Genomic DNA, 288,358 nt, shown 5'->3' with positions numbered 1-288,358 from the left:
CTGCAGAGAGATCTAATAAATGTAGAAGCACATTTAAAAGTGGTTTCTAAGCAAGAAACTACACTGTATGGGGTGATGGCTGTTAGGAGAAGTGGTATCATGCACAACAGAGCTCAGTAATGGTTGCACTGGATGATCGTCTCGGTCTTTTCCAACCATGGTGATTCTATGATTCTATATGTCATGATGCAGCATCTCAGACCAGTCCTGTGTGCATGTCCTTTCATTCAAAGCCATCATACCCTGCTGCAGAGCTCCCAGAACAGCCTCAGGAGCAGGTTTCCAAGAGTGGGTGTTGTGGGGACCTTCCCATCGGCAGGTGTGGGGCAAACGGCCAGATGACAACTCAGAGCATAGCAAAGAATGGGGCAAGCCCTTACAAGGGAATGTACAGTATGCCAGGCACACGGAGGCAGTGTCCATCTGCAAGTACAGTAGCAGCCTGGAATAGTTTGGCTGGGTAGCCCTGTATGAGAGAACAGTCCTGAAATAGGCCGATAGTCTTGATGTTATTTTTGTTGCACTGGAAAACACAGCCCTGGCATCCTGCATGGCTGCTGGCTCCCAGGTGGCTGCACTGGGGCATCTCAGCATCAGAATTGAGGAAGCTGCCATTCTGTGGGTAAAGGAGGGTTTTTTGGAGATAAATGATGAAGAATTTGAGAGAACCCAAATCATCTTGAAGTGCTTTGGAAGTGAGCAGTATGAGTGTGGTATGCCTGTGTTGCTGAGGACCAGAGAATAAAGAGAGTGGCCCATCTTCCCTCTCTTCTTGCACTGCCTCTTCATACAGGTTGTGGTAGAGCTCCTTTCAACAGCCCGTGCTGCACAGTAAATGCTTCTGTCAGAGCCACCATCATGCAAGCCATCTCAAACTGTAAATTATTTATCTTCCAAAGTGATAATATCAAAAGGGAAGTGAATGGTGGTCAACTGATTTCATACTTCATTCAAAGGCTGGCCCCAAAGAAACAATAGGATTATAACCACAAATCACTTAAACCTATAGAGTATGTGAACTATAGAAACTTTCTGACTTTAGTGATCTACTTTAAGCCAAAATCTGTGATTTTCATGGCTAAGCACAGGACAGACTTTAGCTTGCAAGCATAACTTGGAAAAAAAGGTGTTAAGCTTAAAATTTCTTATAAGAAAGCTGGGGAAAAAACAGAGCCAATCTTCACATATGAAGCAAACCCTGACCTTTAGGGTCTTCAAAATTCATGGCCACTTTTACAAGGTGATGATGATTTTCAGACTGCATGTTCCTGCAATCTGATTGCAAGAGTGATTGGAGTTGGGGTGAAATGAGATAATTTGCCATCACTGGGTTTCAAGGTGGATCCCCTTTTCCTATTGCACGTGGAAGATATACGAAGAAGGAAACAGAAACTGACATGTTCCCATACAAGTGTATATAAGCATCTCATGTTCTGGTGACTCCCTTGTTAGGAGAGGCTGCTCCTCTTTTATAACAGAGAACTGAAATTGAGTTAAATGAAAACGTAGTTTTCTTTCTTTACTAGAAGAGTGGTTAGGCCCTGGAACAGGCTGCCCAGTGAGGTTGTGGATGCCCCGTCCTTGGAGGTGTTCAAGGCCAGGTTGGACGGGGCCCTGGGCAACCTGATCTAGTAAAGGTGTATGTTTGGTGGCCCTGCTAGGCAGGGGGGTTGGAACTACATGATCCTTGAGGTCCCTTCCAACCCGGGTAATTCTGTGATTCTGTGTGATTCTGTAGTGAGGAGGGGGTTGTAGGGAATTCACAGGTTCCACAAATTCAAGGCTTATTTCCTGTGTAATACTCTTAGAGTAAAATGTCACGGCTCATTCATGCTTGTCACTATTGTGAGCTGCCACGAACACTTTTGAGTTATGCTATATTTTGATAAAACACCAGCAATATGAGCACAGGAAGAAAAATTCATCACGATCTTGTCCAGCTCCTCAAAGCTGAGAAGCCAAGGTTTGGCTGCAACATTTAAAACCAGCTTCCCAGGTTTCTCTTATAACTTTGCATCATTCTTAGCAAGAACAAAACCCCTCCCATGGCCCTTCCAGTGAACTTTCTGCCTGGAAACCCTGAAGCTGTGGCTTCTGAGAGTGAAGGGGCCAGCTCTGGATTGTGTCAGGCAGGATGTCCTGGGACTCAACGACTTGAGCAGAAGTGATGGATAGAAAAAAAAAAAAAGAAAGAAAATAAAACGCCATTTTTGTTTCATTTCCCGAAGGCCTTCTTAACACTATTTCATTTTGAAACAAAAATGTCTAAGAGCTGTGTGCTGGAATGGGAAGATGGTCTCAATTCACAAGCGTGGGGTTAGCTCCCGGACTGGTGCTACTCTCCTTCAGGGCACGTGGTGATGGGGAGAATATCTAAGGGCAGTGCAGAATGGAGAAGACTTTCAGATGCTCCTTTCTTTCAGCTCCCCTGGGAGGAGCAGGAGCATGTTCCTGAAATCTGCAAACCAAGTGCATCTGAGGTGAAACTAGTTTAGGAATAAATATTGTAACACACGAGCTATTGCACAGTCAATTATTGCACAGCTGCAAGAATGCATTTCTCTACATTGCTAAAGTCAATTAAATTCAGTTGTTTCCTTCTGGATGCACTTGTAGATGGGGCCTCTCATGAGCCTTGTGGAATTACATGAATGGATCCTCTCCTGATGGCCGCTAATCCAGCATCTCTTACACCTGATATAATTGCTCACATCTTCTTAGTCTCATACTGAAGACAGTGGGCCAGAAGAAGAGCGTCTGGGCTTTTGTGTGAGATGATTCTGTTCCTGTGAGAACAACCATTGGTTTTTACTGAACCGTATCAAGAAAGCTCAGTAATGCTTGGTAACTGCATTCCCAGGATCGAACCTAAATGTATGAGAGGACTGAGAGTTGAATATGAGTTATAAGTTCAGTAATCAGATTTTTCGTGTACTCATCTGCCCTGAATTGGTATTACTGAGGGGCTTTTATTTTTATTTTTAACAATCAGATTAGAAATTCCTAGTGAACTTTGTTAAGTATGTAGCATATGGGGAACATATGATGTGGGGTGTGGTAGGAAGGCTTTATTGGCTCTCATCTGGGATGACTGCGATAATATAAATGGAGTAAAATGGATATGGAGGATAATGTGTACTAAGTGTTGATGGAATGAAACTATGTTGCAGTACCCGAGTTATCTAAACTATACTCAGGTTATCTTGGGGAGGTCAGGGAACCCATACATCGTATGTTTTCATGCATCATATTTAGGTACAAACTTACTCCTGAAATGTATTCCAAAATGTGATCTTATGATGGAATTTGTCTTTCAGCAAATCCTCAGCTGCTAAACCAGAGCTTTGTTACAGCATGAGGGGGGGTGAAAAAAATACAATGGATGTGTTGTTTGGAGACCCTAAAATTTCCCTCCAATAGATATTACTGCCAGTGCTGAGGGCTGGTGGGTAGTGCCCAGAGCTCCTTGGGAAAGCTGAGTTCTCCCCTTCCATCTGCCATGTGATGTTTCAGGGGGCTGCATCCCTTCCTTTAGCACTACCTGTGCTGGGAGAGGGTGAGACTGACAATGCCATTACCATGCCCAGCACTACTGTGTCAGAGCTGCACTGCAACTTTCTTTTCTTTCTGAGGGCAAAGATCTCCTTCTCTGCTCCATGTTAGGGCTTTGTTCCACTTCTTCCTTTGTCTTTGGAAAGCCAGGGTTGTGACACGATTGTTGCAACCAGGATGTGATATGTTAGTGGCTCTTGACAGCAGGAAAGGTGAGTCTTACTGTTTTTCTCCATCTGCTCTTCAGCCTGGGTTCCCACATTTCCTTACCTCTCTCCATAGGAAGAGCACTCTGGTCCAACACTTCCTTGTCAAAGCAGTGACGTTCCATTTCACTTGCACTTTGGAGAAGACCTGAGCTAGATTTGTGGAGCAGGGACCATGGTTCCTTGGCATCACGATTTGTGGTAGAGTCCTGGTGTGCACCAGCACAAAATGGGGTATAGAAATGGCCTAACTCATGAAACACGGACACTTTGATGAGACAGTGGGGCAGCGTATCACATCTAGCATTTATGACCATCTCTCTGTATTTGCCTATGTGCCTTGCACAGTGATACTCGCATTCTCATAAGAATGTGGGATGTGGGACTAGGAGGTATCACTTGGATGCACACTGTGATCCTCTGTGTTTCAGAAAGCAGCCACATGCAGTCACCCTGTGTTCACCCCACATCTTCATTACTTCAGTGAGAGCCATCTGATCCAAAATTGTGTTTTGCCGTCTAACCGGAAAGCTGTTCCAGGCAAGAGCCTCTCAGAGGGCTGTCTTCTTTCTCTAATTTCTTGCCTAAATTTATTCCTGGCCTCTTCATACCCATTTGTTCCTGTGCCAACATTGTCTTTTAGCTTCAATAGCTCTACTGCCTTCCTGGAGCTTGCCCCTAATGTATTTACAGACAGAAAACGTATCCCCTTTAGATTTTATTCTGTGGTCTAAATGAGATGAATACCCTTGGAGCAGAGATGTGTAATGCGTCTCAGCCAGGCAGTGCCCATGGCAGCCCCATAGCACAGGGCAACCTGAGCAGGCCAAGTCCCTGCTGGGACATCCTAGATGCCACACAAGCATGATGACACCATAAGAGATCCAGTTTCTGTGTCATTAAGTGCGGTGCAGTCATGCTGCCTTTGTGCTACATCCAAAAGGAAGCCAAAAAATTGCTTGGAGTTTCCAGGAGCTTCTCTGGCAATGCCAGAGATCACTTCCTGCATTGCTCATTGTTCACCTCTGTCTCTGACCCAGCTGCTCATGTTGCAGAATTTACAAGAGTTGATGGCATTCCACAGGAAGGAAATATAGCTGCTTTTTAGCTTATATTTATATGGCTCTCCTACTCCACCTATGCTTAGGGCTTCAGATTTGTCATCACTCAGCAGAAAGAAAGGAAACAATGAGTCTATTGCAGAAACTTCTGACAAAAAACAAAAGTCCTCCCAGGTCTGTCAGATGGAACTGAGATGGTGCTGCTGAAAGTGGCAGCTGTGAGTTGCTTTTCCTGTCCCAGTTCATTTCTGCCACCTGGTTACCCAACCTGAGGCCTTCTTTTTGGCTGCAAGCTGTTCTCATGGTGCATTCATGGAGATACAGTTTGGTTGCAGCATCTGGCCCCGAGGAAAGATGAAAGCAGTACCGATGAACCTGTGTTGGACAGGACAATCCATCCTAGTTACGTGTACCTGACCCTTGCTGTCACGTTGGAAAAGGACAAGTATTGTATGCAACCACTCTGCATGAGATGTGCTGCTCCGAATCTTGTCTGTGCTCTAATACAAAGGCAGCAACCGCGTGTCATTGATTTCAAGAGATAACAGAGCTTTAAGGTAAAGTGCTCACATGCAACTCAAGGAAATACTGTAGCAAGGACAACCTACAGAACTTGCATCCACTGCAGAGTTTTCAGTGAGGAAAGTGCATGGAGATGACTCCTTACCTCTCTCCTTTTGATAGTGTATCCTGATATTACTGCCTGTTTCTCACCTGAATGAGAAAACTCCAGTTCTTCCTTTGATGCCCAGAAGAGATTAGCAAGCTTCTTTCTTGCTCTTGGACAAACTCCAGAGTAGTTTTACTCTATGAAGGTAGGACAGAGACCAATGAAGATCAGCACAGAAGAGCCAAACCTCAGTGGCATGGATGCTGGTGTGGGGTAAGAGATGAGCTCCATCACGGAGTCATCAGTCAGGGTCTGAACCACAACACTTTAAGCCACCATGAGCACTAGTTGATAGAAAGAAGATGATCCCATTTTGTAGTGGGACTCAGTGAGATCCAATGCTGGTCACGAGGGGACAGGGCACACGTAGCTCCCTCTGGTGACCAGTAAGACTCTGGGACATGTGTTGGTATGTGTGAACCCACACATACAAGCTATGAAAGGTGCCAGGGATGCTTGGAATGTGCCCATTGTGATGCCGTGACCTGACTGTGTGGTGTCCCTGCTGTTTCACAAGGACAATCTGTTGCCATCCCTCCCTAAGCTGCAAGTGGTGTTGGGTATGGACGTGCTGAGTGCTGCATCCTGCTGGAGCTGCACTGGGGTTTATAGGCAGGCAGAAAGCAATTTACCAAATTGCTGTGCTTACTCTCTCCTGACCTGTGTGATTGAGAGCAAATTACCCAGGAAAAAAAAAGAAAAAGGAGACCTGAGCTTAGAGCTTCTTGCTTGCAAGAAGGAGTGTAAAACTGTATCTGAGGGAAATGCTTGATCCTTCCCATTGCAGATTTTCAGCATCTGCAAGTATGTGCTAAAGGGAGTTGACCATCTCAGTTTTGTCATCTCTCTCCTCAAAGGCAGAACTTGACGTCCTTCTTCTCCTTTCCTCTCATTTGTCTCTCCCCTGCCTCTCCTTTTCCCCTGTCCACATGACAGTCATAAAAATATAATGGGAACAAGATGAGAATAGTGCTGGTTAGAGCAGCTTCCTTCTGGATGAGATCCATGCACAGAAACTGGGGAAACTGCGAGATGCTTTTGGAAAGGCACTAAGGGAAGGTCACAGTGGTCACAGTGGCCATGTTGCCAAAACCTGAACTGTGCTTCATCCATTCCTGGGCATCATGTGAACAGGATAAAAAACCCCAAGATGAGATTTTTAGCTTTAATTTTTCTGTACTATCAAAGACTCCTTAGGGCAAGGCTGTGCAACCATCAGAGGGTGCTCAAGGCATCTTGAATCCTCTCTACCGTCCAGCACATGCACAGATTTCTGGCCCTTGGGGATGCTGGTCCCTCTTGGGCAGGAACTGCTGGGGATGTCCCTGAGGGCTGCAGCCCACTGGTGGCTGTTAGCTGTCGGGGGGTACAATGCACCCAGCTTGCTGGTTGCAGAATTCAGTTTAACTGTTCACAGCACGCTCCTTTAAAAGAGATTGATTTGGCTTTCCCAGGAGCGACGCTTCTGAATGGACTCACCTTCAAAAAACTTGGCTCACAAGCAAATTAGATGGCTTGTCTTAAACGGATCGATCCCCCGTTCTACTACCAGCTCCTGTGTTACTTAAAGATCTGAGCTTTCCTTATGTAAGAGTTCAATTGTTTCTTTACCAGAAACAAATAAAAGATCCAAAAAAGAAAAAAAAAAGAAAAAAAAAAAAGTCCAAAATCCAAAAACCCGCCCTTTAAACAGAATATAAATTTATACATCATTGAGTTCTTAATTTTCATGGAATTTCTCTCCCCCTCACAGACAGAAGTTGTATATACAGGATTTTAGTATTTCCTCTCCGGCTCCAGCCCCAATTTGAAAGACTGTAAAAGTTTGAACCGTTTCCAATAGCGCGCGGTTTGCATGGTCTCTGCTACGCTGCAGAGTCAAAACAGCCCACACAGTAACAGACATGCAGTAAATCTTGAGAGAAGTGTTTCCTTTCTTCACACACACACACAGAGAGGACTGAAATTCAATTACAGCTTAAAAAAGTACTGCAGTTTCAAGGCAGAAGATAGAAAAAAAAGTGAGCACTGCTCCTCGTTGTGAGGAACTCGGTGTGTTTTGAGGCAATATCAGGTTCCTCTGCCTGGGGCTGATGATAACATGGAGCATATTCTGTGGTCAGGCTCGTTTGCAAACATGGGCTCATTATTAGTGAACAATCATAACAGTTAATTGTCTTTGGAGAGCGATTTGGAGTCCCCTCATGCTGCACTCTGCCTGTCCCATGTACTGCTTCCCAAATCTGGGGAAGAACAGAATGTAAAACCGCAGATCATCAAATTAGCTGTAATAAATACTGCAAGACCTGTGTGTGCTGCAAGTACACTGAGTCCTTCATTCCCCTTTGCTTCTTCTCTCTTGTGTGTACTACAAACAAGGGAAGAGAACAGAAAGATGTGTGCTATATATACCCTCCCCTCTATGGAGCTGTAGCTGCCATGAAGGAGCTGCTGGTCATCATAAAGGAGCTGTAGGTCACCATGAAGGAGCTGTAGGTCAACATGAAGGAGCTGTACATGACCATGAACAAGCTGTAGGCTGCCATGAAAGAGCTGTAGGCTGCCATGAACGTGCTGTAGGTCACCATGAAGGAGCTGTAGGTTGTGTGCTGAATCACAGCTGGGGAATTACCTTCTATCAAAGGTGGCATCTCATACCCCCATAAAGCTGGTGGTTTGGAGAAAGACCACTTATCAGGATGAGAAGCTGAGCTGTGAGAAACAGATTTTTGTTTGTTTTTATGCCTCAGTTATAAAACCAAACATTTGTAAAAAATTTAGGTTTTGCTCCAGCCAAGCTTTAAATTTTTAGCTTTCTTTCAGTAACCCAAAAAATTAAAAGACATTCTTGTGTCAAGCCAAATGTTCTTCTGGTTTAAATGAAAACATTTCATTACAGGCCTTTGTGTAGAAACCAAAGAACCCAATAGCTTTGTGGAAGCAGTAGTTGCCTTGTATCTACACACCTATCACTTTGTGAGCTTACGCATAGTGAAGAAAACTTGAATTCCACTTGCTCCTCCATTGGCAGAGTGTCTGGCTTCAAAATCCTTCCTCTGAGGCAATCAGGCCCACCACGATGCTATGCAGTATTCATCAGAAGATATTTCTCAAATCTACCTCTTAGGGTTTTGCACACAGTGTGGTGAAACCCTAAAAATCTGTGTAAAATAATGAGAGACCATGGTTGTCTCTCTCATACCTGTAGATTAAGTTTTCAATTATTCGGATATACGTATGAAGAGTTGGGTAGCGTCATTAAGAGGAGATCTTATAATAGGGTGACTCAAATAAAACATTGCCTAGATATGAGTATATCTTGTCCAGAGTTCACTGCTCCCCAAACCATTATGCCTCCCCATTTCTGAATGTGATTTTATATCTCCTACAAGTCACCTCTAGGGTGGCACCTGAAGCCAGGTTCTTCTCTCCCCAACCCTGGAGATGGTCTCTGGCTGGCACTCAAAGCATCACATTGCTCTTGCAGAGCTGACCACAGTACAGACTTGTTTTTGTAGCCTTTGTGTAGCTGTAGCTATATCCCATAGCCTGATGGTTTGGGGCAGCAAGATGAGAGATTTGAATTCAGATGGCCCCAGGAAGAGGAGGAAATTGAGGCAGGGTTCCTTGCAGTCTAAGTGAATGTACTAACCATGGAACTATTAGATAAAAGAAAGGGGTGTTGATGTGTGTTGGGGAGAAGCAATCATAGCTGCATTTTTTGGTAAATTTACTCTCTACTGAAAATAAATAGTCTGGCCTTCTCTACTGAGAAGTCACAGTCTCCCATTCAAATCTTTGGGTTCTCTGTTTACAGAATGACCTTTAATTGTTTTAAAGACTCCGCAGATCTCTGTTTCAGGCAGAGCAGTAGCCAGAATGAAACGGCTCCTTACGTAAAGCAGAGAGACATGAATAGTTTAAGGCAGCTGCAAGGATTAATGCTTTGCAGGGCAGCTCTTTGTCTTGGGCCACGGAAAGGACTGGTATTTGGCACTCTGTTTTGTTGCATATTTTATGGTCTGGAAGATGTCTTAAGATCTTTTGTAATGCAGTCATTCCACAATGGCTCTCTTCAGCGGCGCTTTGGAACTCATTGGAGGGCTGAAGGAAAACATGTGCTATTTTTCTTTTTGTATGGCTGTATAGGATGAGATACTCTCCATCATGGCATTTTTTTTTTTCCAAGTAGAGGTATAAGACTCACTTTTAGGATATGAGATTCCAAAGGTCATGAGATCTGGGTTGGAGTTGTGAGTTTTGGCTAGAGGATGCATGGTTTTGGTTTGATTTCTGCTTTTAGAATGGTAACCTGATGATGTAGTGAGCCATTGGCACATGTTACTGGGGTCTGAGACCACAGCCAATGCTCACTGGTGTCAGAGTGGGGATGTGAAGAGTATCCTCAATAGACATGAGGTCAAGTTGTTCAGCAGCAGGATCTCTCATGGTAAATGAGATGACGTAGGATGCTCTGTAGGATTATTTGTTGTCTGGGGCCAACTGTGGAAAAAGTGTTGTGTGCACTAAGCTAGTATGTTGTATGTTGATTGCTGAAGACATCCTGGTAATGCATCCTTACTGCAGAAGCCTGCTACTGTACCAGTTATTATTCTGATGCTTTCTTGCAATTTGTGCTTTCCTTCCAGCATCGACTTGCTGTTTATTTGCTTATTATAAGGGCATTTCTCTCTTCTTTGTCATCCTTTCCTTCAAAAAAAAAATTGTAGCATGTCTGGCCACTGTTCTTGAGTTGGAGGAAGGATCAGATGCAACCTTCTTCTAGTCTGCAGGAAATCTGTATGGGTGTGTTCCTGCTTTGAACTGTGCATTGAGGGGAAATGCCCATTCTGTGAGATCATCCACCCTGGTGTCTGCTAAAGGAACTAAAGGTGCCATGAGCTGTGCTCAGCTCACCCAGATCCCATCTGACAGGAAAAGGAATTCCTGTGTAATAAAAATCAAGATAATTACCCATGAAGAAGTGTTTAATTGCGGAGGGGTTTTCATACACATTAGTGGGTGGGAGGTCAAAATCAGAGAACATAAGTTCAGACCCCAGGAGATGCAACTTTGGTGGTGATTTTTCAGTTTTTATGTTTAATTAACATTATGGTTTTTTTCATGGATTGCTGTTTGGTTCCGAGGTAAGTCTCCATTTACCTTCCTGGTGAAAATACATAAATCCTTCAGCCTGTGAGAGCCATCAGTGAAGGGAATATAACAGTTATCTCCACCACTTTCACACCTATTGAGTGAGGTATTCCACATATACTGAGAAGGAGAGCAGCTTTTCCCTCTTTCATCCAAAACATGAAGCATAGTAGCTCAACTTGCCCTATCTGATCCATTAACCAGGAGAACAACATCTGGGTGCAACCAGATCTTCTCTTCTCTGAATGTGATGGAGTTGGAAGGAGTTGCCATAGGAAAACTGTTCAGTCTTCACCTTTTCTGTCCCAATGCTGTATGAAAAAATATTAAGGCAAAGGGTGATAAAAAACAAAGTGTTATTTTGTTATTAAAGAAAAAGATATGAGGAATGAGAACCATTATGTATGCAAGGATTGGGGATGTTTGTGGCTGGGGGAAGGGCAGTTGGATGAAGGATGAAGAAAAAGCTGTGCAGAAGACTGTTTTGCTCTGACTATTCCACTTCTCTACAAATATGTGTAAGCTCAGGACTATTGGGATTGGATCCTCATGCCTGGGATTAGCAGAAGCCCAAAGCTGAGCTTCCAGGCAATGCATTGCTGACAAACACGGTTCCCAAACACTCGGACTCATTCAGATTTTGATCCCTGCTTACTTGATCCAGCAGTTTGAGGGATATTCAAAACAATAGGCTTCCTCACTCTGGTGTTCAACAGAAATCCTATTCCAGCCTGATAAGGAGGGCTGGGAAGGACCTTGGGTTGATGTACAGTCTTACATTGACTGCATATTGGCTTATCAGCTTTTGCTGCACTGTCCAGAAAGTGTTTTTTTTTCCTCTTTGCCTTCTACTTACTATTGTCTCTGCCTGTTTGTCCTCGATTTTATCAGCTGAGAATGTGGCTATGTGTTGTCTACAGAGGATTTTTGAACGAGTGCCTTTTGGCCAGCTGGTTCTCTTGGCATTTTGGTGCAGACTGGTGAGAAGAAAGGAGAAGGAATTGGATTTAGAACTCCAGAAAACGAAGCCACCTCATTTTTCATTCCCTTTGATTAACTCACTGGTTTATTTGCTTGTAACAATGACAAATGACGCCACCAGCTGATGCTATCACATTTGGCAGAGTCAGCTTGGTTTGAACTCAGCAATTAAAGCTCTACATGGGACAGATTTATGGAAATGTTTCACAAACTGTTGGAGAAAAAGAAGTCTTTGTTAGATACAAGCTAAGTAGGAATCTGTAGGGTTCTTAACAGCAAAAACAAATAGCTATCTTTACTCAGAGCTCCTAATATCCACTAATACTACTTACCATTACGATCACGGGACATCTGTAATTTATTCTCATTGTGTTTTTATCTGTTTTACTGTCAGTCTAATCCTGTTCTTATTTCCACCAGTGTGAATTGGGAGCACTTCCACAGAAATTAACCATGCTGACATTACACTAGCACAGGCTCCAGAGAGGCTTAAAATGCTTTGAGCAGGCAGCTGTAGGCAGGCAGTTACTTGCTGGAAGAGAAATCTCACCTTTCATTTAAAATCTGCTTCTTGCCTTTGTGGCTCTGAGGGGAGGCTCTGAATGCAGAAAGCTCAAACCAATCAGGCATATGAGAACTCCAACTGTATTTTCCTCTTATTGTTGTTATTACTTTGGAGGCAGCTGGGAGAGTGTCTAATTTTTTGTTAGTTTTTGAGGTCAGATATTACTGAAGGGCAGGGAAAGGGCTTCAGGTCACATTGCATTCATTAATACCAACAACAGTTTTGTGTGCAGAGATGTTCTGCCTGTGGGATAGGCCCAAATCTATTCCCTTCCTGAATCACACATCTAATGTGTTTTACAACGAGCAGAGGAACAGATACCTCCAACTGCCCTGAATTACTTTAGGAGAGGTTCGGGTTGGATATTAGGAAAAATTTCTTCTCAGAGTGGAGGTGCATTGGAACAGGCTGTTCAGGGAGGTGGTGGAATCACCCTCCCTGGGGGTGCTCAAGGAAAGGGTCAATGTTGTGTTGAATGACATGGTCTAGAGCAGACACAGGCATAGGTTGACTGTTGGACTAGATGTTCTTACTGGTCTTTCCAACCCTAATGATCCCACAGACTCCATACCCAAATGCTCATGCCCCTGCAAGCTGCAGGACATAACCTATGTCTAGTGAGGTAGAAGTTCAAGGAGAGGCTCCTGGGTGGCCTACCAGGAGGGAAGAAGGTTCCATGGCACACAGCAGGGTGGGTACGAAACCAGCATTTTCTTGCCTACCATAGTGGAAATACTAAGTCATGTCTTGAACCAGTGGTTGAGCACCTCGTGGGAAGGCAGGGCCAGCCCAGGGGAGCTCAGGTGGAAGCAACATACTGCATGACCACAACGGGTGGAGCCAAGATCCAGCCCTTCCTGGACCTCATTTAAGGGCTGGCAGTGGAGGCAGAGTTATCTCACTGGAGATCTGTGCCTAAGGAGGCCTTCTGTAAGCAAGCAATTTTTCTTCCTTTGTTTCTGTGTTTGCAGCTGCTTCACTTGGGCTTATTTTCATTCGCTGCAGTCTACTACTATGCTATTATTGCTTTACTTTCCATCACATTACAGCATTACACCTACCTCAGCACAGAATAGGAGGTTGTTGTGTCTGAACCCATTTTGCTCAGAGGTGAAAGCAGGTATGTTTGTGTTGCCTGCTAGAGTGCAGGATGCTGTCTTGCTGGAGAAGGATGAGTTGTTTAGAGCATGCTTGGTCCTCCAAGTGTGGAGATGCAGATTGACCTAAATGGCTCAGCACTATCATTGCCATAAAGCATAAACTCAATTTAAACTCAATTACATGTAAAGCCTAAACTCGTGTATTACATGCAGTGCCAGAATAGTGAGCAGCTATGCTGTACATCCAACCTGGACAATGCAAATGCTCTCATCCAGTCATCCCCTTCCACAGCGCTGATAGTAATTCATTCTGCACATCTGCTAATGCTCCTTGTCTCTCTCCATTGCCCATGGCTTTTGTTCAAATGTTAATTCTATGTGTGCTACCTTTTATCTGGAGATGAAGATGGATTGCTGTGTCAGGCTGGATTTAAATTCATTTTGCTGTTAAAAATTTGTAATTATATTGAAAGGTTGTATGAAGTCCAAGACCTCTCTGGGCTACAGTTAATTAACTGCTACAGATATTGTGCATTCAATCAAATCATTCTCACTGCATTAAATTAAGTTATTAAACGTTTGAAATCGTTGAGATATTAGCAATGCTTGATCACTGGAAGGTCACACACTTCGTTACTCATCTAGGCCAAGTGCTGTGTGTTGGACAATTTAAGTGCAAATGGATTTGTAGGCTGAAGAGCCCTCTGAGAAGGCATTTACTAATGGCTGGCAGATTCAAGGATGTAGTTAGAGGTTGAGGCTGGGACTTTCATGAAAGTGATGACTTCCTAATGCAGTTGGTTGAGTGAGGTCTATCTCTCTGCTTGAAGGCTCCATCAAGCAAACAGCTTTTTGTAGCAAAGGGTAGGATTGCTCTAAATAAACTTGGATGTGAGCAAAGAGATAATAATTTGGGTGATGATTAAGTTATTGGAACAGGCTGCCAAGAAAGTGGTGGTGTCACCATCCCTGGGGGTGTTCAAGGAACGTGGAGATGGGGTGCTGGGTATGGTGGAGATGCACTGATGGTTGGACTAGATGATCTTAGAGGTGCATTACAACCCAAAGGATTCTATGGTATGAAATTGAAATTGGATAGAAACAACTCCCATCTGCAGTCCTGGCCATTTCCAAATGCTGGACGTGCAGCTCAAGCACCTGCATTCAGCGGTGGTGTGCTGGGACACATGCTTTCAAGGAAACAGCACAGTAAAATGACCATTTTGTATGTACTCAAAAGCCTTGTGACCATCGGCAGGTAAGATATATCTTGGGAGTGCATCAGGTGGCTCAGAGGAGCAGAAGAAAGCTGCTGAGCTGTGAGCCAGGCTCTGGCCCAGTTTGCTGGAAGGCATCACGTGATGGTCTGAGATAGGTGGTGAGGCAGTGAACACAGCTGCCATCCTTTTGTAGGTGGGAAAACTGAGGCAGGAGGTTACACATCATAGGCAGTAAAAATCTGCTTTCAGAGATCAAACCCAAACTTTTCCATCACTCAGACTCCAGCTCAGTGCTTTGTGGGTTATGTTAAAGACAACCCCAGACCTTCTCTGCAGGGAGGATGCTGTAGTGCAGAGTCCAGACTTCAAGGAAGCATAGCAGAGCTTCTGTCTTCCCTGCCTTAGACTCCCATGTGCCACCTCTGTGCTGTGATGCAAAGAAGATGGCAATGAATATTCAGTTCTCCACTAAAATTTCAGTAAGCCTTATTCTTCCCTTGTTTCTTATTCCACGTGCTCCCCAAAAATCAATATTTCTATCTGCTCCTTTGCAGGAATGTGTCATGCTCATCATAATTGATCTTTTGGAAGAATACAGAGGGGAAGATGTTATTGTTTCTCTCTCTGCTGGATGTGTGCTATCATCTCCCAGACCCGCAGCACGCAGCTGGTTTTCTTTGTCAAATGATTTTGGCTTAGCTGCCATGATAATTACACAGCTGGGCAGTGGGAAATCCCGCCCAGTAGCTGACGCCTGGCTAATCGCCACTGGTTGTGTTTGGAGACTTGAGGACCTGCTGTAATAACACTGCCACTTAATTAGTCCTTTCCTGAGTAACTGCTTTGGAAAGCAGAGGAATTGCTGCTTCCTAGAGATCCTCTTAACTGTGTGAGTACAAGATGGATGAGAGAAGTCCCAGTAAAAATCTATGAAGGGAGTTTATGCAGCTGGCTGTCAAAGCTTGGCCCTGCCTCAGTTTCTTGAGTTTGTAAGGACATTCTAACTAGCACCTATGCCTGGGGCATGGTTTATCATACGGGCACTGAAGTTCAAATGGAGATTAAAGAAACATGAGTGTCTCCTTCTCTCCCAGGGTTGTACGGCAGTTCATCCACTCCTCTGCAGATGGGGCTTTCATCATAAGCAGTCCCAGCTTGCCTTCCACACGAGCCATTCTGCCTCTAGAACTATTTTGTGCTGGTGTTTTGTCTTGTTTCTAGGCTTTTATTAAAGATGTGAAGAGTTCAGCTGCACAACTTAGCAGTGAGGTGAACAGCAGTACCTGTGTTTTCAGCTCACTTCCCCTGGGAAGCATTTTGCAGAGATTTAAACTAGTGTATTGCCCCTTGCTCATCTTGGGTTTAGAGCACAGCACCGTGAACCACATCTCAGCTGACAGGCAGCATCTCACCATGACAAGGCTTCAGTGAAGTTTACTGAGAGAAGGTAAAAAGTAGTGAGAGGTACAAATGTTTGTCCCCAAAAGAAAAACCTCATCTGCTCCTCTTTCTCACTAACCACCCAGCCATCTTAATCTTTTTCCTTATCTGCCCCACAGGATCCCATCAGTCCTTCTTTTTGTTTTCAACCTGCTTCCAGCCTTTAGTAGAATCACAAGGTTGGAAAGGACTTACAAGATCATCTAGTCCAGCTGTTCTCCTATCACTATTACTACCCACTAAGCTACTAAACCACATCTCATAGTACCCCATCCAGTTGCTTTTTGAACTCCACCAGGGATGGTGACTTCATCACCTCCCTGGGCAGGCCATTCCAGTGCCTGACCACTCTTTGAGTGAAAATGTTTTTCATATATCTAATCTAAATCTCCCCTGGCACAACTTGCGGCCATTTCCTCTGGTCCTATCTGTTGCCTGGGACAAGAGGCCAAACCCCTTCCTCATCACAACCTCCCTTCAGGAAGATGTAGAACACAATGAGGCCCTGTCTTCCTCATAGAATCATATAATGATAAATTGCTAAGATTGGGAAAGATCTCTAAGATCTCCTAGCCCACCCAACAACCCCTCCGTACTATGCCCACTAACCATCTCTCAGTGCCACACTTCCATGTTTCTTGAACATCTGCAGAGAAAGTGATGCTCCCACCTCTCTGGGCAGCCTGTTGCAATGGCCAGTGCCTCCAGTCTCCTTACCCAAATTCTTCCAGGCCAGTGTTTTTGCTGTATGGCAAATCCATTTCTTCCTAAAGAGGGGGATTTTTCCTTTTCCTCCCAGCACTTGCCATTGATTTGCATGGTCATCCTCCCCTTGCTGGTCTCAGTTCTTCCAACCTTCTCTATAGTAATCCTGTCTCATTCAGGGACTTCAAATACCTCAATCGGTGTCCCAACCAAAGAAAGCATCCCAGTAGACCTTGAAAGCAAGAAAACAGGATATTTCCAGGAAAAAACAAAACAGCTGTAAGATGGCTCCACTTTGTTATTAAGACTCCAATATATCTTAGTTTTAACTGGGCAAAGAACTGCCATTTCAGTGGAGGAACGATTGGAAAAGGGAAATTCAAACCCTGGTCCAAATTCACGTTTGTCCAGAGCTACAGGAAGCTGAGATTTGTTATTGTAGTTTGGATCCACCTCATAAAAGTGTAGTCTACATTCTGGCACTCAGATTCCAGCCCAAATTTCCCTCTCATTCATGCAGTTTCTGGTTTCAGCTTTGGATGAATGTTATCCCTGGGAATGAAGTGCAAACACCATCCCAGTTCTGAGATGGGCCAGTGCTAGACTCCATCTCTGATTTGGTGCATGGGGTAGGAAAGACTGAAAGTTCTTCATTCCATATTTAATTACTAGTGCTTTATTGTTGTTAATGTTTCTTCTTTATTTACATGTAATATGCACATTTTGCATGCAGATATTGAATATTAATCAGTCAGTATCAGCCACATGCTTTGTAGGGCATGTCTGGGACTCAGGGCCAGCAGCTCCAATTAAACTGTGGGTGAATGAATTTGGGAATTATGGAGAACATTTCAATCTTCTAGAATCACAGGAGCAAATGTGGGCTCTATGTCCAAACAAGATCTGCTGAATCTAGACTGGATATTTTTTGTCTTTTGCTGCATAGCCTAACACTCACAGAGACAGTTGGTACTGGTACTTCATAGGAAAAGCAGAAGCCGCAACCACCTATTTGGCCCCAGGAGGACCATGAAGGTTGGCTGTGGGGTGTTCAAGACCCTGGTCACAGCCCTGAGGTCCCATGGGTGAGAGAAGGTAAAAGCAAAGATGCGATGGTTCCTCCAAGGGATGTGTTGATGGAGCTGGATGAAATTGTTCAGTCAAAACATTCTTCCTGCTGAAAATGTCAATTTTTTTTCTTATAATATCAATTTTTTTTTCTGTGGGAAATGTCCAATTTCAACAACAATTTCGGGGCTTTCATTGAGAAAGAAAAACTTGAAAAATGTGCAGTTTTTTGGCAATGGAAAGCTAAGGAGTTTGGCAAAAATCCCAAAACCAAAAACCAGAAACCCCAAATTGTTTTGGTTTGTGGCCAAAAAGTTTCCAGTTTTTTGACTGCCAGAAACCAAACATTTTTCAGTTTTTGCTTTTTCAATGAAAACCCCCAAACTTCTGTGGGAGAAAATAAGAATAAAAAAATAGAGGCATTACTGTAAGTTTTGTTTTGTTATCACCAATTTTCACTCATAAGAACAGAAACAATTTCTGACTTTGCCCTTCTCCTCCATGGATGGTGAGCGTGGGATTAGGACAGGCTGTTTGTGAGCTCCCTTTGCATGTCAACCTGAGTTGCAGCATCTTTTTTTTGGCTGAGCTGCTCCAGCACTGGCTTCCTGCCCATTGCGGGCTGTCTCTGGGCAGGTTTGAGCATCCCCTGTAAAATAACGTGGATTTTCAGCTTCCAGAAATGGCGACAGCATCCTGAGGATGGTGAACGCACCGTGGGATAGCTGGGCATTGCACAAGATCTGTCCCTTAGTAAAACCACCTTTGTATTGGCAAGGGCATTGGGATTACACAACATGTCTTGGCTTCTTAATTGTGATTTTCCAGCCTTCCTTCCCACCCACTGTGCCTGGGATTACACCTGTCTTAGTGTACATGTTCTACGCTGCTGTGTTCCAGCTTGGATGCTCTCCCTTAAAAACAATTACTTCATGTGTTGGGTCTAGTTAACACTCCTTTGTTGTGCTCAAGCTCACTGACCCTGCAGATGCTGAGCATTAGCAGTTGAGCTCTAGTTGCCATATGTAACTCTCATTACCTCAGTGTAGACAAGACCTGTTTACACCTTTAGAGCTTTAAAATCTTTGAGGCGAATCAGCTGTGGGAGGCTTGATAGCAGTTATTTTTTTTCCTTCCCGATGATGCTAAGTACCAGTATGTGCCTATAACTTCATTGGCGCTATGGGAGATGGACACCTATGGAAACTCAGCCAACTTTTAGCCCTCTGCTGCCCCACTGAAGTCATTACCGCATGCACAGACAGGTCTTTGTGGATTTTCTTCTCTGTTTCAGAGGCAAAGGTAACCAGCTGTTGGTTGAGTACTGCAGAGACCTTTGGAGAACCATACGTGTTCAGCTGGGGATGAAGGGCTAAATTCAGACCATTTGTGCTCTTGGCATGGTACTCACCCTCATCAGTGCTGTGTTTGCTTTAGAAGTCTGACTTAGCTGGCATGTCTCCGTCGTTGGATAATGAGGATTAATTCTGATTCTCTTCAGGCTTCAGAGAAACAGATTGTAGAGGGGCTTTCATCACAGGGGGAATTAAAGAAGCTAGCAAAGTATCTTAACCCAAACCACGCCACTGATGGCTTTCAGTCAGAAAGGAGGACAGATGAGATTAACCTCAAAACCTCTCTGCTTCCTTGTGGGGACTATAAACCCCAGTGCCAAGTGAGAGAAGAATGCAGGAAAAGAATCATTTTAATGTGGATGTGTACGAAACTGGACCACCAAGTCCATCCCACATTGGCCACTGAGCAGTCATCAGAGGGTGTTGACTTTTGACCACTACTGTTTTTGTTAACAAGGAAAATAAAACCATATGTTGCCTAAGTAGATGCACAAAACTTTTCTCCAAATCCCTACAGACAAACTGTCAGCAGCAAAAGTATTTACTTTGGTAATGCAGCTGGGCTTAATCCCAGCCCCATTGTGTTTGTGCATGCCTTTTCACCACTGAGCTCAATAACACGCTGCTTGCGAAGAGGGTGAATGAATGCATGCAGTATGATTTCTGTTATTAGGCCTATCGGTTACATCCCGAGACAAAAGGCTGGAATCAACAATGGTAGCACTACATAGGCACTGCTCATGCTTTGAGTTAGGCTAAGTGGAAATCTTAGTCATCAGTCACATCAACTAGCCATCAGCTTGAGGTAGGCCAGCGGGACTTGGCCCAGTGGTGCGGATCCTCAGCTGGCTTAAATCAGCATAAAGTCAGTGTAGTCCAAGGAGCCCCAGCTGAGGATTCTGGCGCCTACTGTCTATTTGTGAGCTTAGTGGTTGCTGAATACTTAATTCTCTGGGCTGCAAGCTGCAGCAGCTGAGCAGCTGGGGGTAGGATAGTCTGCTGGAGTCCCCAGCTGGGACCTCTACAGGTATAGACATCATCTGGGGTCAGAGTGACAGGACCACCACGCACTGCTCCTCCTCTCCCTCCCGCTTCCCTGGTATTCCCACACTGATTAAGTTGGTTGGGACGTTGCAGGTGGTTGAGGGCAAGAGTGGTAGTTGGGTGTGAATGCCAAGTAGATCTGTATTTTAGTGTATTTCTGAGAATGATTTGGTAATGGAGATGGCAGTGAGGAATGCCCTACAGCTCTGACCTCAGGTCAGTTACTCTGTGATGGGCTCTCCATGGAAGATGTGTCCAAAAATAGCTGCTTTCTATGATAAACTAACGTTTATATATATATATAACGTGCAGAGAATACGTTGCATGTATTCCTGAAGTGATTTTTCTGTTATATGCATGAAAACAGGGCAATTACTGACTGTTTAAGGTCATCTATGGCTTGGGGGCTGGCTGATGTGGGACTGTATGTGCCCTGTGATACACAAACTAAACAAATGTGTCTCTGCATTGGCTTGGCATGATTCCCTCACAGAAATGACTATTCATTTCAGGCTTTGCTGGGTCAAGAGGTTCCTTTCTATGATAACAAGTTCCCTTTCCTGGTTACAAGAAGACCTATTGGTAATGGTGAGATGGGAGGAGTAATAAATGGGTGAGAGTTGTAGAATCCTAGAAACACTGAATAATTAAGGTTATAAAATACCACTAAGGTCATCTAGTCCAACCATCAACCCATCTCCACCGTGCCCACTTAACCATGTCCCTCAGTACCACACCTCCATGTTTCTTGAATACCTGCAGGGATGGTGACTCCACCACCTCACTGGGCAGCCTGTGCCAATGCCCCATCACTTTTTCTGGGAAGAAATTCCTCCTAATAAATATCCAACCTCATGTGAAAGAACTGGGATGAACAGAAGATTTCTGTGCAACACTTGGAGCTGCACAGTTGTGATCCGTCTGTAATTTGTGGGAATGAGACAGGAATGGTCATAACACTTGGTACCTAATCTAGCTCATTTACATCTCTCCAAGAGCCTTCATCAAGCCCTCAGAGTGACTTATTCTCAAGCACAGAGTTAGTCTGGATATAGATTTTGACACAGGCATATGTATCTGGAACAGAAAGTCAAAGGCAGATGTGCCCACTGCTGTAGCTGCAGACATCTGTAAGTGAGGTCCATGCTTGGTGCTGACACTGCCTTCATGGCAGTGTGTGCAGGACACAGCTTTCTGTAGTGTTTTGGACGTGGAGGACCTGGAGGCAGTGTGCTGTCAGCATGCCCCAGTCCCCATTGTGCTCTGCTGGTGACCCAGCACCATTCTCACCCTATTGAAAAGTGACAGAAGGACTGCTTTACAAAGCATAAAGCTGTGGCTGCTGCAATTCCAGTTTGGAAAGTGGAGAAATGCCACCTGTCCTCACTGTCATCAGAAGAGCTGAAATATCTTGGTTAAAAATCCAGAGTCCTTTTTAGCATGGCTGCAGCTGGGGAGTGGAACCAGCTCCTGTAAAAAGCTGTTTCGGTGGCCACTTTTTATACTGGAAATACTCCATAGAGATAAGATTCAATCAAAGTGATTTGTGCAGTGGGTCTAAGGAAACCAAACAATGGCTTCTCAGTGCAAATTAATCCAACTCTGGAAGTAAATCAGGAAAGGAGATTTTGGCCTACGTTTCTCCTTGCAAAGCAAATATAAGGATTTTTCTTTCTGTCAAGTTAAAGTCTTATAGAGAAACCAAATCAAACTGCCCAGGGAGGTGGTGGAATCGCCAGCACTGGGAGTTTTCAAGAAAAGTGGAGATGCTGCATTAAATGATATGGTTTAGTGATATAGCGGGGATGGGTTGATGGTTGGGTTAGATGATCTAAGTGCTCTTTCCTACATTAGTGTTTTTATGATTCTGGGATCTTCCCAACTAAATGAAGCACATGCTATCCACTTGTTACACAGCAGCTGACAAGTTCATAAAGATGCAATTTTTTCCAAATAGTTTATGATTAACTTGATTGTATTCCTTGTAGACCTATGGGATGTAAAGCTCATAGACTGGGAAACAAATAGAGCCAGATGGGTTCTTTAAGATATCCTTTGTAAAGGTGCAGAAAGGAAAATGTGTTTCCTTTATCAGGAAAAAATGATACCAGAAAAATGTAGAGATCATTCCTAAAATGGAAAACGTGGGGTACTTATTTTACATCCTTAGGGGCATTCAAGGCTGGGTTGGATGGGGCTCTGGGCAGCCTGTTCTGGTGAGTGGCAACCAGCCCTTGTCAGAGGGTTGGCACTGAATGGGCTTTAGGGTCCCTTCTAACCTAAGTCATTCTGTGATTCCCAATGCTCCTGAGCCCCAGCCCTTTTCCTGCTAGTTTGCTGTCCTGCTGCCATGCCAAAACAATTCCTGGTGGGTCATGCTGCATATGGGCTCCAAGTGAGTTTAAAATTTCAATTATTTCACTTCCCCCACCTTGGCCCCAACTGTTTGAGTCTCTTGCAATGGGCTGAAGGACAGGACATGCATGGCCCTCTGTAGCTGGCTTTGCTTCTGGAAAAACATCACATGGAAGATGCTTGTGAGAATATTCTGGCCAGTGCTGTGTGTTATGGAAGCCATCACTGCACCGAGATCAGGTGCCTGAATAGAACCTCCTCTGCTGACCTCAGTGACAATTGTTTCAAGCAATTAAGTCCCAAGCAGCATGTTGCAGAGTAGGCACAGTGTGGCATGTAATATTGCTTGGTAAGGACACAAACACAAATGCTCTCTGGGCAGTTGTATACAAGCTAATGTCATGTTAAAGGTTTCCCATCTCTTGGTGCCCAGAGTAGAGAAGTGGGTTGAACCACAGGATAATTATAAGTGAGTTAAAACGTTCCTGAGCTCCCTAAGCCAGCTAGGATGCTATTTAAAGGAATGTATCACTCCCTGCTCTATCCTCTGGTCTGCACAGGGAGCTTTCATTAGAGCAGCTGGCAGACAGAGGCACTGAGCCTTGGAGTGCTTGTGCAGCTTTCCACGGCCATCTCAGCTTGAAAGAGCCTTTGACTGTGCATCTCGCAAAATGTTTTCTCTGAGATGTCAAAACATGCATCAGTCAAACCAAAGGAGTCTGGAAAGCATTAGATGCATGCAGGCGCTGCATTACCAATGTTGGCTGGGGCTACTTGGGGGTTCACAGCAGGCACTTCCCGAAGATTTACAAAAGCATTTGCAGTCCTTGGGGGATTTCTGATGTCCTGGGCTGCTCTGCCATGATGGAGACAAACCTCAATCCCAGCAGGATTTGTCTGTGGGAGGAACAAAACTTCCAGAGTCTGTTAGGTTTGAAAGCGAGCAAACAACTTCTGCTGCCCCATCTCTAAGAGAAGAGCACGTTGTGCGTTTTCTTCTCTTCCAGAATATGAAGTGACACACAGAACCACCCACCAGCAGAGGGGACGCTGCTTTGTGGGATGTGGGCAGGGATGGAGGGCTGTGAGGCACAAAACATGATTACAGCATCCCATGGGGCTCACCTGAGCTGGGTGCCTTAAGAGGTGATGCAGCTTCTAAGACCCCACGTGGCCCCAGAATGAATGGTCTGTGACTCAGACAAGCTTGCCCCACAGTCTGGCACATGAAGCTGAGACAATTCTGTGTCCCATGCTCAACCTCAAGAACCTGAAGGCTGTTGGAGGGGGCTTAGGAGTGTGCAGCATCCCAGTTTTCCAAAGTGAAAGATAAAAAGCACGATACAGAGATGGACACTGAGGAAAGCTGGCTTCAGCAAAACTCCTGTGTGTATCTCAGCAACCTGCTGAGACCTGCTTGAAACCATTTACTTTTGGGAGCACAGTTAGTAGGCATGGTGGAGATGGGTTGATAGTTGGACTAGATGATCTTAGTGGTCTTTTCCAACCTTAATGATTCTGTTATTCTATGATTCTATGATTCTGTGTCTGTGTTGTCTGAAAAGATCTGAGTGTGGCCTTGGGCATGGCCAGAGGGTGTCCTTCAGAGCACATGGGATCAGAGCTCAGGGCTGAGCTCACTGCTCTGCTGGAGCCCTCTGAAAGGTGCCAGGCTGGCGGCTCCGCGGTGCCAGCTGTGTCCCCGGGTGCCCATAAGCAGGTTCCTCTCGAGCCGCTTGCTGCCGGAATGCAGGCATAGCGTTTCCATGAGTAAGCCTCACTCGCAAGGCTGCATGTTTGCAGGATGAGGCCATGGAGGGAATTAGCAAGCTGCCAGCCTTTTGCGGGGCTGGCGAGGTGCACGCGGTGTGGAGCTGGGCAAATTCACGCTTGAGAGCTTTTAATTTCACGCTTCCCCAGCAAGCACTTTTCTCTGTAAAAGCTGCAACTTTTAAAATTTTTTATTTTTTGCATATAATATCATATATATTTAAAAATTAGAACAGCAAAGTAGGGATGGAAGAAAGCTAGGGTGGTTCTGTGGCATTTTCCTATTCTGCACTTTCAGTGAGTACAACGCAGTCCTGCCCTGTGCACCTGAGACTCATCGCTAACAACCCCAAACTGCAAACACAGTGCTAAAATCACACTGAGACTGAGCTGTGCCCTGTCCCAGCACAGCAGACAGCAAATGAAGCGTTCACGGTTCCCAGGCAAGGTCTGCAGGCTCAGTGCACCCATGGGGCAGGTCCCCATCCAGCCTTGTTAGCACTGCAGCACCGCTATCCTCCCACGAGGACTAATTAGCCTTGGATTTTGGATGCTGCTGTGAAGTGTCTGGATCTGTGGCCACCCCTGGGACCTGTGCACCATGCTCTACATTCTCTTAGCAAGGAATGGAAGGTTGTGGGGAATGTAGAAAAACTGCTGGACTTGCTTCATATAAATGTGAAAATCACAAAATGGCTTGGTTTGGAAGGAACCTTAAAGCCCATCCAGTTCCAACTCCCTGCCATGGGCTGGTTGCCCCTTAGTAGATCAGGCTGCCCAGGGCCCCCTCCAACCTGGCTTTGAACACCTCAGTTTTCCTTTTCTCTAATTCACTCCTTGTTCAACATTCCAAACGCCACCTTGGATCTGCAAATCAGTCCTTACCTGTTTTCTAGCCCTTTAAACCTCTCCCATTCAGCAGATAGCACATGGAAAACTTAAGGTTCATGGCCACAATCCCCCGATGGGTGTGCGAGCAGTCCAAGCAAATAAATCCTGAGTGCAAGCATTCACACATGAAGAACTTCACACTCAGAAACATGACCACACTAAATTGCTGCCAGAGCTTTAAAGGCAGGTTTTGAAAATATTGGCCCCACATCTTGTAATTCTGGAGCAAATAGCTTGATTCATTAGGGAAATGTCAGCTCACTGCACCTAGGGCAGCTTCCTGGGAATGCAGGGATGGAGACAGCTCTCTGCTTGTACATAAATGCAGCCTGGGCTCATTAGCTACCAGAGGAAATGGAAACCTTTATGATTTCAACTTTATTTTCCATATCTGTGCAATTGCGAAGACTTGATGTAGAAGAGTTTCTTGCAAGTATATCAAGCATATGCTCCCCAGAAACACCCAGAACAATGTTTTTGGCTCCTGTAACTAATGCTAGCAGAAGGATCAATTTCCTGGCAGTCAACATAAGTTTTTATTAAGAATGAGCATTTTCCTTGCCTTTCCTTTCCCTCTCCTTCCCTTTCTGCTTTCCCCCTCTCTTTTCCCTTTCTTCTTCCCTTTTCCTTTCCCATTCCTTTTTTTCCAATTCCCCCAGCATTATCAATAGTTAATCAGTACCATTTTATGTGAGGTCATGACAATTAGTTTGAATTGTAAATGCGCAAATGTGCAGTCTGTAAATCCCAGATCAGTGCTGGGACATGTAAGTGGTGTATCTATATAAACCGCTTTGAGGCTGCAAACTTGAGCACTGATAAGTTAGAAGATACAAAAATGAAGGTATTTACCCCCTATCTTCATTTAGCTCTCTCTCTCTCAAGCCCATCTTATGGCCATCTCAGGGGAGGTTCAAGCTAGATATTTGGAAAAATGATTTTCCAATAGAGTGGCCAAGGAACAGGTTGCCTGGGAAGGTCCCCATCTCTGGAAGTGTTCAATAAATGTGGAGATACAGCATTTAGGGACATGGTTTTAGTGGGCATGGTGGGACTGGGTTGACAGTTGAACTAGATGATCTTAGTGGTCTTTCCCAACCTTAATGATTCTATATTTGTGCATCACTTTAGCTGGCAGCACTCACTCAATGATTTTCCAGCCCAGTGTTTGCTCCAACACATGCCCTATCAATGAGCTGGGCATCATAGTCCATCACACCTATCTCCAGATGAGCCCTGGTTGCTCAGGACCCTGATGTGCTGCTCTTCAAGCAGGGGTTCTTGCCTGTCTGTGGATCATCTGGTCTCACTTTCAGCCCTCTCAGGCTTCTTCCAAAACAAAACTCCCTGGCTTTCATACCCACAGCAGACCTAGGAGAGATTCTGGATCTAGTTCTTGAGTAATATACTATTATAATGCATATCATGGAAAGGGATAGGGCAGTGAGATCCTCTTCTCTGTTGCAAAGCCCTTATATTTAACCCTGTGTTTTACATACACTTATGTCCATGGGATGGGCAAGCCCTGTTCATCTGCAGGGGGTTGGAACTTGATCCCTTTCAACACAAGCCATCCTACTATTCTACAATTTTATCTATCTCTGTAAGTGCGAAGTATCAAATGAGAAGAAATGTTCATACAGACAGGAACTTAATTTTACCCACACTTCCCAGTATTTGAAGCCACATGATCTATCACTACACAAAATCCATTCCTGACACTGTGTCACCAAGGCACCAAACAATTACCTGATAGTATGAGAAAGACCATGAACTTCGGTAGAACCAAGCACACGCACAAGAATTAGAGTTGTTTGCTTCAACACTGATGTGAAAATCCTTAGGTTTTAGTCATTGACATACTGTGGGTTAAAGCTTTTAGGCAGCATACTGAGCAAATTTATTGTATGTGTAACCAGGGTTAAATTTTATCTTTCCCCCCAGCCCTCACGTTTTATTACATGTTTTGTTTTAATCAGGATTTGCTTGGATTCAGCTGGTAGTTTCTGAGGGCTCCGTCCTTCTCTCTTTTGCTAAACTTAGCTACACTTTAAGCAGAGACGTTACTTGAATCCTAACTGAAGGAAAAGGTACAATTAATAACAAGAAAATTCAATTACTGACCATCTACCAGTGACGAAGTGCTGCGGAAAATGTTTTGATCTGAATAAAACACTTCGCCCTGTGCAAACTGAAATATTGCCTGATATCAAGGGCTGTTCATAAGCAAGTGGAAACAAATGTAATTATGATAGGCAGAAAGGAAAAATCAATGTTTTGCTTTGAAAATTAGCCTTTTCTCGGTTGTTTTTTCTGGCTGAGACAGTCTGACAAGGCTTTATGAAGTATTTTGATCGGCTTGAAATTGTCTCTCCCTCTTTTTTTTTCTTTTTAACCAAAAGGATGTATTTTTGGCTGAAAATTTTTACTGTATCCAGAAAGGGAAATCATTCTGTCTAGGGTATTGTAAAAAGCCCCGAGTTTCATTGGCTTTTAATGGAACCTTAATAGTAGTTGGCAGCGTAGATGATGAAGCTGGAAGGCTGCAGTGAAATTAATATAATCAGAAGTTGTTCTGAGGCTCACGACCATGAGAAAGCTCTCAAAGCCTGTAACTATTCGCCCAGCCATAAAAGTGGCTGATCTCATTTCTTCCCATCCGGACCCATCCTTGGGAGAACTGCAAGAAGCCCATGAGGGACTGTGCTATTGCTATCGATTTTTGACAGAAGATGTGCAGATTCTGCAGCAAGGAGGGGAAGGATCAGCTTTGCAAAAAGAAAAGAAGCGTGCTGAAATCTGGAAAAGCTCTTGCATCTGGGAAGGAGGGGATAAATTTTAATCAATGTCAATGTTTCCAGGCGATTTAGAAAAGCCTGACTATGCAGTAAGATGTAATGACCTCTGGCAGACTTTTAATCTACATGAAGCGGTATAACTTGCTTGTTTTATAAATGATGAACGCTGCTCCCACGTCACTTGGAGCAGTTGCATGTGAGTGAGCTTGGAGATGAAGTGAAACATGGCATTGCTTAGAGGATTCCTTTAATAGTGCCTACAATAGAGCTGGGAGAAACATCCCCAATGGATAGGCTACCTGGGCTCATCCTTGTGGCCCAGAAAAGCATGGCTTAGCAGGCATGGGGCTGATGAGTTGAAGGTTGGATTGGGTGATCTTAGTTGTCTTTTCTAACCTTAATGACTCCGTGATTCTCTTGCTCTGCTGTTCTGTTTATTCCTCCCTCTCACACATTCCTATGAGCTTTCTTTTTCTCATCATTACTGCTGTGTATTCAGATAGTTTTTGGCTTTCATGTTGGTTTGTCTATTGTAGAACCTTCAATAACGGTTATTTCCTGGTAGTGAATGTGTGACTTGGTCTAGCGGGACCTGTTTGTAGCATAGTTTTCTATAATTACCCAAAATTTACACAGCAATTCCAGGCCTATTATATGGGGCATAGTATGTAATTACAGGCATAACATATTAGGTCCTAATAACAGCAAATATATCATTACACAAATCACTCATGTAACTGTGCTGATATTTTTATATGGAGTAAGTGAATACAATTACTAATAATTGCCATACACATCTTACAGCTGCAGTGTAACTGGTGCCACTACAACACAGAACAGGGCAGCAGCTGGGAAACTCCCAGGGAAATGCCTGTGAAACAATGCATCTGAACGCCAAGGTGGATTTGGGTGCATATGCATGCATACGCTGTTAATGTGACAATCTGGGAGGGATCCATGTTGTCTTGCTTAGATTTTGTGTCTCCTAGTTATGTGTGTGAGATGGTTCTCCATACCATTATGGAGATCCTCCAGGAGGTACAGGTGGTCCTCCAGGCTGTAGACAGAGGGAGTAAAGGGTTTATGGGAGATCTGGGTTGATGTGTATGGCTTTATGAGGAAATTGTGCTGATGCACGCAAGTTAGGGGATTGATTTAGGCACAGCCACCCTGGCACCCTGATGTGCATCGTTTCAACCCTTTGGCAAGGTGGGCAGCTTTGTGGAGGATAGATGCAATGGGGGACTTCGTTTCTCCATGACAGTATTTCAACAACCTCAAGTGATGACTTCTGTTTCAACAGCTGCCTATTCATACCCACTGAATGGTTTAGACTGAAATCTTTTTTTCTTCTCTGATGCGTTAACTTCATTTCTGCCTCTTTCTGCAACAGGCCACCAGCTCCTTTGATATCACTAACCTGGATTTGCAATGTTGAACCCCCTTTTTGTACACTATCCAATTCAAGGGAATTTTGTTCGCCTCTCCAGGTTATCTCAGAGGAATGACAGGCTCCATAGGCTGGAGTCTGTTCTAAGGCATGCTAAGGGGTGTGTATCTAGGAGCCAGATCATGGTGCTTAAGAGTTATTATGTAAAAGCTGTGCAGAAAAGCAGGGGATATTAATTCAGGCACCACTCTGCAGTTATCAGCAGGATCTGGCTTGCATTTCACCAGCTTGGCTTGGTCCAAGCTGCTATCCAGGTCTTCCTGCCATCCTATTTCAGCATGGAAATACCCTAGTACGAGCAGGGACGATGAACTGGAGATGTGGGGGACAGCTCAAGCCTACCAAAGCAATTTTACCTGATCATGGAAGCAGTGACAGGTCAGCATGGTCATGTACAGTTGAGCAGGTGCCCAGGTGAATCCAGTGGGCTCTGGCTGAGTCTGATGAGTTGTGATGTAGTTGTGTTGGTGATGTTCCTGCACACTTGGTCATGTTCCCACACACCTGGGATTACACTGATGATGCCAGTGTTGATGCCAGCATTATGAACAAAAACACTATTAAAAATTGTGTGAAAGAGCTACTTCCATCAGAAAGGATTAGCACGAGTTTGCATCAGGATGATGCCAAAATGGTGACACCAAAACACAAATGAGCAGGGATGGAGCCACTTCATGTACAAATATGTTGGCCAGAGCTTCCATTTGGGTAGGCACAATCTCTCCGGGCCCATCCCATCTTGATTTTTGCCAGGACTTGGACTGGTTGTGGTGGTTCCAAAAGCAATGTGCCTGTTCTGATTGTTGTTGGTGTAATCCCACCATCTGTAAACAACAGGAAACTCTTGACTGAAAGAAGGATCTAACATTACGGGGCAAGTGACTGCAATACCTTGAACAAGCTTACTGGGTTGATGGTGCTGGTGCCATAAGATGCTCCTCACCTTGATCCATACCGTTGGTGTCTCCTTGGCCCTTCACCCACTGCAGCCGCCATCCAAGGCAGCAGATGTGGCATCAGCACAAATGAGGCGCCCTGTGTTATGTCTGGGCGATGTTACTGGCTTGGTGTATGATTTCTGGTTTAATATGACATTCAGGATCTGCGTCATATGCTGGACATCATGAGACATTGGCAGAGCTGACCCTCCAGTTTCACCTGTGCATCCCAAGCTGGAAGCCAAGGCTTGGACTCTGCTGATCCCACTGGTTGAAGCAGAAGGGTGACAGCACAGAGGGTTTTGCTTTTACAGCATGCTAGCAAACATAATCACCATATTATCAGGAGCGTGATTGCCCACTGTGTTTGCTGGGGTAGAGTGAGGCAAGGTCAGCTCTGTACCTTGGTTGAACCCGGCCAGGACAGCAGAGTGTCAACTCCACTGTGGGTTTCAAAGAAAGCACTAACATGTTTACTACCCTTTGGTAAAAATTTACCCTTCTTGTTGTTGTCAGAGTTGGTTGTTGGAGCTGGCCTGGGACACACAGAACAGTGTTACGAATCACCACTGTCATTCCCCTGGCCTTGTTTCATCTCCCACTGGGACCCCAAAGACCAGCCAGAAAATGTCATGCATCCTCTTGCAGAACATTGCTCCTGAGCAAAGTAAGTCTTTAACTTCTAGAGACTTTCCTCCTGCATTTACTGGAGGGGAATGGGAATAGCAGGGAATATTTTAGGGAAGTGAATTTGGGAATTATAAATGAGCAGCTGGGTCCCAAGGGTTAATATTTCCCTAAGCAAGAGGACAAACAATATTGCATGACCTAAAGCCCCAATTGCAGCCTGACGGTGCTGTCCAACTTGTGACGTATCTGCAGCCCATTTCTCATCTATCAAAATGAACTGAAAGGGGGCAAAAAAAGCAAATAGATAAGATCAGTGGTGGTGTATCACCAGCTCTCCCTGCAGACTTTGCTGTACTGATAATCATTAACTCTCCCAAACTGAGAGCCATTGCAGAGCACAGGAGTAAAATACGGAATGTCTCATGTTTAGGTAAAAAAAATATAGTGCATATTTGATGCTGTTCATAGAGAGAAATGCTTGCAGTGTTTCCAAAGTCCTTGGCCCTGTGGAATAGCCTGTGTGTGCTATGCAGAAAATGACCCTAAAAGGATGCATATAACATGCATAATGAAAGACAGGGTTTAAACCATGTTTTAAGAAAGAAATACAAACATCAATCTAAAAATGTATTTATTGGGCTGCTAATAATGAACAGCAGTGAGGGTGGGGGGTGATGAGCAGTATAATGAAAACCTCAGGGTCTGGGCACCGTGTATGTCCAGAACTCACACAGAACAAATCTCAAGCATCCTCTGCAGGACGTCTCCTCCCTACTTCAGCCAGGAGAGGTGGCAGAGACCCCCTCCAGACCCACAGACACTGATCATGCAAGCTCAGGTTTTGCATGCTCAATGCTCCCCTGTGCTTTGAAAGGGAAATAAATGGGCAGCTATTGAGGAGCTCAAGCCTGGCGTCAATGCTGGGTGGAGGATGGGGTGAATGGAGAATTTCCTCCCCACTGATGCAGATCCTACAGATGCTCAATGGGACACCTCGGTGCCAGTCCCAGCCCTCACAGTTCCCGTCCAGCTTCAGACACCCAGGAACTGATTTACACTGCTGTAACTGGGATTTGAACCTGGCCTCACAAATATAACCTTTCCCCTTAATTGAAACAAAATATGTCAATCTCCTGAGCTCAGAAACTCATATTCTTGAACACAGAGCTCTGTCCCCCATGATTAGCACACGAACTGCATTACCTATAAAGTCTGCTTACTCCAAGCAAATGTTTCTCCATTTTTTCTTTCTTTTTACTTCAATTTGAAGTGAAAGGTACAGTATAGGATTCAAATGCCTTTGCATTACACGGGTTTCTGACCACTTGAAAACCCCATGAAAATGACCTCACAAAACTGAAACGCTTGCAGAACTGTGTTGTGGCGTTCCACTCTGCCTAGCTGAACTTCCCTTTGATTTTCTTTTATTGCTTCACATGGCACTTAGCTTCTACTTCTTTCTTTTTTTCTTTATTAAAAAAACAAAACAAAAAACAACAGAAAACCCCAACACGACAGATCCTGCTTCAGCTCTTTCTACACGTCAGTATCCCTACCCTGTGGATGTTGAAGGAACATCAGGAATTGGCCAAAGAGGTGGAACTATGGAGTAGCTCCAAGGAAGAAGACAACGTGGTGGTTCATCACCCAGTGCCATGTCCCCACTCATTCCCACACCAAAGGCTGGCAGCAGGGCTACGGGATGGGAGAGCTGAGAAGGACCTTGCAGAAGGACTCTGAAATTCAGATCTGTCCCTGACAGCTGCTGGCCCACTTGCTGCAATCTGAACGGTGTCTCTGACTTCTCTTTGGCTCAAGGATTTAACATTAAGGCAAAAATAAGACACAGTGTAGAAGCTCCATCAAATCTTTGGCACAACAGCAACGACGACAACAACAAAAAAAATGACTGTACACATGAGCTGAGAGGGGAACATTTCCCAGTTAAGCAAAGGGAAAAGTGCTAAATAAATTGCACGTACTAAAAGGTGGCTGGCTTAAAAACAATAAGAAGCATCCTTGTCCTTTTTTTTTTTCTTTTTTTTTTTTTTTTCCTCCTTTCTTCTTCTTTTCCTTTCTGTTCCAGAGACTGAGAAAGTTCCTTGGCCAAATGTCATCTTGAAAAGGGGCTTCTGCAAAAAAGCTGCTCGCAGTCTTCATCTGGATTGTGCAACCTTTGCCAAGAACAGATGTAACTGGCTGGAAGCTCTTCTGAATCCTCCCTTCCCTGTTATTACTCCTGGAAAGAGAAAGATCCAGCATCAGAACAGTGAACATGTGCTGTTCTGGTGTCTCCTCACACAAATGGCCCTTGTTGGGGTTTCCTTGGGACCCATCAACCCACAGTGTTAGTGTTCCAGAGTTTGTAGGGCATCGACAGGTAGGTGGGCAGAGTCCTTAGTGTGCTGGGAGAGAGAGAGGGAACAAGGAAAGTTTGGGAAGGAAAAGGAACAAAATGAGACGTGTTGGCAAATGCTTGCTTTGGAAAAGACCTCTGGATCCACCTTCAGAATCAGAAGTCAATCTCAGAATTACAAAAGGGAAGCAAATGAGCAGGTCTGTGGCCCAGACCTGGGGGCTTATTTTGCTATTGTGGCAATCATGTTTATTTCTGCACACACAGCTCCTCAGCCCACAGGAGAGGCAGAAGCAGGTGTATGTGGGTAACTGGTACAGAGAGTTATGGCCAGGTTAACTGCTGCCATCGTAAAATGCACAACTTCAATGCGCAGCACTTTGAGACAGGAAAAACCTCATCTAAACCCCCTCTGACATTAAAATAAGCCCTGTGAATATCCCACAAACAATCATTAGCATACTTCAAAACACAGTAAAGTCCTTTGGGCTCGCTCTTTCATGAGGTCACATCGCAGTTGGCCAAACTGCCTTCATCACGTGGGCTCCTAAATCCTCCTTTAAGTAACTCAGGAATTTAGAAACTCGGAAATCGGATCCCGTTTTCTGAGTCCAACCACTTGCTTTTTGCCAGTGGATTTCAGAGCTTTCTAGGGTGCAGTGCAGCTCCTTATGGTCCTTTGGACACAGTCATCAATTCTCCAGACAGACCAGGCGTCTTGATGACAGTATAAAAAGGTCAAACTCCTCAAAGATTGGTCTGAAAAACATTCTTTCTCAGACCCTTTTGTTGCTGCACTCTCTCCCTTTTCCCATTATTGGATTTTGCAACATTAAGGTACAAAGTGCCAGGACTCGGTAGGTCAGCCTGATGGTTGGACTTGGTGATCTTGAAGGTCTTTGCCAACCTAGATAGTGATATGGTTCTATAATTCTCTGAAAGTATTAGGGCTGCTGCCTGTGAGATGACCCATCCCAGGTGAGCATCCACTCCAGGCTAAGGGAGTGGGGATACAAGACCCTCTCTGCAACCCTTCCTGCACCAGGCTTACCCTTCCAATTGGCACACAGGAAATAAGAAAATTGAGCTAATCATGCAATTATTATCAATGATTTGTTGTCTCTTCTGACTAACACACTACCTGGCGTTGCTCTGGGCAGGAGGAACAACTGGCCTAATAAGCTGGGACTCAGGATTTTGAATAAATGGGGATTGAGTGAGAGAATGACAAACAGCCTTGTGTATTACAAATGTTTCTGATAGGAAACGCCTAAAAGAATTTTCCATCAATAAATTATGAATATTAATAACCTGTAACAGAAATGAGGGTTATTTCATTTATGTCACATGGAAAAAGAAAGAAGAAAAAGGAGGGGAATAGAAGAAGAAAAAAGAGGGGAACTGAAGAAAAAGGAGGGAAGTATTGAATGTTCTCATTAAGGTCAGGGCCCTGGGCAGCCTGTGTGGCAACCCTGTCTACAACAGATGAGTTGGAACTGGATGATCTTTAAGGTTCCTTCCAACCCAATTCATTCTTTGATCCTATGATTAATGTTAAAAGACAGAATTAAAAGACAGAGATGCATCCACTGTTGCTGTCTGGAACGAGTCTTAGTGAGCAAATCCCTTCCCCTGTAGGAGCAGCCTCACCCTCACCCAAAGCCATCCAAGTCAGAGGGACCCCAGTCCTCCTCCTGGGGGCTCTTGAAAATGCTGAATAAACAGCACCTGGCACTGCAGTTGGGAAAAATGGGGGAAGTAAGAAAATGGGGTGAGCAAAGGTGGGTCAAAGTGCAGCAGCTTTGGGATGAAAGATGCATTAAGGAGGATGGAGGGAGGAAGGGATAGATGGATGGATGGAAGAATGGAGAAATGGAAGGAAGGAATGTGAGATGGATGGAGGGAGAGATGAATGGAGAGATGGACGAAGTCATGGAGAGAGGGAGGGAAGGATGGTAGGAGGGAAGGAAGGAGGGATGAAGGGAAGGAGAGATGGAGGGATGGATGAAGGAAAGGAGAAATGGGTGAAGGGAGCCCCGCAAGGCAGTGGTGAAGCTCTGCAGAACTGCTTGGTCCCAGGGGCTCACGGAGGGGTGGCTGGGTGGGAAGGGGCTCTGCCTCTCCCTGACCTGCTCCCACTCCAGCCAGCAGCTCAGAAGACAGATTTATTGAACAGAGTCTGCTTTAAACTAATAAGCACAACTCCCCTGGCTCTTGAATTTGACAACTGGCCCAACGACCTTGGTGAGTTCGCAGCATCCCAGAGCATTTCAATCTCTCTAAATCAAAGCACTGTTGGAATGGAGTCAACCTTTGTTCCAGGGCTTCTCCCATCTCCTCAAGTCACATTTTCTTTTTGCTGGAGTTACCTGATAGCTGTGGGGTGGATCTCTCTCTGCCCATGTTAATAACTGGAGTAGAGAAAAACCTCTTGGTTTTTTTGCTCAGGCCACAGAGAATCCTCAGCCTCACCCTGTGCTCATGCACATTTGCTGTTTGCGTCACTGGGGTGCAGGGGCATCTCAAAACATGAGCTATAAGCAGAGGGCAGGGAAAACTCACAGAGCCTCCAGCTCCCCCAGAGACTCTGCTGTCTTGTGGCCGCAGACAGGCAGACGGACGGGAAGGGTCGCTGCTCTCCTGTGGCCCAGCTCTTCCCCGGGGAAGCAGCCTGGCTGCCTGCCTGCCTGCAAGTGCGAGCAGGGAAGGGAGCTATTTTTAAAGAGGAACCTCTGCTTGATCAGACTGCAGAGAAAGGGAGCTCCAGCCTCATTACCAGACTCCCCCGGAGTGCAGGATGGGAATCCACAGGGAAGAAATGCCGTGCAGATCACCCGAACACGATGCGGTAACACCATCTGATATCGCTATCAGGTGATCGATTGCCCCCAGGACCGGGTGAGCAAACCAAGCTGGGAGCTGTGCCTCCAGCTCAAGGCTCCATGTAAATAAATCATGGATCCTGATGCAGAGTTATAGAAAAAATCTGCTTCGAGCAAACAGAAATGCCATACAAATTAAGCCTGACGCTACCATTTCTCTTTTACAATCCCACTCCCAGTGAATAAATGTGCTGCAGAATGTGGGAATAAACCTCACCTACAGCAGGAAATCTGCTTTTAGGCAAGCAGCAATGGGGTAGCACCAAGGCATGGCAGAACACCACAATAACTATTTTATATAATGCAATAATTACATACATAATGTGAGCAATTTTGTTGCAACAGACTGCAACAAACGAAGCGGCGTTTCATTCCGTGGGTGCTCCTATATCATCTAATTATCAGGGAACATATATATATAGCTCATCTTTTAATTTCAATTCCTTGTGTCTGTGCACATCCACACACATCCACACACCCCAGGGCTCAAAAACCCAAGAAACTAAATTCCAGCAGAAAACTTTTATTGAGCTCCAACTGCTCGCCTGTTATTCATAACCCAGTTTCCTCTCTCACAAAGAGACCTTTCGCATGGTTTTCTTTTTCTTTTTTTTTTTTTTTCCTTCTGCCTCGCTAACAGCTGCTCGCAGTGTTGTATCCTGAGTGATGATGAGGTTCTGAAAGTGTTTTTTTGGAACAGATGGCCAGGAGAGAGCCGGGGAATGTGCCAGCAGCGAGCTGGGGAATGCGCCAAGTCCTGCAGTGACTGAGTACTCCGGGTTCCAGCTCGCGTGCCTTTCCCCTGCCCTCTGCCCCAAGTGGCGCCAGCAGGACTTCCCAGCTCGCGCTCCGAACATCTGGAGTCTGCGACTGCCAGAAGAGACGGGGAGGAGAGGGAGGGGGGGGGGGAAGCCAAAAAAAAATATAACACAACCACCCAACCCAACCGCCCAGCCCTCCCTCCCGGCTCCGGCACAGCTCCCATGCTGCTGCCGAGCAGAGCGAGCGGTGGGAAGCAAAGAGGGGAGGTTTTAAGGGGGTGATATACACACATACATACATATATATATACATATATAATTTTTTTTTAATTTTTTTTTTTTAGGAGTTTATTGTTTATTGTCTGGTTGTTATGGGGTTGTTATGGTGTTAGGGCTGCTTTGCATATGGTGTTTTGCGATGAGCAAAAAGCTGTGTCGTGCTGCCTGGAGAGTGGGTGGGAGCTGCCCTGTAGACATGGGGAGCACTGCTCTATACCCCCAGCACCAAACCCTCCCAGAGTCCCTAATGCAGCCATTCTGCTGGGCATATGGACCACAGAATCACAGAACCATTAAGGTCAGAAAGACCACTATGATCATCCGGTCCAGCCACCAACCCATACCCGTGAGTACTCTAGACCACATTCCTCAGTGCCACAGCTATGCTTTTAATGAACACCTCCAGGGATGGTGACTCCACCACCTCCCTGGGAAGCCTGTTCCAATACCTCACCTGGAGCACGGAGCTGTGAGAAATATCCCACAGCAGGACCCAAAGTCCCCAGGAAAACCAACTGAGGCTTTCAGGGGACTACTGGCCACCTGCAACCTGTTCCCAGCTCTTTGCTGGCACCTCAGACCCAAGCACAGTTCCAAAAGGATCCAGAGCTCAGCTGGGCTGTCACAGCTGAAATCTCCATCACACTGAATCATAGAATCATTAAGGTTGGAAAAAGACCTCTAAGTTCACCAAGTCCAATCACCAATTCATCCCTACCAGGCCCACTAACCCATGGCCCTCAGTGCCACATATTTCAGACACCTCCAGGGATGGTGACTCCAACACTGCAACTCATGCATGCACTGTGAAGGGCATAACTCAATGCAGAGCCCTTTTATAACCAGCCGAAGGGCAGCTTTCAAAAATGAACTTTATCAGAACTTGCCACCTCCCCATGCAGCTTATTTTTTTTTTTATTTTTTTTTTTAGGAAACTGCATTTGTAAGCCTTCAGTTACCCCTTTGGCTGCTTATAAATGAGGTCTCCAATCACCAAACACCCCTGGTCAAGTCTCAGTTGCAGTGACTTAAATCATTCTATAACAGCAGTTAAGACTGGAAAGGGGAATTTTTTTCTTAGCTAAAATAGCTGGAGAGGCTAAAGCCAACTTTTCTAATTAACACAATGGATTGCAAAGGGGGAAAAAACCCACCCATTAAATTTCCTCTTGCAACAACGAAGTCTGCACAACAACCTAATGTTAGGGACAGCAGATAATTCACCCTCAAAAGCAAAGCACAAAGCGATGCAGAATCCAGCAAATGCAACATCTGGATCCCCTGCCTGCCAAAACAAACTCCCATCAGCTACTTTTTTTGTGTGTGAGATGCTCACAGTGCCACAGCACTCTGCAATCTGCCAGGGAACTAAGAGACAGGCACAGGGAGAGATGCAATAAAGCGGAGATGGTAGCAGATAAGGGTGCAGCACAGCGCGAATGCTGGAGGTCTGCACTTGGGGCTTGCTGTGGATTTCTCTTTAAAGAGAGAACACAAAGGGAAAAACAACAACGAAAATCCACCCCGAAGTCTGTAACTCAGAGGAACTGCTCAGCAAGCAGCGGTTTGCGAGACCTGATTAAAACCACGCTCGGCACAGAAAACGTGCCGATTTCAGAATTAATGAACACGCGGTGATTTTGGGCCAAGCCATTGTATCCTCCTCCAGCCGCCTGCATGAGACCCCCCAGGAGAGACATCCTTCCACACCACCTGACATCCAGAGCTCCCATCTTCCCTGCTCAGCTATCCCAGATTTACTGACCTACTCTGACAACAGCCTTCCCCTGCCTCATGCTCACACTGCCATCTGTGTCTTGGACATACCATGATAGGGTGACCATCTCAATCCTGTCTTTGCATCTCCTGTCTTCATGTCTCCTATCTACTGGGACTTGCTGACTGCTTGAGGTTCCACAGGAAACCCCAGTTTTGGCTCCATCTTCAACTGCATGTGCTCTTGCCATCACACAAGCTTAAAATAAAATGATTCCTACCAGCAAGGGCAACCCAGAGGCTCTTGGCTTGCCCAGAAAATCCTCAATGCAGACCTTCCTATACTGCAGAACTGCATTTGCAAGACAATTTCTAGAAAGAAAAGTGATGCAGAGCATGGACCAGGATCCTGCTAACATCAAAACTTGGCTCTCCTTTTCAGACAAGGTATTTGGAGAATGGTGAGGATGTGTGTCCTTGGAGGACACAAAGCAATGGCAGATGTACTCCCAGTTATGCTGTTTCTGGGACTGATGGTGGCCTGTGCGGAGGCGGGATGGTCAATGTCCTTGTGAGAGTTTCATTGTTCATGTGTTCTCAATAGGATCAGGGCTTTTCTCCGCACATGCGCTTTGGAGCAAAAGCCATAAATGGAAGATTTTAATTCTTAATTTATTTTTTTAATTAAGGGTGGGCACAACCCTAACCCTCATAAGTGAACAGCCTGGGATTTGGAGCCACTTGAAATCTGGCTCCAAGTTTTCTGTCTTGAAGCTTGCTTTGGTTTACGTAAGCCAAGACAATGAGTTTCAGCCCATCAGGCACCAAAAGCCTCAACACCAGCCCAGTGAATTGCCCAGCTGCCATAATGGATGTTCCATTTTGACCAATGATTTCCTCCATTTAGACCTTGGGAGGTAGCTCAGCCTCAGGACTCCACTCCCATCTCCTGCCCTAGGGCCGGTGGCACTGCAGCAGTGTCCCTGGGCCACCAGCACCATTTCCCTGCAGTAAATACTCAGTTTCAGGCTGTCCCCCTATGCAACTTCTGCACCTCCTTGACCACATACTGCTGTGCACATCTCACCTGGCACTACAGCTCTAGGGGTCAAAAATACGACCTCAGGAAGTGACAGAGAGTGTACTATTGTGTTTATTTATAACCAAAGCTTCTGAAGGATGATTTGTTGGGCTGAAAAAGAGGAAAACCAGGGAAACCTGCCCGAATCAGAGGCAGACCTTAACGACACTGGGAAGGAGCCTGCTCCCCAGCTTAGCTGTCCATTCATCCATTAAAGTCCCGCTGATTTATTATCCTACATGACAAGCGAGCCCAGAAAGCAGGGGGAAGTTCAATTCAAGTTTACAAAACTCTTTTTGTCATAAAAGCCCGAACAAAGACATCAATCACTCCTTTAATTTACCCATGTCACTTTCCAAGAGGAAAACTGGCCGAGCGCTCCGCTTCCTCCTACCGCAGCTTGATGATGATTTCACCTAATTGGTTCAGCGTTAAGTAACCTAAAGGAATGCGATGCGTAATTAGATTCAGCGTTGTTTCCTCAAGATACCCGCATGTCCTTCAGGTCATACGTCTTCCTAATATGTTTATATGTACAACATCTCCATTAGCTACTTTTTTTGGGTTGTTGTCAGGCGATTTTCGCGGAGATAAGTGTTAGATTAAACAAAGCAGAAATCACAGCCGGGCGGCCGCGTTTTGGGCTCTCCAAAAGGCTGGTTGCTTTTAACCAGCAACAGCCACAAGACAACGCTAATAGGATCATGTTGTGTTAAAACACGAGGGGGGGACTAACGAGAGGAAGAGCCTGGCGAGGAGAGCAAAGCTTTTGATTAGTGAGGAATGTGGTTATTACAGGATCAGACAGAAAAAGCAAGGAGCTGAGAAGTGGGAGAAAGATGAGGAGTAAAGAAGCAGGAAAAATTCGAGAGGTTGAGAAAGGAAGGAAATGGCTTCGGATTTATTTTTTTTCCCCCCTCTTTTGTAAGTTTTACCGTTATTTGGGGGGTGGAGGAGGCTGCAACATACCTTCCTTTTTTTAGATCTTCCTTCTGCTTGTAAGGTCCTAGTGCACTGCTCCACGCATTCAGAGAAGCTCATGTTACTGTGGTCAGCGCTGTAATCCAGGTCTGCTAGTCTGGCCAGGGAAAGGATATAGTTACAGGCTATTCTCAAGATGGCCAGTTTGGACAACTTTTGACCATAAGAATAGCAGGGAACCTAGAAAGGGTAACAGGGAAAGAAAAAAAATTAGGCCAGAAAAACAAAATATTTCGCTCGAAGCATGACAAAACAACTGTAGGTTATTTTCTTAGCGGTTTTTAACACAAATAGGAACTCTGCTGATAAAGGGCCATATGGTCCCAACAGGTTTTGCAGAAGAACTCCCCCGCTGATCTCTGCGGGAATGAAGCAGCATGAGACCTCTCAATTTCAGCGGGGCAGTTCTGCTCAAAGTGTGATGGCAGGACATGGGATGCCTGCCTGCCGCTCAGTTGGCTTCTCAAAGAGGCCAGACCCTGTTTTTCTTGGAAAACCCATCCCCCTGTTGCCAGCTCCTTGAGTGACTTGCCCCAAGCATCCTCCTCTCCACAAGTGGCTGCAAAGCCATCTCAGCCTTATGGAGTAAGGCAGTAATGCTGGCAGAAGTGACACGTGCTCGAACAGCATCACTCACAGCTTCCAAAGCTCTGAAATTCCCACCCACTGCCCCACACTGAGCAACAAAGCACCCATCGCTCTACCTCTCAGGAAGGCATTGCCTGGCATAAGTTATTTCTTTACCCTGGAAGACTTTTAGTGTAACGCAAAACATTCAAATGATTCAAACTAAGCAGCACGTATCCAAATAAATGCATGGGGTACAGAAGGTTGGACTGCTTTTATATCACCATCCAGAAAAATGCTACATGTGCGCTCAATTTTAGGCACGCAGCTTTGCTATGTCCAGCTTAAAGAGAAAATCCGCTGAGTTCAAATAGGCTTGGGGCCCCGTCCGCTACTTTACAAAATTGCTAAAGGTCATTCAGCCCTTAATGCACAAGAATCTATTGCCTATGGGAAACTGGAGCCGGGCATTTATCTGAAATCCATCCTCACTGCTCAGGCTGTCTGAGAGCCTGTCAATCTAAGTTTTCATGCAACATCAATCACTGCAATGGCTGAACGTCCCTCAACCATCTGCCTCCATACCAGCCTCCATCCTCCTCATCCCTCTAGGGTATCATGCTCTGCTTATGGTTGGAGATTTTAAAGCTTCTTGCCATGCTCGTGCCTGAGCTTCTCTTTTCTCTGCATACACGAAGCCAGGCTCGCCCCTGGCTTTACATAAGGTAAGACGGGTTAAGAGGGGTTCTGCCCCTCTGCTAACCCCATAGCAGCTGCATGCAGATATCAATGGAAGAGCAGAACAGCTCAGAAATATATAGTATTTCCCCAAGTATTCTGCCAGGCTCCAATAAATGCCAGCTCCATGAACCCAGCTAGATGTGCTTCCTTGGTATTAGCAACCCACAATAGATCTTTTTGTTCTTTAATTTGGCACAGTAAGTTGAAACCCTGGCAATAGCAGCACCCACAACATGCTTTTTCAGTTCCCTCCTCCTTCTCAACACCACAGCCCTCCTTTTGATTGCTTTGAAGCTGGCTCCCACTGTCCTCACTTCAGGTCCCCGAGTTCTTGAGATGAGGGAAACACAGATTCATCTCTTCTGTATTTTCTGCCCTCCATCATCTATGGCTGGATTAGATGATCTCAGCGGTCTTTTCCAGCCTTAATGATTCTATGAGCTATCTCTTTTCTCTCATCTGATTGCTGTATTGCAGCCATCCCTGCACCTCTGAGCACCACCGTTGCTCTTCCCTGAACCCGTCCTCACCCCGGTGTGTCTTTGGGGAGCTGGAAGAAGCAGAACCACATGCAGTATTCACTCTGTGGGTGCTCTCCGCATTTATACATTTATCTAGCTGATGCTGATGCCCTCTGCTTCACCTCATACTCTCTTTTTTAATCACCCCTGTTTTGATTTGCGGCCTCTACTGGGCACTGACCTAAGATTTTCATCTGCAGAAACTCTAGGGTCTCCTTTCTCTGAGATTATGGTCAGTTCAATGTCTATCATTTTGTATGTGTAATCTGGTACAGCTTTCCCCATATGCATTGTTTTACATCTACATTCTACCTCGTCTTAGTAGAGGAAGCTTACTTTCCAGATTGTTTTTTTCAGATGCTTCAAAGGAGAAGCTCTGCCATAGAAATTCAGACCAACTACATCCCAACTAGATCACTCTTATCCATGAGCACATGGATTTTAATGGAAGAACGCCACTGACCCCATAGGCCATTTGGCTTGCACGATATATCTGAGGTGCCAGCGGCATCTGACCTCTCCAGAAGCAAGCCAGCAAGCTTCAAAGGGCCTTTTTCTGTATGTATCATCTGCTACTGATACCCGTGTGGGGGCTGGGGATCTATTTATTCTCTGGGAATACCCAGTGGGACCACTGCTTTGACCTCCAGTGGCATTTCCACAGTGCTGCTATCACCAATGCAAAAAGGAACACACCATCCACCTTCAGATGGTAATACCTGGCCCCCAGATGCAGTGAGCTGAGTTACTTCGGAAGCAGAGTTTTGGGCAACAGAAACACCCAACTGTCTTTCGACACCGATGTCAGAAGAACAGTGGAGATCCCAGATCAAACAGCAGCACACAAGACCAAAGCAAGACGGAAACCAAAATGAAAAGATTCAGTGAAATGTGGGGATAATTTCAGAATTGGACAAAGGAGGAAGTTGAATCAAGTGGAAAGAAAAGAGACCATGAAATCCTTGAGGCTGATGCACAGACGCTGTCCAGTTGCAACAGGAGAAGACAGGCAAACGTCTATTTTCCTCATCTGTTTTGCTCTCTTCCTTTCGTTTGCTGTTCGTTACTCACTTATTTATTTATTTAAAGGAACAAAATAAAACCCAAACTGTTTTTTTTTTGGTGGGGGGGCTGCTACAAATTCCAAGATCTCAGTCTTAGCAGAGTTGACCAAACCCTCTCCCGGCATTACACAACACTTCTACTACACGATGCAACAAAGACCAAACTGGAGCTGCCCCCTATATACGCAAGAAGAATTTCATCCTATGAGGCTCAGATACCACTGTGATGGGTGCGGGGCACCAAAAGCATGAGATAAGAGTTTTTTGCCATGGTAACAGTGTTAGAATAACTGTTTCATATGGACCCTCCCTGTCTTGGCTCGGCTCCTGCCATTTTAAATGTTTCCTTTTGAATTAAACATGGAAAATTGAGAGAGGAATGAGCCACTTAATTCAGATCCAGATCTTAAGCTTCCCCAAGCAGTGGGAGGTGAAGAAAGGGAACTCTGGTTTCAGCACTCCTTTAGCACAGAGCCAGCAGCAAGGAGAGGAGGATCTGCCCAGGTTGAGTGAAGGATGTCAGTAACACACCTGGATGCCAAGAAAATTCAACCCAAAATGGAGTATGTTAGACATTGGAAAAGCACCTGATGCCAGCAGAGCCACACGGTGCTGAAGACCTGTGCTGTATCTGTAGTAGGAGGTAGCATGACCAAGTGTGTGCATTGCTCCAGGTGAATTCCAAGCTTTCTCCTTTCAACAGCCTCTCTTGCTCATCATGCCTGAGCCCAACAAGGAGAGCTGTTAAGGTGGGAACTGAGCAGGTCTGCTCAGAGCTCAAGTTGCTGTGCATTTGCCTCATTCAACCCTGCTGATTTCCGCACAGCTCACCATCTTGCCTGCATTATTTGCAATGATTTAAAGGAAACAGGAAGGAAATGCAACTGAAATTTCAGCCTGATCTGAAGGAATGCAGCAGAAGGCAGTGGGCTGGGACCACAAGATGCCTGCTGGTCCAGGCTGTAGGATTTTGGGGTCTCATCAGTGACCCTCAGGGTGAAGCAAAGCAAGATGCATGCTCTCTAAGCATATTACTGTGCAGAAGAGCTCTGTTTTGGCAGGAAGACAGGATGGGATGTGATGTAACAGGTCTGGTCCTTTCCATCTCTGACGTCTGTAATTAGAGGTGGTGTCCTTGGAAGATTCTCCCTTTGAAGTCGATGGGATGTCTGCCAGGCACTTCACCAGCATCCACCAAAGTCGTGATCCTGGAGTCCACTCTCACCCATGTCCAGCAGAAGGGACCAGGGGTACTGACAACAGTGGGGTTGTGGGGAAAATTGGGATTATCCCAGGGTCCTGAGCAGCATTAAGGCAGTTCACACTGCTAAGCATCTGGCTGGATTGTGCTGTCACTATGGAGAAATGTGTGGTTTAATTTGTATAAATATCCATTGGAATTGCACAGGTAAGGTCATTAAAGTCAAGTCCTCTCCAGCTTTGCATTGCATTCCCCCACAGAAAGACATTGGGCCCTGGGGGTCCAGACCTCCTTGTTATGATAAGTGTAGCTTAGTACTATGGATTTGCACAGACCCCCTCCACATGAAGGTCATTTTTTTGGCCCCTTGGCTACAGCAGGAAAGCTGGGGAGGCAGAGAAACACCTGTGTCTGCAGCACATCATCAGCTGAGGCCTCCTGACAGCTGGCTCTTCCACACCATGCCATAAGCTGTTGCATTTACCTGTCCTGCAATTCATATGGTTTATTTTTATGCTAAACTACGTCCAAGAGAGCAGCTGGTTGCCTCTTCCCCATGGCCTTTTAAGAGCATTTCACTGTCTCGTTGTGCCTCATGCCAAAACACTTCCAAAAGGTTCATATACACAACCAGTGCTTGATAGTCCTGGTGTTCTGACTCCACTCCATGTTTTTCTGGTTCTGAAACAGGTCCTCTGACTCTGTCCCAATCATGTCACCTCTATGGGGATGGCAACTGTGAAGTTACCAGGAGCAGGAGGAGAGATTAAGTACTGACTAGTTTTATATAGAACATCACTACTTGTTTTCACAGAATCACAGAATCATTTGCGTTGGAAAGGATCAGTAAAGGCCAAACAGTCCAAGCCCCCTGCAGTGAACAGGGACACCTACAGCTCCATCAGGTGCTCAGAGCCCTGTTCAGCCTGACCTTGAGTGTCTTCAAGGATGGAGCATCCATGCCACATGGCTGGGCAACCTGTGCTTTGCTAAAGACAGATTACTTTGTGGATTTGCTGTTCATAGGGCATGGATTCAAACCCCGCAGGGCTGGATCCTATAAGCTTTGAGGGCACATGCCATGATCACAGAGCCATAGTACCACAGAATGGTTTGGGTTGGAAGGGACCTTAAAGCCAATGCAATTTCAACTCCCTGCTGTGAGCTGGCTGCCACCCACCAGATCAGACCCCCCAGGATCCCACCCAACCTGGCATCAAATGCCTCCAGGGATGGTCCTTGGAGGAGTGCTTTGGCATACAGTCCCAAATACCCCGTTCTGTCCAACCCGTGGGCGTTGTGGTGTCAGATACTCTGCAGCTCTCTATTCTAGCCGGCCACGGGCAGCAATTTTACACCACTGGAGTGGGAGGCTCTTGTTCCGCTGCCACCAGTTTGTGTAGCAAAGCATCCACCCAGCAGACAAACCTCGCTTAAAAATGTCAACAGGAACAAAAGCAGCAGCAGTCCTGACCCAGGAGCCTTCTCATCTCGGGTGGGTCCATGCTTTCGGATAACCCAGCTCCTGGTTCCTCCTAACTCCTGGCTCCCCTGCCGCTTGCATTGCAACGACATGAGTTCACTCCTTGGAGCGAATGAATTGGCTTCCTGCAAACAAAACCTAGGTGTGGTGCTGGGTGAGTTCACCCCACGGAGCAATTCCAAATGGCAGTCTGCTTAACACAGCCCCACGCCAGGCTCCGCTCGGGTGCTGACGGTCCTCAAGTACTATGCCAGGAGGTTGTGCACCCTCAAAGCCTCCTTCCGGGCACAAAAAATATCATGCTGTGAGCTGTAGCAAAGCCGTTACCTTGTTGTAGGTGTTCTGAACCACCTCCCAGTATAATGACCACACAGAGGGATGCTTCAGAAGGAAGCTCAGGGCCGGAGTGCACAGCAAATCTCCTCCAGATGAGGAGTAGGGAATATTTTTGAGGGTGATATTTTAACAGGGTAGCTGCTACTTCTCATCTCTGAATGGGTCAGGTTCAGCTGGGGAAGGGGAGAATAAGCTCCACTGCAGCTGTGGCCACATCTGGGAGGTTCTGCTCCTTGGTTGGCACTGAGAGCAGCACAAAGGTGGGACCCACGCAGGTTGACAGCTGGACTAGATGATCCCAATGGTCTTTCCAACTTTAATGCTTCTATGATTCAAGCTAGGACCAGAGTGAGATGCACAAAGGGTGGGGGGGGGGGCATGGATCTAAGAAGGCTCCAATCAGGGATGATGAACACAGATGTGTGATAGGGAAGCATCCCCCTCCTCATCACAGGGACTGCAGCCTGGGCAGTAATCTGAGAACAGCTAAAGGCAGGGAGCAGGGGCTGCTCTCAAAGCCTGCTGGATTCAAAGCAGACCCTTTCCTCCAATTTCAGCGGGAGCCATAAGAAAACACAGAGGTTAACTCGGGGTGGCTGCAGCAGGCAGAGCAAATACCTCCCGACAGGAGTGGGATTTGTGTCAGAGGATAACATCAGTTAGACAGCAAGGGGAGCAAAGAAGCCTCCTCCTTTCTGACACACAGCCATTGTTTTCAGGATTTTTATGCTCTCTCTTGTGCTCTCCCTTATTTTTTCTCCTCTTGCATCGCTCCTGGCCGGTATTTCATCATCTTCCTTAGCCGTTAAGCCCCAGTGCCTCCCAGTTCTGCTTCGACTGTGCTTTAAATAACTGTGGCATCACGCAGGGCTGGCTCAAACCACTGAGCTGCCCCAGTTAATACTGTGCTGCTCACATGGGGAATGCAGCCCTGGGAGACTCATGAGCAGGTGATGGAGTGAGCTCTCAGCCTCCCCACAGCAGCAAGGACACAACCAATACTGGTTACATATGATGGTGGTGACAAACTCCAGTTGGTTTCAAACAGATGTAAATTCAGATTACACTGTTTAATTAGCAAGGTGGTGATGGGTGGATGGTTGTACAAGATGATCTTGGTGGTCTTTCAAACCTCTATGATATTAAGACAGAGGGTGAGCACATGATGGTGCAACCCAAAAACAAGACGCAGAAAGCAGACAAGCATAAGCTGATACATTTACCAAAGGGCTGCAGCCTCCAGGGGTTTGTGGCTCAAGCTGCAGGTTCTCATGTTGGCCTGGTGACTGGATGAGAGGTAATGGCCTTCAGTTATGCCAGGGGAGGCTCAGGTTGTACATAGAGGGGACTTCAGAGTGGTTAGTTATTGCATCAGGCTGCCCAAGGAAGTGCTGGAATCACCTGGCAGGGGGATGGTGCAGTCACCATTCCTGAAGGTGTTCAAGAAATCTGGAGATGTAGCTCTGAGGGACATGGTTAGTGGGCACAGCAGGGATGGACTGATGGTTGGACTAGATGATCATAGTGGTCTTCTCCAACCTTAATGATTCCATGATTCCTACTTATTTCCAGCACCCACTTTGGCTCTGCATATCCCTGGAGATGATTCCCACAACTACCTGCACCCTGCAGCCTCCTAATGTCTCCTCAGAGGAGGGAGTGGGATCTTCCTGCACTCATATAACTACAAGCCACAGTAGTCACATGCACACTGGCAGCTCAAAGCAAAAGGATCCCTAGGAAGGGGAAAAAAAACCTCAGCCCCAGCAGCTCAAAAGCCCCATAAATGTCTAAAATATCTCCCGAACCCACAGGAGTGCAGAGAACGAGCCTGTCAGCTGCAAAAGCAGAGAGCCCTGGTAATGCAGTGGTGAAAAGATTTAGGAAAACACCAATGTACTTGAAGGGAAAATTAATGTCTGTGGACACATTTGCTCCCAGCACAGACTCTAGCTTGGAGGCTTGACATGCTGCTTTGAGGAGGAGCTGGACAGCAGAGCTCCAGAGAGAAAACAGATGTGCATCATGGGCAGGCTCCAGATCAGAGGCGGCTGGGGTTGTCTCCAACTATCGAGGGAGAGTTTGCTGCCACCTTAGGGTCTGTGAGCACAGCTGAGATACACGACCACAACCCCCGCATATGCAAAATGTGCTGCTGGATGTGGCTTGCTTGGGTGACCACGGAGAGCTCTCCAGGAGCAGCGGTGGTGGCCACATCCATGCTGTGATATGCTTTGAGATTTCATGGTTGTTACGCTCTTGCTGCCACAAGGACTCTGTGGATCTAATGGAAGCTTACATAGCTGGTAACTGAGGCCTGACCTGGTTGGAAATTGCCCTAAAGAGCTGCAAGGATACTGTTCCACCTCATCTCCTCCGAATTACTGAATGGCAGAATGGCTTCAGCTGGAAGGGAACTTAACATCCATCCAGCCCCATCCCCTGCCAAGAGCTGCCTCCAACCTGATCAGGCTGCTCAGGGTTACCATCCAGGCCAGCACTGAATGGTTCCAGGAATGGTACATCCAGAACTTCTCTGGGCAGCCTGTGCCAGGGCTTCACCACCCTCTAAGAAAAAAATGTCCTCCTAATGTTCAGCATAAATCTCCCCCCTTTTAGTTCAAAACCACTGCACTGCTGCAGACACCGAGCTGTGAAGATGAGAACGCACAGGAGCAAAGCAATGACCTCAGGTCCCATGAGCTCTGTGCTGCATCACCACATCGCCAACGCCTGGGTTCATTGACCACCCACAAGGGCAGGGAGCACAAGGGAAAACAGATGCAAGTGACAACAGGTCTCATCTCTTACTGCAACTCCATGGCATCCTGGGGCAATGGAATGGTGCAAGAACCCGCAGAACAGCAGCCATGTGGGTGTCCCAAGGTGGGAGGTAGAAAGAGGGACAGGAGCAGCACTCAGCAGGAATACTTAGGGAGTGAGAGCAAAGCACAGCAGAGCTACTTCCTCCTCTTTAAAGTGTTCTGTAACAGGTATGCAGTGAGGTTTTCCATGGGGAACTATGCTATTAGCCTTGAGTCCTGCATCAATAGAAGACTTCGACAAATGGCACTTGGGAAACTCATAAAGGAAAAACAATCTCCCAGATGAATAGATGAGCACCACAAGAGGCAGGACTGTGGAGAAGGAGCTGCATCTCAGGAGCATCTGCTTTTTGGTTCTGCTTTATGGGACTCATATGGTGAGAGAACCCTGCCGGCCATAAAACAAAAGGGTGAGGATGATGGCAATGACACATCCCTCTTTCCAGAGCCAATAGCTGCCCATCTATCTACCACCTCTGGCACAGCCAAGTGCTCAGAGCCATGGTTGGATTATTCCCTCCATGTATGAAAAGCCTGTCGTTGGCTTTTCCTCCCCCAAAACTGACAGCAGCAACAACAAAAAGCCTTCCTGCCATCTGGAGAACTGGCGCCTATGAGCCAAAACATGTGTGCCAGATGCACACAGCTGCTGAGCCCATCTGCCTGGCACACTGTGTGCCAGCCGCTCCCCTTTGGTGGGCTGCCACTGGGCATCCCATGGAGAGACACAGCTTGTCTGTCCGCCTCCTCACTGGGGATAATTGGGCACCCTACAGTGGGACAGATCCTGTGACAACCCCCATTTTGCCAATTGCCTTCAAGGATGGTAAGGCAATGGAACGGGCTGACCCAGAGAGGTGACAGATGCTCCATCCTTGAAGACACTCAAGGTCAGGCTGGATGGGGCTCTGAGCACCTGATGGAGCTGTAGATGTCCCTGTTTATTGCAGGGGATCGGACCAGCTGGCCTTTAGGAGTGCCTTCCTATCCACTCAAATGATTCTACGATTCCATGTCAGCATAGGTGGGCATCTCCAGCCCCATGGACCCATCAGAGAAGGGAACAGAACCCATGCAGGTACCACCAGCTCCTGTACCGCAATCCCTCCCTATAGAAGGGGTGCAGACTGGGTGAGCTCCTTGTCACAGACCTGTTGATTTCAGCACCTCAGGAACTAGCTCTCTAACACATTCCTACCCCAAAGCAAACCTCTCCATGCTCTTGCCTTTCAGCCTTGCTTGGCTAGGATGGTGCAGACATAGAGTTCCCCTGCTCTGTCCTGATCCCAAAACCACTCCGCAGCACCGGTGTGAACGATTTGAGTGACAAGCCAGCATTGCTCCTATGTGCAATGAAGCCGACTGTCACCTGATGTCACGTACGGCACCAAGCACGCCGCTGGCAGCCCGAGGAGAAATGAATCCAAATGTCATCCAATACTGATCGGGACAGCCAGCCCACCCCTCAGCAAATCGCTAGGAAAACCTCACAGCAAACATTGCTCAGAGAATGATTTCTTTCTGTCCCCAGAGCGAGCACAGCTCTGCCAATACGCTCCAGCGCTGACCCTGGAGACTGGCTTTCATGGGAAGAGAGGACAGCAACTTGTTCTTCAGGCGCTTTGGGCTCCCAGCTGAGTCCTGGGCTGAAATGATTTATGGACACAGGGCCAAGGCCAGGAATCTGAGGCTTTTCAAGAGTTGCCCATTTCCCAAAAGAGTGCGGCTTTAATTTGTTGCTTGCCTGACTTCTGCTTGAGGCTCAGCCTAGAACAAGATTGCCAGCAAGCTGGGAAATCAGAGCTACTTCCCCTTGCGGTTTCAGTGGTGTAGATGTCTGTCCATGGAGAATTAGACTGACACTTCCAAACACGTTACACACAGCCACCAAACAACTGAGATAGGGAAGCAACTCAGGGAGACAAAATAGATCATGCCTGGGGTTTACATTACAATGTACATTTTACATTGGTAGGCAGGGAGTGCTACACGATGACTGAATCCCCTCTGGTTGAGGTGCCCACCAGCAGATCTCTCCTGACACACAGCCCTGGAGGGATGGGCGATGCAATCAGCATCTGTCTGAGATGTGAGGCTCAGAGGGCTGTGAGCACATCTTCTTCCTAAGCACCTGGAGAAGTTCTGCTGGTGTTTGACGGAAGGGCAATAAAACCAGGATGGCTGGGAGCTGTTACAAGGGGCAGAGATAGAGATACGGGGGTCAGATCAGGGCTGGACACTGATTTATCCTCACAGGGAAGAAATGAGAACTGTTAACACTGGGGTACAGCTTTGCTCCCTCCTCCAGCTCTACCCTCACCCTCTACATGTTGGGGAGGTGATGGGGATGGAGGGTTTTTCTCCACAACATCGTTCACTTCTCAGAAGCCCAACCTTGCCTACAAGAACACCTCTATTATTCACTCTTAGAACACCACGAGGATTTCCTAAGCCCTCCCAAGAAGAAGCCCAGCACCACAAATACGTCAAGCTACACGAAATAAAATCACAAGAAACTCATTGGGATGGGAAGCTCATTGGGAAAGGTGCACCACTGAGTTCCTGAGGGGAACCCCAATGGGCTTAAGCATCCCTGTACCCAGTACCCTGTGCTCCCACCAGTACAGCCCTCGCCGGCACACACACGTGCTGCTGGATGGAGCACACAGCGAGCCGGGCTGATGCTCCCAAGGGCTTTATCGTTTGCGCTGCCTTCTCCTCCGTGCCCTTCTGTCTCCGGGGCAAAAAAAAATCAATGAAAAAAAACCCCAAATTCCCACCGTAAGCGAATGAAAAGTCCTTATTTCTCGGTCCCGATTGACAGCACAGTTCCACGCTCGGCGCTTTCAGGCGACATCCCCATCTGTCACCGCATCCCTCCCGCACCCCCGTTCCCCGGCACCTCGTTCCCCGGCAGGTACCTGCTTCCGCAGCGCCTCGAAGGCGGCGCTGATGGTGTGGACGCGGGTCCTCTCCCGGGCGTTGGCCAACAGCCGCCGCGTCTGCTGCAGGGCTTTGATCTCCGGCGAGACGCCGGCAGCCTCGCCCGGCCGCGGGCGCGGGGAGGCGGCGGGAGGCGGCGGCGGAGGCTGCGGGCGGGCGGCGGCAGGGGGCGGCGGCGGAGGCGGCGGCGCGGCGGGGAAGGCGCTGGAGACGGCTCCGAGAGCGGCGGCTCCGCGAGGTTCCCAAGCGGGCGGCGGAGCCGGGGGAGGCGGCGGAGGAGCGGGGGGTGCGCGGATCCCCGGCCGCCGCCCGCTCAGCACTTTGAGTTCAACGCGGAAACTTTTGCAGCCGTGTTTGCGTCTCAAACGCCGCAGCCCCCCGAGCTCAGCGGCGGGACAGAGGCGAGGCCAGGGCTCGCCCTCGGCCAGCGGCGTGCTCCGCATGGTGCGGGGCAATGCGCGGTTGCGCTCAGCGCCCGCCCCGCCGCTCCGCTCCCGGTGGTGCTGCCGTCGCCGCCGCCGCCCCGCTCCTCCCGCCGCCGCCGCCCATCTGCGCCCGATCGGCCGCGTCGGGCAGCGGAGCCCCGGCTCGCTCCGTGCGTCCGTCCGTGCGTCCGTCCGTCCGTCCGTCCGTGCGCTGCTCCCTGCAGCCCGCCTCTCTCCCCGCCGGCAGCCGGCCCGCCGCGCAGATGAGCGGCTTTAAAGAAACAGGAAGGCTGGATTTTTTTTTTTCTTTCTTTTTTTTTTTTTTTTCTTCCCAAAACAGCTGTGCTGCCAATCTCCTTTGTTCATCCCCCCCCCCCCTCCCCTTCCCTTCCCTCCCACCCCACTCCCACTTTCTTCTTTAATCTCGCTCTTCCAATGCGATGGAAGAGAAATCCTGCCCCCCGGAGACATGCGGCGACCCACCGTGTGCGCTTGTTTTTTCATTTCCCCCCTCATCCCTCTCCCTCCCTATGGAAATTCGGGGTTCGTTCATTTCCCCTCGTGGAGATCCTGATCTGTGCGCTGGGGCTGCCCGACCCTTAACCCTGTCCATGGCAGGAGGTTGGAAGCAATGGATCTTTAAGGTCCCTTTCAACCTAAGCCATTCTATGATCCGTTGACTTCGTGCAGCTCTCCTAACGGTGCCCTGAGCACCCTGGCAGGATGGAAAGCAAGAGAAGTTCTAACACCCTCCTCCATATCTCTCCTGTCGCCACTTTGCCTTTTGTTACTCCCCAAAATCCACTCCTCCGTTGCACCTCTGCTACCAAACTTGGATCCTCTTGCAAGAATTACTCTTGCAGCAAAAAGTCTGTTGTGCTTTTCTTAGGGAGAACCATGGAGGCTGGACTCAGAGGTAATTGCTATGGGCTATGAGCTGCGTTCTGCTGGCCCCCTGAAGTCCCTGAATGCTCCTTCCTTCCCCATCCTACGTGAGGGTGCAGACCCAACATGGCAAAGCCAGGTTGGAAGGGAGGGCTGTAGAGAGGCAGGGGTTTGCTTAAGAATGCTGCCGGAGCTGGGAATAAACTTCCTGCAAGACTATGGGAAAATGTCGTTTTAAGAAGTATCTCCATTATTTAGGTACTTGGCTTCTGTTGTGGTCATCACTTAAACCCCTTAAACAACAGCATATTGGGAATCAATGGTGTGTAAGGTGTTAGATGCTTGAATTCACTGCGGGAAAAGGGACATTGGTTCCTAACCATCCTCCATGGCATGTCTACCCAGCAGCCATGTGAGGTGAGCAAAGGGAGCTCTCATTGACCTAAATGAGATCCATGAGCAAGGCAGGCTCTGCCCAGTGGTTCATTCAGGTCCTCTGCTTCATGATGCTGTGGTCAGGTATTGGGGTTCAGCACCCCATCACGGCTCTGCTGCCTCCTCTGTTAAATCCTCTGTCCCAGATGTCATTGAAGTTTGGTTTTCTTTTGGAGAAGGAATTCAGGTGAGCCAGTAGAGATCAGAAGTTGATTTGTTGCTACTAGTGCTACCACTGATGGTTATTTTCTTCATCTTTGTTCTTGATTTCAGTCTCTAAGATGAGAACCAACAAAGGGATTTCTGACTGACCAGTTTTATCCCAATATCCTGGGGGTGGCGGGGGTCCCAACCTCTTCAACACCGTCTACTCTCATTGTTCAGGAGCTCTGGAATTCCATGGAAGCCTATATTAAATGTTCTGAGGCTCTTCTAATAGGAGAAGAAGGATTAAACGCAAGATCTTGACCAAATTTCAGTGTCAGCATTAAATTCTGCCTATCTACAATCCCCTGCTGTTCTAGCTTGAGTCCATGGAGCAAATTGTTTTGGGGGATAAATAAGTGAAGCCCATTAAAAACAAAGGAATTTGCAGCCATTTGCACCATTTGTTTTTCCCTCCTGACCTTAAGGCATGGGTGTTTTCTGGGTGTTGGTTATAGAGCTGCTCCTTTGGTGTGGTTGTGAGTGCTTTCAAGAAGAAAACTAAACCTGTGTGTCACTGATCACATACCCAGTGTTAGACCTTCTCCTCCTCTCATTTTAGTATCCTTGTGGTTATGGGTGTCACAAGAGGGCTGGAGGGGGGTCCCAGTCAGGCCTCCATTGCTCATAGGTGCTGGTGCTTGTCCCCATTTGTGGAGGACACAGCAGTGCCAGCTGCCAGCTCTGCAGCACAGATGCTGCATTCACACCAACCTGGAGCATTGCAACCAGTGCAAAGTGCCTGTGGGCTGCTGTGTTACCATCTGACTGCCTTGCTGCTCTTTGCTTTAGAGCTGGAGCCCTTTTGTGTACTAGCCTCATGTGATGGAGATGAGCAGCGATGCCTGAGCTCATGTTGCCCATGTTGCCCACAGTAATCACCACCGTGATGTGTAGTATCCTGGCTTGGAGGATTGTGGCTTCCTGCTTTGGGGACTGAATGCCAGTAAATCCCAGCTCTGTGCCAGCTGCTGTGTGCCATATGGAGGTAGCAGCTCATTCTGCTGCACGGTACTTCTGTGCCAAAATGATGACATGAGGTGAAAAACAGATGGAGGGAATTGCCTGCCCATGGGAGACAAGTGCAGGGGAGCAGGGCTGTGGTTATGAGGAGCAGAGAAACCTCTAATTCTTCCTGTCTTCTGGCCACTCAATGTCAGCCTTGTCTTTGCTCAGAGCTGCATTGTTTTAACAGCCCTATGGTGTCCTATGAGGCATGTATTCCCAGATTCAGGTCTTGGAGGGCGCTGGCACACACAAGGTGAGCTTTCACTGATAGCAGAGCCAAGCTGGTGCCACCAATGAGGATGTCCTGCTGACCCACTGTCCTTCCTTCTCCTTCTTTTGGGTGAGCAAAGTTGACCCAGCCCAGCCCTATTTAATACAGCAGATGTTCTGTGACATGGTTTAGCTGTGGCCACATGCCTGTAGGATAGGAAAGGGGTTGTTCTTCTATTTCAAGGACCACCAAGAAACTAGCTTCATCACAAGCACTAACCAAGAGGTTACATGCAGCTTTGTTACCTCTACCATTATGAGTAAATAAATACGGACATAAACCCTTTGCTAGTCCATTGTGAAGGGCTTGAGCATGTGGATGAAATCTTGAGCAGACTATTGCTGGAGAAGCGTTAACCTCTCAGTCCACCATCATCTGGCACCGAGTTACTCAAAGTCATGGATTACTCAAAGCTGTGGATAAGGACAAGAGGCAACAACCTTAAGTTATGCCAGGCGAGGTTCAGGATGGATATGAGGAAAAAAATATCCTCAGAAAGAGTGGTCAGGCATTGGCACAGGCTGCCTATGGGGGTGGTGAAGTCAATTATATCCCTGGAGGGGTTCAAGAAACATGGAAACATGTCACTGAAGGTTGTGGGGTTGTGGGCATGGTGGGGGTGGGTTGGTAGTTGGACTTGGTGATCTTAGTGGTCTTTTCAACTTTCTGACTCTATGATTCTGACTGCAGTGCAGATCCAGTAAGGGACAGAGCTTGTTCTGATGCTGCAGTGCCATTTCCTAAACCTACCTCTGTGAAACATCTCTGCTAGAACTGGTAGAGTTGGAAGACGTAACTGAGAAACTCAAGAATGTTTCTTCAAATAATATCTTTCTAAAAAATAATAAATTAATAGGAAAAGGAGGCTGAAACAGCCTGGTATTTAACTGGCAACACTGAGTAGTAGATGTTGTTTGTGATGTTGGCTTGGCTTCAGCTCCCAAGGTGGGGGACAGACTTGCTGCAGGAGAGTGACAATAAAATGGCTCCAAATCAGAGGCTGGAGAACAGTGAATGGTGGGATTTCATCCCCAGGAGAGTGTCCTGAGCTTTTCTGAGGGGTGATGTGGCTTTGTACCTTCTGAAAACCAGAAAGGAGTTAACACATGATTTGAAAAACAAGGGCTCTGCACGTGTTAAGAAGGGATGTGTGCTTCCACCTACGTTTTCCAGCGTTCTCCTTAGGCAAGAGGAGTTATTTTAAACTGCTATAGAAGAGCGTAAGCTGAAGTCTGGTTGCAATTGGCACAGTGAGTCTGTCAATGTAAAGTTGAGTCATCCAGGCAGAGATGCAGCCTACTAATCCTTCTTCCATTAACATTTAAATATGTGCCATGTATTGTGATGTTATTGGGTACGGTTTGACAGCACCTAAGCAGCCCTCCTTACAGGCACAGCATTTTGCTGTGTGTTTTGAAGTGCGTAAGATGTAGGATAGGAGAACGAGAGAACTTTTCTTCTTTGCAGTAAAAATTCCATTGGGAGCACATTCTTTTATTATGAAGTATTCAAACAACAACAACAACAGAAAAGAAAGAAAAAGGGCTTGGCAGGCTCAACTTTTGTCCTGTCCCTGATCTGAAAAAAAATATATAAATAAAATAAAAAATGAAAAGGAAAAAGAAATCCGCTATTTTTATAGTTCTATGAAAAATACATCTTAAAAATCAGCAATTTGAGAATATAGGCAGGAGAGGAGAAAGTGAGAGATGGCTGATGAAACACATCGAATGCTAATGGAGAGAAGAGAAATTTCAGCAGCGTTAGGAAAGCATTGCTGAATACCCATAGAATGTACTGCGGGAGCTGCAAGGAATCATAAAGTTGGTGGTCTCTCATCAGTGAGGCTTTTTAAAGCTGTTTGGAGACTTGGCAAGTGTGCGTGGGCAGGATTAGAGGAGAGTCTTCTTGGAGTCTTCTGAGAAAGAATAGCGAAATGGGGTAACAAATGAGAATTATTCACACCCAACGCTGGAGTCATATCTGTCATTGGCTTAATGCTGTGCTTCTTTCTAAATGCTGCTTTGTCACACAGTGCTGTCAAATATGCACTCAGAGGGAAAAGTGCTTATGACAGTCGGCAGCTTTGTTTTATTCTCTCAGATTAACAATGACATTTAATTCTTTCCTCTCCTCTCCTCTCCTCTCCTCTCCTCTCCTCTCCTCTCCTCTCCTCTCCTCTCCTCTCCTCTCCTCTCCTCTCCTCTCCTCTCCTCTCCTCTCCTCTCCTCTCCTCTCCTCTCCTCTCCTCTCCTCTCCTCTCCTCTCCTCTCCTCTCCTCTCCTCTCCTCTCCTCTCCTCTCCTCTCCTCTCCTCTCCTCTCCTCTCCTCTCCTCTCCTCTCTCCTCTCCATCAGAAAGAAGTGCAATGAGATCCAGAGGCAGAAGAGATGAGCCTTGTGACAAGAGCTATGTAGTTATGCAGACCATAACGATCCTCACGACATATTACCTAAAAGAATAATTGTGTCTACGCTGCCTGAAGTGCAGTGAGTGTATAAATAAAAGCTGCAGAGCTTTTAAGAATATAAGTTACAGCTTAAGCTTTGAAATTGATGCAGGAGTTACTGTATTATTTTTTCTACGTGGAAAGCTCAGACAGGATCCCTGTGGCCCTAATATCTTTGAGTTGTGGTTGGTTATCTGACTTTCTGAAACACTGATGTACGTCTTGGTGGGAGCTGCTGGGTGCCTGGCACTCATGCAGATTAGTTTGGATACACTCCACTATAGACAGAGAGGCTCAATTTTATGTAAAAAAGAATTGTGTTTAAGATTAAAAACCTCAGCTTGTAATTCTCAGCCCAGCCCCAGTGGAAGTACTACATTACTTGAGACCGATGCCTCAATGCCTCCCTCCTGTTAAGGCAAGATGAAAGATCTCCACTGACCTGCTGGGAGGCTTAGCCAAACTGCAGCAGCTTAGAGATTGACCTGGAGGCATCCAGGCCAAGGCCAACCCTCACTGATTTCAGCAAGAGCGTATCGGGGTTCCTGCACTGCAGGGGTGTGAGATGTATGGGAGGTTGAATGGCTGTAGAAGGAGTAGGAAAAACTTCAACTCTTTCTACATCTGTGAGTCAGTTCACTGATTTATGCAGAGTTGCATTGGCAGCTGGCCTGACTTCAGCCCAATCTGACCTCATCCGTCATGAAAACCAGTAGAAATCCTCCCATTAGTTTCTTTAGCACCTGTCTGAGGCTGAGAGATTGTTTGTGAGGTCGGGAGAGGGATTGTGTCTTGACACAGACATGAAGTGCAGTCTCAACTATGCTGACAGTTCCCCATGGTGCTCCAGGTGTTTGTGGGTTTTGATGAGCAGCACAGTGTCCTCCCTTGCCCAAATCCACCTCCCTCCTGTGCTCCTGGTGCCTCACAGCAACAAGACACCCAGTATTGCATGAGTTCAAACTCTTCCTCCTTGAGCTTGTCGAGGCCATGAGAGCTGAAGTGAATGATATTTTGTAGGATTTTCAAACTCATTATGTCTGGACAAGAGAGATGGAACCTTATGCAAGCAGCCTTAGGCTTCCCTCTGCCTTAGTTTCCCCGTGTGTGTTGAGCAGTCTTTCCTATTGGCTGATTTTCTTTTGGAGTTTCAGGTTTTGTTTCTCATCCTCTCTCCAGCTTTGCTTTGTTTTTCTGGTCAAGAAAAGCAAGAGTCGTGGAATCATAGAATATCCCCAGTTGGAAGAGACTCATTGAGGCCAACTCCTGGCTCCACACAGGACCACCCAAAAATCAGACGATGAACAAGCATGGTATCCTTTCCTGCTGTGCCCCTCAGCAACCTCAAACATTGCTCTGTCCCAGCTGTGCTTGGTTGGTTTTACAGCTCTTGGCCAGCTCTGGAATGCAGGTAGACAAGAGGCTGAGATGACCCTGACTAAATCTGTCTTCAGTGATGGTGTATTCTGATTCACAGATGTCCTGGTGAAAAATAGCATATTAAAATTCTTCTATGTGGATATATTGAGGTAGGAAAAAAAAAAGAAAAAAAAAAGGATGAGGTGTGAGGAAGCTGAAGCCTTTTACTGAATAGTTTTTGGCTTTAGAAAGAAAATAGTGAACATTAAATGGAACGTGGGTAGAGTACAGTCTCTTTTTAAGTTCAAACATATATTTTGAATGGAAGTTTACTTTTGTGGGTGAGGGCAAAGCAAACACTCCTCTGTCAGATTTTTTTTTGATGGTGGCTGTTGAGTGTGGTTTGCAAGGTCTCAAGAATCCTCAATGATTCTTAGTGGTTACGGTAAAGAGAGTGCCATTAGAGGCACATTTACTGGTGAAATGGGAAGAATACTACCACTGAAACCTTCATTTATATGAGCTAAGTGCCCACATCTCCAGTGGGCAGCCACCATAATGATGCAGAAATCTAAGTTTTGAGGAAGTAGAGGATTCCTTGAGAGTCTTGTCTTTATGAAGGAGGTCTTATCACCTGGTAAAGTTCATTATTTTTCTGCTACTGACCATTCATCACAGGGACTGAACTTATTATTAGAGTATATTAATAGTGTAACTTGGTATTTTTCCATAAAATTTCATGTGGTAGCCTGTTTTTGGTTAAGTTTGGAGTCCACATTGGGATATGTAACTTTAGAGGCATATTAATTGAATAGGGTACAGGAGTTCAGTGTCATGTGGGGTCAGAGTAATAAAATAGAAAAACCGTGGGAAAGGAAATAATAAATACAAAAAATAAGAAGCAAGTTGTCTGTGGAGTGATCCCACCTTTGGTACATCATCCCAGCTCCTGTCAGTCAGCAGCTGAGGGACCTCTATAACTAAGGGCTGAGTTTGTTCTGTGGCCCTTAGCAGCCCTGCTGGAGCTGCCCATTGTTAGTATGTTAACTCCACTGAGTTTTATTTTTGAGCCATAACTTACTGCAACGTATCATAACGAGTGCCGTAACTTATTTGTGAGAATAGAAGTCCTTCTGTTTGTTTGCCTAATCTTGATGCTTGGAGAAACAAGGCATAGTTGTTTACTCCCCATCTTTCCATGTAACTCAAAACTTCATAGACATCTCTCAGATCATCTCTGTCTTCTTTTCTCCCAAGATGAATGGTTTTAGCCTATTTTGACGCTTCCTTCTGGAAACTCTTCCTTGTGCCTTCTTGCCTTTCCTGTAACTTTTCTCATTCTTCTGTATCCTATAGGAGAAGGATGCACTGGAGCTATGTTGAAAGATTTTCTTTGTTATTCTAAACACTTTTCCTACTTGTTTTAAAGTTCTCTTTGCCTTTTGGGTCCCCAAAGAGCAGTAAATTCTCACTTTTATCAACAGTAACTGCAGGATCTTATTCCCAACAGTAGTAACTTACTCAGTGCTCATTATATATGGATGAATCCTTAAGATTGTTTTTTCTTGTTACTTACTCTGAGTGTTGTGTTCCATTTTACTGTGGAGCCACTTAGCATTGTAAGTCCCCCTGAATTTATTTGTTCATGGTTTTAATTTGGAATATCTTAGATATATTTTTAACCAGTCATTGAATCACAAAGGGACTTTCTTCCTTGCTCAGGAATAGCTTGATATGTTCAGGTAGACTGCATTACTCAGATGACCCCCAAAACTTGGTGACACCCTTAAAAATGTGATGAGTGAAACACGACTTCCACTTATAGGTGCAACGCTTTACTCTTAGACATTAAACCTTGCTCCCTGATGAGTCAACTATTCTTTTTTAGGACAATTGTGAGTGATGTTATACTGAATTACACCTTTCAATTTCTTTAATAAGCCATCTCTGGAAACTGCTGTTTCATTTTGCATCATGTTTACTGCTTGTATTCTTCTGACATGGGCTGATTTAAACCACAGGTTGGCTCTGCACTGTGGATAGCAGTTCAGCAGTTTCCTCTTTGGATTTCCATGGAGCTCTTGGGTGAACACCATCTGGTCCTGCAGATTTGTCTTGTTCACTTTATCAGTTTGTTTGAAAATCTTTTCTATTGACACTTCAATTTGAGATATCTCTACAGACATGCTCCTGCTAAGGAGGAAGGCTTGCAGTGTGAGATACATCCTAAGTATTCATTTGGCTTTGCTATCATGAGATAATGTTCCTTTAGTTCTCAGCTATCACATATAGATCACCTATTAGTCCAGCCAGCCCTCTGATAAACAAGTTCCTTTAACTCCTAACTTTTGCTTTCAACTTCCTTTGTGTACAGCTCTTCTTCTTTTTTTTTTTGTTGTTGTTACTGCCTGTCAGCATCCTACAAATAGAGAAAAACCTCTTAACATTACTTATACATTACTTAATATATGAAAGATGATAATACATACATTGGTTTATGGCAGAACTTAGTTTTGGACTGGTCAGTAAATGCCTTCCTAGATTTAATATGATATAAAATGTAACGACTTCCAAGAATCGAACAATTTCTGCAGTATGATTTCTCCACCTTGTCCTCCTAACATATTTCACAGCACATAAATGAATGCTCTGTGGACATTATCATCTTTCTAACAGTTTGGTCTGTGAATTTCTGACTAATACACTGATCAGCATTCTAGTGTGTTGAAACACCATCAAATGAAAAGCTTATTTAATGTGAGACTTTGCCTTCCAGGTTGAGTTTGGATGTCATGCTGCCTTCAATGTGGGTCCGTCAGTGCTGAGAACAGGGCATGCCCATCCATCTCGGGTGCTGTGGGTAGAATGGGAAAAGGTTGATAATCAGTTACTGTGTCTGTGATTTAACACTTTCTCCCTTGGCTAATCACTGGAGTGATGGTCCTTTAGCTAGCTGATAGATGAATTGATTTTTTGGCATTGTTAAGTAGCTCCTGTCCCATTTATCCTACTGAAGACATTTGTAGCAAGACTGCAGCATTGCATCAGTAAAGCCTTTCTTGGAAATAACTTAGAAACTAAGTAGGGAAGAGAAACTGTCAAAATAAGAGTATCCTGTGGTATGCGCACCAAAGGACCAAACTGTTGTTTGTAATGTTAAATCACAAATACAGCCCATGGGATGGTTTTTTTTGGGCCAAGTGAGTTTGCTCAGATGATGCCCAGGATTCCCAATGGGAAATTCATGTGGTCAACATGTTTTTTCCCCTTTCTTTCTTTTATTTTGTTTTGCTTTTCTAGAGCTGGGGGCAAGGAACTTTTGTCCATCTGAACCCTTATTATGCTGTGACAAATGGCCTTACAGCTAGAAAGTGGCCTTTATCTGTTTTATTTACTATTACACATACAACTGAAGTCTTCACTGCTGTTCTTGAACAGTTCTGAGTAGTCTGAACTCTACTGACTATAGTCAGTGGAGGAGAATGCAAAGAATACAGTGGTCCTTAAAAGGGAGATGAAAGGCCAGAATGCTGGCCAGAACCTATGCAGAAACTCAATCAGGAAGAAAAAGTTTAGTCTGGGATTATGTTGAAGGTTAGGAAGAGTGGGATTTAGAATGTAGGACAAGTTGTAGACAGAATGGGACTGGGGTCAGGCAGACAAGGACCAGAAATGAAGGCTCAACGGTAGCGGAGATAAGACTTGGAAGATGCAAGCACAACCCAGAAAGACAGTGAGGAGCATGAGAAGGTCTCTATGCTTAATAATTGGTTGGAGCACAGGAGATGTTGTGATGCAGAGACTGCAGATCCTATCAACAATTTGCAGTACTGAGTGAGTAGGCCCTATGTCGGTGGAACACATTGTAATCATGGTGCCAGTGGTATTGCCTAAGCAAAATCAGCAATAGCGCTCTCATATGTAAGAGTTTGAACAATTAACTTATTAATAATATTTATTTCTTATAACTTCTCTAAATGCAACAGGACTAACCTTTTACCAGGTATACAGATATTTTCTTAGGAAATTCTCGCTGCTGGTTGAGTGCTTGTTCAGAAGAGAAGCATCTTCCAGCAGAGTGGTAGACAGCATGATTTAAATAAAGTCTTGTACTGTTAGCTACGATCCAGAACCATCTTTCCACTGATTTTCAGAGTCTTTTGGATCGAGACTCATTTATAGATTTGCCAGTGCTGTCAGCTGAAAAAAAATCAAGGGTTATGAAGTGCCAGATGGCATTAAGTGAAATTTATTGGGTTTGGAGGTAACATAGAAAACCTAAGCTGAATGGACCCAGAAATTCTGGCTGCAGAAGTGTGATTTCCCATCTGTAGTCAACATCAAGGTGGCTTGAATAAAGGTCAGGGACCAACATTACCATTCTCTGTTCCACTGGTGGCTTATAAAATATTTTAGGATGCACTGAGTGGGCTGTATAGGAACAGGCTGACTAGTTTAGCAGATGTCATTTTGAGAAGAATGTCTGCCATGATCTGGTGCCTAGTCCTTTGATAGCTGTTCAAAGAGCAGGCAGGAAATTGCAATGCTGAAAAATAAACTGGATATTAACACAACAGAAAGAGTGACGATGTTTCTCGTTGTGATACCAGGCTGAGCTGGTCGGAAAGCAAGCCTTAGCTACCCTGAAATAGGAGCCTGCTGAGATATGCAGTGTGGCCCCCAGTCCAGTTTTCATGCAGGCATTTTTATTCTTGTGCTTTCCACTCCCCTTTCAGCAGAGCTAAACATGAGGTGCAGTTGTATAAGAAAATGAGGTACTTGAATTTTAGCATTCACCATAACTTCTGGAAAAAAATAAAGCTTGCTACCAATTGCTGCTAATGAGGTTTAAAACTCCTGATAAATTAATGAGTGGGTCATTTGCTGTTAAATCAACAGGTATGTATCTCTATAACTGTTAAATGTGGTGACAATCAAGATGGGAATGGGAGAAAGCCATGGAGCCATTATTGTTGAGCTTACCTGGAAGGGAGGGTAAAATAATGACTTTTCGAAGGCCCAGATGACAGCATTCCAATCAATCATTAAAACAGTTGATGTGCCCTGAACTTTGCTAGGCAAAAGAGCATTTCTAGGGCTCTCTCAAATGTTTTCTGACAGAAAATGCCATTATGGATTATGCTTTTTTTTTTTTTTTTTTTTTTTTTTTTAATTTAAATACCTGTTTTCAGCATGAAATTTCAGATATTTACTGAAGCTTTTCTGATAGGAGCAGGTTATTTATTCTCAGATATTTTTATATTTTTAATAGATATTAAAAGGTAGATGATGATGATGATCATTATTACTATTATTATTGTGAGAGAAGGAGAAAGCTTCATTTTCAGACCACCTGTAGTCCATTCACTTTTCCAGGTGGAGAAGATCCCTAACAATGTCACTGTGAAGTGTCAAGCTCATTGTAAACACTGGAATCCTTTAGTAGGGTCCTAGCTAGGCAAGTTTCACTCATGTCTCTTGAATGGCTTAGCTCCTTGCCATAGGAAAGACAAAAGGAAAACACAATACATATGAGATTTCTCGTAACAATTTCTGACAAGGTCCTAAAACTTCTCAGAGTTGAAATTATGCACACATCTTAAATGCACGACTGCCTTTAGTATAAACCATATGCACTCATGAGATCTCTTTGAGTGTTCCTCTTTCCTGAAAAGTGGACCCCACATGGCAGATTATGTGAATGGGGAAGGAATTTACCATTGCTCCAGCCCTGGAGATGCTCAAGGCTGTGTTAGATGGGGCCCTGGGCAGCCTGATGTTGTGGGTTGCAACCATGTCCATGGCAGGGGTTTGGAACTTGGTGATCTTTAAGTTCTCTTCCAGCCTAAGCCAATCTACAATTCTATGATTCTGTGATTCTATAATATTGCCTTAGGTCACAGCCACAACCTTTTCTGGATTGACCTTTCTGGTCAGCTGAATGCAGCTGCTTTTGTTTTCTGGTACTGACCTTGTGTACCAAGTTGAGATGACCACAGATCAAGACGCCTTGAGTGAGAAGAGGCTTATGTTGATTGTGCAACCACTGGCAAATGGTTGAAATACAGTCTGAGCAAGAAACAAGACCCACTGAGCAGTTCTGAGGCTTGATGGTGGAGCTTGATGTCTCTCTACAAACACTAGCCATCTGCTGGTACTGATGCTCAGCCAGTTCTTCCTTTCCAGTGCCAAGCCCCATGAGAGACAGGTGAATGAGAAAATGAGTTTGGCATGGGAAAATTTGAGCATATCTTCCTCTTTAGAGGAAAGGACATAAGGCACAAGGCCACGTAGTATGTGGGGAAGCAGAGTTGGGACATTTTAAGACCTATAATTTTTTTTAAGAGCGTGTGCTCCTCACTGAAGTTAATCCTTCAGCCTGAGGTTGGGCAGGTAAGAAGTGGCTGAGACAATGGCTGCTTCTTTCTCTTGTCATCTCTCCCACCCTCAAGCATGGGTCTCAACCATGCAATGACACTGTGAGCCTCCAACATTCAGCCTAAGCAACCAGCAGAGTTTAGTTACATCTCCATGTATAAATGACTTGCAGTGCTCGGAGGCACTGTTTGATCATTTGGTTCCACAAACAACTTGCTCCCTTCGCAGGAGGAATTATCCTTTTTCCATCAGTTGATTTTGGATCTTCCCACCGTGAAGCGATCCAAGCAGTGTAGAGCTTGTTAATCCCATTAGCGCAGAGCTGTTCTGAATAAACTGGCTCATAAGATAGTGTCTGTCACTGCTGATACACTCCACATAAAAAGAAGATGCTTAATTTGTCCTCCTGGGGCTCCCCCTTGCCTCTGTTTCACTGCTGGGTTCTCATGCAGCGGTGTCATGGGGGGACCCTCCTTGGTGCTCTTGCTGAATAGCTGAAAAGCCAGCACTGCTTGACTTTGCAATTGTCTTGGTCACTGATGTGTTGGCTCTCCAGGGGGAGCTGGTAAGAGTGAAGCAGGAAGCTCAGACCTGAAGTCATCCTTCCCTGCTTGCCAGACTGAAGCATTAAATCATCTGCTCTCAGGCTGTGGCCAGCTATAAGCACCCGTGGAAAGGGAGAATTCATTCTTCTTCTGACTTTGTACAACTCCAGTGGTTTTACACCAAGGATATTCACTCTTTCCAAAACTCAGCTAGAAGTTTTTTCTCACTCAAGAGTTCTTCAAATCAAGTTTCTTTAAGTTACTTCATAGAAAAGCCTTCTGTAGGGACCAAGAACACCTCTTGCCATATCCTAGCACCTACAAAGGCACCCCTACTTCTTCGTGCACACACCAGCCACACAGAGTGAGAAGGGCACAAAAAATGAGGAGGTCTCTGCAAGCAATGCATCTTCCCCCCTTAATGTAGGAGATCTTTTCTCTCTGTAACCCAGCGATCTGCCATGAAATGCCCACTGAATATGAAGCTGGGTTGCCTCAGCTGGCTCTGAGTGAGCTAAAACTGTCAGACCTGGTTTTAGTTCCTCTTGGGTAAGCCTTTTGGCAGTGTGAAGGAGGAACTTGTTGAAAAGAGATTTTTGTTTAGACAGAACAACTTTCCTAAGTGCAAGTTCCTTCACCAAAGCCAAGATGGTGGCAAGTAGTATCTGGCAAGAAGAACATTTGGTTGATTCTCTCATCTTATTTCCTTTTTTAGGGTGGAAACAAAATAATGTTTCTTTTTCTGTTAATTACTAAGACTCAAGAAAGCCTTCTTCAATGCCAGGCTGCAAAGGCACAACAGCAATGATGTATGCCTAACAGGCTCTGGAAGCCAAAATGGAGAAAGATGGCTTGAGGTGTAGGATAACCACAGTTGGCACATGACTTACTGATTACACCGGTCATATGATCAGCCCTTAGCTAGTTATAAATATTATATTAGAAGTATTAGTGAAACCAGATGGGTTGCAACCAGTCCAGAATGTGGTGAGCCTGCGGCCTGAAATAAAGAGGGAAGAAGCACAATGATTTGGCATTAAAAATCATCTTTGTGCTAGAACCAAGGGCTGATGAGGAAAAAGAGGAAAAGTCACAGAGCTTGCTGTGCTATGCACATGATGCCCGGGAAATCATTTTTCTGAGTTCCAAAGCATCAACATTTATTTCCCAAGAGTCTGTGTTCCATATTGGACATTTCGTCCTGACACTAACTAGCTCTGTTAATTGGTAAGATTGTGCTTATTTGTGTCAGCAGTAAAAGAGAATGTAAAGCCCATGACCCTCTCCATAGTGTCTCTTGTACAGGGGCTGGACATGGCTGACATTTCCTGCAAGCCTTGTGCAAGGCTGGTGGTTGTCAGAATACCAGAGTGCCTAAGGCTGTCAGGGACCTCTGGGTCCCTCTGGCAAAGCCCTGCCCCAGCAGGAACACCATGAACAGTGTTCCCTGGCCAGTATCCATGTGGCTTTAGGATATCTCTATGGAGTAGACCACACAGCCTCTCTGGGCTATCTGATGGGCAAGGGGTGCTCCTGGGCTCTATGCTGTGCCCAGAGCTTCTGGACATCACCAAGCAGAGCCTGGCTCTGTCTTGTCTGCACCTCCCAGCAAGAATTTATGGACATGGTTGACATCCCCCAAACTCCTTTTGCCCCAGGCTGAGCAGCTCTGACTCTCTCAGCCTCTCCTCATGGCAGAGCTGCACCCAGCCCTGCAGCACCTTGATGGCCTGTGTTGGACTCTCCTCCAACTTGTACTGGGAGCCCAGAGCTGGACCCACTCCAGGTGCAAAAAACCCACGGCTGATCTCTAAACATTACATCTGCTTGGAGGTCCTCAAGCATTAATTAACTACTTCAGGAAGCACTTGGAGTCACTGGGGCCAACCCCAGAGCACCGGGAGTGGCGAGCAGGGGTGAGGGAACAACATGAGGCTGCACAGCGGAGGCAGGACGCCGCAGAGCCGGGCTGGCCTCACTCGGCATTCACATCAATCCCGGCTGCAGAAGAGCTTGGAGCTGTCAGCAGGGCAGCTAATTTATCACCATGCTGAGGAACAGGGCGGTCAGCCGTACGGCATCAGAGCCCTGTCGCCGGCTGTTAATAGCAGGCCGGATCAGGGTCGCGCAGGTGCACTCCGGGCTCCATGTGACTCCCTGTGGCCGTGCAGCTGACAAAATATGCCTGGCATCTGGTGCAGCCCTGGTGTCTGGGTCTGTGGCCTGGCACGCCAGCCCCGCACAGCCGGTGCCTCACATCATGGCCGGAGCAAGATCGTTACACAAACATATGGAGGTAGCTCCGGAGCGGAGCTGTGCCAGGGGTGGATTTGGACTCATCGTGCAAAGCGGCTCTTGGTCGTGCCTGAGGCCTCATTTGTGAACTCCTCATTGAGCATCATGCCTGCGGCTTGCCTTCATCCAACTTCCTTGCCCCGGCCAAACCATGTATCATCCTGAACGGTCATAGAATCGTAGAGTCATAGAATCATAGAATGGCTTTGGCTAGATCTTAAAGCCCATCCAGATCCAACCCCTGACACAAGCTGGGTGCCCCCCACCAGATCAGGCTGTCCAGAACCAAATCTAGTCTGGCCTAGAATACCTCCAGAGATGGGGTGCCCACAACTTCTGGGGTCATCTCAATACTCTGCCCAAGTTTGGTCTCTCTACCAACCCTCATCCCTCTCCAGCCCTACTGAAAATCTCATGGAGGTGGTGAAGGCTTGGCAGCATGCTGAGGGCTGGTTGCATCCACCCTGCTTGAGCCATTGTAGGGAAACTACTTGGTGACTTATAATCGGTTTGCTTTGCACAGCTGATCTCTTGGGTTAGACTACATAATTTCTTTGGTTGGGTTCTTGAGGGCCATATACATTTGTGGCAATACATGGGTACAAATGACTAATTTTAGAAAAGCATGTGCTAGGTCTGCGTCTACTTCTTTCTGTCCCAAAAAGGAGCGGGCTCTCTCGGAGAGCCCTAACCTTGTCTTGAAGGCCAGGACAACATGCTTTGCTGATGAGGTGGCCTGAATTTCGTCACCCTCATATCACTTTTGATTCTTGGCAGACGAGAGGCCATTGCTTATAATACTGCTTACCTCTTCAAAAGGCCTGTTTGTCTACAGATCTCATATGGCTTTATAAAGAAGCTAAGATCACTATTTCCATTTTCTACATGGTGAAACTATGGTACAGGAAGCAAAAAGGAGTTGCTCAGCCTACACAGCAATGCTGAGATAGAAGCAGGAAAGAGCTTGATCCTACCTGACTCAAGTAGGTGAGCTGCCAGTCTTGGAGCACAGAGTTGAGTGACAGAGCTTAATGGGACATGTACCTTGCTAGATTATTGAGTGAATCCATACTATCTACTTTCACTGCTCATCAGTGATGCTCTTTAACCACACTGGACATTCTCCTGGGAAGAAGGCATTGCAGGCAGATGATGAGGTGCCATGGCTCGTTGGCATTTATGGCTTCTAGAGGGGTTGTATGGTCTGGGTGCTCTGATAAGATCCTTTCTACAACGAGAGAGTGTGTTAATCATCTGGATCATCCTAGATTAATCATCTAGGAAATAATTTGGGAAACATTATTTCCCCTAACTATCATAAGGAACTTGGATATTTATGGTAAAATCAAATATTTTTGTACTGGTTTGCAACGCATACAGATTGCAATAGAGAAGTCTCATTCTGCTCTTGACAGCAAGAAACACTCAGCAAGGAAAAGCAAAGGCTGCAATATCCATCTGACAGTACAAGGATCTGGGGCAGGGACACTCTTCTCAAGATCACACAAGAAACTAGTGGCTGACTTGAGAATGCAATCTATTTTAACTAAAACCCTTGCTCAGTGATTAAATAACCAGCTTGTGTTCCAAATATGATTGTTTTGAGATGAAAAGAGAAACAGAAATGAAGAGATGAAGAGCTGGGATGCTGAGTGCTTTTTGGTCTTTTCTGTAACATAGCTTGATCAAAGAAATGGAAGAAAAATGTTGGATTTTGTCATTTTTTTGCCATCAGTAGCTGTGATGCACATGGCTTTTCTCCATGCATGTGGCAGAGGAGCTTTGGCTTTTTCTTAATGCCTCTGCATGTTTGTGATCCCACTTAGAAGACCTCACAAGGATTCTGGCCTGCCAGTCACAAATGGGATCTGCCTCCAAAGATCTCCAGTTTCTCTCTGATTTGCTCTTGTCTTAATCAGTTTGTCCAAATGGAAAATCACCTTATCTCCGTGTGTGCCTTTGGCTTGTGGGGTGGTTATGTTATGGGGGTGGACAAATGGGTTCTGGTGCTGACTGCTGTGTTTCACTGTGAAAATGCATCTGAACTGTACTGAACTCTATGGGTTTGGGGCTGCAGGTACAGACTGGCTCCTGGGAGAGCTTCTACAGGAGCTCCTCTCCTTCTCATGCCTTGAGTTTTACCTGTGTGGATGGAGAAGGTGATGATGAGTGGAATTTTACCTCTCCTTTTTACTTCTGCAGAAGTACCATGTTTGACATCAGCATGTCATGTGCTGCCTTCAGGCACAGTCTGGAAACAGATTTCCTCATTAGCAAAAAAGGCAAATCTCTAATTTTGGTGGTTGCTGGGAGCTTTCCTCCATGGGTTATGCAGCCTGGAAGAAACAGGAAAAAAATCATATTGACTCCCAAAAACACAAGCAAAAATCTCACCTCTACAGTTGGATATGTGTTAGCAGAGGGGAAAAATAGTCTTGCTCCCTGAAGGGTAGCCCTCCCACTGCCCCATCCTTTCTCTGCCTGGCAGACCCAGCATGCAGTGCTGTATCTCCTGCCCTGTGCACGCAGACGGCAGCAGGCCGAACTCAGCCCCATCTATTAAAACACAGCTTCTGCCAGATGTCACCAATACGCAGCAGAGCAGACCGCGGGATATTCCTGCAGGAGCGTGCCTCTCAGAAATACCATTCTGCAGCTCCCCGGCCCCCAAACTGCTAAGGCTCTGTTTGCCTGGAAAAAAAAAAAGGGCAACTCCCCCCCAGCCTCCCCCTCCCGAAAAACAACACACACACAAGAAAAAAATATCTGAAGGCATCCAGTTGCTCCTGGGCAAATTGCCAGTGATTGAGTGACCTGCTGCTTCCCCAATATTGCATTCCGCTGGCATGTCTTTAGCCCTGGCTGACGCCAGCCATCTAACTCACCCCCAAAGCAAACATTTCCAGTTGGCACCGCTGCCTTGTTTTTCTGAAGAACCGATTCATGCTTCCCTTAAAAAGTTTTACTATATCCATTTTTTCTTTTTCTTTTTTTCTTCTTATTTTTTTTTTTTTTCTGGTGCAGGGAGCCACCGGGGAACAGCTGCCGCTTCGGGGATTTCTCCTTCATATAAAATAAAATAAAATAAAATAAAAAAATGAGAGAAAAAGGGGGAGTTTTTTTCCGCCTCCCTTTTTAGCGAGCATGATAAATCCATTCAGAGCGCTCCTTGTGCGCGAGTGTGGAAACCTTCTGCTAAAAGAGTTATTCTGTTCTCATTCACAGATAATTGCTCCCGGAGGGGCCGGGGAGAGAGCAAGGAGGAGAGACCGATAATCCGGGAGGACATGGATACAAATATCAGACTGCGGCGCTGAGTGCTTGCTTAATTTATTGGGAACGAGCTGTTACTCAGCACTTTGCAGGATTAGGCCTGCTCTAATTCTGTTATTTAAGGAGACACCGAGTCGAACGACAACAACAACCCACCCGGTGCCATTGCGGAGACGGGTGGCGTTGGGGAGGGAGAGCACATGCTGGTTTATTTTTTACACTATGGAAAGAATGAGCTTTTAGGACACAAAGTCCTGGCCGTTGGTGAGGGGGTGGCGGGAGGGGTGTGAGGGGACAGCCTGGCTCCCAGCTGACGGACAAACCCAGGTTAGGGCTGCTGCTCGGCCAGCTGGGATGATGTATGGCAGCAGGGGGGCTCCCTGAAAGGGCACAGCTTCACTGCCTGGCAGGTAGATGGGTGACAGCACCTGGTGTCACCCGGCTGCAGGACAGTCCAAACTACCATCAGTGCCTGCTGGCCCCCAGAGCGCTGTTTAGTTAATTATAACCAATTTAATAGCACACTGGCTGTTTGTCTGACGGGCTGTTCTTCCCGAGATCCTCATGTAAAGGTGAGAATTTGGGCTCCTTCCCTCTTCACATCTTCTTGGGACTCATTGTCCCACAAATGGGGGATAGATGACTCTGTGCTTCCAGCATGATGCCAAGCAACTTGGATAGGGTAAAGGAAAGAACCTTCCCTTCCTTGTTTGCACAGAACCACAGCATGTCTGTTCTTCTCTATTAATTACCCAGAGAGCTGTGAGTGCGCCATCCCTGGAGGTGCTCAAGGCTGGGCTGGATGGGAACCTGGGCAGTCTGATCTGGTGGGAGGCAACTAGCCCACATCAGGGGGCTGGGGCTGGATGACTTTCAAGGTCCTCTCCAACCTAATCCATTCTATGATTCTATGGATGAGGTTGGAAGGGACCTCTGGGTCCAATTGATCCAACCCCGATGCTCACCCAGGCCCAGGTGTTGATGGATCACTTCTTTCATTCTGAATTTGTCCCTGTTCATTGAAGAGGAGTTAGACAAGGTGACCTTTAAAGGTCCCTTTCAACTCGTATGATTCTATAAAATTCTGGTGACATTTGACCCATTTATCTTTATTTTTGCTGACCTTTTTGTAAAAAGAAAAAAATCCCTCAAGGAAGCCAAGGCCTTGGAAGGAAGAGTTTCGGTTTCTCTGACCCAAGTGACATTAAAATACGGTTGGCTTTTCTGCACAAGGCTTCTTCTTTTTTCCTTTTTTCCCTTGGTTAAAAAAGATATATGTATCTGACTGTCCATTAAAGCATCTATCACCCAAGCAGAAAGGGGCTGAACATGGCTTTCTGTTTTCTCATGGAGTGTTGCAAGGAGAGATGTGTAGTAACTTGGACTATTTCCTTGTCCCAGATTCATGTTTGAATACCCATTCAGCTAGGGAAAGAGAAACAACGGGCTCGTAGAAACCCTGTTCCTCCTTGGAGAAGATACAGTTACCACCATGCCCATTTTACTGGTGGGGAAACTGTGGCAACATAGGTGAAACAGCTTCTTGAAGGAACATTCTGTCGAATATGGGAGTTGTAGAGCATTGTTAATCTTTGTGTAATAAGCTTGTTGCAACGTAAGAACTGATGATTTAGGGAATCTCCGCATGGAAAACTATTCCTGGAGAGATTTCCTTGTGGCAGGATGATGTGAGAAATGGGGTGATGCTTGAATAAATGATTGCATACAGTTCACTTGGATTTACTATTGGGTGGGAATTAATGGTGGTTTTAAACATCCTTAGTCAAGGGTAGCATCCCAGTGTCATTTCCCATTTGAAGATCAGTAATTGTCCCCCCTCTGTCTCTCCTCGTGGCATTTGGAGAGCTTTTTGGCCAAAACAGCCCTGTGTTCATTTCATAGTAGCAGCTAAAGGAAAAGCTGACAGCTATGAGGTAGTAAAGACAAATGGTGGAAGGGAGAGATTTGGGAAATGCGGGTCTCAGGCTGTGCTAGTGAGGGGTGATGACAGCAAACCCGTTTCTCCAGCAGAATAAGACCTGAAGAGGAATACTTCACTCTTTCAGACTGCTAATGTAAATAAAAGGCACACAGTGGGTTCCCAGTCAGTTAAAAGGAGTTTTCCCATCCTGCATTATTGTTAGAAGACTGTGGGCTGTATAAAATGGGATACGGTTAAGGCACCATAGTGATTTTACCTTGTAGGGCTGAGTCTGAGCATTCACTCAGCTGGAGCAAACAGTACAGCAGTTGATTTCCCTTTTGGTTTTCAGGTTCTTCATTCATGAATTTTTTGGGGATACATTTAAATTCATACCAACATTTGATTTGATTTTGGCTAAGAGAAAAACCACAGAAACATTTCCACTAATCTTCCAAGATGTATTAACCTGGTGTGATCCGGCTGCATTAAGTTCAAGTCTTAACTGTGCAATAGCAATACATGTCAGTTTCCTGGATATGCCATTTTTTAAATGCTAACTGGTTGGTGGTTTTAGTGACAATGCCATAATTTCATGTTGCTGTGTCTGAATACTTCAGTCTACTTCTGTGACAATTAAACTCCATCATCAAGATGGAGCAAGATGGAATCGTGTATCACCAACATCACAATTAAATCAACCATAAAAAGTGATTGCTTTTAGTCCATGATATCAGAGAGGTGTGACTGCAGGGCCTGGAACATCCAGCTGTATTTTGGCCCAGCTTTTCAAAACTTCTGCTCCCTATTTGCTATTGTTCAAATCATGTTTTATGTTCTTCACTGCCCTTCATTTGTGTTGCTGTTGGGATGAAGCATGGCAGGGATCCATGGGATTGTGCTGGCTGCCAGCTGCACCTCAGGGCTGTGCCTTTGCAGTCCCGGAACCCTCTGCTCCAGCTGTCCAGCAGCATTTGCTGTCTGTGGTTTGGTGACCTCCTGGTTAGACGCAGCTGGGGTGTCTTACAGTGCCAGCACTGTGAAACTCTTGTTGCTTTGGCACCTGTCTTCAAAAAAGACATGGTCTTCCTATAAGTACCCGAGTCTCCTACAGCCTGCAGTGTGTTCAATGTCACAGCTGAGCTGTCAGGGAGGGAAAAGTGCCCCATATCATTTCGGTTATACTACCAGTGCCTGTGTGCATCAATTCCTGCTAAAGATGTGTTCCTTTGCCCTCACTGATGTACTCCCAGTTCCTCTCAGTGGGTGTAGGATGCTCTGGTCTTCCCCAAGACCTCCTCTTTCAACAAGTTTTTTATTTATTTTTATTTATTTTAACTTATTTTGAGGGTAGTTCTTTGGCCTTGGATGAGTCAAAACCCTACTCCCAAACATGACCAGTAGATGCATTTAGAGCCAAGCACTACCATACCTTCCTAGGGAGCACATAAACAGCACCTCATCAGCCTAAAGCTTGAGAATTTAAAGGTAAATTAAAAGTACACACTTAAATAGATGTATATATAGCCCTGTTTTCTAAGGCAGCCTCATGATCTGAGTTTCCTGACTCATGGCTTTGACAGCTTGCTTTTGGCAAGAGCAATTTCTAATCAAATGACAAGGAAGAGTGCTGGATAATGTCAGCAGTGGATCTGAAACGCTGCTGAGAATACAGACGCTTGTTCCAGATAAGGCCATTACGTCCCACAAAAATAAATGGTACATGGAGTGAGTTTATGGGAATGTGGTCTCCATAGCTGGCTAAGAGCATTCTCTAGCACCATCTAGTGCTCCAAAAGCCTAGGTTGTTAATAAGTGATGAGATTTAATCATCACATAGATCAATAGCATATGCAATTTCAAGCACCGTGGTGCTGAATTGATGCATATCTTGGAATACATTACATGAAAGGGTATGCATTAAATTGAGTTAAGTGTTGGCCATGAACCCAGGCAATAAAATGTGGCATATATATTGCAGACAATGAAGATCTGTGATTTATGCAAGCTGGGGCTTTGAAAGCAAGGATCTGTATTACTAAACTGTGTTCAGTCATTTCAGAAAATAAGAATAGATTCATAAATTTAGACCTCAGGGGCCGAATTTCCCAGAAGCATTTAAAATAAATCCTCCTTTTCCCCAGCTCACTGTCGCTTCCTTTCCAAATAGCCTGTCCCTCACCTAAAATGTTCCATCATCTCAATTTATATAATTTCAATTTTTGCATGACTTTAAGACAGATCAGCTTCAATCCAAGAGAAGAATTCCTAACTACTAGAAACAGAAAATGGGATAGTGATGGGCAAACTACAACACTTCAAGCACCTGAAGACAGAGTTGTATTTATATACTGAATTTTCTTAGAATCAGAGAATCATATGTGTCCTGGATTGAAAAGGACCTTAAAGATCATCTTGTGATCCTCCTTTGTTGAGGTTGTATGGGGCTATTGCTGAGCTTTAAAACAAATTTGTGCAATAGTTTCTGGCTGGCTGGAGGCATGGCTATCTATTGCATGATGTACTTTAGCTCAACCTGTTGAGGACATGTCAAGCTCTCATGGAGTACGTACTTTTTACAAATATTTATAATTTCTCTGATATATTTTCAAAATAACTTCCTTTCAGAATGTTAATAAGGAAGTGATTCTCATAAGAAATCTCGCCATCTGTCATATTTTCTTCCTTGAGACTCCTTGTGGTACAAAAGCCTTGATCTATTCTGCTGGTTTTAGATAACAAGCTGGTTTTTATTTCTTCTCCAACACCACAAGTAAGCCAAAGCAAGAAATTCAGAATGTATATGCTTTCCCATTAAGTTATTATGGACCTAATCCACAAAGTGATTCAGCTCGTTGTTCATTTCTCAGACAGGGGTAATGATGTCAGCAAGAGGTGCACAGCAGTGCATGCTTCTCTCAAATCCTCCCTGTGTGGGTTAGTAAAATCTTAGGGTGAGAGGTAATGGCCTTAAGTTGCACCAGAAGAGGCTCAGGTTGGATACTGGGCAATTTTTTTTCTCTGAATGAGTGGTAAAGCATTGGCATGGGCTGCCAGGGAGGTGGTGGGGTCACCATGCCTGGAGGCGTTCAAGAACCTTGGAGATGTCATGCTGAGGAACATGGTTTGGTGGGCATGATGGGCTTGGGTTTTCAGTTGGATAGTTGTTCAAGTGAATCTGAAGCCAGGAGCCAAAGTGATGGATGTCTCTGGAGAACACAACCTGCAGTCCCTGTGTTCCAATGGGAAGCAGAAAAGACGTCAGACTGCAGAAGTGAGCTTTCTTTTCAGACCTTACAACTGAAGTAGAGTTGCAACTGGAGTGTCTTATTAGCAGGAGGAACTTACTTTATTTGGAAAGAGTTTGATCTAAGACTGATCTGTTCTATTATTAATGAAGTTTAGATTTCATGTACTTGTGCATGTAGCAGCAAAAGGACTCTTGGCTTAATACTGGTGAAAATCAAACTCTTTGGAAGGACGCTTTCTTCTTTTAGGGGATCTTTTAAAAATCTAAGCCAGGTGTTTTTTCCACACTTGGAGTTTAAAAGAACTTCAGTGATATGAAGAATGTAGGCAATTGCAGGAAGGTAAATATCACTAGAATTCTCCAAGAGAAAAAAAAAAAAGGAGAGAAAAATTATGGTCTGAATTTACACGCTATCAGAGTGCAGAATTTGTAATAATGCACATTTATTTTTAATGGAGCCCATGTTTGTTGGAAAAGATGCCAAGCAAATACATTCTCAGCTGGTGAGGTTAGGCTCTCCTGATGTAATACAATAATCCTCCTTTGGGATCTGGGACTCAGGATTTCCCTTCTTGTGCCTGGTTCTTCAGATAGTGAAGGGCCATTACCTTCAGAGAGTTCTCCTCTTCAGAATCAGATTGTTTACTTCATTCACGCAAACTATCCTATGTCTGAAAAATACCAACCAACAGCAAAACATTAGTTTATAAACTTTCCTTTGAATCATAATAATTGGGATCTCATTTATGAGAAGAATAATTTATTGCAAACAGGTTTGTTGTTGTTGTTGTTTGCTTGTTTTCTGGCCTAACTTCAGCAGTGCATGTTACCGAAAGTTATTGGAAAAGCTTGCAAAAAAAAAAAAAAAAGAAAACCAAATGTTTAAAAAAATGCTTTTTTTTTTAATTTTTATTTTTATTTTGTTTTTTCTTGTTTCATTCTGATCTAATACAATATCTTCCTTTCTTTTAAAATACACATTTTTCATAGAATCATAGAATCACCAAGGTTGGAAAAGACCCAGAGTGGAACAGAGTGGAACAGCATGGAACAGGTCAAAAACTTCAGTTATGGCCTTGACTTTGGCTATAGAACTTGCATCTCAATCTAAACAAGAATGTCTCTAAAGCTGTGGGTTTCAGGCTTTCTTGAAATAGCAGGTGGCTGCTCTGATAAGAAAAGCAGATTCTGCCCATTACACAGACAGGAACCAGGTGCAATGTGCAGATCTGCACTGGAACTTCCTGAAAGTTTGGGAGTCTGGAGCCAAAAATGCTTCTTGGATCCGACCACTGCTACACTTCCAATTATAATGATTGTTTGTTATTATTTTATGGTGAGTCAAATTGCTGTGACTGAAAACACAATCTAAAAACATACATTTTTTAACACACCAATGAGAAATATGTTAATGAACAATTAATAGGCTAGTGAACAATGCTGTATTTTGAATATTCATAAGCCTGTCATTCAAGGAAGAGCAATGCAGATGTTGTGTAATGCTTTATTAGAGACACTGAGAGGATGAGGTTGGAAGCAGCTCTTGAGACCATCTAATCAAATCCCTTCCTCAATCATGGTTACCTAGAGCAGATTGTGTAGGGTCATGTCCAGTCTGGTTCTGAATATCTCCACACCCTCAATTATTAACCTGTTCCAGTGTCTGAACTACTCCAAAGTAAAAAATTGCATGTGTTTTTATTTGTGCTCATCACTTTTTGTCCTGTCCTACTGAAAAGAGTCGGACTCCCTTGTGCTCATTCCAACCCATCAAGTATTTATGTACATTAGGATCACCTCCAGGTTTTCTTCCCAGGCTGAACAGTCCCAGCTCCTTCAGTCTCTTCTCACGACAAAGATGTTTCAGTTACTGACTTGTATTTGTGACTTTGTGCTGGGCTCTTATCGTGTTTTGAAGCTAATGTGAAGGAGAGAAAAGACATTGGACACTTGTTTAGATAAACATTGTTACAATGGGAAAAAGATAATACAAGCTATATGATACAGGTGGGCCACTCAAAAGCCCACTACAAGTAACCAATGTGTAGAGACATCTTTCTGCTTAAGAAGAAAGGAGGTGATGGAGTCACCACTCCTGGAGGTGTTCAGTAAGTAGGTAGATGTAATGCTGAGTGACATGGTTTAGTGGGCATAGTGGTGATGGGTTGAAGGTTGTGAGATGATCCCAGTGGTCTTTTCCAACCTTAATGACTCTGTGGTTCTGAAAGACTCACAGAGTAGAAAAGTGAGAGCAATTTATGGCTGGAAAGGTTGGTGTTCTTTGGCTGCTAGGTAGATAAGGTTTGGTTATGCACTCATGAGGGCATATTTATCCAAGGACATTCACTGCCATAGCAAGAGCTTCAGGTACTGGTGAGCTGATGGATTCTTCTGCTACATAGGCTGGGCTATTGAGTTTAGGCATGACTTCAAACCCAGCCTCTTTATTAGTAACACACTCTTGTAGTGACCTTGAATGATTTCATCGCTGTGTTTGCTTCAATTCTGACCCTCCTACTAAATGTTAATTTGCATGTAGATAGTGTATCCTAATAATCATTCGTCCAAGACTCATTCAACACATTTAATTAAGACGAACACTCAGAGGTGAAAACTTTCTATTCAGTGACTCTTCTCTGTATGGCAGAATCAGTTGCATTATCTATTGGTGAAGATATATTATCATGAGCAGTTGAATAACTTACAAGGCAAATCTCAGCTAGTGTAAATTTGGCTTTCTACAATATTTTTGCAACTTACTTTTTAATAAGTAACAAGACCTCAGCTATGCTCTGAGCAGCTCATATTTTAATAAACAAATAATTAGTTTTCCATTTTGAATGCACACCAGAGAAATGCAATTACAGACGGTGTCTGATTAGGTTAGAGCATACATGTATTTCTTAAACTAAATGAGACATTAGTTACCTTGGTGGGCCCACAGATATTTGCATTACTGAAGATGAAGTTCTCATCTGAGGGTGTGCAAATGGCTCAGCTGCACTTAGAAACTGAGTGGTGGAGTAACTCAAATGGATGATCAGAGCCTAACTGAAGCCTGACTGAAACTTGTGTTCATAAAACATATCCCATAAAATTGCTGATGTTTTTAAGTAAGGACTGGATTAATTCTGACAAAATCTTGCTTTAACATTGCAGAGTCCGTTTATTACCCTGTTTTTAGAGGTCTGCATCACTGAACGAAGCAGTCATAACCCATCTTTCAACCTCTGCCTCCAGATGGCTTTCCATTGCCTCAAGTGTATTTACAGAGTTCTTCTGAGAAAATGGAAAAGCAGTACATGCCTGACTCATAGTGAGAGCTTTCCAGAAGTGGCAAACACCTCTGTTGTGGAAAAAATTCACACCCCTTTAAGACAGCATATAAAAACCTTTGTCAGAACCGTATCCAGCTCAGATAAGTTAACTTGTGCAATTGGATGAAGGTACTTTGGATTTATGCCGCTTGCTTAAAATAACCTTTGTTCTAGGTGCTCATGTATTGTTTTACATTTCATCTCACTTCTGTACGTAAGATCTTCAGAAAGCCATGACATTTCCATACTTGCGGGTTTGCTTTTTAAGTACAAAAAATCTGACTTTTGAATTTACATCAAAACAATTGGAGCAACACTTATTTGGGTTTATAAAGCAAATGTTTAGCTACCTAATTTTAGGCTTCACTTTTCACAGAAATCTGGCTCATTTCGCCAATATCTGAAAGACTGAGATGAATGTAGCAGTATCTCTATTTTTGACATGCTTTGGAACTGGGTCACATACAAATGACCCTAAAATGAGTGCTGTGCTCCTAATGCACACATGCTCCTAATGCTCATGAACTTAGGCCAAGACAATCCCAGGCAATGCTACAGGCTTGGGGAAGAGTGGCTAGAAGTCTGTATGGAAGAAACTGACCTGGGGGTGTTGGTTGACTCTTGGGTGAATGTGAGCCAGCAGTGTGCCCTGGTAGTCAAGAAGGATAAAGAAGAGGAGAGGCTTCCTGCAATACATGCTGGGCAATTAATTATTTGTTAGCATCTGTGAAAAGTAAACCTCCAAAGTTAGTCAGTGACTATTTAGTTTCTTCTTCTGCTCCATCTGTCTATCTTTAATGGATTGTGTTTTTCTGTGGTGACTTACATTATTACTCTCCACTCAACATGGTTGCTCTCAGGGCAGGTCACTGCACCTAAGATTGGTTCACATGAATTTAATGAAATCACAGCATAATATTTTCCATACCTCATAACATGTCCTTGCTACAGTGAGTTACATGCAGCTTGTAAAAGATTTGCTTCGTCTTTTAAAAGAGGAGGAGTGGGGGTGGAGAGAGTCCCTTTCACTACCTGATTTATATGCCAAATATAAAACTAAAATGAAAAATGTGGCTGATTGCCTACAAAGTTTTATGTCAGGTGTAGAAGCCAGTGGCCCCAATCATAAATCATGCTGCTCATTTGTAACCGTTGCAACAGATTTATACGATTTATAGCTGGGTTATTGGGCTATGTCATCAGTGTAAGCTTTTTCTTGTTAATAAAAGGGCTTCTAAGTTGAGAGATGGTTTGTAAAGCGATTGGTTATACATACATATATATATATATACATATATATATGAGTGTGTTTGTATATATACACACATATGTATTTGGAAGGATGAGATGTCTTATTGTTTGTATTCTACTGACACAAAATTCTTGTGAAAGTCCTGAGCCCCTCCCTGAGCTCTTACTACTTTCTTCCTTCTCTAGAGACTTGCAAAACAAGCTCCTTATTCATAAATGTGAGATGATGCCGTAAGGATGATGTTTCCGATGGTGATTCATGTAATTTACTCAGTATGTTTGATTCATCCATGAAGAAAAACAAACTCTGACTGAGGGATGGATGTTTAGGAGGATTTGACATTTGATTTTAGCTGCGTTTTACAGAGTTATAACAGGAATGGTAGGAAAACTTCCCCTGGAGCAGGAAATTAAACCAAAATTTTGCCTCTGATATGAATTTGCAGAGCAAAGGGGGCTTTTCTTTGACTTGGTCTTTGGAAATTCTTCTTCCAAAGGTTTTCTTTATGTTGCAGGGTATCAAAGTGATGCTCTTTCCAAAAGAGAAAAAATGGCGCTGTATGGATAGATGAAGAGCCTTGTGTGCACTTGTGTTAAGATGCCTTGTGGTGAAAGGTTTTGTGACAGGTAATTCTGCTTACAGTCCGCCCATCTGCACACAAATTTCCCTGTTCATGTTCATGACAGATAATTTCAAAGTCCCACGTTTGAAACCCCAAGATATCATCCCAGTGTTATTTCCAGTTTACACTCCAATTTCAGTTAGCAGTCCCCTCTAATAACCGTTTTCATAAAAAACTACAAATATTTATGATATGAAGAAGTCTTTCAATCATTCCATTAAAAAATTGTTTTCATTTATTTTACTTTAAATTCATATGTGAAATCTCTTATAATTAAAAATGATTACAGAGACCTCAATCCTCTGTGACTTGTAACTCTGTTTTATAGAAATGCTTAAGAAAATGTCCCCCAAAGTTTATATTTGAATCTTATTTATTTTTATTTGTAAGAAATGAGAGAGGCCCTGCCCTCTGGGCCTCTGTCAGATCATAAAACCTAAAAGCAGAGTCAGATTTCATTGTAGCAGCAACTAGACCTGTACAGCAAAGCAGAAAAAAAACAAAACTCTGCTCTTACAGGATGAGTTTCTATGTGAAACCTTTAAATACTGGAGGCCATTTAGTAAAAGTTAGCTTAAAAGGACGGTAATTTTTCAATTAATTTTTAAAGTTATTTTAGTTACTTAAATTTAATGTTTCTATGAAAGTAAATCAAGAAATCAGAGGAGAGAATTAGGAAGTAGAAGAGGGGAGAAGCAAAGTGAAGCAAGGAGAAGTAAAGGGAAGAGGAGGAGAGGAGAGGAGAGGAGAGGAGAGGAGAGGAGAGGAGAGGAGAGGAGAGGAGAGGAGAGGAGAGGAGAGGAGAGGAGAGGAGAGGAGAGGAGAGGAGAGGAGAGGAGAGGAGAGGAGAGGAGAGGAGAGGAGAGGAGAGGAGAGGAGAGGAGAGGAGAGGAGAGGAGAGGAGAGGAGAGGAGAGGAGTGGAGAGGAGTGGAGAGGAGTGGAGAGGAGTGGAGAGGAGAGGAGAGGAGAGGAGAGGAGAGGAGAGGAGAGGAGAGGAGAGGAGAGGAGAGGAGAGGAGAGGAGAGGAGAGGAGAGGAGAGGAGAGGAGAGGAGAGGAGAGGAGAGGAGAGGAGAGGAGAGGAGAGGAGAGGAGAGGAGAGAAGAGAAGAGAAGAGAAGAGAAGAGAAGAGAAGAGAAGAGAAGAGAAGAGAAGAGAAGAGAAGAGAAGAGAAGAGAAGAGAAGAGAAGAGAAGAGAAGAGAAGAGAAGAGAAGAGAAGAGAAGAGAAGAGAAGAGAAGAGAAGAGAAGAGAAGAGAGAAGAGAGAAGAGATTATATTGAGATCTCCTATCCTTTGAAGGGTTGAGACCATGTCCTTTGGCAAATCCTACATGATATTCTAGCTGCCAGAAGATCAAGTTTGCAGCAGTTCCTCTTGAGTTCTGTAAGTTAAGCAGATAATAAAATTGTTTTGTTGCATCTTTGGTGGGGAGAGAAGTAAGAGCTGGTTGGGCAGATACAGAGAGAAACAAGATCCTGATGCTCCTGCCAGCTACATTTATTGCAATGAACAAGGCTGGATGAGGATCCACATCCTGCAATTGGTCTCTGCTTGTCGCAGCTACACTGAAAATGGTTTTAAATACTGCATGCTGTTCTTTAATATTTTTACCAATTCTGAGCGTGCATTGCTTGATAAGCCTCTGCGATCTTCTTGGGGGCTGACAGAAACAACTTTTGACAGAAGATCAGTGTGAACAGATGAGAAATTGTGCTGATGAGAGGGTGCACAGGTGCCTACCCAGAGGGAAGATCACACAGTGGTCTCTATCAGATGGATATCTGACTGCCATTATGTAAGAAGGAGGGCATAGAAAGTCCTCCCTCATCTTTCTACAGGTTGTTAAGGTCTTTGGTATTCATTGCATTGAAAACATAGTTGTAACAGTGTTGCTTTTGCCCGATGATGGACTTTGTAGTGAAAGACCAAGATCCTGTGTCCATGACATTGAAACCAGATGATCATTATGGTCCTTTTCAACTCAGGCCATTCTATGATTCTGTGATATCCTAAAAACATGTAAGTTAATCACAAATATGCTGGTGGATCTTAGAAATTCATTCAAACTTTGAATAACCATTGACCTGTTTTTATTTACCAGTTCATGTGGTCTTTCTGCTCACCACTGCCATGACAACCTACTCTGAAATACAGATTCCTGTGTCATTTGTGCAGCTCCTAAATGTATATGTCTGCCATGCAGTGTGGTCCACACCAAAGACACCTGTAAGGAGCCATATAGACATGTTGCTATACATATCCATACAATATATGGATATTCTGTAATTCTATAAATGTAGTTTAACTTTTGGGTTGTGGAGCCAGGAGTTTGATTTGATGATCCCTGTATGTCCCTTTCAACTGAGGATACTGTGTGACTCAATAAGCCCCAAATCCTCATTTTCTGTTGATGCCATCTGCAAGAGCATGCTAGGAATGAGAAGGGTGAGCCCATGGAAATCTCTGATGTGAAGTATCTCTCCACCGAACCGCGGAGGGCTGAGGAAGACAAGGTGGAAGACAGCAAAATTCACAGTGGGAGGAAGGCAGCCTTGATCCCAAAGGCTATTTAAATAGCAACATAATGAAGTGACAATTTATGGCTCAGTTCTCCTCTACCTTTCACCTTGTGTGGCCCTCTGCTGTCAGACACTCTCTGGGCTGAATTCCCCACTCTCCCTGTTAACAGCTTCCCAGTGTGCGAGAGCACAGATTTATTGTGGGGGAAATTGCCTTTCAACTGACTGACTCCAGGTCCTCCAAGGTTTTAGAGCAGTGTTGCTCCAGAGAGATGGGTCCAGTATCAGTTTCGTCTTCAAATATTTCATTAGAGCTTTTAAAATAAACTCTTCTGAAACCAAGAAAACATCACTGAAGTTAAGCTCTTTATTAATAAAGTACTGAATTAACCCAAGAAAAGAATACTTGAACTATCAAATGAACTGCTGGGCCATGGCTGTTTCAGTGCTGAACTGAAACTGGATCATCAGTAGTGCTGGAAGTGTAATCATCTGCTCTGTACATAAGAGAGAGTCCAAGGAGTTCACTGATTGAAACTGTTAGTCAGGAATTTCACAACTGTCATCCAACTCCATGTGTAAAAATCTTACTTCAAATACCTCAAATAGCTCGTGTCTGAAACACAAGAACTACTGACTTAAACCCCAGTTCTTATGTTCCCATCTGACTTTGCCCTCTCTTCTACCAGAGACTCCATCATTCAGACATTAAAGGAACATGTTGTAACAAGTGGTTTGGAACCCTTTTTTTGGGTACTGCCATCTCTGTTCTACTGCTAGGAATCCTGCTGCCCAGGTGGAGGAGCTGAGGTTTGATATTTCCTGAAGTACAATGGCTAAACAAATGGCAAGCTGAAGAGAGGCTGTTAGTTCACCAGCTGATTTAACAGGCATTGCTTTTTGGCAGCAGAAGGCTACTTCTGGTTGCTCTGACCATGACTCATTGGGATGGGTTGCAGTCAGTGCACAGGGGGCACTCTATATATTACTTGTTGAGGTCAGGAAGCCAGTTGGACATTTTTTAGCCATTCAGACCTGGAGATGAGAGTGTGTTAGCACATTCCAGGACCCGAGGAAATGGCCACAAGGTTTAGACTGGACATAAGAAGGAACTTTTTCTCTAAGAGAGTGGTCAGGCACTGGAATGGCTGCCCAGGGAGGTGATGGAGTCGCCATCACTGGCAGTGTTCAAGAGGCATCTGGATAGGGAGCTAGGAGATATGTTTTAGTAGTTTTACTGTAGGTATGGTAAAGAGAGGACGGTTGGACTAGCTGATTTTGTTGGTCCTTTCCAAACTCGTGTTTCCATGATTCTATGATTCTATAAAGTAAAAACTGTGGGAAGCCATGGAATTGTTTGCCAGTCACGAGTTCTGTGACTCTCCCAGGACAGGAGCTTGCAAATGTGCTTACCACCTATTTAATGCTAGCTTTTGTTCCTCAGTTGCTGCCCACAGCATGGGAATGGGCCAGATTTGCAGACTGGACACTTTCCATCTAAAAATATGCCAGGAAATGGTTACTCTTCAGATCACTTTAGGACATGGACAGAGTTGTGGTACTTACAGTTTTTCTGGAAGAAGATAAGATTTTCATTGTTTTCTATGTATCTTTATGCAGAAAGTTTAGAGGAGTATGTCAGTCTTGCCTGTTTCTGGAAGACAAAGAGATAAGAAGGAATGTCTTGTGCTAATTATGGTTGTTTCCCATCTGTTTCCTTTTGAAATAATAGCTTCATGGAGAAGGCTATGTAGTATCAAGGGAGATTCTCGAGAACAGCTTGGAGCAGACACATTGTGGACGGGTGTAAATATGCCCCACATGATGACAGGAAGGTCAGGAGTACATCGTGCCTCTGCTTTGAAATGTGCTGAAATAAAAAAGAGAACAAGTAGTCTTGGAGGATATAAAATATCCCCACAGGGGGAAAATATGGGGTTGGACTGGGTGACCTCCAGAAGTCCCTTCCAACCTCAATCATTCAGTGAGTCTGTAGTTTTATAAGTGTTAGACAGCACTCTGGTGGTGTATTTTTCCACCTTTTTTGCATAAATTCATGTTGGAATGAATAAAAAAAGATGTCAAATAACTGCACTTACTCTTTAAAGATAAAAAATAAAACCAAAATGACACATATAAAAGTAAGGTTGTTGTAATCTGGCCGTGGATCACTGCAGCCACATGGCATAATCTCACCATGGAAGCCACAAGTAGAATGCTTCTCCTTTCCCATTTTTAGTGGAGATGAATGCTGGGAAGATCCTCAGATTATTTTGATTACGTAAAATCATAGAACTGTAGAATCCTTAACATTGGAAGGGACCTTTAAAGGTCATTTATTCCAACTCCCCTGCAATGAACAGGGACAGTCACAGATACATCAGATTGCCCAGGGTCTTATAAAACAATAAAAAACAATAGTATCATCAGATTTGGGGGGAATTGAGATAAAAAATATTAGTATCATTAAATAGCATTGTTTGCATTCTCCAGGAGACCAGAACAGCAGGAATTAATCTGCTTAGCAGCAAGATTTTTTTCTGCTACATTCTTTTTCTGAATTGTCTTTACCATACATCTGCAAAACTACCTGCATCTTTCTAATCCTCTAGAAGTTCTATAGGAAATTGTCCTGTGGGACTTCTCTTGGAGCAACTGCGGCTTTCCCTGGACCAAGTCATTTCTTGGCCTCCTTATTTGTCCTGTATACTCAAGTCACCCTCTTTGCATGTGCTGGCTTTGTCATTTATGTTGGCCAAGGTGTGGAAGATGCTGAGGAAAGTCAGAAAACCCACATCTACTTCTGTTCCTGACCCATCTTCAGGCTGAGTATGATGATAAGATTGCATTTCCTCAGTTTTTGAATGCTGTTTACATCATCTTCTGGAACAGGCTGCCCATGGAAGAGATGGAGTCACCATCTCTGTAGGTGTTCAAGAAATGCAGAGATGCAGCACTGAGGGATGTGATTAGTGGACATGGTGGGTGTGGGTTGATGGCTGGGCTGAATGATTTTAATGGTCTTTTCCAACCTCAATGATTCAATGATTCCATGATTCATAAGAGGTGCTAAGGAGCTTTCCAGTACTAATCTCTGTAGTAAAGAAAGGCAAGCAGAAGTGATGCACTCAAGGGACATGGTGGGACCGCTGGTGATCCCTACATGGTGAAGTTCTTGCCCTCAAGAATTTAAAGTGGGAGGAGAGATACTGCCAGAATAACCTGGGGCAAAGGCAAACACCCAAGTGCAAAGCTGGTGCCAAGCCAAGCAGTGTGGGATAGCACTCAGGCCCTTGCCAGCACTGAAAGTAGTAGGAGCCCATACATTTCAACCCAACAAGAACGAGTTCTCCCCAAAGTAAAGTAATGTGTGATCCAAGTAGGCTTATCTGCAGCCCATTGGGCTGGATGAAAATGTTGCGGTTGCCTGCATAGTTATGTTAGCATAAACTATGGATGTTATTTGTATTAGTTCCTAAGATTCTTCACAGTGAGGCTGTGGTTGAATAATTCAGCAAAATTTCAAATAGCTTCCACAAAAAAAAAGACATTAACGATCTCTGGGTATTAATGAAGTGAGAAAAGCAATTAGGTCTAATTTCAAATGGCTCAGCCATTAAGTAACAGATGTGAGAAAAGCTGTGTAATTCAGCTCTGCTCGTCAAAAATAAAATTGTCCACAATTTTAAACCTCATGCTGAGCCGCTGGAAGGGTTAGGCAAGGTTTGTTTGAGAAAGTACACAGGTTGCACAGGAGTGTCAAGATCAAGTGTGCTTTGTGTTTGTCTTCTTCATGAAATTGGATCTTTCAGGTTTTGAGGTTTCAAAGATCAGCTCTGCCCTCAGACACTCCCAAGAAACCGAGGTGAACCCAGCCAAACCAAGAGCTGCCACCAAGACTGAGAAGAAGCCTTCAGTTCAGAAATGGGAAATACTCTCCTCAAAAGGCAAGTGGGGAAGCTCAGCCTGCCAGATGGCAGAACCCCCATAACCGTTCAAAATACCAAAATTTGCAACAGCAGTGTTTGCAAATGAGAGGCCAGGTCCTGGTCTCAAATGTGTGTGAACTCCATGTGCAATTGTGTCACTGAATTTTGTGGGCATAAGTGGGAGTCATACTCATGTTGTAAAGTCTAGAAGTTGGCTCTGAAACTCAGTCCTCCTTTTGCCATGCTCTCGGATATCTGGCCAGACACCATTGCTTTCTTGTGCTACATCTATGTAAAAATATTGTGCACAAGATGGAAATGACTATTGCAAGAGGCAAGGGCCAGGGTGCAAAGCTGTTATCTAAAGTGACAGAAGATCCCCAGCACAGGAGTATGGGGAAGATATGTGATCCCTACAGTTTGGAAAGAGATGTAGATACTCTACAGTCAGCAGCTCATAGGCTCCATCACCTTGAATGACTGACAGACTAGTTGGCTAATGAAAGCCTGGATCAGGTCTCAGATCCACACCTCTCAGTGTATTGCAAGACCCATACTCAGGGCAGATCTCCCTGAAATTCACTGTATCAATGGAGACTTTATATTAATTTGACAGCTTTTGTTTTTCTTTGGCTGCATGATGGGCGCTCATATCATGGATCTGCAGATGATCAAGTGAAAGTGAAAATTCATGTTGCAACTCACACCATTTGCTCTGCTGGTGGGGTCATCCAGAGGCAGCAGATCTGGGAGCCTGGCATCTGCCTGCATTGAAATCAGTGAAGGTCACCAGAGTAGTATCACCTCCAGGTCTTTGGATTTTTTGGTTAAAAACAGCTTATAGTCACTGTTGACCTGTGCTGTGTTTGAGTCGGTGACCCAGAGATGAAAGACTTCTATCCTATTTCTAGTTCTTTGACTTGCTTTGCTGTAACAATAAATATTCCTCAGATATCTCGGAACTCCCAGAAATATAGCCTTAAAATAAACTTATATCACAGGCTAGTAATTACTGAATGTTTTGTATTGTTTCTCCTCTGGGAGTTATATATCCCTCAGGAAATGAGTTTCTAATTGGGTAGGATAGGAGAAGCAGGGCAGCAACAACAGTGTGGGAAAGCTAAATAAATAAAAGCTTCTAGATACCCTCTGGCCACCCTGTACAGAGAAGAGACAAATGACATACCTGGATGAGAGCATTTTAACTTTGGGACTCCTTGGGAGGTGCCTGCGCCATCTGGGACAAAAAAGATGGGACTGGAGGAAAAGAGAAGTAAAAACGCTATTAGAGACCTGGTAATAATTTACATGAAGTGGTGCACAGCTATGCTTACAAAAAAATACCAACCAACCCCAGAACAACAAAAAACTCTTGATCATGTTACTGGTAGTACCTGTGAAGAAATTCAGCTACTATTTTTTCTGCTTAGATTAAGAAAATACATATATGCACCCTCTTTCCAGAGTTGCTAACCAGCTAATTTCAGGTCCAACATTCCTTTTATGTACTGGGAGTCTGGATCCTGTTGAAAGTACCTACCTATTCATACAAAGGTTGGGCTGAGCCATTTTCAAGCACTCTATGGCTTGAAGAGCCATGTTATGCATGTTCTGCATTGGCAAAGTGCTCTAGGATGTAGCAATAACAAGATACCTGGTTAAATCAACAAATATCTTGAATTCAGCTTTTATTAAATTCATTATACTCCAACTGTTACATAATCTTAGGCAGTAAATGAAGCAGTTCTTAGAAGGACCAATCTCCTTGAACTATTTTCCCCTCTTGTTAACAACTTCAATCTCATTTCCTATTTCCGGCTCTAACTCCTGCCGATAATTCTCATTAGCTAATATTGAATCCAAGAGGGAAAAATATATGAATAGTAGACATCCGATCCAAGCTTTGTACAGAGAATTCAGGGATGGAATGTTCTTGAGAACAAGAGGTGTTTTTAAATAGCAAAAGATTGCTCGTTAAGGAAGAAAATTTGCACTGACACCTATATTCAGTGCTGCTGACGTTCGTTCCCACAGTGCTCTTACGTCAAATAGAACCATCATCTTGAGAACTTGGTTAGCAGTACTGGCTTGGAGTGCTCTTGCCTCCTTCCCTGACTTTTAATTCCTCTACACTATACCAGTTTTGTAGCAAGCATTCTGTACAGCCATTCTGAACCACATCCAGACCCATCATGTCCAAAGAAGTGCATCCACTATAACCTGACACAGCTCTTTCTTCATGCACAAGTAGATGTGGGGATGACCAGCTACAAGGGTTCATGGTTCAGACCAATCTCACTCTGGAGTTTCAGCTATTCCAAAGCCCATCTGAATGTTGCTGGGTGACTTGCCATGTGCTTTTTTTGCAGAAGAGATAAAAGAAAATATTTATATAATAATGAGTAACTGTGCTAGAGATGGATGTGGGAAGTCATCCTTAAAAAACTTGGTCATGAGAGGGTCTCTCTGATGTAGCAGTTTTATAACCAAACCTATACTGGAAATACATCAAAGAGACACTGGCTATGAAAGAAAAGCAGGAAGGGAGTGGTCTGAGGAACTGCAGCTACACCAGTGACCCAAGCAGAGCCAAGGAATGTCCTCAGGCACTGCAACTCAATTGTGCTGCTAAATTGTCAGTATCCAGCCAGCTACTGCAGATGGTCTGGAAGTTAGCAGGGCCAAAGACCAATCCCACAGCAGCTTGGCTGTGGCCAAACTGCTCTGTAGGACAGCAGTACAAACTCAGATGGACATGTGCCAGTGTGCTAGGAGGTCATTTTGGGTGTGAGCATCAGGATGGTGAGCTGTTAGTAGGAGAAGAAATTTGCATTTCGTAGGGTTCAGTTTCTTCATTGAGATTCCAAAAATTTCTCTGCACGAATGGAGAGGGTTTGTGCAGCTCTGAGTTTTTATCTAGATCTGGAAGCATAACTTAGGCTCAGCACTGCCCTCTGAGCTCCCTATGAGGAGCTGTAACCACCATCAACCTCCCCTCATCCTTCTCTGCTCGGGGCTGAACAAACTAAGGTATCTCAGCCACTCCTCATACATCTTGTCCTCTAAAGCCAACAAGCTGAAGCAACTCTTTGATAAGATCTGGTTTGGCTTTACCTGAGCCAAGTGTAACTTATTTCCTCCCAGACTGCACAAAGCCATGTTATTTAGAGCCAGAGGAATTTATGTGTGTGATTTGTTTTGTAGATAAAGGTCTGAGAAGTCTGGTCTGTGGGAGTCTGATGAGTAAAGCAGTCAATGGAAAGCTTCAGGACTGAGCTAAATCTTTGTCTAATGGTTGTGGGCCAGAGAGAAGTTTTAGATCTATTTACAGCTATGTGTGAAAAGTAAGTTAGGGTTTCAAAGATAGGGAAGACACTGCTCATCTGCCTATAGTGATAATGGTGCATGCTCCTTCCTTCTATTCCTACTGAGAATTCAAATCCTGGTAAGTCTCATTCTGAAAATCAGAAGCAACAGTCAGTGCCCTCCTTGCTTAGGATGTCTTGTTTCCTCTTCTCCCATTAGCTGCATACACACAAGGGGAAGTCCCAGGAAGCCTCCAAATTACTTGCCTTTAGCCATAAAATAGAGATTCTCTTTCTAAAGAAAAAAATCGTGGTGACTAATGGACTATCAACCTAGAAAGCAAAGTACAGAGCTTACAGTGGTTTAAATAGTTGTATTCCAACTAAAGTGCCCTGGGAATTCACTTCACTCAAAAGCACAGAGATTCTGGGATGTATCTTTTGTTGGGTTGTTGTTGTTCTGTTTTAAATTGCAACAAAATTAATTTCCTTACAAAATCCATTCTATGCTGTGCAAATCAATACATATTTATAGCGCCTGAGTGGAAAGAATAATTTTGTCTTTATTGTAACAAATTTTTTAATGCAAACTAATGTCCAGTTGTAGATTCATCTTCGAAAGAGTTGCTTGAAAGCACTGATTTAATCTGATAAGTAATAGGACAATTAACTTGCTACATTACTTGCAAGTCCAAGATAATAGCTGGATTCCATCTTAGTGATGCTTTTTCATTGGAAATAAATGCTTTTGCTCTGTCTTTATGGTGATGATTGAGTCGTTGAGGTTGGAAAAAACAATAAGGTCATCTGGTTCAAACATCAGCCCATGTCTGTGACTGATCTAGACCACATCACTTAGTGCCACATCTACCATGTTCTTGAAAACCTCCAGGGATGGTGACTCTGCCACCTCCTCTGACCAGCTTTAAGTTGCTGACCTAAGCAAGTTATCCTGATCCCAGCAGGTTTCGTCAGCACTTTATAGGACTAGCCTTAGCAAAAGTCAGTAGTGATTAGAGTATCTACTAAGTTGTTGATGGCTCTGGGAGCTGAGGAGTGCTCTTCAAAGCAGAGACCTGATAAGCCAAGAGGGAGAGGCCATCTGCCTCTATGTAATTCTGTGATTCTATGCATGAGCTGTAAATGTGAGCCCTAGGTGCTCACAGAAGGTTATGGCGTAATCATAGAAGATGTGCATCAGGTGCATGCCTATTGGCCATTCATGCTAGTCTCCCTTGTCCTTCTGATTCCGTGGCAGCAGGGTGAGGGTGTGATGGGTGGCAAAGTCTTTCCATGAACTTCTGACTTGAGCTGTCAAACGGGAGCCACACAGTTTACTGCTGGGGATGAGGGAGTCTTGCAGACAGGCCTGCACTTTATCAAAGGCCTTTGGAGGCCTGTGGAATTGGATGGGAAGAGGCATCAGGGAAGGGCTGCCAGCTGGATCAGCTCTGTTGTGTGCAGCCTATGCTGGCTCCTGTATCCTGGCTTCTTGCTGGCAGTTTCCACTGCTCCACCGAGATTGCCCTCTGCAGTGGAATTGCCAGGTCACAACCTGAACCAATGGTTCAGTACTAGGTGAGAAGGCATGGCTAACCCAGGGAGCTCAGGTGCAAGCAATACACCTGAGTGACCTAAAGGGGTGGAGCCTGGATCCATCCCTCTTCACCCTCATTTAATGTTTAGCAGCTGAGAATAGCATCTCTCTGGATAGAGACTGTACTTCTCTCAAGCTTTCGCTAGTTATCAGAAGGGATGAGTCAATTTTCCTTCTTTTTTATGTATTGTTGCTCTGTTGGGTTTGTATCCCATTAGAAGGCACTGACAATCACCTTTCTTTGCAGCGTACCCTCTAAGAGAAGGAGTTGCGAGGATTTCTAAAAATCCAGAAGGAATAACTGGAAGGGACAATTGTTTTTCCTGGTTCTTTTTGCATGGGTAATAGTGGTAGATTCTGCCTTTTCAGTGTCCTTTCAGATGCTGCAGGCAGTTCTTGCCTCTGTGAAAAGATTTATTTTCTTGTGTTCTGAACAACAAAAAGGACAAAGCCTTCTGGATACAGGATCTCACAGAGGAGGCTCTCCAGGCCTTGTGTCTGCCAAAACGCAGGAGAGAGGCACTTGGAGGATGCCAAATGTGGAGCAGCAACCCACCTTGGCAGGGGGTGAAGCCCATAGATTTGCCACCAAACAGTCTGATGGAAAGCTGAAGAGCAGCCAAGTTGGGTGAGAAAGAGGGAGCCTGAGGCTGGGCTCTGGAACTTCGTTTTGTATACCTGAGAATGCGAGTTACCAAAAACACCACTGATTTCAGTGGGTGCTGGCAGTGTGGCTCATAAACTGCTTCCAGGCAGAGAGTTCTTGTTATTTTCCATTAGAAAATGCCAATTCCTTACAATGGAAATGCTCTGCAGGGCTGTATTGCTTCTGTGATGCTGTGAGAGAAGCCAGGCTGCTTTCTTACCCAACTCCTTGGATCCTCACAGCCCATCCTGGCAGGATGCTTTAACCCTCCATCCCATCCTTCTCCACAGCCAAGCTCCTGCTGACCTGTGAAGGCAACACAGCCATGTAGTTTTCTACTCCCTAATTAGATTATTGGCTCAGGCACGGGAGCTGCTTTTCTTCTTAACTGTGAAACTTCTGGAAGAAAATCTACCACTGATTAATCTCCTTCCCATCTTTGCGTTGGTTATGGGAGATGCTGGATCATTAAAAGAACTTACTATAGGGAAACGCTTTAGAATCCTCTTTTAGAGGAAGCACAGTGCTTTTGACTTGAAGTTTACAGCAAATATGTGGCTCTGTGGTAAGTTGTCTGTGTTGATCCTACAGTGGTGGAAAACCTGAGTGTTTTCACTTCTGCAAGTCATCTAAGCAATGGCATGAGGATGTAGTCTGGTTTCTTCCTATCTTTTTTTCCCTGCTGTAAGGGAAGGGATCCTGGGTTGAGGAGCAGTCTGGGCTGAGCCAAATATTTTGGGAGGAAAAAAAAAAAAATCAGAAATGGAAAAATTAATTGCGTGTTAAACAACAACATCAAAAAACAGCAATAAACCCCCAAACATTCCAGCTTCCATCATCTCAGGATTTCACAACTGGCAGGGAGATCTTAATAAGCTATTTAGTGGCCATGGCAAATTGTGGAGGTGTTTTCTGTTGTCATAGTTGAGTAGAAGTCGACGGTGTCTGATTTATTGGTAGCTGAGACTCCAACTTGTGTTTTTTCATCAGACAATGTTATAAATGTAGAGTGTTCCCTACCTTGTCTCTACTGAGATATCGCTGATTGTGAGACTCAGCTTTAGAGCCCTGATTTTGATATAATATGTACGAAAGAGAAAATCCTCAGAGCCCGGAGGCAGGTATGAGAGCACAAACACCTCCAATGATTTAGGGGATTTAATTTGCTGCTTCACAGCTGTGCAGCAAGAGGTTGGGATCTCCTGGGCAGGTCTGTGATGCAGCACAGTGATGCTTGCAAGAACAGATAAGCATTGCCTACTTCTCCTTAAGCAGTATCTCACTCTGAATTAACCCAGTGATTTAGCTCCCACTAGAGCATTGGTTTTAGTTCCATTTTGCTTTATTGCAGTTGTGTTTAATTGATTAAACACCAGAATGGGGCTGTGTAATGAGGCTGCTTAAGTGTAATGAAACCCCTGCTTTGTTGAAAACTAATGTTTTGTCTGTGGACACTGGAAATCCTGCTAATTAAACACTTCAAAACTGTTAAATATACGGTTGTGTTTGTACTTAGGAATTTGGGGAGCTACAGAAATGGTTGACTACATATTTCTTCCTATTCTCATCCAGGGATTTTCCAAGCAATTCCTTCCCCAGAATGAATTTCAGGGTACTTGAGCTTTAAAATATGCAGCTCTGAAGTAGCTGCAATTGGGGATGGTTATAACTGAGGCATATTTTCTGTCCTCACTTTCACATGAAGCACCATCCTTGTTTGGCTTTGGTTCAGGGTGGCTTTTACCCTTGCTCACTGCCTACTGGAAAGGGGAGTATAAATCAGAATAGCCCCGTTACATCTTTATCTTCATTGGCTGTATTTCTTGCAACCCTCTGCAAAACCCCTCTGAAGCAGCCAGAAGAAACTTGGGTTTGTCCACCAGGTGGTACTGTTCAGCTGCTGTAAAGATTTAATTGTTCTATCCCAAATCCAGCCGGTTTTCCCCTTTGGCTCAAGCTTTTAAAAGCTTTTCACCTTCGTGTACCAAGCTGAAGCCAGAGCCCTGCTAATTATTAGGGCTGTGGCTGAATGTGTGCATTCATGCTGGACTTCCCTTCACACTGAGGACCAAATTATCCTGTTTTTTTCCACCCCAAACAAAAGGGCTGGGCTGAGTTCTGGAAGACCAGAATAACTTTGTGCCACTGGGATCAGCGCTTTTATTCAGGTGTTTTCTGGAACAGCAGTTTAACTTCATGATGGATGTGGAAAAGTACATTGGTTTTACAAGGGGTGCAGCAGGGCCTTGCTAAGAGCTTGTACCCCTAACCTGCTGTGCAACTTTCCTCCTGCAGTAACAAAAGGGGACAATCCAAGCTCCTATTAGGGCTGTTAGAACTCCTGCCTATATGTTCTCTGTTCACAGAAACACAGAATCATGGAATCATTTGAATTGAAAGGGACTCTTAGGGTCCATCTGGTCCAACACCCCTGCAATGAAGAGGGATGCTGACAGCTGGTGCTCAGAGCCCCTTCCAGCCTGATCTTGGGTGTCTCCAATGACAAGGCATCCATTACCTCTCTGGTCAACCTGGGTTGATTGTTAGACTGGATGACCTTTTCCAGCCTTAGTGAGTCTATGAAATGAAGATGCACTTGCCTTATTGCTGTTAACAATCGGATCAATGCAATCACTGAGGTCTTAGAAACTCTAATATGAACAGGGCACCTTTAATTCATTGGGTTTGCATGCTGAATTCCTGTTGTTGGCTCTCACTGTTTGTAACTGCATGATGTTGGGATGTGGGGGGAGGACAGAAAGGAATACTGCATAGAAAGGGCCAAGTGGGAAGGAGCAGAGGAGATTCTTTGCACTGATGTGCAAGTGGAGAAATTATTTCCTCCTTTAGGGATTGGCTCTGTTAGGCAGATCTTGAATTATTTTAAATGCAGCACCATGTTGAGGTCCTTGAGCCTCTCCCTTTTGGAACTGGTTCTGCATGGGTTGGTGGATCTCAAAACAGAGCAGAGTTATTCACAGAAAGGCTGTGTGGCAGATAGCTCACAATGGGAGCCAGCCTCACGTCATTTGTAAATGCCCATTCCTGCTCCCCTTCAATTTAATTTCTTCCAGGCTTAATTTGCTATTGCCCCATCCATAACCTCACTCACTGTTCTCCAGAGCTGCCTCTCTGTGCTCATCTCCCAGGCCACATCTTGGCTGTGTCTGTGGACCTGGGGAAACAAGTTTCACAAGTTTCTAGCTGGATAATGTTGTCTTGCCAAAGGGATTTGGATCCCATGTATCAATATCGGTGTTGCAAACATTGGGATTGTGGGATGTTTTCTTTTTCATTCAGGACTCCTTTGTACCAGTTGTTTTGTTCTCCTCTTAAATTTCTGTCCATTGGCAAGGTGTACCCTCATGGCTTCTGGTAATGATAACATTCATCTATCTTTTGTCCGAGTCCTTTTTTAGGGCTGCAAAAGCAACATCTAAGATTCCTCACAACCGAAACACTCTGGTTTGAGCAACAGGTTTATCTGCCTCCCTTTTACTGCGCGTTTCCCCTCGATGTGACAGATGATTCATATCATCCCTTTTATCCTCTCTGCTTCCCTTCTTAAAAACTGAAAAGAGCAGCAGTGTTTCTTCAGTGCAGTTGCACAACCAGAAGAGGCATTACCAGCATGTCCTTTGGCTTTCAGCGCTCAGAACATTGTGCAAAGCCCTAGTGGGCTCTGTGTGATGCACATCTTTGCTTTGACATCTGACTATTGGGGCTGGGTAACACAATACACCCACATATTCCCACTAAATGGCACCTGAATTAGAATCGTTGACATTCTCTAAATTAATACTTTATTTAATGGCTTTTTCTGCCTGTTTTGGGCTTAACAAAGATGCCCAGCATTGGGGGAAATGGAATTTAGTACTTCAGCCTGCTGTTCTGAAGAAACCAAGATATGTGGGAATCAGATTTGCCCTGAAATACTTCTCCCTGCTTTTGTGAACCTAACTTTGAATGGTAGTACTTGAGAATAGATGCTCAAAGCCCAGCATTTCTACTGTAAATATGCAGAAACAAGGATGCTAACAGTGCACTATTCTATGAAGTCATATACATACTGTAGCTTGAGACTGCTTCTTGCAGCTGTGGGCTTGAAAGCTCTCATTATTTCATCACCAAGGGACCTTGCAGTGGAAGCATCCAACTGCTGGAGCCCTAGGGAGGGCAGTGGTCTTGGTCTTTGGAAGCAGCCTTGTGCCTTCATGGAGTGGAGACCTGCCACCCTTCTGCCATGCTATGTCTATATACATTACCCTCTGTGCCCCAGCCTCCCTAGTAGCTGTGCAATTTAACTCATTATTGCCTTTATTATATATTTTTTAGTTTGTCTAGGCTCCTGTCTATTCACCCTTGCTGGAGGATATATATCCAGTGGTGAAAGCTCTACTAAGGATAAACATGTGGCATGCTTGGATGTCCCTTGAGGTGAAGGACCGTCTCTTGTGGAGTGGGGAAAATGTAATTTTCCTGCTGTCAGAATTGGTTGTCAAAAAGCTGTGAGGCAATGGACCATACAGTTGTGCCCAAGTCTTGAGGGAGGAGGCAGCAAATCCACCCCACAGCTCATTAGTTTTGAGAAATGCTTCAGAGTTCATAGAGTGCTTCCTGGAAAGTGGCTTTGAAAGGCCATTTTCCACTTTCAAACACTAAATGAGTGCTTTCGAGTGAGGTTTTCTGTGCCTCGTTTTGGGAATTGATATCTGTCTCATGTCTAAGGAAGGCTGGAGGAAATTGTAGCTTCAACCCAGAGCAAACCAAAAAGGTTTTGGCTTCTCAGTTGGGTGGCTAAACTGACAGATTAATTATTCACAGTCTTGTGCACTGCAAATGGATTACTTTTTTCCAAGAGTCCAAGGGAGCCATGGCTGGTTGGATGAGACCTGTGGTGTTTCTTGTCATCACAGCTGGTGTTCAAATTGCTACATGCAAGAGCGCACAACTTGATTCCTATGAGAACTCATGTAGTCTATTGTTTTCTGTATATTATACAGGGCCAGCGTGCAAAATAGAAAACTCAAGAAGAGGTTTTTCAAGACAAAAAATCTATTTATTCTTTTTTTTTTTTTGTGGGGAGGGTGTGGGATGGGGGGTCTATATGACCATTGCTTCTCTACTTTAGGTGCGAGCATAGAAATCAGATGTAGTTCCTAGCTGAGGAATTGGGTATTGCTTGCAGATCACTTAGTGGAGGGGAGAAACTGGCCTATTGAGTGCTCTCCTCTGGACCAGAGGCTCGACTCTCTGAATGGGATGGTTTCAGAATATGATAGTGTCATAAGCAATATTTGAAGAGCAGAAGGGCAATGACTGAGAATGTAGTTCAAGTTTTCAAAAGCATTGTGGCTGATTTCCCCCCCAAACCCCATAATTTAAATGTAAGGGGGCAAAATGAATTGGGTGGTTTAAATTAGGCGTTAAAGAGCTTCTTTGTGCAGGGAGGCAGCAAGCAGAGGGATCTTGTTGCCACAGGATGTTGTGGAGACTGTCAGCTCCAAGGAGGGAGGCGGACAAATTCATTGACAGTGAACAGATTCAGGCTGTACTGATGTGACAAGTGACAAGTGCTGGCTGGAGATGTGGAACATTTCTCTAAGTATTTGTACAGCCAGAGCTTGGCTGTTTGTGGAGCAGGAATATTAAACCAAGGCAAGTTTGCCCAAACTGAATTCATTTGCAGCCTTCAAGGAAAACGTGTATGGAAAACCTGCTGGAGCTGATCCACCTCCAGCATCTTCTCTATGCTTGGCAGCCCCAGCTGTCCCATGGCCTCATTCCCTTGGGCTTGGCACTATCAGATGCAGCCTCTGGTGTAGCTATGATGAGGCATCATGGATGATAGGCTGTCCCTGATGGTTGGAACAAGGGGTTTGTGGGGCATGGTGTGAGGAACTGGTATTGTGCAGCTGGCTGCTGCTGGATTTTGCTCTTGCTGATATGTGTGCTGTGCAGGAATACAATCCTTCCCCTTGCACGCCACCCTTCATAACACCACTGTCTATGAGAGAAACAACAGAGTCCGTTTTTCTTCTGGCCAGGGTTATTTTGGTGTGGCACCGCGCTCTGTCGTGCTGCCCAAATGTGTGAATGAGCTATGGGGTGAAGCTGGGGTGAATAGACCCTGTTCTGTTCCTGAATGACTGCAGAAAATTCCTTCAGAGGTGTTATGTGTACACAGAGGCTATTGCAGGCTTCCTGAAGGCTGCTACACCTTCCCTCATTGATGAGCCCGTAAGGGTTTCGCATATGGGATTATTACAGGGTGCCCTTTTAGCCCCTTCTCACACGACACCATTTGCATTTGTTCTCCCTCTGGAGAACAGGAGGGAGAGAACAGTGGGATATTCAGGGGGTTAAAACCCCTGCACTTAACAAAAATGAAATGGGATCTCATGCCAACTGTGTGATTTGCACTCTCCTCGCTTTGTGTGCAACATCAGGGCTCTCCCCCTGCTCTCTTTTAGGTGATTAATTCCACCTCCCGCTAAATGGATTTACAATTAAAATGGGCTTATTTGTAGTGGCCACTGAATTTCACCCCTCCCCCTCTTTTTTTCTTTTAAATTAAAAAAAATAATAATTGAAAACATATCCCAACTCAAGCTGCCTGTAAGTATTAATTTTCATTTCCACAGAATGCTCTGTCTCCAGGGCAAGGAAGGAAATTCCAGAGAGTTAGCCAAGACAATCAGGGTTAATGTGCTCTTTCAGAAGTGTGGTGCAAGCGGGACCCTCTCTTTCCCATTCAAAAGTCAGTTCAGCTGCAAAGATGCTGGTTTTGGTATGGTAGGGTTGGGTCGTGGGGCTGTGTTTTGCCCAGAACAGGGCTTGGGTGATCACAGTCCATGTGCAACAGCTATGGGAATTGTTGTGCAGCTTCTCACATTGTCTGTATGTTGCTCAGAGGGGGAACATGTGCTTCTTCATGGCTGAACAACGGCTGTTTGTGGTTGTGTGGTGGTATCGAGTACAGAGAATGTTGTGCAATGATGACTTGAGAATAATGTTTTGTGGGGTTGATACTTCTGGGATGTCCTCCCACCTCCTCTCCCCTTGACATCCAAAAGACCAAGTATAGACCCTTTAGGTGAAAGTGTCTCATTCAACTCAGTTTGAGCTGCCTCAGCAAAAGTGCGTTGAAAACAGAAGTGAAAACAGCTCCCATCCCTGGAGACATTTGAGCCCAGGTTGGATATGAGGCCCTGGGCAACCTGATCTGGTGAAATTATAAGAGTTCCCCCCTTCCATCCCACAACTACTTTAGAGTTGGTGATGTAATTAGAGATGTTTTTGCGCAATGGTATAAAACCTTCCAAGTGAGACTAACTTGCTGATCCTCCACCTCTCTTCAGTTAATCAAATTTGTATTTTAGGAGGTCTTGCTCTGTTCCATATCTAGATCCTATCCTGGAAACAGTCAGAAATACAAAGTTCTGCTTACATGATAAGCTTTCAGGGTCATTCACTCAAACTCTTCTTGTACTGCATGTCCAAATAGCTGAGCAGCAGAGGAGTCCCAAGGTTGATAAGAACATCTACAGACCCACTGCAAATACTCAGGGCAACAGCACAAGGCCAGTTGAAATGCACTGGGTTGTTAACACTGATAGAACACTGTCTGCATCAATATTTAGAAATAGCTATACCTCAGGCAAAAAGTGTGTTGAAAATCTGCATTTATGCTACTGAATAGTAGGAGTTTATGCTTTGCTCTTCAAAGTATGTAAATAGTATTCTGAAAATGCTTTTCTTCACCTGAGAATCCAATTCCTTTAACTATAAACTTCATGGCGGGTTTTCTCATTTGTTAATGAAAAGCCGAGGTCCTATTTGTGGTGAAGGAAAGAATTGCATGCAACTACCAAGAAACGGGATGGGGTTCACTGGAGATTGTTCTGTCCAAATGTCAAAGCATCAACATCTAATGGCCCAGCATCAAACTGCCACCAACTGCAAGGTCTCTGAACAGTAGTATTCTGAAGGTTTACTGAAGTAATTTGATTTGAATTTCCTTATATTTGGCGTGATGACCCTCCATGCTGACTTGTGTAGTTATGATAAGGGTGCAACCTAAGGCAGTTTGTGTGCTCCTGTACCTTCAACCTACATGCATATGTTCAATGTACACTGAAGGTGCTTCTTCCCTAACAACGCTAAGATTGAACCCTACATAGTCTCTACGCATTGTGATGTCCCTTGGTAGATAACGCTATGCCACTGAGAAAATGGCAAAAAGTAACTTAGAGAACAACTGTCCACAGCTTAGAGACTTGACTGACATCTTTTTTCTATGCAGTACAGAAAACCTTGGTTTTGTGGTGTCAAAATGTTGTCTCCAGCCAAGTTACTTACAGCAGTTATTGTTTTTTTTCTACCCTTGCAGGAGCAGATTTGATTAGGAGTCTGGAGTACTACTTTGACAATGGTGAATAGTAGTACTTTATTCCTCCTCTGTCTTTACGCAGAGTAAATCAGCCTAATAAAATACATATTTATATAGCATGCCAAAAAGTGATTATGTCAAATACTGAACTTTTTGTGTGCAAAAAAGAAAACAACTTTATAAAGTTGTCATTTATATTTCTATATAAATTATTATTTATAGGCCAGGAAATTATACTGTGGGTAGAGTCAAACTAAATTGGTAAAAAAGGGGAGAAGGAGAAATGCAGTCTGTTCCCTTGTTCTGGTCCCCTTTGTGCTGGACTAGCCCAGCTTGAGGATGCATCTACTTTTAAAGCCTTTGTCCTTGTGCACCCAGGTCTTTGTGACCCCACTGTTAACAAATGTGATGTAGACCTTTTTAAAGGCTCATTTGTATTTGGTCAGCCAGTAGTTTTGTTCTGCCCAGGCTCCAGCTGTGCAAATCTTGCCGTGGATAAAAGCTTCCCTGCGAGCAGTGATGTTCACTGCTGTCAGTGTCCTGCTCGGAAATCCCCTTCAGCTGATTGCAGAAATGAAAATACAGGCTTTCAAACTGTTACAACTGGACCCCAAGCAGCACTTGTAATCCTCAGAGAGGGGATTTAGCAAACTGTTCTGAAAGCTTCACAGCAGCTGAGTTCTGCAAAAGAAGTATCACTGCTGTTCACAGTGGAGGTATGCAGGTCAAAAGCAGCATGTGCTGGTCAGCAAGGAATGCGTTGACTTGCAATACTTAAAACTGAATTAAAGGCCCTCGTTGCATGGTCATTCTGGCTTTTCAAGTAACGCACATTTCTGCTACCGCGCTATTGCTCTGCGAGTTGAAGGCTTTAAGCCAGCAGTTTACAAGAAAAAGATGCAGTTTTTCTTCTCCAAACTGGTAAGGATTAGAAATGTTGTAAGTTGTCCAAGCAGTTCTGGGAGTTGAGTTGGAGCCGTGGGGCTGGATGCAGCAAGGCTCAGCAGGTTGTGTGGTGTTGGTGAGGGACAGCTGGATGTTTCTGCACTTCTACGTCCCCCCACGGCTGCAGCTGTTGGAAGAAGAAACAATCTGGGGCTGGCACAGGGGCCAGGAAGATGAAATCAACCTCCCCTGCCCAGCCTAGGGGCTTCCACCTCCTCCTCATTGCTCAGTAAAAAATAGCTGTGGCCATTTGTCATCCCCTGTTGCTTGTTTGCCTGTCGGTCTGTGCAATTGGGACTGTGGTCCTAGATTCCTTTACCAAAGGCATTGCTCAATGAGATGTGTGTTCCAGCTGCTGATGACAGCACAGCCAAGATTTTCTCATCCGTGTGGACAATTTTGCCTCTTCATCCTCTTTGCTTTCCAACTCCTTGCATCTTGATATTTGCACTCAGAAGCTTTTCGTGTGGTTCTAACAGCCTCCTGCAGTCAGGGGGGTATTGCTGGAGAAATTGCTGGTCTTCAGTCTTTATTTTAAATCAGAGCCAGTGAAGTACCTGAAAAAGGTGAAAGATCATTCTCTTGAACACGAATAATGATCTCCATAGTAGGCTTAAGCCACTTAATGGACCTCCTTATTGTGTTGCCTTTGCTGATTCCCTTGGTACCCAACCACACTGCATATGGGGAGATATGGTGGTGATATAACCCTCTTCTCACAGCAGAGTGCTGTTATTGTGCCCGATAAAAACCCAGCTGGACCACAAAGGGATGGAGAACAAAAAAAAAAAAAACATATGCCAAAATCATGATTTTACAGAAAACAAACTGTGGAAACTGGTCTAGAGACTGTCGCCTTCAGAATGCCAAAGCTCCTATCTTTCATATCAGCAAAGTCTTCGTCATCTTTGCACCTCCTCCACCCAAAGCAGCAGGAAGCTGGACCAGGTGGATCTTTTTGTTGTGCAGATGAAAGTCCAACTTCAGCTCTGAGAGCATGAAGCCATTGTAGCTCTGGGAGAACAAAGCTGATCAGCTGGAAATTACTCAGCTGCATCCATCCTTTCCTTCTTTAATATTGTTTATGAGAGATTTTTATTCAACCTGTAAAGTAGTCAAGGGTTCCCGCTCCTCCAGATGTGTTTGCTCCAGCCTTTCTGGTCCAAAGCTTACTATTTGGATCCTTGGGTATGCAGAACTTCATGCCTACAATTTCGCTTTAGCTTTCTTTCATTATTTATTTTTCTTTTATTCTCTGGGGCCATCTAGGTAAACAGTTCAGTGTTTGGCTGTGGCTGATAAGTAATTATTGGGATGCTGGTATGAGGGAGATCAAGTACAATTAAGCCAATAAAAGATAGCTGTCAATTGTGAGGAAACCTCCCAGGGAAATGGGTTGGTTTCCAAATCTTTGCATCATGTTTTCAGTGGATTCTCAGGGGCAGTCTGAGCAAGGAGAGAGGCATAAAGTCAACAACCGCAATATGTTTTCCTCTAAAGTGCAATGTAAAAGGCTTAAAATGCTACAGGAATGGGAAAAGTAAGCAGGATCTTTTTCTCCCCCTCTGCTTAAGTGTGAAATGCAGCTCTGATGTCTCCGTCCTGGGTTCCCCTGGGTAGATGCTGAAACTGAACCCAACATCTCACACTGCACGTGTGAACACTGCAGTGTTGTTCAAGAAGTGGATGCTTTCTCCCATCAGTTCTTCCTTGGAGGGAGATCTGAGACTCTCACCTTGGAATGAAATAGCTGAGGTGCTAATTTAGCACTCAAACATGAAAAAGGGCTGGGAATGCAGCTGTGTCCCTATGCTTAGCATCACATTGAACCCAAGTCTGTCAGGTTCTGGATAGCTGTAAATAGCCTGTTTTCCTCCATCAGCTATGGTGAAAGGCCAAATAGCTGTAATACCGAATAGTGATGGTCTGTGCTTCTCTGTTTCTGCATGTTTCTCGAGTTCAACATTTTCCAGATTGCCATAAGCACATTTCTTCTTGGGTCGATGCTGGTATCTTGGTTTTGGGTCTCTCTCTTAGTACACTAGATGTAGAGCTGTGAACCCAAACTCCTTTAACGGACAATTCAAGCCCATGCTTGGAGCTTAGCAGGGTTGGTAATTCTGAAACTGCTGTTCTATGAGCACAGTCCTTACCAGTCTGGGCCTGTGGCGTGGAAGTCGGTGACGTTGGTTCCTTTAGCAGAGGGCAGCTTGAGAAAAGCATGTAGGTGCATGTAGACTCATGTAAAACCATTTCATTGCTATCAGTTCTCACAGCCCTGAGCTCCCTAAGTCTCACTGCAATAATATGTTTGTGCTTGTCAACATGCGAAGTCAAATTAGGTCCTCCCAATGCTAGCTTTGCACTGTTGATGAGTCTGCGCATAACACTTGGGTTCTTATCTTCTCTTGATTCATGTTTCTATGCTCAAAGAGACACCTGAAACCGTGTGACCACTGGGACTTACTGAAGGATGGCTGCAGAGGTGAAGGTCAGCAGCTCTATGGAGGCTAAGGGGGAAGCAAACTTCTAGAAAGAGGGACATTTGGAAATGGTTTCCTTCATGCTCTGCCGTGCAGCAGATGGAAGTGGCTTCCCCAGCACTGTGTACCACCGACCAAACAACTGCTGAACTCTTCAGAGCTTCCAAAGTGCAATACTGGCTTTATCATGGAGATAGTGGCTGAGCTTAGGGTAGTGTGACCACTGCCATCAAACTTGCCAGATTCATCAGAAAACCTTATTAGAGTCTTATCTTTGACAAAGTTTTGGTTTAGTGATCTGGAATCATTAATCAGGCTAATTTCAACTCATGTTTATTGGCCTGTTGCTGCTGTATAGCCATGAACAGCTGAGCACACTGAGCTTATCAGCTGAGTGATTGTCTCTGATAAAGGAATTGCCTTCAAAAGAAAACAAGAGAAGGTAGCAATCCATCATCAAATGGTCTGAGGGAAACCAGTGGAAGTGTTCAGTTCATACGTGTTCAGCAGTGCTACTTGATGTTAAATAAAGGGTGAGGGCAAATTCCATCAAGGACCTAAATCCTGGACTGTGCCCTGGGGTCATGCTGCTTCTGGTATATGCTGTGAATCCTCTCCCAGAAAGGACAAATGTTTTTATATACGTGTGTGTACAACTCTACCTATGTATCTCTGACAGTGCCCTGGTATCCTGCTCTCTTGATGTTTTCTTACCAAATCTTGAGACCTACAAACCCAAAGGCTTTGACCATGGCAAACAAGCTCCCTTTGTATGAGAACGATGGGTTTAGGGAGGTGATGGTGTAGCTTTCCCAGCTTTCTCCTTCTTTGTCATGATTTTTTTCCTGGATATCCAACAGCCTTAGAATTACCCTGGAAAACAATGGAAATTGTAATGTCCAGCTGTCACTATGACCAAAAGTAAGTTTATTGAGTAGCAAAACAACTCAATGGTGGTGAGGCATTGGCACAGGCTGGCCAAAGAGGTGTTGGATTCCTCGTCTTTGAAGTCATCCGTGGTTGGGCTGGATGAGGCTCTGAGCACCTGATGGAGCTGTTGGTGTCTTTTCTCATTGAAGGGGAATTGATCCACATGGTCTTTAAGGGTCCTTTTCAACTCAATTCTATGAAAATACTACAGGTAAATGGTAGGGAAAGATAGGAATAGACTTGGGAAAAAAAAAAAAAAAGTAAGAAAAAAGGTGATGCTCTTACCTTCTAAAACAGGGGGGGATGATAGCCCTAAGCAAAGTTCTGTGCTCTACCCTTGCCCTACAAAACTGCAGCAGCCCTGAAATGAGGAAGGAGCCAGGAAGTTGGGTAGTTTTTCTTTGCAAATAGCCACAGGAGCCATGTGTGTTGGAAAAGAAAACCTGGAAAAAGAAGGCACACGTACCTGCTCGCAAAGAAAAGCCTGTTTGTGCTGCTAGCACACTAGGGGAAATTGTTGAAGAACAGTTCATCCATGTAAAAATATGACCTGTGCAAGGCTGCCAAGGCTGGTTAGAGCTGAGCGGATTCGTTGTCTAAACGCAGGTCAGACAAATTATTGGTGCCTAGGGGCAGCTTTCAGTTACACACACCTTTTTTTCCCCTATAATTTATAAAACTTATGGACAGCAGGATACAGGCAAATAGCTCATTGGGGTCCCAGTTACTCCTTCCTCTTTCAAATTCCTTGGTCTCCTTGTAGAAATGCCCTTGCTATCGTTTTATTTATCTTCAGACTTGGAGCAGGTCCTAGGCTGGGCTGGAGGGAGAGGAGTGCTTTTCTGCAAGAGTAATCACGTTAATGGTCCTTTTTATGTTTTTGGCTTTTTGATAATAGAACAAACAGTGTCTTGTTCTGTTTTTTAATTATTTTTTTTATATATAAAGCTTTTATTTTGTAGGAAGCTACATATTTGTCAGGTTGTTTCAAAGCTGGCTTTTAATCACCTGCTCTGACTTCCTAGATAACACAGAGCTCATCTCTGCTACAAACCCATAACTCTTACTAGCACAACGTCTTCTTTAAATACACCCTGATTCAAGGCACAGAGCCCCCCCAAAATGTCTACACAACTAATTCCAAACAAATGTACCAAAATCTAAAGCTAGAAACCAGTGTATTCCTTGTTCTCCTAATTATAAGGCAGCTCAAGGAAAAGAAATAGCCGTGCTCCCACCTTTCTGCTTGCTTAATTTCTTTTTTATAGAGAAAAATGGTTTACAGCCATGAGTTAAGAGTCAGGGCTCTTGGGTTCTTTTCCCAACTTAGCTACTGACTCATATTACGTTTGGCAAATCATTTAACATCTTTGCTTGGCTTTCTGCTCCATAAGAGAGATGTAATAATACTTCAGTGGCTCAATTAACTAAACCTTGTAAAGTACTTCGAGATCTTTGGATGAAATTGTTCTAAATGGTGCTAAATATTATGGTAGTGGAAAAAAAGTGTACTAGTGAAGCACAGCATTCACCAGGTGGTATAGCAAGGAGATGGAATCATGCCATAGAATCATGGAATGGCTTGGGTTGGAATGGACCTCAAGGATCTTCCTGCTCCAACCCCCCTACCACAGGCAGGGCCACCAACCTCCACATTTAATGCTAGAAGTAGTGAAGCTTCTGGGGATGAGTATGGAACCTAAAATCTCTCCCTGTGTTGCCGAGGATGTCTTTCCCCAAAGAGTGAAGAACATCATGTTTTTGAAGGTGTGGGGAAATGCATTTTGACTACAGGGCAGCGTGGATGGGTTAAGCTGTGCTGCAAGGCTTCTGCTTCAGTTTCATAGAGTCATTCAGGTTGAAAAAGATATCTGAGATCATCTAGTCCAACTGCTCACCTACCATCAGTACTGCCTGCTAAACCATGTCTGTGAGTACTACCACTTCCTTAAACACCTCCAGGTGACTCCATCACCCCCTGGGCAGCCTGTTCCAATGCACTACCCCTCTCTCTGAGAAGAAATTCTTCCTAATATTCAATCTGAACCTTCCCTGGGGCACCTTGAGGTCACTCCCTTTTGTCCTATCAACAGAATGAAGCAAGAAAACTGTACTGCAAGAATGAAGCAAATCTTTGTGCTTTGGCTGCTTCTTTGGCTGCAGCTCTCCTGAAGTTGGTGCAGCTGCTTATGAGTGACCAACAGCTCCATGCTCCTGCAAAGACCTCCAGTGCTTTTGGTGCATCCTCCAAAGAGAGGTGATGGGTAGAAACAAAGGTGTTGGAGTTGCAGTGTTATTCAGAGCTCGACCACAAGACACTCATGGCATGTTCCATTACTCAGTACGACAGAGAAGTTAAGAAGTGTGCTGTATGAAGTAGGGCCTGGGTCCTGCCATTTGGGCAGAGGAGGAATCTGAGTGCTTACCTCCCAAGCCTTAATTTTTAATATTGAAAAGCAATCCAGCTTGCAGCACAGAGGGAGTGAAACGAAAAGGAGGGAAGAGCAGGGAGAGGATAGGAACTTCAAGGCATGTGGTTTCACAGGCTCACTGGGTGCACAGCCACAGGGTGTTGAAATATTTAAAGGGATTCAAGATAAATAAATCTCGCCTGGGTCCTGTCTCAGCAGTGCCTGTTGGCATAACTCAGCATCAGAGCAGAAAGTAACCCGCACTTACAGGCAGTGTGCGACTTGAAACAAGCTAATCCATCACTCAACTCTCCACCCTTGCCCTCGCCTTGCTCTGTCTGTGATAATTTCTAATCAGTGTTTGGGTCCAGGTGTCACTGTAGCAGCTGTTCCTGACTCCATGCAGCAGAAATCTCCCCTTGCCAAATGCAAACCCACCCATACTGTAGTTAGGTCAGAGGCCAGCCTTAGCCTCTGTGTCTGTCCTGCACCCAGATGGGGCTGCCCTGGGATGAAGGCTGCCCTGACACCATGCTTGCACCCAGGTTCACTGTGCCAGGCTTTCTGTCCCTTGCAGCCTGATCCTATAACCTGTGGCTTGTGAGTTGACCCCTGTTTATAGATTGGATGTGCTTACAACTGGCAGCAGCCTTGGCAACCTCATAAGCAGAGCTGCATTTTCTATTTCAGTTTCAGGGCAAATTTGTCTCTTTGGGCACTTTCTCCAGCATTCACCCATTTTCCCCTAAAAGTTACAGAAATCCTTCATGGCCCTGGTGTGCCATTACCCCTACAGGATACCCAACCTGAACATCAGTACATGCAGCAGGGCAGGACCTTGGTGGACAAAAGACGCAACTTTCCCTCTTCTGGCCGATGAAAGGTTTTCTTTGGCCATTTCTTTACTGTATTCACTGAACCTTTCTCATTATTTAGGAAGAAATCCAGCAGAAGACTCTAACAACCCTCACTTAGCTTCGATATGGTTCATCTTTGAATCGTCTGTATCTTCTGAGTTGCCCAACCCATAACATCACTCATAGAAAGGATAAGTCTTCCATCTCCCCCTTAGGACACAGACAGTTTTTCTGCTATTCATGCACCTGCGGCTTTTCTCTGTCATCCCAGAATACTGAAAGGTCCCTTCTCTGCACTGTGCACAAGGTTGACCTGTCCTCTCTTGGAAGCAAACTTCTGTGCTCTCTAACTGTTAGTCACCTCCTGGACCTGCCCTTTCCTGGCTCTGAATGCTGTTACTGAGTCATGCCTTTTCTTGGCAAATAGACCCCTGTAGAGTAACAATTCAGGCTGCATTGTTGCCAAGTTTGTTGTATGGTTGGAACAGTGTTGAGAGACTCTCCACAAGTTAGAAAAGGAAAAAGAGGCTTTCCCAGTGGATGCTCTGCTCCATTAGTACCTTCCCTTTATGGATGGTTTGATGGTGGGGCTGGGCCAACACACACCAGTTGGACATAGCCTTCAGTGGGGAAAAACACTGTAAGATCAGGTTCCAGAAGTTGCCCAGACAGTATGGGCATGCCTGAAGATTGGTTTTTATCTCCTATCTTCGTTTAACTCTCTGTCAAGTCTGTCTTGTAACTCTTGTGGGAGAATCTGGTTGGATATTAGGAAAAGTTACTTAGAATGAGTGGTAATGCATTGGAACAGGCTACCCTGGGAAGTGTTGGAGTTATCATCCCTGGAGGTGTTCAAGAGACATGGAGATGTGGCACTGAGGGATATAGTGGGCATGGTGAGGAGGGGTTGGCAATTGGACTTGCTGATCTTAGTGGGCTTTTCCAACCTTTATGATTCTTGTTTGATTTCCAGTGTATTTATTAGGCAAAACCTAATTTGTTGGTTTTGCTAACCAACAGCTAATTAGCTAATTTGCTAATTTGTTGCTAACCTGAGGAAGAAAAGTCAGGCTATCTGAAGGATAGTTGCTCATGGTGACAAGTGGTGCCTTCTTACATGTAGAAGTCACAAGGGTTCTGACAAGTTCACAACATGACATCTCTTCCTTCTCTGTTTCTTGCTGTTACTTATTATGATCTTTAATTAGAAGATAATGATAGAGCCTGTACACGTAGGCTGGTGTACCTACATCTAAATATGTATGTGTCTGTATCCTTCATGCTTGAAGGAAAGTAATCTGTAAGACAGGCAAACAAAGCAGGTCTTAAGTGATCATTTCTATGGAGGACAGAAGGAGGAGGGAATGCCCCAAGCTTGGGCTGTTTGCAGGCTGTAGGTGAGTCAGGCCTATCTGTGTTCAGTACTGAAGGCTTTGTACCATGCCAGGAGTGGGATGTTGGGAAGACACAACCTAACCCTCTGGTAGACTTCTGTTGGCTTGGATCAGGGAACTGAAGAGCACAGCACTGAGGTAAATACATGGCAGAGGAGATGTCACCTGTGTTCGTAAGTCATTGAGCCTAAATTGTTGCTTTCTGTTATGTCATTTACAGCACCAGAGTGTTGAGTTTTCGTACGAGGGGACATTATAAACCTTCACAAAGAACATATTCAAGAATTAAAATAGGATGGTAAATTTAGTGGAGATAGGTGCCAAGTCTCTAGAAGGGTCAGGACCTGAAACAAAGCATCTCCAACCTTGTTCAGTGCCATCATCCTTCTTGCCTGATGGAAATTGGGAAGCTGGTTCAATACACAATTTTTAACCAAAAACCTCTAACTTCAGTATGCTGGGAGGGACTTTTCAAGGGAAGTCCACAGACAATGTGAATCGCTTGGTGTTTGATGTCCAGCCAAGGTATCTCTCTTCAGGATCGTTGCCTGTGTTTGTGAATTAAACATGCAAGACATAGGAAGGTCAGAGCTCTGCTCTCCATCTGACCTCTCATAGGCATAATGTCAGTGCTGACTGTAAACAACTTCTGTCTCATGAGCCGAGTTGTTGTGTCCTAGAGTAATATTATTTCAAGAAATATCTCAACTTTCTTGCACTTTCTCTTGTTCACACAGGTCAGCTCCAGGTTGGCTTTAGGAAGCTGAATTTCTTTTAAGATAGGAAGGTTTACTTTGGCTTAATCTCTGTCCCCACTTATCACTTTGTTTGAGCCCAGACTGTTGTTTCTGAAGTGAGAAGCACATTTCAATAACAACATGACCATTGTGTCTTCGGTTGCCTCTTTTTTTTCTTTCACTTGGGTGTTTTTGTTTCTCCACCAAGGCAAACTGTTTCTCACACAAATCAACAGCTGAAATGCACTCAGGGGAGTTGAGAAAAGCCAGGGCCATGTCCCCTAGCCCTTGATTAGCCCCAGTTCCCTCTGCCCTCTGTGGGAATCTAACAGCACGGGAACTGCTGGATCCAGGCATCTAGTGATGAAACAAGCTGCCAGTGAAAACTAAGTCAATAAATCTCTGGGTCTGAAGCATCTGGTGATGGTACCTGGCTTTAGGAAGACCACGAAATCAGGTCTTGGCACCTCCCGTGTTATTAGATTGTTTATTTTGGAGAAGTGTTGAGACTTCAGAGCGCATTAAGGACCGTGTGTAAAAACATTTGGCAGAAAAATATCCAATAGTCAGTAAACAACATGAATGTATTAAAAATAGATCATGCCAAACCAATGTATAATTGTCTTCCTGTTTTATTCCAGTTTCTAGCACAGCCATGGAGTATTTGGGAACCACTGTGCTATGTGATATTGCACCATGCTAGAAACTGGATAAAAATACTAAGTGGTTAAAAATAGATTTGTACAGACTATGTATTACCAGGAGCAGTGGAGTGTTGCTGTTGAGGAGCTCCCAAGGACACAGCAGGGTGCCAAGGAGGTCAGTAGGGGAGGTGACTCTTTCATACCTCCAAGACCAGAGCAGTTCCAGGTCATCTGGTGACTTGCTCTTTCTCTTGGTCCGTGATGGCACTGGGAATATTTGTGGGCTGTGGGTGTTGTTGGTGATGCTTGAGAGATGGCAGAAGCAGAAAGGAGGAATCTACAGTAGTGATGAGTGAACAGCATCCTGGGAGCAGATATAGAAAAAAATGAGTTCAATGGAGATCTGAAAGTTACGGTAAATAATGAAACGAATACAACGCTCTTGGAACAGTCCCAAGAAACAGGCTAAGAAAGACTCCTTTCTGAATGTTTTAATCAGTCTTGAGATGAACTATGAATTGTAGTCATAATAACAGCCATAAGAAATGGTACAGTGTTTTGAAGACGATATAGAAGGAAGATAGATATTTGATATTCTTGCAGCCAGGAAAAACATATTCATATTGTGTTCACGCAGTGATGCAAATGTAGGGTGGGACTCACTCATTCTTGGAAGATGACTAGATAACAGCACTGGTCAGATGGCAGCAGGGCTTATGCCCTGCCTTTAGGCACTCATGTGCTTCAGTTCCCAGTTCAGCCCAACCCAGTTCAGCCCCAACCTTTAGGTCCCAACCCCCTTTCACGCTGTTGATGACTTGGATGCAGTCTCTCAGTAATCACATTCGTGTTCCCTATAGAATGCAGAAATATCAGGCATGGCCATGTTGCTCTATGCTGCAACACAAGCTCCTCATCTGCCAAACCCACCAGGTTGCAGACTTTCCAAATGGCTTCAAAACTTGTACATTTTTCCATATCTCCTCCTGATGACAGGCTTGTGCAAGGTGTGGTAGGAAGAGTGTGTAGATTATAATGTGGTTAGAAGAGGCTGAAGTCATCTAAGTCTTTTGAGACTCTATCTGTTTCTTATGCTTGAGTTATGCTAAAAATAAGGCAGTAACAGACTAATACCTGTGCATGGCATCAGGCTGCTTTCATAGTGACCCTGGTTTACTTGAAATTTCAGAGCCTATTAAAAGGCATTTTGAGACTAAACACATTTGCTCATTACAAGCCAAATAATTAAATAACAGTAGGACTGCAAACACTTGCAGCCATGAGGCTGCAGGTCCCATGTTCTGCAGTAGCCATTTCCCCTTTCCTGGAGCAGGAGGTGATTTCATCCTTTCCTGCAGCAACATCATTACTAGCCAGCTTTTTGATGGGGAATGCCATGCACCTCATTCATCCAGCTCACGCGAGCACTGCTGATGACAACCTGTAGCATGGATCTTCCCCCAAGCTGTGTTTGTTTAACCAGTATTTAGCAAAGTCGTTGTTCCTAATTTGTCTGTCTAATTTGTGTGCAATTAGCTACTTTTGAACCCATCATCCTGCACACCTACTTGTGTGAAGTGATCCTGGTAGGTGGAGAAAAGTTGCTGTCAAAATCAAAGCAGCTACACTGGCGCAAGCAAGCCAGGAGGTGGGTGTGATGTGGCAATGCTGGAAATCCCTCTGCTTTCAGGGGCTATACATTAAAATGTACATTGTAAATGGGGCAGCTGGAAAACAAGAGGATTTGTCAGCTGTATGTGTGTATTTGCATCAGGTCTGGGCTTGCACACTCAGACCAGTTGTTTCTCCATGAAGAGCTCTTTCCAAGATCACGCATCCATTTGCAGTAATGCATCTTTTTTTTTTTTTTTTTTTTTTTTTTCCTTTTCTTTTAAGCAAAGGGTGGGTTGGGAACATCCAGTTCCCCATATTCATGATCCAGATGAGTAATTGGCATCTGTCCTAAACATGTGTCCTCATGCATTTTATGTATATTTATGATCTTCCTCAGTAGAAAGATGAATGTGCTTTGTTTCTGCAGATCCTGCTAAGCCCACTTTCCTCATCACTTTCTGCACCTACAGACTGTCCACAGACATGTAGCTGCCCAAATGGATATTGGGGTACCCCAGTATTGTATGGAAGGGAAAAACTGGAACAACATTTCGGCTGGGATAACAGGCTTGGCAGAGCACGGCTCTGCTTGGCAGCTCCCACATCCCTCTCATCCTCACAAATGCAGTGTGATGCTTGTAGCTCACTCCTTCAGGTAATGCTGTTATACCAGAACAGCCAGGATGCTGGAGTATCTCTGGATCTTGCTTCTCGGAGGCATAAGGAAAGGGTTCTATTCTGTGCTGGAGTGACTCCCTGGCCTGGAGTCCCCCAGCCTTTAACCAGAAGATGGCACAATGCAACCGTTGTATGAACCTGGCTACTGTTCCCAAGCCCATCAGAGAGCTCTCCCTACATAAAGCCCTGACAGTTGCTAAGAGGAGAATTTAACGGTCTGAAGTTTCTTAGCAATGTCTGCTAGCACTCAGGTGAGCACTGGAGTGTTGCAGACCCCAAATCTGTCTTCTTAGGGTCTTCTTCCCTGGCAGCATTGAAGGCTGGTTTGCATGGGGCCCTGGGCAACCTGATCTGGTTGGGGGGCAAACCAGCCCATGGCATGGTGTTAGAATTAGATGATCTTTAATGTCCCTTCCAAATTAAGCCATTCTATCATTCTGCGGTTCTTGTGCTTTTACACATGCATTCAAGCCGGTAAATGCATGTGCCTTTCTCCTTTCCCCCTCTCTCCACTTATGCGTTTGTGTGCACGCATATGTGGGGATATCACATATACGACTTACATAGGGTTACACCCACTTCCAGCAGGCCTGGATTTGGCAGGCATTTCGGACAGCCAGCAGCCCACCTGCTTAATTATCCCCCTGGCCCCCAGCAGATCTCTGACCCTACAACAGATGCAAGTGAGACCCCAGGAACTAATGTATTAGGGACCTTGAGCTGTCAGCACCGGCTTGAGGCCTCAGTCCCCCAGCCTGTGTCTGCACACCTGGGCTTGTTGGCAGCACCAGAACCCCAGGTGCTCCCTGCTCTCGTATTCCTCTGTTTTCCTTCCTGTGAGATCTGGGGACTTTCTGCCCGCATTCGTGGGACTCTTGTGGACTCTCAGCCTGGCCTCATGTTGTACACCTGTGTTAGGGTTGTACCTATGGCTTTAGAAGCCAGGGAATGGCTCAGGGAGGGGAGGCAAACCCAGTAGATCTGTGGCTGTAGTTTATTTACAGTCTGTATCAGCTGATGTCCATGATCGTCATCAATCTGCCCTTGGGAAGACTGAGAGTCCAATGCTGCCTTTGAAAATAGGAAACCAAGGCTCATAATAAAGCAAATGACAGGGCACGAATATTCTAAGACTCTATCCAGAGCTCAAGAAGCATTTGAACACTGCTCTCAAACAGCTGGTCTGATTTTTGGGTGGTCCCATGTGGAGCCATGAGTTGGACTCCATGATTCTTATGGGCCCCTTTCAAATGGGGATATTCTATGATTCTATAAAATAAATGCAGTCCGGATCTAGATTCCTTCTTCTGTTCCTTGGCTGTGGCTATAGGTAAGTGTGTATCTTTGTGGCTAACAGTTACCACTGTTGTGCCCCTGACCAGATTCTCAGGCACATTGCATTGCTTCAACAGTCGGGACTTGTAAAGCCCTCTGAGTCTTGCATGAACAGGCCTGTAGGAGTGCTAAGCATTGTGGTGCTGAGGATGGATTATTTTAAGGCAGGGCACAATTAATGCTGTTGATGATGAAGGTATGACAGGCAGCAGCTTAACAACAGATCCTGCAAGCACTGAGGGCCAGGAAGTGAGCAAGGCCAGGTTTTCCTATGAATTCTTTGCCTTTTAGCTCAATACTGACATCAGATTTGTGCCAGTGGGCATCACCTTAAGGGATGCGTCCCAGACATCAGATGCCCATCTCCAGAATTACTCCCAATGTTTCTTTGATTGCTACTGAAAGTTTTTATTTCACATCTCTGACCTTCTCAGATACAAACCCTCTGACTATTTAGAAAGATACAAGTCCAAGAAAATTGTGGTGGCAAAGAGAGCTTAAAAAAAAATAATAATTGAAAAGAAATAGTAATTACTTGCTTGTGTTGTCTCTTAGGTCGGTGAAATTTGTTCTTTGGTGCGCCTGATAATGATTGCATTAAATAATCCTGCTCTGAACAGAAACTGTTGGGACTAATTTAGGTTTCAGGGCATAAATCCATCCTTAGAAGACTGTAATGTGGTAGTTCCTTACCATTGAATTACATGTTAAGTATCTTACAGTAGAACTGTAATTATATGCTCACTCCAAGCATTAACAAGTAAACAGGATTATAACTGTCTCTGGAACCAGTGCTTGTGTTAATTCTTCAAGAGAAAAAAGAGACTTGAGGACACATATGGGGTTTATTTTCTAGCTGAAAGCATATCACTGTTATTTACTATTCACACACTACTGCTATACATGGCGAAACAGAGCAGAACTTACCAGCTAAGGGGGAGATGTGGATAAGAAAAGAAGAAACAAAACTAGATTTTGGCAAATTCAGAGTATAATCATGTTTCCATTAGCTGGGAAAGTGTGGGAAGGGAATAGTTAGATATTGACAGAAACAGGAAAATTTATGTGATGCATTGGGAACATAATGGAGATGTGCTTGCACAGCATCGGCACTGAATGGCTCAGCCATCCTAGATGGTCTGGAATGCTGTACACAGAGCTTATTATCCATCATTTCTTATCTTCTCAAGCACTTCTGGGTCTCAAAGGGCTTACCAGTCTGAATCCAGCAACAGGATCCTGCCAAACAGTTTTGGCCTGGCCCTGCAAATCAAATATCTTGGTTTGCATGGCTTCAGATGTAAGAAACACAATGGTGTCGAGCTGCCTTTGAAGGAACTCAGCTGGGTGCCTTTGCTTTAGCAGGAAAGTTTAGCTGCAGGGGGACAAACCACCCATCTGTTACTCACTCATAACTGGAGACTTGGCAAAGTTTCTTTCTCTCTTTCTCCTCTGGCCAATGCTGGGGTGAGGAAGGGGAATGATTAGGGGAACAATTACCAAGATTAATCTCCTGTAGATTGGATGGACATGTAATCTTCTGTCTTCGAGACAAACTGGGTTGAGGCTATTGTTTACTTTTCATCTGGGTTTAGATCTTCACAAAAAAAGGCAATAAGATGGAAGTAGACATGAAGGGAAAAACATGAAGGAGAAATGAAGCTGAAAAAAAACAGCAAAGCAAAACACCCACAAAAGTAAAAACAATGAGAAAAAAGACCATGTTTTTATTCTGCAGATTCAGTGGGGGCAGGTGTAAAGCTGAAAAGTATCTGTAAAGATTTCCTCAACATGGTACTAACTAAAGTGAGTAAATGATAATGTGAGAGGACAAGGGCTTGGCTCATGGGAAGGGAAGAGGAAGGGGGTGGTGTTGGGAGGGTCATGTAGGTATTTGCATGGGGCAGTAGAAGCCAAAGCAGCAGAGGACATGTCCCACAGTTTTCTTTATGAGACTTGCTGCCTCTAACAGGCTGAACATCAGCTCCAGGCTCAAGTGGTTGTGAGCTTTGGAGAAGTTTGGACTCTGAGCCAACTTCTGGGGCTGAGGCTCATCTCCGACCATTATTTTGTCAATCTCAGCTCACAGCTTTCACATTTACTCATTGTGCAAAATCCGCTTGTTAGGGGGTGGTGGTGTCAGCCGCTTGCCCTACACCTACATTGTCAGGAGACACTTTCACACCATGTGCCCTGCACTGGGTGGTGGTATCTGGGGCTTCACACAGGCATTCTCACTTCCAGCTCACAAGAGCTGTGACATGACTTGCCATAAATCAGGAGCCTGTACATGATTGACATCTGAACTGGCAGTGAGAGGAGAAGGGCTGACATCTGGTTTATACGTGCTCTGTGTCAAAGTCTGGGTATGTCCTTGGTGGCAAATACTGTTCCAGTGAAAGCCCAGAGATATGTTGCTTCTCCATGAAATGGAGGTACTTACAGGCCAGTGAAGAGGGAGGCTGAAATTTAATTTACAAATGGTAGTAAAATGCTTAGAGATACATGAGTGACCAGCCTGAATATATCTGAATAGCACCTAAACAGCTTCTTACACAAGCCTAAGAACTGATGACTATTTGGCTTTACAGGTTTCCTGACTTTCCCAAGGATGACTGTATATCTGTACGTGTATGACTGGAGAAATTACAACTTTACACTTGGTATTTCAGCTTGCAGTTCCAGGCACCTCAATTTCCTTGTCTTCACCAGTTTTCCCTGAGTAAGGATCTGTTGATGTGGATGTTTTTTGTTGGTTTGGTTTGGTTTGGTTTTTTGCACATTTGAAATTAACCTCAAAGGGATGGGAGAAACTCACTACCTCCTTCTACAACCTGCATTCCCTTTCTCACATAGTTGTACCCATGGTAAATGTGATTTACATTTTTGTTCAGCTTCTTGAAGAAAATAAAAAGACAGAAGGAGCAAACCAACCTGCCCACAGTTGGCTATAGAAAAGTATTGGTTTCTTTGAGTGCAAACATCAGAAGGATGGAAAGAGACAGGGTCAATTTTTACATTATTGTCCTCAGGAGGGAAAGATCAAGAGAAAAGTTCAAAAGCCCTTGTTAGATGGCAAAAGACTTGGCCTGAAAGACTTTCCAGGACTGCTGGAATACTGCTTTGTTGAAGTTCATTAATATAGCATAATTCAACTGTGTCTTCAAACAGAATTGTCAGAAAAGTTATAGCGGCAGTAGGTTAACCTCCACTCCACTTTGAGTTTTGTGTCACTTTTGGGTGATCCACAAAGCTTTACTTAGATCCAAAATACATCTTTTAACCATCTTGCCCAGCACGTTTCCGAGGCCTGTGCAAAAAAGTAACCACTAAGTTGTTCTCACACATGCCATACTAGCTTTCTTGGGTTTTATCTTCAGTACAGCATGGACCTAAGTGTAACAAAAGTAATTATGCAAGAATATAGATGTTAGCAAACAAGTTTTTCTAATTAAAAATAAGAGTCTTCTTATTTTCTTCCTGCAGACACCATCTTGGATATCCTCCAGTTGCGCATTTAAGAGATGTGTGGATGTGATGCTCAGGGACACGGCTCAGCGATGGACATGGAATGTTAGGTGAATGGTTGGACTCAATGATCTTAAAGGTCTTTTCCAACCCAGTTGGCCCTCTGATTCTTTGATCCTCTTGACAAGCAATTTTTCATGTCCAAAGTTTTGTGTTTTTTCCTGAAGGTTGCTGCTGCTTCCCAGCTTCCTTGGTTTCAAGCCATGCAGATGTACTTCCTGCACCCAAATTTCTATCAGTCCATCTTGAAGCACCTTCTGGAGCTCTTGGATTAAGTGCTCAGCCTGTTGTGTTGCCTAAGGATGTCTTCATGGTGAGTATGCCCAGATACATCGTTGGGGAAATGCGTGTTGGGACTGAATACTGTTCAGATGCAAGCAAAGACTGACTCTGTGACGATTGCCTTTGTGGGGGTGATTCTTCATCCCTTGGTTGGTGAAAGCAGAGTGCTTCCTTGGGCCATTACTGTGGGCTGGTCTTGTGAGAGCTGCACACTCTGCACACCCACCAGTGTGTCTCTCTCTACTGGACATCGTGGCTGGTGAATTGGAAGAGTAGAGCAGTGGTTTTAAACCTGGTTTTATTTGTGAGTTTCTTCTGAAGTGAGGGCCTGGTGGAACTTTCTTGCAGATACCCTCAGTGTCTGTAACCCAATGCCTTTGTGCTGCATTACGTGACAGACTTGTTCACTGCTTTGTAGGAGAATTTGTTGGAGTTTATGTACCTTGGATTACTCAGGTTCCATAACATCCAACTTGCTTGCATGTTCAGTTGAGAGCTGATATTGAATTCCTTTTCCCACACTAACTCTGCAGGTCAACACAGCAGAGGGATGGAGGCAGTCTGGGTTCCACCTTGGGTTATGCAGGTACAAACACAATTACATCCTCGGTTTTTAAAAGCTCTGTTACTTGCTGTGGTCCTACGAAGGCAAGTGCTTTGTTTCTCTGGCAGGTGTGTAGAGCACCTGGGAAAAGCACGGAGTGGCTGTGAGCTTCACATCATCTGCTTCTTACTTTTTTGCTAGGGGTAAAAGAGCCTGTGGAGCAAGACAGATCAATTGTCTTTAGAGCTGGTCAGATTCGTGGCAGCACTGAACCATTCCCAAAGCAGAGATCTGCATGTTGAGGCTGCCAGAAAGCACAAGATCCATTCCTGCCTCAGGACATCACACTGCTGCCCTGGGCAGAGCTCCTGTAGGATCCCAGTGTGAGCAAAATCCCACCGCTGCCTTCAAACGTGCTTTAGATTTGGTTGGAGAGGCATCAGAGGGGAAGGGAAGGTGAAGCTGAGGACTCGACCTGCAAGCCCAGGCTGAACTGCAAGGCTGGTAGTGAGGAGAAAACGTATTTCTGCTGCTAAACAGATTTGGGCTGGAATCAGTGAGGAATTACTGGGCTGTCCCTGAAGTTTTCTTGGGAAGAGCTCTGCATGTGCAAAGATCATCTAGTTTTGCTGGATTTCTCTGCCTTACAAACACTGCTCAGGTTTTAGTGAGTGCACAATTTTCTCTTTGATCGATCACTGCCAGGAGTTATTTTGTTATACCCGGGGTTGTCTATTTACTCTTTCAAGTGTGTTCCTTTATTTATTCCTCCAGAGCTGCCTGCTTAATCCAATCTCTTTTTCCACTGAATTACACCAACACAATAAAATGAGACAAACAGGTTCAGCTTGGGTCAGAGGTGGCAGAGGAAGGGGCTATATTCTTGCCGGGTAATAACTCTAACATTAAAAATAAAAAGAAGAAAAACACACACAAAAAGAATTTATTGGGACTGTTGAGTTCTGAACCCTGCAGATGCCATTCTGTCTATTGAAGTCTCTGTTCATTGCAGGAGAGCTGGACTAGATGGCCTTTAAAGTCCCTTTCCACTCAAACAATTCTGTGATTCTATGATTTATCCATCTTCTCCATCAAACCACATGATCTCTTTACAAGGGTACATAGTGATAGAACAAGGGGGAATTAAGTTTTTCACACAGAGGGTGGTGATGCACTAGAACAAGTTGCCCAAGGAGGTTGTGGATGCCCCACCCCTGGAGGCATTCAAGGCCAGGCTGGATGTGGCTCTGGGCAACCTGGTCTGGTGGTTGGCAACCCTGCCTGTGGGAGGGAGGTTGAAACTGGATGATCTTTGAGGTCCTTTTCAACCCAGGCCATTCTATGAATTGTATACATCGTAGATAGAAGCCCCTGTGGGAGCAGCTCCCATGTCTGCAGCCCTGGTAGGCACTCATGGCACATTTCTGCTGTCTCATGATTGCCCTAAACTGCACGCTGCAAGTAGCAGCCTCTTTTTTTGTTCTTCATTATTAGCGATATATCTTAATTGCTCTCTTCAGCAAACAGACACCTGCACTTTAAAGGAACATGAGCAGATAAGTTCTGCAGCCCGTGGAGGTTAATTCTTTATTTATTTCCATGGCACGTGATTTACTCTCTAGCAAAAGGTTGTCACCTTTCAGCTGCTCTGCCTGTATCTGCTGCTCCCCAGGCCACCAGCCAGCTTCACTCTGCTCCTGTTATTTTGGAAACCCGGAGCTGCGAGTTTCGTAAAGGCTGGGTTAAGTAAGCAACAGATTTATCTCTGTCTAAAGATAAAAGTGTTTGGCAGCAAATGCTGGCAGCTCCTCGCATATTTCCAGGGCTCCTTAGTGTGCTCATTGCTCTTCCCCTCACGTGGGGATGGTGGCGGGGATGGCTGGCCAACCATAGGGGTTTTCTCCCTGCATCGGAGTTAATGTTTAACCCTGATGTGCCGGGGGAGGGTGGGGTGGAGGTTGCCCCTTGTTGTCCCCAGCAAGTCACATGCCAGTAGATTTTGCAGCTTGGGTTCTCAACTAGAACATCCTATGGTGATGGCACTGAGGGATGGGACAGGGAATTATCTGAGGTTTTGGATGCCCCATCCCTGGGGGTGCCCATTACCAGGGTGGGTGGGATCCTGGGCAGCCTGATCTGACTGGGGCACGGAGCCCATGGCAGGTGGTTGGGGCTGGGTGGGATTCCATGTCCCCAGCAACCAAAGCTATTCTGTGTTTCTGTGGTCTTCCTGCAAACCCTACTGCTGTAACAGAGCAGACCAGTCTGGCTAGATCCACACCTGAAGGAATCAGAGAGCTTCTCAATGAGCCACAGCTACTGCCAGCCAATTCACTGCCAACATTTCCTATTATTTCTTTCTTATTATTTTTATTTGTATATAGGTAAAGAAAATAATAATAATAGAGATTTCCTATGAGGATTGTTTCCGTATGGTTTTATGTTTAAGAGTAAACAAGGCATAGCTGTTGACTATACAGTTAACATATTTTTGGTGGTGTTCCCATCCAGAAAATGCAGCTGCATTATATTCATGATAAAGTGGAACTAATGTTTGACTTCAGCAAGAATGTTAATGAATGAAAGACATTGCAAACAACACCGGCTGAAGCAAAGTGTCTGTGTTCCCCCCACAAAGAGAGGCAAAAATATAATGCCTGACCTGGAAACCATCAAATTTCTGATTCCAATTGCATCCGTATGAATCTGAAATCATTTTCTTGGTTTCAATGGGTGGTTGTGGGTCATTCCTTCAGATGATTTGGCGTTTATCCTCACTGCAATGAAAGCTGTGCTTGTGGCACCCTATCTCACCCAGCTCCTTGACACAATGTACATGGCTATTACCCAATATCCTACTGACAGCAATTAAAACACAAACACGCGGTCATATTTTTTGGATGAAATCGTACAAACATTTCAAAACAGTTTATGTATTCAGATTTGTATGTTATCAGAGAGCACCACACAGGCGCACGGAATTTATGGAAAAGGCTGAAAGACTGGAAAGGAAATAGTTTGGGAAGTTGTCTTATTTTTTGTGAACATAAATCCCCAAACAGTTTCCCTTAACATTCCTCACATCTATGCAACAATTAAGACTTGACGTTTCTGTTTTTCACTCTGTCCACCTCGGGCTTTTTAAATGTTTGCTTATTTCTGTTTAATTTTTGCAACTCTTCCTTCATGTTTGCTACATCTGGAGGACACAAACCCAGCATCAGTGGTTACAATCAAACCTCCTTGTGCGAGAAGATGGTGTGAAGGAGCAGTGAGAAGAGATTTAGGCCTCTAAAACCATGGTCACATCCCTAAACGAGATATTTATTGGCACAGGCTGCCCATGGAAGCGATGGAGTCACTGTCCTGTGGAGGTGATCAAGAATGGTGGAGATGTGGCACTGAGGGACATGGTTATTAAGCATGGTGGGGATGGGTTGGGGTTGGACTGGGTGAACTTGGAGGTCTTTTCCAGCCTTAATGATTCTATGATTTCATGATTTAGGTTCAGGGATGCGTGTTTAAAGTCTTCAGCTCAGATACCTGGAAGATGTAGTTGCTCACAGACTAGTCTGTTGGCTTGATCAGTTTTTTTCTCACTTACAGTGATTCCAATGGCTCCAAGGGGATTATTGTTGTATTAGCCAGATGTAAGAGGAAAGCAAAATCAAATCCTTCATATATCAACGTCAGGCCAACTCCAAGAAAACCATGCTGAGTGATATAAAGGATAAGGGGCCTGAGGAAAGATGTGTTTATGGAGAACATTTGGAAACTTTAACTACTTGTAGCTAGACCAAGCGCTGAGTAAGGAAGCTGCCTGCAAATGTTTAAGAGGGAAAGAAGTATAGAGCATAAAATAAACTGCTCATGGTGATGCAAAGGGGGTGTGAGAAAGAAGAATGAGATGCATTCAAAGAAAGAAGGATCACAGCTCTTCCAGAAAAAAAGGCAACCTGATCACCCATGGGGTTTTTATACCGTATTCTTCATCCAGAACACCTTCTGGGAGTGTGGAAATGGTGTGCTGTGGGCATTAGGGGAAAAGCAAGAAAATCTTGCTGGAGGAGAATATCTTTTGTTGGGTCTACTATGAGAATCCAGAGCTCCCCCTGCAATTAAGTGGAATTGGAGGGGGAGTGGAAGTGGAGAGCAATAGAACCTCCGAGCATCACATTTGGTTGACAGGACTCTGAACACCATTTCATCATTTTTTCTTCTGTGCCAGACAATGTTGTCCATATAAAATTTGATCTTATGCATATAATGGGCCATTTCATTTCTTTGCAACAATGTTTGAAACAAAGCTTATTCTAAGGGAATAAGTGCATATGTGGGAGGAAGTGTCATTTTTTAGTAAGAAAAATATACAGTTTTCATGACTATATAATCCCAGTTCATCTTTCCTCCTGCTTGTACCTCTTCTCTGAATATATCTAAGTTACTGCCAGACCTTAGTTACCACATATAGAGTAGATGACGATTTGACTCTCACAAAACATTGCTTTCTTCATAAAACATGCTTCATCTTTCACTATGACAATTAATCTGCAGACCCACTTGGCTTAGCACAGTGGCTGTGACAAAACTCATCTCAATTCCTGGAATCTGAAGAGTCTCACCTCACCAGCCAAGTAGAAGGTCCAGAACTTTGGGGTGATCTCCAAAACTTGCTGTGCTGGTAAAAGGAGCTGTGGAAGTCCATTATCTGTGTAAGGTGGTGCCATATTTCTTGGCTTGCTCAGTGAGAAGCTGTGTGCTGGGCTTCTAGGTTGCTCAGCTGGGACTTTTTCCATGCTACTGGTCACTGGAGAAGGGTTAGGTTTAGAGGCAGGAGGTCAAGGGAATGCTCTTAATGCTGTCTGTGCCCTTCCCTCGCCTTCATGTGCTCATCAGCCCTATTTCATGGGCCCTCCATGCCGTGGACATGTACCACCAAACATTATACCCCATCAAAACATCAGTGCCAGCCCAAATTGCCCTGGTGGCCTTAGCCTAAGGGTACTTGAATGAACACAGCAGTTTCTGCGCTGGCCTATTTCATTGACCTGTCCTGCAGTTTGAGGAAATCCATGAACAGCAGGTGAGGAATTACAACCTGGAGCGGATGTGTCTCCCATATTATATATAGGGGGAAAAAAAAAAAAAGGAGACAAAATAGTTGAGATGGAAAGTGGAGAAAAAATGGGTATCTGTGACGATGGAGGTGAGCAGCTCCTGGGAGAAAATAAGCAAGAAAGCTGGAAAAACACCAAGCCACAATTTCAAAGGCAGAAGGAAAGTCATTATGGGGATGCATGCTCACTAGACCATCACAAACCTGGACAACCACGTTCTAGCAACAAGGCTTTGGGGACAAGTGTGATACAAATGGACCGGGCCATTTGTGGAGACACATCCTTGGTTGCTTAGCATTTGGGTCTGTTTGTCTGTTTGTCTTCATCTTTCCCACAGCTGACTGTAGGGTGCAGGAGCAAAGCGGGGCTGTTAAATTTCAGCCTACTCAATCATCCTGTAAATTACAGCCAGCCCAGAAAAACAGAGCTCGGCATGTTTCCTTATTTAGGTGGAAGTGTTGGGAAAATGGCATGAGATTTTGTTTCTGATAAAGTAGGAGTTGTTTCAGGAATATTAACTATTTTGGTTGTATCACTGTTTTACGTTTATTTCTCTGCAGCTGTATAGTGAAAAAGATGGATGACTTTTATGGCCTGGTTTCGGGCTGTCTTTGGGGCATTCCCAAAGCTCTGAACAAGAAAGTAAGAAATGTACAGACATCTGGGAGTCAGTAGGGGCGATTCCCCGGTTATTTTAGCCTGGGGTTGGGAAACTATGGGCTCTGTTCCCTGTCCCCTTACACAGAATGTCCCTTTACAGCATTTATTGTGGTCAGATCCTTAAAAAGCTTCTGGATGCCCAAAGATAGAAGCCTAAGGGGAATCTTAAGGCACCTGGATGCTTTTGAAAATCTCGTGGTCTACCAATTCGATACTCCATCTTTCAGAACTTCCCAATGGGAAAGGCTGCAGGAGGCATTCTGCTGCTTTATTGATCATAGAATCACAGAACCATAGAATGGCTTGGGTTGGAAGGGACCTCAGAGATCTTCTAGTTCCAACCCCCTGCCTTGGGCAGGGTTGACACCCAGTATATCAGGCATTAGACAAGTTGCCTTGCACTGGGAGACCAGGAGATGTGAGAACACATGAAACTTTAAAATCAGAAAATGAGGATGTAGGAGTGGATCCATCCATAGTTATTTTTCCTCTGAGCCAAAACTGCTTTAGACTTCAGTGTGCATGGGAACAGAATGTTGTGTAAATATCCTAGGACCAGATAATAAATGGTGGTGTCCTTGGGAGAAAAACCTTGCCTCCTTCATAGTAAAATGGCCAGGAAATGTTACCAAGAAGCGTTCAACAGATCATCCTCTAGTTGTAGATCTCATCTTGTGCAACTTAAAGCAACTTTATCAGGATCCATGGCACAAACACAACCATGTAGGTCAAGTCCTGGAGGTTTGACTCAGTCAACACTGCCTTTGAAGTCAATGAGGCTGAAGTTATTGCCTGACATGAGGAGCAGTCCATCTGGGATTTCTCATACGATGAACTTGAATAATAAAAGCGATGATAAAAATACGTAAAATAAATAAAAATGATATTGTCAGCCACTTTGTTTCTGGCTCAGGCTGTTTGTATGTTTAGTCTTGAGTGTTTTTCACGTTGATTTTGTGTATCCAGATTTAATGCTGTCTGGAATCGCTGAGTAAAGGCATTTAGTAACAACAATAACAGAGGGTGTGATTTCATAATCCTAACAAAACAGATAAGGTGGGTTTGGGCTGCTTCCCTGCCTGGCTGTAGGGGTTCTCTGGCTGCAAACCACCTTGGGTATTGAGATAGCTTTGTCTTGGGAGAGGCCTTTGTGCTGGAGCACAGCAAACAAGATCTGGTAGATCTGAGAGACCTGATAGCAGCCTTTCAGTATCTAAAGGGGACCTATAAGGATGAGCACAGACTCTTCAGCAGGGCCTGTTGTGATGGGACAAGGAGAAATGGTTTCAAAGTAAAAGAGGAGAAATGTAAGTTAGATATAAGGAATAAACCTTTTAGAGTGGGGGCGGTGAGGCACTGGCACAGGTTGCCCAGAGAAGTGGTGGGTGCCTGATCCCTGGGGACATTCGAGGTCAGGCTTCATGGGGCTCTGAGCCCCCGATAGAGCTGTAGGTCTCCCTGTTCATTGTTGGACTGGATGGTTCTCAGGAGTCTTTTCCAACTTAAAGGGTTCTATGATTCTAAATAATGTCATCAACGTTTCTCATTCTGGATACAAAAGGAGAGCTGTATAGGCAACGTAAGTTTAGGAAACCACCAACATCGCCACTGAGCTGCATCCCTCAGTGCCACGTCTCCATGGTTCTTGAATAGCTCCAGGGAGTGACCCCATCACCTCTGCATCATCACTCTCGGAGGAGTTGTTCCTGATATACAACCCGAAATATTAGTAGCCGAATTGTAGCAGGTCATTTCAGGTAAAGACACCCCAACAGCCGACTTTCCAGCTCGTTTGGTCTCTTCCCGAGGCGAGACGTAACAGAGCGTTGAGTTGAACACGCAGCCTATGTGCGGGATGTGGCCCGATGCCCCCCGCCACGTCCCTGCTGCCCCTATAGGGGTGCCCACCCACGGTGCCAGCGGCTGTTGCGTACGGTGGGGCCGCAGGGATGCGCGGTGCCCGGAGGGAGCTCCGGAGCTCCGGGACGGGACTCGGGAACAGCGGGGCATCCGCCCCACCGCTAAGGGTTAAGGGGAGCGGCGGGGAGGGCGGGGGCTGCCGGGGATTGGAGCGAAGTTTGGAGCTGGGCGGTGCCGGGCCGCCCTCCTCGGCTCGGCCCCCGCCGCCACAAAGCCCTGCAGGGAAAGTTGCTCGATCGCCCGTTTCTCTTCGCCCCCCCTTCCCCTCCCCCTTTTCCTTCTTCTCGCCCCGACTCCCCAACCCCTTTCCCCTCCTCCCATCTCTCCTTAAACGGGATTCCGGCTCGGGACGGCACCACCGGGCATCCCGCGGCGGCAGCCCCCGGGGCTCCGGCAGGTCCCCGCTGTCCCTCCGCGCACACGCACACACACACACCCCACTCCACCCCGAGAAGCAGTGAGAATTATTACCCCCCACCCCACCCCCTACCCCGCTTCTCTCCCTTTAACCCCTCTCACCGGAGTGGCAAACCGGTCCAGGGGTGCTGTGTCCGCTGGGGAGGGCTCACCCCAAAGCAGCCCCCAGTCCCGGGGTGGGGGGCGATGAGTTAGAGAGCGGCGTCGGAGCGCCCGGCCGGGGGCCGAGGCAGGAGGGCATGAGACGGAGAGCAGCGGGGATGGGAGGCAGCGCTCGCTGCTGAGAGCCGGCAGCGGCCAAGGTAAGTGGGGACCCCCCTATGGAGCGGGTTGGGTTGGGATACCCCCACCTGGGCTGCGGGCACACCTGGCAGCATCATTCCCCGTGTGCCCCCAAGTCTTAATTTCTGCTTCTAACCCTCTTTCCCGCTTGACCCCCCCCCCTCCCCGTAACCCGTCCCAATGGGGCAGCCGATGGTTGGTTGCGGCGCGTTGTGCATCTCGGGGGCACTGGGGAGTCTTAGCGGGAGCTTTACGAAGGTGAGGAATTCGGACAGTGCTTAGAAAGTGAGAGTGTGAAGAGGGGAACGGGGCGTAACGAGCGTCAACCCGATCTGCCCCGGCGTATCGCTGCGATGGCATCGCCCGGAGGTGGTGGGTTTCACGGGGTTTGGCTCTGGGACGCACCTCTGGTGCTCGGGGAAATGAATGGGGGGCTGGAAAATAGGAAAGCGATGATCCGTGCTGGAGGAGCGCGTGTTCCCGGGGCAGAACGGGGCCGGGGCACGGAGCCTGTAGGGCTGTGGAGGCAGCCCTCACCCTCTCCCCCTCCCTTTAACCGAGTTTCTTCGCAAACTGTTAACCTGAAATCTTGGTTTACGGCCACTTTTGCTCGCGTTTTGCTTGCCTTCCAGACTGGTTCTGTGCGGGATACAGGAGAATTATGCATTAACTGTAAACTTAGAGCAGCATGCTGGCCTCAGTGGGTCCCTGATTTATATCAGGCTGAAGCAGAGCGGAGGGCAAAGTTTTGCTTGCTGAGCACCGAGGAATGAATTACAAACACGCTGCAGTTGCGTTTACTCTTCCTGCTCTTGCACTTCTGCAATAGCCCTTAAAACTCTGCAAACTTGTGGGCTGTTTGCTTATTTCCCTCCGTAATCACTCCTCTCCCTTTCCTGCAGCTCCGAGGACGGCAGCCCATACAGCTCACAGGGATCTGCTTTTCAACATGGGATTGCAGCTGGCGCTCCTGCTCGCAGGGATCGTCGCGCTCTCGGACTCAGCGAGAGGTAAGGACTGAGCAGCTCCAGCCCTCCTGCTTGCTGCCTTGCCATGCACACGTGCTCCATTGCTGCCTCTTGGTGCTGCTGGGTGCAGAGTGGATTTGGTGTTGCGGTCGCTTAAGCACAGGTGGGCTCGCATGGGGCTTTCCTCATGCATCCCATTTAATTTTAAAGGAAAACAGCTGCATTCCTCCGTGGATCAGAAATACCTCTCCCCTCTTGTAATCCCCCCCAGCCCCTGCGCTGTATATTCCCACCAGCTAATGTAACAAACACATCCATTAACCTCCCCGGTGACAGACGAATGACAGCTTCTGATAGTGAGAACATTTAAGAACCGGGGCTCCGGCAGTCAGTCGGCTTTCAATACACAGGTTACCAAATGCGTTGACCTGGGAGTGGGAAGGTGCTTTAACCCGAGTATGGGGTCAGAGCAGGGAGGGCTGCCTTTTTCCCTGCCCCATACATGCTGTCTGAATGGGAAATCACCGCTCACAAAAGAGGGGTTACATTGTTCCAGCAGAACTGGTATGTGGCTTTAGGATGTAGATTGCTTCTGCTACACTGTCCCAAGAGGATCAGGGTTGCGTGGATGAGTATTGGAGTTGAGTGAATGAGTACCAGAGTTGCATGAATCGGTGAAAGAGCTTTAAATTACCTGATGCAATGAATAGATCTTAAAACTTGTGTTTCATAGGGGCCATAATTTGCCACAAATAAAACCAAAGGGCTGGGGAGGGAATGTTGCTCTACAAACCCGAGGCTCGATTAGTGCATTGCTTTTTTTTCCATCTTCACATTGGCTCCCATGCAATATTCTGGAGGCAGAAGCACTATAAAATGATCAGCTGGAAGCTGAATGAAAAAGAAAACAGTGCATATAGGCTCAGAGCCCTGTAGCCTGAGTTCCCAGCCAGGTCTATAATGTAGACTCCGTCAGAGTTGTAGGCAGCAGCGTATGAAATAAGACGACCTCGTGGATGGAGGTTATTGCCATAGACTTGAAGAGCTGGTGGAGTTGGTGATAAAAATCTGAAGTGGGCAGAAGAAGACAAAAAGAGTTTTGTGTCTGTTGTGTGCGGAGTGTCGGCTGCTTTCCTGGCAGCCCCCGTTTCGATGCTGTTTGCACTTGTCTTGCTCGTATTCTTTTATTGCCTCTGGAAAATGCAGAGCGATTGACTGTGGGCTGCTGTCGTGTGAAGAAAAGCCAAACAATTAACAGCATTAATTTCAGAACATCGTTGGTTTTACCTATGGAAAAGGATTTTTTGTTTTCTTTCTTCTTTTTTTAAGGCAAAATTAACAGGGTCACAATAGTGATTGGGTTCATTGGACTCGCTCTATTCAGGAGCTGGAAAAATCCATCCCGCTTGTGGATGGAGTGGTGCTGTGGGTTGTTTAAACTGAAATAGAGTATAAAGCCAGGGCCAAACCCATGAAAAATATCATTTGCTCATTGGCTGATATCAAGGCGGACGAAGAGAAGGAAGAAGTGGAAATGTGGTAAAAACAGAGCCACAGCCCTATCGTTACAGTCCTGCTTTGCTTCTCTTTGAAACTGAGGGTGTTTTGAGCCCGATGGGTACAGGCGAAGGATCAGATGTGTATGTGAGCAGAGGTGCCACATCTCTGGCACACTGCAGCCACATTTTGGGCAGCCAGTCATCACTGATTATTGGTTGTTTACTTTGGGATAACTTCAGATTCTTGTAAAAACGTGTCCTGCCATGAATGTGTCCGCAGATTTTTTCCATATGTGTCATGTGGTGGGTTTGGAGGTGGGTAGGTGTCACCTGCTTGGGTCTGTCGGCCACTTCTCAGCCTGAGATTTTTATTTGGAGTGAGAAAGGGTCTTTGTTTTGGCCAAACAACCTTTAGTAGCCCTGTCCCAATTGCAAATTGCACACACGTGGCACAACACGTGCCAGTGTATCCTAACCTGAGTTGTCAAGAGGTGCTCAGGTGAGGAAGGTGTCTGAGAAGGCTCTAGTGGAAGGCATTGGCCCTTCTCTTTTATTAGGCAAAAAGAGGTTTTGGCGGAATTAGGATGTTGGTTGTGTGTACTGCATTGGGTAAGGCTGTACCAAAGTGCATTTGCACAAGGGGGCAGAGGTAAGTTGCCCATGCAATGCAGCCTTGCTATTCCCTGGCAGCTCATCTGCAGTCTTGCGTTAATGTTGCCTTGTAGTATTTTTACCTGTGTATTTAGGTGGTGCCTTTTAACGTGAAGGAACCCACAGGTCTGCCTGATGGGGCCAATGCTGCAGCTTTTTCCCAGGCTGGAAGCTGTGCTCTCAGGCTCTGTCCCTTCTTGCACATTTGCGACCTGTTGTCTCATCACCCGCACACAAAATAGTGAAATAGGGGATTTCTTAGGTATTCAACATAAACTCTTAAGAAAGCAGCAAGATAAAGTATCGAGAGCAGGGCTTGATTTTAGAGGATTGGGTGTGGAACTTATTCTGTCTAAAAGGATGAAGGATGAGTTAGTTCTGTTGAGGTTTGAACCTGTATTTTCCAGTACTGAAATTTGAAGACTTTGGCTAAGGGCTTGTCTACGCTGGAATAACCCTTCCAAAACAGTTAATATGGAATAAATGCCCCAGAGACCAATCTTAATCCAGGCTGAGGACCCTCTGGAAGAAGCTTGTACTTATGGGTGCTCCTTGGGAGTTGTTTGAGTGACCTTCCACACTTCTCTTTTCCCTACTGGATGAACACAGGAACTTCTGTGTGCACAAAACCCACCCTTTGAGCACATAACCTGCTCTCAGTGGGGGAATATCCCTCTTGGCTGGCAGCCGAGGCACAGGGTGACAGCTCCAGCCTTTCTGCCAGCAGCCCCAGCTACGTCAGCCCTTAACCTGGGAGAATGATGCAGGGCCGGTGGCTCGTCCCTCATGTCACTCCATTCCCCTTCCCTCTGCACAGCCCTATCCTGGGCATAAAAACCCTCCTCCGCGGGGACGAATGCCATCTTGGGTCAGTAACCTTTGGTGACTATGTCCTGCAGCAATGTGGCTCCAACCATTCCACACCTCCGGTCGGATACAGGTAATACAATCTGATATTTTCCCGCTGGTGTTAACTCAGTGACACACAACTCAATATTTGTTCCAAATCTGTCAAGTTGCCATTCGATTCACTTTGGTTACCGTATATGGTCACATTGGGATGTGCCTGGCTTGGTCCCGTGGCTTAAGCAAGATTTCGTACGGTATGTTTAGAAGGTTTTGGTAAGAGCAGTGACAACCCTCCTGTTAGCGAGTAAGCTGATATTCTGCTGGAAACTAATTAGTTTGGATGTTGATTTCGTTTTCAATGCCTTGCGTGGGGAGGGGAAGAGCAGGACCTTAATTACTTTCTACTCTTGCGCTTCTCTCTGCGCCACTTGGCTTCCAAGCCTGGTTGGGTCCTGCCCTACGGGGAATGCGTTGTTGGAACTATGTTAAAACTCAACAGTCTGATGCAGAAATAATGCTGTTTGGCTTTTTTTTTTTTTTTTTGCTAAGGGTTGGAGAAAAGGGAATGGGATGCTAGAAAGTTTGTGGTTGCGTTTGTTATTATTGTTATTTCTTGGAAGCTGACTACTTGATATATAAACCACAAAGTTAGGGAAGGTTAAATAAGAGTGAACGGTATTTAATGCGGATAAGATAATGATAATATAGGAGATGGCCGTTGGCTTCTGTTTACAGTCTCCTTTATTTTTGCTCTGGTGTTGTTATCAGGTATAACAATTGGGTAATTCCTCACTTGTGAAAGAGGAGCGCATTCAGATCCACAGTCTGATCCAAATTTTACGTAAGACTGCAGATTTCCTGGTTAACTTTTTTGCTCTTATTCTTGCTTGTGAATAATCTGTCATCACGACTTGTACCGAGAGCCAACAAGACAATCTACAACAATCCCAGCTATTTTTTTTTAAGCCGTGGTTCCTCCCTTCTTCCGAGACCGTCAGTCTCTTTAAACTGTGGCTGTGTTTAAAAACAAAGTACAACATGTGTCATACTGAAAAATTAGATTTTTTATTTTATTTTTTGAGGAATATTACAGAACTCAGCAAATGGCTCAAGTACATGCGGATTTTCCTTTAACACTTTTATAACTTTGTTTTTGACGTGCGGGCGTTGCTTTGACCTTCATTAAAGGACGCAAGCGGCAAATTCACATACGTCTGTTCTATGATGGATCTGGACTCAGCTCAGTTCCAAAGCCAAACTTTTGTCCATGGAAGAAAATTTTATGTGCCGTGAGGCTGTGCTTGAGAAAATAAGAAAAAGCAGTTATTTCATGAGAAAATATTGTTCAAAATAAGCCAAAAAAGCCAAATTGACACTTGTTAGGAAGTTGGTACCAAATTTTATGCTGATGAAGCTGATTGTTCCTTTCCAGTGGGTGTCTTGCTGTGCAATGGTCTGGGATCTGGATGGCCACTGCCTTGACTGTTTATTTTGGATTATTTACTGGAAAAGAGAAAATATTTCTAACCAAAGTGGGAAAATAATAATACAGAAGTTGTCTTCTGCCTATCTGTAATCAGAAAATAGAACATCTAAACCCTTTGGGCACAGCTTCATTTATTCAGTGGGAGAGGAATCTGTGCAGCTTTCTGGCTTTCCTGAGATGTGAAACTCCTGGTTGTGTCTGCAGCAACCTGTAGAAATGTGCTGTTCAAAGGGAGTGTGCAAATGTATCCCTGCATTACAAGTGTCGGTGGCAATGCTCCTTTCTCCCTTTCATTTCGTTAACCCCCTCATTTTGTCTTGTTTCAAAGAGTTCGTCTTTCATCTGCCCTCTTCCTGTGTTTTCTGGTGAGCTGCTCAAGCTGAAATGCATTTGATCTTGTTTTGGACATTTAATTTGGATTTCTATCCCTTTTCTTGCTCTCTGTAATCAGTCTTCCCTTGGAGCATTCTGTAATATAAGCACGCCAGTGTTTTTAGTTGAGTTGACCCGTCCTCGTATTTTGCACCAAACTTTTAATGAATGCTTTAGTTCATAGAAGGGAACTTTTAAAGAGTAGTGAAAATGTGCGAGTTGCAAAGACTTTTGCAAGCTTATTGAACCTGGCACTCATTTGTATCTGCCACGGTACTATGACAAATGAATGAAACTTGCTCAAACAGCCTGATCTTGCTGCCCCAACACTGGATGAGATAAGCAGATGCAGCCTATGCCAGGTGGAACAGGTTAGGACCTGATTTTGGAGCCTGTGAGCATTTGTGCTGTGACTCCTCCTCGCTCCCATGGGCTTTGAATCCACCTCTTAAGGATGACCTGCACAGATTATATGTGATATCAACCGCTGGGCTGATCCCCGCTGTACGCCGACGGCGGTGGGCTAAGGGCAGGATTTGGGATTCTTCCACTTGCTTGTTGGGACAGCTGGGCCAGACTCTTTCTCCCAGAAACACACAGATTCTGCAGGCTCAGGCTGGCAACTGGAGCGTGCATGGCGGGGGCTGAAAGCAACTTGGAGATTCATCACTTTAACTTTGGGTTTTATCTGCGAAGAATGGGTGCCATTCTGCAGGCAGGGTTGCTAGGTGTGGAGGAGCTGACAACTGGCCTAAGTGTTATTTAACAAGTTAATATATGCCGGCTGCTGCTGAATTCTTTCACATCTCCCATTTTTTTTTTCCTTTTTTTTTTTTTTTTCCTTTTCCCCTTTCTGAGTCAAATAAACGGGCTGCTCAGAGGTTGATTGCTTGCCCTCATTACACAGTCTCCCCATTGTATTGCAGTAGAAACACAGTATCCAGCAGCGCTGCAAATAACCTGAAGTTTTTATTTCATCCCAACCACCCTGATTTTCAGGATGAATTTCAGCCAATAACTCCAGGCTACTTCTTCCATTAAGTGTTCAAACTTCATTTTGAGCTTTGCTAAGGGAAGAAAAATGTAAATTGGGAACAGAGGCTTCCCAGAGAAGGTTAATGTTTCTCTGGACTTCTGCATCTCTGTTTCTAACCTCTCTTGAGTAACACTAAGAATGGCTTCTAGTTTGAAAAGGCCCCGAATCGCTGCTCCTCATGTCTGGTAAATGTATTTCAAGAGCAGTTGACGCTGTCTTGGGTAACCTGTCAGGTGGTTGAGAAGTGAATAACACAAGGATTATCAGAACTGAAGTGCCTCTTGGGTTGTGTCACCTTTAATGATTGTTTTAGGAGCTGCATTTGTGCATATTAAATAAAAATACAGGAATAAGAGACAAATGCAGAAATGTTGATATTAAAAATGTGCCCATTTTGCAAATTAATTCCTATTCTCTGTGCTGGGTTGGCTCATGTATGCCTGGTGAACTGTTGGGTGTAGGAATTTGGTACCGCCTTGTACTGACTACCAGTGGTAGCTGTGCACCTCCCAGTTCTGTCCAGAACAAGATGTCCAGGAGGGGAAAAAAGCTGGAAGAGGTCATGGAGGGAAATCTAAGCATTAGCCAACCTCTGGGAAGCAATTTAGTCTGAACTACTGTGCTGATGCTCGACTCCTTGTGAGGTCAGGTATTGAAAGGAGGCTTGAATGGGCAGCCTGTGTGTGTGATCAGGATGGTGAGATGCAGCTATTCCAAATCTGCCCTGTATTTCCCTTTTCTTTCGTGTCCTCCCAGGTACCCCATACAATTATACATCTGGTGAGGTACCTAATTGACTTTTGGCCACGGTGTGACTTGGAGCAGAAGCATCCTGTTGCAAAGGGAGGCTTTCCTTATGAATGTTAGTATTTTACTATTACTCTTTATGAATTTAAATCTTCCGTTTCCTAGACATGTGGTTGGGGTGAGACCAAATCAACTCCAAAGGAGGGGGAAGAAGCAGTTATTCGGCCCATAAGAACAGAAGCAGCCCAAGAGTAGTTAGGCTGCTACAGACCCTGGGGCATTAGGAACTGGTTTTGTTTTCTCCTTGACTAACAGATCTGTGTGAGTTGGGGTAATTGAGGAAGCTGTTTTCATTCTCACCTAACCCAATCTGTTAACACTGGTTAAGCAGTGACAAGTGTCAGAGAAGTTGCAGGTGTATGAACTGCATGTCAAGGATGGAAAGGTTAATGAATAACAGGACAAACCTCTGGATATTATAGGATACCTCTCCAGGGTTGCTGCATGCTTGTTGGGCATTGAGCAGTTGATGTAAAATTGGTGGTTAAAAGCTTTTAAAACTTTTGGATAACTTTGGGATAGGGAATGCTTTGAGCCTCTGCTTCTGGGTGAACCAAATTCTTTAATGTTCTTCTCCAGATTAACACAATATCTTGGTGGCAATCACAGTGTCTGTTTAGCTGGATGAGTAATACTAGGAAGTACTTAATGTATTTTAAGGCACATTTAAAGAGGGATCTGGGAGGGCTATTGCCAGCTCTACCAGCAAATGGGGACCAAACTCACTGCTCCAGTAAGTCTGTTCATATCAAAGCATTCAGAGTCAGGTATTGTTCTGAGTTATAAAGGTAACAGTCCTTTTAGGTTCAGTAGTAGTGGCTGAGTGGCTGTGAGTAGGATTAGAAATAATCCTATCAGAGAGCAGGAACTAGAGCCTCATCAGAGCAGGAACTGGTGCCTCATCAGAGCAGGTTGTGTGTCAGACCTGTGTAGTGTGGCATTAAGCCAAGGCAAGGTTCATCGTGATCTGCAGGAGTTAATATAAAACTAGATTAAGGGATCAGAGCTGATGAGTATCTTTCCTCCTCCTGGTATTCACAACCAATCAGAAATGCAGTATTGCCAGGGTTAATTTTGTTAAGGCCTAATGAGAGTGGAGCTTTCCACTTAATCATGGCTTCAGACAGGTGTTTACTTTTCCTTGACAGGTTTGATTGACAAGGAGTTGTAAAGCCATTATGGAGACATTTACATATGTAGGGGAACGAGCTTTGGACAGTTTATTTCTAATTGCCACATTTGTTATCTGGAAGCGTTTAAGGTAGGGATGGGCAAGGCTTTATCTAGACCAGAGCATGCTTGTTGCACTGAGGCAGAATGCTTTGTCTGATTCCCTGCTTGCTCAAACTGAGATAGACCAGAGGGTATGGAGAATTTTGAGCAATAGTTTGTGATAGTTATATATATATGGACATTAGCCTCAGGATATTTAATTGGAAATTCTTTCTGTGGCTTTTCTTCCCAAGAGTACCCCTATTGGGATGAGCATTGAAGGCTCATAGAGGTGGGAGTCTGTCCACTCATTCTGTATTTTACTACTAATCCTAAGTAATGAGATTACTTAAGAAGTAATAGCAAGTAAATATTCAAAAACAATCTGTATGTTTATAATATTATTAATATTTATTGGGAGTTTCTGGGGAACAAAAAAGACCCAGAGCTCAGCATAAGGTTCCTCTTCTAGATAGCACTGGGAGAAAAAGGTTGCCTCTCTGAAGACTACAGACCAGCTAAGTGGAGTTTGAGGCTTATTTTTCTTTTATCCTAGAAAATCCAATAAATCCAGTAAATTCTTTCAGTGTGGTCTTCCAAGAGTTTTTCAACTTCGTCTGACTCACAGATTATTTGAGTGCCATTATAGACTAGGGGTCAAGCAAGTTAATTCCCAGAACAGTATGCTGCCCTGTTTTCAAACTGTGCTAATCAGGGTTTTGAGTCAAAGCGTGGTAGTTTGCTTAGTGAAATTATTTTCCTGTTAGAAAATTACAAATGGGCTCTGACTATTCCTACTGGCCTCAGACACTGGGGCACATACACACATCACGTGTGTACAAAGCCCCTGTGGATGTGCTCACTGGGAGCAGGGCACTGCTGGGGGCTCAGTTCTCAGCTCCTAAGGTTGAACTTGGAAAATGGGCTGGCTCTGAGGCCTTATTTAAAAATAAAATCAAATAAAAATGGCTACAGTTGCACTCACACCTCCATTGGGACCAAGGGAGGGCTGCATGGAGCTCATCCGAGCTGCAAATTCCGTGTCCTTTCCCAAAGGAGACATTTGGTGGAGTTATTGGGTTACCTCTCCCCCTCGCCTTTTTGTAATTCACTCCTGTTTACTTTTTCTCCTCCTTTCCCTGAGTTTATTGCAGCTGCTTGGGCAGAGGAAATGAATTAACATAATTTACTGGTTTTAGAGCAAGACACATTCCCTGCATGGACGTACGCACATGCAGCCGCCTTCCCAGTGCCGTGCAGAGGAGCGTGTTTACAGAGTCTGGGTCCATTTAGGGAGAACAATACCCTGATTATGGAGGGCAGCCTTTTATTCCCAGAAACCAGAAGGAACCATTCGCCTAAAGTAGCTACTGCCCCTTGAAGGCAGAGGCATGTGAGCTGCTGGAACAGGGAATAAATCTGTTGTAGACACAAACCAGCAGCATTGTTCGTGGCAGAATTTGATTTAGGGCTGGGGGTGAGAAATGGTCTTGGGACAAACCAAGAGCCAAGCTTAAGATCTACCAGCGTGCACAGAGGTGTTGTGGTTGCCAATCTAATTTCTGAGTAATAGCTGTGAGATTTGCTTTTAGTCTGGAGGAGAGTGAGGGGAAACCTCATTGGTCTCTGCAGCAGTGGGGATGGTGTCAGTCTCTTTTCTCAGATGACAAGTGGATGCGAGGAAACAGGCTCAAGTTGCACTAAGGGAAGTTTATATTGGATATTAGGAAGAATTTTGTCACCAAGATTGTGCTCAAGCATTGGAGCAGGTTGCTCAGGTCAATGGCAGAGTCCTCATCCCTGGAGGTATTTAAGATGTGTGTGTATGTGGCACTATGAGTTTAGTGGCAGGAGTTGGTAGGCCAAATTAATGGTTGGATTTGGTGATTCGGAAGGTTTCTTCTAACCTAGATGATTCTGTGATTTCAAGGGGAGTTATTTGGTGCTTTCTGAGCTAGTAAGGCTCTATGGATTTTAGGTGGAAAGATAGCAAATGAACATCCAGCAATACTGGGATCACTTCTTGGATCATTGCAGCTGATCACTTCTAATTGCAATCATGCACCTGTTACTGGCAGATAATGCTGGAGCCATGTCACGTGGAGCTTTTGCTTGGTGGGATTTTTGGGAAAGGTCAAGCATTTGATTACTGTCCTGCTAAACTGAATCATTAGCAGCACAAATAGGTTCCCCCTTCTCTGCCCAATTATAGCTGCTTGGGTCCTGGCAGTAAATGCTTCTCAGGTGTGAAATCATGGCAGTTGAAAACAAAAGAAATTGATTCCAGCACTACCCTGCTTTTCTTCTGCTCTGCTCCTTGCTTTGGATGTCTTTTGTGCTGGTGTGAAGCTCTTCTGGCCTTGGTGTTTAGGGAAGCAGGAGCCAATGTAGAAAAAAATGTGGGGAGTGTAATTATTACAGGAGCACAGCCTGAGCTCATGGCATAGCAGTGTGAATGCAGGTAGCAAAACCTTTACCTTCCCTTTTTGGCAGGAGGGCTCAGGGTTTTGGAGGAGGAGGCCTTTATGTGAACATTTATAACATAGCCCCCAGGGAGTGTAAAATGCGGTAGGGTCGATGGGAAAAAGCACCTATTAACCTGTTCTCATCTGAGCAGTTTGGACTGTTCTGGATGAGCAGCAATTATTCCTCTTTGTTTGTTGTTGTTTGTTTGTCTTGGTTGGAGGGTGGTTTGTTTCTGACCCTTCTGTACTAGAGCTCGTACTGCATCAGGATCAGCCTTCTCTTTGTGTTGCCAGGCTTGTGTTCAACTTGTTGCCATCTTTGCTGCACCCTGGCCTTCCCTTGCTCTCAGTTCTCATCTCAAACAAGTTCCATCCCTCTGAGTCTCCTTGATCACGTCTCCATGGGGTTTTAAGTCACAGTTGCTGTATGTTTTATCCCGAGCCCCAGAGAAGGACAAAATCACAAAGGAATGAAAAGTGTGTTCCCCCAAATGGTCTTTGTGCTTTCTCTCTTAGACAAATGTATGTCTTTCTTTCTCGCTTCCAATAAAACAAAGCAAAAACCCACAACCCTCCCCCATAAAAATCACCATCCTTAAAAAACAGCTCCAAACCAGAGTAACTTAAGCTGGGACTTCTAAGAACTGGTTAAGGATGCAAAGGGCTGTGGTTCTGCACCCTGGAGACAGTAATTGAAATAACAGCAGAGAAGAACAAGCCTGAATGAATTTTAACATCTTCTTGATGACAGTCTTTTTGTTCTTATTCTAATAGCCCATTTCCCTTTTACCTCTGTTAGACTAATGCATATACAATTGTTAAATGCAAAACCATACCAATAATATGAGAAACAACTCCATTATGAGTTGAAGATGAAAAATACACCAAAGTAATTGAAAGAGCTTTGTTTTATAAGTACCCCAGCTTAAAACCAGCGCTTGGCCTTCTTTCTATGGCATGTGTTGGAGGGTATTTTGCTACAGGACAGAAATATCAAGGCATTGCTGGAGGAGGATGACAGCATTTAAAACATTTTATATTGCTCTTGGAACATGTGTCAACAAATGTGTCAGGTAGGTTTTGGGTTCTGCAACAGACACAGCATGATGCAAAATTGTTTTTATAGGTAGTGTAACATTCTAGTCCTGGGGGATAGTGCCCAGAAGATTTAATTGTGTCCAAAGCCTGAACTAATGCCCGTAGTGAAACAGGTGCAAAGGTGCAGCTTATGTATGCACTGAGGAGTGTGTACTACACTCTCATGTGACTTGTATTCAGTGACCACAATCCTGCTCCTGCCCTCTCTGCTGAGTACAAACGGGATTTGTTAATTTTAGGGAGAACTGGACATTATGCCATGATTGTTTTTGATAGTAATTGTGGGGAGATTCCTTTAAAGGAGGGGAAAAAAACACACAATTTAGAGATGTTTCAGGTAGCAGCAATGTGTTTTCATGCATGCTTAAAACAAGGTCTGCCTGTACCTAAGCATTACTCCATGTCCTGCTGGAGCCCACCTTGGGTTTCAGTTCCCTTCCAGACCAAAGTAAAGCAACATCAACATAACGTTTTGGAATCTTAGGGTGGGGGAAAAAGCATTGAGAAAGACCAGTTTCCACACATACACACACAGAAAGAGAGGTTCTTCCAAAAGATCTCATTTTGCTTGGAAAGATTGCGGTGGCTGTTGAAAGGGCATTTGGGTGGAAAAGGGCCAAGCAGCCCTAGGCATAACCAACACCCTCAATTGAGAAATGTTTTCAAACAGCGATGTTGTTAAGAAGTAATTAAAGTCAAATAAAACAAGGAAAATAATTTATGACATCCACTTGAATTCGTCCTGGTTTGAATCCACTGAAACTCATGTAGCGTGACACTGGATACACGCAAAGGGAAGTACAAAAACAAGTCTTTCAATGCACTTTTGTACACATGAAAGTTTCTGACCTCATACACCATTTCAACCAAGTGTTTAAGCACAGACTTGCTATTAAGCACCCGAGAATCCCTTTTATTCAAATAAATGCTTGCGGAGGATCCATTGCATTGCTTATTTGAAATGTGAAGGACCTAAGCATAGGTTGAAGTGGTAGTAATTATTTTGAGAGGATACTGACCCTGATGGTTTTTTCTTTTCTATTAAAATAAGTTTTCTAGAATCATGAAAACTAGAGAAATAGGGGAAAAATAGGGGAAAAAAAAGCAGAGCCCGTGAGCCCTGAGGGTTATGGAGGATGGATAGAAAATGAGTTGTGCAGCTTTAGGCAGCAGCAGGAGAATAAGAAAGTAACTTTTGTGTAAGTTCTCTAAACCAATCCTGTTATTTTAGAGCCTATTTTATAGTTTTTGTGTTCTTGAGGTTGACTGTACCCCTGTTACACAAGGGCCTCAGCCTGGGCAGGAGAGCACCCTTTGCATTTGCAGTTCTCGTTGCTTCATCCCTCTGCCTTTTCTGCAGGGCTATATTGATTGAAATGTGGAGGAGGAAAAAGAGAAGAAAAGAACACTTCTGGTGGCCAACTGTGTCACTTCAGTTTTTGCCAGTTCTTGAGGAAGATTTGTGAGAATAGTCCATAGGGGAAAGGTTCAGGTCAGAGGTAGAATTCTGCTTGCCCCATATTGGAGTCATTTAGGACAGCTCTCTGGGGAGTGTCCATCTGTCTGTCCTTTCCTCTGGGGTTGACAAGAGGCAGATGGCCTCCCCCTGGCTGCTCCCTCTGTCACGTTACAAATGAGATGCTGAAACACAGCCTGTGGCCTTGAGACAGCTCTTCTCTTTCTTGTCTGTTCTACCCATCAATTAATGTCATGTAAAGGTGTTTTATAAGTATTTTATAACTTTTTAAAGAGCGAGACCCTTGTGAGGGGAACTCCAAGCCCTGTGTGGGGAAACTGCCAAAATCTCACTGTACAGAGTGTGGCTTCACTACAAGGATGGTGAGGCACTGGCATAGGCTGCCCAAAGAAGCCATGGATAACCCTTCCCTGTAGGTATGCAAGGCCAGGTTGGATGGGGCTTTGGGCTACCTGGTTTGGTGGGAGGTGACCCTGCCCACTGCAAAGGGCTGAAACTGGATGGGCTTTCAGGTTTCTTCCAAGCCAAGCCATCATTCTGTGATCTCTCCCTATGCCAGCACAATGAGAGCAAGCAGCACTGCAAGTCATTGTTCACTCATGTAGCTCTTGGCCTGTGCAGTGGGTGTGAAGCACAAGGAGTGAATTATGAAAAAATAATTACAAATTATGCAACGCGTTTCCTGATGGAGAATGGCAAGATGATGGCAGAGGCTTTCAGGCTTACCCGCTTCCCATCTCCTCTTCAGCCAACTTCCAGCAATTTGGCTGTCTGTTTTCTTAGGAAACAGCTTCCATCCAAAGGCTACTGAATTTTACTTAAAAGCTGGTTTCTGTTAGAGCTGATAAGGCAGCAGCCAGGCTGCAAAGATAACACGGGCCATTGAGGCTTCTTGGTTTTGTCTATATTTGGGTTTCTTAGCAAGCATTCGACACATGTTGAGAGCCTCTGGAGATTTTGGGTTTGGTGAGTTCCCCCTCTCTCTTTCTTTTTGGTCCCAGAATACTTTGAGGGTGGTTTTGGAGTATTAACAAAAAAGAAGTGCTAATGGAGTTTGTGAATTGGCAGTATTTGCTAAAGGGAGCAGGGCAGGTGGGCGCCAAGGGAGGCTCTGGCTCCTGCCTTTGTGGTAGTCCCAGCTGGAAATACTGCCTTGGCCCTGGTTTGAAAGGGGCGAGAAGCAACGCAGAACCACCCCTGAGTGCCCAACACTGGCAAAAATGTGTCTTGGTGTAGGAAAGCTTGTAACTGATTGATTGCCTTTTCAACTCACTTTGCTTCCATCTCCAGCTTTCCTTTTCCTAAAGTGTTATCCCCATTTGGGCTGTTGGCTTTTGTTAATTTGAAAGGGGTTGTTTATGCTTGGCTTATGTAAACCAGAAAATATACTTTTCCAGCCCCAGTTGATTAACCTGTGGATAATAATAGCCTGGCTTTGACCCAAGCAACCCTTTAGTGACATAAGGTATGCTTGCATCTTTGTTATGACCCTACTACATCCCAGCTTGCCCACTGCCTGAGGCCACTTTGTGGATCATCATGAGACACGTTAGGAAATCTGGCAGGAAATCCCACAAAACAACAACAAAACCACAAATAATTCATGGCACAGCCCTCAGTGCTGGGTTATTTACCTGCTTTTTCGTGTGTGGAGCTCTCAAGTGGTTTGCACAAAGCATGCTGTTATTTGCTGACATTAACGTATGTTGTTTTCTCAGTGGTGTTTCACCATAGGTGGAATTGTGATGCCCAACACCAATTCCTGCTTTCAAGTTTCAATGCAATGAGCATGCCTTCGTGAAGCTTCACAACAGTGTTTATGGGGATGTGTTCCATGCCTATAGCATCATGCAGGCATCCTCATCCAAAAAGGTCAGAGCAGTGTGGGAACAGTGCTTTTATTATGCACTTCTGCCCAGTCAATCTTTCTTGCTCTTTAATGCAACCTGTCGCATATGAAATTAATTTCAAACATGCATTTGCTCTCAAAGTAGCATTCTTCACACCAGAAATGTATAACAGTAGAAGAAACCACAGCCAGATGTCTATATTTATAGAAAAAACTGGCATGTTCTGTCTGGCGATGACAGAACGTTTCAGTGTATTTATGAAGTGCTCGTGTTTTTAGAAATAGAGAAATCCAGTCAATATCAGTAGAACTATTCATCAGACATCCTGCTTTCCACCCCCCCCTCACCCTCCCCTTCTTAATTTTAACCAGCAGAACATGTTTCTTTAGTTGATGTAGAAAGAAAAAAGGAGTTGGCCCCACCTCTCTGTCACTACTGTTTTTTGTTTTTTTTCCAGCTTCATAAACCTATTTATTTTAGAGAGGCATATTTGGTTTTAAAATAGTTGTTACCAACATCGTGCAGTGTTGATCATGTTCTTCAACATCAGGCATTGAGAATTAACTGTTCATAGAGCTGAAGGAGTTATTTCTACTCCAGGGATGGATCTTGCTGCATTTTTTCTGTTTTAAGAGTAAATTTTTGCATAGCTGCTACTTGTTTGTGTTGTTACCATGCAGAGGTTCTCAGATTGGGATCTGGGTGGATTGGAGGTAAATTTGGATCAAGCCAGAGGTGTTGGAGGGTGCTGGAGCCCAGGGGGACCAAGTTTGAACCCATCAGAAATTGTGTCCTTGAGACCTGTGGCTTTGTCTTAACAGCTAAATCAAACAACTTGATGCCTCAGTTCAGCCAGGTGTCAAGGCTTTGGCTTATATACCTGACATAGAGACTGGAGAGCTTTCTGAATTAAAATCTGTAGAAATTTCCACAGTTGCTGGTTGGAAGATACTGTCTGAGACCAAGAATGCTTACCTGGCAGTACGTAAATTTAAGGGATTTTTGGTAGATATCCTTAAGTATTAGCGTAACAAATGAGGAGCTGTAGAGAGATAGAAGCAAAGCGGCTCCTTCTGGGATTTGCTATTAGAACACAATTGCTAATCTGTGCAATCTACAAATCAAGTTAATTGGGTTTGCTCAGGCTGTTTCTTTCACGATTGCTAAGCACGGTAGCTTGAAGGCAGTGGGGGTTTGGCCTCCCAATCTTTGCTGCATATTTGTTTTTACAGAAAATGCCTTTGATACATGTAAGTTATATTTCCGTGCATTACAAATGATAGATTCCTCCCCCATATCCTGTGACAGCCTTCCCTGGAGACAGACAGTCTGTGTTGTTTTAGCAAGATGAAGAAAGATTAACGGGAAAAGTTTTGCTAGTGTTTGCAAAGACTTGGAGCAAAAGGGAAAGGTTTGGGCTGAGGATTTAGACAGAAGGAAAAAGTGTTTCTGCAAACTACTGCCTGCACTCTGTGCTTCTCTCACTGTCAAAGAGCACCAGTACAATCCCAATGAGCCCAAGGGAGCAGGACTAATATGCATTTGTCTCCTTCAGTATTAAGGCACTGTGGCTGTGGTTGGGAGCTTCATACAAGCTAATTTCTCTGTGTGAAATATTGTATGTATTTAGGAAAGGAATGGCTGTTCTTCCTACTTATAATCAGTTTGTTCCCCAAGATTAATAGGCCTTGGGGCTCACTTATTATCATGCAGGAACTGGTGTCCAGAGTAGGAGGGGCTCAAAGGTCTGACCCGAAACCTTGCATGCTGTTTTCTTTGCAAAGCATGGACAGAACATAAAACAAATCAGTAAATCAGGTTGAAGCAGTTCTGTTCACTGAAAATAACTTCATTTCACAGTGACCCTGAAAGCGAAGACTTTTTGTTTTGAAGCATCCTATCAGAAGATTTGTAGCTGAATTTAGGAGGTGGAGCTATAAGAAAAACTTCCCTCTCTGTCCTTGGTTACAAGGCTGGTGAAGCACAAGAAGGACTTGGTGGCCTTCCCCATGGCTAGCTATAGGTCAGTATAGCAGTTACTGCATTGTGTGAGTGGGAGAAGATGGGCATGATGGCCACCATGACAGGGAGCTGTTACAAAATGTGCTCTGCACAGAGCTCCAGCGATCCCTGCTCTGCTGTGGTTAATTTCTCTTAATTTTGAGGGAAATCCTGATATTTCCTGACCTCTTTTACTTTTAATGAGGGCATGAGTAGGGATTGTTTAGCCCAACCTGTTTACCTGCATTAAAATGAGATGCATCATGCCTGAAAGCACCTCTTTGTTCTCAAGAGTAAAGAGTTGTAAAGGGAGGCAATGCAACCTTCAGGTGCCTCCACTGCGTATGTCTGAAGTTAGAAATGAAGTAGTCTTGATGAGCTGTTTCTGTGCTTGATGGTGGAAAGTAGAAATGTCTTATTGGAAGTGGAAGAGGTAACCCTAATTTAAATCCAACAAATGTGAACTCACCCTCAGGCTGCAGTGCGTGTTAGTAAAGTATTAATATATAAGCCAGCCCATTTCCATACACAGGCAAAACTTCAGGATTCAGCTCTTTGCAAAAAGCTCAGGTACCACCAAACCTCTCTCTTAAAGGCTTACTCAGTAGGTCAGGGCTTCATAGACTTTATGCTCTCTATCTGCTTGCACAGAGAGGTGTTACTGTGAGTCCATTACCCTGGATTGTTTATTTAACACCTTTCTTCTGCCTCTTGGAAGAAGCCCCATTCCAAGTCCTAAATATGTGTTATCTTCTGCTCCCTCAGTGTAATTAGGGATTTGGGGATTAGACGATGGGAGTCAATGCCATCGCTGCTGTTCTGCATGTTTTGGAATGTGAGGGAAGAGGCTGGGGGTGGAAGAGTTCTTGTATGTGCAGTTTATTGGTGTGTCTTTGGTAAAGTTTTATTGCTTTGCTAAAAGATGTTGAGCTCTATGATTTATTAGTACTGCCACAGAGACTTTATAAATGATTATTTCACATTCCATGAGATCTTAGTGAGTCCTGCCCATGGTAAGGTCAAAACGAAGGGGTATTTGACATAGTACTGCTTTACTTACAATAACAACTGATAACAAGCCTAGAAAATAAGTCAGTCTCTTTGCAGGGCGCGTTATCTGGCAGCAGATATCAACACAGCCTTCCAGAGAGAACTGTTGACCCTTTGCTACATGTTGTCAGATCTCTTAGAAGTGCCATGGCAAATCTGCATGCATGCACCCACATGCTTGAAAGTGCTTTTACTTGCTATGGAACAGCCATACCAATGTTAGTAATTATTCCTGGCAAGAGTAGTACCTCCTACTAACCATGCAGGGGAATGGCATTTGGTTGGGAATGACCATGCCCAGTTGGCATACAAATGAATTTGCAAACATTTGTTTTCCAGAGATACACTCTAGTAAAAAGTCAATATGGCCCACTTGCTGCTTTCCAGAGCGATGGGTCAAGTCCCCACACCAGGGATGGGTAGTCTCATAGATTCATACCTGACATAGTCCGTGTTTCTTGGTCTATTTCTGCTGCATGTTCAGATGGTTATTGGATTTTCATTTATTTATTTATTTATTTATTTATTTATTTATTTATTTATTTAGGATTACAACTTCCACATTGCTTCAATGCTGTAGCAACTGAGGCTTTAATGAAATCAGTAATTATTGCAGCTTGCTTAACAAATAAATATTATGGAGCAGAGAACTTATTGCCATCTTGCATTGTAGGCCTATTAACTGGGTCTTACATTTGACCTTGCAGTTTTGCTTGGGCCAGTTTGGAAGGACGTGCCGTCCATGGGACAGCCTTGCCGCATCTGCACTGGAAGAGATAAGACAGCAGTTGCATCATCTGCTAGCTCTCCCCTGCTTCCAAAGGGGATTTTATAATGCTCTGCTAATTTTTCTTAGGCCACTAGTGGCCAAGTGAAGGCATTCCTTGTCTGTTGTTTGTGAGGAGAAACGCTAGATTACAGCTTTTCTTCCTGGAATCGGTGAAGCTGATGCCTTGGATCCTCTTCTGTAGATAAGATTAAGAGCACTGTGATCAGCATGCTCCTGCCAGTGGTTCTGACAAGCTTAGGGGGCAACTGCAGAGAGGCTGTTTTGGACGATGAGGAATTATTTGAAAGGTTTCCCATATCATTTGTCAAGCACCTTTTTCTGGTAGAAACTGGAAGGAGAGGCTTTCCTTAACGCGTATATATACACGCATACGCACGCGCACACAAACATACTGTGTTGTTTCTTTTGCTGCAGTGAAGGGAATGAGTCACTCATTTGTTTGAAGCACTAAAGAAAGGTTCTGCATGTTCCCATTGATACTAAACATGAAGTTGGGTTTTCAGTGGTTTCTTTTCCCGTCCCTTTCAGTGTGTTTAGGTTTTATATCACAGAGGTCAGGAATTCGTGTTTGCATTCACTGCGTTCAAGGAGGAAGGTGCTGTGTAGTGTTGAGCTCTTTTTGGCTGTCTGTCCCAATCTGCTGTCACCAAAACACTGCAGAAGTTTTCAGCTGGTGATATTTTCAGTAGCCGTTTATATAGGAAACTTGTCTGATCTGTCAGCCTCATGTATCTGAACTCCAAGGGGCGCAAACCTGAGCCCCAAAGGGACAGATATCCACCTAACATCAGAAGACACATTTACGCCACTGTTTTAACTTTAATTGGATCTGTAATGAAACAGGCAAAATCATCCAGTCTGCACATCCACAGACCGTATTTGGGATGCTCTAAAAGTTGATGCAAACTCGACTTTTTAAAGCAGAAAACGTGTCTGAAAAGAAACCTGAAGTGATGTGAAGTCGTGCGCTCTTCAAAGAAAAACTCCACCCCGTTTTTCCCTTGTGGTCCTGGAAAGGGTTTTATCTTGTGCAAAATGCATTTCCCCCTCTGCCCCCTCCCCTCAGCCAGTGCTGTAAGCCTGCTTTTGTTAGGCTGCTGTCCTGGAGTTAAATCCTGGAAACGTAATTTATTCAAAGTGTTCCGCACACATGTAAATGGGCAAAACTTATTGATAGCTGAGTTAAAGTATCTCTTTCTTCTGCATAACAAGGCACTTTTGCTGAATCTTTCAGCCACTGGCTTTGTTCCTCGGATGAATGAAAAGAGCTTATGGAAGGAAAAGAGGCAGACAGCAAAAATGCCTCTGGTGCACGTTGTGTGTTTGCACAAGAAGCATGCAGAGAGATGTGCAGCACAGCAGCACGTATCCCCGTTGCATCAGAAGGTGCACATGTAGCACACAAACCCAACAAATACATGTTTGACTGAAGATGAGCTGCTGTGGCTGCATATATGGGCATGATGTGAATGTGTTTCTCTGAAAATCTCCAAGCGTTCCCATGTCCACCTTTTAACTGTGTAAAATAACAGTCCCCTAAAGGATCTTGGTATTTGTGTATTAAATTCTGAGCACACAGCAAACTCAGCTGAACTTTCTGCTGCTTAAGCAATACTCTTTCCTCCTCCATACAAAGCCTTGAATTAGCTAATTAAAATCTAGCTGAGAGAGGGAACAGTCTGCAATGTAGTGAACTCACCAGATTTCTGAGGTCATTGCTGGTACAGAGTTCCCCCACTCTGTCCCATGAAAAGATTTTTAAGTATTCATTGGAAATCTCCCATGGATTTAACTTCTTCCTTTGTTTTGCTTTGCAGTAAAAGCTTGATTGAAAGTGGCTGTGGCAGCAGTAATGCCTGGCTGAGTTTGGAGAAAACAAGCTCTAGGCCCATTTAGACGTTTCATTTGAAAGCAGCTTCCATTATCTCCTATTAGACGCGGTTAGTAAGTAGCAGGGTGAATGCATATGTGTTTATCCATTCTGACTTCTTTATCAATTTTATTTTTATTAATCGCTGTTTTCTTTACAAGAGGAGGGAATTATTTTGTATATTAATTAATGTCTGGTAAACTTGGATCCATTTTTTCTAGGGATAAAGTTTGACAGAAATCCTTGGAGTATTAAAGCAATTGATTCCAGAGTTCAAATAGAATTTATTCTTACTCTGTGCATTCATCTGTTTGAATTTCTTCAGCATTCCATGAAAGACAACTGAAGATAATTTGGGATTTCTTTTTTCCCCTCTTCATTTGTTTTTGTTTTTGCTCTTTATAAAACTTAGGATTATATACCGGTATTCGAAGTACAAATTAGGGTTAGCTGATCAAAGCTGCCCTGTGTTTTATTAAATGTCTTGCTTTCTGGACTTCATTTAACACAGAGAGCTGAGGATAGGAGCAGTCCTGCATGGGCAGCACAGCTCCACTGGCTCAGCGGTACTAGATGAAGATTTTGACTTTCCTTTACTGAAAGAATACATCAAAACGTGAAACAGAGTACTTATTTATTGCAGGATGTGTCTGGAAATGTTTGTCTTCAGGTAGTAGGGCTCATGGAAGCAGTACTAGCTTCTGTAGTATATCCTACTCTGCTGAGCAGGGAATTCATTGCATGGGGAAATTCTTCCCTCTCTATGTTGGGACAAATAACAATTGGTTGGCAGAAGTTGATGCATTTAAAAAGGTGTTTCTTTCTGGAGAACCTTCTCTTCCCATGTCCTCTCCTGATTCCAGTTCATAACACAACTGAAAAATCATACAACAAAACATCTTCTAGATTCTACTGAATGATCCAAGGGATGGAACACCTCCCCTACAAGGACAGGTTGAGAGAGTTTGGCTGATCAGCCTGAAGAAGATAAGGATCTGGCATTTTAATATCTAAGGGGGTTCTGTAAGAAAGAGGCTGCCAGACCATTTAGCAGGGTCTGTCGTGATAGGGCAAGGGGGAAATGTTTTCAAACTAAAAGAAGGGAGATTTAGGCTGAATGTAAGGATGCTGGGTTTGTTTCTTTTTGTTCTTTTACAATAAAAGTTGTAAGGCACTGAAACAGGTTGCCTAGCGAGGTGGTGGATGCCTCATCCTTGGAGACACCCAAGGTCAGCACCTGATGGAGCTGTAGGTATTCATGTTCACTGCAGGAGTGTTGGGCTTTAGATGGCCCTTAAAGATCCAACTCAAATGCTTCTATCGTTCTATAATTAATGACCTAAATCTTTCTTCTTACAATGTCAATACCTGGAAAGTACTAACACTTTAAGGATAAGAACGTGTCATCTTGATTTTTCTTAGCTTTGCTTGAGGTTGGAAATCCTTGTACCTGTAGCTTTTCTGTCCTCTGGCCCCTGCCAGTGAAATTCATATGGAAATAAATGTCACAAACTAAAAATGTATTTGCTCAGAGTTGACAGTTGAATCAAAGCATCCTTGTGGTGGTGGTTGCAGGGCTTGCTTGCTCTTTGCAATTTGAACCTAAATCTGGAAATGTTCAGACACTTCCAGGGTCTATCTGAGGTGGTAGGAAGGAAGGAGTCCTTCTTAGCTCATAGCTGAATTGTATGAAACCTCAAGGTAATTTCTGTCCTCCATGGTAGCTTTTCCTCGCAGGTCAATTTTGCCTTGAGCAGGGAAGGAGGAGTTGGGACCACATTAGGCCTTATTCACCACTGTCACAAGATGTCCTGAGTCTGAAGGCGTCTTTTGAATTGGCTGTGGTTTCAGTCAAGGATTTAAGTGTGCTGAGCAAAGCAAAGGACTTTGGCAAGAGGCAAGAGTCCAGAAGGGTCTCTCAAAGTCTTTGTGATGGGTGTTAGTCCTAGCCTGGTGTAATGGGTAAAAAGATGACCGAGTTCTGTGCTGCTGTGTGTTTTGGGCACTTTGGGGGCAAGGTTCATGGGTAGACAAAGCAATGTGCTGTATGGATTAGTTTTAAATTAGCCAAAACAGAATTATTTAGTAAAGACTCATTTCTCAGGAGGGAGCTGGTGCTTTCAGGCTTGGACATGGCCTGCACGCAGGGCTCCTGTGAGCTTTATGAGCACAGCCATGAAATTAGCCATTTAACCATGTAATGACTTTATACTGAATCTTCCAAAAATGCAGTGTATGCAAAAGTGTCGGGAGTGTCAAGTGTTCTAATGACATTTCTTTGGCACATTTCCTGCTCAGTCGTTGTCCTTTCCATCCCTTGGCCTGCAACTGTGTGGAGGTCCCATTGGCAGCTTTGCAATGACCTTGTGAGCCTTTCTGTTCCTCATGGAGCCAAGTCCACCCTTCGCCTGGGTCTGTCTGGCTTCTGGCTTGCTTCAGCTATCATGCCTGGCATTGGCCCTGCTGCTGTCACGGACAGCAGGAGCATTATCTCTGGACCTAGCGTCTGATGAGGCCATCATGGGGCAGGAGCACTTACTGGAAAATGATTCATACTAATTAGATGGCTTGAAGGTTTCTTGTGGAGCAGTAGGAGGGAAGACACAGAGGTCAGTCATCTTTATTCTTCAAAAAGCCATCATCACCTGATAAAGATTCAACTGCCTTAGGTTTTGAAGAGGATGTTTCATGCTGCTTCAGCCAAAGCGGGGAGTGAAGACTTCAATCCTGTGACCTTTGTTCTCTAAAGAGCATGTCAAGTTTTGGCTGTGCTGCTGGCCTTGACTTTTAATTGTTGAAGAGGATGTGAGATCAGCCCTGAGCTTTTGTGCTGCAGCTTACCCGGTGAGAGAGGGGAAGTGCTGTGCTTCTCCGCACACCGCTGCCACAATTTAATTGGAAAAAAACATAACCCCTTGCTTCCCCCATATAATGAGCTACCTCTAAACAGCAAAAAATTAAAACCAAAGAAGAAAAAAATGACTGTCAGGGAATGGAAACCTGATGAGATTAGAAGTATGTCATAACCAGCAAGGAAAGAAAAAACCCACTTATGTTGCATTAGGAGTTCATTTTGCATGTTTTCAGCCTAAATTCCAAATCCATGTGTTGTGCCAAGATCCCATTGGCTTCCTTGGTGGTGGCATTCTCTTGTGAGGGGTCAGAATTAGGCCTGGCAAAGCTTGTAGTTCTTGATGCTTCAGACACAGTTCTGTCCCCACTGTGATCCAAATGAGGCCAATGTCCAGGTGCTGCAGTGAGAGGATGCAAATAGGGTGGGTCTGTGAAGGGTCAGTATGACTATTCCCACCGGGATTTGCAGAAAGGAGTTTGTTCTGTGGGAAGATCAATACTAAGTTCTTAAAGATGTTTCTCCACCTCACTGGTTGCACAACTTGTGTGTGTGAAAGAGACCCATGACTGTTTACAATCTCCTTTAGTGGCCTGTTTGTAAATGAGGTGTCCTCTAGCCCCTGTAGTGCCATCCACTATTACTCCATGAATGTGCTTTGCTCTGATTACTTGGCATTCTCCTCCTGCTCCTTGAACAGGTATTTGCAACGGGGTCCTTGGGAAATACCTACCAATTTTAAAAAACCCTATCTTTCCCAGTCAGCATAAGTGGTATACGGCCCTTTTTGGCTCTTGATCCTTTCAGTGGACATAAAAGTGCTAGAGTAATGGCTCAGAATGTCTGTACTTCTCTATAGGAATGAGTCAGACCTAGAAGGAACTTTCTCCTTTCTTCCCACTATGGTGGCCATCTCACTCATGGTGGTGGGCAGCCATGTCTTGGCTGCCCTCACCTAGGGTAGTCCCCAAAGTGTTGACTGGTTACTATCTTGGTTTTGGGGTTGCTGAGATACGTCCTGCAGGGAATGGCACTCAGGAGCTATCTCATTTTTTTCTCTTGACAAACATCTCCTTATAACCTATGCTGCTTGTGTGGGTTATGTGATTTCCAAGCTGGCCTGAAGCCTAGAAATGAACTCATAAGCCTCAAGGAGCAATAAGTGCTGCAGTGTTTTAACCAGCCCAGCCAAGCAGTGTGTGTGTGTGTGTGTGTGTAAAAGCACTTACAGCAGACTGGCTATCTGGAATGATAACCCACCTGGCCTTGCTCCATTCAATCATGGTATCAGCTGCAATTCTTTAGTCCCATCAGGAAAAAAAAAAAAAAAAAAAAAAAAAAAAATGCCACACCAAACAGGGATATTTCCTCCTGGAATAGGCTGTTTTAAACTGCATAAATGTAAACTGTAGCTTATTTAGCAGAATAAATATGCTCCCCTGGTTTCTCTCCCAGGTGCTGCCATTTTTTGCAATGCTTGTGGCAAGGGGTTTTGGATACAGCAGATATGTTTGTAATGGCTCTGGAGGTTCTCTAAGCAAAGCCTCTAACCTGTGGGTTGGAAACAGTCTGTGTTTTATACTTGCACTGTGCTGTGCTGTTTCTGCTCTGGAGATGCTGGGTTGGCTCCTGGGGGTAACCAAGGAACCTGTAAAGATGTTGAATGGTTTTAGCATGAGCTGGAAGGACCTGTGAGTGCTTCACAAGTCCATTAGGAATGAAATGTCTCTTTTTATACCAGAGCAGTTTTGTATCTGCTTGGAATGCAAGAAACAGGCAGAAGGGAAAGTGAAGTTTAGGTCTTTGCATTTTCCAAAGGGTTTTATTAGAACTTTGGATCATAGGGTTGATGAGGACTTTGAGTTGTGGCCACTCTTATTTTACAGATCCTGCACTCATTTATGTATTGACACCTGAAGGGCCTGTCAAATGGATTCCTTGTGGAGTGAGTGTGAGCTAGGAGACCTGTCTCAAGTGCCTGAATTGTCACGAGCTGATCAGAGGAATTGAAGGGGAATAGTTTAGTTGTAGGAAAGTAGCATCATAGAAACCTAGGCAATGATAGATTTGCCTTCCCAAGCGCAGATAAGTGATATGTGGGGGCTGTTATCAAAAAGCCCTGCTATTCTACAACATTTTAGGCATCTCGCAGCATCTTATCTGCCAGCCCCATCTGGGTGACCTGGAGCACCTTGTGCTGACACAGACATCCCGTGTTAGAGCAACTAAAGTTTGTAGAGCTGTCTCTTAGCTTTTTTTTTTTTCTCGTAGTTTTTCCTTCCCAGTTTCCAGATAGAGGCTGTGCACCATTTCCCAGAGAGACTTCTGCCAGTGCCAGAAAGGGAGACCGTGCTGCTTTGCTCACAGTTGTCCTTGTGCATTTTCCTCCCTCTTGTTACTGAGATAAGGAGTCTGTGAAAGACTGTGCAAAGCACCATGTCGGTTTAATCAGCATACGAGGGAGAAACTAGATATGCCCTGTTAGTGCAGTCACAGTCCAAGCATGAAATTAAGTGGAGGTGGGGGCTGATGCGACAGAGAGAAATGCAGTCCGTCTTTCAGGCATGTAGTTAGGAGTCCATGGAAAGCGGGGATTGAGTCAATGTCCTTGCAGAATGCCTCTTAGAATCTGGCAGACCTGGGCTGCTGTGGCTTGCAATTATTGCACATAATTACCCAAAGTAAGTCACGCTGCAGTTTAGTGTGACAGTATTAAATAGCAGTTTGGGAGAACTTGCGTGCTGATTACAGCTGGTGAGGAATGCCATCACTTTAAGAGGGGTGAAAGAGAAGTGAGAGCTAAAAGGTTTCCTTTGTGCCTTGAGGGATGTGAGGGTGGTGTTTTACCCCATCACCCCGGAGATTAGTGGAGGGTTACACTTGTTCAATCCAAACATCTAAGCCGGAGGCTGCATGTTGACATGGGATTTAATGCAACCTGCTGGTTAAATGCATCTTCAAACTATGGGGCCATTCTCTGGTGAATACCTTCTAGCCTTAATCACTGCAGAGCACTGCTGTGTGCTATCACATAGTTTTTGTTCTTCAGCTCAGAGCTGTCAGTGTGGCTCCATGTCTGTCACTGGTACTTTCAACCTTCACAAACCAGTACTGCTGCTAAGAGAAGTGCTTCAACCTGCCTGCTTCCCATGACTGCTCCTCAACCCTGCTCTGTCCCCCACTTAGTGCTTCTGTAAACTGTTGTAATAATGTGACCCAAGTTAAAACCACCTTCAGCTTCAGTAGCAGCTCACGCCAATGGTGAGTAACTCCATCCCTTCTTTCCTCTGGTAGTTGTCTCTTGTGGATACGGGATGAGGCTAAATGAGTTAAATATGGGCTAGGACTTCAGCCATTGCTGGATAGATGTCTGGAAGTTTTATGCAGAGGAAAGAGAGATACTGGATATGCTCAGGTTGGATATTAGGAAGGCATTAGTGAGGCACTGGAATCCCAGGAAGGCGGTGGAGTTGCCATCCCTGGAGGTATTCAAGAAAGGTGGAGATGTGGCATAATTAGTGAGTGTGGTGGGGATGGGTCGATGATTGGACTAGATGGTCTTAGAGGTCTTTTACAAACTCAGTGACTCCATAGTTTTTGTCATTCTCCTGTCTTGATTCTGTGATGCAGGTAATTCATGGGGTCTTCTAATAGTTTTGTCTATTAAAGCCCTGTGTTGCACCTTGCGGTGGATAGGTCTCAAAATGGTTAGTACAGATAAATGGTGACAAGGATGTTCTGTTGAAACAAGATTCTGATATACACTAAAGAATGCTATTTTCTCACTGCTGCTTTAACTGTTGCATCTTTGGTGAAATCATGCCTTGACTCCTTTGTCTTATTCTTAGTTATTGTGTTAGTTCTGTGAGTGTTTCCGTCAGCCTTGACCAGGCAGCTTACTGAAGGAAGGAGCTTTCTGCAGATCAGGGGATATGAAGTCAGATGGCTGCATCACTTGTACTGAACAGATTAAATATAGCCTCCCTTTTTCTGCCTGCCTCTATTTCAAAGACAGGTTAGAAAGCATGAGAAAGTAGCAACTATTGCTTTTGGATTGCCCTCCTGCTACTGTTCTCATTTGGGCTCATGGTGTTCCAGAAGCCATGCAGTACATCAGTCCCTAGCACAGGAGGCATTAACCCTGGACAGGTGGGATTAGCTTTGCTTTGAAGCAATCATGGAGTCATTAAGGTCAGAAAAGACCTGTAAGATCATCTACTCCAACCCCAGCCCATCCTTAATATGCCCACTAACCATGTCCCTCAGTGCCACATCTCCATGCTTCTTGAACACCTCCAGGGATGGTAGCTCCCAGCATTTCCATGGGAAGCCTGTTTCAACACTTCACCCCTCTTTCTTAGAAGAAATTTTTCTGCAGTGCATAGATCCTTGCTCATCCTCCTGACCATTGATCTACGCTGTTCTCCAGCCTGTTCCCTCAAAATTTCCCTTCCTCAGCCCCTCACATGGGGTAGGCAGTGCACTGTGGGACTGTGCAGAGCCATGTCCCCGCTGGAGGCTCAGGCATCCTGCCAGCTGCCCTGCTCCCTTTGGGCTGCCAAAGTCTAGGGCTGCTGTGGGAGGAAGCCTGCACAGCTCCCAAGGGAAAAGGAGCGCGAGCACTTTGTATCACTTGACAGGAAGGCCTCTGCTTGACAAAAGAGCACTGCTGACAGGCTCCAAAAAGCTGCCCTGGGCTCGTGTTTCCTGAGTCAGCATGACATCCCAAGCTGGAGTGTGTAAGGATGCAAGAGATGGAAGTTGCAAGCAGGATCCTCAGGTGTTCATAGACCCTGGCAGGTGAATAATCTAACCCCTAAAAGATGGATTTCCCACCTGTCCCTTCCAGGCTCTGGTTCCTGTGCGCCAACTGGGGCATCAGGGATGCTAGCAGCTCGGGAAGTACTTGCCAGATTTCTCTCTTCCCCCTCCACTCCCCCTGCCAAGAGCCTTGCACAGCAGTGAAGCAATCTGTGACATTCAGACAGCGGGAAGGGGAAGCTGCTGCAAAATAAAATAACAGCACCAGGAAGCGGCACCGTGCTCTTTCCCGCTCCCAGCTGGGAAATGACAACACTTCATTGAGCTGCTCCAAGATTGTTGCAGCTCAGCCCTGGCGCAGCAGCATTGGCTGATAGCTTCCCTGTCTGTCCCAGCTCTGCACTGCCTGCCCAGCAGGCTCAGGGTGCTGGGAGGATGAGGCAGGCGAGCTGCCAGCAAAGAGCTGCGTTAGCAGCAGGCACTGCACAATAGCACCTGGCAAAACATTTGCTTAGGTTTACAGCTTATGTGAAGACCCCGGAGGGTGTTTCCTTTACATTTTAATTCCTGCTAGTTACATTTTTGCAGGAAACCCACAACCCCCTCCTTGCTTTTATGGGAGCTGTTACTTCTGCAGGCGGATCATGATGCAACATCTTCCAGCCCAAATCCAGTGTGTAATATGTCACAGCAAGACTGCCTGTGGTCAGCTGTCCTCTTGGACAGGTGCTGTGTGCATGCAGAGAGCTCTTTTCTTTCTTCCTCTCCTTCTCATGGCAAATCAACCCCTGGGTACGTGGAAGTGCTGCTTTAAACAGGTGTTTGAGTGCGGGATGCTGATCCTGCATTGCATACGTGCTTTCTCTTTAATGTGTTAGCAATTGCAATGAAGTAGATGAACTTTCTTTCATAACCTGCCCAGACTGACCACCAACAGCCAGTTGGACTATAGTCTGTAGTTTGATGCTATTTGTTCTTGGGGTAATATAATCCTAAAAGCAGAGACGCTCAGTTTTGTGGATGCTCAGGTTTGTTAGCACCAGTCTGACAGTCTAAAAAGGAGTGTGTGATAAAGCGGGGGTATCATCTAACTGTAGGCACCAAATTTAGGTGTCTAAGTGAGGACTCTGAGTTGTGTCTACTCTGTCCATTAGCTGCACAGGAGGGTAAAGATAGACAGTGTAAATAGCTGCAGTCATTTGAGCTTATGGGGCAGCCTCTCAAGGGAAACAGTGCTGAAAGTGCTATTGCTTTAATGGTCAGAATTGCTCTGGACAGTGCACCAAGTGAAGTGCTCATGTGCTGACGAAATGCAAAGGCTCACAGTGGAAGGTTTCCTCTGTCATAACCCACTCCTGCTAGTCTGAGCCAGAAATGTATCCTTCCCTTTCCTAAAAACAAAAACGAATAAGTCAACTAAGTACATCAGACCTGATGAACAGAGGCTGGTGGCATTGGCCGAGCACCTTAACACTGATAGCAGGACTTAAAGTCCTCTAAAGCAGATTATTTATTTGTTTATGTGTGGCTGGAATGTAAAAATAAGGAAGGCAAAGGCTCCTTTGTTAACTGGAGTCCTAAACCATGGATTTGCTGTGGATTTGATGCATGTTCTCATCATCTGAATCTAAAGGGACACAAAGGAGCCAGCACTTTGTAATGGGATTTTGAGGATTCTGGAGAATTTCTGTATACTGTATGAAGAGCCCACAGTTTCAGCTCTGGTGGGATTGCTTGTGGCTGTCTACAAGCCCTCTGTAACCTTGTGGTTCCCTTTTAGTGTCAGCCCCTAAAAGCTGCTTTCAGAAATTACAGAGACGAAATGGTTGCCTGTAAATGCACAGGCCACGTGCACATCTGCACTGCCTGGGAAGGGCATCCTCTCAACATGTCAAAAGGAATGTGATGCTCCTTGCCTTTTAGGGTGCCTTAATAGTTACTCCATCTGCACAGAGCAGCCTGGTGCTTGTATAAGGATGACATAAATGTCTGTCTGTGTTCCTGTGGGTTTCCTTGAGTTGCTTCTTGTTGTTAAAACCAGTTTGCATTTTGTGCCTGGGTTTTATCACCCAGGTTCCTCCACTGTCAATCCATTTGCAAATGCTTGTTTTTCTTTTTCTTGCTGGATATTTCTTTTCCTCTATCCCACCATAGCTCTCTTTGTTCTTCTCATACTGTGGTACAGCTAAATCCTGAGAGAGCTGGATTCTTCCCTTACATCCCAAATCTGCACCAAACACCTGCAGAGCTTCTTGGCCAGGTTCAGTAAGCAAGCAAAGGTATTAAATGATGTCACCATCAATCAATAGAGACATTTTGGACCTTGTTTGCTACTGAAGCAGGAGTGCAGATGTGCTGTAAGAAGGAGGCCCTGGCACATACCTTCGGACGAGTGTGCCCTAAAGCCACATTTTGCTGTACAATGAGTGATTTTGGAGTGTCTGATCATTTACAGTTGTGCAAAACTGTGGGAAAGGAGGTGTGGGCTGCTCTTGGGGGCTGTATTACTGACTCTGCAGTCAGCTTTCTGCAATTCATTTCATTGCTTTGTTCATCTTCGTGCTTTCTGCTCTATTACTCTGTTTGGATGTGCTCTCTCATTTATGTTGCTCCTCATTTGATCAGGGTTCTGACCTGCCTGGGACCTTGGGCAGCTGCTATGACAGTTGTGATGTAAAACCCCACTGTGCATTAACTCATTTTGCGTCACTGTAAGTGACTGTGCTAGATGCACCAGAATGACAAATAAGCACTCTCTCTTTTCCATAATTATATCAGCTCTGACAGATAGGAGGAAAAAGTTTGGAAAAAGAGCTGTTTTCCATCAAAAAATGCAGTTCTATTGGAACAAACTGCCTCATGGAGCGGTTTGCTGACCTTCAGACCTGAACAATCCTCTAAGGAAATAAGGGTTTACCTTTAAGACAATTTCCACACTTTAGGTTTTGCTGCTGCTCAGTGTCAAGCTGGATTTTGAAATTCCTGAAATCCTAAGTGAAGCAAAATGCTCGTCTTCTGCCTATCTGCAGGCAGCAGGAGGCTTTCTATGCACTGCCTGGCAGACTGGGGAGGCTGTGGGCTTTCAAGGGAGCTGGTTTGCTGGCAGGACACAAGGCATGGAGTCAAATAATCTTGCTGTAGTGTTGTCTGTCTCAGTGTGAGCTCCGCGTTCAGCCCAGGTCAGCAAGCCGAGTCTGCAGATAAAGAGCTATTCTGGTAGAGTGAGCTCAGAGGGGATGTGTAAGTGCAATAAAATCTAAGATTTGTACAATATTTACCCACAGCTGAATTGTGACCCCCTCAGAATCAAAGTGTTTAACCTGTTTATGGGGAGGCTCCTCCTCATATTATAAAATAAGACTAAGCTGTGTGTTAACAGATGGATTGGTCCTACATGGAGGCCCTGGCAGCTCTGACGTGGGGAGCCCGGCGCTTGGCAGCAGACATTGACAGAGCAGAGGGGAAACACCACCCGCCTGCTCGTGGCCCCATTAATCTGTTAACGTGAAGTGGCTGCATCCAGACCTTGGGTTGGTTTTTAAAACAGCAAGTCAAGTGGGAAGCCATGTTTCTCTGAGGGCTGAGGAAGGAGCTGGCTTTGAGACAGTAGTCTTTGACCAAGTGTCTGAACAGCATGGGTGAAAAGATGCCTGGGACCATGGCCTTCTTCTTCCTGTCATCCAGGAGATGTGTGTCTTCTTGCTTTGAAGGTGATTTTATTTAGATAAATCCCTTCTGTCCTGGAGGGTGGAGAAAGGAAGCATTGTCAGAGAAGGGTTGGTGGGGGGGCTTGGTGAGTAAGGCATGACTTGGTGGGTAGGGCATGGCTTATTGGGTGATGCACAACATGGAGGGTAGGCTGCAAGATGGTGGGTCATGCGTGATGTGGCAGGTATGGCATGATATGGCATATAGGGTCTGATGTCTGAGAGCTCCTGGTGTCCATTTGGATGGTCAGTGTTGGTGGATGAGGGCAGAGGAGCAAGCAAGGCCTCGAGAAGAGGGAAGGTCTTGGTGATGAGGTGAGCTGGTACAGAGTCTGCTTTCAGGGCAAAAGAGCCTTTGTTTTTTGGTGCTTGCAACTTGTTCACCTTGTTCCTCAGCTTTCATTGAAAGGGTGTTTGTTGGATTTGCCCCTCATCTCCAGCAGAAGCTCCACTGCTGATTAAAGAGACAAAAGCTTCACTGGGCTTATGGAGGTGGGATCAGTCTCTGGTCCTCAAAAATTAGGTGGATTGGCTGCCTAAAACGGTCCTTTTCAGAACTATGATGAAACCAGGTGTCTACAAGCCCCACTGCTGGCTGCAGTCCTGTATCCTTTGGGTCATGAACTGTGTCATTTGAAGTGTATAGCCACTTCCGTGTACCTATTTTACCAGGGCAGATCAGAGGAAAATCTTTAGCCAAGAGTGCTCTCCTCATTTATTAGAGCCTTGACAAGTTAAATAGAGGTAGAGATTAAATATGAATAGGACTTATGTTGGAAAGATCAACCCTAGAGACATTAAAGAAAGGGGAGTTAAGTCAACAGGAAAGTCATCTGACTAATGTGAGGTAAATCTAAATGCAGTGGTGCCATTGGTGTCCTGTTTGCCACCTGAGACATGTCTGGATATAGCATTGCTGTGCTCAAGAGGGAATGATAGCTATAGCTTGACACCATCATTTTAAGTGTTCTTACAGGTTTAGGTTTTTGTAAAACAAAAGGAAAATTGCATACAAAGCAATTAGTGGTTTCTTTCCACATGCTGACAGATTTTGTATGTCTGCCTGCCTGTCTTTTCCTAGTCGGGGAATTTCTTTCCCTATTTAGGGATTTCTGAGGCTGCTGAACATAAGTTTCCCATCCATTATCTTTATTTATCATCAATACTTGTCTGATGGTATGTTTAGCTGTCAAATTGAGCTGAAGTCTCATCAATTTCTGGCAGACGTATATATTACTTGCGTGAGAACAGCTTTATGTTGTCTGTTTAAATTAGAGTGAAGATGTAGTCGTGTTAATGACGAGATCAAGATGACTCCAGCTTTATGTCAGCATAACAACAAAACTTGGCCCATATGCTTTTTTTTGCTCTTAAATAGAAGCTTTTCATAGTATTTGATGGCCTTTTTTTTTGTCTTTTCATTTATTCAAAAACACTTACTGAAAAAAGTGAATTCCATTTTAAGACTATTTCTTTAGCAAAGGAATATGTTATAAATAGAAAAAAAATTCTCATTCCAGGAAAGTTGTGCAAATCTTGTCTGTATCTGCTGACTTCAGCAGGGTCATGTCAGGTTTACACAACATGCATTGCAGCTGGTCTCGCGTGGTCCCTATGTAGAAAAAATGAAGTCACTATTAGAAGTGATGGGAACAGCTGGGGAAAATGGAGCATTCCTGAAATTGTTTTTGTACTTTTGTTGAAACCCATCTACTTGAGAAGATGTGGAAATATGATGAAAACTTAATCAGAATGATCCAAAGAGAGAAGGCAAATGAGAGGAAGAGCAAGACAAGGTGGTGCTCCTCATCTTGAGTTGCCGATTGGAATCAGAAGCTCCAGATTTGAATTTCTGATCTGTGATGAAATGCACCTTGAAATGATGAGGTACTTATAACCTCATTGCTGAATAAGAGCTGAAATCAAAGTATAATGAAGAGAGAGAAGGCAGCTTCATATTTGGCATCAGGTGGTGCAGGATACATTTGTGCATTGCCTGTTGTGCTCTTGGAGGTATACAATCTTCCTTCCAGTGTCTGTTATGACAACCTTCATCATTGCAAAGGTCACCTTTTGCTTGAAGGTATAATGGCCAGTAGACAGCATTGGTGTCTATTATGCTTTATTCATTTTATTTTTTTCCATGTACTGTAATGTCCCAGAGTATTTGCCTTTTCTCCATACATTCTATGAGAACCTGCGAGAGTCACAGAATGGCTGATGTGGGAAGGGACCTCTGGAGGTCACGTAGCCCAGATTCCTTCCTCAAAGAAGGGACAGTTAGAATAGGTTGCTCAGTGTTGTGTTGAGTCCTGTGAATATGGTGGAGTCGCCATCCCTGGCAGTGTTCAAGAGGTGTCTGGATAAGGAGCTAGGAGATATGGTTTAGTGGTTTTCTGTAGGTATGGTAAAGGGAGGACGGTTGGACTAGATGATCTTGTAGCTCCCTTCCAACCTTGTGATTCTATGATTCTATGAAGAAGACACTGCAGCCTGTCTTGGTACCCAGATACAGGACTTGAACATTCTCAACACTGGATAATTGGGATGCTTACAGACTGACTGCAAAGCCAATTAAATCAACATCCCTGAGTGTGGTGTGTTAGCACTGGATGACATATTTAGAGCCACATGAGATGCATGATGCAGGATGGAGAGATATGTCACAGCTTCTGGCGACTATTGTGGGTGCATTATGGCTGTTGCTTTGCTGATGCGCTAGCCTCAAGGCACAGCAAACAAACTCAGAATCTTCTGCCTTTTTCCTGGTCTTCAGGCATTTTGCATACTTTCTATGCATTGTAATCCAATGGCACTTTGTTAGTAGGGGAGATAAAGTAGAAGACAAATCTAATAGTCAAAAATAATTAGCAGAGAGAGACTACAAAATCTTCTTTTTTACTTCTTTTTGATGACTAATGACTTTTCTCTTGTCAAACATGGACAGCGTGAGGCTCTCAGACAACTGATACCTTGTTCAGTTTACAACAAACACTGAAGCAATGTGGTGCTTGTGGTGGACTCAGTCCTATGTTCAGGGACAGGATGGCTTGTGTCAGTGCCAAAACCCACAGGCCTCTATATACAAGCTCTCGCATCACTGGAACTGGCTCCTCAGTTACCAAGTAGAGAAGGGCAAGTGGATCTCATGCTTCTTGATTGAAGCTTGGGAAAACTGGGCTCCACTAGAAGTTGCCTGTGTTGTGTTGTGTACTTCAGGTTTTTTTCCAGGTGTGGTCCTTACTCCCACCTTTCCATCTCCATTTACCTGCTCCTGCACCTTGTTGTGCTGCTCTGCCAGCTGACCTGGTCAGGTTGTTAATGTGTTTGCTTGGTAAATAGCATCAGTGAAATGATCAAGTTTAAAAAACAAATAATGAAATTCCCTACACCGAGAAAGTAAGAATAAAACCCCTTGATAGTGCTCCCTCTCTCCCATTGCTTGTTCTGTGCAGATTTAAGCATGGAGATGCAAAGGCTGTCTCTCCCTTGAGTGCAGAGAACTTCTGATCTCACTTATGTCTTGAAGTGATATGTTAGAAGTAGGAAGGAAAGAGGGAAGAGCCCAGGCCTCATTGGGAGAGAATACATGGCTAGTTTTGTGGACAGAAAACCTTACCAAATCCACTAGTATGGACTTGGATGCTCCTCCTCTGAGAGACAAGCCACCCCTTCCCAGGACTAACCTTTTGCTCTCTTGCTGTTGAAATCCCCATGCTGACATCCTAACCCTGTTGGAGTGCAGCCTTTTCATTTCTTGGATGTGCCAGTAAGATTTTTTTATTATTATTTTGATTTTTTTCCCACAGTCACTCTATTCAGTGCCCCTTAGAACAGTCTGTCCTGCTGGGACGTCTCAGTGCAATTAGATATTAGGTGTCAGGAGCAGATAATGGGCAAACGCGTATCAGAGGAGATGGCACTCAGCTAATCACTGTCTCTCTGTATCTAACAGGCTATTTTAGGGAAAAACAAACAACAGTGCAAAAAATCTCCCACCGTAACGCCTGTGGCTGAGATTGGCTGCTATTTCTTTGGGGTTGTGTCGGCATTTCCATTCAGGCTTCACTTGGTGCTTTCCCAGCAGCCTTGTTTTCACAGCTGCCCCGTGACTGGGCAGGAGCTGAGTGGCAAATAAAAGCAGCCACAGCTCTTGCAAGACCTTGTTGGCACCTCTGTCTTCTGCTGGATCGCTTTTTTTTGTTTCTCTGGGCAGACCAAGAACCCAGGTATGGGGCTGTATGGGAAAAGGAGGAGAACTTTTGGGACAATTAGCATTGCCCATCAAACCTTTACATTTCAGATATCTGTTACATCAGAAGCATTCAGCTTTGAAGTTGCAACTTTAAGCATTTTAGCGTGTTTGAGCACTTGACTTTCTGCATCTCCAGCATCTGCTTGGTTTACATGTCTTACATCATCTTCCTGGGCTCTGTTACAGCAGCAGAGGAAAAAGAAAAATAAAAGTATGTTGAATAAAACGTAGGGTGGCTGACCTTACACACTCAGATTATTTGTTTAAGCATTCTTTGCCTGTAACTAATTAGCTCATACTAATTAGACCTAAGTGGTGAGTTGCTAGGGAGGCAGCTGTGGATGTTGTCAGTTAGACTCCAAAATATGGTTCCCAGTAAAATGAGAGCCCAGTGAGTCTTTCCAGTTGGCATCAAGGTTGTTACTTTGATAACTTGCCCAGGGTACCCCAGCTGCTCGAAACAGCACAGGAAAAGCTGTTTGTACCTGAAGGATTTGGGAAAATAAAGAGAAATAGCAATTCCATCTTCCTGCTTGCTGCTGTGCTATACAAAAAAATCTCACCATGTAAATCCTGAATTGCAGGAATTCCTGGAGCCCTGGCAAACTCTGTCTAATCTCTTCCAGTCCCTCACGTATCGCCTCTGAATGTTTGCAGTGAGTTCCCAGACCTCGTGCTTTCTTGCTCCTGATAACTAGCCATTGCTGGGATGCCAGAACCACCGCATTGCATAGTTCAGCTATCAGCAAAAATACAGTGAGATAAGGGGGATGGTTAATACCAGAGTGTCCGTGGTAATGCAGATGTCAGAGATACTCAAATGTCTTTCCCGGAGAAGTTCTTTAAATGGGTCAAGTTACTTTGGGAAAATAGTATCTAGCTAATTTGAAAGTGTGAACATCCATAAGAACATCAAGTAAACGTTTCCTCCTGTTGAAGAGTCAGACATCCATCAAATGTACCCATGGTACTTTAGAGTCTTGGCAAAGTAATGCTGGCTCATCTGGGACTTTCCGAAGATAGACTGTTGGGCGCTGAGCACGTCTAGTGAGCTCAGAGTTGCAATTGAAGATGAAAAGTTCGTCTGAATGCTGGGCAATGAGTTCTTTTGAGAATTAAGCCTATAAAAAGTGAAATCTGATAGAGGGGCTGAAGGATTTATTGAAATGACTGAGCAATTGTAGGATCACAGATGCCAAAAAGGAAGAATGGGGCTATTGGGTCTTCCTGCCAGGTCAGGGCTGTTCCCTGCAGTGTCTGGTTTAGCAACCTGTTCAGTTGTTTCGAGTGAAAGTTTCCATTGCTTCCCTTCTGAGACCATCGTATTTCCTGATAGGAAAATTTAGTAACAATGAGATTTAATTCCCATGTTATGCTTTTTTCTTCCATCTAATTGCCGGCTAATATTCTTAATCATTGCAATGAGAAATACATACCCGAATAAGAGAGAAGGGGGCCTTAATTGATGCAGTGTTTACTGTGATATTTTTGCTGGTGTGTCACTAGAAAGTACATATTGTCTCTGATGTATTTGTGTCTGTCCATATGCAACAAGTGCGATGATTTGGTGGCTCAGATTGCTTATGTGGCTAGTGAAGAAAGTCACAAAGCATGTTTTGTCTTAAGATCTGTGACCTGTGAATTTAGATAGCTCAGGACCTGTGGTCTTTGTTTTTAAATGTGTTGCTGGGAAATAGGATGGAAGCAGTCTCTTCCTGCCTTTTTTATTAGATTTGGAAACATCTTTAAGCTATGCTGAATTCATGAGTAAAATGAGGCTTTGTCCGTACTGAAACTGGTAGGAAAGGAGGGACTGCACTCTGTTCACCGGAATGCTATGCTTCACCATTTACAGAGGGGGATTGGCCTCATCTGTGAAGGCATGTGCCACCCTGCCCCTCCTGTCTGCCATTTAATGCTTGTTAAATGAGCCCAACCTTTAGTTTAGGTTCAGCATTTCACTTGATAGCTCTCTGTGCAGCCACTGGGGCTGGGAAAAGGGAGGAAAGAAGTATCCCAAGAGCAGAAGCAAGACAGAGGAGAATAGCTGGGGAAGGGAAAAAATATAGAGACATTGTTTCTAACAGCACTTAGTGGCCTAGATTTTCCTTTCACAGCTATTTCAGAAGTCTGCTTTATTGTAGATCCATTCAGCTTTTATTGGTACACTGTGTAGTAGCAGCCACTGTTGTCTGCACAGCCCTTAACATGATACTCTGCCAGATGGCAAGAATATAAACCTGCGTTTGTACTCTGGGATTGATCAAAGTTTTTTGCTGTTGTCACCCCTGTAATGTTGTCGGAGATATAAGGCCCTCATCCCTGTAACCTCCTTGTGTGTAAATTCAGTACAGTGCCTCTTTTCATGGCAGTATAATGCACGCATTCCTTAAATCCCAGGAATAACCCCATGCAGGGGAGGATGCACTGTGAGGTTTCGCCAGGAGTTTGTCAGATGAGGTTTGTGTGCAGGGAGTGAAGCTGGGTGGGCAGATCTCTTGGTAGATGGCAATCAGCAGCTCAGCTAGTGGAGCTCCATTGGAGAGTGCAGCCTGGGAGCTCAGCAGGAATCCCTAAAAGAGAAGGGATTTGGGAGTGGCTAGAGAAATATGCAAGGCGACGATTGCTCTGTGGTTTGGGATGAATAAAACTTTGCAGAGGGGAGAAAGCTGTCTTGGAAATGAGGAGTGGGACTGTGCCTCTGTAATGGGTAAAGAGAAATCAAGGGTTGTGGTCCTTGCTTTAAGGAAGAAGGGTGCCTCTCAGTAAGAGTAATGAGGCACTGGAACAGGCTGCCCAGGGAAGTGGTGGATTCACCATCCTTGGAGGTGTTAAAAAACAGTGGAGATGTGGAACTGAGGGACACAGTTATTGTGTGTGGTTGTGAGGGACTGAAGTTGCACTGGATGATCTCAGTGGTCTGTTCCAATCTTAATGATTCTATCTCCAAACCAGACAGAGGGTTTCAGAAGTGGATAGGGAGCATCATGAGCAGTTTTCTTCTGCTCTGTAAGGAAATGATCTGCAGCCATGGAGAGGAAGGAGAAGCAAAGTGATACCCAGAGGTCTGTAGGACTGTTACTTTAGAAGGTTTTTACAAGGCTGCCCTGCTGTAATCCCACCTCATACTGCTGGACCAGGGCCTTGTCATGTGGCAGGAGGAGGTGATCCCCTCCAACATGCCGCTGTGTATGATTCACCTCAGGGAAAGCGCTGCTGATGTATGATGTAAAACAAAAAAAGAGGCAAAAGCTGCCAGTTTTATTCTTCTGACGTTTCACAAAACTGGCAACTTTCTATTTAAAAAATGTATTGGTTGCCTCGTGTTTTTCTTACACTGATGGGGAGCAGGGGAGGAGAAGCCTGGTTTGGGATGATTTATGGCTTCAAGGGTGGCTAACACTTTGGCAAACCTCATAGGAAGAGCCTCCGAAACATGCCAGCTGTAATCTGCCGAGCTTTCCAGAGATAAACGGAGCAAGATAACATTTTATTTATCCTTGCACAAACAGGCTGATGGAAAACGAGCGTGTCTCAGATGGGGAAATTCTTCCTCCTCCCTCTGCCCTCTTGCCCCAGTTCAGGCTCCCTGTGAGCAGCTGAGCTTTCTTACTCCTGCAGTCCCCAACAGCTTCAAATTCACTTCCCTCAGCGCCTTCAAAGGAGGTTTTGATAAATGCATTACACTTTACAGCCAGCCAGGGCTCTAATTGCCAGGAGGATTACGATAAGCTTTTTTCTTGTTGTTTCAAAACAGTCTGGAGGACGGCATGCCTTCCCAGTGCAAATCCCCCCACCAGCCAAATGTAGGTGCAGCAGGGTGCCATACTCACTCTGATTGTTGCATTAAACTGAGCGTTATTTGGTTATAATCCAGCTGAGGTGGTGTGCTTTGGAGCTCAGTGCAGACTTGCTGGTAACCTACACTGGACAGGGGACTCATGCCAAGGCAGCTCCTTGTCAGCTCCAAACACCCAGGCACCTCTGGGGGCTCCGGAGTCCCTGCACCAGCCCAGCCTCGTGGGCCAGCAAAGTGGGAACTCAAGAGGTCTGTCAGCCCCTGGGAGCTGTGTGGTTATTGTGCTTCTATGCTGTTTTTTTCTACTTTTCAAGAGGCTGTCTTGCTCCTTTGCTGCTAAGTTTAATGACCATGGTCTGGTTAAAAAATAACACAAGGGGAAAAAAAGCAAAGCTGCCTTAAGTTGTGAGCTAAAAATAGGGAAACCTGTGCCATTAAATTGGGAGGATTTAGAAGCATAACCATAAAGCCAAGAAGAGTCTGCCAGGAGCTATCAAGTGACACAGATTTCAGCTCCCTGCTTCTTCTAATTTTCTTCTTTTAAAGGTGAACTGAACAGTCTTAGGTTACTGTTTAGCAGTTTTTGACTACAAAAAGTGTTCAGGGGTTTCCCACTGTGACAGCCACTATTAGAGTTTCCTTTGTAATTTTTATTGATTTTATTTGTAACTTATTTCCAGCCCTTTACCATCAGCAGAGAAAATACTTTGTAAGGACTGTTTAACCCTTTAGTGCCCCAATATGGGATTGATACATACAAGATATCTGTTCCAGGAGATGAATTTGAGGACTTGTAGCCTAGAGAGGAGCAAAAACGCTGCCATGGTTACTGTTCTTGATACTTGATGGATGACAACGAGTGAGCATCCAGGTAATGGAAAAGGACTTGGCAAGGGAGAGTGATTATCAATGGGAAATGGAAGGTTGGAGATGGCATAGGATCGTTCCTTTGGTTTATGTAAGAGATGCTTAAATGTGACATTCAAGACTAGGCTGGACAAAGCTCTGAGCAACCCAATCAAGCTGTGAATGTCCCTGTTCATTGCAGGGGAGTTGGACTAAATGACCCTTTGAGGTCCCTTCCAACCTTTGTGGTTGTATGCACAGTTGTGTACATCAGGATTTTTCCTGATCAACCTGAGAGAAATCGCTTCTGTCATTGCCATCAGCAGCCAGTGCATGAGTTTCCTAGGTCTAGTGGTCCCCAAGGTAATACTTACACTGGGAAGTGCCAGGTTGCCTGTAAGCAGCTTCTGGTTAGATGTGGCATCTACCTCTGTCCCTGTAGGGCTGAATGGACTGGAGACCTGAGGCAGAGCTGTTCAGCCCCCTAAACGCATGCTGTGCTCTGGTGCCAAGACTGGCATCTACTGAAGTTCTTTTTAGGTTGATCTTTCTTGATGTAATTCCAGGTGTTTTCCTGCCTGGTGACTGACCAATCCACATTACTGCTCACCTTGTCACCGATCATCTCAGCGTGGCTCAGTTCCTTAGTATGGTTGGCATGAGACAGTGGAGCTTGATTTCAGCCCCATATAGTCTTCTTACGTGTAGAAAATAAGCTTTCATCTCAAAGGAGGATTCCCAGTTAGTTGGCATCTTTGATTAAGCAGTGTTTCTTTTTACCTAATTTTCTTGTCTACTTACCTGTCTTTGGTTGGTCTAGACTTCAGTGTTTGCTCTAAAGCCCTATAAGCCACTGATGTTGTGTAGTTGAGCTTGTACTCACCTCAGATGGCACTGTTACCCATCTCAGTATTACTATGTATGAAATAGAATCATAGAATGGCCTGGGTTGAAAAGGAACACAATGATCAACCAGTTTCAACCCCCTTGCTATGTGTAGGGTTGCCAGCCTCTAAACTGGGCTGCCCAGAGCCACATCCAGCCTGGCCTTGAATGCCTCCAGGGATGGGGCATCCACAACCTCCTTGGGCAACCTGTTCCAGTGCACTACCACCCTGAATCAGACAGCACACTGTAAAGGAAAGATTCTTCTCTCCTTTTTTTTCTAGACTCTGTCTCTGAGTCAGCTGGGATCTGTCCCCCTCTTGGCTTCTTGTGTATGAGCAGAGCTATCCCATGTGCCGAAAGGCAGCATGACAGACATACAAGGAAATATTCAGAGAACTCTGAAGGTGATGAAAAGTAAAGTTATTCTAGATAAGCTCTGGAACACATTGCCATGAGATAACACCAGGGACACGTGCTGGTTGGGATTAAAAAATATGTAGATATGTTGATAATGAGAATATCTGCTCTCATATTACCCCGTTCTTTTTTAAGGGATGCTAATCTTGATGCTTTAAAAACATATGCTGAATACTGAACTTATGGTTATTTAAGGATTGCTTTACTGGTATATAATGGTATGCTGTGCACTTGGTGTCCTTCTAGTGTGAACAAAGCTGCTAAAGCAAAACCATATTGTAGTCCACACAGCTAAAGCATCCTCTAAAAACTAAAGATACTGCTGGCTTTCTGATATACATTATCTGTCCTGAGTGAATCTGGGATCACTCTTAGCCTCAACATTGTAGTGGTAACAACATTCTGGGGTTTACTATTCATGCCTAGATGTCTGGAGGCAGAAGAATTGTATGCTGTGTCTGACAGTGTTACTGGCTTTTAGAGGTAGTGCCAGGAGGACACTCTGGTGACCAAGGTTACTGGTCAGGAAGGCTGTAAATGGAACAACACCTGCATGTCTGAACCAGCAAGGTGTGAAGCTTCTTCTGCAGAGTGCTGAGCACAGAGAGTGAGTGAGCTCTGATTAACATGTCCTAGTGAACACTGTGAGGGAGGCATGACCCCTTTGAAACACTGTGGTTGCTGGTAGCAATGCATGATGCACTGAGGTGAACTCAGCATCACTTTGGAAACACCCTTCTGCCTCAAATGGAAACATTGCCTTTAGACAATTATGTTCAAAACTGATTGGAGATGTCAGAGTAAGTTTTTCTATGGAATTCAAAGGGAATTGCATCCGCATCCCAACCCACCACAACCTCCCTACAGATCCTTCAGCTCCTCTCTTGTTTCAGAATAATCTTACTTGTTTTTTAGCTCCCTGTCACACCAGCCCTTTAGTCTGTTTAGCAGATGTTGGGCCAAACTTTGATAGCAAGGGTAAACAGAACTAAGGTCAGTGTGAGAACACAGCACCCCAGGAGAGCTGCTGGTGTGCTGCATCCAAGTGGAATGGAAGGGAATCTGAAAAGACGTGGGTAGGATTAGGCCCTTTGAAGGTGGGGGGGGGTTATACCTATATGAAAAAGAAAAGGCATGCGGTACAGAAGTGTGTAACCTTAACGTGAACTGGGTAAATCTATGCTCTTCTCATGTTTCCTCCCTTTGAAGACCTTGCATTTTGTACTCTCAGCCATTACCATATGAATCAGTGATTTAAAAAAAAAAAAAAAAAGAAGAAGAAAACAACAAACCCAACATCTTGATAAGAATCTGACTATGCTTTACCAGTCCATCCTATAAGGTAACCGCAGAGAGATCCTTTTACTCCAGCCATTATTGACAACACAGATTGTGTTCTTCAGAGACTGCCTGTCTCGTTCAAATGCAAGATCCATGTCTTGGCTGAGCATTAGTGTTACCTGATAGACTGTACGTCCAGCTTCACCTTGTCCTTCCTGGAGAATTAGGCTTTGCAGCAAAGTCACAACGTAGGGAGAGGGAATAAAGAGCCTTTGTGCTTCTGTTGGGTCCATCCCTTGAAGCTGATCAGGCAGCAGGATTGATTACCAGGAAGGTAAAGTCCTGATAACCTCCCAGATCTGTATGACGACACTTTTCTGATTTCTTCCCCCTCCGATTTGCATTTCAGGCTTCTGCCTCGTCATGGAAGTGACTCTCTTTCAACTTAAGTTCAAATTGAATGAAGTTAACATGAAAAGGGTCAGGAGAGAAAGCATAAGATTGAAGACCACTGTTTTCAATTCCATTAATTAATTAACCATCTTCTGTTATTTAAAGTACAGTGATCTCTAGGCCAGCTTCTTTGCTTCACACATACTAGGAATTAATGTTAATTTATTCACTTATTAAATGTATTTACAAATGCATAAAATGATATTAAACGAATGATTAAAGTTACAAAATAAAGACTTGGAGAAAATCACAGAATCATTAAGGTTGGAAAAGACCTCTAAGATCATCCAGTCCAACCCCAGCCCATGCCCACTGACCATGTCCCTCATTGCCACATCTCATAGAATCATAGAATCTCCAAGGTTGGAAAAGACCTAAAAGATCACCCAGTCCAACCTTTCACCTATTACCTATGTGACCTATTGTAGGGTACCTGCTTTAGCAGCGGGATTGGTCTCTGTGTCTCAAGGTCCCTTCCAACCCCTGCGATTCTGTGTGAAAAGACTTTAAGAAACTGTGCTCCTCTCTCCTCTATTTGGGGAGTGACCCAACAGGCCCCAAATCTCTTATTGCTGCATTACAGAACTGTGAGGAGAGGTGAAGCCTCTCTTGCCTAAATCCAATGATTATAAACAAGCCACTCAGACAAAACATAAAAGACTGTATAAATGGAAGTATGTTTTCCCTTAGGGTTTTCCATCAGAGGATCTGTTTCCCTGACATCCAGCCCCAGGGAATAGCCTGCTCTTTTGTGAGCGATTCCTATGGGAGGTCTCAGGAATTCTGAAGCTGTCAGGCTATAATACCCTGGTTTTAGCTTTTTCAAGAGAGCACACTTGTTTCCAGACGCTGAAGCCAAACTGCTGGTTTAAAGCTGCTACATTTCATCAGAAGAATGCTGATTATTACACAGTCATGCAAGCGCCTGACCGGTAAAACGTGTGGGCAGTCTGCAATTATTATTATTATGTATATATATTTTTTCTGTTTTTTCACCCATTTGGCTTCTTCATACAATGCCTGAAGATCTTTTGAAAGGGCCAGAAAAAATCTGCTGACGGCTCACGCAGCTGATTTGACCCAGAATGCCTGCTTGGCTGAGCAGAAAGATGACACTGCCGCCAAAATGTTACTTTAAAGGAAAAGAAAACGCACGACGCTCCTGCCATTGTTTGCAGCCTCTGTTCTGGTGCCAAGCTTGGCACATAGGAAAACACAGAGGTACCAGGCTTTAACCTTTCGCCTGCTTCCCGCAGGTGTTGTCTTTGCTCTGAATAGGCAGGATGAGGTTCACAAATCACGCCCTTGCCTCTAGCAGCCCCATTGGCTGGATGAAGGTTTTGAGCAGGTTTTGTGCTGAGCAGCATAATAAGATTTTCTGTGAAAAGGATCGTTTTCTCCATTCCTCTCTTTGCTTTTTAGCTTAGTACTGAGTGAAGTCTCTGGTATCTTCTCTTGCTTCAATAAAGTGGAGTTGGTTCAGTGTTGGGATATCCAGCCAATGTTGTGCTATGGAGCAGGCAGGTCTCTGTGATTAAACTATATTTTATCATTGACAGAGGAGGTGGAAAAAATAATAATCTGAAATGACTTTGGTGAGGTTCCTGTTTAAATAGTTATTGTTTTGAGTGAAAATGGCTTGTGGAAGGAGAGCAAAATGCTCCAACTTCAAAGCTTGTCATTGTAGAGAAATCTGATGGTGAGTGGTCACGCATACCTGAACGTCACTCCTACTGCAGCAAAACCAACGTGTTGGCAAGAAGCCTGGTCATGTTCCCATTTAAGTCTGGATGAGTGATGTTAAGCTGGTATAAGTCATGATAACTGTGTTTAAGTTGGTTTTTTTTCCCTGCTTACTGACTGCACCAAGGGCTGGACTCCACTTCTGAGCCTGTGGGATGTTCTCAAAAAACCCCCCAACTCTGTTATTTGTTTAAATTGTAGAGGAATCCTTTGAGTTCAGAAAAATTGGGTACAAGTATGCACAGGACTTGCTGTACTCTTTCAGCCTTTCAGGCTGCCTTGCTCCCCCACTGCACTTATCAGTGGTAAATTCCCTCATGCATTATGTACACCCTTCATAATTGAGTGATATGGTTTAGTGGGCATTGTGATGATGGGTTGATGGTTGAACTAGATGATCTGAGAGGTTTTTTTTTCAACCTTCATGATTATGTGTTTCTAAATCTGCTGCAAGAAACTGGTACCACTCATGTAGATTAGCTGAAGGGCCATTTTGGTGAAGACCTATTGTAATGTGTTCTTGTAGCTGAGTTAGGTGTTATGCTGCACCAAAGGGAATGGGTGATAAGAGCATGGCAGTGTTTTTTCCTGTACTTTCTTGGTGTGGTATGGAAGCCATAGACTTTTTTTTCCCCCTTCCCTGTAGATGCATGTGCAAGTTGACAGGCATGTACTTTCCCACCATGCAGATTGAGTAACTCCTTGCAAGGTTGATGCAGCATTGATGACAAATTAGTGCCTGTGAATATTCAGAAGATGCCTGGAAGGCAGACAGATTATCTCAAAAGCACCTCAACTTAATCCTGCTCAAGAAAACCAGTTTGCTTAGCCTCTTATCTACCTACCAAAGTTAGGGTGGATTTGGTGCACCCTTATTTTTTTTGGAAGATTTAAGGTGATATGAAAACTGGCAGCTCAAGTCTAAAGATTTTTTTGTTTGTCTGTGAGTGTAGAAAAAGATGAAAGATTTAATATTCATTAGGTTTTTTTTGTCGATTAGTCATTTTAATGTATTTGTGAATACCCTTTTGTGCTTTTGGAAGTGATAAGTGTTGATACAAATCCACAGCTCGGTGATTTTGTCTTGAAGGAACTTGAGTACTATTCTATACCGGCCACACTTTATGAGGTGCTTGAACCAATTCAGACCTTTCTGCTGGTAAATAAATCCTTGGCCTCTCTTTTTAGCGTGGTGTCAACATAAGTGTTGGATGTGGTGTGCACACAGGAGGCTCTCACTGCTGTGGCTGCAGTTGTCCAAAGGCTGGCAGGTTTATCTCCTCTCATTTGTCTGTGATTTAAAAATAAAATGCTGCCCTGCACTGGAACAAGCTCAGAATGTTTCATTATCATTATTATTATTATTATTTTATTTTTTCACAAGATGGAATGTCAACTAAAATTCCCTTTGGGGATGAAAATCTTGAGCTTACTCCATTCCTCTTGGCCACTGTACGTGTTCAGTACAACATACAGCTACTTATCCCTGCTTCCTTGGGATAAGGGTTCAACTTTGTATGTCCCACTGATCTCTACTCTCAGTGAATGCTTCCTGGGTGGAATGGTAGCCCTGTTTTAGCCAGGATTCTCCTTGTTTGTGGACGAACCCATTCATTGTAATTTAAACTCCCAACCTGTGCTTTAAGTACACATACAGCCATTTCCACCTCACCAGAATAAATCTTGTAGGCATGCTGGCTGGCTCATTCTGCTTTGTTGTTTTCTCTGTTGCTTAAGTTTGTCAGGTCATGCTAACCTGACCATGGATGTGTGTTTTAGCTGGAGGAATCATGGGTCTGAGCCTTCGGCTTGGGTTCATAGCTGAGTTACAGTGACTTAGCTACATCCGTTCATTATAAATGAGCATCTGTGTCTTTTTAAAGTGACCTGATCCCTATGGAAATGATTCCATGGAGCATGGGCTTACAGACAGAGCTAGGGCAACCTGTTGGGGAATGAGGAATGGAAAAGAAAGGAATAAGAGAGGAAAAAAGCCATAACTTATGCTCCAAGACTTTCTGGTTGTTGTGCTGCTTAGGACTGTTCTGGTGCTTTCCCTTAGGGAATGTAAAAAAAAGCTTTATAAAACATGGAGATCATAGAATGAAACATGGAATCACACAGAATCACAGAATATCCCATGTTGGAAGGAACTCATAAGGGTCATGAAATGCTTAGATGTTGTAGAGGGACATGGTTTAGTGGGAATATTGGTGATGGGTGAATGGTTGAACTGGCTGATCTTAGAGATCTTTTCCAACCTTGGTGATCCTGTGGTACTATGATCATTGAGTCTAATTTCCGATCCCATGCAAGACTATGCAAAAATCAGATCATATGGAGATGAATAGCACCATTTCATTATACGAATGGGGGAATGAGACAGAGAAAGATAGAAAGACTTTGGCCTATTCATCCCACCAGGAAAACAACCACATCCAGGCCAGCCAAGTCCCAGTCTTCATGCTTTAGTCCTTAGCTTGTGGCTCTCAAACTGCCTTGCACCTGTGCAAATCAGGCAGGTGCAGAGCTACCTGAGCAGTGGCCATCCATTGGGCAGAGTTGGGGTCAGTGGGAAGTCAAAGCCTTCCTCCCACTGCTGCCTGGCCCAGACAGCATGGCTTGTGCCTTCCCCAGGGGAGAAGGCATTGCTCTGCAGTGTAAAATCGTGTAGTCAGCATGAGAGATTTCATGCTTTGTCTACTGAAATCCAATATGAAGCAGTTGCTTTCTCTCTGTCCCACTGGCTTGTTACACAGCTCCGTGTGTGGCCTCTCCCATAATCAACCTGAGGGGGGTTACTTTCCTTTTCTAATTTGTAGGAAGTGGCTCGTGACATCTGTTGCAGCCCCGAGGCTCCTTCCTGCAAACTTTTAGCTGTTTCTCATTGAAAGAAAAGGCAACACAAAGAGGTGTAACGATTAACCAACTTGAGTCCAAGCTTTCAAAACAGCACCTTCCAATTGCTCAGTGAAGGCTACTGTGCAAAATTACAGCAGCCCTCTGTTTTGCCTGTTCTCCTTTGTGTATTTACACTTATCTGTTGCATCCTACTGTAGCTGGTGCTATGGGAGCTCCCCTATAGATACATTATAGAATTTGATCCTTATGTTAAAGCCTTCTGGAAGGGAGAAACACCTTTCCTAGGCCTGAAAGGCAAAAGGGATCATTTGGAGTCTCTTACTGTATGGAATTCTTTCAAGTTTTTCATTGCATTTTGAAGTTAGGTGGTTTGGGCAAGGTCCAAATGAGACAGATGGATGTTCCAAGCTACCCAGTCTGAGATGACTTGCAATCTCACTTCTTGGAGCCACTTGTTATTACAAAGCCACTGTTCCTCAGGCCAGAGAGAGAGAAAGGCTGCAGGGGTGAATCTGTGTGCAACAGGGCAGTGAGAAAATAGGAGGGTTCAGTGATGTACAGTGGTGCTTTAAATAAGGTTTTTGTGACCGTGACTCTTCTGACAAACATAATTTTACATCTGAGACCTAAAAATTGTTTACAGTGCTGATTTTGGTAGACTTTCACCCCAAATTTTTGCTTTTATCCAAGTTGGCATCTTCTGACAGAGACACAGGCAGCTGGAAAATTGTTGTACTGTGATTTCATCTGAACTCTTACACAGCAAAGTCTCATGAGGTAATTTCTACATCTCTTCTGTTGGGTATAGCACATAATTTGTGAGGATGTAGCAGACATTTAAGAAAGCTGTTTTGTGTTTGCACCAGGCAGTTTGTGAGCAGCCTTGACTCCTCTAAGGCTCCTGATGCCCTAAGAGCAGTATTGGGTTTTGGATTACTGCTGGGACTTCTGGGGGGTGTTAGTCAATAGCCATCTGAACAAAAGACAGCAGTGTGCCCAGGTGACCAAGAAGGCCAATGGCATCCTGGCTTGTATCAGAAACAGTGTTGCTAGGAGAAACAGGGAGGTGATGGTCCCTCTATACTCAGCATCAGTGTCTGCACCTGGTTTTTCATTAATAAATCACAAGGTATATGGGAATTCTGTGTAGGAGGCCACTGCAGGACCAGGCAGAGTGTGTGGCTGAAGAGCAGAGAAGGGAGCTTTTGTATAGTATGGTGATACTGGGGGTATAATAAAATGTATAAGGTTAGGGCTGATGGATATGGGGGTTGCTGAACTCAGTTCTGGGAAAGACAGCAGTGCAGAGATTGCTTGGAGCTGCTGGAACTTGAGCTCTGCTGAGTAACTTTGTGAAAAGTCTGAGAGTAAGGTGAATCCCTACCATGTTCCTAAGTGCTTTGTGGCCATTTAGAAGCTTGTTTTGTGAGTTCTTCCAGCAAAGGAAAAGGGGACCTTGGGCCACAGGGCCTAGAAATTGCTGAGAAACATCTATCAGGCCTCCACTGCTGTCCTTCTGTTAGTGTGGTGTGTCCCAATGTGAGATGCTCCTTCCAGAGCTTTTCCTACCAAGTTATGAGATTGACATTGCTTATTCAATCTCAGGTTCCTCTACAAGCGCCAGAACAACCTCTTGTTGCTGGAGTAAGGCAAACATTTAGATTTAGACCTGCTGCATTGAGAAGAACTAATACTTAGAAGTCAAGTCCTAAGCATTCAGATGTCCATATTTAATGATAACTGCTTACATCCATGCATAGAGACTTGAGTTACCTGTCCCTGTCCCTCAGAGGCTGTTGTAATTCTATTAAAAGCACTTGTAATTCTGTTAATTTAATGCCAGTTTAATAGGCATCTCCTGCTTTGAACCCCTTCACGGATGAAACTGAAGTTCTACAGTGGATGATGGAGATGTAATAGTGCACTTTCCAGAAACATGATTCAGTCTTTAACACTCAGAAAGACATTAGCATGTCTTTTTAAATATCCATTTGGATGCTTATTACTTGTTTTCTGGCTGAGGGTTCAAACTCCCAGGCTTTCCACAAGCTTGTCATCACATCAGCTATAAAAATTCCTAGAGGTTTATCCATTTTTGTTATCCCATGACTCCAGAAGCTGAGACTTCATGAAAACACACAGTAAATATAGTTAAAATCAGGATGAAAAGGGCACAGTTGGCATCTTGGGGAGTTTTGCATAAAAGTTAATGTGTACAAGATAGGCTTGAAATGGCACTTTCTTGTTTGGTTAACTTTTATTGGGAATCTATTGATGGAGTCAGCACAGCAGAGGGTGAGATTGCTTCACATTGATCATGTGCCTCATCAATAATAACATTGGTTACAATTTTTTCTTTAATAGAGCGAGATTATTTGGAGGCAACCAGCTGTGATCTGCACCCCAAGGGAAGCTTTTGGGCTGGCACAAGCCAGAAGGGAAGGTTGATGAACATGGGATGGAGGTGGTAAAGGAGAATTGGGTTTTGTGCCTTCACAAAACAAATCACATCTGCCACTATGAGGTCTTGAAGCTTGCAGCTCAGGAGGCAGTTGACCTTGGTTAAGCACTATGAGAGCAGCAGAAGTACTGTGGCAGTGTGTGTCATAGTTGGGATGCTGCAGGAGCTGCCCTGTTTGCTGAGGTTCAATCCACTGTCACCACGGGGGCTGTTTTTTGCTCCTTGTTGAGCTCACATAGCACCCCATAAGGCTCACTGGTAGCAATGAATGGACCCTTATCACTCTTAGATCCAGGCATGGCTACGCTAATAACCACAAAACTTGGCCCTGGCTCAGCCCTTGGCTGTTGTAATGAGGTTCAGGGAATTCCAAACACAAATGAAGAGCTTCTTCATTTCCCTCTGGTTTTATCTGAATGACTGAAGTAATTTGTGCAGAGAAACAGAAGATCTTGAAGGCTATGCCAGGCAGCTTGCAGCACAGGGCAGCCTCCCAGATACTTGCAGAGAGCAGGTCAGTGCAATCATTTCACCTCCCCCAGCAGGGAATGGACAGAACAGAACGTACTGGAGGGGGAAGAGTTCGTTACTGAAGTGCTTGTCTGTTTCACATGTGAATGAAGCAATGGGGTCGCAGTGCATTCCTTCCTTGCTTGCTGATGCAGGGAGCTGGTGTGCTGCTCCGCATTACGGCTCATTGCCTCTGTGCCTGGAAGAATTCAATTCATTTGGTCTTTCATTCACATCACCGCGTAGAGGAAGGAGTCACTTTGTCTTTATAAAGTACAGTCTACATGAAATCCTATGTAGGATCTTAGTTTTAGAAGAGCAGCTTTTGGCTGTACCAATATGCAGCTGCAGAAGCAGCTTGGAATAGTGAAACATCCATGAATCTCTGTGAAATGTAGGATCATGTTCAAGAAACATGTAGATGTGGTTCTTAGGGGCATGGTTTAGTGGGCAATATTGCCTCAGGTGCATAGCTGGACTTGATGATCTTTGAGGTGTTCTAAAAGGAGGTAGAAGGCAAATGGATGAGGCCAGGCCCTTCTCAGTGGTGTGTAGTGAAAGGACAAGGAGTAATGGCCTAAAACTTGAACAGGGGAAGTTCTGTACTAATATGAAGAACTTCTTTGTGGTAAGGGTGATGAAACACTGGAACGGATTGCCTAGAGAGGTTGTGGAGTCTCCTTCTATGGAGTTATTCAAGGCCAATCTGGACACCTAGCTCTATGTGGCCTATCATAGGGTAACTGCTTTAGCAGGGAGTTGGACTCAGTCATCTCTGGAGGTCCCCTTTAACCCCTTAGATTCTGTGATTCTGTAGAACTTTGAGGAGCTGTTTGATTTTGGTCAACTAAAGGTCCACTAAAATAAAAGGACATCAGGTCCACTAAAATAAATAAAAACCCAACTGTCCTGTTCTTATCTTGTTTCATGACTGCCTGGGGAGCTTTGTCTTGGATCAGGGCAGCCAATTGTACCAATGAAGAATGGTAGGAAGAGAATTGTCCCTCACCCAGGGAGGTTGTGATTGCAGTTTACTTTCTTCAAATGAAAACCATAGTTTTCAAGTTTGAAATAGTTTGTGCGTGATTGAGGTTCATTTGTAACAAAAAGCCAAACCTTCCAAAAGAAACAGCAACATTGAAATGAAACTCTCCCAAACTACTGATATAACATTTGACCAGATAGGAAAACATTCTTAGATTATCGTTTTGAGAAAGCCCTGGTGTTCTTACTTTTCATTATTACTTGTTACCCCTCCTTGGAGTAGAATAATCCTTTTGACATTTCAGAGAACTTGCTGGAGCCTGGAAAGCCATTTCCCCTCGCCCAGCTGCAATTAGCCCATTGTTAAGAGGGGCAGTGTCAGGGTGTGGGAGTTTTTCCCAGTGTGATTTCTAACCGTGCTCTGAGCAGTTATATGATCCAGTATGAGAAACAGCTGAGTCCAGTCTTGCATTAGAGCACTGCTGTTGCTGCTACCAGCTGAACTGCACTTATTTATTTCTTTTAATGATGGGGCCAGATTTTGGAGCCCAGACAAGGTCTTAATTATTCCCTGAGTGTGGAGTCATGCCACTAGAACGTAGGTTCTGTATATCAGCTATGGATTTTGAGTTACAGAGGGGAGCCTTGTGGCTGTGGTGTAGCACCATATGCTTCATTAATGCAATGCTATCCCAGTTCCCCTTCATTAACTGTACATCAATATACCCTCATGCGTTTGGGGTATGTGGGATCCTGGTATGTATCTTCATGCATGCATTTTCACATCTGGACTGTGTGTGTGCATACGTATGTGTGCACTGTTCATTGTGCATGCACATACAGAGCAACCAATTACAAGCAGCCAAGCTTGACAAAAATCCTTTTTTGACTTAGAAAAACAGATTCCAAGTAGCTTTTAATATCTTCATCCTTTTGCTCCAGTATTTAAATACTCCCTCCTTCCCTTGCTATTCCATTCACTGTGACAGTTACCTTTTTTTTCCCCCACAGTGACTGTAGCTGTCAGGCATTCTCAGTGCATGAGGAGTTTAGCAGGGGGATTAGCAGGAGCTCCAGGCTGGGCTGTGCAGGAGGTGGCAGTACTGTTGCCACATGGGTCACTTTATGTTAGTAGTGACAGCAAAGATGCACCAGTAGTGCACAGTGAGCCACTCTAGAGGTGCATCCTCCTGCTCGTAGATGGTTTCCTGGGTGATGAGGCTGCACTTTGAAAGTTAGCATTGCCAAAAGTTCACTAGCCACAAGATTTTGTAGCCTGGGTTTGTTTCTAATGTCACAAGCTTGCAGGATGATGTGGCAATGCTCACTGCTAGTAGTGTAGTCACATAGGAATGGAGTTCTTTAGGAAATGTGGAGTTCTCCCAGACCACCCCAATGGAGATGGTGCAATGGAGCTGGGTGTGTTTGTTACTGCTGCAAGGGTCCTGTCTAAGCTTTGCACTCCTGCTCATGCATTCCCACATCTGAGCACGGTTTGCCCTGTCTTGGCAGGGAAATGCAGTCTCTGTACAGCTGTGCTTTATTCCTTGCTGTCAGCAGTTCGAGCTCTGTGAGTACTGAAACCCCCCTAAAATATGTATGAATAAGAAAATAGGATTAGATCTTGACATATTATAGTGCCACTGAAAGTTTTCTACGTCATGCAGCATCTTCCCCCTCTTTGTTCATCTTTGAAGGCTGAGGGTTTTCCTTTCTTTCTTTCGTATTTCATTTTCCTCCAAGGCAAAAGCTGTGCTGTACCTGGAGTGCCAACCCCTTCCACTGGTGTTTATCTGCCTGAAGGGTTTCATTGAGTGGCAGAGGATTGTGCATGACAACTGCTCACTAGGGAAAGAGAGCCTAAGAGTCCAGCACTAGAAGAAAAAGGGGGGAGGGGAGGGAGAAAGCAAGTTTATGTTGTTTTAAAACAGTTACTCCAAAGAAATCCCTTTCACTAGTATAAGGATTTCTTCTCCTGGGACATCTCTCTGCTATATCTGTCCTCTGTCTTTAAGTGGTTTCATATTGAGAATGGAGTATGCTGCCAGAGCAGCCTTGATTGTTCTACTTATGCAAAATGAACTGAAAAAGAAAGAAGAAGAAAGGAGCATTATAAGATCTCTGCTTCCCTCTAATTGTTCTGAATTGAGGTTTTTGCCAGGTCTTCAAGCTTTGGGATCAGGTAGGAAGCTCTCACTGCACAGCTGTGCGTCTTTCACACATGTGATGGGGGGATGTTTGCAGCAATGATGGCGGGGCTGATCCTTTTCTGTTATGTCTTTGTGAATAGGAGGAAAGAACACTTACACTGTAAGAGAAGAGCATATGTAAAACTTGTGGGAGAAAGAAAAACAGCAGTTCAACACACTGCACATTGATAGGACTTATGGTTGTATCTACATGAGCACGCCCAAATGCTGAACTCTTCATCCTGAAATAGTCTTGCTGTGAACCTTAGAGCTGCAGTTGACTCTTGGTGCATCCCCTTATGGCTTTGTGTCATGTTGCCATGCCCCTGGCTCATTAAAATGATGGATCTTCTCTGCTTCACCATTATCTGCCACAATCTGCCCCACAAATCACCAGTTTCCTTTTCCTTCTCCCACAGAAGCCTTTCACTGAAATTTTCTTGGCCAGCTAATAGCATTGTGTTTGAAAACCCCAAGGCCTGCTGGGCTCCTCGTGCATGGCTGAGGTTTCTCAGGAATGGAGCATATCCCAGTGTGGAGATGCATCTTCTGGTTATCACCAGTAGAGCACTGGGGATCAAAACTGGATTCCTGCTGCTGTTAGAGAGAGACCTGCAGGGCAGCCCTGGGCAAGTCACTCTGTCCTTGGTCTGTGTTATATTTGCAGTGCAGTTAATGAGAAATGGGGAAGAGATGCCAGCAGGGATGTTCCTGATGAAGAAAAGGGTAGATGTAGCACTGAGAGATGTGGCTTAGTGGCCATTGGAGTGGTGGGTTGATGGTTGGACTGGATGATCTTAGTGGTCCTTTCCAACATTAATGATTCTGTGACCCTGGCGACACTTGTTATAGTCCCATGAGTGATGTAGGTGGACACAACGTTTTCTTTTCCATAAATTGTGGATGATTACAGGTAAAAGCATTTTTAAGCCTTTAATTCCTGAAGGTATCCTGTATCAATATTAGTATTGATTATTGTATCTCTGAAGGGAATGGCACACACTAGCACCTTCTGGAGAATTTCCTATGCACAAATAAAGTGGTGGGACAGAATGAAACTGTTCATCTACAAGATGGAGTTTCACTTTTTTCTTCTAAATTCTGTGGATAGTTTAAACCAGATTTTTCTTATTGTTTTGCCTTAACTTTTGTATTTAAAACACTGGAGCGCTATACCTCCCCTGTGCTGGATGTGCTCCAGACTAAACAAGCTCCATTCCGCTTACCTAAATTCCCTTCTATAGTTTCAACTGAATGTGAAATTCCCTTCTGCTCCCCCATTTCAACTGCTGTGTGCCATCACTCAAGGCTGAAGGACAGCTCATGGGTTCCTCCCTGGAAGTGGCATCATCTTGGTAGCACATGAAGCAAGGTCTGCGTAATCCTATGGGATCCCTCAGGATAATAAGCTACTCTATAAATGCTATATCATTTTCATTGTCAGTCCGGATTCAGGAGTGAAATGATCCCACTTATTTAAAGCAGGATGAAGTGTCTATTTTCATATTTGTTTAATTGAACCACTCAGCGTGCCTGATAGTAATGGCTTGATTTGAAGCATGTGGTTCTTATGAGCTGTTAAGATACCAATAGCATTTGGATTAGTCTTTCTGCCAAGAAAGCCAGGTCAATTCTTCAGGAAAATAAAAAAACTAAGGCAAACTTTATTTTAACAGTGTCTTGAGTTTCACTTTAGGTTCCATAAATATTTGTCAGTGTTCCTTTTGTAAGACCCATTCTAGCCCTTGGCAAGACGTGAGGTCTATCTCCAGAACACAGAGTATAAATAAATTCCCCAAACCATGCTGCAGAATTGGAGGCAGCTTTAGCCCATGCAAGAGACCTGGAGCCAAGCAATAGGCTGATCTTGGTTCTTGAATTACTATTTGTTAGAGGAGAGGGAATGAGGGGAAAAAAGAAGAAAAACATGGAGAGAGCAGAAATCTTTGCAGAATATATGATGGAGCCCGCACCAACCCATGCAGAAAGGTGGTCATTCACCAAGGTGGTGACAGAAACGTGACTTCTGCTTGGGTTCCTGTTGCTGTCTGCTCCTAATGCTTCCAGAACAGTTAACGGTATTTTCTCATGCCCTAGAGGATAAGGGAGGAAATTTCACATTCTTGATGAGGACTGGTAATGCCATCTGTTTCAGAGGATCAGGCCAAAAAAGCCCTGTGGAGCAGCCCTGTGTGCCCCCCTCCCCAATTTCCTTTGCTATTCCTGAGAAGTTGGTTTATTTCTGTGGTTTTTCAGAGCTATATCTAGGAAAAAAATAAAATGGTGTTTTCAAAGACTTGCTTGTAGTTAAGCACTTAACCAGAGGTTTAGGGTGTAGGGCTTTTGATTTAAGAGCAAGCCCCGTTCTGTGCAGTTAAAGGGGGAAATAGCTGAAATTTTACCCTGTCCCTGACCACAGACTGAAGTTACTGAAGCAGTACAAAAGCAGGGAATCAGAATGAAGGAGGTGTGTTGAAGGAAGCGGGACCTTGGCTTCTAGCAATGCGCTCTGGTTGCTGGATCAGCTCCAATAAAAATCTAAATTCAGACGAGCTGAATGCCTTATTTGTGTGGTTAAGGGGGGGAGGAAGGTGGAGATGGGTGAAGTTTTCCCTCTGAATTCCAAAATAATGGTAGTAAAATGAGAGAAATAAGTATTCCTGCATAATGGGCTGTTGTAACATCCGATAGTTAGCACCTCTTTTCTTCTTTATGTGCTTCAGTTGAAAAATTACAAGGCATGGATGAATAGACCTGAGTTTGCTGGAGAAAACCCTTTTATGTAGTGAGAAGCAAACCTACCTGTCCATAAATTTAGAATTTCCTACAAAATGTTGGACACCTTCAGTCTCCCTTTAAATTAGTGGGAACTGAGTGTTACTCACGCTTCTCAAGACAGAGCCATCTCTTTGCATGCACTTTCCAACAGTGGTCAGTGATCTCCATTCATTCCAGTCCTGGGTTGTCTATAAGCGCTAAAAGGAAGAGTTAAAAAAGCCATTAACCCCATGTTTTCTGCTTTCATAAGCAGCTGTTTGGGGCCCTGTAGAAGTTGATGCTCTACAGCTTTCTATTACCGCCATGATTTTCCTATGTATGGTTTTGGAAATGGTGACTGAACTTTGCTAGCAGTTCCTTAATCTGGCTACTGTGGACAGTAAGGGAAAAAAAACAGCAGGTAATAGCCTCCATCTGCAAAACCACTTTTGGTTTTGTGACTGAGTTTAATACACAGGGAGCATTTTTATTTAAAAATACCCTCTTTCCCTCAATGAAACAGGAAGCATCTTTCCAGGAATGCTTGGGAAAGTGTTTGACTTTTATGTCACAGACATAACTGGAGAAAGTTTTAGATGGCTTTAAAGCTAACAGAGGTTTAGCCGGATAGAAATACTGAGCTCTACCAACATTTGGGCTGTCCATTATTTCTTTTTTCTGATGTGAGTCTGTACACATGTGTATCAGCTCTTGGCTACGCAAACATTCACTGAGCCATCAGTAGTTGTTTATTTGCAGAGTGTGACCCTGATTGGGATTCACTGTACAGGAGCATGTCCTCGATCCTATGGCACATACACCATATAACCAGGGCACCTCATGTTGTTGCAGCTGGCAGTGTGCACAAATGAGGCCAGTCCAAGGCAACATCAATTAACATCACTGCTTTTTTTTTTTTTTTTTTTTTTCTCATTAAGAAATGAGTATTTCTCAGTGTAGCTTTTGTTTAAAAACAAACAAGAGGGTTTCGGTGTTATGATCTGGCATCTTTCAGTTTAGCTTTCTTCAGTGTCTGGAAAAGCACACAAGAACCATGGCTAGTTAACATTGGCAGGGTGCATCCAGGCATTTCTCTCCCTAACAAGGGAGGAGAGATGCTCACTTTGTTCCTGCGCAGAGGGCTGGGGTTTACATAGCTTCATTGTACTACATAGGGTTTCCCTGCCCTGCAGCTCAGCTTGCTCTGTGACAAATTATTCCTTAATTGCTGGATGGCAGAAGAAAAGCTCTGCAGCCCTGAGGTTATTCTTAACAAATCAGGTTACAGAAGCCTTGAAAATTATATTGAGCAGAAAAGAAGCACCATGAGGTTTCCTTGGATGCTTGGGCTGTTCAGCTTGACTAAGGCAATGTGCTAATGAAGCTTGTTAAAATGCAATTATACTTTAATGCTGAGGTTGCGGAAGTGAGGATAATCGGTGGAGAGGTGCTAGTGAAGCTGTGGTGATTACTCTGATTTATGTGCGTCACTGCTGTGTTCAGAGCCTTCACCCTGATGAGAGAGCTGTTGACTGGCAGCACAAACAGGCCTTGCCCAAAGAGCTGCTATGGGCACTAAGTGAGGGAAGATAGAATCACTTAGGTTGAAAAAGACCATCGAGATGCAACTTGAGGCCATTACCTCTCGATCTATTGCTGTTGTCTGGGAGAGATGTTGATTCCCCATCTCACCACAACCTCCTTTCAGGGAATTGTAAAAAGGGTGTAGTTTAAATGCTTGGAAGATGCTCTCACATGGGACCTTGAGTGAACCCTGCTGGGGTTTCCAAGAGAAGAAGATGTGACCTAAGTGGGACCTAGAAAACGTGAGTATAGATGAGGCAAGAATTGTGCTTCATCAGGGCCTGCTGAAATGTGGCAGGATCATGAATGTAAGTGAGTAGATGGGGAGCCAGGGTCAGGTTTTATCAGCAAGATGGTGGCACGTGTTGGGGTGTGGGCAGCCAGAGGGAAAGCCAAGGAAAATCCAGCAGCAGTGCAGTCACAGCGTATGCAGCAATTAAGGAAGGAGGTGAAGAGGGGGAGAAAGATTAAGAGCTCTGAGCTGGAGTTGACAGCTCAACATCCATGAGATGTCAGGGAGACAGGCGAGGTTTTGTCCGGACAGAGAGAGACAGGCCTGGATGATCAGATCAGACAACTGGAGGAACTGATTTATGTGAGAAGATTAAAAGAGCTGCTTGTAAATGTATGTATAGCTTGGCTAAGTGACACCTGAGGGGACAATAACTGTCTACAAATGTATGAAGGGATTGGATATCGGAGCCAGAAGGTGGGGGAGGCAGAAGCTTAAGGGTGTAGGTGAAGATTTTGACTACAGGCAGTGCAGTAAGGTGGAACAAAGTGGGCTGTGCTGTTGTGTTAGGGAAAACAACCCTTTGACAGGCTGGAAAGAATCTGACTGACTTAAAAGAAACCTGCATCCATCTTTTCCCCCTTCATTGTAAGGTGCCCACAATCTGCTCCACCACAACTAGGAGATGTCTCTTTGGGTGGCTGAAGATTAAGTACCTGTGTGACCATTACCATCTGACTTGATGCAAAAACCTAAGGTACTACATAACCCATTAGCTTGTTTTTTCTGCTACTTTTCCCTGACTTTAAGGGTCAGTTCTGTTGATAGGACAGTGGGAGGAAGAGCTTCCAGCTTACAATTTCTGTGGTCTTCTCTACCCATTCCTTTATAGGACTGTTTGTTTGTTTTCTCATAGTAATGTCTTTTTCCTCTGTAAAATGAAGTGAAGAAGAAGCCTAGGACTAAGGCTTTAGCAGCCTTTGCTAAAAACTAGAGAGATGAATGCACCAGAAACAAACATACATAAAGTATGAAAGTATTGCTCTATAAGTGCAAGGAAATTTGTCTGCTCCTGTGGGAGCAAGAGGAAAAGGAAGAGCAGGAATGGTGAGTTAATGGCCTGTTATTGCAAATGCTGGAACAATGCAGAATGAATTTATAGCCATCACTGGGAGACTGCAGGAGTGTGCTTTGCTGATGGCTCTTGCACCTCTTTTTGCGCATGATTGCAGGGGATGTCATTTCTTACACCTGCCAAACTGGGTGACTTGGTTGCATTCTGCATGAACAGTAAAAACAGGTGTGATCCAAACAGTGCAGAACCAGAATTTTCTTTTGCAGTTCTTGATGCAGACTGTAGGTGCATTTTAGTGTTGCAGCACTTCAGCAGAGGCTATAGGTCTTCTCCTTTCTTCCTGCAAGGAGTTCACTTCTGACCTCAGAGCTTCCTGTTCTGACTTTCACTTCTGTTTCAATAGGACCAAAATCTATGGGGCTTTTCTGGATATTTCCCTCCCTGCCAAAAATGAGCCTGAAGTGTTGACAGACAGCAGCACACTCAGTGTGTAGGAATCCAACATAAACAGACTTGCTGGTTGTGTACTTGGACATGCTAAACGAGGTCTCAGCTTTGATCTTCCTTGCACTATCCTAAAGCCCAGCAAGCAAAGGCTAAGTAAACAGACCTTTGATTTCAGAGCAGAGGTCTTGTAAAACTTTTATCAATGGCAGAACTGAGCTACTGAAGTCCTTCCTGGACTGTAGGTGCTGCAAGTGTAGTAGCATGGTTTTATTGACCCTGATGTCTCGCCTTCTCCCCTCTTCCCATAATATCAAACATCTGGGGATATGAGCCAGCTTCCTGTTGATTGTCATATACCAGTTTCCCTAGGTGAGGCACCTGCTTATAATCTCCTGTATGGTGAGTGGATTGTAAGATACATTAGATCCTATAGGTATTGGATCCTGCAGCTAGTGTAGCTTTTTGTTAATGCATGTCATAAAGACGCTTGAATATATCGCATGGGGTGCATCTGTGGGAAACACTCATGTTACTAATCCTGCGTGTTCAGGTCAAACCCCAGGAAACCAATGCTGCAGCTTAAATATCATGAATGTTACAGCAAATTGTATTTTATTTATTCGCTTACTGTTTTGAGAGTGTTTAGCGATTTTTCATCATCGCAAAGGTCACAGATTTCCTCTCCTGTTCAAACAAACAGGAGATTCAAAAGAGATGTTAAGAAAAAAACACCTAATATCACAAGATAAAAGCAAGAAAATTCTCAGTGCTGGCAAATTCCTCTCAATGGGTGAAACATGGGATTTGGTTGGGCCTCTGCTTGCATTGCATTTAATATTTCTCTGTGTCTTTTGGTAAATTACAAGATGGAGGCTTTGGCTTTACTTCTACCCATAGAAAAGTGATGAGCATTGCCCAGATATTTTATTTTTGTGTTATATTTCCGTTGTTTTTAAAGCTAAGAACCACTGTGTTTTGCAATTAGGGAGCTCAGTTCTGCTCACAGTGGACCAAACCTGCCACCTCTCCTACTGGGGTCATTTCAGACCAAAATTCAGTGCATTTTGCTCAACCTTACCAATGATTACTGCTTTTTTATCATGATGAATATTAGATGCCTCTCCTGTTGTTCTTACTGTGATATCTGGAGGCAAAGGTGAGACCTCTGAGCTCCTGCATGGATGTTTTGAGCCCAAGTGCATGTGGTCCCTTGTATTTTGCCCTCTCACTCTTCCAATGTAGCCTATGATGATGAAATTTCTTACATTGCCTTTTCTTCCTTAGTTATAAACTGATCCTCTTTGGTATGTCAAACAATACCTTTGTTCTCCCTTCAGAAGTAAACCTTGTCTTTTGTCAGACAGTCAAATCAGTTATTAGATAACAACCATTTTAAACAGTCTTTCATTTGTTGGTATTTGATTGCAATTGTGGTACTGTTCAGTACAGCAAATCAGTTTTGCACGTATCCATCTTCTAACATCGATTCTTCCAGTGGGGTTTCACTATAATCAGATTGGCAGTTGTCATGGCACAACCGTTGGGAAAAGGTTAGAGTTTACATGCAATAAAGATTAAGGGATTAGCAGGTGATTAGGGAATCGTGGATTTACCACCACAGGTAATGGGAAGAGGGTTCCTGTGCTGTTTGAGCGTAGGCTGTGACCTCCTGCCTTCTTACTCATAGATGCCAGCATGCAGCACAGAAGTGATGTGTCCAATCTAAGAATAAGTTCAACTTGTCACAACAGTAGAGACTTGTATTTCTGCAGAGAAAGTCAGAATCCTTTACCTGAATGGGGACTTTGCTCTGCTGTGCATTGTGCTGCGAGGAGCCAACCTATGGCCACGCTTCAGTCTGCAGCCAGGAATTCCTGTTGGCAGCTGTTGAGATGTGTGTGTTGGTTATGCACACATGCGTGTGTGTGCTAGTGCCGAGACAATATTTCTCCATGCACAGATACACTAGATAGCTGCTGGGCTCTCCAAGTTTCTCCCCCCCCCTCCATGCACACATATAAGAGGGCAGCGGGGACTGTGCATTACCAGACTGTGAGGTAATAGGAGCATTCACTGATTGATATTCCAGGGTAGCCCTATCTACCTGACAGAGATGACGGTACGTACCAGTGCACAGCCCACCAGTGGAATGACATCATTTGATATTACAGAGCAATCAATGCTGACAAAACTCCTCCATGCTTGGGAGCTGCAGTTCGAATAAAGCTGCACTACCAACATAGCGCTTGTACTCAGCTATACGTCAGATAATAAACAGCACCATCTTCCTACTTATGTAGGTTTATATAGGGATCTTCAGCAGAGGAAAAAGATTTCCAAAACCTTTGGGTTGTTTGAGGAATTTTTATTTTTGGCATTTTGATTTAGGTATAAAATACTCACTATTAGGTGCTGTTTTTGTAATACTGCTCATCCTGAGATGCTCCACACTGCTGTGCAATAGATGGAAAAGGAAAGCACTGAAGTGAAGAAGTTTTTGAGCAGCAAGGAGTGCAGAAGAGCTTCAGACACACCATATGAAATAATGCATTAATATTGCCTTCTAATCTGAGCAGCCCTAGGACTGTCCAGGAAAGCATCTGGCACTCCTAGCCATAACCAATGACTTTGACAAAGATAACTTGAGTTTTAACAGCAAGAAAAAGACTTGGGTCTACTGGTTGATGGCAAGTTGGATATAAGCTAGCAGGGTGACTTCATGGCCCAGAAGGCCAACAGGGGAAATTTTTTCAAACTGAAATTATTTCAAACTGTAAGAGAGAGATTTAGACTGAATATAAGGAAGAAGGTTTTTTTGCAAGAGTAATGAAGCACTGGGAACTGCCCAGAGAGGTGGTAGATGCCCTGTCCTTGAACACAGTCAAGGCTGGACGGGGGTTCTGAACACCTGACAGAGCTGTAGGTGTCCCTTTTCATTGCAGGGGGTTGGACTAGTTGATCTTTAAGGGTATCTTCTAACTCAAATGGTTCTTGCTATCCTCTGATTCTACAAAGTTGCTTGTGCCTGGACTTATGCAGGTATCAGCATGTGTTTTAATATTGTGCTGTGGCACCAAGCCAGGGTTGATCCATGATCTGCTTTCCTTTGGGTATAATCTGAAGTTGGGACTGTTGGCTGAATGAGGCTTGACAGTATATTATTCTGTAGGAGTGAATGCTTCATGCTCTAAGAAGCCCTGCTTCTGCCAGTACCAGACTTCTGCATCAGGTAGTGCGTGCCTCAGTGTCTGGGGAGCAGGAACCAGATGTGAATGCTATAAGAATTCATTGATGGTTTCCTTATTTTCATATGTGTAAGACTTGGCATTGCTTGCATATAATGTATGTTTTCACTGAATCAACCTATGTGAACACTTTCTTTTAAATTGCCTTTAAGTATTTTCCCCTCCTGGAAGAGATGTACAGACGTGTCAAAGTTAGGCCATGGAATAGCACAGCAGGAGTAGATCTCAAAATGAAATATTTGGTGCTGAGGAGGTGATGTTCGCACTACAGGCATCTGGGGAGTTTATTCTGGATTAGCTCCAGTCTGCTCGTGTAGACCAAGCTCTTGTTAATGGAAATCCGAGAGCACAGCTTCTGCTTTTGTTTTACCAGGTACCCAGCTAGCAATTTCTTTCTGTATCTGAATTAGCAAGTGGTGAGGATTGATAAGTTGATCAGATCTATGTAGTAAAGCATTTGGTGCTGGGGACCTGATTTCAGATGGGTTTTCACTTCAACATAGCCCTTGGCTTGTCCAATGGGTTATGTGCCCATTTGGACTGGAGGACATCTTGCATTTTAATTTAATACAAAAGCAACTCAGTCTGTGTGCTCAGTTAAAGATCTGTGACTTGAACCAAAGTATAATTGGTGAGTGGGTACGCTTACGGTAGGCCCTGATAATGAGTGTTCAGTCTGGAGAGGGAAGGGTAGCTCTGAGCACTTCCACCGCGCACAGGGTGTGCAGAAGGCTTTGGTAGAGCAACTGTGAGTGGCTGCATTCAGAAATGTAAATTGCTGTTGGCTCAGAGGCAGATGGGTTGTCAGCTTTGGTTTGCATTTTTCTTCTTAAGCAAAATGAGGATTTTTTGTTTCCTTTTTCTTGTCTGTGTGTATGTACATATATATGTGTGTATATATATATATATATAAGAGATCTGAATATATACACATCTGTGCTTGTTAATTTTATGTATTTTCATATTTCGGTGATGTAGATGTGCATTTAAAAAAGATCCCTGTTCCTTAATCTATACACTTCCAAAATTCAGACTTTTCTACTCCCTTGTTTTGCATTGTTATTCATAAAAACTCTGTAGTGAAAGATTTCTCTTAATGTGAAGGCAATTAATGATAGAGAAATCTGGACAAAATCTCTGCTTTTGACAAGCGAAGTCATTTTCTGATGGAAAAGCTTTTCTGCAAAACATTCCAGTATTAAGTCTACTCTGTGGCCATCCAGCTAGAAGTGCTTTCTGTTTTGGAGAAGCCTCCGAAAATAACTTCAGTTTTTAAATACCACGGTGTTTATCTCTTTGTGGTCACCAACAAACATTTGTTACTGCGTTTTTGTGGTGAGCAAACTTAGAAACCCCCAGCGACAAAGGCAGAGTAAACTGAGGACAGAGAGCAGCCTCACCATGTAGGGCACTGGCACTGATGTTCTGACAGCAAGAGGCGTGTGGACATTCTGGCAATGTCTTCTATTCAAGAATTAGCAATCAAGACCTCTTTTTTATGTTTTAATCCATGCCCTCAATGACCTTATAACACATTTTCTGCCTTGTCTGTTGGGAATTGCCATTAATACCAGCAATGGATGGAAGAGTATGAACTCTTTTGTGATTTTGTTCTTCAAAGGATATTATTATTATTATTATTATTATTATTATTATTATTATTATTATTATTATTATTATTATTATTATTATTATTATTATTATTATTATTATTATTATTATTATTATTATTTTAAAGAGTATTTTGAGGAAAAATGAATTTCTGGATACAAATGAGAAAGGTCCCAGGTGGCTGAAGACTCGTTGCTGTGGATTAGCAGCAAGGCAAACCTTCTATTTACAGATCTTTGCTCACATCATTCCTGAATATGGCACTGAGTCAGCCATCGTGGCTTCTGTTTCCCTGCAGACATAAACAATGACACTTACAATTTCCTGCCTGTACAGCTCTCGCACAAGCATCTGTCTATAAGGGAAATGGCTAATTACTTATTAAACCTCACACTGTGCTTGGACTGGGTTAAATATTGACTACCAGGGCTCAAGGGGAAGTTGTGTCACCGAACGTGAACCTTGGCATCCCTTTTTCTAGGAGCATTCAAATAAAAAGATTGAGTGACAGGGTACTACACGGCAACAGATGGGACAAAGAAGGGGACAAAAATCAAGCCGACTGGCTCAGAAGTTTATGCCTTTCCTTGAAGCCTTGAGCTTTGGAACACAATTACAAGTGGTGACTTAAAGGGGGAGTATTGTTAGAAAATATGTGAACTAAACTGAGATTTGCAGAATCTCTGGTTTGTTTTGCTGAAAGTCTTGGAGATGGTGAGCGATTTGGCTGGGAAATGCACTGGGCTTATAAGCAGGATTTTCATAGACGGAAGGGAGGAGTGCAATAGCAATTCTGTTAAATTTGGGGTTGCTTAACCCCAGAAGCTAATACAGGGCTGCCTGACTGGATTGTTTTTCAGAGAGTATGTTAAGCAAACAAATACTTTGTGCTGGCAGGAATTTGTGATGGAGGGACTGGCGGTTTGGGCTGGCTTTGGGGAGAGCAGGTTAGAGCCATTGGGCAGGATTTTCACTTGGGCTCTGGATGCTGCTGCCTCACTCAGGCCAAATGACTTCTAGATTTCTTCCAACATCAGGCAGCATGTCTTGCTTGGAAACAGGAGGCTAAAAAAAGCCTTTTCATTTCAGAACCTTGAAAACATGTTTTAATGACTTGGATTTTTTAGAAAAGGCTAATTGGGAATATCATTATTCAGACAGGTTTGCCTTCTTGAATGGGAATGAAGAAGGCAGATTACTTGGGAATGAGTGCCAATGCACCTTTGTCACACGTTTCTCTACAGAAAGTTTTCTGGTTATCCATTGTGCTACATACCTGGAGTGTACTGTCAGTATAATTTTAGCCTCAGAATAAAAATATTAGTCCTCCCTTTTCGGCCATGTGGAGTCTATTGGCAGCACTTAAGAAACAGTAAATAAGATATTTTCTTTCGCACTAGGAGAGAAACCTTCTAACACACAAAGACTGTTTCTTCAAAAGTAATTTGAAGTAATCCTAGATCTCCTTCGCATTTGCTACCTCTAAACCTAGGGGATATAGTTACTATTTTTTGCTGCTGAAAATGTAGGCTGCAGCACTTGAAACTGAATGTCGCCTATGTATATTTAATTTAATACAATGGTAATTTCATGTTAAATAAATACCAACTGATTATTGAAAACATATGCTCAGAGGATTTAAAAGCCATGTAAGAGATACGTATCTCATCTACTGTTGTTGGACTGTAATAAATCTATGCAATAATCAAGTGCCAATTGTTTAACATACAATAACTATTTTATTAAATCTTGGTGAAATGTGTATGCAGAGCACTTAATTAAATGGAACATGTTCCCAAATATTCTATTTTTTCCCTCATTTTTGGAGCACCTAGAGCAGAAAATTTACTGGCAGCCTTCACTCAAGGGACTGGTTATTACTCATATAAAACATGGCAAGCACTTCTTGTGCTATCAGTAAATATCCATTCCTTCAGAAAAGCAGTTCCTAACACAGAGGTAGGGAAGAAAGAGAGAATAGGCCACTTTTCTTGACATAAAACCTATCTGTACAGCTGTTTCCTCTGTCATGCTGGCTCAGCTGTACAGCCTAGGCTTACAGCTTGCTCATGCAACTAGCCCACAATTTCCAAAACTGAGACTGACCATTCATTGTGGCTGATCAGCAAATACTTGTGGTGTTTCTCTGCTCCTCTCTAAGAGCTTTTGTTCTGCAGAGATGCTGTTGTTTTTTTCTTTAATCTTTTGATTGTTTTTGATAAGCATTGTTTTTGTCTGTGGGCGCTTATGTTTACAGGCCAAGAAGGACCCATTAGCTCATCTAATCTGATCTCTTTACGTCACATACCAAAGCACATGGCTCAGTTATCCCTATGCTGACCCCTTCTTTGCTTGGCTACTGCATACCTTTTGGAAAAGCAGACTGATTTGTTTCAGAAATACAAAAAGTTACTGGGTTCACCATTCCTGTAAATTGCTTATGTCAGTATCTAATGTTGCATGCAGGCACAGCTTTCACAGAACCACAGAATCAACAGAACTGCAGATATTGGAAGGGACCTCTGGACATCATTTAGTCCAACCCTCTTTTATCTCCATCAAAAAGCATTTTTATGTTTTTTGCTCCCCATGTAGTGGCTTCCCTTTGAGCAGAGACTGGGCACGGACCTTTGAGGAACACATAATAGTGTTAATTAAGATTTTGCCATCATTGCTTGTAAATCCTTCCTTTTGGGAGTTTCTTTTTGGTAGGTGTTTGTCAAGCCCTCAGTATGGTGAGCCTTCAACCCAACGTTACAACTTGACTGTCAATGCAAATAATGATAATTGTAGTGTATGAAGAGTGCAAGGAGTGCTTAAACCTCATGCTGACATTGCAGACTATTAGAACGGGTTAAGCTCCTACTCTTAGCAGAGATTTACAGTCCCACGGATTCCTCAAATTCACCGAGTCAAGTTTAAAACTTGACTTTTAGATGATTCTTTACAACCATCCACGTTAATTCTGAAACACGGAAGAGGTGACAGAAGTTGTTTCTGCTGCGAGCCTCCCTTGCAAGGAGGACTTTGGAGGACAAAGTTTGGCAGTGATGAGTACAGTGAAGGCCAAACGTTGCGTCAAATGGTTTAAGAGATTGGGCTCACGCTGAACAAGTGGTTTGGTTAGTGGCCCTTGTCCAACTCCTTCACCTCATTGTCATAGTGGAAGATTTCTGTGTTTTGCTGTATTCTCTGTGTAGGATACATGTTGTCTGTGGCACCTGGGTCCCTGATGTTAATTTCTTGTACGCATTGATGGGTTGTTTTGGGTGCTTTGTGGTAAAAGACTTTGCTAATTTGCTAACGCAGAACTTCAAAAGAAATCTTATCTTCATGGAAAGTGAATGTGTTTGGTATTAAATAATAAAATATACTTAACCCATGGGGCTCTTAAAACTTATTTAACTTCTTTATAAACTTTACAATACAGTATGTGGATATTATAAATTACTTTCCATTCCAAGAAACTGTCCAGGCTGGTTGACCTTCCTTGGAATTTCCTCCTTGTAATTATGTTTAATGTGTTAATAAAGTTCACTTTGAACTGTATCATGGCAAACGGTCTCTTAGGATGTGGGTCAGTGCTGGTGTGTTCACCATATGTGAAGCTTGAAGTTTGTGTGCAGTTCAGTTCAAGGAATAACAAGGCTAAGTCCAAACAATTGGAGAAGCAGTATCTCCTCCCCAGGTTAGCAGTAAAAAGGGGTTCATGGAAAGTTAGGAATGTGGAGTGGGAAATCATTTAGCTTTCACTGCTAGGTGTTACTAAATTATAGTGCTAGGTTTGAGTCGCTATCAAAACACCATATATCTGGAGGTTTTTCACACAGAGCTATAAATCATGTTTACTACATGTATGAGTTGAATGAGTGCGTGAACTTTGCAGTGCAGTCCAGGAAAATATAATTACATGTGTGCGTGTTTTTGACTGTGAGAAATGTGGACAGGAAGCTCCAGACTATTCCACTGTTGTGTCTTAAATATACTTCTAGAAATTGTTTTTGCTGCTTCCTGGAAAAAGAAAAAGCAGGGAGGCTTTTTAAGTTTTACACAACCCCTTTGCTGAGATGTGGCAACAAGAGCAGGAATGCTTGTAAAGTAGTGTCAGCAACGCAGCAGCAAGTGGGGCTTTTCCGTGGTATAGGATAGTAGAGAGCAGAATTGCTGGATATAAATTGAAAATTGCCCAGCTGTTCAGTAAGACAGGTGTAGGATCTGTCTTTTATATAATGGAACAGAATGGAAATTCCAGTTGCTTGTATTTGTAAATGAGGCAAATAAATCTGCACACTTGTCTGCGTGTACATGAGCAGAAATATTTAAAACAAATGAGGTGATCACAGCATTTCCTTGTTAATGTTTGACTGGACTTATATGATCTTGAGCAGAAAACGTGACATCTGGTTGGGACTGTGTTGCTTTCTTTCTGAGTGTACTCCTATGTATTTGCAAACTAAAAGCAGGAAAATAACTTGGTGGGTAGGGATTGTTTAAATTATATTTTAAGCCTGATTGCACCCTGGCCCTTGGAACTCCAGGCATGATCCCTTCTAGTAATGAAAATGATTTGAATGGTATGGGGCAAAGTTATATTTAGTTTGTATTTGGAGAAAGAATAACAACCAGGCACAGGGAAGGCAGCTGCATTCCTGTCACTTCTTCCCTAGTCACATCCATGGATGTCAAGCCCCACCCTTCCCCCGCAGCCCAAATATTAAGAAATGAATCCATCAAACCTTAGGGCTGAGGACAAGGGGAATGAAGGAGACCAGTCCCTGCGGGGTTTGTGTTGAGGGCGGGTGTAATTTATTGCACCAGCTCCTTCTGTTTGCCTGGGCTGTTGAGGTCAGCTGCACCCTGCCAGCCTGGTGTGGCTTAAAGGGCTGTTCTCAGCAGCACCCAGTAACCATAGAGAGCTGCCTCTGCAGAATGGAGAGCTGAACGAAACAAGGAATGGTGTTTGTTTTCTCTCCCCACCATTCCACTCCCAACTATAGAAGCGTGCAAAAACCTGCATCAGCAGTTTTGGTGGAATACCCACCTACAGCCTCTCCTTTGAGCTCTTCTCCTATGTCCCATGGAAAAAACACTGCGTTAAGGTCTCTCACTCCAGGAGGAGCAGAGGCTGCAGATTCTCAGCACTTACAAAAGCTGGTCTATTTCAAGAAGCACTGCCCAGTGGCTGAGAAATGAGGGAGGTATGGAGTAGGAATTCAGAATTTCCAACCAGGAATGACAAACACTGCTCTCTCCTGCTCTGTTTGAAAGCACCCAGTGTTGTGCTTTTGCCCATGAATCCTGTCACGTGGCAATTGGTTCATGAGTAATAGATAAGTGTAAAGATAGAGGGATTGATCTGGAAGGATAATGTATATTGGCATTGAAAGGTCTGCTTTGGTAGATGTCTATGTTAAATATTTTAATAATCTGTCTTAAAATCACTTCAAGTTTTAAAACAATTCTCTATAGACTTTTTAAACTCTTCTGGCATTGCTGGAATGCCCAACCCACAGACTAGGTGAGAACATCTCTACAACAAGTAGCTGTAGGGTATTGATCCCCAAATCCATTTCATCACCTCTGCTTGTGGAGAATCCAAAGCTGGGATCTAGAAAGGCTTGAAACTGTGACCCCGGCTGCCTGGGAAGTGATTGCATCAGCTTTTTAGGTCAGTATTTTAGCATGAGGCAGAAACCAGCAGCATCAAAGGGTGGGGAGTTGGCAGCATCCAGCACTCAGCCTTTAAGTTTGCTGTCAGCTGCATGTGTAGCAGCCTGTAGATGTCTTCAGATCATTGCCATGGGAGAACTGGTAGTTGTCAGCAGCACTCCAGGATATTATGGGATGATTCCTTGAGCTGGGGAGCTTACTTCAGTACCAGTGGTTCATTTGAGATACTGGGGTGCATAGCATCTTTTTACTCGCTCCTTTTACTAACTTTGTTTAACAGAAGATGAAACTGCCATAGAGAAGCCCTAGAAATCACAGAGGTCCTGAGCAGTTCTGGGCAGCTTAATGCATAGATTTGGAGGTGGAATGTGTTTCTCTCTGGATGCTGTGGGATTTCCATGGTATGTCATGCTGTGCTAGGGGATGTGGCAGAAAACTTATTGCAAAACATGCATCCCCTTCCCTGCTCTCTGCCCTCCAAACACTGCTGGTGAGATGTGCCATCATGTATCCTGGCTTGAAAAGCATTTATCTGTCCCTGTTGTAGTCTCAAGGCAGAGCTGCACAGCTAAGTAGTGAAATAAGACTCAGAAGATGCTGGTATGTTAGAAAGAGAGGCAGAGATCAGTGATGGGCAGCCTGGTCTAGTATTAGATCTGGAGGTTGGCAGCCCTGCCTCTGGCAGAGGGGTTGGAGCTTGATGATCTTTGAGGTCCCTTCCAACCCAAGCTATTCTATGATGATATCAACGTTTGCTTTTGCTGTGAATATCCATGGGAGGACTGGCTCTTGCTGGCTTGCCAAGGACTCTGAAACCTCCGGTATATGTGAAAGCACTGATTGCAGAGGGAGAATAGAGCTTCCATGGAAAGTTATTATTACAAAGATGATGGGTAGTAAAATAGGAATACTGACAGCACCAATAAGTGGAAGGGAGATTCTAGCATCCATGCCTGCATCCATATTGTACTGAGGAGTGCATGAGCTGTACCCCAAAAAATTCATACCCAGAAAAAAGCCATCAGAGAGGCTGATGGAGGGGGAGGGGGTTGCAGAGAATTCCACTGGTGTTTTGCTTTTCAGACGGAAAGGCTCTGCGAAATACACCCTTCACTAAATGTCACAAAGGTCTGCGAGTAGATCCTATGACTGCGAGCGATCCAACAGTTCCTCAGAATGAAAGGTCAATCAAAGGAAAATGGCATTTAGGAGGACCAAGCTTTTCGCTGACCCAACCATGTGACAGATCCAGAGGCAACCCCGGTGCCATCAGGAGAGCTGCTTGTGCAGCCCGCCTCAATGAGGGACATGACGTGACTGGGAAACTATCTGATTCCTCCAGGTCTCAAAATTCATCAGGAGTCAACGTGAATGTCGGAAGGAAAGGGGTTTTGAAGGAGCTACAGGGAGGAGGGTGCTTGCTCTCCACTGTCCCTGCTTGCCCCTCACCAAACATTTTCCCCCAGCACTAATTATAGGTCTGCTTTTGCAATCTGAATATGCACTGAGTAGTTTCCTGGCTTGCAAGTAAATTGTAATGAAGCTACTCTTGAGGTTCCACTTGACTTGGCGGGGCTCTGAGTCAGGGAGGACCTTTCCAAAAGGCAACCCAGAATTTTACTTTATCCCAAGTAACATAGAAGGATTTGGGGCTGGATCCTCATCTGCTGTGAGTGAATTCTGCTTCTTTAAGCCAACAGGCACAGTTCCTCCTGGTGGGTGGATCTCTTCTTTAAAAGATTCAGCGACGTGGCTTGTGTCAGATCAGCATTCAAAGGATCTCAGTATTATTTTCCCATCCACAGAGCTGGTTGGAGGTTCCTCACACTAAAAAGTATCAACAGTGTGGCTTCCAGTGCTCAGAAAGCTCTGACCAGGCAGGATTTCTCACGGTGTTTTGCCATTTCCCTTGGTGTACCATTAGTTCCAATATCCTGTTCCACATGTGTCTGTGATGGTGGGATCTTTGCCTGGGAGTGAGATTTTCAGAATATGTGGCTCTCAATATATCCCTTCTTTGAGACTTCAACAGATCTCCTGAATGCATCTGTCTAAACTAAGCCACTCTGCTTTAACCAGACTCTTCTTTAAGCTAATTGATGAGTTTTGCACTAATTCCTGCCTCTTTTCTCAGCTTAAGCAGCACTTCTGTTCACCAGCAAAGCTGTGAAATTCATGGGAGCAACTGTGACAGCAGCTCTGTAGTGACCCCTGAACTGGGCTGTATGTGCTGCCTTAGTCATACTGGAGAAAATTCTGGCAGACACTAAAATAATAGGAATTAGTCATGAGGAAGTGCAAATGTGAACTCTGTAGCTTGCCCCAAGTGAGTCCTATCCTGCAAAACACTAGAAACAGAAACAAAACACCAAGGAGCAGCTTCAAATCCCACAAACATCTTGTGGGTTTGGGTGCAACTCAGCATTAGCAATCCTTAGCAAAACATTCTGTCCTTATGCAAGAGCAGGGCACTTATTATCACACCCATTAATACAGTATTCTGGGAAGAGCATTGCTATTGCATTTTGAGCTTGTGCAATGGACTGATTAATGAAAAAGGCAGATGCGGGAAAAGGAAACTGTTTCAGTTTTTCAGAGCCCGGGGAAGTGATTCCAGATTGAATTCAGCTACGGGACCATTCCTACTGTTGGAGTCTCTATCACTTCTTTTTTTACTTATTGGCCTGTCCGGATACATCCTGTTATCACGTGGTGACCAGTGTGTTCTCTCTGTAGCATATCAGGGACTCCCTGTTGTGCATGAAATTATCACCTTTTGCAAAGAACAAACATTTGACAGTTGGGGGAATCCTGCAGGTTGCAAAGACAATTTATGAATATATCCTCTTCTGGACTGCAAGCAGTGTTTGTGCATCAGGCTATGCTGTGCTTTGGTGAAGCATTATCCAATGAATGCTTCATGTCTGACAACTGCAGGCTTATGCGTCTCAGATAAAGCCCATGTGGTGACTATTAAAGGGAATTACTGTATGTATAACATGAAAGGGCTATAACTTTTTGAGGGGGGGAAGTGTTTTGTTTTAAGTACCGGTGCTGTTACTAATTTTGCCTTCAGGATTGGTGTTGAGTTTAAAACAACCACAGTTGCTTTACCAAATACAGCTGAACAGTTCGAGCGTAAAGCTCCTTCTTGCTATAGCAAGTCAGCTTTGGGAAAGGAAGAGAGGATTGCACTTTCCTGGTGTGTTGGAGCTGTGGAATAGTGTGAGCTGCTGCTGATGGTGAAGATGTTGCTTCAGATTTTGCACAAACTGGAATCTCTCTTGATATACCCCTCTATAATCACCTGCATTTTTAGGTCTAAAATATTTTTGTGAGCACTTATTGCTGTATCTCTGTGTGGCAGTCAATGTAGTGTCATGGCAAAAGCAGTAACGACTCTACTTCTCTCTTCTCTTTCTTAGGCCCCCCGAGGATTGCAGATAAAGTGATCCACCGTCAGTCAGTGAGGCTGGGCAGGACCATCAAGCTCCTGTGCCCAGTGGAGGGCGATCCCCCACCCCTCACCATGTGGATGAAGGATGGACGTACCATCCACAGTGGTTGGACGAGGTTCCGGATCCTTCAGCAAGGACTGAAAATCAAAGAGGTTGAGAGTGAAGATGCAGGAACCTACATTTGCAAAGCCACTAATGGTTTCGGCAGCACCAACGTGAACTACACCCTCATCGTGATAGGTGAGTAAAGCTACAGAAACACCAAGCCTCACTCTCCCTGCAGGGAGGAGAGGACAAATTGATTTTTGGGTAGCTGTCAGTGATTGTAGGTTTACTTTGCTAATCATTGACTGATCTCCACTCTTAACTGGATCCTTCCAGTGTTTGAGTACTGCCAGAGCTGGCTGTGTTTCTGCACATCTTCTGCTGCAGCCGGCTGTGGGCAGATAAGATTACACAGTGCCAAAGGTTACAAATAAACAGAAATGATGCAATAGTCACTAGGGTCTAGATCACAATGAATTCCACACAGGAAAGGCTGTGTGATAAGGAGAGGTCACGCTGATCTTTATGTTTGCTGTTGGAATGGGGTAGTTCTCAAAACAAACATTAAGGTACCTATAAAAAAATATACGGCTGGAAGATCCCCATACTGAGCTTTTGTGAAGTGTTGTTATCTTTAGGAGTAATAATATTTAGGTTGAAAAAAGGTTCAGAGACAGTATATGACTCAGGGGTGCTCAGTTGCTGAGAAATTAAATTGATGGAAGCAGGATTTAAAAAGCTTGGTGATCATGGGTTCTCTGGTTGTGCTTTTGACTGGCCCAGAACTTGGCCTGGTGATGGTAAGCATTCCTGAAGGTCCCCAGAGAAACTTCTCTGGATAATCAGAGATTCCTCTGGTGTGGCTGCCACAGAAATGTGTTCATTACTCTTTGTCTATGGAGGGAAAGAGCTGGGAAGAGGCTGGATTTGGATTACACTTGACAAGCTGGCGGATACTGAAGGAGCAAAAGGAAATGTTACAAAGAGAGAGGAAATAAGGCAACTTGCTGATGCTATTGCCAGGTCAGCACTCCTAGTATCTGGTCCACAGAGTTCTGTTTGTCCTTGGATAGTAAAAGTGAAGATGGAGGTTAGGGCTCCATCCTAGTGGTTGGCACTCGGCCTATGTGTTTCTTTCCAAATTGTTCTTCTTCCCATTCTTAGTAGGAGGACTGCTATGGACTCCGAGCATGTAGCAAACACTTGACACTGCTTGGTAAAGGATTATCACCCGATAACAGGGTGATTCTTGGTGAATGCACTTCGCAAAGCTAAGGGAAAGAAACCAGAACATTTGTGTCTTATCAGGAGAGAGGTACTTAGGTGAGGGAACACTCTTGCAGTACAACTCCTGTAGCATCAGTGATGTAAAACTGTAAAAGCCGGATTATAGCTTACATACTCTTTGTGGCTTGGTTTTCTTCATACACATTCCTTTCCTTGTTCTTCCTTTCTTTACTGCTACTCTGAGCTGAAAGGGTGAAGTGAAAATCATTTGTAAAGGTTATTGCCTCTGCAGACTCTTGGACATGGTTTCCAGACTATTTAGTGTGGAGAAGAGAATGTTAGAGGAAACTGCTTCAGTCATGATTGTGCTGTACATAGAGATTGCCAAAAACTTTGATATCTGTCATCCTTTGCCTTCTGTAACATTCAGGATCCAAGCTGGCTGCTGTGATTCCAAGGCAAAGTGGCTTTTCAGTAACAGTAAGACAAAGAAGGCCCTTGGTAGCATGACTGAAAGAGAAATGAGAGGGAAAAACGAGGAGGCATGGGGTAAAAGCTGACTTGTATTCAGGAAAGACTGAGGCAAAAATTGCAGTTCAGTTGGTCAGGGAAATTGGATTATCAAATTAAATTGTATCAAGAACAATAGTGTTCATTATATTTGGCACTGAAAAGCCTTAAGCACAAACACCAGTTATTTGGGGCCTCATCACACAGCTATGGAAGGAAATAGCAAGCTCCCACCAGCCTCTGTGGGTGTGAGATTGAACGCTATGCAAACAAATATTGATAACCAAGTGCCAAGAAAAGGGTAACTTTAAACTAAATGCGTGGCAGGCATATGGACTGAGTTATTGTTCATCTCTTTGCGTACTTATTATGATACTGGCTAAAGACTGTAATTCTTAGTCTTTGCAGCTTTCTACCTTGTCTCGCAGTGTACCTTTGTGCATTGTTGCTCAGGCCATTTTTAATGTATTATTGCTGTCTCTCATCTCCAGTGATACAGAAGTGTTCATGTAATGTTCAAACCAGTTTCTTTTCGCTACAAGAGTTTCCCTGAAAACAAATGTTCCCCCAGTGCCTTTCTTTCCAAGGTCTTCAAGTGAACACAAAGTATCAGTGACTTATTCTTTCAAAGGATGCAGGCATTTAATGCTTTAGCCAGATGCTCATGTTCACCCTGGTGAAAATGCTTTTGGTTGAGAAAGGTCCTTTGTTGATCTTTGAGAAGGAGGCAGTGTTTTAAAACCAACCACATGTCGGTTTTGAGGATGAAGATCAAATTGATGGAGCTGTTTTGTTTGTGTTCCGGAGAGCACAAACTTCATTAGGCACAGTGGCCTTTTGATCCACATGGGCTCTCATTCTCCAGCTTCTTCAAAGGAGAAAAACCATCCTATAAACAGCTTTACTGCTGACACCTAATGCGTATAAACCGTGCAGGTGTCGGACATGGGCAAGGTGGTTAAGATATTAAATCTAGAACAGAATCAAAGTATTCATTAAACAGTATTAAAAAAAAAAAAAAAGCATTCTATTTTGGTATGGAAACATTCTTGGAATTTCAGTAGTGATATCTGAAATCCATACAGTAGCTTATTTAAGGATTTCCTAGTTACGTTATACAGTTTTAACTGACTTCTTCCACGCCACTGGCAAGTGAAGAACTGTAACTGCTATGTTATACATGTTATACATGTATACATGTTATAAAGTGCAGAAGGTTAACCTGAGGGCTTACTCGAGATCCTACAGAGAGCAGAAGCTAAAATTCAGCTGCACTGAACCTCTCTGCATTCAGTACTATGTCACTCTTACTAATATTAACTTCAATTAATCCCTGTATTCATCCTAGTACAACAGAGAGCCAACAAAAGTTTGTGACACTGTACATAAGAAAAAAGATCAGTGGATCCACTGACATCAGTGGGAGGCAGAGGTGAGCTTCCATGTTTATTTGTCAAGCTGGTCTTTGTGAAATGTAATAATGTGGGTTTAAGCCTCTTCTAATGACACCTGTGACTCTCGTGCCAGGTCTTGCTTACAACCAGCTGGCTCAGTGCATGAGTACAGCAAACTTGGGGCTGCCTCTGCCTGTCTCATATCTACACGTTGCCTGGCTGGAGAACTTCCAGTCTGCATGTGTGGATGAGAAGGATTGCTGGGTTTTTACAGATGGTAACCAAGGTAAAGAGAGATCAAGTGGTTAATTCAAGACCATAGAAAATATGAGATGTGGCTCAGAGTTGAGTCTAAACTTCTTAAATCCCACACTACTCCTCCTCCACATTGCTTAGTAAAGTCTTTTCTTCCTAATTTAGCATCTTCCTGCTGCTGTGTTGAAAGGGAATCTTCTCTTATTCTGAGGTTTTGATCTTCTCAGACAAAGGTTTTGCCAACCCACATGGTAGCAATTGGTTTCTGCCTTGCTTTTTTTTCATCCTCCCAGACTGCAGGACCCAGATCCCAAAGATCCAAGGAATCCTGATCGAATACACCCCTGCGTGAAATGTAAGCCAGTAAAAGCAGATAACCAATATAAGTCAAAACTACAATTTCCTCTCCTAGCCAGCCTTAATAGTTTTTGTGGCTTACCACAAGATTTGGGATGCCAATTATACTGCAGACAGATTTACTAATGTTGGAAGAGGAACTCTTCTTTAATCAGCATTAAATCTGCATTGCAGTTATTAAGTACAATGGTTCCTTATTATAGGGAATTATCTGTTGCTTATCAAAAGAAATGTGCTGTACTTCCCCAAAAACCTACTCGTACAGTGTGCCCATGAAAATCTTATCTTTGAATGCCCACTACAGGTTTATTTTTTCTTATTCTTTTTCTCTTTCCCAGCTGAATCAATTCAGAAAGGATGGTTTACAATCGACAGGTGTGAAACTTTATTTTGTTATTAAATTCCTGGTTGAAACCTGTGGTTTCTTTACTGCAGAATAAAACTTCCTTGCCAGTAAGCTATAAAAGGAAGCCTAAAGCCAAAGAGGAAGAAACAACATATTGAGTAACTGCTTATTATTTGAACACTGTCCACCTTATGTACTGAATGAGGCATATTCTGCAGGAAGGAGTTCCAAGTGATAGTTCAACTGAAGCCTGCACCAAACTGCAGCAAGTGAGGAAAAATTGGACCAAGTGAAGTCATCGATTGCTTTGCTACTTATCCTTTGATTTTACAGTCAGTTGTGGATTCCCTGAGATTTTAGTGGGTCATGTGAGAAATAAAGGAAAACAGGAAAATAATGTTCCTGCTTACAGTATTGCATCAATAGCCATGGTCTTCCGCACACACTGCAGATGCTGGTGCAAAGGGTTTCACAATCTGGAAGGGTGCTGGACAACATCCACTACCATCCCTTTCTACAGTAATAAACAGGATCACTTGTTCCAGAGGTCTGCTCATTCTCTGAAGGGAAATTCATTGATGAACACCTGTAGGAAAGACTATTAGTAAATATTTATGCTGTGGCATAATGACCTCTTTCACTAATGCACAACACAGAAGGCTTTTTACTTGCAGAAATGTTCTAGGTGAAACCCTGCAAGGTGTGCCAGAGTTGCAACACACAGGGCTATTGCTACAGGTGCTACCAGTAAATACTTCATCTTGCATCAACTGCTCAACCAAGTGATGAAAGATCAGACATTCTGTATTTATTTTTGTGTCTGCATTCATGCTTATTATTACCTTCTGTAGCAAGAAAAATAGGAAGCACTAGCATCTGTAGGTTTCTTGCTTCCCTTGATGCTTGTCAATTACATAAGACATCTTGCTTCATTGCATCTCAGCACACTATCTCAGATCAACATTTATATTCAAGGAACAGCTACTCCAGTGTTTTTCTTTCTTACCATGCATCCCTGCATGTCAGATTTGCTTTTTCTCTGGGTTTATTTGGAGAAAGGTTTGTGGGAAGAATCTATCACTGTCCAGTTCATGCTCCTCTTACCACTGCCTGGCTCTCCGAGTGGCAAAGCTCTGTGGTTTCCTTTTGGGTTGTGGAGCAAGGAAATGTTGAAGCACAGAGCAGCAGGAAGAGCACAGCTTGTTGTCCTGACCATCAGATACGTTACTGAGAAACTGAGCTACATCTTGTTTTCAAACAAATCAAATTTGCTATTAAATGGCTACTGTCTGCCTGCTGCAATTGATTGCTTTGAGAATCCCCCCTGACATCAGAAGATTTATTTTTAGAGCAGTTTTTTTTCCTGCTGAGCCAGCTGCTACTTTATGCATTTTACAACTTGACTAGAGGCAGCTCTCTTGGATAACAGGCATGTGTGAAAAATTTGCATTAAAATAACCTTTTTGTTTTAAACTGTCAGCATAAGTATCCTGAAAAAAAAAATAAAAATCATGGCAATGTCTGAATGGATATTTATTCTAATGTGCTTTTTTTTTCTGCTCACAGTAGTAGAAAATACCAAGTGAAATAAAAAAAGACAAGTACAGTAAAATATGGTTTGCATTACAGTTCTCCAATGAAGTCATCAATCCGTGTCTCAGAACTCATTTATAGTGCAAAAGCTGAGAAAACATTTGTAGCCTAGAGTAGAGTCAGGTGCCACCAGCCATCTTGGAAAAGCATGACAAATTCATTTATGTTTGGATTTTGGCCTCTTAATAAACTCCAGGGAACAGAGAGAGATGTGCTCAGCAATAAGATGTGAATCAACATTGAGTCAGCAGTGTGTGCACCAAGGGACTGCTAATGCTAAGCAAAAACTGAAATGAGTCAATGCTTTAAAAGGAAAAAGAAGTGTAGTCTTTGCATTTGAGCACAAGGTGGTTGAGCTTGTGCTGGTCATGGTAGGAAACTAGCAACCCTGCTTTAGCACGTTTACATTAGCACAAAGTGGGAAAGGCAGCCCATCCAGCATGGGACCGTTAACACGATCACTGGGCATATAATCATGACTAATGATGATTAGTCAGTTGTTATATGGAAATGAAGAATTCCTTGTGACAATAAACAGTAACAAAGTTCTTGTGTTTAATTTGTTAAGGCAGCTGGACCTACGTTGGTGGCCTTCTGTGCATACGCAGCCTGATTAACACCAGATGAGGATCTGGCCATAGTCACTGATGCTTAGTAATGGTTATGTTGCTAATTAAAGCTCGGTTTGTAATTGACCTTTGGGAGCTGCACTGCAAAGGGGAGACCTGATGTACTCCTCAAGGCCTACTAACTGCAATGACAGCACAAGTCCTCATCTACACATGGTGCAGTGTCACTGGGGCACAGCAAGACATCTGTGCTGATGCTCGGGGCTTTGGATCACAGCAAAGCCTGTCTAGGGGGTGGTGCTGAGTAAGGGGAACCTGTGTGTCAGCTTTTAGCATGAAGTTGGTGATGTGAATGAACTGATCCTCTTGACTAGAGGAGCCAAGCACAGAAAACGTGAGTATTTTCACGTTTTGGTGCAAATACGTAGCTAAAGACTTTTCTGTCAGAAATGAAGCTCCTTTTCCAGTGGAAGTGACTCATCGTTGACTAATGATTGTCTCACCCAGGCGAAGGCTCTTCCATCCGAGTATTTATTAGCTGAGGCAAGAAGACACACACCCTTGTCACTGTCCAGGGATAGTACAAGCTTACAGGTCTGGATGTTAAAAGTCAACTGAAAGGTGTTCACATCCCCCAAGTTCATGAAATCATAGAATTATTTGAGTTAGAAGAGACTCTTAAAAAGTCATCTAGTCCAACTTTATGCAATGAACAAGGATACCTACAGCTCCATCAGACCCCCATCCAGCCTGACCTTGAACGTCTCCCAAGGAGAAGGGTGTCCACCACCTCTTTGGGCAGCCTGCGCAAGTGCTTCGCTACCCATGCTGTAAAAAACTTCTTGCTTATACCCAGTCTAAACATGCCCTCTTTTAGTTTGAAGCATTTCCCCCTTGTCCTATCAATAGTTTCACTGGTGCTTCATGTCTTCGTCATTTGGGGAATCCCATTTATAGTCTGTTTTGTCCTGGGAGAGGAGAGAGGAATACTCCAAAATGAAACGATGGCTATTTCTGGGTTGTTTGAGAAAAATGATTTTACTATTTTTAGTCATTTTGATGAGTTCTGTACTAGTTTCATGTCAGAGCAGCCTGTAGCAACTTGTTCTTGAAAAGCCTACCTCTAGGAAGAGGTGATGACGTGAGTGCTGCTACCAGCTGAAACCATTCTAAAAATGACTAGTCAAGAATGCAGCAAGAAGAGATTTGAGTGATGGCTGTTGGTGTGCAGGTGTGAAGGGCTGGAAAACATCACAGGCAGCAGTCTGATTTCTTCCAAGTACAGATCTACAATGTAACACAGTGCTAATTCAGTGAAATGTCCACAGTTTTTACAAGATCTTTGTTAGATTTTATTAGTTTCATTTGATTTTATAACAAACTTTACAGTACGCTTATCAATACATCATGTTCTGGCTAACAAAAGCCTCACTGTTTTGGGTATATTTCTTTTCCCCTTCGTGAAGCTGTAACATAGAAGCCAAGTTAAGAAGGTGACAACACCTGTTCGCAATTTAAAGGAAATGAAAAGAGTTTTTTCCATGGATGTAAGCATGAAATTCATATGTATATATATGAATATATAATTTTCCTCTGTACGCCGTCCTGTGGTAGACTGTGGCAGACCAGAGCTGCAGCCAGTGTAAATTTGAGGCATGCAGGACATATGGATGCATTTAGCCCACAATCCTCTGCAGATGCTTTGGAGTGTGTAGCTGCTGCTACACCCATGCAAGTATCAAACTGCAGCTTAGTTTGCTGCACAAATATTGTTTGGGAATGAAAGCAGTACACGCCAGGCAGGCTGACATTAAAAGCATGTTTGATCTGAGCAGTTTATGGCTTCTGTCAGATGATACTAATAGAATCGGCCTCTGACTCCAGTGGGTTTGTGGTGTACATGTTAGATTGTTATGTCAGTATGTCTGAGGTGAAAAACAGATTTTGCCTGAGTTTGTTAATCAGAGTTATCTTTGTTATAATTCTCCATAGGGCTAATGGGCAGGGCTTCAAACTGTGTGAAAACAGAGCAATGTGCACAGCTGCTGGTCTGCTCACATCTACTGGTCCGTAGCATTTAGTAATAGTCCCATGTCTAAGTAAAGCCATAGCAGTCCCTCCAAGCAGGTGGCATGGATGTGTGCAGAGAGCAGACCTATAGAAGGTAGGGTCTCTTGTTACGGGTCTTTTGATTCATAGAATCATAGAATGGCCTGGGTTGAAAATGACCACAATGATCATCCAGTTCAAACCTCCTGCTATGTGTAGGGTCACCAACCACCAGACCAGGTTGCCCAGAGCCACATCCAGCCTGGCCTTGAATGCCTGCAGGGATGGGGCATCCACAGCCTCCTTGGGCAACTTAATACACTTAATTTTGCCCTGAGTACTGGGAGGTCATCATACTAATTGCAGACCTTGTCATCAGCACTTTTGAGATACCTGCCCTCATGCCTACCATCCTCATGCTTGCCATCTTAGATCAGCTTCTCCCAGCAGCAAGATCTTTCTGTTAATTTTTTACTGCTACCACTGTCCTCCCAATTTTTGGACAGAATTTCCTTGGCACTTGTGTCCCTTCTTGCCACAAACTGGACTTCATCTGGCCACATTGAGCACAGGGGACTCTGAGGTTGGGTTGTGCTTCTTGAGCAGTGTCTACAGGAGGTCTGTGCCAAAGAGCAACATGCCCCATTTGTTACTCAGTGTCCCCTGTTTGCCCTATAAATACCACAAGTAGTGTTTTGTAACTAAATTTCAACCCCTTCATATCAGTTAACTGAGAAATGCACAAAAGGCACACTTATAAATTAAAGTACAGTGCATAATGTTTGCTATAGAGAGAACAGCAGAAGTTGGGCTAGTTTATAGGGTGTGACTTGACTGTTGATTTTGGAGACTCTTTCTTTAAGCATAAATGCACACGCACACACTATTGATTGTTCATGTACTGCTTCTCAGTCAGTGCAAGTAGGTACATTGATTGTTTAAATGCATGTCTGTAGAGGAGTTATATTTTTACATTCCTGTAGAATCTGGTTTCCTGTGCTGTATTTGACATTTGCATTAAAAAAATAAAAATGAAGAAAAAGATTAGAAAAAACACCCAACCTTCTGTCAATTTGGGTATAAACCTATTTTTAAATCCAATCTTTCTTTTTTTGTTTGATGAGAGAAAGAACATAGGATGAATAATAGCATTGTGCTAGAATGCTCTGATTCATCTCACTTTATAATAACGTGGGTTTCTTCGTCAGACGAGCCGAGTGTTTACGTTATACAGTTCTGGCAATAAATTTGGAAAAGCAGAGGAAAAAAACCCACTAATCCCAGGAGTTCTGAAACCTACACTCCTTCTTGAGCGTACCCTGTTAAAGACATTAAGTCCCTTGCAAACATCCATCTATCAGCAGTTGAGAGTTTGTAAAAGGCGTACTTTGTTCTGAACTCCCTGCCCTACTGATTATGCACAGTTCTTTTATTTTGTGAATAGGATGATGACCCCTTAGCCTGGTAATGATGACAGATTTATGTATTTTAACACCCAGACGCTGCCGTATTTGTTAAGGGCTGCCAGACTCCAGCAGTGCTGCAACTGTAGTTTATTTTCACTGTCAGTTTGTGCTGCTTTTTAAGGTGTTCTGCAGCCACTGGAAGCAGCGCTGCTGCAGCTTTCAGAGGTTGAGATGTCAGGATGTTAAGAGCATAAGCCACCATTCTTGGACTGTTTCCACTCATAAAAAGTCAGTTTTTCTCCAGTTGCACTGATGAGGTGGAACCTGCTGCTCTCACTGAAGCCGAGGAAATGAAGAGAGAAATAAACCCCTCCAAGTGGTAAAAGATATCAGATACCACAGAATCTCTCCCTTCTCTTTCTACTCCCATAATGTCTTTTGCAGCCTTCAAAGTCATGTTTTAAAGGGAACCTTCTTTTGATGTTCAGTGAAAGTGAAGAACATGAACATTATCTTACAAGCTTAGCTGTTAAAGCACTGTATGGGTCAGCACATCTGTCCTCTGCGCAGCACATCTGTCTGTGATTTCTTCTGTATTGTTTTAAATTGCTGCAAGTGGCAGAACAATAGGGAGACAAGCAGTAAGAACAATGCTGTCGTTTAAACATCTTAACAGCTTAAATTACAAACAGCCCTGAACAGAAAATGTTTCATGCAAGTTAAAGGGAAGAAAATAGTTTTATTTTCCATTGCAAATTTCCAGTCTCTCTCTTTTTCCTCCCCTTTCCATTCATAGAATCGTTTGAGTTGGAAGGTACCCCTGGGGTCCATCTGGTCCAACACCCCTGCAGGGAACAGGGACACCTACAGCACCATCAGGTGCTCAGAGCTCCATCCAGCCTGACCCTGAGTGTCCCCAGGGATGGGGCATCCACCGCCTCTCTGGACAACTTGTTCCACATTTAAATCTCCCTTCTTTTAGTCTGTGTGTTCTGGAGTGCGTATATAATTCTTTCTGGACACACTACAAAGCATATAGGGCAAGAATTGCAGAATATGGATCTCTCTGATCCCTCTGATCCCTCTCTGATCTCTTCATGCCAACCAAGCCATTAAATCTGAGTTTATCACAAATGATGCATAGGGCTTTTATGCACTTATGACCTTTCTGCTGAGGTCTCCATCCTGCCCTTGCCAAATTTGCATCTGGAAGGAGAAGGTAATGGTGACAGTCCTCCTTGTTCACTGGTGGGGAGCTTGGGAAGGGAGCTGGACTCGCATCATTCATGGGGTGGGATTCCCAGACCTGCCTGCTGCTCTTCAGAGCAGTCTCAGGAATCAGGTGGCAGAGCAGAAGAAGGGCAACTCCCCAGTCCTGGCATTGCCCAGTTTTTGTGCTGTGTTTGCAGTATCTCCTGTCAACTCCAGTCCTACTTCGGCTTCTTCTGGTAGCCCTCATGTGTGCTTTGGCTGGAAAAATGGTCCAGCCCAAGTGAAAATTGTGGGAATTGAGCGCTGAGTGGGTTGTTCCAGCCAAGGTCTCTGGTGAACTGCTTTAGTTTGAGTGGAGTTTTGTTATTCCCTTTCCTTCGAGGAAGCTTGGAAGATACATTAGCCTTCACCCCGACAGGCATGTCCTTGCACTATGAGCTGACCTTGTTCATGCTAGTGACTATGTTGGGATCACCTTTGGGCACCCCATCAGCCATTTTTCTCTGGGATGGTTTTCAGAGCCTACAGGGAGGTGTCTGAGGGGCTGTAATCGTGGCCATTGTAAAAACGTCTCTCTGCAACCTTCAAAAAACAGTGTTTGTTATCCGAGTGCTTCGTTCTTGTGTAATTAGGGAGAATTTTGTGATGGCTCCCTGAAGCCTTGCCAGGATAAACAGACAAAAGGGCAGCGGCTGCCGGGGGTAGACCCATGGAATTGCGTCAGAGAGGAATTTGACCGCCTGACATCCTCAAGACCCTCAGCACTGGAGTGTATCTTCCATCCTTTTGCCAGGAATGATTTGGTTACTTTCTGCCCTTGTTCTAGGCAAAACCTGGGTCACGGACGCGTTCAACTATAAATTTAAACTCTTAAACTTCAAATACTGAAAATATGCTTTCGATGTGGCTATTGCCATTTGTTTGTTTGACCTGTGTTAACCCTTCTGAGGAATTCTTGGCTCTTCTCATGCTCCAAGTGCCACATTTTACAGGACAAGCTGCACACCAGACTGCTCACAAGTGGTATTTTTCCCATCCTTCGGTGCCTGCAGTGAGGGAGGGAATGCTACTGCTCCAACAAGGCCACGCTGACATGTCCTGAAGGGCAAACTCATTAAAAGATTCACCAGATCCTATCCACCTGGTATTTGGAGAAAGCACTCCTCTGTGTTTAAGGCCAAATCTATTTATCTTTGCTCATGTGCTATGGACCGCAGAAATAGTTTCAGACATAGGGAATAAAACCCAACAACTTCCCCCTCACTTCTTTCCTGTTATTTCTGCTGCAGCCTGTTTTTACAGTGTTTTATTGCCTTTCTTATTGACAGTTACCTCCCTGGAGCTCCGTACCAGCTTTTCTGGCACTTACCATGGGGAAAATGTTTGCTGTAGGGGTATGAACAGTTGCTTATTTGCTTAGTTTGAAGCTACTCTTTTTGTCTCTCCCAAAACCTGATACCACCTCTCTGCAGCAAGCACACTGATAATGATATAAATTCTGGGGATGACCCTGGTTCTGTGCATTGCTTATTCATGGTCTCATGGACCCCAGAGTATAATTCTGAGCCTGTTCACTATGTTCTATATAGTAAGGTTTTTTTCCTCCAACTTCAAATACTGAACTGAGATGATACAGCCAATTCTTTGCTGATACTGTTCAGAGTATAAAGCAGTGGGTGGATATGTAGCCACCACTTCCTACAGTCCTCTCTTCCAACATGGCATGACTCAGTCCTCGAGTGAAATGTTTTTTGCCCTCTTAAGGAGGGAAGGAGAGGATTCCATTGAGAGTTCTGTAATTTTAAAGGATGCTAAACTGAACTTACAGCAATTTATCTCCGGGGCCAGAGAAGATGGAAGATAAAGGGAATGCTTTCAAAAGCGCTCAGCCAAGGCCTTCTGAAGAGCTCCTATTAACTTCCTGGGAATGAGTATTGCCGATGCTGAAAGGATTTGAAACCTTACCTAGCCAACCAGTGACACTGTTTGAAAAATGTATGTACTGAGCAGACATTGAACCCTAATTAAACTGCGCATCAGCTGACTACTGAGGTGCTTTCTCAAGAACTGGTGGTGTAGATGGAAGTTGAGAAAATGGGCTTGTCCAATGCTTTGGGATTCAGATTGTTGAAGACATTTAAGTTAAGTACTGGAATAAGCTTCCCGGGGAGGTGGTTGAATCGCCATCCCTGGATGTGTTTAAGAACCATTTGGATGTGGTGCTCAGGGATACGATGTAGCAGAGGGTTGTTAGAGTTAGGGTACTATGGTTAGGCTGTGGTTGGACTTGATGATCTTCGAGGTCTTTTCCAACCTGGGTAATTCTATGATTCTGTGATTTAAGTACCACCTCTGGACATGAGCTGTGCCTGCTGCAGCTGTTAAATGCAAATGAGTAAGAATGTGGAAGGTGAAGTCTGAGACAGTCCCAAGGTTGCAGTAATCAATTATTCTTTTCCACTTTAAGGAAACTCTAAGCTCAGATACCAGAACACTATCACTGGATGCATTCAGTTACTGTTGGTCATAGCAGGAAATCAGTAGAATTACTCAGAAAGAATGTGTGTGAGTCAGGAGCAGGATGTTCTGCCTGTGTTGCCAAGAGTCTCCCTGATACCTATCCTCATTAACTTTAGGACTGCTAAAATTCATTGCACACATCCAAGAGGAGAGGAGTAGCTTTCAATGGTGGTTCTGCAGGGAGGAAATGAATGAGAGAAGGAGTAAAAGGAGAAAAAACATCAGGGGAGGGATTCTGTAAAAATCTTTCCTTCCTTTTGTATTGCAGACATATGAAGTACTTCATATTTTAAGAGCATCTTACTTAGAAAAGCTGGCAGAGATGGGATTCACTATGAGGCTGCCAGATAGATTTACAAATCGGCCTTACGAACTCCTACTGCTTAAACATACCAGAATGTGACAATTAAAGCCAACATCTGGAATTCATTGGTGGAGCAGATCCCAGATAAACATTAAATGAATGTCCATTTCCTTAGCATTGGATTTCCTCTGGCTACCATAGCTTAAGCAGTGTCATCCTATCAGATAGAGCTGCTGGTGATAGCAGAGTGAATGTCAAAGTCATGAGCCAGGTCTCTTCTCTTTGTTTCATCTTTTAGCAGCAAAACTAGGTCTAGAACTGGGCTGAACAGACACCTGCGGTTATTTCCAGCTGACTGCTGAGATGGTATCCTCATGTCATTAGCCTGGGCTAAAATGGTCATGAGAATCCCTTTTTCTTCTGCAGAGGCAGGGGAGAGTGGTTTATGGGCTGTTAGTAGAACCCCACGTTTGGACCCCATGAATGTGCTCCTGGAGGGGGGTGTCTAACTCTGCCTTGGATTCAACACTTCAGGTTAGATAGGTTAATTTCCCTTGGAGATTCAAAAGAAAGCACCTGGTAATGATCATTTCAACTTGAAAAGTGTTTGTTTTTGCTTTATATATTTATTTACTGCATACACCCCTTTCTTCCATCACATGTTCCCTGGCAGAACTTTTCAAGACTCAAACACTGCTCAACCCTCACTAATGGAGTCAGAACCATCAGGGAATGTTGCGTTTGCACCAAGCTATCTCTCTGCTTTGACATGTTGCTGGAGGAGGCCTAGGGCTGTAATTAAGTCCTACAGAATCTATTGGGATATGATTTTGGTAAACAGCAGTTTTAGAGGTTTTCTGTCACTCAGTGCTTAGTTATCTTGCTGAAAGACCTTCACAGTGAGAGATCTGCAAGTGAGATCTGTATGGCTCTGGCATTTTGCATTCTGATCAAATAGAGTTGCTTGACTCAGGGTAGACTCAAAGAGGCAGAAATATTTTCTGCTGGTCGGTCCTTTTCCCCTTGTATGTACCTGGATTTATCAGCAAGCTGAAACTGCAGCATGAAAGAGCTCCACAGAGAGGAAAGATTCATATAAGTTTGTGGTTATGTCATTTTGCTTTGCTGGTGACTTCTATCTGGTGGGCTTTCCAAAGCAGATGATAAATACTTTCTTGTCTGTTATAGTGCCAATGATAGTCTGAAGTACCAATTTCCTCCTGCGGAAGATAGGATTCCGAGGTCTATAAAATTTATACAGTATACTTTCTGATTTTTATTAGCCTAGTAAAAGATATCATATTTTGTGTGCTTCTGTATTGCTGGATGTTATGGACTGGGGAATTATTCCGCAGGGCAACGGGCTGAATGCTGTGGCTGAAAATACTGATTTATCTGAGCTGTGAAACCACTCAACCCAGCAGATAATGAAAGTCCTTGAAATGCTTTAGACATCCACAACCATTTTAGAATATCCCACAAGGAGGCTATGGGTTATGCTGTCATTTAGCTTTTAGTTGTTGCTAATTAGTTCCACCTAAATTTCCCCAGCTCGTTCCTTGTTTCTCAAATATAACAAAGCGTGAATGTTGTTTGCTCTCTCAGTTGCTTGTGACAACTGGTTTGTTTGTCAGTGAGCAGAATCTAGATATCTTTAAAAATATAGTAATTTACAGGAAAAATACACTGCAAGGCCCAACCAGGAGTGGGAAGGGCAGGGGCAAGAGCAGAAAACACGACTCAGATTTATGGTCCAAGCACGCAAGGCTGATCAAGGACTGGAGGAGATATAAGATGTTAAAGGCAGTTTCTAAACCTTGTGTGGAGTCAATGGGATAAGTGGACTCTATGTTCCCTATTAGTTTTGTGTCTTTGCATTGTTTCTCTTATCTGGACAGCTAAAAATAGAAACAAAGCATTTGCCAGTAAAGCAGGTATTGTCTAAGAGCCTCTCTTGCTATTCAAATAGAAATTCACAATAAGAATGGGTTAATTGTTCTACTGGGGTCAGAGCAGTCTGAGTGTGGAGATACATTTAGGTACCTACAGCTTCTCCTTGCAAGATCAGCAATGACTTCGACTTTGTACCTAAGAGCTGTCCTACAGTGAAGGAGGGGAAAATATAGTAGACATGCACAGTGAAGGAATAAGAGCTCTGTTCACTGCTTGGCTTAGGCTGGAATGTTTTTAGGTAAGCACATTTTGCTGATATCATTCATTTGCAAGCAAGAAATTGCCCAGGGTGACCTTGTATCAACACATTGACAGATGTGGGAGTGGAGAGTATCAGGACTGTGTTCTGGAATGAGATATTAAGAGGATCTTTGCCATCTGGGGGCTCCTGCTCTTCCCTCTGGGAAAATAGTGGCCAAGTGGAAATAGAACCCAGACACAGCCCAGAACTTGCCTCCATTGCGTTGCTCCTCTTGCAGCCAAACAGCACAGAGCTGCGGAGACTTTGGGCTGTGTTACCCCTGCCCAGATCCAGAGCTGCTGTCAGAGAGAGACACCACATCCTTTTGACCAGGCTAAAACTTAATAAAGTGCTGTTTCTCTGTCCCCATTCCTTCCACATGGGAGTAACGACCAGGTACATTCACCCTTTGTTTAGTAAAGGCCAGTGGAAGGTAAATCTGAGGTAATTCTATTTCCTTCTGCACCACTTTTCTGACTGAAAAATAACACCACAGCCCCTGTGGTTGCCTGTAGGGTTATTTAGTGCTCCAACCTCTTTTTGTTCCCCTTCCCTTTCCCAAACTCTAGCGCTGCTGAGCAGAAGAACTGCTCCATTGTGTGAGCCCAAAGGAAACACTGCATAGAAAATGCGAGGAATTTTTAGGCCATGATATGTTTGGACTAGGAAGCAGGGGAGTCAGAGGAATGCGGTGCGTGGTTCCAAAAATATTCCTTGCAATAGCTCTCTTGGTCAGTAACAGCTATTTGTGTTGGCCCGCCGGCCCCTGGAGCAGTGGTGATGTCATTCCCTGGTGCAATGGAGGTGGAAACACAGAGACAGCCCTGTGGTTCTTTGGGGCTGGGAGCAAGCAGCTGAACCCAGTGCCTTCTCCTGTCTCAAATGCTCCTTCTGTTGTAAAAAAAAGAGGGGAAAAAAGAGAAGTATTGTGGGGGTTGAGGATGGCTTTAAAATGATTAACAGCATCACAGAAACACAGAATCAGAATGGCTTAGGTTGGAGGGGACCTTAAAGATCATCCAGTCCCAACCCCCTGCTGTGGGCTGGTTGCCCCTCACCAGATCATGTCACCCAGGGTCCCAGCCATGGCCTTGAACACCTCCAGGGATGGGGCACCCACAGCTCTCTGGACAACCTGTTCCAGTGCCTCACCACCCTCTAGGTAAAAGTTTTCTCCCTAACATCTCCTCTTTTTTTAGTATAAAGCCACTCTCCCTTGTCCTATCATTGCTAGGGCATGTAAAAAGTCGGTCCCCTCCTGCTTATAAACTCCCTTCCAATAGTGGAAGGAAACGATGTGAAAACAACCCCAAAGCATATGAATGCAAAAGGTTTCTTAGTCTTGATACTTAACTTTTGTCTTGATAAAACCCATGCCATGCTGACAGTTATACAGTGGCAGGAAATTGTTAAAGGTGTCAGGTTTTCCATTTTAATTCTGAGAGCACTCTGGGAATAGATTTTCTTGAAAATGCTGTTGAAAAGGTCCTATTTTCTAAATTGGAAGGATTTACAATTTACCTTTTCTGTTAACCTCTTGTTCTTCAAAAGGTTAAATAAGGGAAATTCCTCTTTTTTAACACTGGTAGCTGTTTGACAAGGTTCCCCTTGCACAGGGTAACACTGGGATTCTCAACAAATGAACCAGTGTAATGGTAGTAAAAGAAGTGCCTACTTGGAGGCTCTTTACAGAGGTCCTAGAAAACTACTTAAATTGCATTATTTGTACACACTGCTTAATATACTCTATTAAAGCTTAGATCTCTCACAAGTTCCTTACCTCTTCAGTGTGCTATACAGTTTTGGGTGAGTTATTCCTCAAGGAACTTGGGAGGGAATCATATTACCAAGGTGGAACTTGGGATACCAGCACAGCTGATTTATTAGAGAGCAGTTGGGTTCCTTGGTGTTGCTTGAAGCCTGAATTCTGTTAAGATGTCTTTAAAGAAGAGCAGAGTCTGATATATTTGCAGTAGGCAAATATGAGATGGAGGCAAAGGAAGTGCTGGATGGTGGCTGAATGCTGGGTGGTAGGAGAAGGAAAGGATGCTGCAATATGATTTTGAGGTGTCCCAGGCTGTTGGGAAATGCAGGCTAAGGGCAGTGCTGAGTTGCTACATATGGTGCTAGCACAAGTAGATGGGAGATGATTTGGATTAAAACTAGAGCCTCTGTGTCTCTAGCAGCTCTATAGCTCTGCAAAGCTGATGTCCCTTTAGGAAGAAAAAGCCTGTGGAGCTTGTAGAGTGTTTGGAAAGGGATCAGGTGATCTCAAGGAGCAGTCTTCCCATGACTAATCAGCATCTCGGTTTTCAGTCCATAACAGCTTAAGTAACAAGCTTCTGAATCTGTGCCTGTATTCCAGAACTGGTGTGTCTGCTAACTATGGAGCAGGCCTGGAAGACTATGGGGCAAACTATGGGCAAGGGAATATGTCAGGCTTAATAGGACAGCCAGTCCCTTGATTAGCTCTATTCTGGCAGCTGCCCACTAACCAGCTTCCAGTATAAATAATCTGGGGTTGATATTCCCAGAGCTTAAACTATGAAGGCCATACTGTGCTCTTTCTCAACACCATGACCTTAATAGGTTTCCAGTAAGAGCTGTAAAAACTGTCCCCCCCACCCGCTCTGCTTTGTGACTTGAAGACATCTGTGCAGCAGCGTATGGCTTAGTGACCTGGGCAGAAGACAGTGAAGCCCACTGCTTAATAGGAGAAGAAAGATCTTTGATGTGTCCCAGATTAATGGTCTGTCTAATTAGTCACTGAAGTAGATTTGATAGATCTGAAGCAAATTGTATTAGAAACCTTAATGGTCATGGGTAATTCTTTTTTGTATTCTCCAGATAGTCTGATAAACTGCAATTAGGTGATTGTTTTGGGACATGCAGTGAAGAGGACAAAATGGACAAAAGAAGCTGCATTGGAAAAAGCAGGAAGAGAAGGCTGGTTTTACAGTGAGATATTCAGTAGGTCTCAGGTGCTTTAAGGAACTCAGTGGGGCAGGTTATAGATGCCTTGTGCAGAAACCTAAAGCATCAGGTTTTTATTGGTGCGCAGTTCCATCATACCCATAGATGAGTGCCAAATGCCAGCAAAATTGAAGCAAGGTGGGACAAAGGCAGTCTTATACAGCTGGCAGGAGCACTGAGGAAATATAAGCAACCTTTGGACTGAGGGGCCCGCTACCCTTGTGATGGGGATGGTGAAACGGGAGTGGGTAGCATAACAGTTTCCTGCAGGATGAAGCCCTATTTGTCAGCCTGGCTACGTGGTCGGGATGGGCTACTGATACAGGGGTGCTCCCCTTTTCTCTTTCTTGTATTAGCATTGTAACCCCACCCAGTGAAATTCCAGTCCTAATTTCAGACATTATCAGTCTCAATTTGCACCCAGCCATTCCCCCATGAGGCACAGCCTGCTCTCTCTGCAGCCATTTGCTGCCCGGTCTGGATTGTACCACGCTGCAAGGCCAGCAGTGAACACTGGATTCATTTTCTGTGTTATTGTTAGAATGAGCTCTTTATAACCATTCAATTTTCCTTTAAATAAATCCCATTTGGAAAAACAAATCCTGCCCATAAAAGCAGCTCTCTGTGCTGGGTTAGTTTTCAGTGTACTGTACATGGCTGTATATTTGGGTTTATGTCTCCAGGCTAAGCTCCTGCATACAGCCAGTATTCATGTTGGAGCAATGGCAAAGCCATTTCCTGGGATTCGTGGGGTTTAATTGGGTGTAATGGCATTAGGGAAGATGGAAGAAAGCAAGGTGGGAAAGTAAATAAGCCAGGCAGTTTGTTCCAGTGACCTCTGTGTGAAAGATTATATAGGATTCAAGTTCATACCCATAAAGTCTGAGGTAGAAAAGATTGTCTTGGCCTATACTCAGCCTCTATTGCACATCTTGACAGCCTGACTCCCATGTTTGTGTCTGCTCCTTGCCCCATCTTTTTCCCTGCTGTCCCTATGCCTTGTGGATGTAAAACCTCATCTGCAAGCTGCATCTGGAGGCAGGAAAGGTACCTAACCATTGTGGTCCCCATCCAGAGCAGATGAGAATTTTCTGTGTGCACATAGGATGTTGGGAGGACTGGCTGATTAGGAACAGACTCAGCTTTGTGGCACTCAACAGGTTGCACATGCTTTGATAGAGAAATGAAGAGGGACTATATTTGCCAAATTGAATATCATTGTGGGCTCTTAGCAGTTCCAGTGTGGAAGACACTGTGGACCTCCACTGTTAGGACACAGAGTGGGAAATTTCAGCTAGAGCAGCAGTAGTCTGAAGGTGTAATTGTGAGGGAGTGTGAGGCACCCTCTTCCTTTCCATCCCGATTACATCTGGAATCAGTTCACCCTGCTATTTAATAGCACTGTAATAGTATTACTTCGCAGTTTTGCAGTACGTTTGCAAATAAGGCCTCAGTCTCTTTTTAGTGGTGAGTCACACTTAAATTGCAAAAGCTTTTGAATATTTTTCTCCTAATTTCTTCATGTAATCCTTGAGGAAGACTGGCTTATTTCTGCTCCTGCCTATCCTGGATATGAGAGAATACAAAGACCTACTTCTGGATTTCATCTTTGCAGAGTTCTTGGAGCTTTTTAATTTTCTTTTGCTTTTTCTTCCTTTTTTTCTTTCCCACTAAGCTTTAAGGGATGGAAGGAAACCTGGTTTAATACTTTAACCCAGAGCACAGGATGAGGTAATTTTAGGATGTTTCTGCTTGCTGGAGGGGCTGTGTGCCACTGTTGAGATAGGTTGAGATCTTTGGACACTGCAAAGGGACTGCATTGTTCTGTATAATGCAGAGCAAATTCCAAGTGGGACTTCCTAGACCTCAGCAAAAAAAAACTGGCCAAAGGCTCCTGTTCCTGCATTGCTTTTGACCTCTTGTTCATCCTTCCTTGTGCAGAACAATGCAGCGGTCACGGGAGAAAAGTTCTTCAGTTCCTGTGGATCTTCACAGCTTGCAAATGGTTCAGCTTGCGTGGCTCCTGCTAAAACCATTTCCTTTGCAAAAGCCAATTAATAGAAATTGGGAATGTAGTCCCTTCATTTCAAGCAGCAAGTCTCAGGCTTAGGCATAAGCAGCTGAGCTCCGGATTTCATTGTAATGATCCTATTTTAGGAGTTAAAGTGAAACTTGGATTCTGGTCACACCATCAGTGCTCTGTTTTTCCTCAGGTAGAAGTTTTGCCAACTGTACTTGTGTCCTTGGGGAAAAATAACAAGTGTGTAGGATTAGGATGATATTTGATAGTGCTGAAAAGGAGAAAGGTTTTACATGGAGGTAAATATTTAGTGTTTATGTCAGTTGGGCATACAGCATTTGATTTCCTAAGTTCTCCTCTCTCCCTCTCCTCTTACCTCTCTCTGTCATGTATGTGTTCATATGACATGGGAACACCTGTCAGAGCTTTATAAGATGGGAGATTTTATGGACCTTTAATTTGCATGATGGTGTTGGAACAGCCAAAAGGCAGAACAGTGCTAAAAAGCAAGGTACTGCTTTGCAGTCCCCTGGGCTTCAGTGTAGCCTGAGATGCTTGGGGCTGTGCCAAGTCTGAATTTGACTCTCTGGTTTTGAAATGATTCTGCTCTCTGTCTGAGGGCAAATCCTTCATGTATTTTCCTGGATCCAAGGCTTACACCATTTATACCATGTCTGCTCCCATCCTGCTGTCTTGGATATCAAGGCAGCTACATCCATTTGACAGATCCTGGGAATCTTCTGCCCATTCTTGGCTACAAACTCTGCCTAATCTCACCTCAGGACTGGATTTTCTTTGTTAGGCATCACAGTTTTCCTTCCTGCTTTACACCGTATTTTTGCAAGCATGGATTATCATTCTTGGTATTACTTTATCCTCCAAAAGCTATTTTTTAGTTCATGGTCTCAATTTAAAATATATTGGAGTTATTTACAGTTCATGTCATAGTGCTCTGAAATCCAAGTGGAAAGCAAGGTCGTGTTGTGCTAGACATTTTTCTTCCATGTAGTAAGAAATAGATCTCACCCTTATGATCTTACAGGCTGAGTCAATTCTACAGACAAATGATGAGTGGCAGCCCTTGTCCCAATTCTCACAGGAAGTTTGTAGAGAAACTGGAAATTGAGCTCCTTTAGGAACTTGAATTGAAATTGAACTCTGTGTTACAAGTCCCAGTGTCAGAGTCAGAAGTCTGTCCTTCTTCTCTAAAACTTACTTATTAATAGATGTTATTTCTCTGCATGGGAGGCTTTCCCAAAACCTAAATATTTTCTTATTGGATTTCATCTTGCTTGTTTGAGATAGACACACTCTAATGAATTTGATAACCCATTTTTGCATTTGGCTTTCTACTATTACAACTCAAATACATGATAAAGAATAGGGTTAGGTCCTACTTATAAAAACAAGATCTGGTAGTGTGTCAGGAAAATTCTCTTAACACATATGGTTTTGAGTGTCAAAACTTGCCTGGAAGACATGCTTAAAAGAGAAAATAAAGCACATTATAATGTTCAGGGCATGAAGAGGATAAGATGTGAGATAAAGGTGCTTCCATGTGGGCATACCTGGCCCAGATGTGAAAGCTTCAATCTTTTAACAACTCAGAAGTTTCTGTAATCTGTCCTAACCCCTGACTGTGGTCAATGTTTCCCTCTGAAGTTTATATATATGCACATACAAACATGTATTTTTGGCCAAATTTATTTTACAGGCATGAGGATTCCCAGGTTGTACCTGTTGAATTAGTGACCCAAAAGTGTCCCAACGCGCTGGATGTACCGTAAATCTTCTTGACCTTTTCATAGAATCAGTTTGGTCTTAGAATTTTACAGATTTACAGCATTACATTAAAAGAATTGCAAATTCTGTTCTCTAAGGAGTTGCTTTTTTGGGGAAGTCTTTGTACTTATAATCTGTACTGGGCTGTGTGCTACAAAATTATACGGTGAAACTATCTGTACTATCACTGATATCTGTATTATTGCTGTACTGCCTCTGAGTTTGTTCCCTCAAATAGAGTCTTTACGTGCTGACTTTAGGAATGGGACATCAGAACAGTGTTCTATAACCACTTTAGATAAGCGTAAGTGACTGCACAATCCTCAAGAAAGCAAAAAAACAAAGGCTGTTGCTTTTGATAAGAAGGTATTATAGAGCGATGTGACTGAAACTGAAGTTATTGAGGTAAATATGAAGATATTGAGGTAGACAGGATACACAGTAGTTACACGAATTGGAATATTGCCTGGAACAACTATCTTTTGTAAAAAAAATACAGTGAGGTTTTTATATGATGATAAATGATCAGCGTGCTGGTTTTATGTCTTGCCCAAAAGAGACATGAATCATAGATATGAGAACTAGAAATGACTTAGAGAAATAGATTATCTAATTCATCCTCAAGATAGCATCATGTTAATGCTTGATGGTCCAAGATACTTAAAGAACACTTCAGTAGTAGCAGCGTAGCTGCTGTGTTCACTTGCTTCTTTCCTCATAATTTCAGGTTGTGTTTCATTGCATTCCTGCAAAAGAAGAAATCTCATTCTAAGCCTTTCTCCTGAGAGATGCTAAGCAGTGTTGAAGTGACATAAGCTGGGTTCTGCCCAGGATTTTTTAGCAATTGCCAGCCAATGGAGAATTTCTTAATTTGAGTATTTTGCAAAGATAACAACCATTGGATCAGCCATTTGCGGAGTGCCAGGAAAATACTACACTGTTTTTTTATGAAGCATAAAGCTGGCATTTTCTCCGCAGGGTTTTAATGGTGGTTTCATTTAAGATTAGGTGGTAGCCCAGTCTTTAAAAAAAAAAGTGTGTGTATGGATATGTCTAGAAGTTAAACAGATGAGTATAAAATGACATCCATTTCTAGGTAGGGCTAAGCAGACGGATTTAAGGGAAACTTTATTTGACAGGATCTTCTAAATACAGCTTTGAAAGTAGCTCTCTGGAAAGTGATGGCAGGCTTTTAAGGTGTTTTTTTTTTTTCCCCTGAAAGTAGATGTCTACAGAAGGCACCCCCAGGATTTTGAGAAATGTTTAGAAAGCCATCAACTCAACATCATCCTTTATTTTCAGGCTTTTCTGTAACTGTTTCCTTTTATACCATTTGGATTAAAGACACTTAAATTGCACCAGACTAGGGGCTGCGTTGACAATTTGCCAAGCTCTTGAAAGCCAGATGTAATTTGCAAAATACAGAGAAAATTGCAGCTGGTGCTTATTTGGAACATGGCAGGTTACATCACTTAACCATGCAAGATCATTACTATGTCCAGAGAGGGACATGTATTTTGACAGAGCTATGGTTATGCCAGCCTGTCCTGGGTGTCCTGAAAATCCTCTTCCTGTGCCCTGTTTTCATAAGCGGGGATTTCTGAGTAAGTTCTGAGCAGGAGACGTTGCATCATGAGATAGCATTAGGAAAGTTGTCTGAACAGCTGCAGCTGGGACAGTCCATCCTCTGCTGAGCAGGATGCTGCATGCTTAGTTGAGGGTTGTCAAAAATACCTGCAGCAGCTCAGAATGCAAAGCAGCAGAGAATTCTGCAACCAAATATTGCTACCAACTCTTCCTTAAAGGTGTAAAGTTCAAGTCCTTTGCAGGTGTAGAGATAAGCTTGTCCTTGACTTCGTCTTCCTTGAGTGCTTAGGCCAAGACACAGTTAACGTGTTAGCAAGTAGCCAACATGGGTTTCCGTGAAATGTCTGAAATCACTTACGTTGTCCTAACAAATATGTTTGCTAACACAGTGTTTTTCCCCAGTGATGATAAGACAGAAGTATATTGTTGCAGGTAGCCAGAGGAGGAAATTGTGCGTGTCCCTCTACTGAAAGCAATACCATAGGCTTTGCTGCTCATCACTTGTGTGACTGGGCAGATGATGGGAAGACTGGTTTATACCATTCCATCTCATATCTTATGATGTATATACACATATAAATATAACAATGACTCAAAGGCTATAAACCAGACATAAGGCTACTTTGTGTATCTGTGTCACCTTGGGCATATTCTCCTGCCCTGCAAGTCTCACATTCTATGTCTGTTTTTAATGGGGAGAGCAGTGTGGCCAGATGCTGGAACTGAGTGTCCTGCCTGAGCGATAGTATAGAATTAACAATAATAATAATAACGTGCAGTCGTTGCACTGATTGGGGTACTACACTGTTAAAATTCATAGGTTACACAAAAGTAGGAAAAATATGAACAAAATAGATACTACCACAGAATAATTCTTATTATCCTCTTTAATAGACCACTCCAGTAGAGCATACCAACAGAACAGAGACTTTTTATCTTATTTCTGAGAAGCAGAAAATCACCCTGCAGCTGCGGCAGTTTCCGTGTCTGTCTTCTTGTCTTACTTAAGTGGTGAGGGTTATTCACTGCCAGTCTGTAAGCCAACCATTTTTTGCTCATGAAAGTGTTGGCAGGAACCTCTCAAGATTTACTTTTTGTTGTTTGCTTGCAGTCAGGGATATTGCTAGCCCTGAGGCCTAGCTCAGGCAATTAATCCTCTTCCTCACTGGGACCTGGAAAATCAGTCAGTGATTAGGCTTACACTGTTGTGCTCTACCTAGTTGCCTAAAAATTGAAAACTTAGTGTAACTAACGGCTTTGGGGTTTTCAGTGAAGAATTTAGACAACGTATCATGGCACATCATGGATCAGCAGTCAGAACAGATTTTTCAGAGCACAGGTTATGGGGGAAAGATCAGTCTGATCCCATAGGCCCTTTCAGAGAGGAGCCATCTGGCTTCCGTGGGCAAGGACTTAGAATCGTAGAATCATTTGAGTTGGAAGAGGCTCTTAAAGGCCATCTAGTCCAGCTCCTCTGCAATGAGCGGGGACATCTCCAGCTCCTTCAGGTACTCAGAGCCCTGTCCAGCCTGACCTTGAGTGTCTCCAGGGCTGGGGCATCCACCACCTCTCTGGGCAACCTGTGCCAATGCTTCATTGCCCAAGTTGTGAAATAAGTTTGTTCTTATATCCAATCTAAATTTCCCTCTTTTAGTTTGAAATCATTTCCCCTTGTCCTATCACAGCAGACACTGCTAAAGAGTGTAATTCAGTAGCTGCCTTTGCAGTTTGGAATGATATTTGATCCAGACCAATGTTTGTGGCTTGGAGGGACTGAAGTCTAAAATGAAAGGTTTCACTCTAAGATATGGAAGCAGGAAGTAAATATCCTCTTCATCACTGGAACAGCCATCTAATAGAACTGGTATCTGCCAAGGCTGCATTTGAGAATCCAGATATACTTTACTTTTACCTGGGGATCCCTTTCTCTGTCTGAATTTGCATAAGGACTTTCTTGAAGAGCAAGTAAAGGTTAGGACCAACTGCTCAGCTGTACATCAGTTTTACTAGCACTGACAGGATTTTGTTCATGTTCTTATTTGCTGTGTCTGTTTGAGGAAAGAAGGGGCAGGTAATAAAGCTGTGTAGGTGTAATGTTTGTGCCATAGATGAGGCATCAGTAAAGAGGTTGTGTTGAAGACAGCCTGGATTGTATTGGCTAAGTGGATGGAGCACAGCAGGCAGATCACAGTTCTGTTTAGAAGCCTGTCCCCATGTACAGGACTAATCTGTCTTGCTAATGCTTTTCATGTGTCCTCGAAACATGGACTGTGATTGAAATGAAGAAAGGTCAAGCATATCTAATACAGTGTTCACCCTTCTTGCATGGACCTTGGCGTGGATTTGATTTTGTAGGAGCAATGTTCTACACCTGGATGTTAACTCTCCCTTCTTAGTATTCTTCCACTTGTTTTATCCTAGACTTTCTCCCTCAGTCCTTAGAGTTTACAATTTGTTAATAGGCAAGTAGATGATCAAAACAACATGAGGCCTCATAATTACCCTGTGCTCAATTTTAATTACATTCTCTAATCAGACACTCCTGAAGCCTTAATCATAGCATGATTAAGGTTGGAAAAGACCAAGATCAACCGTAATGAGACAGAGGGAATCAGTGAGTGAAGAAATAACGTGCTCTGCAGTGATTATGGGCAGTGATTACATCCTTGAGGTTCTCTGAACAGTATAGGAAACCCAGAGTTGTAGTAGTAAGGACTTGGGTCGCACACGCTCTGTTGAAGAAAAAGAAATTGCCTCTAGATTAATTATAATTGAAGAAGGCTTGTGAAAATCTATGAAACTATTAACTGGAGTTTAGCGTAGGAGCGTGCCCAGTCTTGTTTGCTGATTATTTTGCTGATTTTTTTAGGCTTTTACCCTTTTCAGCAGAATCTCACTCTGTGCTGGCACCAAGTCTGATTTCAGCAACCTGTTAGGATTACAGACATATTGCCTCTGGACTCTTTGGTACAGTGCAGACAAAAATACAAGACTAATGTGTTGGCTCCTTTCCACGCAACTAGGATTTTTACAGGGTAAAGCATCAACTAAGTTGTTGAGTGAATGGGGATCCTTGCTATTCAGCACAGCTCTGCCTCTCAGAAGGCAGATTAGCCAACCAGTGCCTGAACATGTTTTTAGCAAGGGGAGAACGCACCAGGGGGACTGTAAACATTCCCATTTGTTCCTCTTCAAAGAGACAGTGTTGCTCTCATTACCTCCCCTCTCTTCTCTTCCCAGCTCTAACCCTGCCCTGTTTAGGCACATGATTTACTGGCCTTCCTTGACCTCTGCCCTGTGTCAATAGGACCATGGTGTAAACATCTTCCTGTGGCTACAAAGCTGTGACCTGCAGAAGCAGGTGGGGGATGAGAGCAGTGTTGGGGTGAGGGCAGTGTCATGTGTTCCATCCTATTTTTGGTCCAGGGTCTAATTCAGAAGGCTAGATCCTTGCTGTCTAAGGGAGCAAGAGCCATGGAAATCAAGAGTCTTTCACCTGGTTGGATCAGGCCATGTTTTTGCTGTGCAAACTGAAAGATAGCCCCCATAAAACCCACTGAGAGAAAGAGAAAGGTTTCCTCCAGGCACAGGGAGGACTGTGTGGGTGATCCCTGTGAATGCAAGCAGACATGGGTTCCTTGTGTGAGATGTGCCTCAAAACAAAAGAGAAGCTGGCATTGCGAAAGCCAGGCAGGAGAGTAGCTGCCTCCAGACACGTAGGCATAGCTCAGCACCTTGCTGGGAGGGCAAGATGTTTTGTGCTTTGTTGTTCCCGTTGCTGCCGGTGTCAAACTTCAGTCCACCTGGGAGGATGTAAAGTCAGGGGAGCAGGAGTGGAAGGCAAGTGGGTGCAGAGAGATGTTAGTTCTGTGCAGCTCCCAAAGGTTACTGGGAAGGAGTTGGGTGTCAATCTGTGGTTATAGCATTGCCTCCAACCTGCTTTGTGGAAATGCCAGCTGTGCTGTTCATTTTTCCACATTGCTTGGTTTGAAATCAGGTTTCAGCCTGGCTGCGGGGCCTCTGCAGCTATCACTGACTATTTTCTATTATGTGTATTTATGAAAATGAACATTAAAATTGTTTTGGGTTCTCGGTGTGCTTCCTTTTCTACCTGAGAACAGATGTTTTTCCACAGGACCGCATCTGTTCCTGATACATTTGTATTTGTAACATGATTTTCTCCAGGAGCCGTTTATGGAGCCAGTATTACATGCATGAAATGAGATCTCAAACTGAAAAATGTGGATACCGTGGTTGCTGTAAGAAACTCAGATACTGCGTTATTTTTTAATCTGATGAAAACAGTGGAAAATCATGTTTTGTTTTTCTTCTACTGACCTCAACTTCTGCTGAGCTCCTATGCAGACAAAATGAAGCTCAAAACTGCATCAGTATAGAAGTTGGCAAGGATTTTGTTAGAGCTCTAAATGATTAACCTTAATTTCTTGTCTTTTTCAACATAAGCCAGTCTGAACAAATCCTTGTTGGATGTATATATGCACATTTGCATTGCAGTAGGTGGAGATTCAACCCTTTGAGAAGAGCATGGCCATTCAGGCTGTGGCTTGTGTGGCCCAATTAGAATCACCACAGTCTCCTTGGGAATATTTCTGTGTACATTTTTGCACATATACCTACCAAAAGGATTTGGTGCTTCAGGAGACTGAATGCTTTTGAATGGGATACTGCAAACAGTGGGAACCTGGCTTATTTTTTAACATGTGATTAACACATACTAAACAATTAACGTAAATTGTAACCAACATTTCAACAAACAGCCTCTGTCATCAGTCTATAATATCAGCTTTCTTGGGTGGTGCTAAAATACTTAAAGATAGTATTTAGAGTAAGGTAAGGACTTCCTACCCCTTTATTACATTTATAGTTTGGCTCAGATGGTGGGTGAAGGTTCAGGTCAACACTTGTGTTTTGAGCTCATAGACAGCTGATGATTCTTGATGTGCTACCCCGAAGAAAGCTGAAGCAGAGGGCTGAGTCTGAATACATTTGTATGGCAGTAAGGTGCTACTGAAATTGCAGTTATTAAAACTCCAGTTTTTGGATGAAAAACACTGATGTGATCACTGTTTAATGAGCTACCCCTGATCAGCTGAGCTGTGTTAACCAAAAGTGGATGTTTCTGTGTTATCACATTCACAACAGTTTGGATTTCCATGTTTAATTTTCTGCTGGGGCAGGTTGACTTATTATGCGTTGTGATAAAGAGGTAGCTGGGACAGACACAGCAGCTCTGCTGTCTTTACTTATAAGCCTTGATGCTGAAAGGGAGTGAAGCCACACAGCCTGTGTTTGTCCTCTTGGAGTTTCCAATGTACTGAGCAGAAAGCACGTGTATGGAGAAGGTGAAAAGCGTGGAGGAGCATCACAGCCTGCCAGTGTTGAGATTAGTTGCCCCTGTAGACTGCAGCATCAGTGAAACCTCCCAGCAGGAGCATTCTGAAGGCATTAGAGAAGTGGGACTGAGACCGGATTACAGACACAAGCAGTCAGGAGGAAGGCAGCAGAAAAGAAGCATTGAAGAAGGATATAAAGAAAGAGAGCAGATAGGCACATGGCAATCCAGTGTGAAGAGCAGAGGGGACTCAGATAGGTGCACAAATGGAACTTGCTCACCCTTCCTTGGTTAAAAGCTCCTTTGGATCTTGGCAGTACAGCAGAATGTCGAGGAGAAAAGAAAGAGCAACTGTTTTGGATAAAGGACATTGGAATCTCTGGTGACCTAGAGAGGAGACTGAATAGCATTATAGTGGCATGCTCAGCATGTAATAACAATTCCTCAGAGTCCTACATCTTGTTTATTGGGGTGGGTTTTTTTTCCTTCTTTCTGCCTATCTCAGTAGTGTGTATGAACTACAGCTGCTGACAAGGAAAGTATGTAGTTCTCTGCAGTGGCAAGAAGGATAAATAAATCATTCTTCCCCCACTCCTCCTGCTACTATTGACTTTCCAACGACTGTGCTAAGGTTAAGACTATATAGAGCTGCATGTGTAAATGACAAGGAATTTGCTCTGAAACGGAGCACATTTCCACACATGACAGATAAATTCTCTCAATTCTAACTGCATTCCCCTTGCAGGCTGTATGGCAGACTGGAGATTAGAGTTATTTCAGCGAAGTTGCTCCTATTCTGTGCCAACATAATGCTTGGAGGAGATCAGCTTTATCAGGAGCTTTGCAATAAGAATGGTGAATTCTGGGCATTGGGTTGATCATCTGAAACAGAGTTCTGGAGGGGTTAATTGTCTTCTGTGCAAGTGAGGGTGGAATTTTCTCCTTGAGATGCTTAATGATGTAGTGCTTTTTATGCCAGAGCACTCCCTCTGCCCCTCCTGCTTCTCCCAGCAGACATAGTCACACATACTCACCGAACAGACTCGAGAAGATAGTAAAATTTGCCCCAGAAGGCATACATATTTGTGTGAATAGATCAGATGTGACTAAGGGCACAATCTTAGTTTGTCATGGATAGATCCTCCTCTGGTTTATACTCAGTCTCATTAGTGTAGCTATATTCATTTACACTAACTGACAGTATAGCCCTACATTTTAGATGACTTTGGGAATATATATTCTTTTCTTTTCTTAGGCTTTCTGCCCTCAGGCTTTCATTCTGCCTGGCAAATGAATGTTTCAAAAAGACATCCAAACCCCATCTCTGTGTCCTGCGGTGAAAACAAGGCTGACTGTATTCATTCTTACTTGTCACTCTCTAAAATATGTCTTCCTGATTGAATTAGTGGACAAGAGCTAGTCACATACTACAATGCAATACAAAGAATATAAAGATGCACACTCTGCTCCCCATGACCTTTCTTCCTTCATGATCAAATTTTTAAGTCTTTTTTTTTTTTTTTTTTGTCATTGCTGTTAAATACCTTCTGTCTTGAGAATGCTTCTTCCTTTGGCTGATCCTGCTGACTTCTGTGTGAACAGATCAGGCATGAGCAAGGGCAGAATTCTGGCCTGTCTTGCACAGACAACACATATTTCTGTTTTGCTGTGACTGTTTATATCAGGATAAGCACACCTATAAAAATCTACATTCAACGTACCACATAACAGATTTGGTGTCGTTGATCTACACTGCTTTCTACTTGCCTGCTAAAACTTTTCAGTTTCAGTGGCTTCATGGGTTTGAGACAATTCAGTCTTCAGTCTCCAGATGGGAGATTGAAGCTGGATTATAGGATTATCTCAAATGTCATCACATTGGCTACCTACGCTATACTCATTCCTTTTGTTTGGAAAAATTATGACATATTTGGGTTTGGTTGTTTTGTTTTCATAAATAAAGTAGGGTGAAACCTGCCAAGATTAAAGTTGATGAAAAATGGCAGGATTAGGAATCTATGAAAGATTTGCCTTGAAAAAAAGAAACAACACCACAACATAGAACGGTTGACTTCTTCAGTCCCATATTGCAGCTCTGTGTCTAAGTCCTTTCATGTCCAAGGAAGTGCATGTGCACAATGCATCTGTGTGTGCAGGGATTAGTAAATTAATTTACTCAGTGGTTCATGTGGCAGTTCTTCATTAGTCTTACTGTAAATGCATCATGGGTTAGAACCACAGCTACACAAGGTACTCAGCAACTGGAGGAAACAGCTCTGAAGATTTAATGGTAATTCAAGTGCAATCAATGAAATGGCGTAAGAGCTTTGCATAGAGAATAGTGGACTGTTTAGATCATTAAAGCGTGTTCTAAACTTCTGAGGCTAGGTGCACTCTTGATAGTAGAGAGCAGATGTTGGCTGTATGAAGATGTTTCTCTCAATGACAGAATTAGAGATGTATTTCATAAACTGTCAACCTGACTTGTAATTTTCTGTAGCCAATGAGTGAATATAATAAGTAGAAAAGAGATTGGAACTACTGCTTTTAAGACTAAAAGCAGTGAGGAGGAATAGTGTGTCAAAGGAGCCCAAGAATTCACAGCCAGCTTTGAAAATGGGAAGGAGAAAATTAAGCTACAGGTGAGGAAATGGTGGTGGTGGAAATAGGGATATTCCAAGGGAAGGGTTAGATGTTGTTTAGTCAGGTGTAAATTCTCCTTTGCCATTTGCTGACTTCCAGCCCTAGTCACAAGTTTCCATTTTACCTGGATAATTAAGAGTATGGAGGTTCTAATTTTATGTGTTGCTTGCGTAGTAATATCGTTTAAGGAAATTCAGCTCACTTAACCTTCTAACTATTAGGATGTGTTGAGGACCTTAACACTAACAAGTGTTCTCTCCCGGTCTCCTTATTATTTTTGGCCTACTTTTGTACTCCCCTTTTTTTCCATTATTTATATTTCATTTTTGATCCATGATTTCAAGTCTGGACCCAGAATGCTGTCACATATAGAGGCAGACTACCTATCATCTTCTTCTATATAGTATACCCCCTACATTAAAATAATACCTTTGCTGTTTTCACCACAGCCTTCACTCCTTAGAGATCATGCTGAGTTGATTGCCTCTGGTCCTGTATGCACTGACTTGTATTTTGCTGAATGCTTACCTATTCAGTGGAGGGTGTAGTTCATGCTTGATCACTCATCTCTTTTCTCTGTATGTACAATCTCCACAGTCATCTTTTTCTCCAGTCCTTTCTGTGCTGCCATTGATGGGTTTTCCTTCTCCATCCAGCAACAGGCTTACCCTAAACTGGAAATGGATTTTTAAATGTTGCTTTATTGGTTTTGGCTCTATGGCTCCCTGGTGTTTCACTCTTTTAGCTTGAGTTTTATTGCAGGCTGTGTTTTCTAAAGACTAGTAATATTCTTTGCCAACAATCTTATCCCTGTTTTTCAGGGGAATGTATATACACCCTTATAAATGAATGTGTATGCATTTTCATAATGTTTTAGCAGTACTCTCACACACCATTTTAGCCAGAACAGTCTTTGATGAATGGGAAGTTTACTGGCTTCATGGGGAATGGAGTAAATACTCCATTTACTTGTAATAAATGCTCCAAATCATCCCAGGAAAGTTTCCTTTAAGAAAAGAAAGACGGGGAAAAAAAGGAAGAAAGAAAAAAAAAGACATTTTATGACTAGAGGCTTAAGAAGCAGCCATTGTCTTTACTAATGTAAATGGGTAGTCTGCCAAGGAAAGTAGATGCTCTGTGAAAAAGCTTCATGATTGTCCATCCCTTGCTCATTTGACTATTGTATCTAATGTACCTACTTGTTGTAGGTTAAAGTTATAAGTCCCTCTCCTTCCTTCACGAGGTCTAGAAATCTTTAGGTTATTGTGCATTATTTCGCACAGTACAACATAGCCATTATGCTCCCTCCATCCTGCAGACACACCTGTGTCTGTGGAGGAAGTTGGGTGCGTAATTCAGCAAATCCTTTAGGGAATGATGACTGCTGGCAACTTCCTCCTCACCCACAAGTTATTTAACACATATTTTCTGTCTGTTTCTACTGACTAATCAGATATAGAAACTGGGGTCTGATGCTAAATGTGAAAGCCAAGTCAGGTTCTTTTTTTGGGAAGAATAAGACCTTCAGTTTGTCTGTCCCACTCTAGAACCTAAGGATGCCTTATTGATTGAGCAGTCAAGCTGGACAGGTACGCTTGTTTTGTTTTCTACAGAAATATAAATTTCCATGTTAATTCGCCTCTTCAAGTTTGTAAAATGAGTCACTAGTGTGTTTCCTGCTTTGCTTCTCTAGTCATACTAAAGTGATAAGTGAATCATTGTTATACAAGATAGGGAAGAACCAACAGGTCTCAAAACCATCATGGTGCACATTCTGTTTTGTACTTTGAAGTTCAACTTTGTGGAAGATGTGCTTCAATCATTCAAGTTTTTTGCAAGTTATAGAGCTATAGAGTTGCAGGTAGCTTCACCTGATATTTGTTTTTCCATCTAAAGCAAAGCGTACTTGCCATTTCAGCTTGACTGCACCTCTATATGGTATCCCTGCTTTTAAAGCAGTGAAGAAAAACAAGTGCCTAATCTTCTGTAACGAGGAAACCAACCAAGGTGTGCCTGTGGTGTTATTCAGTGTGCCATACAACAAGGATGAAAGGGAGCAGAGAGGAAGAGAGCTTAGTGGGAATCATGATCTAGTTGTTAGGCCAGTGAGGCATGCTGTATTTTCCATTTCTCACCTCACCAGTAGGCACATGTGTAATTGTTTGGTACAGGAGAAGAGCACGGAAGGTGAATGCATCACAGCTTAATGAAGGCTGTGATCCAGCCCAGGTGCTCATTCCCAGCAAATTGCCTGTAAGTCACTTAGTATTTAGAGTCACTAATACTTGCTCAAGGTGCCAGAAAATAAAAACAGATGCTGACATGTAGTGGGCACAAAATGAGGTTCCAGCATTGCAGATGTGAGGTTGGGTTTCACTCCAGTGCTGGAGAACGTGGCCCTGGGGGGATTGCTTACAGAGAGGCCGACTGGGTCACTCTCTGAATGAGGTGTTCCACATGGTTTCACATCAAACACACTTGTTGTGATAAAGCAGAAATGCGATAGTGCATTCATCAAGGATTTATTGATTGGGCTGTTTTCCTAAGCTGCGATAGCACCTTTTGAATGGCATGTTCCCATGTTTCATTGGCTCCAAGGGGCAGACCACAGCCATTCATCTCGATCGGTTACTGTCGCATTCTTTCCTCCAAGCCCTGAAAATAACTTTTTCTTGCCCAGAGGAATAGATGTGTGCCATGTGAATGGAACTTATTTATCCCCCACCTAAGAACTGGTAGCAACAGGAGAAGACCTATTCAGCGGTGTGTTGATGAAGTGCAATAAGTTAGTGTGAAAGTTCTCATCTGCATGTTTTCAAAAGTAAATTTGTCATCTGAGCCATGTTGAGAAGAGTTTTGCCAGGAGCTGGAAGCCTTGCCAGCTTCTTTCATGATCCAAAGACAAGCTCTTTATATGGCAGTACAAGAAACTTTGTTAATGTCAAATTGACTTACGTCTTGGAGAGGAAAAATATGCCACAAGAAACCAAAAATCTATTATAAAACAAGGCACTGAGAGTGTATTTCTTCTAGAATTTAATGATATTGGTAACAAGGTAGGATTTAGGAGCCCCGTCACAAACTGGGAGCCTATTATGCTAGCCAGTGTGCAAGGAACAGAAATGATTGCTGTCCCAGAAAGTTTCTGAGAGTTGGTTGGGGGCTTTTTCCCAGAGACATTTTCTACTAGAAAATGGAATTTCCATTAAATTAAAAAGCCATTAATTCAGAAAAACTTCTGATTATGCCAAAACCATCAGTTTTTCTGTTGGGAAAATCTCAAAGAAATGTTGAGTATGTATGATTCAAATTAAAATATTTTGTTTTATTGAATCTGACTCTACTTACTCAGTTTTGAGTCAATTCAGTAAGGTATTAAGTTGCTTCTATTAATGCAGCAAGCACCTTCTAGCAGTTATGCTTCAGTCTTTCCCATGGAAAGACTCATATTAGTAATAAAGTACATATATCTCTTGTCCAGACTTGTTTGATCCATCCCAAGAATTAGTCATACTGCTCCTGATAGATGATGAGGTATGGCCAAAAACTACAGTTCCCAGAAGGCAATGTGCAAGGGTAAGAGAAATTGTGTCAAAATAGGAGAGAAAATGTAGGTTCTTTCAATGCATTTCAGTAGGATATATATATACATATATATTTTGAGAATATTAGCGTATTTTGATTTCATTTGACAGCACAAAAATGAAGCAAATTGACATTTTGGCCTACTGGACAAACATTAAAAGGCGTGAAAAATTTATACAGCCCGAGGATACACAACCAATGTTGAAATGTCAGAATTTTCCATAGAGCAGAAATTCTGGTGGTTTTTTTTTTCCTGTACTTTTCAGTTTGTTCCATGCTCAAAGTTGTCTCAAGATCTCTGTGTTGGTCACTTTTTCTTCTTTTTTTTTTTTTTTTTTTTTTTTTTGTACATTGTTCTTCTAGATTGCATAGTTGTATTAGAAATAACACAAAGGTGATGCTGGTGTTCTAGAAAGCCATTTAGCTTGAAGGGCAGACTCTGCTAGAATGTATGTCTTATTCAGATGGAGAAGGATCCCTAATTCTTCTGCTGTATCTTCATGTTATCTTACTAGAGATTGGCCTTAACACTGTTGGACCCACTTGTTTTCTGAACCTGGTTTTGTTCATATCCTGGCTTGTGGTTCAGGATGATATTTAAGTAGAACCATAGTGTGTAGAATAGGGAATGGAAATGTGTTTATAAATGCTACATATAAAAATGCCATTCTCGTTTTCTAAGTTTAATTCGACTTTAGTGAAGAAGGAATAATATGTCTTTAAGATGTGAAGCGGTGATTAGCTATTTTTTTACATGCAAACCTTGAGATCTGAAAGCATCCATACGTGATAACTCTGCTGTGATCAAACAGTTGTGGTTTGGTGTTTAAACAATCCCCTTCCTTTGTGATCCGGTGCAGTGGGTGTGGCATTGAAAAGGGGGATTTGATGGTAAAATCCATCTCTGAAGTAAGGTTTGTCTTCTAAGGCACGGCTTGTAAGCAGAGCAAGTAGAGGCAGTGATTAAACCCTACCCACACGCTGCTTTGATGGCAGAGAGGGGTTGTGTTACACGAGGGGAGCGCGCACAGATTTAGTTGTGCAGCAGATGAGGAAACCTCACCCTTTCTGCCCGCAAAGACAAATATTTAATTAGTGATCCTGAGAAGCGATTCTTTTTCTAATTATCATTATTGTGAAAGCAACAAAGTTGCTAAATTGTTTTTTGATGTAAAAAAGACCATTGTAATTGGGGTTTCAGATGAACATATTTCTTCTGCCTTCATTACAAACGGCGCTGGCTTTAAAAGAAACTTCGCCATCTCTGCTGTTTTATAGAACTCAGTTCTCTGCAGCAGGAGCAACCACAGCTTATGCCTTCTTCTGCTGGATCCAGCAGCACTGTGCACCACAGGATTGCCCAGGGTGAGAGAAAGGGGAGCCCTTGGCTACTGCCATGGTCTCATTCTGCCTGCAGGGCAGCCTTCCTCAGGCGTCGGCCTGTCTGCCGCCAGCAAGGACTCCCATCCAATTGGCAGAAGCCAAGCCAAGGTGAAAGTCCTGGCATCACCAATGAGGAGAGCCTGCCAGCCCTGGACACAGCTGCTTATGGGAAAAGCGGGGCCTCGTCTGCGTTGTGGGATGGCCTGGGTTCAGTAGACAACAGCCAGCACTTGGCTGGGCCACACTGTATTACTGACCTTGGCGGTGGGCTGGAGGGCAGGTCAGCATTTGTCTTGGCTGGTCTGACTGGGGTTTATTCCTCCTGGAGGTGGCAATAACCACTGCCTGCTCCCTTCCTGGAACTCCTCGTGTGTATCTGTAGCATTGCTGATGGGATCTGACCCTCTAGCCATCCCATGTGGCAGTGAGAGGTGACCTGTCTTGATTCTCATGCCCACAGTGTTCTCAGTAATAGCCCCAGCAGGGCAGTCTGTGTGCTTGACTAATTTCCCAGCAAAATCTTGTTTGTTCAAAAGATTCTATGTGAAAATGGCAAGTTTCTGAATACTTGTGCTAGGAGATGTTCATGGAAAACATGGCTTGGAAGAATTAGTGCTGAACTGGTCTGGCATTTTACCTCCTTATGGTCACTCTCTATGACAGGGACAACTATGTTGGTGGGGACTGGGTTTCCTTCATGAGTTTGAGATTTCATTTGCAGGAGAACATTCCCTTTCTCATTCCTATTTAAAAACAGTTTATTGCAAATATACATTCCCATGTACTAAATGGGGTCATGCTGAGACATGGGTGAAATTATAATGCATATACATGCAGGTATTTTATAGTAAAACTCCAAAGCTACTTGGAGTTTTGTATTCCCAAGAGAGAATGAGAATCCTATGCTGCTTTGGCTGGAAGATGCCAGAATAGAAAGAGGTCAGCATTTGGTAGGACTGACAACTGGAGTTCCAGATCTGACCTGTTGCAGGATACATTTTTTTTTTCTTTGAACATTTGCCCCTCTCATTAGGTCCTCTTTAGTCCAGGTCAAAATATATATCAGTAAACCTTATATATGTTCAAGTGGCAGATTTTTCCCCCCACTCTTGAAAGACAAAGGTCATAAGGGACGTTTTCCTTGTGATCATAAGCCAGGTCCTGATCTTGTTTCCACGGCTAAATATCTGGAATAACATCATGTGTTTAGTAGATTTGCTTCAGATCCTTGGCCATGTGAATGACAACATGAAGAACTCTTCCATCCCATCTAAGTTATATTGCACTAACACACTGAGTCAAATTACAGGCTCATCAAGGAAAACGTGCTTTCAAAATATGTATGTGCAAACATACACTGGTTCAGAGCGATGAACGCGGTATGCAACTTGGTGCAGTTTATTGTCAGAATGTTTCATTAGTTAAAGCCAATGACAGAAGCTGATGCTTGGACATCACCCAGTAAAGAAACCGTATCCCTTTTCAGAAGGTGCTTTGAGTGGCTGGGAACACTCTGGTGATAAATATATGCATACATGCACATTTGCCCATCCTGCTACAGCAGATCACCTCCCAAGCTTTCATCTAACTTCTGCTCTGGAAAATATCTCTGGTCATACATGAGGAAGATTATATGCTATAAAGTTTGGGGTCAGTTCCTTTACCCTCTTTGGTTCATGCATAGGTGTGTTTGTTACTTTGCAAATAGAGATATGCTGGTATACCAGTAGCTGCTGCCAGTGATCATGTATTTAGTTAAGAATTATTTAATATGAGATTGACCTTGTGAATCAAGGGAGCATTCTGCTTGCTTAGTCCAAGATCACATTAGGTGATTTAAAGGTACCAAACCCATGCACTGCAAATCTCATCTTGGCATACCTGATCATCTATTCCTCAAGGTGATCCCAGTCACATAAAAGCAAACAGTTGCTGTGAGCATAGTGTGGACTGCACATACAGCTTCATTGGGAGTGGGTTCTACTGCAGAAGGGGAGAGGAAGTATGAATCTATGGCACAAAATCTAACTCCGAATGAGTTTGTTTGTTAGATGCACTTGTTCCACACTAAAAAGAGCCGCCGTCTATAATTACCCATGGAAAACAGTGGAGATAGATGAGTAAAGAAGAATTCCTGGTTGATCTCCATAGCAGATAGCACTGATAAGCACTTTGGTACACCCAAAACTCTCCCACCATAGGTGCACATCTGTACTACTTACCTTAGCCGTGGGGGCCAGGAACTAATAGAGGGACATGGAGAGTTCAGTGCATTGCACAGCAGGCTCTGCAAAGGGACAGAGAAGGGACTCTGAGACCGGCAGAGCTACAGCTGTCCTAGTTGGCTGGAGTATGTTACTGGTATTTTAATAATAACCCATTCTGAGTTTGAAAAACTGATTACTTTCATCAGTTTTTTCCTCGCCTCTAAAGGCTGAATGAATCTCATCAAGCACTTTTGGACTTGGATCTGCTAATGCCAGTGCAGCTGCATTGATTCACAACAGTAACATGATCCAGTTGCTTTTTCTAGTAACACATTCACAAAACCTTGCTGCCTGCTTTCTCCATCTCTGGCAGGGTAAAGTCCACATGGACAGACTGAAGCTCCACCAAGCTGGTGCCCTTCCTCTTTCAAGCACCCTTCCACTTTGATGTATTTTGCTACAAGCCCATAACCCCAAGCAAAGCTCTCTGGGCAGGGAGTCGGTAGCACTGATCTGCTGCACCATCTGCTGCTTTTCTCCCAGCTCTCTGCTGCCTGAGTCCTGAGCCCTGCTATTATGTGCTCTCGCTGGTACTTAAGGTTCACTAAAAGGAATAGTTTCATAGTTTCACATTCTTCACTCTGTTTCCTCCCCATCTTGGCTCCAGTCTTTTATCTTGTTTTTGCATTATTGCTCGTGGTGTCTGGTTTCTAGTAGCATATTAGTAATGTAGAAAAAATGAACGTAATTGCAAGAATACCACACAAAGGGCTCGTATGTCAATTTCCTTGCTTAATCCGCTTGCTGGGAATAATTGAATGGGATTCCTTTTGTTTTGTGGCTGTTTGATTTGTTGGGTAGAAGTCCCCTCCTCCTAAGCCTGACCCTGCAAATACTGATGGGCAGGCAGACTTGAGAGAAATGAGAACCAAATCCAGCCCTTTGAAACCAAACCTGTTCTGCAGAGGCAAAAAGCCCTGGTTGAAAGTACTAATGATTGTCATTTCTCACATCCCAGGTGCTTTACAAACATTGAATAAGGCACCTAGGCTGTGATGTGTCCTGTGCTGCGAGCTGGTCATGATAAGCTCTGTGACACTTTGGCAAAAGCCTGGAGTAACTCTGATACTGGGGGCTGTGTTGCTTTAATGTGGGGAGCCTCTCCCAAGAGAGGCAAAATTCAGTGGCACAGTAGTGGGGAATGGCCTTTAAAAGAGACCTCTTCTGTCAGAAATGTGATTTCCTGATTCTGCATAGCTGCTACTAGTTCTGTTTAAAGTCTCATTGGTCCAAATGTATGTCATCACCCTGGTATAAGATAAATGTGGTGGTTCAAGGTGGGCTCAAAGCCACAGAGCTTCTGTTCGCACCAGCAGTTTTCAGCTTCTCCCTCCTCTGCAGCACACAGAGATGTCAAATCACTTTGGACAACTCCCATCATGATTCTGTGATTCCATTTCCTTGATGGCCTCTGCACTTATTGAATCCTCCAGGGCATGGGCAGAAATATTGTGATAGGAAAGCAAGACAGGAACAAGAGCTGCTTGGAGTCATGCAGGGAAAAAATGCATCCATTAACTTTTGTGCAGCTTTTGGGTTTGGCTGGTGATGTATCCAAACTCTGAGTGTGCACACAGGGGCCTTTTGCTATGACAGTTTGTAATAGGAAAGAAAACATTATGTATGATGCTCCAGGGACATTCTGTGGGTCTTATTGGACACGACATGCTTTTTTTTCCTGTTGTGAGCATCTGACCAAAACCAATTTACAGCTGCAATTTAATTAGTAGGCAATTAATTATAACATAAAATGACAAGATATGAAGTCCACTGACACATAGTCAAACTCAGGATTCAAACTCCAGCACTACTCTTTAATGGAATCAAGTCAAAAGCCTGTGTCCAAAGACTCTGTTCTGGGGTAGGTTTAAGAGCTTTCCCATCTCTCTTCCCTCCCAGTCAAATCCAGTCAAACTGAATATTGTCCTGCAATCAAATTAAAGTTTGCCTTCTCTTTAAGTCCAGATGCAGAAAATTAGTGATGCTGTTGCAGAAGTGCTGGTGTGGTCTCGTTCATAAGGAGCAGGGTGTTGTTTTGCCATGTGAAAACAGTGGTGACATAGCAGGATGTTGCACACAACCCAAATTGCTCATAAATTAAAAATCACATTGACTTACGAAAAGCTGCAAAAATATCAACAGAGGGAAGATAGGGCTTTAAAGGAAGAGAGTTAAAGAACTCCAGCTGTAAACACTGTCAGCGAGAAGACTGAGAAGTGTCTTATTTGCAGTATGCAAGTACATCATGGGAGCAAGGTACAGGGTACTAAACAGCTCTGAATTCAGCAGTAGAAAGTGGTATGTTAATGTGAGAGCTGAATGGTGACTCAGGGCAAAAGCAAGTTAGAAACTGGTCAGGCAGTGGAGGTGAAAAGCCCCTAGGGCAAGATGCTGAGGGGAGGGGTGGATTATCCACCTCTTGGTGCCTTCAGCTTCTTTCTGTAAGCCTTTCTGGCAAATGTTTCCACTGAATTCAGTAGCACTGACCAGATGGGAGTTCAGATTCAGATTAGATGACCAAAAAAGTCTATACATCTTCTTGCCAAAGATGAGTATGAGATGGGACGTAGCTCTTGAGGGAGGCTCAGAAGACCTGACTCCTTCCCAAGTGTGATGCTGATGTGTTTTATAAACCTGGGGAAATCAGTTCAGAGTGGTCATCTAAAAAGTCATCCAAGACAAAACATTCATACTGTATTTAAAGATTAAGCACTGATGTAACTAGGCTGACTTCACTTCTCCTTAACAGAAGTGAGATCTGCAAACTCTTTATTATCCTGAAACAACGTACCTAAATAAAAGTTGGGTGCTTGGGTTTTGATACTCAATTAGACAGCGTACTTTTTCCCCATATCAAACTGGCACTACCTGAGTTCATCCCACACATTGTGAAGTGTTATATAGGTGCTGTAAAAGTCATGCCTACTATTTCACTCTGGGGGCAAACCAATAAATGTCTCTTGCAGTAAGTTGCTGTCTGTATGGAACTCAGGCTGGGCCGTGGCAGCTTTATTGTGCAGCCATACAACATTCCTCCCCATAATATATGTATGTGTGAGCAGGGGAGAGAGGGAGGGCAGGAGGTAATTATTTCACTGACAGAAAAGATATAGACAGATGCACAGAAGCATTCTGGAACAAAAATGGGGCTGCATCCACTGAAACAACAGATGCTGCCTTGTGAAAATATTTTTTCCATTATAGCTCCAATGTCATCTCCCACTTATCTCTCAGAAGCTCAGAAGGAGCTCATTTCAAGGGTACCTATTCTTGCCTGTGGCATTCCTCCTGCCTCCAGCCTCAGAAAAGGGAATGGGTTTTTAACAGGCATCATGGTGGGGGGACCATTTGTCTGCGATTAGGCCCGAGAAAGGAAAGAAACTTTTGTCCAAGTGAAAGGGAAGCTTGTAGTTCATTAAGCGGTGGGGGGATTAACCGTGTCCAGGGCTCTGCTCTGAACAAGTGCTGGAGAGGGCCGGGAGGGGAGGTCTCTCTCTAAGAACTTTCTTCCTTTTCTATTCTGCAGGACTTTAATGGCTTCCCCGCGGTGGGGCATGGTGTAAGTAGGGGATCCTGTCCTTATTAGCGTGCTCCCCCTCCAGCCCAGCCTCCTTTTATCATCCTGCCAGTTCATTGTGGCCTCAGCAAGGACTTCTCTGCCTTGGGATAAGCTGAAGGGAGTGAAAGAAAAAGGGGCTGGGGGGAGGGAAGGGGACCTGAAGCAATTAATTTGGGAGCATTCAGGCCTGAGAATGTAGGCCACTCCAGAAGAAACAGTCCCCCAAAGAAAAGAGAAACTAGGAACCTGAACAATGTTTTCTTTCAGGGTTTTGGCTACTGTTGCATAAAACCCTCTGGAGCTTTGATTTATTTATTTATTTATTTATTTTCCACTACTAATTTGCCCTCACTGAGGAGTTTCTCCATAGAAATGTTTCCCTTCATTAGGAGCTTTTGAACTTTCCTCTAATCCCAAATCTGCCTTTGGAGGCAGAGAGGATTTCTTCTTTCTTTTTCTTTCTTTTTTTTTTTTTTTTTTTTTCTCAGGTATCAAGTATTTGCTTGGGTCCAAAGTTTGTGTACAGGTAAAGATCCCTCCGTGCTGAACAAGAATCTCACTTGAGCATCAGCCAATGTAGCCAGCAAGCTCAGGGCTCCAGGGCTTGCCTCCTGCTGTTCCAATGGAACATTCCTTTGGCAACCAAAATAGTTCTTGTTCTTCCTGGGGAGTACGGCTGAACGCAGAGTTAGTGCAAGTGAACTGGCACAGAGACTCGTCCAGGGAGCCTGGTTTGCTTTGCTTGTACAAACACTTGGAAATTCTGGAAAGGTTTTTGTGGCATAAATTCTATGGTGACATCGATTCTGGAGTGCAAACCTCCCTTTTCAGGGGCTTGAGCTCACTGCTTATTCCTCATCTGGAAGAGAGTTTGGATGTAAGGGTATTGTCAGGGGGCTCACAGCAAAGTAATTATCCTGGAGCCAGCTCCAAGCACAGATGCTCTCGGAGTTATTTCCCCTGGAGCAGTGGGAGTTTTGGTGGGCATAGAGGTCCGGTCTCCCCTTCTCACCATGCCAGCCTGAATCCAGAGGCATCCAAACCATTTTGCTTGATGAAAGAGTCATGATTAATATAAAAAAACACCTCTAATAGGATCAAAAAATACTTACTAAAACTCATCAAGTTACAAGCTTTGCTTGTACCCTATATGTACTCTCTTGTTATTTCCTGCTCCCTGGGGAACACCATGACAGACCTCTAGGAATAAGGATATATATGTTGGAACACTGGAAAGTTTATGCAGTTTTTTAAAGAATCTTAGGGTAGATGGAGGTTGCTTGGTGGTAAGGGAGCTGTTTGAGAAAAGTCTGTGTTGTACAGCCTGTAGAAACAGCCATGTGTTTCTCAGGGCTTGCATTTCTCTGCTAAATGCATTCGCCACATCACTGAAATACTCAGCATATGCTGCATTTCCACTCGAGATGAGCCACAGCTGAACAACTCATGTGTCAGTTTGACTGAGGAAATCTTGGCTGATTTTTTTCTGCTTTCTCCTACTTTTGGCTGCCATGAAATGTTCAGTTTCTTCATGCACATCTACCTGTTTGTTTTCTAGTGATGTAAATGAATAGCATTCACACCGCACTGCAGGAGCTGTTGGTTGCAGAAATCACAAATCAAATATTTGTTTTACAGAAGTCCTGCAGTAGCATGGTGACATTTGTAAAGGTGTGTCAAGTCAAGGAGGGACGCAAACATAATGTGGGAAAGGGCATCCGCTCTGTGTTGGCATAATATGAATCTATGAATGTATGAAGAAGAATCTGGGATAATCATCTCCAGGGAGACCTGAGAGTGGCTTTTTGCTACCTGAAGAGGGGCTATAAGAAAGAAGGGGACAAAGTGATAGCACTAAGAGGAGATGGTTTCAAACTATGAGACGGGAGAGTTAGATTGGAGGTGAGGAAGAAGTCCTTTACGGTAAGGGTGGTGAGGCACTAGCACAGGCTGCCCAGAGAGGTGGTGGATGCCCTGTCCTTTGAGACACCCAACGTCAGGCTGGACGGGGCTCTGAGCACCTAATGGAGCTGTAGGTGTCCCTGTTCATTGCAAGGGGGTTGGACCAGATGGTCTTTATTGGACCTTCAGACTCAAATTGTTCTGTGATTCTGTGGTCTGGAGGTCATGAGATCCATAACGAGAGATGTGAGGATGCCCAATAAAACCAGGAGATCAGCCACACTACCAGCATTTCATTGTGTCAAGCAGAAGCAGCTTTTAGCAACATCAGGAAGGCTGCAGAAGAACTCAGTTGACCTAAGAAGAGATTTGTATGATCTAATTCATGCTGCTGCTTTGTACTACAGTTGGTGCTCAGCCATGGTGCTTCTGGTGTCTCCTGGCCCACTAGAACACTTCAGAGCTCTGCCTCTTTGGGAAATGACCTTTCCCAGTCTGAGAAGGGCAGCAAGACCATTTGTATGCAGTAGCCTGTGGTTAGAAGTGTGGGTGCCAAATTCTTGGCTCAAGCACTTGTTTAGCAGCCCAGTCGCCTGTTTCTGTCTGCGGGCAGGAATTAGGCACATGAACCAAGCATATTATCAGGAACGCTATCTTCACTTGTTTTCTTTATTTCCCTTTTCACTTCCTTTTTGGCCAAGGTTAATTCAGAGCTCTCATGGGCTCTCAGTGGAGTGAGTGGAGAATGTGTCTCGATATTTTCCTAAAAGTTTTCCAAGCAAAAGCTGCTGGTACAAGCAGCCACGAGGCTCATACTGGCAATCAGCAGCTCTGACTTCCAGTATCTCACCACAGGGTGAGCCATAAAACAGGAGGTGGTGGGTAAATTGAGAATAAAATTGTGGTGGGGAGAGCTAGAGGCTACATCTGCCTTTCCCATCAGGGCAAAGGCAGAACCGCTACCCCTTTTATTTTTAGCAACTTGTTTTGAAACCATGTGATATTGCACTGACTTAGAGTGGTCACTGAAATGGCTGTTTTGGCAAGATACTTTCCTCCTGGAGCCTTGACTCAACAGAGTGGGGCTGAGCTGCGCCTGGACCTGAGCCCGCATCGCATCCCTGCTGTCCGTCCCACACTGTTCTGCAGATTTTGATACATAGCCTGAAGAGAGAAAAGTTGCTTTTCAATTATGAATGGAGTTAATTAGATAAATTAGAAATTTAATTAGAAACCCACTCAGATTTTAGCACAGAACTTACTCTGTGTGTTTGGTTTGGTTTTTTTTTTTGAGTTATTAGAAACCCAGATCCTAGTTCTCTCACCCCCACCCCAGTCTGTGTATTCATTGGTATTTCTGGGTTTTAATCTGGTCCAAAGGCAAAAATGCTGAGCGGTAATAAAAATCAAGGCTAATGTACCATAATATTGAGTCAAGTGACTTGTAAAAATTCTTCCTTTAGTTTCTGTTAGCTCACACACAGAAGGTTCAGAAGTTTTTACTGCAATATTTGCCATTGCAACATGCTGTTATTATGACAGCTTTTAATCTTAGCAATCTCAAGAATCTCCTTGGCAACTATTTTTGGGTCGTCTGCTCAAGTAAGCTAGCGCTTTTATTTTTGTTTAATTACTGCACACATAGTTCTGCTTTAATGCTGTTTTTATTTCATGACATGGAAATCTTTAGTTGAGCGAACTCAAACATACGAGCGGTTCATTTGCTGATGTGTATATTGAGAAGCGTAGAAACAGGAATCTTGGAGCCAAAACCATGTGTTTGTCAAGTGAATTCAGATTTCAACTACTACATGATTTAAGTGAGATAGTTACCTGGGATAAATCTTCATGGGCAGACCCTCAGGACCCTCGGATTAATTTGAGCATCCAAGCTGCTGAGTCACTTCCTATCACTTTGTCTACTTTTTTTAAGCACTTATTACTTTCTTCCATCGTTATTCTTAATCATCCAATTGCTCTGTTTCTGCTTTCCCTTCGCTGCCACCTCAGTCTATCTCCACAGGGCTCATTGCTGCACTTCAGCGGCCAGTTTAGGAAAATATCAGCATGCCTGTGATTTTATGAGGACTCTGCAATGAAGAAATTGGATATATTTGTGTCCAAGTCAGAATGACAAGGGGAGAAATGCATGGAAACATTTTAATCCAGTATGTTAATAGCTCTTTTCCTGTCTCATAGATGTCTGTTTCCCACTCAGGCGAAAGAAATAGAATGCAAAAAAAAAAAAGTTATGATTAACATCTATTTGAAAAGCCATCTCTGGTTTTATGTTTTAGAGCATAAATTGACCACAACAACTGCCCATGGAAGGTATTTGTCAATGCCATTATGCAGAACACTGAAAAATGCCACTTTTCCTGGTAGACTGTTATCAGGAACAGTTATGGTTTTTGCCTAAAGACTATTGCTTCCATTGTTTTTGAACTGTGAACCAGACATACTCTATCACAAAAATAATCACTTGTCTTGCGACAAAATAAACCATTCCATTTCTTTCATTCTTTTTTTTTTTTTTTTTTTTTTTCAAGGCACCTCATTATCAACTTTGGAAGGAAGTTGAATTTATAAAAGGATAAGTCGTGTAAATAAGCTGGAAAAAAATCTAATGAAAGTCCTTTGTCTTCTTTGGCAAGCACAGCTCCATTAAGCCACGATTCTCCTTTGAAGCTTCAGTTACCTGACCTACCAGAGCTGAAGCAGAGGAAAAATGCCCAATATTTCTGAACAATGTGCACATGTAAGGGGAAGTTGTTACTTCTGAAAAAAAGAAAAGTCTGAGCACGTTTACAGATTGCAGCTTTATTGTTTTGGCCATCTGTTTAAAATCACAGGATGAAATGTATCCCTGAAGTATCTCCATCGTAAGCAAGTGGAGGAGCAGTGCCAATAAATGTATAATCCCAGTGCAATAGCTCCAGAGGTGCACATCCCCGTTCCCTTTCCCACATGCATGAGGGTGGGATCCAGTCAGCCTTGGATTCATACATGTGTACAAATTCAGATCCCCCATGCTGCTTTTCTTTTGTGCACATCAAAACTGCCACACATCACTCCCATACCAGCACTTCCCAGACAGTACTGCACAGGATACTGGTGCTGTTCTTCACCAGCATGCTTACATCACTTAGACTCATAGAATAGAATCATTAAGGTTGGAAAAGACCACTAAGATCACTGAGTCCAACTGCCAGCTGCCAATTCCATCTTCTGCTCATGTAGACATAAATGTTCTCTCCCTGTTTTCTGGATATGCCCCAGTGCTGTCACCACTGTAATGGAGTGATGACGGATGTGATCAGAATGGATACCAGGAGGAGCAGCATCCCTCTGCCACGCTGCTCTGTGTGTCTTAGGATAATGTTAGGCTGAGTAAATCAGAATAACTCTGGAATCTGGAGTATTTGAGTAAAATCACCCCTGCTGAGCTGTGTGCTGCCTGGAGAGATGTTCTAATATTCTTCCTCTGAGCTCAGGTAGACTCCAGGATTTGCTACAGCAAGCTGTAGGTCTTGCAGCAGGAAGACCTATCCACCTCCTCCCAAATGGCAGTTCTTCAGGCTGCAGTCAAGCATTCAGCTGATGTATTTCTCTTACAAATGGTTTTAATCCTTCCAAAAGCCCTCCCCATCATACTGGGTTGTGTAAATAACCTAAAAGATGAGGGCTAAAAACATGGATTTTCTGTTCTTCGTTGGAATGCTGCTCTGGTGTAACTGAGAAGAGAATTCGACCTGCTGTATCCGCTTTTGCAAAGTTCAAGCCGTAATTCCAGGGCAGATTCTAATCTGTGCCTCTCGCTCATATTTCACTGAAGCTCTCAAAAAATACATGTGCTGCAGACTGGAGCGCAGTTAGTGACTATTATCTGGCCTGAAGGGTCTTCTGGCAAAAAAAAAAAAAAAAAAAAAAAAAAAGAAGAAGAAATAAGATAGTGATCAAATTGCTGAAGTGAGCAACTGATGGGTGTTTTGAGTCTTTAATTTGTTTTCCTTTGCTTGGAAAAGCAGAACACTTTTGTCTTTAGAGCTAAAGGTGGTTATTGATAGTGCTACTTAAGTGAGCAGAATAAAATGCTTGCAATGACAGTTATCAAAGGTTAGGTCCCTGGAGATAAAAAGCATTTGTGTGCGTATGTGTTCCAACCTAGTCTTGCTATGGGCCCACATGAAGTATATAACAATGTGCTTCCCTTCTGAACTTTTTTGGGACATGGTATGGAAAGACTGTAGCAGTCTTCATGAAGTCAAATCCCAGATGGGTATTGGTTTCAAAGGGAACGATGACTAGCCAGTATGTTAAATATTTTAATTCAGTAAAGCCTCCTGTTCTCCTTGATGTTTGCTAAAGTTACGTTCAGCAGCTGTAGAGGAGAATGTGCACAAGAAACCAAAGGAGAATCCTGTGTCCTCCCTCCTCATGCCCAACCAATAAATTTTAGCACTGAGTAGGCAGCCACACGCCCTCCTCACCTTGGCCATGGGGTTGGGAGATGAGCAGCGAGGAGCTCGGATGGAGCTGTGAGCAGCTGGACCAGGTGCTTTGAAATGTCGCTCGAAGGGCTATTAACATAGTGAAGGCTTTTGAAGGCTCCAGAAGTGTTTGTAAGCATAATCCTTCCGCTTTTCTCCTGCGGCACTCCACGTGTTGTATCTATTGGACACTTGTGCGGATGAAGCCCACTACATGCATAGCTCGGAGGAGGAAAATTGCAGTAGGTGCCTTAAAGACAGGCAGTTGGTGATAATTGCTACTTGTCCTCACAGCCTAATACAGGCAGTGTGATCTGCCCCATTTTTAGGTTCATTTGAATTTTCCTAAACTCCTGTGTCACTTGCCAGGTTGGATGCGGCCTTGGGCAGCCTGGGCTGGTATTAAATGTGGAGGTCGGTGGCCCTGTCTGTGGCAGGGGGGTTGGAGCTTTGTGATACTTCAAGTCCCTTTCAACCCAGGACATTCTGTGATTCTGCAAATTTTTGCTCCTTTCAAACTTGTCCAAACTTCCTTTGCTCAAGCTGTGAATCAGGATCTTTACAACCTGCTCAAGTTATCCCTGTGGGTTTAAGGCAGATCTGTGGGACTTCTTAACACGTAGCTGACTTCTCACTGATGCCCCGCTCTGAACACCTCCCTGGCTCTCATGGCCTTTCTTGGCCAGACTGAAGTGAAAGAGAGAGGAAGCCACTTCTCATGCTGAATATCCAACAGTTAAAACATAAGAAACCTTTTTTTTCTCTACTGCTATCAACAGGCCTTAAAATGCTCTCAGCTGTGGCTTTGCACTACAGGTGTCTGTGCTTTTATGTTTGGTAGGTTATGAGGCATTTAGCTCATTTTCCAAGAGCATCTCTTTTACCTTTCACAGGGCAAAGCTCAGATGTGTCATTATGCACTACCTGTGGCTGGTTAAATCATTTTCCCTTTACAGCAATTTTTTTTTTCAGGGCTGATTATTTGATCGGCTTGTTTCTTTTCATTGTAATTTATTGCCAGTTATGTTTTCCTTGTTCAGAAGCTGTAATGTATGACATAAAAGCCTGCTTTCCCCTGCCTCCTGGGTTGTGCTTGTCAACTGTGTTCACTCATTGCTACTGTTTTAATAACCTGTTCCTGCTCTCAGATCTTGAAAATGTATGATGAAAAAAATATCCAGCAGCCAAGACCCCCAGTGAAATGCTGAGATTTTGCTGGAAAAGCCAAACCTGCTACTTATGTTTCACCTTAAGGAGATGGTGAAGGTATGGATAACATTTGTTATCTGGTTGCTCTTTTTGCACAAAGGCCATCTGGACAAGTAAATCCTTAACTTTCTGAGAAAGGGTATCTTCAAACCCAAGGATTTTCTGTGTATCCCGATGCCCACCCACTCCTGATTAAGCACTGTTTGATCCCTTCCCACTCGCAATTTGCATCTTTGTTTCTGCTAGAGGCTCATCTCCCTTTTTGTCAGTGGACATGGTGGTAATGAGTCAAAAGTTGGGCTAGATGAACTTGATGGTCCTTTCCAAATTTAATGATTCTACAATTCTATGACTGTGAATTGCCCATGCTTGGGTGGTTTCACCCTGTCCATCATTCTCTACAGGTGTATATTTTGCCAAATGTGGATTTTGGCAATGGTGAAGATCATTTGTTATATGAAACAGCAAGAACAGAGAAAGCAATGTAAGGCCAGGTGGGATTTCTCTTGCAAACATGTATTTTGAAAACAAAAAGTTCCCCTTTAAAGCAAAATCTGTAAGAACTGTGCACAGATCAGGATTTATCACAGAGCTCACTGCTTGTTCAGCTCACCAAAAAAGCAACAACACCAAAACATCAAAAGAAACAAACCCACCAAGAAGATATAGATCAAATCAGGTGTCAAAGAGCGCACACAAATAACCTATGCAGCATATGTTGGCCTACAGCAAGTTTTTACTAAACAGATGGTTTTGCATCTCACTGCCTTTCTCTGCATTGCTGCTGTTAACAAGGCATTTCATCTCCCCCTCTGGTAATACCTCTGTGCAGTTTAGGTGTGAGTTAGATTTGGTTTCAGGCAGAAACTTTGATGGATGAAGTTGGTAATTTTATCCAGGCTTTTTTCCTACATAATCTGTATTGTTTCTTGTACTGAGAACTTCTACAGCTTGTGTTTCTGTTGTTGGTTTTTTGTGTTTGTTTGGTTTTTTTCCTGTGGCATTGCTTCAGTCTTGTCCATGTAATCCCTTCTTATATGATGGAGAACATTTCAGCCTTTCAGAGAGAAGCTATTAAAGAGAAGTTTCAGGTTCTTGGTTCTTTCAGTTTTCTTGTCTATCCGTAAATATTAAAGTCCTCCATCCATTAGACTTTGAAGCCAGAGAACAATTTAATTGGCTTTAGTGTACTTTCATAGCAGTATAAGGTTGCAGTCATGCTGTATAAGTTGTTGAAAGGAGATTGTATTGAGTTTTTCCTCTGAGAGCATCCCAGCATTGCTCTTAGTTCTTACTAACTTCTTGTAGTGGGAACCTATTGTGCAACTGCTTGTAGACAGTTGAAAAAACCTCTTGCAGTGAATAACAGCAGACAGGGCAGAATTAATACTAACATAGATAATTTGCTCCTTTTTACTTAGAGGTATGGGTAAAAGCTGAGAAAAGGTCAGCTCCCCTACACCTTATCCTTCAACCAGTTGTTCCTGAGCACACCAGCAACTCCCTTTTCAGAACAGCAGAAACAGTGTATTTATCTGAAAGCCTTTCCTATAGGAATCGGTTTGCCCATTGCTATGGAGGAACTACAGAGAAGCTCTTTAACAGTACAAAACCCACATTGTATGTGAGATTAGAACAGGAAATACGGGACTGCAAGTTGAAACTGCATGGTAAATTTAAGTGAGTTATACACACTGACTAAAACAACATGCCTGTCTATCTGCGTCTATGCTTCTACTAGAGGGGCTCACAGATGGGCTGCAGTTATCCTCATGTTACTCCCAGTTGGTGGGAACCTGCTGCACCTGGTTTCACAGATGAGGTCTAGGCCCATCAGCAGGGAAAGTCACCTCGGTGCCGGAGGAGCACCCAGAGTTCAGCTTGGGGTTCATCTGTGCTGCTTCTCCTCCTTAGAGACAAGGAAGTGGAGGGAGAAGGGGTTCTGACAAGTTTGAGCTAACAGCTCCCTTAAAGTCTCTTCTTATAGATGCCTTCTGCACAGTGTTCATATGGCATGTTTACCTTGGAGGCAGGTACGTGTTCCCTGGCCTTATCGTCTCCAAATCACATTTTTAACTTATTATTTTAAATCAGTAGCTAAAAAATGCTTTTCACTTTGTTATGCTTTTCATTTGTGTAAGTAGGCTAATGGGAACAGATGACCTGCTTTCCAAGGCTGTTGTATTTTTTTCAACTGCCAAGTTTAACCCATTGTTATAAAACAGAAAACTTCATTTTTCCACTGAGTAGGATAAAACACGAATACTGCAATGACTGATGTATAATTAACCCTTGTCTGGAGGAGTTAGCATTTAAAACCCACTGCAGTAGTTTCCCTGTGGGATAAAGCAGCAGTAGTATTAATCCAGGCCAGCCACTGAGTTTTTATGGTCAGTTGTGTTATTATTGAAGTTGTAGCATTTTTATAGCCAGAGCAGAAAGCTTCTGAAATCAAGGTGACAGATAATAATCTTCTTAAGACTGCTGGCCATCATCTCACCATTGGTGCTGTGGGAAGGAGATGGATAGTATTCTGCCTTCTGCTCTTCTTTATGCGAAATGAACAGCGCATCTCCATTTCTGGGAAGTTTTCATTTGGAATATCTGACACTTGAGTAATGCATAGAAATGGGATAGAAGCAATTAAGAACTTAATCCTCAAATCCTCCAGCCTCGCCTTGGCAAATGAATGGAAGTTTTTGGTATGGGGCTCTGTGGTTGAATGCCATGTTTTGAAGCCTGTTTGCATCTCAGGTGCACTGGCGGTGTGGTTGCACCTGTTTTTGCTTCTGAAAGAACAGCCTGGTGCATCCAGAGAGATGCAGGTTGGGCAGGTGGCCTTGGCAGAGCTGTCCTCGAGGACATGGGAACCTTTTGAGCACTTGGTTGGGACAAAGTAGGGTGGATTTCAGTGGTGGTAATGGATATCTGCCAACTGGGCTGAGCACCGTGGGCTATACTGGACCGATTCTCGGTGCATAAGTAAGTCTTGCAGGACGGGATGCTTCTAGTTGGAAATGCTGGGAAATGATGGTTACACCAACCAGAAGTCAAATTAAGAAAGATTCATGTGGAGGCTGATATCATTTTCCAATGGTATAATTTTTAAGTGCTCACAGAGCAAAGCCAGCACAGTTAAATCCCGCTGAGCTTGTGTTCCTTGCTTCCCTGCTGTGTTATCTCAAGGGGAGCTTGCCAAATCACTCAACTTTCCTCTCCCTGCATGGAAGTCTGCTGGGGCTGTTGCTAATACTGGTTTCGGGGCATATGGATATGGGATCTCCAGACTTCGGAAATACATCAGACAGCAGGTCTGAGTCCAGGAGTTTGCTGTAAAAACAGTGACTAATCTCTACCCAGATGTGATTGGTTTGGAACATACGGGAATATGTAATCAGGTTTCCTTGCAGCAGGCTGGTGATTGTGCAGTGAGATACTGGGCCAGTGAATTACACATCATGTTGATATGGGAAAGTCCTGATTGCCTGGGTGCGTGGAGATCCATGGAGTTCAGCAGGGAGATGCATGAACTGGAGCTATTTATTTCTTATAGAACTCCCAGGGATGTGATCCCAAAACCTAGTTGAGATAAGTTTTGCTTTCCTTCTGAATGAGAATGTATTCATAGTTATAAGGCTTCCTATTTCGTGTTTGGCACAAGGATTTTGTTTGCCTTTTATCAGCTTTTCCAGCAGAAATAGAGACAAATCTGTATCAAGAGCACTGCAAGAACCTGACTGCTGTCATTTGGTTTGTACTCTTGGGTTATTTTCTCTGGGTCTCCAGCAGCAGCCATGAGTTTGCAAAGCAGAGGTTGAACACTCACACTGTAGCGCTTCCTACATCACGGGCTTCATCACAAGGGCTTGCTTCTTCTCTTGGAAAATGTGGCTTAATTCAAAACATTCTTCTCCTTGGGTGCTTCTCCCCTCTTTTGGTGGGTATCCTTTGGAGCATCCCCTGTCCTGCATTCCTCCCATCCCAGGGCCATGCTGCTGCCCTTATTCGAGTTCGGACTGCTACAGCCTTTCCTCCTCCCCGCAGCATTCATGTGTCTCAGAGCAGGGTTTACCCCAGGCTTCCGATTGCGTTGGCCTCTGTACTGCTGCCAGACGATACTTGTACTATATGCTGTGGGTGATTCTCTCAGTCTCTGGAATGAATTATTTTATTGTTGCCAGCTTGTCAGAGAAATCATCTTGAAAGCTGAGCCAGAAAGTGGTCCTCAGAGTGACCAATTCAAAGCAGAAGCAAGTCACCAGCATGCAAAATAAATAGGGAATGCATAGGCTGGATAATATGAGCACCAGTTTATAGGGGAATTTCAAAAGAACCAATTAGACCTCAATAGGGAACCAGGTTTTATATTTAAGCCTTATAAATACACACATGACGACATTCCAATTAAGCGCTGTTGTTTCCCAGGTTTTGTGTTTTAAGGGTATAGCTTTCTGTTTAACAACCATCCTTGTAAAGAGTTAGCATGGTTGGGGACATTTTTTCTCATCCTGGTTACCTCGCCAGGAATTTGCATTCCTGCCCTGTGCCTGCACTTTGCTGTGCATGCTGCCACTGAAAAGGCTGTTAGTCATAAATAAAAGAACAATATGACCACAAGCACCCCGTGCAGAGGAAGAAGAAAGGCGGGAGTAAAATAATATGCCAAAGAAAATCAGAGACCAGATAATTTATCCACCCCTAATTATTTCTGGGCCACAATGGGGGTATTTCAAATAGCAAGAAAGCAAATCTTTCTTTCTTCCTCTTTATTTATTTATTTGTTTGTTCATTTTGCCTGTGATTTCAAACAATTTGCCTACTACAATTTAGTTGGCTCTTTGTCAGGAAAAAGATTGCTGAAGGTCACCCGCCAGCAGTACAGAGTCAATTGTGTATACATTTCTGAAGCAGAGGGGCTGTTTTTGTCATGCATTTCTGACGCTTTCAGCTATTCAGACTTCTACGTCTTGAACGAAAACACGTCTCAGGTGTCAGATTAATCTGGCTGGAGTGAGATTATGGCTTTCCAGTTTCTGATTTTGGAAATGAGTCCTGGGTTCATTTAATTGACTTCAGTGTAAATAGTAATAATAGGCCATAGTGGCACCGTCTTTCAGAAAACAAATCCAAAATCTACACCTGGTTAATGAAATGGTACCCTAGAAGTGTGAAATTTAATAGTATTAATGAAAACTGGAGGAATTAATAGGAATGTTCTCACATGATGAAGCTCCTCATTCAGGACGTATGGCCATGGGGACCGCACAGAGGGATCTTGTGGGATCTCTTCTCTTGAATGCATCTGCAATGCTGTGAACATTCCTCCACTGCAATCTATGATGTATTTATAACATTTGCATGTAATCTGCCAGGCAGCGCCTATGCTGTAGAGCGTGGGAGTTTCAGGCCCTTGGGATTTGTGAGGCTGCAGATGCAGGAGCTGGAGGCAGTTGGATTTGTGGCAATGGTTGGGGGTTTCCCCGGCACTAGGAGAAGTGAATGGTAAGCCCTGAGCATGCTGCAGTCTGCCTTCACACAGGATCTTCTCACAAGGTTTCGATTTCCAAGGCTTTGTTGCTTTTTGGCCTTGAGGTGCTCCTTTTAAGCTGATCTTCCACAGTCTTTCAAGGTTCACCCACAAGTCGTAACTACCCCGGAGAATAAACAGCACATGGATGCAATGAAATGCATTCATAAAAGTGCTTGGTTTTGTATTGATGGGACTTGAGATGCTTGTTATCTCCAAGCGGGATTTAGGGGGACATAAATGTAGCATCTCATCTTTACACACTCGTAACTCCTTCCATCAAAAAATCCCAAAGCATTTTACGCACAGATGTAACTGGATAATACAGCCTGTTGTCTGTGTGGCATCTCCGACATCAGTTAACATCATTCTAAACCATATGCCAGGGTCTGGGAGTATTCCCTGAAGAATTTTACATAGGAGGAGTACATGTAAATAGAATATCTGGCAATCTATGAATGGCTCACAGGATTTTAATCAACTGCACAGATTTAAAACTGGCATTTAAATCCTCTCACATCTGTCGTTTAAAATAGCCAGCAGCATGTGGGATAAATTCAGTGTGTAATATTCATATGAGAATGTTAATAACAGTATACACTATGGCCATGAAAAATAAGGTGTGTAAATGCAGTACTCATAAGAGTAAATATTTAGAAGTTTTTGGGAAAACACTGATTAATTGTTAAAAATAAGCGTATTTTCCCTACAGATAAGGGTAGGATAGATTCTTTGTAGTTTAAATGGGGGCTTAAATGTTCCTGTTTGCACCTTCAGAGTGAAGTGTGGCTTCCAGCACTCTCCAGGATCAGTCCTTATGGGGTAACTCACATAGAAAGCCAATAAACTGCACCTGCTTTAGCTTCTAAATTTCAGAGGTGGTGAAAAAAGTTCTATATGGATCATCAAGGCAAGGTCATAGGTGGCAGCCAACTCTGGTTTGGTGCTACCCAGCTCTGGTTCATTCATAGCCACTGGATTTGAACTGCATACCTACTCCATCTTCTCATTGCATTTGAATGGTCTTCCTGACTGTTAACTATTCCCAAAATAGATTTACTACTGCAGATTCTCTGCTATTTATCTCAGCAAAGTCTTCTAAAGAGGCGCGGGGTATGCAGCGCACTGACAAGGGGTGACTTATGCCTCTGGATTCAGCTCTGACTGTCTGGCAGAGCTGCACCATCCCTCCCTGAAAAGTGCAGTAACTGCGACTGAGGAACCAAATACCATTGAATGCCACCTAAAAAAAGTGTTGCTTGTATTGTTAGATAGCTCCTGACTGTGGCTCCTTTCTGGTTGCTCTCTGTCCGCTGTTCTCTTACACCACGGGCCATGTGCTCGGAGGGGGATTTAAAAACATGAATCTTAAATCACAAAAGCACACAAGGGAAGTTAATTCCATCCCACAGGAATGGCTGTGCTACGTTAGTCATTGCTTTGAAGTGTGCTTTAGAAATTGGTAATGACAGCATTGCGAATATAGAGTTAATTGTGGAACAACTCTTTTTACAATTTGTGTTTTACCCCACATGGAAAGCTACAATTTACTCCATGTAATTAGGTTAAGTTTAATTCTGGCAAGACACAGGCCAGAATTACCCAGTGTAATATACTGTAATCCGCACATTATTTGAGGTGCCAAGTATTCCGTTTGTTTTGGGAGCCAGTAAAATTGCCACTTGTCCAGAGTTGTTCTTGGACAGAATGGTGAAAGTGGTAACATTTTGCTCCTTGCTATTATTAGTCAGACAATGACCAGATATGTATGCAGCATTCATTGAAGATCATGGAGAAGGTGTTAGGCACTACAGTAATAAAATTCTGCATTTGACAGCCTATGGGGAGAATATCAGATGAGTGCTTGACGTCATCAGGCACTGAGGGTACTTTGTATTTTCATGATCAGACCCCAAAGTTCCAGTTTCTTTAGCATCTTGTCATGCTGAAAACTATAGTGATCAATCAGAGAGATGGTGTGAAAAGCCAAGGTTACATCACTGCTGTACTGCTGTTGCACTGCTCCTTATCACTTGTTGAATCAACATTGAACACAAGAAGCTAACAAAATTTTACTTTCCTCTCCACCCTTTTTAGTGCCGTTTTTGTACTTCCTATCTTAGTAGCTTACCTGTATCCTCAAGAAAATTCATTTATGGAAAGATATTTGATATTGTTCAGAGACCTGTAGCTTGTTGAGGTGATGGTGGTTGCAAATGATGTCATTTATGAAATCCTGTCTATTATGCATGGACTGTTTTGTGAAATAGGAGATCTCTTTATTCCTGAAACTTGAGGCAGAAGATTCCTTACTAATGTTCTGTGTCTTCCTGAATATAATTAACAACTTGAACACTCCTATTTCTTTATGTTCCTTTAAAGGCCAGTTGAAAACCATCATCTAATACCCATTTCATAGAACTCTTAACACATACAGGTGCCATTATTGAAATCAAAGTTAAACTTAATATGCTATTGATGGATCTTGATGAGGTGTGAGTTTCTGCCACAAACAAAGAGACAGAGGACTCAGTTTTCCCATCAAAGATGTTAAGCAGCAGTTCTCTCTGGGGATTAGCTTCATTTCATAATGGCTCTACTGCATAGGATGTTCCTGCATAGGATTTTCTTCCATAGGAGATATTTTCCCTTTCTTCCAATAGACTGTGAAATATGCAAGCCCGTAAATGATGTTTAAATAATTTTTGTAATGGCATTGAAGAAACAGCTGGATTCACATTCCTATCTGTATCATTCAGAATTGCAATTCCCAGTTCATTGTGATGGATTGGGTAATTCCACACCAAGGAATTAGCTCAGTGTTTGGAAGGGTCAGGACTGTATGATTGATTATTTTTGTTTGATCATGAATGCCATCCAAAAATAATCATTGCACTCAATCACTGACATGTCTGACTGACTTTTCTTTCCCAGCAGGCCCTTTGGAAATTTCTGGGAGCTGGCTGTTTTGATCACATGAAAGCTCAGGGAGATTGAATTCATCATATCAGTTCATACACATCTTAATAAAGGAAATTATGAACATCGATCAGCACTACTAGGAAGGGGAAGGATAGAGATAACTTTATGTGAGGAACAGTAGCTGCATAGTAGTTAAAATAGAAGGCTGAGAGCCGGATCTTAGCAGTTTATCCTTGGCTCTGCTGTAATCTTCTTCTTATCATTAACTTTGCATTAGTCCCGTCAGTGGCATGCTTCCACCCCCAGCCCTAAGCAGTTTAGGGTTGTTGAAGATGGAATTTTGGCCTATGTTCTTGGGTGGAGCGTTCATACCACCTCACTTTTGGCACGCCTCCGTCATCCCTTTTGCACTCAGGGAAAAGGTAGATGTCAACCTGACCTTCTCATCCTCACTCCTAATTTGAACGCTTATTTCTAAAGGAGAATTATTGTCAGACAATAAAGTAAGCCAAATGAAACGCCGTTTTTTATAAACTTAATGTAAGTCACAAATAATTCATACATAATGAATGTAACAAAATTGGTGTAAATTCAGATATTAGATTGATTGGTATTATAAGTTAAACTTAGTTTCTCAGCTCTAGGAATTGATGAGAAACCCTCATCATTCCCCTAGCAGTCCAGAGTAACTGCAGCCTAAAAAATAATGTTATTGGCAAACCTTAGTGTACTTTGCATCCACTCCATGCTCACAGTACTAAGACAGAAAACCTTGAACAGGGACTGTCTTTTGCGCTATGTGTGAGGAGTATTTAATATAATGGGAACCTGGCCCTAAGAAATCCTTGTTATTGACATGGTACAAGTAATGATTAGAAGATGCTGGAAGATATTCTCAAGTTATTCAGCTTGGTGCTTCTATTTCATGCCCAGAAAATGCTGGTGACAAGGCAGAAGCCTAAATACTTCTCTGATTTCTTTGCCCTTTCATCCTCACCAGCAGTAGATCAAGAGCGTAACCGCAGACTGGTGCCTGTGGTGCAGAGCTCTGGGAGCCACTGTCTGTGTATACTGTAGCATGCTGATAAAAAAAAAAGTAACCTCAACAACAACAACTAGAAGGAAGAGTTATTTTCTTGTCTCCTTTGGAATAGAGACCTGGATGCAGGCGGGAGGTCCCGGTGTCTGGAGAAGTCTGCGTGGCAGAAGGGTTTTGATTGCCTTTGTAATTGTTATAATGGTAGGTTGGAGAATTGCAGTGGTTCCATGAGTGACTCCAGCCATTCCTCCTTGTGGTTCTCTGTGTGGTTACAGCAGTAGATTGAACATCCTCATGTGCAGATGTTCCATGTCTGGGAATGTTTCAGATGATTTAGTGAGGTCTGTGGGTAATAATGGGCCACAAGGAGCAAGGGAAGAACCCAATCTTCAGGAAGTATGAAAAGTGGTTGGAGAAGAGTGGTGCAGAGGTAAAGTAGGAGGGAAATTGACCCAGATACAGAGAAGCCAAGGGGGCAGATGAGCATGGTATGTCCAGGGCTCACCCTGTCTGGTATCATGAGCTCAGAAGATCTCTGAAGTTCCTCTGTATGGTTACAGCCACTAGTAAAGTTTTTTATTGTATTCTTAAGGTTTTTTTTGTCATGAACATAATTTTCTGTTGAGCACTTTCATTCTTATTGATCATACAATTATACCACATTCACAATAACAATGGAGGAGTTACTACAGCGTGCTTTGGGAATTAGATTATCCAACGTTTGCCAAAGAACTCATAAGATCTCTACTTCAGCCATAGGTAGACCATTATAATTTTAAATCTCAACTGTTCCAAAAATTGAAGGAAATAGGCTTTTGGTTTTTCTAGGTGACATAGTCTAGTAGATACCCCTTTTGAGAAGCTCTCTCATATGCTGAAATTTAAAAACTTTCATTCCTCATCTCATTATTTGTGCATTAATACTTTTACATGTGCTTTAAATAGCTCACTTTTTCTGAAATTCCATCTCTCCTCTTCACACATTTACTTCTCTAAGGAAATATGTGATCCTTTTCCAAACCAAAGTTTTTTAAATCAAGCTTAAACTATAAACCACAGCATTCTTTGGGGATATGTCTACATTGCACACTCAGCAGAGGATTGCTGTATAAAGAAGGAATTGGTGGTAAAAAAGTTAGCTCAGGTGCTGGTAGCAGCTTATGCATAGCAGCTCTAGATTCTCTGTGGGCTGCTGCCCAGAGAAGCAGAATAGGTTTGCCTGTGTTTTTGGAGATAGGTTGGTATCAATGCATAAAACAAGCTGGCTCTGTTATGTTTATGCTACACCATGGTCCCTCCTTCTTTTGTTCTTTCAAATGGTGTTCTATCTTCTTTGGCTTTAAAGCAGATGCTCCTAATGTGTGTTCACTGGTTGAGATGTGGGTTGCAGCAATAGACAACAACTAAGAGCTTTGTCATCTACAATGACAGATGGTATAGCTTAAAAAAGGGGAAGGGCCAAAAGTTGTGTCTCCTCAGTTCCTCTCCAGGGCTGTAACCTGTAGCCTTTGGTGTCCCTCCTGAATTCACAAGGTGGGGCTGCAAAGAATTCTTTTCAGAGCATTGTGCTTACAGAGTACTGAGGCTGAAGTGAAATCCATGAATTTTTTAAAATGGAAATTCCCAAGAATTTGACCAGAGATGAAAATACCAAAAAAGCCCCTAGCGCAAACCATATTGTATATATATCCATATATACACAATCTATATATTCAGGAAATTCTAGTACCAATAGCTCTGGTTATTTTTGGCCCATATGAAACCAAAGGCAATAAGCAGTAAAGTCTGCAGTGCCCATTACAGAGGCAAATTCTCTGCCAGTAACATTTTAGTTTTTTTTAAGTAAATAAAATAAAATAAATAAAAATAGGTAGAGTGTTCCTTGGCTGCGTGCTCCTCTGAGTGGGTTTCTTCTTTTTCATCTTCAGGGGTTTAGTTTGGCTGGGCCCAAGGAAAGGGGTTTCCTCCAAGAGTCTTTTTTTCATCACTCCAAGAATTCCTGATCACTTTGCTTTTGCTGCACCCTTCCAAATAAATTCCAAACACATTTCCTGCCTTTTCATAGCATCAGCACTGTTAATACAGTGGATGACACTGTTAATATAGTAGTAGGCAGGTTAAGGAGTGGCAAGCATGAAATGAAGGGTTGCTGGAGGAACTATGAAAAAATGTTAAAAATACCATCTAAGATTCAAACCAGGTTTGTGTTAGTGGGATGAATTCATTGGATTTTTTCCTACCTGACTCTAGTATAAAAGTCTTCAAAGAGAAAGCTTGCTAAATTAAACCTCAGCAATGCGAGGAAATTCAGGATCAGTTGAGATACAGATTTTGCTTGTTAATCCTTACTGTGATTTCAAATCAGGCTTTGAATTCATCTGTGGATCACCAGGCACAGGAGACTGAAATCTGGGCCTCAAAGAAACATGAGGTAGGCTAAAAAGGTCACAAGATCTCAAAAACCAACATTTTCTTCCTTCCAAGCCTTCATGCGTATTTATGCAGAATTCTTCTTTGCAATCACAAACTGCAGTTCAGTAATAAACAAAACCCTGAAATTCTCAAGCAATCTCATGCCAGGATCAAGGTTCTTCAGAAACCTCAAATATCACAAGCGATAAAACCCTGGAAGCTGGCATAAGTAGCTTTGAGATTGAAATCATGCACTAGCCAGTAGTCTGAGACTCATTTCTCTGGCCATTGGGAGTTAATACCAGCTGAAATTCTAAGTGAAACCTGGAGTGTTAATCTGCACTGAGGAGATCTAGGGAAAGCAAGTGCCTTAATCCCTGCAAACCCTGTGATAAATTTGTTACTGCCTGTCTACATGCATACCTCATGGACCATTCATTTGGGCATCAGTTGAACCTGTTAGGATAGAAGGAGGCTGACTAAAACAGAATGATCTTACCCTTATATTTCCCTTTAAATTTCAGAAAGTACTGCAGGAAATCCTGAATTTATCTGAGATAAACTGTACATACAGACTTTTTCAGATGGCGCTTACTTAGAAGACTAAGTTGTTTATCCTCTGTTTGCTGCACCATCAGGACTACTGAGAAAGAAGTGCAAACACTTACTGATCTGTTCTCACCCCTTAATTTTATGGTTAAGGTCATTATAACAGATTCTGATTTAGCTCCAAGGAAGGCCCGAAACCCACCACCTGCATCAAACTTCAGGTGTGTCATTTACTGGGCCTCTGCAGCAGCAAAGTTGGGGTACAAACACAATGTGCAAATATGGTGCACCTTGGTAAGTGCGAGAGAGAGCGCCTAAAGCTGGAATTCAGAGAGATCCCTTTCATTCATCCATGAGAAAAGGCCTCATTCTAATTGTTCAAGCCTGACTGGATTACATCACTTTCCCCCTCATTTCACTCCCTCCCTCCTTTTATTTGCACCCCTTGTTGGGCAGGAGCATTGAGTGTTGAGTAGAGGCTGCCTTAATGATGCATGCTGATCGCTTCATTCCCTGCTGCCCCCCCCACCCCCCCACCACTGCCTCCCCCAGGGCTTTGAAGTGTGTTCACGTCTCAGGCTCCAGTTCAGAGGTCACTTTGTTTATTTATGCAAAGCTGGCTCATCTGTGAAATGGGGCTTTCAAGGCCTCTGACATCAAAGGCTCCAAAGCTGGTCCCATCAAGTCAGAGCAGGGACTGGCCTTGCATTATAACAAATTAAAGCAACTTTGTGAATCATAGAGAAACATTATGGCTAGAGTTTTGCTTCATAAAACTGGGATGTTGTTTTGACTTGGGGATGGGTGTTCAGAACATGGTATTGGTCTGAAAACAAGTCATGCCCACTCAGCTAAAACATGAAGCCTTCACGGAAGGTCTGTGGGTAAATAAAATTTGATCCAGGCTCAGTAACAGCCTGTGAATATTTCCCATCATCTCCTCTTGGAGTCAGACCATTAGGTAGAATTTTCCATTTGTGGAACAATTCTGCTATGGCAATAAATGGTAACTATACTCTGCTTATATGGCACTCTTTGTCCCATAGGATCCCATTTGTCAACTGATGAGGTTACATGCAGAAATCCCTGTCTGAAGAAATCTAACCTGTTTGTGAAAGGAAATCAACCAGAAAGACACATGGCAGGTGATATGCATAGAGTGTCATGCTTTCTGGAGTATAAAAGAGCAATTTGGCCATGATGTCAGCACTGATAGCTGAGGCCTTATACTCTCAGATGCATCAAATCTCATGCAAAAACAAGCCAATGATCCCCGTTTCATCCCACTCAACACTTCCCCAGACCACACCAATCTGTGGCATCTCAGCCTGGAAGCTTGCTTGGAACAACATCATGGGGGGCATCAGCTGGGGGTCAGCCACTGAGACGGCATTCCTGAACAACCACATGCCTTTGGACCCATTCTGACCTGACCTTTAATGGTCAGGTGTGATACTTGGAGAGGATACTTGGAGGCTACATACGTTTGTCCCTTGTCTCCAAGTCTATCACTTGATGTGACAGGGGAGACAATCACCTGACCTGATAAGGGAATCTTCCACTTCAGGTTTCTTGACCAACCAGTCAAGCTTTCTAACACATCAGAACCAACTTGTACAGAGAGGACAACCAAATCATGTGCACAGTGTGTGTTTTCCTACCCCCAAGGTACTCGTGACATAAAATTAGTCAGTGATTATTTTTCAAGTCAGGTTTTCCACATAGTCTTCCAACTGGCTGCTCTCCTAACCCTGTGATAGTGTCCAAGATGTCCAGCACATGATGACCTTCCAATATAGGTCACGGAAAAGGGAGCTCGTAGGAAACTTCAGCAGCTCATCCTTCTTAGCACTGCCCCTTGCAGTCATATGCTGGCAGCAAGGCTGGCCTTGCTGCCCAGCTGGTCTCACTGCCCTTTGGCTGCTGCTGGATTTTTGTGTGTGTTCTTGTCACACTGACCTGCCTCTGTGGGAAGTGACAAAGATTTGAATAAGCAATCAGCTTATTAGGCCTTTTTTGAATATAGCTAAGACTCATGATTTCTATTACCAACTCATTGTTTACATGGTGATCGTATGTATTTAATCACCCATTCTCTGTCTAACAAGGGAATTCTTCAAAACAGGGAAGAACAGATACTTCTCATGTATGCAGTAGCAACTTTGGGTGTGATTGTGCTGGGTGGAAGTCAAATCTCAGTGATATATCTGAATCAAGCAGGACTCTTCCATAATAAGATTGTTCTTGAGGTATCTACCCCTGCTTTGCTGCTCCACTTTATAAAATAATGTGCTTCTTTTTGGCACTCTGGTACCACAGTTTAGAACTTAAAACACTCACCCAAGGTACAGGAGGGGAGGTTCAAATCCCTCTGTGGAGGTAGCAGAAGGACTTGACCCTGGGGTACTCACCTTCCAGGCTAATGCTTTATTGTTATAATACTGGCTGCTCTCCTGGCTTGCTCACACTTTTAAGCTCAAACTGAGATTCCCTTGTTTCTAGGAATCACTCCCAAATGTGCTTTGATGAGTTTCATTCACTTTCTGTATTTCACAAATCAGCTTTTTTCTTGCAGTTTTCAGGTTTTCTTGCAGTTCTTGCAAGTGGAACAGAGATTTCAGTAGCATCCCCTCACCCACTGTGCACCTCTGGGTCTGAGAAGAAGTAGTTGTATTCTACACAAGTTTCCATGTTTATGACATTTCCACTCCACCCAAGTCTTCTGCTATGTCTTGGTGTTACTGTTACCACATTCCTAACAGGCATGAAACTGGTTCCAGTGGATCTATACCAACAAATCTAAATGCATGTGGATACTTCTTGCTACCCTGCCAAGTTTGGGATTTGGTGGGGTAACAACCCAAGAGACATCTTCAAAGGATCAAACAGATTCAGGACAATTTTACTGACATCAAAAGCTTGGCAGCATGTCAAGAGGTGTTGAGGATGCCAGTCGGTCCTGGTGTGCAGGCAGGAGGAGTGCACATGGACTGACATACTGTAACACGAGGCAAGGGAGGCTGCCCTGCTCTTTGTACACTGAGCTGGAGAAGATTGAGATATAATTGACAGAGCATCGCCACTTAAAGGCATTAGCCACTTTTAAGATATTCAGCAGCTTAACAACAGGCAGGATTCTAACATCTCTGACCATGTTTTTCCTTTCTTCTTCATTATCCAGTACATTTTTATAATGGTACTGAGGTATCTACTAAGTTCTCTACCACAGAGCATCCAGAATTTCATTCATAGCCCAGCTGGTATTTAGGATAAAAACTGTACAGGCTCCAGAAAATAATCAATTCACCATTTTGACTGAAAGGAGACAATGCATCATAAGCAAGCCACCATATATAATGGGTAAATTTGTACTGCCCACATTTAGTTTGCCAAGGCTGTTTGCTGAGCGTGGCTGTGTTTCACGCTGCTTCCCCACTGCTCGGACAGGAGCTGGCCTGGGAAAGCCTCTGGGATTCCAGGGACAGCAGAGGGTGAGGGAGGTGGGACAGGGCGGGCGGCCAGAGCGAGCTGCTGGAGCAAGGGCACGGCGTGCTGTGGCCCTGAAAGTTTTCTTTACCCCTTGAAGTGACAGCTGCACATACCTCCGGGGGGAACTGAGCCGAAGTCGCCAGTAGCAGAAGAGAAAAATCTGCCTGGGGTGAGGGAAGACAAAGTCCAGCAAACGAGAGCTAAGAATGTGGCAGCATAAAGTACCCTGTATTGAAGAGACAGGGTGGTTTTCCAAACTAGTGGAAATTGGGCCGAGGATGGGGTTATAGCCTTGGACTTCACTCACAAGGCCTACATGCACGTTTATGCTCCAAACATTGTTTAAGCCCAGTGCATCTTCTAAAGTAAATTTTTGCACTGCAATAGATGTAGTTCTGCTAGTTCTTACTGAGGTGGACCCTGCCTACCCCAGAACTCTCTCTGCCAACCAAGCTGCCCTCACAAAGATGAAATAAAACTTTAGTCCTGGCTTTATTACACACAGAATCATAGAATCATTAAGGTTGGAAAAGACCTCTGAGATCACCAAGCTCATCCCCACCATGCCCACTGACCATGTCCCTCAGTGCCACATTTCCAAGGTTCTTGAACACCTCCAGGGATGGTAACTCCACCACCTCCCTGGTCAGCCTGTTCCAACAATAGGGAGTGATTAGGGACAGAGAGCTGTATCATTGCTACAGGTGGATGGGCAGACTTCATTTCTTTTTTTTTTTGTTTAATCATATATATGTGTATATATACAACTTTTCCATGCTTTGACCAGCCATATCTTTGTGTTCGTTATCCCTTGAGGGCTCATTTGACCCAGCAGCAAACCTGCTTGCTTTCCTGATTTTGTATGGAAGCTGAAAGGCAAATTAGTGGCCCTGATTGCACTGCTTGTGCTCTGTGTGACTGATCACATAAGCCTTCACCACCTCCCAGGTTTAATTATCTGTAATTTTTATTTATACCATTATTTGCATAGAAGGTACAACAGATTGGCTCCTCCTAGAGAATGGCAACCCGTAAACATAAACAATGAGTCTTTTGTCAGCTGTTGATGGAAACATTGATTAATCTCCCATTGCTTTGGTAGCTTGCCGAAAAGCTTGTAAAGCAGCAACTAAATTGTTTACTAAACTGGCTAAGCTGTACATGCCAGGATGTGAATGCCAAATGTATGTCGAGTGCCTTTCAGCTTCATGGTGCCTGCAGGAGGAAATGCAAACTCCCTACATCACACTGCTGCACTGCAGGAGATCTTCCTAACATCTTCGCTTTCCTCTCCATTGCAGATGACACCAGCTCAGGAAAGAACAGCCAGACACCCGAAGGCTCTAATGGAGAATATGAAGATCATTCTGGGAAGCAATGGGGTAAGGAACAGTGTGTGTTTGCTTTCTATTCCTGGTTCAGTGCTGTTCACCCAGCGTGTTTCTCAGTCACAGAAGGAAAGGAAAAGGCAGAGCAAATGGAGTGAGTTCTCCCTGCAGATGGTCAAATAATAAACAGAGCCTCAGCTAAACATGTTGGTGTGAATGGATCCCATCCAAGGGTACTTCTGCAAAACACAGCCCATGACCTGCTTTAGGGCCCCCTGCCTTATACTCCAGCATGGTTCTCCCTTTCATTTGTTTTTTTTGGGGCAGTGACTTTCCTTTGCATGTGCAGCTATTATAACTTTCATAGACTCTGTAAAAGACACATTGACTTCTACAGGAATATTTTCAAAAGCCTTCATTGCCAGCATAACACTACTCCCACTGAGGGCAAATAGGAGGTCTTGACTTCACTTCAGAAGTATTAGCATTAAGTCAAAGCGGAGTACTTTTGAAAATTACCCTCTTTTTTAGACACCTGTATGAACTTCTCTCAATCCTGGGCTGTTCAAGGAGAGGATTTCAATACTGTTATAAAGTTTAGGAGAAATGTCTCTCCTAAAACACATGAATCACAGCAAGATTCACAGATCCAACATTTGGTCCAAGCGCTCCTTGAAGAATAAGAAGTTGTCAGGCTGATGCCAAACATCTCTTAGCTATTGCTGTCAGGAGAGTTTAAGACCCCAAGAGATGAAGCAAGGCATTTCCATTTTGCTCTCAGTCTGTCCCTTTGAGTACTATGACTGAGAGATGGCTTTCTCCCATGTTCATGGCCAGTGAGTAACCTCATCGCAATGGTAGGGGTGGAACCTGTCATGCTGTCACCATGAGTCCCCACCACTTGAACTAAGGCCAGCTTTTTTCAGGAGCTGGCAAAAAAAGGATGTGGTGTACTGAAGTGTAGTCCCATCCAAGGCTGTGGCATAATGGCCTTGAGTTACAATTTCTACTGAGCCTGAGTTTGTTCTGAGAGAGGAAGGCAACCTCCACACATTCCTTCTAGAAAAGGATGACAATGTATTTGAGATAGGAAAAGCATAGCTCCAAGTTGGGAATCCTTCAAAAGGGATTCATCATCTAGCAAGGACAGTTCTCATCTCTCTACCTTTCGTTACCCAGGGGAAGATAGGAGTAGGTATTAAAAGTTATGTTAGACGTACTGCTGTGAGAGCCTGGGAGACAGGGAGAGGAGATAGCTAAACTCCTTCCCAGCTTTTTGTGCTGATAACCTCCTGCTTCATTTCACTTTCATTAACTTGAACCTTCATGGTAAACAGGTTTCAGCAAGAAACCCATGCACAACACTGTTTCTTTGTCCCTATCTGCTTGTGTTTTCCCTTGCTCTTGTGCTTGGCATAATTTAAACTGTACAAATGTGCCGTTCATGTTTATGAAGCAAACACCAAGCGATGTGGAGGAGAACAAGCAATGAAGTATAAATAACACAGAGGCACTTTGTAATGACCTTCTCTGGCACTCCAACAAGCAAAACTTCTGTAAATGGTACAGATCTAGGGACAGACATTTACCAGCACAAACTCAAAGGAGACCCTTTCTGTCTCACAGTGCCGCTTCTCTCTCCATCTCCTTTGTGACTGCTGAGCCTCATTTTCTCTCTTATGTGAGTCTCTCTTTTTCTCCTTTTCTGTCGACTGTCCTTTCTAAACTTGTCCAATTCAGGCTTTTGTCAAGGAAGCATTCAGGGCTGTGTAAACGAGATCTGATTTCAGCATATTGCATGCAGGCTTTTGAGAGTATGCAATCACTTATCCTTCCCTAAATAGAGCAAGAAAGACAGAAAGAGCCAAACGAGTTTAGCTTTACCTGTAACTTGGTGTGTATCTGAGCAACGTTGCATGAGAGACAGATTTATGGGAATCAGAGCAAGAGAAGAATATAAAAATATTATAGACCTGCTTTTGGGGATAAAGTTTCTCTTTTGCACCATTCTTACTGAACAGGGAGATCATGATCTGAAATACTGCTGTGGAAGCAGGGAAGGATGGGGGGAAAGGTCTGAGCTTGCAGTCATTCCTAATGTTCAGCCCTGATGGGGTTAATTTTCCCTCTGGAGGCCAATTGTTTTGCTGGGAGGGAGCCTCCTCTTGCAACAGATCCTTAAGGGAATACCTAGAAATTTACACAGCAGGAGCTGTGCAGGGGGTTATTTACGCACTAGGAGCTGTGCAGGAGGTTAGTATGTCACACTTGCTGCTCAGCTGTCATGGCAAGGATTCTCAGGGCCAGAGTTGCTCCAGTTCATTAGATTACACATGAAAGTCTCTGCATGGAGAGCAAAGCATTTCTGAGCAAGAGTTTGAAATAACATGAAATGGCTGGGACCCAGAATGACAGTCAAGGAGGGCAAGAGAAGGCTGCAGAGGCAGATGGTTTCTCCTAAAGAAAGAGACTCCAAGAGCGGGGAATGCCAGAGGGTGTCTTCTTCTGAGGGAGGGTTGTAGGTCAAGGCTGCAGGGGGGTGAGAGCACCGGGGGACAGAGACACAGACCTCAGAGAGCAATGGCTGCAATTCGCAGATGCGTGGAGAGAGGAAGCTGCAAACTGACCTCCTCCATCAATCAATTCTTTACTATGATGCACATCCCAGAGCTTCTGCCCCTGTCTCTGTGCAGCAGGACTGGCTCTGTAGTCCCACCTGCAGCAAACTTCCCCAGCACCCAGAGTACAACCTTCTCAACTTGCTTCAGTGTGTTGCGATCTACTGTAGATCTCTAATTGTAGTGGTTGATAGGCATGTCCAAGACAATGGCCAATCATCCTCTGTTTTTTGTTTTCTCCAAGCAAAGAAACAGGGAGAATATACCAGGGAGTATGAAAACGTAAAGTGATTGCCATCATAGGCTGAAAAGTAACATCATACTAAGCATGAAAAAAGATTCAAACCAGGGAGGGAAACCTATTGTGGAGCTGGCAAGGAGAAAGTGGTTTTGTCAAAATGAAGAAGAGAGATGAATTAGGCAGGAGCCTTCTGGAAGCAGTGAGAGAGTGCCAAGTAGGAGTCAGAAGTGGTGTTAATCTCAGCAGCAGACTGTAGCTGTAAGTGCCCTTTTTCTGACATGGCATAATTAAGATATTACAAGGAAAGCTGTAGTTTCTTTTGGATTTTCAGGCTTTCGCCTGATTGTTTGACTCAGTTTCATTAAGGACACTGAGGGATGCTGGGGTTGTTCTATGCAGGAGGGTAATGTATTCATAGCAGTCTTCTAGACACTCAACTGCACCAGGCTGGGTGGTGCTTTCTAAATAAATTGGTATGAGCTGGAATATGAGATATGCTTGTTTCGATGGTGCTGTGAGTGCCTCTTGGGAAATTCACTCATAATGCTTGACAGTACTATGCTGCTTTATATGCCTTTTGCTCACCGAGGTCAATTGCTCCTGCCTCTTGCAGCCCAGCCCAGATTCACGCAGCCTGCAAAGATGAGACGCAGAGTGATCGCCCGTCCTGTCGGCAGCTCCATCCGCCTGAAGTGTGTGGCCAGCGGCAACCCACGGCCTGACATCACATGGTTGAAGGACAATAAACCCCTTATGCCCCATGAGATTGGGGAGAACAAGAAGAAGAAGTGGACACTGAACCTGAAGAATCTGAAGCCGGAGGACAGTGGGAAATACACCTGCCGAGTGTTTAACAAAGTTGGGGAAATCAATGCAACTTACAAAGTTGAAGTGATCCGTAAGTGCAGCTTCTATAGTAGAAATGGGAGGAGGAAGCTATCAGAAAGGGGTTGGATGAGTAAAGAGAGTGTGGTTGTAAGGATGCAGTGCTGATAGTTGGATATAGACTTGTGTAAAGGTTAGAAATACCAACAGGAACCATTAGAGAAAATTTTGTTGAAACTAGAATAAACCTAACATCCAATAAAGACAGAGTGTTAATAATACAATTTAGAAGTCTGAAATAAAGATAAGCATTTAGGAAGCTGTCATCTCTAACATCACTCGCGTGGCATAAGTTCACAACTGGCCAGTTTAACTCCATGCAGCTGACAATCAGTTTAAGGGCAAAATGAGAACTTAACGGGAAAGCCCTTCACAGAGGGCCATAGAGGAGGGTGGAAATACTAGTAGAGTTCAGATTACTTTATCAGAGTAAAGTGAAACCAATCAACTGAAAATTTAGACTAGATATCTGTAATGAGAGACCCACTTCTTTAGAGAAATGTCCCAAGGGAATGAGCAGAAACATTATGACTAGATTGATTAGCCAGACACGACTTTAAGGCCAGGTTTTTGAAAGCATTTAGACATTTGGAAGTTCACGTGGATACAAATGAGATGCTAACAAAAGTTTAAAATCCTGCTGAAGTCCTGTATGTATCTTTAGTCTCAGCCCTTAGAAGATGATCTGTGAGGGATTACCTTACTTTGTGGTGTAGTAGAGTAAATTGCTCTACTTACCGGCTAGCTATTCTGATTTTTGGCCTCTAATCTCCTTTTTCCCCTATTACTACTGAAGATAATTATACTCAAAGCTACCTAAGTCTACCGAAGTAGAACTCTTATTCTTAAATCATCATGCTTTATCTATGACATCATCATAAGTTGCCATGGAAATGATACTGGAACAGCCAGATGAAGAAGAAGAAGATGAGTGGAGTGGGGGAAGAAGGAGTATCCTTCATTAATGAGGAGCAGGGGCACGGAGGGCTGTTTCCAGCCACATGGAAAGCATGTTGTTTGTCCATCTGTGCATGTGTTTTAGCATGAGAAGGTTTATCCCAGTGTGAAAGATTGTTCTTAAAGGTAAAGATCTGGTCCCTGATAAGTCCTTTCTCTAGAATAACAGGAATTAAAAGCACATGTGGGGAGCTCTGTTGGGCTCTGAAGGCACAAACCTGCTGGACATCTGGATTTGATAAAGATGCAGCTGTGTGGAGACAGTAAAAACATGTGTTTACACTAAAACCAGGAGCAGAGACAGGGAAATGAATCAAGCCCCATCCTAATGGCAGCTGTGGCATTTTCACTTCATCAAAACCAGACAGCACCAGGAACAAACCCCTTTCTGTGTCCCTGTTTATCTTGGTTTTTATCAACTTAAAGATGTATGTAACCTTTGTTTTCATTAGCTTTTGCTGGCTAGGAGTGAAAACAGTAACGAAAGCTGGAACCAGAGTCAGGCAGATAAGGGCATTAAGCAGTCTTCAGACGTCTTTCTATTTTTAACATCATTTTGTGGAGTATTTCTGGTTTTATTCAATTTCCTCTTTCTTTTTTTCTTTTTCTTTCTTTTCCTTGAGCATCCACTCCTAAACCCATCCTGCTTATCTGAGTCTCAGTCTCCCCAGTTGTGATTTCTACTTGTAGTCCTATGGAGACCGTGGTGGTATTTTTGTTTCCCAGGCACATCTTTAGAGCTCTCATTGTTGACAGTACCCTGACTTTTTGAAAGAGGGTCCATTGTTCCTTGCTGTCACCTCAAAGCCTGTGCTGGTGGGAGCTGTTGTGCTACACGATCAATCCAGCAGTGTTTTGCCTTCAAAAGTGGTTGATGATTGCCAGCAGTTACCACCCACTGCGATACCATCATTTCTCTCTGTACCTAGGAAAGGAGTTTTCAGTAAATCCTTGTCTGGAAACTGAGACTCCTTTCTGTGATGCTGCCACCAAAAAAAAAGATCCTAATATTTCAAGGAATGAGGAATTTAGTTTTCTTTTGATTTTATGTGGTATTGGCACAACCTAAGGCTTATGATCATGCTGGGAAGCATGGTCTTGTGAATGTTCATGTCCGATTTTCTTTCCTACCATCTTGTTTCCTTCATCAGCTGAGACTTGAAGCAAAATCTGAGTGAGAAATGGAAGATTTTGTCATTGGCTAGAAAAAAAAGATCTCTGGCCTATTACTCCACAAATGTTACTCCAGTGAGTATGTGGACAATTAGACTGAAGAAAGAAATAATAAAAGCAGTTGATAGGTGAGGCTGATGCAAGATTTGCTGCACTCGTGGTGCCTGTGGCTTTAGCTGCTGTAGCCTAGCAGTGGTGCCATGGTTTTGAACCAGAGTTTTGATCCCATGGACACATGGCAGGCCAGCAAGAAGGGTGACAGTCTGCTTCCCAGGGATTCCCAGAGCAAAGATATGAGACACAGCCTGCTATCACTGCTGATAGAGAAACCATGAAGGAAGGGGTTTCTTCCCATCTATTTGTTTTTTTGTCTTTAGGAGATATTTGGGAAGACCAAAAGGAGTAGGAACATGTCTTACCCCAAGTTCCTGTACCCAAACTGTCTGTAGCCTCATACTTGCAAATAATCTGATCTAAAAAAAATGAAAGCCTGGAGGTTGTGCCTGAGAATACAGCTGTAAATTACACCCTAACAGAGGCGACGATAAAAGACAGAATCACAGCATGGATGAGATGGGAACCTCTGGGTTTTTCTGGCCCCATAAGGGCCCTTCTGAGCAGATGCCCAGTCCCAGGATTACCACTTTTAGCTCTTTCTTACAGCTGCAGCATAAAACAGTGGACTGGGGAAATTCAGCTGAGGTCTCAGCCTAATGTGGGGCAGAGATTAAAATTAGACAGTTTTTTGCATGCATTCTACACCTTTTTCCAATGTTTCTGGAATCATGAGTTAATCAGGTTGGCAAAACCCATTTTCCATGGAACTCCTTTTATTTTTGTGCAGAGAGAACCAGATCCAAGCCCATCCTGACAGGGACACACCCCGTCAACACAACAGTAGACTATGGTGGGACCACATCCTTCCAGTGCAAAGTCCGCAGTGATGTCAAACCTGTCATCCAGTGGCTGAAGCGAGTGGAGTATGGCACAGAGAGCAAGTACAACTCCACCATTGACGTCGGGGGACAGAAGTTTGTTGTGCTACCCACAGGGGAGGTCTGGTCCCGTCCTGATGGCTCCTACCTGAACAAACTGATGATTACTCGAGCCAAGGAAGAGGATGCAGGAATGTACATTTGCTTAGGGGCAAACACCATGGGCTACAGTTTTCGCAGTGCTTTTCTCACAGTCCTGCCAGGTGAGTTGTGCTTTTATTTCCCCAGTCTGAATCAGTATCCGATATCTTGGTACTCTTAGTAACGCAACTACCTGTACGTGTTCTCTACGAGCCTCAGTGATGCTGTGCTAATTAAACCTAGTCCAATTCTACTAAGAGTCAGTGAGCGACTAAATCAGCCCCTGCTGAATTTCTTTCACTGATGGTTTCTTTTCTCCTTCTGTGGGGAACAACGATTCCAGCAGGGTGAAACACAATGCAGGATCTGGAAATCATACTGCAGTTGTAGGGATCATCAACAGGGTGCAGGAGGTGAGAGGGGGACTGAATAGCAGCACAATTTGCCGCCCCATTCCCTGACATTTCTCTTTTCTCTTGTTCTTACTTGTATTGCTTTACTGGTAAAAGAAAACAATGATGCAAGCCCATAAAAGGAGAGAAGAATAAAAACTATCCCAGTCACAAGAAAAGGAAAAGAATGAGTGTGAAAGAGGGAATGATTGATTAGTTAAATTCTTACCCAAAGATCCCCTGAGGGACGTTGTACCAAACTCGTTGCTGCTTCCTGCTCTCCCCAGGCCTCAGAGCTGGTGTCTGTGTCCAGCTGAGGCTATATCCTGTGTATTTCAGGCACACCATCCTCATGTTATCATTTACTTCATTTAATTCTGCCCAATAAATATTTTTATTGAAAGGAGCATCTCCATCTGCATCATTTGGACACGTGAATCTAGCTTTAGAACCACCAGCTTTATAACAAAAATCCATCTTTCTGCTTTTTCTTCCCTATACCTGTGACAGGGCAACACAGATAAGAAAGTGCAGGAGCTGAAGCCAGTATCAGAACATTCTAGCTGTCAGATCTAATGCAATGTCTCTGGTCAAGATATCAGTAAGAGACAGAGACCATAAACTCTCCCAGAGTATTAGAACTGGTTTTCTGTGTATGTAGTGGGGAAAGTGACTCCTATAACTAAGGTACCATGTCTGCTTTTGCTCTATAGTTGCCACACTCTGCATCTTAGTAGTCATCAAAAGTCACCAACGTGAATTTAGGCACCAACAGTATATTGCCAAGCAAGATAAAATGTTCAATTTGCCCTTAACATCTTCTTCTGCATCACTTAGATTTAGGACTAAACTCCAACTAGAAAGCCAGTCTGAAGCAAAATGCTGTGTGGGTGGGATATAACTCAAAGCCTCTGGAAGTTTCCAAACTACAACAGCCTGATCCAGCTCCCACTGAAATCAGTGGGAGACTTTCCATTGATTTGAATGGCACTATAATGAGGCCTCATACCAGAACCAGTGCCCACAGGCCTGCTGTTATTGGCAGTGACGGAGGAGGAGAACCCAGCTTGCCCTCAGAAGCAAAGACGTGGTTGCAAGGCCAAGAGTTAGAAAAACAGAACTTTGCACATAAATCTATCAGAATTGACATAGACAGCTTAGAAGAATAGCAGGGTTGAATATCAAAACAGCCCAGCAGATTTTTGCCAAACAATGTGAAGACTATTGTTCCCGTGGTCAGCTGATGGGTCATTTCCCCGATCCTGACTTGCTTTGAGCAAGAGGTTGGACCAGATGACCTCCAGAGTCCCCTCCAGACTAAATTATTCTGTAATTTCCAGTGTTGGTGGATGAAAGTTTTGTCTATTGAGGTCAACAGTACACGTCCTCCTGACTTCAAAGAAGCCACATGGTATATATTTAATATTTCAAACTAGCCATAGGACTATTTGTCAAAGAGAGAAAAAGACAAGAATATTTTAAAGAAGTTTGGCTTGAAAGTTAAGTGATATATGTTTGAAAATAACATTCTGGGCTGTTTGGATAGCCTGTGGTTTCCCAAGTTTCTGAATGTCGCCCTGTAGGCTGAACTCTGCACCTAGGTATTTTTCAGGGCTTTTGAAAACAACAGCTGGTAGCTATCTAGGCAGTGACTTTGATAGCTGGGGTCCTATCCCACTGCTCCTCTGGGGTCTATAAATCGAGAGATCAGGTTGAGAAACCAGAGTGACTGATCAGGAACGTGCAGGCTGCCAACAGCACAAAGGTTAGGGGGAAGGCAGCTGTGAAAGATGCTGTCTGGAACATCTGACTGCCTTTCTTAAATGAGTTTGCTGCCCATGGAAAGCCAATAGCAGCTCCAAATAAGTTAGTGGAGATGGAGGCTATTTGACATCAAGAGTTGGGTGAGTGAAATGTTAGTTCTCCATTGCTTAGGCACCAAAGGGAAGACACCAGCTCACCTGTGATTTTTGACCTTTCTCTCAGCCACACAAGAAACTCAAGACAACCCCTCCGGACCACCAAATTCTTGCTTCCTGCCCTGTCAGAGCATAGTTTAGTAGCTCCAGTATCGCTAAAGTATGTCTAAAGCTGTGCAGACACAGATACACTCTGTAAAAGCAAGCATACAGCATGTTGTGGCTCTGTGTGATCCAATTGTGCTGCTGACATGGAGATAGCACTGACGTGTCCTTCCATCTGGGCAGGGAAGCCCATGCCATCACAGAGTGAAGATGTTAGGAGACTCTTGGGCTGCCTCTAGTACATGCACATCCATTAAGGCTTGGATAAGTTAAAAAATCCCCCAAAGTCCTCCCGCTACACCAGAGAAAATTAGTTTCTTGTCCTTCCAGGAGCACTGAAAAGCACAGCAGTTACCAAGCACCATGTGCTGGATTGATTTCTCCCTTGTTACTTCGTCTGGCAGGGTTGCCAGACAGCCTGTACAAAAGCCAGCTCAAGTGTGACATCTGTTTCAGATTTACCTTGCCTGCTTTTAATTAACTCTTTCTGTCTCTTCCCTGCCACGATGTCCAGATCCCAAGCCTCCCAGTGCACCTGTGCCCCCCTCCTCAGTCAGCAGCCTTCCCTGGCCTGTGATCATTGGCATCCCCGCCGGAGCGGTCTTCATCTTTGGGACAATCCTCCTGTGGCTTTGCCAGACAAAGAAGAAACCTTGCTCTCCACCAGCTGCTGCCCCTGTGCACCGGCCGCAGCCCCGGGACAGGATCTGTGTTTCCCAGGTCCCAGACAAAGACTGCATCTCCTCCATAAACTATGAGGAATACGTCGCCCAGCAGCAGCATTTACTGTCTCAAGGGCCTGCGCTCGCTCCGGCCATGGCATCCAAAATGTACCCAAAGATTTACACAGACATCCATACCCACACCCACTCACATGTGGAAGGCAAAGTCCACCAGCACCAGCACATTCAGTACCAGTGCTAAGAGGGCGGCCGTGTACAGAAGCTCATGTGGGCTTTTCCTCCTGGTACCTCAGAAGAGACTGCTCAAAGTCAGCTCACACTGCCAGCAATAGGCAAAGCAGACAGAAAAGATTATATATATAATTTTAAATATATATATACATATATATATAATTGTATATGCGTGTGTATGTGTGTATATATATATGTGTATATATCTATATCTATCTATATAAATATATATATAATAGAGAAAGACAGAGGAAAGAGATTTTGTTGTGTTTTTTTTTTGTTTGTTTGTTTTGTTTTTTTCTTAATTATTGCAATCAGGATGTAGCCAAGGAATAATGAAGGAACTCCAAATCCCAGCAGCTAAACAGCCATCTCCACCAGTGGAACCTTCCTGGATTTTTTAAGCAAGGTTGTGGCAAGTGAGACAGGATACAGGGATATAAACCACCACCCCGTTCTGTTGCTAAAAGGAGCAAGAAAAGGTGACATGGTGCTTTTCCAACCCCTGTTCTTGTGCTTGCTGTATATCATGTGTTCTGGTGGGAAGACCCCAGACCTGTCCCACTCATGTGGGAGAAACTTTTCCCTTAGAATGACTCAAGCTGTAAAGATTTAGTTCCAAAGCACAAGGAGAACTTCTTCCAAATAACACAAGAGGGAAAAAAAATGAATTTCTGTTCCCAAAGTGAAATGTTGAATGTTTCTCAAGCACTGTCGTCTTGTCTATAATGCCAACCAAGATGCTTGGCTCTATTTCTTCAAGTTAAAGGCATTGAGTTCCCTCCTAGAGGATTCTACAGAGCAAATATCACTGCCCTGGTCCCATGACTCAGTTCCACTGCCATGAAAAAGGAAGGAAGGAAGGAAGGAAAGAGGAACATTGTACAGAACACCTTTATATTTATATTTAAGAAATAATAATAATTAATAATAATAATAATTGAACTGCTGATGGTGAAGAAAGCAAAACACGCTGATGGCTTACAGTAACAAGCTACTGGATTCTCTACATCAGTTCAAAATTCATGAGAACACAAGGAGAAAGAGGAAAAGAAAATGAGATAATAATACTGTAGGAAAAATTGCATTTGAGAAATATTCACCTAGGTTGTGTGTGGTTGCCCCCTCCCCACAGATAGCATTTTGGAAATGATACAGCTTTGTTTGGATTTGAACAACGGTGAAAACAGAAATAAAAGAGATTAATTAAGGACCATATTATATACCTACGTGGACTGGAAATTAATCCCGTTGCACATGCAAAATTACTTTGTAATTCTATATAGAGTTTAAACAGAAGTCATGTATATTTAATTTATTTTGTTAAACAAGAAAAAAAAAGTGTATGATATTTTCCTCAAAACTGGCATTTCTATGCATATTTTTGATCAAAGAAAATAAAGTGGTTTTTTTTTGTCAGGTTCTATAGATACCATGCTCAGAATATGCTCAGTGTAACAACAGTAAACAGCTGCACTTCTCTGTATGTCTTCTCACTCATAATCTCCTCGTATCTTCTCAGATTCTGCTACTGCCAACATTCACATTAGAAAAATTGCCTTTTTTCCACCATTTATATTGTGATTTTTCAGGTTGGATATTAGAAAAATACTTGCTCACAGAAAGAATTGTGATATATTGGAACGGTCTGTCGAGGGAGGTGGTGGAGTCACCACGCCTGGAGCTGTTCAAGAAACATGGAAATGTGCCTCTGAGGGACATTGGTTGGTGGATGTGGTGGGGATGGGTTGGTGGTTGGACTTGATGTTCTTAGAGATCTTTTCTAATCGTAAGGATTCCATGACTGTATGATTGCAGTGACTGGGTCATTTCCCACAGAGTTCTTGTCACCTCCAGGAGCAAAGAGCTCTGCTTACAGAGAAATCCATTTCATTATGCTTTTTATTTTGGTGTATATTTTTTCAGGGAGGGTGAAGGGGAGAGGAGGAAGAGGTTGCAAACCACAAACCTGATGGACTTTTTCTTTTAAAAAGAAAGTTTTATAAATCAAAGCATAAAAACACGTGAGTCTGTAAAATGAGCTTTAGCCTCAGGGTGCTCAGGAGGAGAAAACATGTAATGGGGTGAGACCTTTCCATGATGCTTCAGTGATGGAGCAATTGTTTGCTGCTTGCTTGAGTGCCACTCAAAGCTTGTTGCAGGGAAAAAAAAGAAGAGATGTGCCAATTTTTAGGTTTGAAAGTACTTCTTTCTCAAGCCTGCTCTGCAAAAGAGATCTTTAGCTTCAGCTGCTCTGACTTAGAGTGAAACACTTCATTTAAGCTGAAACAAAAGAGTGCTTCAGGCTTTTGTTTTTCTCAGAATGTTTCCAAAACTATTTTCTCTGCATCAACTTGCAGTTATTTTTCTGCTGACTTCTTGCATCCTCATATGCAAACCAAACAGCTCCCTTTTTGCTCAGCCAGATCACTGGGAGATGGGGTCCTCATCCAGCAAAGCATGAATGCTCCCACTTTCCCTCACCAACACATGGTACCCCAAAAGTCCCCTTTTTGCCTTGGCCACACAGGTCAATGGCTCTCTTAACACAATGGTTTTTCTGTAGAGGTTATAACAAAGCATCCTACTGCTGTTTTTTATTATTATTACCAATATTTTTTAAGTGGCATAGTTCATTAAAAGCACATTAAAACTACACTTTACTGAGTCACTTCATGGAAAAAGCCAAAATGCCTTTATGCACTACATGCATCACCTATTTTTTAAGAAGACAGCATGTGGCTGACACTAAGGGCTATGTCTTACAACTCATGCCTACGTAAACCTACTTTTTGCACTGTGGTAGGTACTGAGAACATCTCAGCAGCATTCAAGGCACAGTAGAGGGCAGATCCACCTGTAAGCTTGCCAGCTTTCTCAGCTATCTGTGTTGGTGTTACAGCAGTATGGCGCCTAGCTCATACTGATACCAGCTTTAGAAGAGGTGCACAGCCAGTTTCATTTGGTTCAGCCCTATGCAAACCCTAAGTGATGGCCTTACAACTTTTTCTAATGGCAGTTATGTCACTGACCCTCAGATCCTGTGATTCCCATATGGTAAAATCTTCCTTCTGAGCACTTGGCTCTCAACTGCGACCTTCTACCTGCTGTGATCCAGGGTGAGGCCCTTCCATGATGCTTCCAAGATGATAGCGCCAGGTGGATCAAGTGAAAGGAGCTTCCTTCTGCCTGTTGAAGTTCCAGTTCGGAAGGAGATACTGCAAACACTTGGATTTGCACGTATATTTTATATCTTGTCTGGGTCTTGCACTGATTTGCTGGGCCTAGGTGGATTCGGTGTTTAGAGGAGTTATTTCAACTCTACAGGACACCTGTAAGAAATCTTCTGAGTCACTTGTCTCTTGCCTACCACATGCCATTTCTTTTAGGGCTCAATTGTGCTTTGCATGTATTGCAAAATCTTCTTTAGCCTAAATAAATTCTGCCAGGTCCTGCTCATGCCTGAGTATTTATTTTTTCACCAATGAGACAAGATTTGGACTCATCTCTGCTCATACATACAAGGCATTTAAAGGAAATCTTAGTCTTACTATTAACTACTGACCCTATTTGGAACACAGAAGAGTTTGGGTTTTTTTGTTTTATACATAAGGATGTGGGCATATGGATGTAAGTGCTGGGCTGTAATACAGAAAAGAGTTGTACTTTAAAAGCCATCAAGCTTCAAAGATCAAAAGAACGTTAGGCTTAGAGCTCTCCATCTTTGTTTAATTTATTTGCATTACAGATCAAACATGGCCTTACATGTCGGTTTGTGTGTGGCATTTTTAAGCTTTGTATGGACAATGCTTGTACTGTCAGCCCTTTTAAACTGAAAACCTTTATCAGACATTTACAAATAAAAAGTGTTGTGTGATTTTCAAACAGTAGCAAACAGAATAACCGAGGACATCAAAAAGAGATGGGATGGCACTGTGTGTGCATCTGGCTGTGCAATAAAAGCTAGAAAGGAGAAAATAATTATTCTCTTAGGTTGTTTTGAGGGAAAGGGTGGTGGGATGTGTGTGAATACACATGAGAAATATGTGCTGGAATTATGAATACTGAAAAATTATCTCTGCACCATGACTCGGGCCTGATTAATTAATTGTGTATGTTGTGAATCCAGGGCAGACTTTTTGGAAAAGTCTTCTAATTACTGAGTAAATAGGATTAGGAAAGACATGGACCTGCTGGAACCATAAGAATGATCCAAGGGATGGAACAACTCCCCTGCAATGGCTGGATGAGAGAGATGGGGCTGTTGAGCCTGGAGAAGTGAAAAACTCTGGGAAGACCTGATAGTGAACTTCCAATATCTAATAGGGTCTATCAGAAAGGACAGAATCTTTAGCAAGATATGTTGTGGCAGGACATGACTATGTAGGTATCACCTCTGCCTATGTGGTCTACCAAAGGAAGGGACAGAGCCTGCATCTCTCACAAGTGTCACATGAAGGATGGGTCTATATGGGTGCTGTGTTCAGACACAATGTACTGTGAATGCTGTTATAATGAAAGGCCATAGGGCTTCATCCAGAGGTCCTTCTGGCCTCAAAGACATGTAGCTGAGGATACAAGCACAGCTTTGTGCCTCAGGATGGTTGCAGATAATCACAGATGTGCAGCTTAGGCATTGCATCCACATCTGGCACGGGGGCTGCAAACTCAGCTCTGCTGCTCACAGCCCCACTTCCTTCCAGGCTGTAAGTATGCCAGCTCAGCATTTTATGGCTTATTACTAAAGTAATGGTGTTATTTATACAA

At 43.9% G+C, this 288,358-nt stretch overlaps 2 protein-coding genes and 2 long non-coding RNA genes across 9 annotated transcripts; 2 read left to right on the top strand and 2 right to left on the bottom strand.

Moving 5' to 3' along the window:
- Positions 1 to 31,567: 31,567 nt before the first annotated feature.
- On the bottom strand, positions 31,568 to 53,384 carry ATOH8 (atonal bHLH transcription factor 8). Of its 4 annotated transcripts, XR_014946058.1 has the most exons (4): positions 52,669 to 53,384; positions 40,998 to 41,189; positions 40,372 to 40,468; positions 32,951 to 33,192 (listed from the first exon to the last, which is right to left on the bottom strand). XR_014946058.1 is itself a non-coding variant. In XM_015862858.3 (3 exons), exons 1-3 carry the CDS (start codon positions 53,131 to 53,133, stop codon positions 33,187 to 33,189), a joined length of 663 nt encoding a protein of 220 aa, XP_015718344.2. In that variant the 5' UTR covers positions 53,134 to 53,378; the 3' UTR covers positions 31,568 to 33,186. The 4 variants fall into 4 exon arrangements, 1 of the variants encoding a protein (XP_015718344.2); XR_014946056.1 differs by lacking the exon at positions 40,372 to 40,468 and having other exon boundaries at positions 31,568 to 33,192; positions 40,998 to 41,106; positions 52,669 to 53,277; XM_015862858.3 differs by lacking the exon at positions 40,372 to 40,468 and having other exon boundaries at positions 31,568 to 33,192; positions 52,669 to 53,378.
- Positions 53,385 to 53,872: 488 nt separating this feature from the next.
- Positions 53,873 to 55,029, top strand: LOC146761163 (uncharacterized). Its single transcript, XR_014946059.1, has 2 exons — positions 53,873 to 54,031; positions 54,709 to 55,029. It is a non-coding gene; the product is annotated as an uncharacterized LOC146761163 (long non-coding RNA).
- Positions 55,030 to 129,248: 74,219 nt separating this feature from the next.
- On the top strand, positions 129,249 to 285,021 carry FGFRL1 (fibroblast growth factor receptor like 1). Of its 3 annotated transcripts, none has more exons than XM_015862663.3 (7): positions 129,249 to 129,764; positions 130,647 to 130,754; positions 205,279 to 205,551; positions 273,285 to 273,365; positions 276,784 to 277,068; positions 280,030 to 280,383; positions 283,192 to 285,021. In XM_015862663.3, the coding sequence occupies exons 2-7, from the start codon at positions 130,694 to 130,696 to the stop codon at positions 283,599 to 283,601; spliced, it is 1,464 nt and encodes a 487-aa protein (XP_015718149.1). In that variant the 5' UTR covers positions 129,249 to 129,764; positions 130,647 to 130,693; the 3' UTR covers positions 283,602 to 285,021. The 3 variants fall into 3 exon arrangements, with proteins under 3 accessions (XP_015718149.1, XP_085403639.1, XP_032299943.1); XM_085547513.1 differs by lacking the exon at positions 129,249 to 129,764 and adding an exon at positions 130,210 to 130,534; XM_032444052.2 differs by lacking the exons at positions 129,249 to 129,764; positions 130,647 to 130,754 and adding an exon at positions 186,119 to 191,726.
- LOC146761162 (uncharacterized) lies at positions 232,081 to 245,464 on the bottom strand. Its single transcript, XR_014946055.1, has 3 exons — positions 244,841 to 245,464; positions 238,179 to 238,324; positions 232,081 to 232,386 (listed from the first exon to the last, which is right to left on the bottom strand). It is a non-coding gene; the product is annotated as an uncharacterized LOC146761162 (long non-coding RNA).
- Positions 285,022 to 288,358: the final 3,337 nt, after the last annotated feature.

This window comes from Coturnix japonica, chromosome 4 (genome assembly GCF_054131305.1).
Source record: "Coturnix japonica strain WE chromosome 4, WE-NBRP24, whole genome shotgun sequence".
Classification (NCBI taxonomy): domain Eukaryota; kingdom Metazoa; phylum Chordata; class Aves; order Galliformes; family Phasianidae; genus Coturnix; species Coturnix japonica.
This window is presented reverse-complemented; position numbering and strand designations above follow the sequence as displayed.

Bases quoted from the DNA above. Each gene is read 5' to 3' on its own strand.
- ATOH8 (XM_015862858.3), bottom strand. From the start codon at position 53,133: ATGCGGAGCACGCCGCTGGCCGAGGGCGAGCCCTGGCCTCGCCTCTGT. The intron at 41,190-52,668 runs GTACCTGCCGGG...TACCCTTTCTAG, and splicing joins TCGAGGCGCTGCGGAAGCAG to GTTCCCTGCTATTCTTATGG.
- FGFRL1 (XM_032444052.2), top strand. From the start codon at position 191,654: ATGAGCCAGCTTCCTGTTGATTGTCATATACCAGTTTCCCTAGGTGAG. The intron at 273,366-276,783 runs GTAAGGAACAGT...TGCCTCTTGCAG, and splicing joins TCATTCTGGGAAGCAATGGG to CCCAGCCCAGATTCACGCAG. The intron at 280,384-283,191 runs GTGAGTTGTGCT...CACGATGTCCAG, and splicing joins TTTTCTCACAGTCCTGCCAG to ATCCCAAGCCTCCCAGTGCA.